This window comes from Salvelinus fontinalis, chromosome 33 (genome assembly GCF_029448725.1).
Source record: "Salvelinus fontinalis isolate EN_2023a chromosome 33, ASM2944872v1, whole genome shotgun sequence".
Classification (NCBI taxonomy): Eukaryota; Metazoa; Chordata; class Actinopteri; order Salmoniformes; family Salmonidae; genus Salvelinus; species Salvelinus fontinalis.
Genome location: NC_074697.1, coordinates 46,282,517 through 46,565,004, shown reverse-complemented (window position 1 = coordinate 46,565,004; position 282,488 = coordinate 46,282,517). Strand labels below are relative to the sequence as shown.

At 43.9% G+C, this 282,488-nt stretch overlaps 7 protein-coding genes, 2 long non-coding RNA genes, 3 other non-coding genes and 1 pseudogene across 17 annotated transcripts; 5 read left to right on the top strand and 8 right to left on the bottom strand.

Moving 5' to 3' along the window:
* Positions 1-1,270: 1,270 nt before the first annotated feature.
* tbcb (tubulin folding cofactor B) lies at positions 1,271-6,598 on the top strand. Its single transcript, XM_055896424.1, has 7 exons — positions 1,271-1,442; positions 1,661-1,827; positions 2,618-2,761; positions 3,111-3,207; positions 3,496-3,687; positions 4,414-4,486; positions 4,662-6,598. The coding sequence occupies exons 2-7, from the start codon at positions 1,708-1,710 to the stop codon at positions 4,774-4,776; spliced, it is 741 nt and encodes a 246-aa protein (XP_055752399.1). The 5' UTR covers positions 1,271-1,442; positions 1,661-1,707; the 3' UTR covers positions 4,777-6,598.
* A 2,113-nt stretch (positions 6,599-8,711) lies between these two features.
* Positions 8,712-33,370, top strand: LOC129832397 (putative lipid scramblase CLPTM1). Its single transcript, XM_055896423.1, has 15 exons — positions 8,712-8,853; positions 18,108-18,235; positions 20,868-20,991; positions 21,315-21,473; positions 21,563-21,680; positions 21,778-21,863; positions 21,982-22,102; positions 22,284-22,528; positions 22,705-22,798; positions 22,900-23,027; positions 23,187-23,249; positions 23,339-23,434; positions 23,535-23,670; positions 24,102-24,269; positions 31,231-33,370. The coding sequence occupies exons 1-15, from the start codon at positions 8,737-8,739 to the stop codon at positions 31,428-31,430; spliced, it is 1,983 nt and encodes a 660-aa protein (XP_055752398.1). The 5' UTR covers positions 8,712-8,736; the 3' UTR covers positions 31,431-33,370.
* A 22,710-nt stretch (positions 33,371-56,080) lies between these two features.
* LOC129832395 (proto-oncogene c-Rel-like) lies at positions 56,081-75,070 on the top strand. 4 transcript variants are annotated; one of them, XM_055896421.1, is made up of 16 exons: positions 56,083-56,171; positions 57,685-57,760; positions 62,830-63,019; positions 63,110-63,191; positions 63,672-63,778; positions 63,861-65,958; positions 66,453-66,464; positions 66,701-66,888; positions 68,660-68,974; positions 69,731-69,897; positions 70,123-70,214; positions 70,326-70,457; positions 70,636-70,740; positions 71,003-71,218; positions 71,372-71,443; positions 73,202-75,070. In XM_055896421.1, the coding sequence occupies exons 6-16, from the start codon at positions 65,925-65,927 to the stop codon at positions 73,693-73,695; spliced, it is 1,827 nt and encodes a 608-aa protein (XP_055752396.1). In that variant the 5' UTR covers positions 56,083-56,171; positions 57,685-57,760; positions 62,830-63,019; positions 63,110-63,191; positions 63,672-63,778; positions 63,861-65,924; the 3' UTR covers positions 73,696-75,070. The 4 variants fall into 4 exon arrangements, with proteins under 4 accessions (XP_055752394.1, XP_055752396.1, XP_055752393.1 ...); XM_055896418.1 differs by having other exon boundaries at positions 63,861-66,888; XM_055896419.1 differs by lacking the exon at positions 57,685-57,760 and having other exon boundaries at positions 56,081-56,171; positions 63,861-66,888.
* Positions 75,071-88,833: 13,763 nt separating this feature from the next.
* Positions 88,834-91,239, bottom strand: LOC129832396 (39S ribosomal protein L28, mitochondrial-like; annotated as a pseudogene).
* Positions 91,166-91,252, bottom strand: trnastop-uca (transfer RNA opal suppressor (anticodon UCA)). Its single transcript has one exon. It is a non-coding gene; the product is annotated as a tRNA-Sec (tRNA).
* A 4,537-nt stretch (positions 91,253-95,789) lies between these two features.
* On the bottom strand, positions 95,790-95,876 carry trnastop-uca (transfer RNA opal suppressor (anticodon UCA)). The gene has a single exon. It is a non-coding gene; the product is annotated as a tRNA-Sec (tRNA).
* Positions 95,877-99,752: 3,876 nt separating this feature from the next.
* Positions 99,753-100,850, top strand: LOC129832394 (uncharacterized). Its single transcript, XR_008755933.1, has 2 exons — positions 99,753-100,458; positions 100,657-100,850. It is a non-coding gene; the product is annotated as an uncharacterized LOC129832394 (long non-coding RNA).
* Positions 100,851-101,032: 182 nt separating this feature from the next.
* trnastop-uca (transfer RNA opal suppressor (anticodon UCA)) lies at positions 101,033-101,119 on the bottom strand. Its single transcript has one exon. It is a non-coding gene; the product is annotated as a tRNA-Sec (tRNA).
* A 2,529-nt stretch (positions 101,120-103,648) lies between these two features.
* On the bottom strand, positions 103,649-110,091 carry LOC129832393 (proton-coupled zinc antiporter SLC30A1-like). The gene is made up of 5 exons (XM_055896417.1): positions 109,620-110,091; positions 108,170-108,778; positions 107,645-108,025; positions 105,734-106,184; positions 103,649-105,628 (listed from the first exon to the last, which is right to left on the bottom strand). The coding sequence occupies exons 2-5, from the start codon at positions 108,771-108,773 to the stop codon at positions 105,316-105,318; spliced, it is 1,749 nt and encodes a 582-aa protein (XP_055752392.1). The 5' UTR covers positions 108,774-108,778; positions 109,620-110,091; the 3' UTR covers positions 103,649-105,315.
* Positions 110,092-118,360: 8,269 nt separating this feature from the next.
* LOC129832392 (protein phosphatase 1 regulatory subunit 37-like) lies at positions 118,361-180,896 on the bottom strand. Of its 3 annotated transcripts, XR_008755932.1 has the most exons (14): positions 178,942-180,895; positions 148,072-148,169; positions 134,568-134,613; positions 134,382-134,482; positions 132,783-132,902; positions 130,807-130,957; positions 130,524-130,679; positions 130,130-130,242; positions 124,241-124,382; positions 123,923-124,089; positions 120,920-123,704; positions 120,648-120,746; positions 119,558-120,522; positions 118,361-119,402 (listed from the first exon to the last, which is right to left on the bottom strand). XR_008755932.1 is itself a non-coding variant. In XM_055896415.1 (13 exons), the coding sequence occupies exons 1-12, from the start codon at positions 179,660-179,662 to the stop codon at positions 120,658-120,660; spliced, it is 4,689 nt and encodes a 1,562-aa protein (XP_055752390.1). In that variant the 5' UTR covers positions 179,663-180,896; the 3' UTR covers positions 118,361-120,522; positions 120,614-120,657. The 3 variants fall into 3 exon arrangements, 2 of the variants coding, with proteins under 2 accessions (XP_055752390.1, XP_055752389.1); XM_055896415.1 differs by having other exon boundaries at positions 118,361-120,522; positions 120,614-120,746; positions 178,942-180,896; XM_055896414.1 differs by having other exon boundaries at positions 118,361-120,522.
* A 33,142-nt stretch (positions 180,897-214,038) lies between these two features.
* On the bottom strand, positions 214,039-225,116 carry LOC129832391 (bone morphogenetic protein 2-like). Its single transcript, XM_055896413.1, has 3 exons — positions 224,496-225,116; positions 217,466-217,818; positions 214,039-216,777 (listed from the first exon to the last, which is right to left on the bottom strand). Exons 2-3 carry the CDS (start codon positions 217,809-217,811, stop codon positions 215,699-215,701), a joined length of 1,425 nt encoding a protein of 474 aa, XP_055752388.1. The 5' UTR covers positions 217,812-217,818; positions 224,496-225,116; the 3' UTR covers positions 214,039-215,698.
* Positions 225,117-249,057: 23,941 nt separating this feature from the next.
* LOC129832390 (gem-associated protein 7-like) lies at positions 249,058-250,415 on the bottom strand. The gene is made up of 2 exons (XM_055896412.1): positions 250,294-250,415; positions 249,058-250,080 (listed from the first exon to the last, which is right to left on the bottom strand). The coding sequence occupies exon 2, from the start codon at positions 250,061-250,063 to the stop codon at positions 249,677-249,679; it is 387 nt and encodes a 128-aa protein (XP_055752387.1). The 5' UTR covers positions 250,064-250,080; positions 250,294-250,415; the 3' UTR covers positions 249,058-249,676.
* Positions 250,416-279,965: 29,550 nt separating this feature from the next.
* LOC129831556 (uncharacterized) lies at positions 279,966-281,557 on the top strand. Its single transcript, XR_008755756.1, has 3 exons — positions 279,966-280,307; positions 281,082-281,139; positions 281,406-281,557. It is a non-coding gene; the product is annotated as an uncharacterized LOC129831556 (long non-coding RNA).
* The last annotated feature ends 931 nt before the right edge of the window (positions 281,558-282,488 follow it).

Here is a 282,488-nt window from a genome sequence, read left to right as displayed (position 1 = left end):
AGACCAACAACGCGAAGGTTATTACGTCTGGAACGGCCCTCCAGGTCGACCACTTTCACAGAAAGCCTCTGCACAGTACCCTGTAGTGACGAGCACAGCTTCTCTAACTCGTCGATCCTACCAGCGCTGAATTCAGAAGCCCTCTCAAGGTCCACAATACTCTGGCCCTGCGAAGCGACCGCTCGAATGGTGCCCTCGATTTTGGTGTCCAGTTCAGCAATAGTAGCCTTAAGATCCTCAGCTAAAGCAACACGTAGTTCTCCCAAAGCCTGGGTAAGTTCTTTAAGTGTCACGTTGTTGCCTGTGCCTTCCGCCATGTCTGTCTCGTTGTTTGGTGTGGAGTAGGCCTCCGATGTGGATTTATTGTCCTTTGGTCGCTTATTACTCGGCATTTTTACACAGAAAGTTACGATGTTGTATTAGAAAGAAACGTTTGTTGTAAAAAGTATCATAAAGTAGGGTAAGTTAGATTATTTCGCAAAAAAGTTGCAGGAGCCTCTCACACGCAGCCGTTCACTCCAACATGCTAGCTCCGCCCCCTGATCTTGTCTTTTCTGACCATACAAGCCCTCAAACTACCACTCTCAGCCCTAAATTCTAATTTGATGCACAGATGTTATTTTATGTTCCTGTCTGATCTGTTTATTTCCCACTCATACATCAATGAGTAGATATTGGAGTAGACAACCATTATATGTCAAAGGCAGGGCCTAGTAATAACTTTTCAAAAGTAAGAATGTGTCTCTTTCTCACTATGATTAATATGTCATAGATCAGTGAGCACCTTAGCAAGGAATAAAATGATTCTGCACTTGACATTAAACATTAAAAATAAATTATATATATATTAATTCAATCAACAGACTAACTTCAAAATTATTCAATGCACAATTTACTTTGCTTTCATCGCAGTTCAACATTGTTTGTAACAATGTAGCTAACATTGCATGACTTTGTTACAAAACTAAACATTTGGGCTTTATATGGCTTATAGCGCTCCTATGTGGATACAATTAATACTTCTATTATTTGGGCGTGGCACTTTCACGCAAAACCCCGCATTGATTCCTACATTGATGATTGGTTACTAATCATGAAAGGCCACTTCTATCAACATGATTGACGTGCCTAAGTAGGCATCCCAAAGCCTTTCTTTCTGTTACCGCATCTTAGAAATGTGCTACCCATTGGTCAACCTAAATACCCACCCGACATTTTAATGACATGACTGGTTCCCTGGGTTGTGGGCGGATAGAAGGTTCCAGAACTGGGCGTAGCAGGATCTGTGGGTGTTGTCGTTTGAGGTGAACAACACATCCGCCAGACACCCTTCTCTGAGATTACAGCACATGGTCCCTGGATTGATTTAGTCTAAAAACACACAGTTATTTGATAGTAGTTACTTATTTATAGAGATCGTCAAGAAAAGCGCAGAAGGACAGGTAAATATTTGTGAGCGACCAAGCTGGAAGGACTCACGTTCGCTAGCTAACTTTGTTTAGTTTGCTGCGTGCATGCTAGCTACTGTAGCTAGCTAGTTCTCTTTTTCTAAACTGTGAACTTTGTATCTGACTAGCCATGTTGAAAGCCATTTGCAACTGTTGTGTACTATTTAGGTGAGAATGTTAACTAGCTGACTAACTGTATATATTTTATGCAGTGGTCGTTGTGCCTGAAGTTAAACACCGGCGAAACGAAAGCTTGAAAATGGACGGTGGCGTGACAGTGATCACCAATCCCACAGTGTCGGTGCGGCTGACCAGTACCATCAGTTCGTTCGAGGTGAATAAACGATATAACAGGGGAATCACCATCGCCGAATTCAAGGTAAGTTGTTGGTAATTTGTCCTTCGGGCCTCTGAATCTTAATAATGTATCAATTGCCCCTCTGCACTGCAGACACTAACATGCTGACCAGACCGGACACGTCGCGTGCGCGAGCGTCGCAAAATAAATTTAGAAATCCATGTTATTAAATTATTGCACCCACACTGCTCACGAGCGACGCCAAGGCCTAAAATAGAACTCATTCATATTTCTGACGCAGATCGCGCTGCAAGTCCTGCCGCTCCCATCTCCTCATTGGTTATACCCACGTGGGTGATTGACAGACGAACTGTTTTGCTGGTAGTCGTGGTAATACAATGAACGTTTAGATGCAATCACCATATAATTTAAACGATGAAAAAGCCTGGAAGGAGGAGAGATGACTAGAAACGATTCGGTTGGCCATTTTATGTGTGGATTAATTGTCGGATTAGAGGTCCTTGTGTATTTCAGGTAAAATAACAACTCAATGTTTATATCCCAGGACAAATTAGCTAGCAACAGTAAGCTAGTTAAATATAACAAATTAAAGTTTGCTAGCAAGTGCAAGCTAACTAGCTAGATTGCCATACATGTTTAATGCTTTTCGACCTGTCTCCAAATTAATGTCATTGGTTCAGAGTTTGTTTTGATATTTTAACCTGCATGTCGTGATTGCGTTTGGTGTGGGGGGGCAAAATAAATTTATGCACCACGCGCGCAGCCGGTTTGGGTTCGGTGTAAGACCACAGGTACAGCACAGCCTGTGGCCATGTGATGCAGTTTCTCGTGGTCTATTTTTTCCCTCTAGGGTAAATTGGAGATGGTTGTGGGTACCCCGGCCTCCAGCATGGAACTGCAGCTTTTCAGTACTACTGACAAGTTCATGCAGAAACTGGATGACAACGAGGCCCTGCTAGGTTCCTACCCTGTGGATGATGACTGCAAAATTCATGTATGTACTTCTCAAACACTGCTCATGTGGTATGTCCCCTGTTTACCCTTATTCACACTGGAGTCATGCGTAAGATGTTAGATCTGTTGATAGGGTCTCTTAATACACAAGTGATTTCAATGCTCACAAGAATGCTGACCACAGCATGACTTTGCTTGCTTGATTACCAGCCTCTTTCTACATTCGACAAGGTTATATTGTTGCCTTGCAATACTTGTCTTATTGGGCTAAACAGCGACCATTTGGTTAAAAGCAGAAACTGACTGGCACCTGTACGATGACTGAGCCATTCTGTTATTTTTTTTAAATTCAATCTGAGTCAGGATGATGGTGAATTCTGTGTACTTAGGTGATTGACCGGAGTGGAGCCCAGAGCGGAGAGTTCAGTGATCTGTCTAAAGTGGAGAAATTTGAGATTCCAGACGAGGTCTATGAGAAGAGGACAGGTACCGTGAGCTTGCACTATCATCCGTCATTCACAGCTAAAGCGTATGCCTACATTTGAAATTGAATCGGAAGCAGTGGAGAAAAGACTTGTTGAAAGCCATTTGCCACTTTCGAGTGCCACAACAGAGAACTAGTGATACTTGCTCTCATCTACATCCTGTGTTACCTTTCAGTTTGAGGTTACATGGCAAAACCTTTCCTCAGTACATTACGTAATGATTGAGTGGCAAACTATTACCATTGTAATACAGGGATTTCAATGTGGATTGTCCATCTTTCCTCCTCAGATTCTGTAAGGTCATTCATGAAGAAGCAACGCGTTGGTCGCTTCAATGAAGAAGAGACGGCTAAAAAGGAGGCCGAGCTTGTAGCTCGTGAGGCCGAGGAGGAGGCTGCTGCTGCTGCCATTGGCGTCGGAAACCGATGCCAAGTGCAGGTTGTTGGGCTACCCACCAAGATTGGCACCGTTATGTATGTTGGTGAGTGAGGTTGAAGCTTATTTTCCGCAACAGGTTTTAGGCTAGTCTAAACAGACTGTTACCATGGTTACTCCATGGATTATCAGTCTGACTGAAGTTGCCCTAAAAAGACGCAATAGTCTCTACAAGCCAGAGTGTTGAATAATGTACACTGCTCAAAAAAATAAAGGGAACACTTAAACAACACAATGTAACTCCAAGTCAATCTGATTGACAATAAATTTCACATGCTGTTGTGCAAATGGAATAGACAAAAGGTGGAAATTCTAGGCAATTAGCAAGACACCCCCCAAAACAAGAGTGATTCTGCAGGTGGTGACCACAGACCACTTCTCAGTTCTTATGCTTCCTGGCTGATGTTTTGGTCACTTTTGAATGCTGGCGGTGCTCTCACTCTAGTGGTAGCATGAGACGGAGTCTACAACCCACACAAGTGGCTCAGGTAGTGCAGTTCATCCAGGATGGCACATCAATGCGAGCTGTGGCAAAAAGGTTTGCCGTGTCTGTCAGCGTAGTGTCCAGAGCATGGAGGCGCTACCAGGAGACAGGCCAGTACATCAGGAGACGTGGAGGAGGCCGTAGGAGGGCAACAACCCAGCAGCAGGACCGCTACCTCCGCCTTTGTGCAAGGAGGAGCACTACCAGCGCCATGCAAAATGACCGCCAGCAGGCCACAAATGTGCACTCCTTTTCCAACAGAAAACACTGTTATTTTTTGTCTTGCAGGTACAGTAGATTTCAAGCCAGGTCATTGGGTGGGAGTGAAGTATGATGAGCCTCTTGGGAAACATGATGGCAGGTGAGGGCAACTGGCATACTTTTTGTGACATCACATGGTGTCTGAGAATGTTCCCTGTTAAGAGCTACCTTGCATCATGACTTGTATTTCTTGTATTAGACCTATGGAGAGGTGCAGACCGCATGAGTTTCTCTGTCAGAAATGTGCTTGATGTCTCTTCTCTCTCTTCCCTTAGTGTGAAGGAGAAGCGATACTTTGAATGTGAGAACAAGTACGGTGCGTTTGTCAGGCCCCTGACAGTGACCGTGGGGGACTTCCCAGAGGAAGACTACGGTCTGGACGAGATGTAGAACTGTAATGCTGTCACCCAGTCAAAGGGTGTGGGCAGATGGGTTCAACATTGACCTCCAGTCCGACTACGAACCCGCGGTGAGGGACAGTGTCATTGCGATTAACTTTATTTTGTTTTGCGCTGGTCAGGGAGGTATGGGTTGGACTACAGAGAGCTGCAACTGGGTAAGGAGGCAGTATCACCTAGGACCAAATCTAGCATAGGTGTTTGATATCAGAATAGAAATTCAGTGCAGAACGTGAGTAAACCGTCATGGGAGGATCTAACCTAGTCAATGTTTCATGTGAACTCTGTCGGAGGGTATGAAGTGGTCCTCTTATGCATCACCTTCCCTTCAGAAGTACCCACTGCCCCCACTCAATTACACTGCTCAGTGATGAGTTGTTCCAAGATGGAAGATGACTACTAATATTCTTCACTAGCATTCTATATCAGAGCAGACTTTTGGGTTCCAAATAAAATGCAAGTTTTTTTTCAATCTCTACATGTACGATTGTACAGTGCATTCAGAAAGTATTCAGACTCCTTGACTTTTTCATCCTTTACAGCCTTATTCTAAAATGGATTTAATAAAAACATTTTCCTCAACAATCTACACACAATACCCCATAATGATGAGGCAAAAACAGGTCTTTAGAAATGTTTGCAAATTTATTGAACAGAAATACCTTGTTTACATAAGTAATTTCACAGTAGTTTTGAAAGTGGCGCTCCTGAGTCAAAACTGGTCCCTGTTTTTTGTTTACTATCATTAATTTTGTGTGATATGATATGAATTTGGCAATTTGTATGTGTATTTTGAAATTCATGTTACAAATCCAATTTGTGCCATATTTTACGAATTTGTTTAAAATCCAGGACTGCATCTTTAAATGTTTTTTTTTGTTGTGGAATTTACTGTATATTGAATGAGGAGAGTTGTGAAACGCTCTCGAATTAAAGTACAGTCTTTGATGCCTTGTTACAACTACATTGTTGGATGTATTTAATGTAAATGATAACCCGGTGGTCCTACTAGTTCATTTGATCCAGTGGCTGTAGAATGCAAGCATTCCTAAATTGATGTCCTCAGAATTTTGAGTTGAACCTGAATTGTCCATCACATCCTAGATTCTATATTAATAATAGGCAGTTATAAAAAGCGTCACAATGTGAATCAGATGTCAATTATCAGGCGATGGTTTTGTTAAACTTCATTAAATGAATCCCATTCTTTGGACTGCAAGAATTCACACTACAACAAAATATCTAGTTGTACTGACTAGTGACAGTTTATTTGAATATCTGTTAGTTCAACGGTTATTGTACCATCAAGCCCTTTGTGTGTCATGTCCCTGTTCTAGATTCTGGAAAATGTTAAACTGCTTCTAACGCTCCAACACTTCAAATGTCTGAACGCCAGTTATGCACATAGAAAGCATCCAGTTCAGACCTAGAGCTCAGCTGACGACAATTCACTTTTCAGATGGATGACACATCTTATCTGTGTTTCTACTGAACTTCATTGTACTGCTCCTCATCGCCACTTCAGAGTTTGACTCATGAAAGCATGTGCTCTGTCATTTGTTTTGACGCGCATGTGATTGAGCCAGTTTTGGAAGAGAAACTATGAATATAAAAGCAAATGATTCATGCATTCCTTTTTTATTTGAATTGTATTTTTTCCCCTGGATTTTGTCAGCAACTGACAGGCCCTGATTGGTCCATGAATTGCAATCTGTTATGAAATCACAAAGGTGCTGGTGTTATTTTTGATGTGCCAAAGTGAAATGGTATCTTATGCACAATAAAATAAACATACCAGCAGATGTGATGCTCAAGGTGTATTTTACCGATTCTTACTCTGATTCACCATTAGTAGGACAGAAACAAAGTACCTCATGCATGGTGAAAAGAGAGGTAGAAGAGATCTCTAGGCAAGGGTTAGAGATGTCATCATGCTTATCCCGAAACTGTCAGGTTGCAGTGGGACACTGAACAGTGAAGCACTGACGGAAGGAATATGGTCAGTGGTCGTAAAAGTACCCAATTGTCATCCTTGATACCTGTTCATTGACTATAGCTCAGCCTTCAACAGCATAGTACTATCCATGCTCATTATGCTCGGGATCCTGGGTCTGAACCTTGCCCTGTGCAACTGGGTCCTGGACTTCCTGATGGGCCGCCCCAGGTGGTGAAGGTAGGAAACAACACCTTCGCTGACTCTCAACAAAGGGGCCCCACAAGGGTGTGTGCTCAGCCTCCTGTTCACCCATGACTGCGTGGCCACACATGCCTCCCAACTAAATGATCAAGTTTGCAGACAACATAACAGTTGTAGGCCTGATTACGGAAAATGACAGCCTACAGGGAGGAGGTGAGGGCCCTGGCAGAGTGGTGCCAGGAAAATAACCTCTCTCTGATCATGGACTTCAGGAAACAGCAGAGAGAGCACGCCCCTATCCACACTGACGGGACCACAGTGGAGATGGTGAAAAGCTTCAAGTTCCTCTGCATACACATCACAGATGATCTGAAATGATCCACCCACACAGACGGTGTGGTGAAGAAGGCGCTTAGGAAATTTGGCTTGGCCCCTAAGACTCACAAACTTTTACAGATGCACAATTGAGAGCATCCTGTTGGGCCTGCTTGGTACTGCACTGCCCGCAACCGCAGGGCTCTCCAGAGGCATCACCGGTGGCACACTGCCTGCCCTCCAGGACACCTACAGCACACGATGTCACAGGAAGGCCAAAAAGATTATCAAGGACATCATCCACCCAAGCCACGGCCTGTTCACCCCGCTACCATCCAGAAGGCGAGGTCAGTACAGGTGCATCAAAGCTGGGACCGAGAGACTGAAAAACAGCTTCTATCTCAAGGCCATTAGACTGTTAAATAGCCATCACTAGCCGGCTACCACCTGGTTACTCAACCCTACACCTTAGAGGCTGCTGCCCTATATACATAGTCATGGAATCACTAGTCACATAAATAATGGAACACTAGTCACTTTAATAATGTTTACATACTGCTTTACTCATTTTATATGTATATATGTTGGTTAAGGGCTTGTAAGTAAGCATTTCACGGTAAAGTCTACACTTGTTGTATTCGGCGCATGTGACAAATAAAGTTAAATTCTATTCTACTGTATTTAAGTCAATGCCACTTCGACATTGCCCATCATAATATTTATATATTTACTCCATTATTTGACTTTAGATGTGTGTGTATTTTTATGAATTGTTAGATATTACTGCACTATTGGAGCTAGGAACACAAGCATTTCGCTACACCCACAATAACATCTGCTAAATATGTGTATGTGACCAATAAAGTTAGATTTGATTTTAATAGAAAATGACTGAAGTAAAATTGAAAGTCACCCAGTAAAATACTATTTGAGTAAAAGTCTAAAAGTATTTGGTTTTAAATATACTTAAGTATCATAAGTCAATTGAATTGCTCAAATATACTTAAGTATCATAAGTAAAAGTATAAATAATTTCAAATTCCTTATATTAAGTAAACCAGACAGCACAATTTTATTGGTTTGTATTTATTTATGGATAGCCAGGGGCACACTCCAACACTCAGACATAATTTACAAAGGAAGCATATGTGTTAAATGAGTCTGCCGGAACAGAGGCAGTATGGATAACCCGGGATGTTCTCTTGATAAGTGGGTGAATTTTAATTTTTCTGTAAAAACGTAACGAGTACTTTTGGGTGTCAGGGAAATGTAATGGTGTAAAAAGTAATTTTCTTCAGGAATGTACTGAGGTAAAAGTAGGAAAACAAAATACATGGTAAGGTGCAGATACAACAAAAAACTAGTACTTCAAAGTATTCTTTTACAAAGGTACTGGGTTACAACAGGCACAAATACTGTAAGCACAATAGAGAGATAAGGCACTGACGTCTTCATGCCAACATGGGACGACTTGCTTCTTTGTAAAAAAACGTCACGTTGATGATGTACCTATCTGAGCTCACGCGAGGACTGCGATTTCATTGCCAGCAGTGTGCGACAGAGACAGCGAAGATGGCGTCGCAGGAGACCGAAGCTTCTCCGCAAGCCAACGGCGAGGTAAAAATGAATTAAATTGTATGACTGTCTTCCATGTGTGAACGTACCAATATCGGCATATGGCTAACTCGAGTAGTGAGTGGCACTGCAGACATTGTTATTGAAGTGTGATCGTTTCACACGCGAGCTTTTGACGTTGTCAATGCCGGTCGGTTTAAAAACGTCCCCCTGCCTTTCACGGTGCGTTTGTTACAGCATCTTGCAAGTTATTTATTTTCTGATAAGCCAACAGAACTGTCGACAACCATATTTCTGACCAAAATAATGAGGTCGGTACTTGGGGTAACAGATCACGTCATGACAGTGGATGATTGGGTTAGCCCGTTTTAACCTAGTTAGTTAGCTACAAGAGTGGCTAGCTAGACTGGCGATGATATTTCGTCAGCCTATGTAGCTAGCCAACGTTCGTTAGCGGAATCATTTGTCAATCATTACCTTTAATCGCACGGCCTTCTTCAATGGACTAAAGTTATTACTTGATACACTAAGCTAGTCTGCTGCCTATCACTATCAACTGAGTGCAAACGAATCACAGCGCGACGCTGAGAATGATCGAACATCTGTGTTTTATAGATTTTAGTTCGTTAGCTAATTGGTTATGGATGTTGCATTTTATTAGCTAGCAAGCAGATCCGACCCGCATGCTTACAGGTGCACTGGGGTCAGACAGGATTCATGTGTAGATTAAGACACGGTGGAGCTGGCGCAAGATATGGCTCGGGAAACATACCTCAATCCAAGGGATGATACATGTGCTGTATTCCGATTTGTCCCATTATCCAAACTGTTACACCGAGAAGTTTGCTGGAAGGGTTAGCTAAAAGAGTTAGGTAACATGCAAAGTAGTTAAAGTTACTAAAAATGCTTTGGTTGTCTGATGAGATTTGAACTTGTAACCCTTGGGTTGCTAGACATTTGCGTTAAATGCCCAACCAACTACCCTACTTTAATTTGTCTGTTTTATGTAACCGTACCAAATGTAAAAATTTGGGTGTCCTGGATTTACAATTATTATGTTACGTCTAGCCTGAGACCAGGCTGTTTTTCTGGTAAACTGCCCCTTTCATCCTCAAGCCATAGCAGCCATTTTGGAATTGCAGTGTCAGCCAATCTGCTTCTTTGTTGTTCAACGCGACATGCCATTCCATAATGGCTGCTGTGGCTACTGATAACTGTCATTCAATCTTCTCCTGTAACAGTTGGGATAATGGGACAATTCGGAGTACAAAGCATTTATCAACCCTGAATTGGGGTATGTTTTCCAAGTGAGATGCCGGATAATCTAAACAATTTACACGGTGAGCCTGTCTGACCCTAGTGCATCTGTAAGCAAGCGGGTTGGATATTCTGGTTAGTTATTAGCTAACTAACTAGCAAGCTAGTCACTACTCATCAGTTAGCAAGCTAATGTTGACTTCAGTCAAACATCAGTGCACATGCATGCCACGGGACTGTCATCCCCTTCTGAGCAGATCGGATCAATTACTCATTTTTGGTTCGTGTGACATTTGCTTTCCACTGCGAGACTACGCATGTAAAAATAAAGAAAGGGGGGGCCTAATGTCTTGCTGTGTCTCAACAAGCCTCCTGATTTGACAGGTGTGTTCGGTTATTAAATCAACTTGAAACGCATCCACTAGAGGCCCTCTTACCACGCTAACCTTCAGAGTGGTGTTCTTTAAGGTCCCCGGGGCTTGTTTGTGCAGATACTCGTGAATGCAGTGGCTAATCAACTAGAAGTATCTCCCACTCATAGGAACCAGTTTGGTCCTCTTATCACAGATACTGTAACTCATCTAACCAATGAGGAATGCTACAGGAGCCAAGGCAGCAGCTGTCTTCCGATTCCCTCCATGAAAGATTGACAGATAAGGGCTGTGATGCCTCTCATAGCAGTAGGCAAAGCCATTGGTTGTTTTCAATGCTTTTACTCTGTGTCCCATTGGCAGAATTTAGTAGTGGGTAAAATGTTAACCCCAGTTGACAATGTGAGTTATAAGGATTACTTCTTACTGGGAAGATAACACAGTTGGATTTTGGATCCTGTGTCATCTTGGGGTGCCCTCCGGAACAAAACGGAGCATCTGCCACAGATAATGGAATCATTCCAGTCAGTTAACATCATAAGGAAACTGCTGCCTTCACGCAAAAACACTCATGCAGCAGCACTGTTTAGCTTCAGCCTCTTAGGCCATGGGGGTCACTGTGTTGACTGAAACCTTTTTGACTGTCAGTGCAGTTTGTTCTTAGAGGCTTGCTGTCCATCCCTTTTGTGTTGGTGACATGGAGGGGAGATGTGATTTTCAGAGCGTGGGGCCTGTCTTGTGACTTGGCATGTGCTTGTCTTTTGTGTCACTGGGCAAAAATGCACCACTGCTTGGGCTTTCTGACTGCCACGTTCTTGGCTTGGAATGCTTCCTTCATGCTGCACTCACTCCGGACCATACAACTTAATTAGACAGGTTTTGCTTACATGTCAAATCCTATCAAAGTAGCTACGTCATCATGGGTCCTACTAGTAGGCTTTCAGGGGAACATTAATGCAGTGTAAACCATTGAGAAACCTCAGGAAATCACTGTCTTTATAAGTGACTCACATAATTCATTGGTGGCTCTTGAAATGAGTCCCAGACTGGATAACCCCGAAGTGCTACTTTCCGTCAGCCCTGTTTGGGTCTTTTTTTTTCTTCTCTTGCTCGCTTTAGGTAAAATGTAGCGGATGCTGGAAAATCAATGATCTTTTCTTATAGTGTTCATGGAAACTGGAATCTTTTGGGCAAAATGTCCTACAGTCGACAAAACAAAATACACCAGACATGGGTGAATTTTGTTGTCTGTAACCACGTTTCCATCCACAGTTTTTATGCAAGCAAAATCACGACAGCTGTGATGGAAACGTGAAGTTTCAGTACAATTTTATAAATGCCGATAGACTAGGGACGTTAACCATTAAACGGTTAGCTGCTGAAAATACATTTGACCTGTCATGATATAGGTGAATTTGCATAATTTAGTGGAATTAAATTGGCGTGTGTATTTCCGTTAGTCGTCATGCATTTTCACACGCGCACAGCATACCGAGGCTAGTTTGAGGAGCGGAATAGCCGATCATCTGTCAAAAAGCCTGTACTGATGAGAAACGTGCTTTTGTCAGCCTAGTCATTGCGCAACAAATAACATGCGATTGCATCTAGAATTGTTAACTTTGAAGGCCACGATTTTAAAAGGAGCTGATTCTTCTTCTTTTTTAACTCGATCTCAACTCGTAATTAAAGTACGCCTCCCATTCGAGTGCGTAGGCTATAACGTTAGTCAATGGTAAGAAGGCAATCAGCGCGTCACTCACCACTTTGCAATTTGAGTTTGCGGCAGTATATTTGTTTGAAACCTGAACATTTTACATCAAATAATGAGTCATGTCTTACCTTGCTTCATAGAAACGTGGAGGCAATTATTTTAAACTTCCTCATGCCATTAATCAGAATTTCTCTCCTGTTCAAATTAAATTCCCGTGAATTGCGTTTTGGCAAATGTTTAAAAATTGCGTTTTATTAGCTGCTTCATTACAGCAGTTGCATGTTAAATAATAGACCATAGAGCCTTTTGCCTGTATGAAGCTCTGTGGCGACAGAGCCCCACCTGTTTTGAGCCCCACATTTTTAGGTTAGAAATAGTGTAGCAAAGGGTCTGAAACTTCCTGGAAACTTTCCACGGGAAGTTAAGCCTGGGAATTCTGCTTAAATTCCTTCAAAAAGTTATCTTATAACAGTGAATGTTTTTTTTATGGGATACACATATGGCAATTCTAGATTTTGTGGCATATTTTAATTAAACTATCCCCAATTTATTGGAATTGCAACCCTCTGCATGCACAGTGCACTCTTCCATCACATGTACAGCTGATTCTCAAGATCTTGCACACTAATGAGATGCTATTGAGCCCACGCTACTACACTGTCTGAGCCAAGGACTACATGCTTTCTGGTAAGTTTTGATTACAATACTGGGTGGGTTGAATATTTTATGACATACATGATTTTTTGTTAACTAGTAAATAGTAGCCTACAGCAATGTCTGTTTAAATCATTTTTAACTTGTTAACAATTTCTGCTTGTTAGTTTTTGCTACCATGTGGGTTTTAGCTTGCTTGAGCCTGCTAACTGAGGAGTGTTAATTCATCTGTTTCCATACATGTTTAATTTTAAAACATTTATCTTTACAAAGGAGTTGTTTAATCTAACTGCCTAACTATTTATCTGTACATGGAATTTTATTTTAAATTTTTTTTACAAATGTTTTTCTAATCTTTACAGGAAAATGCCACGGGCACTATCTGATGTGTGGAGAAATTTCACTGCATCTAATGTAGAAGGAAAATCGGTGTACATTTGCAAATACCGTGCCAAATCATATGTGAAGAATGCAACAAAGATGCAGAATCATCTGGCCAAGTGCATAAAGTTCCCTCCGCGCTCACAACAAGCAACCTCTGACAAAGTCCCTCTACTTATATTCGAGGTGTAAATTATGAATTGGACACATATATAGCAACAGCTCATGGTCCTCCTGGAATAAGAAGTTTTTTTGACTCAATGGAGGAATGTAGTCAGAGAAATGCTAATGAATGTATTGCTCGAGCTGTGTATGCAACTGGTTCACCTCTGATGCTCACAGGCAATGTGTATTGGAAGAGATTTCTGAATGTTCTTCGCCCATCATACACCCCTCCAACCAGACATGCTTTACCTACTCATTTTCTGGATGCAGAGTCCAACAGAGTTCAAGGGAAGGTCAAGCAAATCATAGAGAAAGCAGACTGTATTGCAATCATCTCTGATGGGTGGTCAAATGTTTGTGGGCAAGGAATAATTAACTACATCTCCACCCCTCAACTAGTATTCTACAAGAGCACAGACACAAGGGACAACAGACACACCGGTCTCTACGTTGCAGGTGAGCTGAAGGTAGTCATCAATGACCTTGGTCCACAGAAGGTATTTGCACTGCGTACATGTTGAACCCCAAGTATGCTGGGAAGAGCAACCTGTCTGGGGTGGGGATGAACAAGGTCTATGGTGTCATCACTACTGTATCTCGCCACCTTGGCCTGGATGAGGGCAAGGTTCTTGGCAGTCTGGCGAAGTACACTTCCAAGCAAGGGCTTTGGGATGGAGATGCAATATGGCAGTCGTGGCAACATATCTCATCAGCCACCTGGTGGAAGGGACTTTGTGGATCTGAGGCTCTTTCCCCTGTTGCCTCCATCATCCTCCAAATCCCACCAACATCAACCACCTCGGAGCGCAACTGGTCCTTGTTTGGGAACACACGCCAAAGCATGCAACAGGCTGACCAATACAAGGGTTGAAAAATTGGTGGCCATCCGGGAATATTTGAGGCTTTTTGAGTCTGACATCCTCAACCAGGTTGGAAAGTGACAGTGAAGATAAGACCTCAGTCTGATGTTCAAGAGGTGAACATTGAGAAGACATGGAATCCTGAGAGGAAGACAACCAAAGCTTTAGTTTCGAGACTATCTTTTTACAGATATACAGTTGAAGTCGGAAGTTAACATATACTTAGTTTGGAATCATTAAAACTCGTTTTTCAACCACTCCACAAATGTCTTGTTAACAAACTATAGTTTTGGCATGTCAGTTAGGACATCTACTTTGTGCATAACACAAGTCATTTTTCCAACAATTGTTTACAGACAGTGAATTATAAGTGAAATGATCTATCACAATTTCAGTAGGTCAAACGTTTGATACACTGAATTCCAGAAAATGATTTCATGGCTTTAAAAGCTTCTTATAGGCTAATTGACATCATTTGAGTCAATTGGAAGTGTACCTGTGGATGTATTTCAATGCCTACCTTCAAACTCAGTGCATCTTGCACTTGCTAGCTAATTTTGCCTTTTTACCTAGCTTGCTGCTGCTAGCTAATTTGTCCTGTGATATAAACATTGAGTTGTTTCTTTTTTACCTGAAATGCTAGCAGTCATCATAATTGAATCAAGTCGACACTCTACTGGCAAATCCTTCTCAATCATTGTCACATGAAGATAAATTCAAGATTAAAATGTCTCTGTGCTCATCAGCCATTGGACATAAAAATTACACACATTGAAATCACAAATTCAACAATGAGTGGTTTGGAAGGAAGCCGTGGCTAACTGCAAGCATCTCAATCAAAGCAATCACTATTTAACTTCCCCTACCTGTAATTCAGTGGAGAGGGTGTGTGTGGTCCAAGTCTCTGGGTTTAAGGATTTATAACATCTGTCTGAAAGGGTTTCAAAACATGAGAATTGTGCATCACATATAGACAACGCTGTTAAACTTGGGTTACTGGGGAAATCAAAAGTTGTGACTCAACTACACACCTCATATAGACGAGCCATCGACCTGCACAACCAACGAACGGAGTAGAATAGGTACGTGCTTGCCACAATTATAGCATGCATTAAATTGTGTGGCAATTGTGAGACAGCGCTCGGGCCATTTAAACCGCACATTGATAACTTGACCAGGAAGTTGAAATTGGATTTTTATTTCAGGAACAAATCTTGCTTTTCAATGTTAGTCAGAAAATATCTTGTTCAAAGACCCTTTTTTTTAATCAGTGCTGGATTATGGTGATATTGTCTATATGCAGGCCTCAGCAAGTACCTTAAACTCTGGACACAGTGTATCATGGTGCTTTAAGATTTATTACAAACGCTAGATCACTCACCCATCACTGTAATCTGGATGCTATTGTGCAATGGACCTCTCTCTCCCAGGAGGCTAAAGCACGGGTACACTTGTGTCCCATCAACGCTTTGTACATCTCCCTTTGTATCTGTTCTTTACTGACCAGATCAGTCACTCAATATAGTCTTCGTTCACAGTCGCTGCTGTCCTTGTCTGTTCCTAAAGGCGAGAACTGAGATGGGGGGGTATTTTTTTCCCATAATGCCCCTTCATCTTGGAACATGCTTTAGGAGATTTTAAAGGTAGGGGAGTTAGTGTCCTTGTCTGTTTTTAAGACTCTGATCGACAACACTGTTTGACAACTGCAGTTGTTTCTAATCTTCAATTTTAACTTGTGACACTGTATTTTGTGTGTACAGTATTCTGTATTTTTCTGTAATGTTTTATGCACACGCTGCTATTAACCTGTTTTGCCTTCTTGCCAGGTCGTCCTCGCAAAATAGGTTTTTAACCTCAATGGGTTTTACCTGGTTAAATAAAAATTACGAGTCTGCTGACTCCTTGAAGCCAGGCGGTTTCCGGTGTATTTTTGAGACCATGGGTGAAGGAGATTACAGGCTACAAAGGCATTATGACAACCAACCAAATGTTAAGGGTACATCTCGCACAATCCAAAACAAATTTTGGGGTTGTATGTATGAAGTGTACAGAGAAGCTATAGCAAAGGAGGTGTCTGACTCCTTTTGCGTCTGTACAGGCAGACGAGACCACTGACGTCTCCTGTAAATCAAAGATGGTAATAGTGCTGCGCTACATGTTCCCGAACAACAGTGTGTGTGAGAGGTTTTTGGAGTTTGTGGAGGTGAAGGACAAAACTGGTGTTGGCCTCTCAAGTCCTAGCACCACTGAATGTCAAGAAGCTGGTTGCACAAACCTACGACGGGGCAGCGGTGATGAGTGGTAATGTACGTGGTGTCCAAACGCTACTGAAGGATACTTACCCAAACCAGCAATTTGTGCACTTTCTGTTGGTTACGTAATTTTACTGTTTGGGGAAAAAAATTGTTGACCGGTTAATGAGGGTCAGTTAGTCGGCTGCAAAATGTACCAACGTTTGCATCCTTAAAACAGACATTTTGTTCGTTAGACATGGTGAGATCTTTTTGTCTGTAAAATTGTTTTATGCAAGAAATGGCAGTGGAAACAACTTTTTTTTTTTAATGCTCACATATTGATATAATACCCATCATATCGAAGTAAACTTGAGTCACGCGATATGTGGTCCTGCCACTATGGCAGTTTGGCTAGATAAATAATGAACTTCAGAGGGTGGTGGTGCAAGGTCATGAGCTTGATGCTCCTTTTCAATAAATATCGAGGGTCTTATTCTAGTGACATGATGGCTGCTGTATGACAAATTAAAAATGAACTTGATCCTTTGTCCATAATCATCTCGTGTAGGACATACACGCACTATGTCTGCGAACTGTTGGCTAGAGCGCACGCGCCAATACCAGAGTGGGCACTTTTGCTATATAACGCAACATTTAAACCATCAGTAGAGTTGAAAATGCGATGGAAACCCATTTTAACTTTAATTTTTTTATACGGTACTTAATTAAGAACTTAAGCACGAAAGTTGTGCACTACGTCATCACGTACGACTAGTCAATTTGATGGAAACACGTCTCTGGTGGGAAAAGACACATTTTGTTAATGCAGAGAATATTCGCATAAATCTTTTGCCTAGCTATTGAAATTGCTTTTTTATTTGCACACTACATTCCACTTTATCAGTGTTGTCTTGAGAACATGCACCAAGACAACTAGATTGGGCAAGTTTGCTATTGATATTAACAGTTTTTGTGACAACCGATGGAATCGCATTGAACTTAAGTTTCCATGAACTGAATAAAAAACTGATGTGGAAAAGGTGTTTTATTTATGTCATCACGCACAGCTTTTCATCTGTAACAAGCCAGTTTGATGGAAACACTCCTGTGCATATCTTTTTGACGATATAGCGGTGAACATATCGGAATCGGGCGATATTAGCTAAAAATGGCAACATCGGTATTGGCCGATGTCTAGTTCAACGCCGCCGATGTTAAAAACCGATGTCAAAGCTACCGTGCATACCTATATAACGTAGGTACTTGACGTAATAACTCCACGTAAAATTTTGAAACGACTGAACAATGGAACAGAATAGCAAGTAAGTGAAAGAAATATGTTTGGATTGTTTTACTGGTAATGGGGACATACGTAAATTTACAATGACGGCCCGGACAAAGCTGGGCCAATTGTGTGTCGCCCTATGGGACGCCCAATCACGGCCGGATGTGATACTGCCTGGATTAGAACCAGGGACTTTAGTGAAGCCTCTTTCACTGAGATGCAGTGCCTATTTAACTGTACTAGAATGCTTAAATCGCCGCACAAATTTTAAATATTGGTTATTTGTATTGTTTTATTTTTGGCAAGGACAATATTGGATATAGGTATCGGCCTAAAATGTCATATTGGTGCATCACTACTGATTTGATGTGTGTGTAGGTGAGCAGCAATGGAGCGGCTGCAGTCGTGGATGGCCAGGCCGTACAGACTGCTGCTGGGGACCCTGCACAGCAACCGCCGGCTCCACCAGCCAACGCATGGTCGGTCATAAAGGGAGTCCTCTTCAGGTGGGTCAGAGATGTGCGCACGGAAAGTATTCAGACCCTTTTACTTTTTCCATATTTTGTTACGCTACAGCCTTATTCTAAAATTGATTTAAATCTTTTATTTTTCGCTCATCAATCTACAAACAATACCCCATACTGAGAAATCAAAAACTGAAATATCACATTTACACAAGTATTCAGACCCCTTTACTCAGTAGTTTGAAGCACCTTTGGCAGCAATTACAGCCTGGAGTCTTCTTGGGTATGACGCTACAAGCTTGGCGTAACTGTATTTGGGGAGTTTCTCCCTTCTCTGTAGATCCTATCAAGCTCTGTCGGGTTGGATGGGGAGCGTTGCTGCACAGCTATTTTCAGGTCACTCCAGAGACGTTTGATCGGGTTCAAGTCCGGGCTCTTGCTGGGCCACTCAAGGACATTCAGAGACTTGTCCCCCCCTAGCCACTCCTGCGTAGTCTGTGTGGTTGGAAAGTGAACCTTTGCCCCAGTCTGAGGTCCTGAGCAGGTTTTCATCAAGGAACTCTCTGTACTTTGCTCCGTTCATCTTACCCTCGATCCTGACTGCTCTCCCAGTCCCTGCTGCTGAAAAACATCCTACTGCATGTTGCTGCCACCACCATGCTTCTCCGTAGGGTTATTGCAAGGTTTCCTCCAGATGTCACGATTGGCATTAAGGCCAAAGAGTTCAATCTTGGTTTCATCAGAAACCAAGATTGATGGACGATGGAGCACGAGGAACCCAAACCGGGTGCGCGCATGCGCCATCGTGCATAAATGTATTTTATCCCCCCACAAACGCGATCACGACACGCCGGTTAAAATATCAGAACAAACTCTGAACCAATTACATTTAATTTGGGAACAGGTTTAAAAGCATTAAAAATGTATGGCAATTTAGCCAGCTAGCTTGCACTTGCTAGCTAATTTGTCCTATTTAGCTAGTTTGCTGTTGCTAGCTAATTTGTCCTGGGATATAAACATTGAGTTGTTATTTTACCTGAAATGCACACGGTCCTCTACTCTGACAATTAATCCACACATAAAACGGTCAATGGTTTCTAGTCATCTCCTCCCAGGCCCTTTCTTCTCTTGACTTTATATTGCGATTGGCAACTTTCATAAATTATGTGCATTACCGCCACCGACCATGTTCGTCTTTCAGTCACCCACGTGGGTATAACCAATGAGGAGATGGGAGATGGGAGCGGCAGGAGTTGCAGCGCGATCTGCGTAACAAAAAGAACTGACTTCTATTTTAGCCCTTGGCAACCCAGATGCTCGTTGGCGCGCGCGCGCAATAATTGATTCATTTAGATTTCAAAATGTATTTTGCAACGCTTGCGCACGCAACGCGAGCGGTCTAGTCAGGGTATAAGTCTAAATATTGCTGTTATATTGCACAACCTTCAATGTTATGTCATAATTATGTACAATTCCGGCAAATTTATTATGGTTTTTGTTAGGAAGAAATGGTCTTCGCACAGTTCGCAACGAGCCAGGCGGCCCAAACTGCTGCATATACCCTGACTGCTTGCACAGAACGCAAGAGAAGTGACACAATTTCCTGAGTTAATATTGACTGCTAACATGCATTTCTTAACTAAGTATGCAGGTTTTAAAAAATCTACTTGTGTATTGATTTTAAGACCGGGATGGATGTTTATGGTTTGGTACATTGGTGCAACGACAGTGCTTTTTTCGCGAATGCGCTTGTTAAATCATCACCAGTTTGGCGAAGTAGGCTGTGATTCGATGATAAATTAACAGGCACCGCATTGATTATTTGCAACGCAGGACTAGCTAGTTAAAATAGTAATATCATCAACCATGTGTAGTTAACTAGTGATTATGTTAAGATTAGTTTTTTTATAAGATAAGTTTAATGCTAGCTAGGCACTTACCGTGGCTCCTTGCTGCACTCACGTAACAGGTGGTCAGCCTGCCACGCAGTCGTGGTGTGCAATGTAATCGGCCATAATCAGCGGCCAAAAATGCAGATTATCGATTGTTATGAAAGCTTGAAATCGACCCTAATTAATCGGCCATGTCGACCTCTAGTACGCACTACCCTCTGTAGTGCCTTACGGTTGGATTCCGAGCAGTTCCCATACCAGGCGATGATGCAACCGGTCAGGATGCACTCGATGGTGCAGCTATAGAACTTTTTGAGGATCTGGGGACCCATGCCAAATCTCCTGTCTCTAAGACAGTCATGAAGAGGGCAAGGGGGGGAAACGCATTGTCGTGCCCTATTCATGACTTTCTTAGTGTGTTTGGACCATGATAGTTTGTTGGTGACGTGGACACCAAGGAACTGTAATCAATCCTCCAACATCTGACGCTAAAGATATATATATATAAAAAACACTTGTCTTTATCTCAACCTTTGTTTCAGTCACACATACTTTACGGTGGATGCTAAGTGGGATCGTTTTTAACCGTTTTAAATTTCAACTTTAAGGGGGTGATGTCATTTGGGTGGTCCCAAATCATAGAAATGTAATTCTATTTCTATGGTTTCAAGCATCCCACTTAGAGAAAAAAAAAAAAAAACTTTTACACATTTTACTAAAAGTTTAATTGGTTTCAATTGGGCTAACCTGACTTTCTTCTTCTCTTTCCTCGTCCTCTACAGGATCTTTGTCATCTGGGCCATCAGTAGCTGGTTCCGCAGAGGGTCCTCTACACCAGACCCCAGTACCCCGGCTGGGGCACCGCATTTACCCAGCCGAAACCTTTTCCCCAAGGAAAGCCTCATGGTACGCCGGCCTTTTCACACCGTTCTGCATAAGCGATTAACCCCAGGTCATGTGACTGTATTGACTTCCTGGTTGACCTTTGGTCTGTGCCTGCCGCTCAGTGGTAGTTCTCTGGGTGAGTTGTGTGCACAACTTGTCTCCGTTGATGAGCTTGATCCTGGCTAGCTTGTTGACTTGCACTCAGTAATTAGTTCACACTGCTGGACAAAGAAGCTGTGCCACAGCAAACAACCACCCAAAGTGGTTGAGAGCAAGTCAATAGAAGAATAGGGAAATGGATAACATGAAGAATAAATGATAAACTGTTTTCTTTTTGCCCTCAGGACCTGTATGTGTACATCTCCCAGGACGAGGTGTTCTCTGACTTCAACGACACACAGTCCCTGTTCTGGTTCCATAGAGACCTGGTCTACGGAGACTGGAACACTGGAGAAGATGGGGATGGCTGCTATGAGCACTCAATAGATCTGGACATCCCAGAGGTGAGGGGGGGACTGGGTAGGAGGGAGAAGTGAAGGTAGGATGTCCATTTTCTAATCTCTCTCTCTTTCGCTGATCCTATGTGCTACAGAAAGTGCAAATGAATGGTTCCCTCTACATCCACGTGTATTTCACGAAGACTGGATTCCACCCAGACCCCAAACGCAAGGGCCAGTATCGTCGGCTAGCGACAGTCCATGCCACGCGTAGTAAGTAACTGACCCACCCCCACACTCTGGTGCATGCATGACCTTTTCAAAGTAGTATGTCAGTGGTTTGACTCACGTTTTACTCTGACTCTTTCAGTGCTGAACAAGTTCAAACGCAGGAAGTTCGTGAAGACTAAGAACCTGCTGACGGGGGAGACCGAGACCGACCCGGAGATGATCAAGGTCAGCTGTGTTTACCATGATGCATAGACCCTATTTTCGGTCAGTAAACCCAGTCCGCACAGTATTGATTGACTGCCGTTCCTCTTTTCTCCCCCCCCCCCCCCCCCCCCCCCCCCAGCGAGCGGAGAGCCACGGCCCAGTGGAGATCATCTCCCACTGGCACGCCAACCTCACCATCAACATGGTGGACGACCATACAGCCTGGGTCAAGGGCTCGGTCCCCCCTCCACTGGACCAACGTAAGCTCTACCCACCTATTCTCGTGCGTCTCAGTGGGTCATACCAGAGCATGTACTAGGAGGGTTGAGCTCTACTGCTTCTTTACAAATATCTAACTAAAGTTGAAATACCTTTTACTTACTGCTCTATTCTGTCTCTCATTTTCTCAACCTGTTCTTTTTACCCTCCCCAACCCTACAGATGTGAAGTTTGACGCGGTGAGCGGCGACTACTATCCTATCGTCTACTTCAACGACTACTGGAACCTGCAGAAAGACTACTACCCCATCAATGAGAGCCTGCAGTCGCTGCCTCTGCGCCTGTCCTACTGCCCGCTGTCCCTGTGGCGCTGGCAGCTCTACGCTGCCCAGAATGCCCGCTCACCATGGAACTTCCTGCCAGAGGACACCTATGAGCAGTCTGACGAGGACCAGGACTCTGTCAAGGTCAGGGGTTAGAGGTCATAGGCCAGGGGAGGGTGTAAATAGAGAAGGAGATATAGATTTTTGTTTTGCTTTTGCTCCTCCAATATAGCACATCTTAGAATCAAACTGGTCCCCGAGTCTGGACTCCATGTTGTTTCCCTGGTAACCGTTGTTAAGGAACTGTGTTGTCTCTGTAGGTGGCCCTGCTGGAAACTAACCCCTACCTCCTGGGCGTGACCATTGTGGTCTCAATCGTTCACAGCATCTTCGAGTTCCTGGCATTCAAGAATGGTGAGCTCACTGTGCTTCTTTTTCCCACAGCTTAACTGCCTATTACATGTATTTTGTGTGGTGGAATGTTCTTTCTATTCTGGTGTGTGTGTGTGTGTCAGACATCCAGTTCTGGAACAGCAGGCAGTCCATGGAGGGTCTCTCTGTGCGCTCCATCATCTTTGGGGTGTTCCAGTCCCTGGTGGTGCTGCTCTACATCCTGGACAATGAGACCAACTTTGTGGTGCAGGTCAGTGGGTTTTTCATTTATATAAATAAAGACTTGTCACCAGACCCTTTATAATGTCATTCATCATGGCAGGCTCTGTACGCATGTCATTCATGACCATTGTACTAGAGCAGAGTGGTCCCTTTTCTAATCCCCATCTCGTGTCCCATTAACATCCAGGTCAGCGTGTTCATCGGCCTGCTCATCGACTTCTGGAAGATCACCAAGGTCATGGATGTCAAGGTGAGATGGAGAACAGGTATTTCTCTTGTTTTTGGTTGCACAAATGAATCCCTGTTTGTTAGCTAATCTGGATGTCGGTTTCCCCTTAGTTGGACAGAGAAAACAAATTGTTCGGGATCCTCCCACGCTTATCAATAAAAGACAAGTCAACGTACGTGCAGTCCTCCACCAAAGTCTTCGACGACGTAAGGAAACGCGTCAACACCATACAATAGCTTTTATTGCCCGCTAGAATGGAAAATCTTCTACTGATGTTTTTTGTCCTGTCCTCTTCCCTCTGCGTAGATGGCTTTCAAGTACCTTTCTTGGCTGCTGTACCCTCTGTTCGGGTGCTATGCCGTCTACAGTGTGTTGTACCAAGAGCACAAAGGCTGGTACTCATTCGTACTGGGCATGCTCTATGGCTTCTTGTTAACCTTTGGTGAGTCACTGGTGGTCATTGTTCAGGAATGTGATTATTTAAAAAAATTAAAGCCTGATTTTTAAGGAATTCCTATTTTTCTGGTCTTTGAAAATCATCCTTTCCTCGTTTTTCTATGCTGTAATGATCAAATCGCTAAATCAGTTGCACAGTCCAGGACAAGTGAGAGTCTATGCAGTCTTAATCCTCATTTACATAGTCTGATCCCTATTGACAGTCTGTCCAAGCAGACAGTCTGGCCTTATTGACCCATAAGTGTATAGTTATTGATAGTCTGTCCTTGTTAACACATTATCTCCTAAATGTGTCTCTATTAATTGACATCCTAAGTGATATTCTACCCTAAGTGACACTGTCGGAGGAGGACTAAGTGCGATGCTCATTGTTTCTTTGATCTGATGCGTTGTTGTCTGCTTTGTGATTTGGCTCAGGTTTCATCACGATGACGCCACAGCTGTTCATCAACTATAAGATGAAGTCTGTGGCCCACCTCCCATGGAGGATGCTCACCTACAAGGCACTGAACACCTTCATCGACGACCTGTTCGCCTTTGTCATCAAGATGCCCATGATGTACAGGATAGGATGTCTCAGAGACGGTGCGTTATCACTCACTGCCCTCCAACACACACATTTCATAGACTTAAGTACAGCCCATTCCGGGTCTTAACAATGACTATCCCATTGTTAATAAATAAAAACTAGTTCCCTTAGTGGTTTAACGGTACACGTATTCGTACCGAACCGTTTGTTTCTGGCTACATCGTGGACCCGAATGAATGCATCCCAAAAATATATGAACAAAGTAATAAGACTAGGCCTACATGTGTACGCTGCATTTTATGCCTTTTTGAGTACATCTGAGCTGAAAAATAACATGTTCAGGCTGTTCCGTTAACGACTACAGCGGTTCCTCATTTGAAATCATACTGCAGTATAGTGAACGGTATGTTGTGATATGTCGGTGAGTCGCAGCCCTTGCAGTTAATACTCATTTAAAACACCAGAGGGCATATTTGAGCACATCTACTCTATCTAGTATTTTTACCCTTCTTTTTAGTAACGAAAACAAAAAGATGTTGATGAACAAATACCGTATACTACTTTCTATTGATTATTAAGTATATACTGTACATCATGACCTAAAGGTTGTTTTGATTATGTGAATTATAATTGTCATTTGTAGGGGGTTGAAGCATTTTCGTCAGGGCAAATCACGTCTGTGATATTGAGTTAGACATTTCAAACTTTAGTCTTGTCAGGTGAACTGTTGTATCTTTTGGTTTGATCATTTCGTTTAAGCGTTACAGTTATAAAAATGAGTAACGAAAGGGAGCCTTGAATAATTAAACAATAAATTAACTGCAACAAGTTGGCTAAAGCAATTGGAATCACGAATGAAAGCGACTCTTTTTAATCCTGGCTGTGCTATTATTGTATTTGTTGTGTTCCAAATCGTCCTAAAAAAATAAAAAATGAATTCCCTTCTCCCAGCTGCCAATTGCCAGGTATCTCAATTCTTATTAGCCAATGCCCATCACGTGATCGGGTCCTTATCACAGGCATCGCAGCTTCGAAGTAGGCTGCAATTGGCGACAAACTGATGCAATGGCGCACGTCCTTATCGAATTCCGAGGCGCATATTAAAGATGTCAGAAGAACAGTCCACATTTTACCTTTCGTCGTCCAACAAGATGAAGTAGGCCTAACGAACGGCAAAAGCACTAGCCTACGTCATTCTACAGTAGAAAAGTTGACCTATTCCATTGGTCAGCGTGTCCTTCTGTGCGACAAAGAAATATTTCAAATATAGTCTGGGACAGTTGATAGATCCCAAATGAACACAACCACTACATTAAAAAAACACTTTTTAAAAAGCAATGAGGCTGATGCAACAGATCACAACGTTTAGCTTAAAATGTTGATGGGCTATTAGGCTGTTTCTTTACATTGTAAGCGCAGCAATGCACACACTACAGTAGGCTATAAGCGCTAATGTTCCAAAATGCAATTAGCGGGGAAGACACCCTTCCTGAAAGTGCACCGCAAATGTGAGCGGTTTCATATGACAGAGATGAAAATATCCTAAAGAAATGTTGGAAGTAGGGAAAGACCCAAAGACGCATCCACAAGCATGGGTTGTTAATATGACTAGGATTGGGTCTTTGGCTGCTGGACAACGAAAGACAGTTGAGAGAAATATAGACTGGTTTCAATTGCATATGAGGAAGTGTTTATAGAAGAATCCCATTAATGTTCCTATGGTCGGAACATTGCAAAAAATACTTGTCTGTAGTTCTAGATGTATTTATGGGTTGATCATCTATGGAAAGAAGTTAGAGGGTGCTCAACCAACGTGAGTCGAGGTGCAACCAACAAACACTTTTTTTCTTCTCTTTGCTTATTTGAGCTTTTATTGCCATATGGACTTTGTCTTTAACTAAAAAGGGGTATCTTCTGTATACCACCCCTACGTTGTCTAAGCTGATTGGCTCAAATGCATTAAGAAGGAAAGAAATTCCCCAAATTAACGTTTAACAAGGCACACCTGTTAATTGAAGTGTTTCCCATATGTCATCAAGGCAAATGGTGGCTACTTTGAAGAATCTCAAATATAAAATATATTTGGATTTGTTTAACACTTTTTTTGGTTACTACATGACTCCATGAAGTTGTGGATTTTTTTTTACAAATTATCTTTGAAAGACAGGGTCCTGAAAAAGGGACGTTTCTTTTTGTTGCTGAGTTTATATATCCAACATATTCAACATGCATTATATAGTGATGGTTGTATATCAATTACACCTACTATAGTTGAAAAAAGCTTGCCCGGTTTTCCAATAGTTATTGGTTCCACTTCTGTATTTCATCACAAGGTGGAGACATTGACCATAGTACCTAAAACCCTGAGTACCGACCCCGTATGGTCTACCTCATTAGCAGCACGAGCTGACGATTTCTCCTTAATTATCTTCTCCATGCCCTAACATGAACTTGTCCCTTCACTTTGTGATTATTCTGAAGGAGGCCATTGAAGGCCGAAACGTCAATCTTTTAAACCCGTTAAGTGAAACTAAAGTTTTAGTGGTGAGCGAGCGTTGCGTCTCTTCCATTCCAATGGGTTCATCATATAGAAATGATAAAAAATATTATTTTAACAACTCCAAAGCAATTGCCTGTCTATGGCTCAGGAACCACTTCCTCTTTCTATAATCAAGATACCTGCCGGTAACTCTTGTTGAATTCTGGGTTAAACTTGGAACATTGCTATCCTAGAAACTGTTTTTTTACATCAGAAGTTGATGGTTATCTGTTGGAGCCAGATGGCTTTGGAATGTGCTGGGTGGATGGGATGAAGTCACAGGATTGCTGTCGGGGATACGGATGGACATCTGTGGATTAGGCAAATGAGGGGTTGAGGTCAGGTCAGATCCCCTGAAGGGAGAAATGATGGTTTATTACCCTAATACTTCCTCTTCCTGTCGAACCATAATAGATGTAAGGATTGGAGAGGAGGAGGAGGAGTGCCTAACTTGGAGTATATATACTTGTGGTGGTAGAAACATGTGTCTAATGCAGCTGTATTGATCCTCTGGGAAGAATAAACTTGAGCTTTCAGAGTGTCAGAGTTTTATTACTCTGAGAATTGGAACACTTAACTATTAGGCTTATGGGGTCTCCTGTAGGCCGTCATTGTAAATAAGAATTAGTTCTAAATAAGAATGAGTTAAATAAGGGTTACATTTTTAATTTTTTTAATCTGTCAACGACTAGTTGGAACTCTTAAAGACTGGAGCGGCTTCATGCATAGCAAGTTACAATATTAAGACTAAACAGGACGTGCTCTTAGGCCTACAGCTCAGTGGTGGTTATACAGAGCTACTACTATAAGAAGCCATAGAATGACATATTATAATGAGGATCATAATTGTAATAACAATAAGGAGATGAAGAAAAAGAAGGGTAGAGAAGCGAGAGCTGCTTGCATATTATGTGTGACAAACAGATGGTGTTGGATTATAATACTTTTTCTGCCTGTTTGGAAACGTGTAAACAACACAAGTAATACCAGAGAATCGGTTCTAACAAACATTTGTAAAGCCTTTTATTAAAGCGTAACAAAAAACAGACTGCTTGCTTTACCCAACATTTATCCAACATTTTGCAGTTGTGATACTTGGTACTCACGGAGTCAGTAGACTATTAAATAAACAGGCAACAGAAGCAGGATCTGTCTCATTCCTGTAGACATACTTTTGGTCATGTGTATGTGGAAACATGCTCGTTGAACATCTCATTCCAACATCATGGGTGTTTTAGTATGGACTTGGTCCCCCCTTTGCTTCTATAACAGCCTCTACACTTCTGGGAAGGCTTTACACTAGATGTTGGAACATTGCTGCGGGCACATGCTGGGCGATTTAAGACTAGCTTGCAGTCAGCTTTCCAATTCATCCCAAAGGTGTTCATTGGGGTTGAGGTCAGGGCTCTGTACAGGCCAGTCAAGTTCTTCCACACCTATCTCGACAAACCATTTCTGTATGCACCTCACTTTGTGCACGGGGGGCATTGTCATGCAGAAACAGTAAAGTGCCTTCCCCAAACTGTTGCCACAAAGTTGGAAGCACATAATCGTCTTGAATGTCATTGTATTCTGTAGCATTAAGATTTCCCTTCACTGGAACTAAGGGGCCTAGCCCGAACCATGAAAAACAGCCACATCCTCCACCAAACTTTACAGTTGGCGCTAAGCATTGGTTCAGGCAGCGTTCTCCTAGCATCCGCCAAACCCAGATTCGTCTGTCATCACTCCAGAGAACGCGTTTCCAGAGTCCAATGGCGGCGAGCTTTACACCATTCCAGCCAACACTTGGTATTGCGCATGGTGATCTTAATCTTGTGTGCGGCTGCTCAGCCATGGAACCGCATTTCATGAAGCTCCCAACAAACAGTTCTTGTGCTGACGTTGCTTCCAGAGGCCGTTTGGAACTCGGTAGTGAGTGTTGCAACCCGAGGACATCATTTTTACGCGCTACAGCACTCGGCGGTCCCATTCTGTGAGCTTGTGTGGCCTACCCCTTTGAGGCTGAACCATTGTTGCTCTTAGATGTTTCCATTTCACAATAACAGCACTTACAGTTGACCGGGGCAGCTCTAGCAGGGCAGAAATTTGACAAACTGACTTGTTGGAAAGGTGGCATCCTATGACGGTGCCACGTTGAAAGTCACTGAGCTCTTCAGTAAGGCCATTCTACTGCCAATTTGTCTACGTAAATTGCATGGCTGTGTGCTCAATTTTATACACCTGTCAGCAACAGTTAATCATGCTGTTGATTTTGACCTGTGGAATGTTGTCCCCCCCTCACGATAACTCTGTGCATTGAAATTGCCCTCGATGTAATTGTTCATGGTCCGTAGCTTATGCCTACCCATACCACAACCCTACCGCCACCATGGGGCACTCTCTTCACAACGTTGACATCAGCAAACCGTTCGCCCACACAACGTCTGCAGTTGAGGCCCGTTGGACGTACTGCCAAATTCTCTAAAACGACGTTGGAGGCGTCTTATGGTAGAGAAATGAACATTTAAATTACTTCGCAACAGCTCTGGTGGACATTCCTGCAATCCATGCCAATTGCACGCTCCCTCAACTTGAGACATCTGTGGCATTGTGTTGTGACAAAAGTTAACATTTTAGTGGCCTTTTATTGTCCCCAGCACAAGCTACGCCTGTGTAATGATCATGCTGTTTAATTAGCTTCTTGATATGCCACACCTGTGAGGTGCATGGATTATCTTGGCAAAGGAGAAATGTTCACAAACAGGGATGTAAACAAATTTGAACAATTTGGAGAGAAAAGCTTTTTGTGCGTATGAAACATTTCTGGTATCTTTTATTGCAGCTCATGCAACATGTGAAGTGTTGGTCCCATGTTTCGTTTTATATTTTTGTTCAGTGTAATTAAGTTGATGTTTCCTCAATTCTGCACAAAGCAACATATAGGGAAAGGTGACAATTCAATGGTCACTGAAGATTGTTTCAGAACCATGGACAGCTCTATTTTTCAGCAAAGGGCCGAGTGACTCACTTATTTGTAGCTTTTGTTCAAAACAAGTTATACTATAAAGCAGGGTTAAAGACATTCTTTCTGATTGTCTTTAGCATATTTATTGCCGCAGATATGCGCCCATTATCGGTTGTTGAGAATATGGGGATTCAGCAGCTCATGAAAGTGCTCGAGCCACTACGATACTGGCCCTCTCGCACCCATTTCAGCACACGGGTAGGACCCACTCTATCTAAGCAAGCTGAAGCCGACGTTGTCAATGAATTGGCCAATGCACCATGTGTTGAGCTTACTACATATTAGTGATGGGCAACTCCAGTCCTCGGGGTCTAGAGTGGTGTCACACTTTTCCCCATCCTTATCAAACACAGCTGATTAAACTAATTGCATTCTAAACTGAAGATTATGATTAGTTGATTGTTGGAGTCAGGTGTGTTAACTGGGGCAAAAGTGACACACCAATCAGGCCCCAGAGGACTGGAGTTGCCCATCCCCGCTACAGATGGATCTCCAGGACTACAGAGAAAATTACACCCCAAAACTATCTTTTGTTATTCATTTTATTATTCCTTTTTGGATATAGTCCCAAAATGTTTTGCATGTCAGCAATCAAGTTAAAGATTTAACTTTCAAAATACAGCTGGTATGATGCGTTTACCAAATAGCATTTTAGTAGCCCTCCTTGTGACAGCTAAGAGAAAAAATATATTTTTATGATGTACGTTTCCTGCAATTCTACACATTTTTGGCATAGGGTGGAGGCAAATGTTTGCAGTTTTAAATATGATCATTTGTGATCAATGTGCCCCACCCCGGTCGGTATTTCGAAACATGCTTACTACAAGTTTAGATAGCTGGCTGCAAGACTAACTAAACAATCAAATATTTATTTGCTGACAACAACTAATTGAGTGAGTGACTGATGCACAACCACATGTTTTAATTGCAGCTTGTGTTTTCTATTATTCTAACTCTCAACAGTAAGTTGAGACCCAGGCTGAGTTGGTCAGCTGGCTACAAAATGTTCTGCGGGTTCATCCCTGGTGTAGATGAAAGGGACAGGTTAAGGATTCTTAAGCCGTGAGACAATTGACACATGGGGTGTCAACTGAATATTAGGAAGGTGTCCGTAATGTACAATGTCTGAGCCATGTTTACATATTGATTTCACACGCATATTGCACTCTATTTTAGTGTTGTTGTTGAGTTATTGTTTTCATTTAAGAAAATGCAAAGTGTTGGTACTCCTGATTTGTGCTCTAATCAGCCATTATATGACTCATGATCATACATGGAATCAGGAATACCAACACTTTGTATTTTCTTAAATGGTCAAAAATGTTGCTACAGTAACTTTTGTCATTTTAATTTTCCCGCTGTACCGAAACCGAACTGTGACCCCAAAACCACAATACGTACTGAACCATGGGTTTTAGTGAACATTACACCCCTGGTTCCCTGTAATAACTCTTATGTTTCCCTCCCACAGACGTAGTATTCTTTGTCTACCTGTACCAGCGCTGGATCTACAGGGTGGATCCCAACCGGATGAACGAATTTGGCACCAGCGGAGCGGAGCCCACTGGAGTGGACCCTAACAAGGACAGCACAGCACAGGGGGAGGTCACAGCCACAGGGGAGGTCGCCGCCATAACAGAGAAAGCAGAGGAGGAGAAGAAGAACGATTAACATGACCAACCTATCCGCCTTTCTCGTCCTCGCTCCTGGGGCGAAGCGGACCTGTGGAAACCAGGCAGAGTGAAATGTCACTTGCCAGGGAAAAGGAGTCATTGTATTCTGTCATGGACACCGCTACATATTTCTGTTTAACTCTCTTCTTTGTGTGGGGGTTCTGCAGCAAATCGTAATTAATGTAGACTCACTTTTTTTCTTTTTCTTTTTTGCAGTTCAAGTGAAGTGAAACAAACGTGATGTACTGTAATCTTTATCTTTTTCAATGGGTAACAGTAATGTTTTGGAAGCAAGGTTGTGAATGTGGGAGGCCCAGTTGAGGGTGGAAGGTCGCAGTACATATCTCCGTATTTTCAGATCTGCGACATTTTTGGATTTCTTGTGATTATTTTTTTATTTAAATTTTTCATTCCATGTGTGAACGCAGTGTGTCATGGTGGGGTAACTGGAAATTGGTGAGTAGTGCTGGAGGAAACTGGAAGTGTCCAGAGCCAAGGGCGACGTGAAGGGAACCAAGATGGACGACCTGTCCAACACTACCCTCGAAAGACAGACTACCCTCCATTTTTAAACAAATGGTCGATGTTCCAAACTTGAACAAAAAAAACAGCCTTGTAGGTATTAATATAAATATTAATAATGACTTGATTTCTGTTTTCAGTCATTAGAATTTATTTAGTATGTTCTGAAACTACAGAATCTCAGCTTGTAATGTTAATACTCATGTCAAAATGTCTAGCAATAGCTGATTTACAAGTGTTTTTGCCTGGACTTCTGATTTTTGAATTGTTTTACTACATTCACACGCCAGGCAGGACCACCTTGACATACACAGTCTACAAAACATTAAGAACACCTAAGACATTAACAACCCGTCCTCAGAATAGCCTCATAGCGCCGGGTCATGGACGCTACAAGGTGTGAAAAGCGTACAACAGGGATGCTGGCCAATGCTGACTCCTATGCTTCCCACAGTTGTCTGGATGTCCTTTGGGTGGTGGACTATTCTCGATACACACGGGAAACTGTTGAGTGTGAGATGGTGTAAAGCAGTGTTTCCCAAACTAGGTCCTGGGGACCCCAAGGGCTGTACTTTTTTAGTTTTTCCCCCTAGCACTTCACATTCAACTAATCAAGTTTAGATTATTTTATTCCGCTGTGTAGCGCTAGGGCAAAAACCAAAACATGCACCCTTTTGGGTCCCCAGGACTGAGTTTGGGAAACGCTGGCATAAAGGCATCTCGCAGTAAAGTCACACACCTACACAAATAATTACTTTTTTCCACTATTTATTTTTCCCATAGGGGATTTTTTAGAAACACTTAAAATAAGGTCTGTTTAGGATTAACAGGGCGCGATGAGTTATTAACCGTGTAAATCTCTCTCGGACAAGGTGATTTATCAATATATTCGGCTCGATTTATTCTCAGCTTTTAAAAATGCTAATTAGCATCAAAGTAGACGACATGCGAGACTACAAATCCTTGCAAGCTCCTCATCTTTAGCTGACGCCTTTGCTAACAGGTATTGTGTACATTTCCACCTTACCCAAGACAGTTCTCAGAATTGTGAATTTAAGGACATTTTGTCAATTTATTCCTTACTAAATTTAGTTTACAGGTGGTTAATCCAGAAATTCTTACTTTTTCCTCGTTTTGGCAGTCTCATCCAGAGCATCATGGGCATGGCTATCAAAACATGACGCCAGGGTAAGACTTCACAAAACACATCCCTTATTTTAAGTGTTTCTAGAATCGGTTTTATGGTTATTATTGCTCATACCGTGGTACTCTTAAGAAAATATTTTCATTAAACTAGCACAATTTAAAGGGGCAAATTGTAGTTCAAGCAACTACTGAAGGTACACCCTGCTACTGTCTTTGGTAAACAGCTGAGGGATGGATGTAACCACTGTTGAAATAAACCCATAAAACAAATTATGTTCTCTAAGAATCAACGGGTGTATGTACAGTTGAAGTCAGAAGTTTACATACACCATAGCCAAATAAATGTAATCTCGGTTTTCACAATTCCTAACATTTACTCCAAGTAAAACATTCCCAGTCTTAGGTCAGTTAGGATCACCACTTTATTTTAAGAATGTGAAATGTCAATAACAGTAGAGAATGATTTATTTCAGCTTTTATTTCTTTCATCACATTCCCAGTGGGTCAGAAGTTTACATACACTCAATTAATATTTGGTAGCATTTCCTTTAAATTGTTTAACTTATCCACAGTAAAACGAGTTCTATAATCGACATAACCTGAAAGGCCGCTCAGCAAGGAAGAAGCCACTGCTCCAAAACCGCCATAAAAAAAGCCAGTCTATGGTTTGCAACTGCACATGGGGACAAAGATCGTACTTTTTTGAGAAATGTCCTCTGGTCTGATGAAACAAAAATAGAACTTTTTGCCATAATGACCATCGTTATGTTTGGAGGAAAAAGGGGGACGCTTGCAAGCCGAAGCAACATCTCAAGACATCAGTCAGGAAGTTAAAGCTTGGTCGCAAATGGGTCTTCCAAATGGACAATGACCCCAAGCATAGTTCCAAAGTTGTGGCAAAATGGCTTAATAACAACAAAGTCAAGGTATTGGAGTGGCCATCACAAACCCCTGACCTCAATCCTATAGAAAATGTGTGGGCAGAACTGAAAATGCATGTGCGAGCAAGGAGGCCTACAAACCTGATTCAGTTACACCAGCTCTGTCAGGAGGAATGGGACAAAATTCACCCATCTTATTGTGGGAAGTTTGTGGAAGGCTACCTGAAACGTTTGACCCAAGTTAAACAATTTAAAGGCAATGCTACCAAATACTAATTGAGTGTATGTAACTTCTGACCGAGGTCGGCTTTAGCTTGCTTAGATAGAGCGGGTCCTACCCGTTTGCTGAAATGAATGCGAGAGGGCCATCTTGGCTCAAGCACTTTCATGAGGTTCTTACTTGTCATGCACGAAGATGTCCTAACCGACTTGCCAAAACTATAGTTTGTTAACAAGAAATTAGTGGAGTAGTTGAAACACTTGTCATTGACGTCAAATGTGTGTGTATATATATATATATAGATATAGATATATATATTAGGGCCTTCGGAAAGTATTTAAACCTCGTGACTTTATCCACATTTTCTTAGATTACAACCTTATTCTAAAATGGATTCAACAAATATTTCCCAGCAATCTACACACAATACCCCATAATGACAAAGCGAAAACAGGTTTTTAGAAATTCTTGCAAAAAATAAATATATACTTATTTAAATACGTATTCAGATCCCTCTGCTGTATGACTCGAAATTGAGCTCTGGTGCATCCTGTTTCCATTTATCATCCTTGAGATGATTCTATAACTTGGTTGGAGGTCACCTGTGGTAAATTCAATTGATTTGGAAAGGCACACCTGTCTATATTAGGTTTTATAGTTGACAGTGCATGTCAGAGCAAAAACCAAGCCGTAAGATCAAAAGGAATTGTCCGTAGAGCTCCGAGACATGATTGTGTCTGCACAGATCTGGGGAATGGTACCAAAATGTCTGACAACGCAGGAGTGGCTCTGGGACAAGTATCTTTGTCCTTAAGTGGCCCGGCCAGAGCCCGTACTTGAACCCGATTAAACATCTCTGGAGAGACCTGAAAATAGCGGTGCAGCGACGCTCCCCATCCAACCTGACAGAGCTTGAGCAGATCTACAGAGAAGAATGGGAGAAACTCCCCAAATACAGGTGTGCCAAGCTTGTAAAGTCATACCTAAGGAGACTCGAGGCTGTAATCGCTGCCAAAGGTGATTCAGCAAAGTACTGAGTAAAGTGTCTGAATACCTATGTAAATGTGATATTTCAAATAAATGTTGTTTTCAAACATTTCTAAAAACCTTTTTTATGCTTTGTCATTATGGGGTATTGTCTGTATATTGATGGGGGGAAAATGTCATCCATTTTAGAATAAGGCTGTAACGTAACAAAACGTGGAAAATGTCAAGGGGTCTGCATACTTTCTGAATGCACTAATGTGTAAGTCCAAAAATGGATGCACCAATTGCGTCTTTAAAGCAACAAAACATATAGTCAGTATTTTGTGATATTACAGAACACCACTACCCAGACTGACACAATATGGCTTATCCTGAGATATGGCTCATTAGAGACTATAAAGATGCTAGTTTTAAGCTTATGATCAGTTAACATACCAGATTTCTCAACAATAGGCTATGGAAATACCCAGAATTCACATTATGTTGAGAGGGTTGGGCTTCTTTCTTCTGGGCGAGATAAAGGTTCAGCACCTGGAAAGGACGGAACGGAGAGGGGAGGAATGATCGCTGAGGTCAGAGATTAATGTTATGGTGTCTGAAAAATGTATTGTTTTCACCCAGATGTAAGTGTTGCCCGGCACCAGTTCAGGGGAGCTGCAGTTTTCGGGTAATGTGACTTAGAGGGGAAGGCAGGGTGCTGACATTGCCATGAGAGGCCAGCAAAGACATGACGTTTACCAGCAAGATGGACCTCTCGTTCATCTTCATAGAGTCACTCTCCACTGTCCCTAGCAGAACTGGACACACACGTCAGATCAGCATGGTGAAGCCACTGTATATCATTTTCAAAACAAAAGTATAATTAACAAAAATATAAACGGAACATGAAGCAATTTCAACGATTTAACTGAGATACAATTCATATAAAGAAATCAATCAATTGAAATCAATTCATTAGGCCCTAATCTACGTAGTTCACACACTGAGCAGGGCTGCAGACATGGGTGAACCTGGGAGGGGAGTAACTGGGGAGCTAGGCCCAGCCAATCAGAATTTGTTTTTCCCCACAAAAGGGCTTTATTACTGACAGAAATACTTCTCAGCACCCTCCCTTAGACAAAAAATCCAGGGCTGGCGTGGTTACATGTGGTCTGTGGTTGTGAGGGCGGTTGCATGTTGCCAAATTCGCTAAACCGATGTTCGAGACAGTTTGGGCAAATAAAATGAGTTGGCGGGTGTTCGCGAATTACAGCTCGCAACGAGAATCTGATGATTAATTTTGAAAAGGATTAATTTGATTAATCTCATTTACCACAATATTACAAATAATTTAACACATACACACACATACATACAACATGAGCAGATTAACCTTGTCGAAACGTTTATTTCTTAAAGACTATCAGAAAGATTGTTTCTGGTACTTATTCAAAGAAACGCCGAAACTTATTTATTTTGATCCAAAGCCCCAAATTATGGCGTCACTCAGTTTAATGCTGACAAGTATGGCTTACTGAGATACAGTTCATATAAAGAAATCAATCAATTGAAATCAATTCATTAGGCCCTAATCTACGTAGTTCACACACTGAGCAGGGCTGCAGACATGGGTGAACCTGGGAGGGGAGTAACTGGGGAGCTAGGCCCAGCCAATCAGAATGAGTTTTTCCCCACAAAGGGCTTTATTACTGACAGAAATACTTCTCAGCACCCTCGCAACGCCCCTTCAGATGAAGCCAGGGCTGTCATGGTTAAATGTGGTCTGTGGTTGTGAGGCCGTTTGGACTAACTGCCAAATTCTCTAAAACGATGTTGGAGGCAGTTTGGGCAAAAAAAAAATATGTAGGCGGGTGTTCCCGAATTACAGCTCCCAACACAAATGTGATTATTAATTATGAAGAGGATTTATTTCATTTGCGTTCTTCATTGTATCTACAATGTCACTAATAATTTAACACATACACACACATTCCTGAGCAGATTAACTTGGTCAAAACGTTTATTTCTTAAAGACTATCAGAAAGAATGTTGGTAATTATTTATTTTGATCCAAAGCCCCAAATGATGGCGTCACTCAGCTTAATGCTGACAAGTATGGCTTTATGCTGCAAAATAGCCTACTACATAGGCCAAGCCTAAATGAATACATTCAATTGCCTAAATAAACTCGTACATCCAACGTATGCACCACACAGAACGCACTGCAACGGCCTTAAAATCTCCGGTTTGGGAACATTTTGGCTTCCTAGTAGATTACAACGACAATGGACAGAAGGAGTGTGTCTCCACTACTCAACGAGAATAACCTATGCAGCTGCCAACACCTCAAACATGTTGACATATTTACGCCGGAGCAAGACAGAAACAAAAAACATCAACACAACTTGGTCTCCCCTCTGCATTCATGCAGCTGATTCTGACCGGGCCAAATAAATAACAAGAGAAAGAGGTATGTTTACAGCCGTGGATATGCGCACATTCTTGGTTGTTGAGAAGATGGGGATTCAGCAGCTCATGAAAGTGCTTGAGCCACTACGAAACTGGCCCTCTCGCACCCATTTCAGCACACGGGTAGGACCCACTCTAAGCAAGCGGAAGCCGACGTTGTCAATGAATTGGCCAATGCACCATATGTTGAGCTTACTACAGATCAGTGATGGGCAACTCCAGTCCTTGGGGTCTAGAGTGGTGTCACACTTTTCCCCATCCTTATCAAACACAGCTGATTTAAACTGGGCTCCCATGTGCCGCTCCGGTCTAAGGCTCTGCATCTCAATGCTAGAGGCGTCACAACAGACCCTGGTTCAATTCCAGGCTGTATCATAACTGGCCGTGATTGGGAGTTCCACAGGGTGGCGCACAATTGGCCGGGGTAGGCCGTCATTGTAAATAAAAATGTGTTCTTAACTGACTTACCTAGTTAAATAAATGTAAAATAAAAAAACGAATTGCATTCTAAACTGAAGATCATGATTAGTTGAATGTTGGAGTCCGGTAAAAGTGTGACACCAATCAGGCCCCAGAGGACTGGAGTTCCCCATCCCTGCTGTAATTGCCCATCCCTGCTGTAATTGCCCATCCCTGCTGTAATTGCCCATCCCTGCTGTAATTGCCCATCCCTGCTGTAATTGCCCATCCCTGCTGTAATTCCCCATCCCTGCTGTAATTCCCCATCCCTGCTGTAATTGCCCATCCCTGCTGTATTGCCCATCCCTGCTGTAATTGCTCATCCCTGCTGTAATTGCCCATCCCTGCTGTAATTCCCCATCCCTGCTGTAATTTCCCATCCCTGCTGTAATTCCCCATCCCTGCTGTAATTCCCCATCCCTGCTGTAATTGCCCATCCCTGCTGTAATGCCCATCCCTGCTGTAATTGCCCATCCCTGCTGTAATTGCCCATCCCTGCTGTAATTCCCCATCCCTGCTGTAATTGCCCATCCCTGCTGTAATGCTCATCCCTGCTGTAATTGCTCATCCCTGCTGTAATTGCCCATCCCTGCTGTAATTGCTCATCCCTGCTGTAATTGCCCATCCCTGCTGTAATTGCCCATCCCTGCTGTAATTGCTCATCCCTGCTGTAATTGCCCATCCCTGCTGGCCGCTAGACTAACTTACCAATCCATTTTTTTTGCTGACATGGGCTAATTTAGTGTGTGACTGATGCACAACCACATTTTTAAATTTCACCTTGTGTTTTCTATTATTCTAACTCTTAACAGTAAGTTGGTCCGCGGGCCAATCCCTGGTGTATATGAAAGGGAGAAGGCAGGTTGGAGAAGGGTTCTCAACCCTTGAGACCATTTGAGACATGGATTGTGTTTGTGTGCCATTCAGAGGGTAAATGGACAAGACAAAAGATTTAAGTGCATTTCAACGTGTTATGGTAGCAAGTGCCAGGCAAATCAGTTTGTGTCAAGAACTGCAACACTGCTGGGGTTTTTACGCTCAACAGTTTTCTGTGTGTATCAAGAATGGTCCACCACCCAAAGGACATCCAGCCGACTTGACACAACTGTGGGAAGCATTGGAGTCAACATGTACCAGCATCCCTGTGGAACGATTGACACCTTGTAGAGTCCATGCCCTGACGAATTGAGGCTGTTCTGAGGGCGAAGGTTGGGGGGATGGGTGCAACTCAACATTAGAAAGATGTCCTTAATGTACAATGTCTGAGCCATGTTTACATATTGATTTCACACGAATATTGCACTTTATTTTAGTGTTATTGAGCAATTGTTTTCATTTAAGAAAATGCTAAAGTGTTGGTACTCCTGATTGGAGAGGTCGCCGCCATAACAGAAAAGCAAAGGAGGAGAAGAAGAACGATTAACATGACTAGCCTATCCGCCTTTCACTCCCTTGCACCTGGCGCGAAGCGGACCTGTGGAAACCAGGCAGAGTGAAATGTCACTTGCCAGGGAAAAGGAGTCATTGTATTCTGTCATGGACACCGCTACATTTTGCTGTTTAACTCTCTTCTTTGTGTGGGGGTTCTGCAGCAAATCGTAACTAATGTAGACTTCCTATTTCTTAATTTTTTTTTGCAGTTCAAGTGAAGTGAAACAAATGTGATGTACTGTAATCTTTATCTTTTTCCATGGGTAACATTAATGTTTTGGAAGCAAGGTTGTGAATGTGGGAGGCCCAGTTGAGGGTGGAAGGTCGCAGTACATGTCTCCGTATTTTCAGATCTGCGACATCTCTGGATTTCTTGTGATTTTTAAAAATTTTCATTCCGTGTGTGAACGCAGTGTGTCATGGTGGGGTATCTGGAAATTGGTGAGTAGTGCTAGAGGAAACTGGAAGTGTCCAGAGCCAAGGGCGACGTGAAGGGAACCAAGATGGACGACCTGTCCAACACTACCCCCGAAAGACAGACTACCCTCCATTTTTAAACAAATGGTCGATGTTCCAAACTTGTACAAAAAAAACCAGCCTTGTAGATATTCATATTAATATTATTAATGACTTGATTTCTATTTTTCAGTCACTTGAAGGACCACCTTGACATACACAGTCTACAAAACATTAAGAACACCTAAGACATTAACAACCCCGTCCTCAGAACAGCCTCATAGCGCCGGGTCATGGACGCTACAAGGTGTGAAAAGCGTACAACAGGGATGCTGGCCAATGCTGACTCCTATGCTTCCCACAGTTGTCTGGATGTCCTTTGGGTGGTGGACTATTCTCGATACACACGGGAAACTGTTGAGTGTGAGATGGTGTAAAGCAGTGTTTCCCAAACTCGGTCCTGGGGACCTCAAGGGCTGCACATTTTTGTTCCCTGGATTATTTGATTCAAATAATCAACTAATCATCAAACTTATATTATTTGAATCTGCTGTGTGGTGCTAGGGCAAAAACCAAAACATGCATGCACCCCTTGGGGTGCCCAGGACCGGAGTTTGGGAAACTCTGGCATAAAGGCAACCCGCGGTAAAGTCACACACCTACACAAATACTAGGTTAAAATTAGGCTTTATTTCCTGCCGTTTCAGAACGTGGTGCAATCACTTCATAGGCAGGTTTACGCCGACGACGTTAGTGTCACATTGAACGAAGCGTTAACATTCAGTAAAGAAATTAATTTGGAGGTAATAGCAAGAGCCCCACAGGTTTTATGGGTATTATGACTCCCCCACTAACGGTCAAACAGGGAAATGTTTACGATCGTTTTTCCACCATTTATTTTTCCCATAGGGATTTTTTAGAAACACATAAAATAAAGGCTGTGTTTTGTGTAGGCTTAACTTGGTGACATTTTATTAACCGTGTAAATCTCTCTTGGACAAGCCCTTATTTGACGTGTTTCTAAAATAGGTTTTATGACTCATACTGTGGTACTCTAAGAACATATTTTCATTAGCACCATTAAAGGGGCAAATTGGTTTGAACTACAATCTCCTGCCAACAAATCTGCAGGTACACCCGCCACTGTCTTTGGTAAACAGCTGAGGGATGGGGCTGGATAAATGTAAGCACTGTTGAACTAAACCCATGAGGCAAATGATATTCTCTAAGAATCAATGGGTATACATGTACAGTGCCTTCGGAAAGTTCTGAGCCCTTGATTTTTTTTTCACATTTTTTTTACGTTACTACCTTATTCTAAAATTGTTTAAATAAAACATTTTCCTCAGCAATCTACACACAATACCCCATAATGACAAAGCGAAAAAAGGTTTAGAAATTCTTGCAAATGAATAATTGTTTTACTTATTTACATAAGTATTCAGACCCTTTGCTATACGACTCGAAATTGAGCTGAGGTGCATCCTGTTTCCATAACTTGGTTGGAGTCCACCTGTGGTAAATTCAATTGATTGGACATGATTTGGAAAGGCACACACCTGTCTATATAAGGTCCCACAGGTGACAGTGCATGTCAGAGCAAAAACCAAGCCATGAGGTCAAAAGGAATTGTCCGTAGAGCTCCGAGACATGATTGTGTCGAGGCACAGATCTGTGGAAAGGTACCAAAAAATGTTTGCACCATTGAAGGTCCCCAAGGACACAGTGCCCACCATCATTCTTAAATTTAAGAAGTTTGGAACCACCAAAACTCTTCCTAGAGCCGGCTGCCCAGCCAAACTGAGCAATCGGGGGAGAAGGGCCTTGTCAGGGAGGTGACCAAGAACCCGATGGTCACTCTGACAGAGCTCCTCTGTGGAGATGGGAGAACGTTCTAGAAGGAAAACCATCTCTGCAGCACTCCACCAATCAGGCCTTTATGGTAGAGTGGCGAGACGGAGGCCACTCATCAGTAAAAGGCACATGACAGTCCGCCTGGAGTAAGCCAAAGGCACCTAAAGAGTCTCAGACCATGAGAAACAAGATTCTCTGGTCTAATGAAACCAAGATTGAACTCTTTGGCCTGAATGCCAAACGTCACGTCTGGAGGAAACCGGGCACCGCTCATCACCTGGCCAATACCATCCCTACAGTGAAGCATGGTGGTGGCAGCATCATGCTGTGGGGATGTTTTTCAGCAGCAGGGACTGGGAGACTAGTCAGGATCGAGGGAAAGATGAACGGAGCAAAGTACATCAAAATCCTTGATGAAAACCTGCTCCAGAGCACTCAGGACCTCAAACTGGGGCGAAGGTTCACCTTCCAACGGGACAATGACCCTAAGCACACAGCCAAGACAACGCAGGAGTGGCTTTGGGACAAGTCTCTGAATGTCCTTGAGTGACCCAGCCAGAGCCCGATCAAACATCTCTGGAGAAACCTGAAAATAGCTGTGCAGTGATGCTCCCCATCCAATCTGACAGAGCTTGAAAGGATCTGCAGAGAATGGGAAAAACTCCCCAAATACAGGTGTGCCAAGCTTGTAGCGTCATACCCAAGAAGACTCAAGGCTGTAATCGCTGCCAAAGGAGATTCAACAAAGTACTGCGTAAAGGGTCTGAATACTTATGTAAATGTGTTATTTCATTTTTTTTTTAAAATAAATTTGCCAAAAATGTAAATAAACATGCTTTGTCATTATGGGGTATTGTGTGTAGATTGATGAGGGGGGCATTTTCCCCCCATCCATTTTAGAATAAGGCTGTAATGTAACAAAATGTGGAAAGAAAGTTTCTTACATCTGCAAACGGCTAGTTTGTCTTTCCTTAGCAAGTTGGGCCTAAATCGTGTTAGCTGCTAATGCTAGTTAGCTGGCTAGCTAGTTAATAAATGTACTGAGTCAGAGCAAAAGTAACTAGCTGTACAGCCTGATACTACCAGTGATGATGTAGATCTAAATCAATATCTTGTTTGCGCAACAGTATCTTCTAAAGCAGAGAGGAATACACAAAGCTAAGAAAAAACATTAAATATAGCCAAAGATTATAGGGTCCCCTAGGAAACAGTTACTAACACTTTGGTTCCTACACTGCCACAATAATTATTGCCATTTTCATTCGTTGTCATGTCCAACACTGTTTTCAAAGTGTCCACTATTATATTCTAACTATATAATTAGAATAACAATCATACTTCCATGATTCCAACAGTTCACCCAAGTGTTTTGAGCTAAATTGCTAGTAAAATCTCAATTGCAACATTTGGTCAAAAATAAGGCCTAGATTGTTTGCTCATATCGTGCAGCCCTTACAAGGCAGTGTGGAAATAACCTCAAATGAGTGATGGAAATGCAGAAAGTCATTTTGGGTTGAAGTTGAATTGAACAGTATACTGTAAAACAATCAGCATGGGGAAAGACACACTGAAATCTCGTAGAATGTATGTGTTGTCAGCATAGGGTCACACACTACTCAAAGCAATTTGAGCAATTATTCAAAAACATAAAATACCTTTTCTTCTTATACCGTGACATGATATTTTGGCCATACCACCAAGCCCTAATCAGACATTGTTTTAACGGATCTGTTTGTAAGTGTCAGCAGAGTAGACTACCCTGTCATTTGTCTAATCAATTTTTATTTATTTCAATGTCTCCAGTCATATAAAGTGAAGTAGAATTGCATGAAATGTGTTTATAAAAGGCCAAATTCTTCACGGGCAAAGAAAATATAAGGAACGTATCTGCTATAGCCTAGGCCAACTCTACCCCACTACGTGCTCAGCCAAACATTTAAGGGTCACTTTATGAACAGTGATTGAGTTATATTAGCCTAAATTATGAATATCAAATGCACTGATCACATTAGGAATGGTAGGCTATCTTACATAAGTCTGCAACTCAGCCAAACATTTAAGGGTCATTTTATGAACAGTGATTGAGTTATATTAGCCTAAATTATGAATATCAAATGCACTGATCACATTAGGAATGGTAGGCTATCTTACATAAGTCTGCAAATGTGATGGCACATGTAATGCTTAATTATAAAGGTGCATTTTTATGGTGAACATTAGCTTCCCCAAACTTTAAACTCAAACACCGCCTATGAGTGGACACATCAATTCTGGCCTAATGACAATCGGCAAATATCATTACACTTTTTGGTGTTTATGTAACTGATGTCTCTTTCCATTCACCACTGTTTGGAGGCTTGAAATATGTTGGAAGTGGATGAACGTGCGCTGCTAACCTGGTAAAGGAGCCCTTTGAAGTGACAATCAGATGAAAACATCAAAACTGGTTGTGTTTATGCCACAACAAAAAGGTAATGCATTTAAAAAGTGAAATGACAAATCTTTACAACTATGTCCACAGAGATCCTATTGATTTAATACTAGGGATTATATATGTAATAATATAGCAAGCACATATAGGTCCCGTACCGGGAATAAATGAATTATACTTTTACTCCGAAGTCCAAACCACAGAACAATAAGTAATAATCAATTCCACTGGGGATTATCGTAACTGAAGAGGAGCCCACATTACAATACTGTCTCTGCTGTCTACTGTACACACATCAATACTGTACACACATCAATCTGGCAGAGTAGTAGTCCACATTACAACACTATCTCTGCTGGATACACATACATCTGAGAGGCAGAATAGTAGCCCACACAGCCCTACACCTCTCAACAGCTGGCCCCATTAATTCATACAAACAGATGCAAGAGATGATAGTGCTTTCCACTTACCATGTGCGCTGTAGCAGGGTAGAGTCAGAAGAACTGCACAAATGAAACAAACAAATGTTAAGGAATGGAAGTCCAGAGATTGTACACACAAATTCTAGCAAATGTGCAGAGTTTGATAGTGATGGTCACATACCAAACATCAGTAGTGGAGTTGTCATGGTGTTTCCTTCCATAAAGCATTCGTAGATGAGAAACTAAGATGCACTGAGATAAGTAGTCCAATTCAGCCCCACCTACAAGCACCTAGTGGTGGAGAGTCAACTCCAAAATAATAGATTCCTTGCCCGTCGACTCCCATTTCTGGGTGTCAAGCTTCGATTCTGCAACGAATCGACTCCTTGTTTTTTTGCAACGGCTGAAACTACACTACATCACCAAAAGTATGTGGACACCCCTTCAAATTAGTGGATTCTGCCATTTCAGCCACACTCGTTGCTGTTAGGTGTATAAAATTGAGCACACCGCCATGCAATCTCCATACACAAACATTGGCAGTAGAATGGCAGTACTGAAGAGCTCAGTGACTTTCAAAGTGGCACTGTCATAGGATGCTACCTTTCCTACAAGTCAGTTCGTCAAATTTCTACTCAGCTAGAGCTGCCCCGGTCAACAATTCTCTCAACCAGCTTTACATGGAATGCTTTTCCAACAGTCTTGAATGAGTTCCCAAATATGCTGAGCACTTGTTGGCTGCTTTTCCTTCACTCTGCGGTCCAACTCATCCCAAACCATCTCAATTGGGTTGAGGTCAGGTGATGGTGGATGCCAGGTCATCTGATGCGGCACCCCATCACTCTCCTTCTTGGTCAAATAGCCCTTACACAGCCTGGAGGTGTGTTGGGTCATTGTCATGTTGAAAAACAAATGATAGTCACACTAAGCGCAAACAACCAGATGGGATGGGGTATCGCAGCAGAATGCTGTGGTAGCCATGCTGGTTAAGTGTGCCTTGAATTCTAAATAAATCACTGACAGTGTCACCAGCAAAGCACCCCCACACCATCACACCTCCTCCACCATGCAAGAGCCAGCTCTTGTAGGTGAACGTTCGGAGCCGGCTCGCATATCAGAAGAGCCAAATCTATTTATAAAAAAATTTAAAATAAAGATATGAATAATCAAAATATTTAAATGAATAGAATTAACTCATTCAAAGAACGTTAAAAAAAATATATATAATATAGGCCTAAATGCTCAAGCGCACACACATTCGTTCTGACTGTCTGCTCAGATTAACAGCCTTACCTGTTGTTCCTGTCAATCAGACGCGCAGTTTCAACCAATGAACCAAAGATGCGTGAGTGTCACGTTCCTGACCTATTTATGTTAGTTGTTATGTGTGTTAGTTGGTCAGGACGTGAGGTTGGGTGGGCATTCTATGTTTTCTGTTTCTATGTTGGTTTTGGTTTGCCTGGTATGGCTCTTGATTAGAGGCAGGTGGTTTGCGTTTTCCTCTAATCAAGAGTCATATTTAGGTAGGGCATTCTCACTGTTTGTTTGTGGGTGATTGTCTCCTGTGTCAGTATGTATGTTCGTACCACACTGGACTGTAGCGTTTGTTTGTTTCGTTTCGATGTCGTCTGTTTCCTGTACGTAAGTTTATGTTTAGTTATGTAAGTTTATGTTCAGGTTTCGTCAACGTCGTTTTCTTGTTTTGTAGTTTGAAAGTGTTTTGTTTCGTTTCGTGTGGCCATCGTATTTTTAATAAAGATGGCTTATTTCCCAACTGCTGCGTTTTGGTCTGAAGATCCTTCTCTCCTCACCTCATCCGAGGATGAGGAGAGCACAAGCCGTTACAGAATCACCCACCACGCTAAGACCAAGCGGCTAGGGAAAACTAAATGGAGTAAGGGACAGGAGAAGAAGGAGAGATGGACATGGGACGATGTTTTGGATGGAAAAGGTGTCTACACATGGGAGGAGATCCTAGCTGGTAGAGATCGCCTCCCATGGGAACAGCTGGAGGCACTTAGGAGAGCGGAGGCTACCGGAGAGAGGAACCGGAGCTATGAGGGAACGCGTCTGGCACGGAAGCCAAAAAAGCCCGTAAGTAATTCCCAAAAATTTCTTGGGGGGGGGCTAGGAGGTAGTGGGCCAAGGGCAGGTAGGAGACCTGCGCCCACTTCCCAGGCTTACCGTGGAGAGCGGGAGTACGGGCAGGCGCCGTGTTACGCAGTAGAGCGCACGGTGTCTCCTGTACGAGTGCATAGCCCAGTGCGGGTTATTCCACCTCCCCGCACTGGTAGGGCTAGATTGAGTATTGAGCCAGGTGTCATGAGGCCGGCTCAACGCGTCTGGTCTCCAGTGCGTCTCCTCGGGCCGGCATACATGGCACCTGCCTTACGCATGGTTTCCCCGGTTCGCCTACATAGGCCGGTGCGGGTTATTCCACCTCCCCGCACTGGTCGGGCGACCGGGAGCATTCAACCAGGTAAGGTTGGGTGGGTTCAATGCTCAAGAGTGCCAGTACGCCTCCACGGCGAGGATGAGGAGAGCACAAGCCGTTACAGTGAGGGAGGGCCGAGCCAACTCAATCACAGTCACACACTTAGCAGCCGAGGAGAGAGAGGAAGGACAGCTGAGAAAACAACAGCTGGAAAATGAGTCGGAAGCACAGTAGCATTTGGATGCATTTTAATAATGTAGACAATGTTACAGCACAGTGTAGAATTTGCCAAAACAAAATCTCATATAAAGCCGGTTCTACACACAACCTTAATCCGGCATACGCGAACTGTGCACCCAACTGTGAAGCTAGCTGTAGCGGAGCTTCGAGAAACTAGCGGGCCTGCTAGTGATAGTGGTGGAGCCAAAACCTCCACACATGGAGATGTATCCACTCAGTCAAGTAGGCCTACTCCGCCACCCACAGCAACACAGTCTTCTATGGACCAGTTTATGCCAAAGTCTATGTCTGTAGCAAAACAAGGCCAAATTGATATTGCATTAGCTAATTTATTTATTTAATTTTTATTTCACCTTTATTTAACCAAGTAGGCTAGTTGAGAACAAGTTCTCATTTACAACTGCGACCTGGCCAAGATAAAGCAAAGCGACACAAACAACAACATGGAATAAGCAAACATACAGTCAATAACACAATAGAGAAAAAATCTATATACAGTGTGTGCAAATGAGGTAAGATAAGGGAGATAGGCAATAAATAGGACATAGTGGCGAAATAATTACAATATAGCAATTAAATACTGGAGTGATAAGATGTACAGAAGATGAATGTGCAAGTAGAGATACTGGTGTACAAAGGAGCAAATAAATAAATAACAGTATGGGGATGAGGTAGTTGGATGGGCTATTTACAGATGGGCTATGTACAGGTGCATTGATCTGTGAACTGCTCTGACAGCTGGTGCTTAAAGTTAGTGAGGGAGATATGGGTCTCCGGCTTCAGTGAGTTTTGCAATTCGTTCCAGTCATTGGCAGCAGAGAACTGGAAGGAAAGGCGGCCAAAAGAGGAATTGGCTTAATTGACCAGTGAAATATACCTGCTGGAGCGCGTGCTACGGGTGGGTGCTGCTATGGTGACCAGTGAGCTGAGATAAGTTGGGGCTTTACCTAGCAAAGACTTATAGATGACCTGGAGCCAGTGGGTTTGGCGACGAATATGAAGCGAGGGCCAGCCAACGAGAGCATGGTGGTGGTGGGTAGTATATAGGGCTTTGGTGACAAAATGGATGGCACTGTGATAGACTGCATCCAATTTGCGGAGTAGAGTGTTGGAGGCTATTTTGTAAATTACATCGCCGAAGTCAAGGATCGGCAGGATAGTCAGTTTTACGAGGGTATGTTTGGCAGCATGAGTGAAGGATGCTTTGCTGCGAAATAGGAAGCCGATTCTAGAATTAATTTTGGATTATAGATGCTTAATGTGAGTCTGGAAGGAGAGTTTACAGTCTAACCAGACACCTAGGTATTTGTATTTGTCCATATATTCTAAGTCAGAACCGTCCAGAGTAGTGATGCTGGACGGGCGGGCAGCGATCGGTTGAAGAGCATGCATTTCGTTTTACTTGCATTTAAGAGCAGGCTAAAATGATTGCCACTGATTTCCAGCCATTTTCGATCGTGGAGGACAGAGGTTTAAGAAATTATAGCAATAGTCTAAATCCAATGTACACAATTCCAAGCAGGAAAACCCTTTCAAAATCTATTATTCCACAACTGTACGAGAGCACACATGCTTCAGTGCGGGAAAGAGTCCAAAAAGCTACTGCTGTTTGCCTTACCACTGACTGTTGGACATCAAGGGTAACCACTTCTTACATGTCGGTTACCTGTCACTTCATTGAAGATTTTTCGATGTCTAGCTGTCTTCTGGACTGCTTTGAGTTCAGCAACAGACACACCTCAGAGAACTTGGCAGAGGAACTGTTGAGAGTGGCAAGTAGATGGAAAGTGGTCTGTTGTGTTAGTGACAATGCAGCTAACATAACTAAAGCCATGAACATTTTTAAATGAACCCATCATCCATGTCTTGCCCACACAATCAACCTGATTCTAAGAGATGCTCTGAAGGTGATGAAGCCCACTGTGGACAAAGTGAAAGCAGCTGTGGAATACTTCCACAGGAGCACAGTAGGTGCTGAAAAACTAAAGTCTACACAACGCCAGATGGGGATGCCTGAGCTGAGGCCTAAACAAGACTGCACTACAAGGTGGAATTGAACATTTTATATGGTGAAGCGGTTTCTTGGGTCAAAGGATGCCATCATCTCTACCCCGCCATTGTCAATGCACCTGTTGATGCTCTGACCCAAGAGAAATGGGAGGTGGTGGAGGAGGTGTGCAGAGTCCTGGAACCATTTGAGCAGGTCACTGTGGAGATCAGTGGAGAGAGGTACAGTAAGCAGTTATTACTTCATTATTATTTAATCCAGTATTATATATGTATATGAGCAGTAGATGAGAATGAAGTATCAGTAGACAAAACATGAACCTGAACTAATAAGTTACTGTTCTCTCTTTTCAGCTATGTGACAGCCTCAAAAATGATTCACCTGTGTAAGGGTCTGCAGCGAATCACAGCCAGCCGCCAGAGAGAAGCAAAGGTAACCACAGGACATGTGACAGAGTTGATGGACACCCTATGTTCATCAATGGACAGAAAGTTCCACAGAATGGAATATAATCACGTGCTATCAGAAACCGCTGCACTTGACCCCAGGTTTAAGAAGTTAGCCTTCAGTGATGCCAGAGCGATTGATGAGGCTCTTCAAAGAATAACCTCAGCAGCAGGGAGGGACAGCACCAGCAGTCAGCTGGCTCAGGCACCAGGGCAACAGGAAGAAGAGGGATCAGATGGAGCAGAAGCACCAGCAGTAGTGCCACAAACGTCTGTTGTTTGGATGCTGTTTGACGAGAGAGCAACTGGGGATGCAGCACGAAGGAATCCCAAAGATATGCAGATCCTCTGAGCTGGTGGAAGAACAAGGCCTCTGTCTACCCAGTCATGACAGGGAGACTCTACATAGTAGCCACATCCATTCCCTCTGAGAGGGTCTTCGGGAAAACGGGACAAATAATTACTGAGAGAAGAAACTGCATCAGCCCCTCGAAAGTGAAGCAGCTTGTATATCTGAATGCAAATCTCTCATAAAAGCAAAATATGGTCAGCATTGCTGTGTGCTGCTGGTTATAACATGGCAATAAAGAAGAGAGAGAAAAGAAAAGAGGGACCAGTTTAATGTTTTAAGTGGGATGCTGCATTTTTGCACATTGTTATTTATGTTTCTTTGATATGGTGCAATATTCTATTATGCTGTTCAGATTGTATTCGATTTGAATGGTCAGATTGATATGCACTTTGTTTATATATATTAAAAAGTTATACTTTAATTGCAAATGTTTAATAGCATCCTTTTTCATAACAAACCAATGCATTTTTTTATACATTGTGGTTAAGGTAGAGTATGATTTCATTTTAATATTTTAATTCGAATTGTTTTAACACCAATCATAGTCAAACTATCGCAAACTGTTTGATTTGAAAAAATACAAAATATGTTATTTTTAAAGAGCCGTTTGGGAGCCAAAAGATCCGGCTCTTTTTTGGTGAGCTGGGCCGAACGAGCCGGCTCACTGAAAAGACCCGGAATGCCCATCACTACTCCGGACAGTGCTGGTCGTAAAAAAGCTAGCCAGTTGATGGATGCAAACAATGTTCTCCCTCAAAAACACAGCAAAACGACATAATCTGTTTCAGTAGCTATAGTTCTTTTTTTACGTAGGTATTACACATTGATTATACTCTCACTTGTATTTCATGTCACAACGATTCACCGATACGTATGCTATGAGTCATAGATTTTGTCACTGATGATCCACATTTGCATAAAGGTCGTTTTGACTCCGCCCAATTCTCAGGTACTGATGAAAGACGTTCACTCAGCTTTCTGTTCTTCTGAGGTAAAATTAGCTAGCTAGTTAACAATGGCAGCCCAATTCATCGAAAATTGTAAATCTACCATCTCTGATTGCACCAGGCTGCTGCTCACGGACAGAAGAGATGGACTTCAACCATCAATGCCAGGTAACGTTAACGTTGACTTAATGTTAGCTAGCGTAGGTGTTGAGAAGCAAAAACAAGTAGCTGTTTGTACATCGCGCTGGTCCGTACAATTGACCTTATTTTAGCGCCCCAAAACGTAATACTTCCAGATCAACTGAAATATCAATACCATTGTAAAGCACACTTTCTCCCCTTTCCAACAAAATCAATGACGAGACCGTCACCTCTAAAATGTAAATAAAACACTATAAAGAGTTTATATAATGTGTCATTACCTATTTGAAGGTTTGTGTCGAATTTGAATCGTGTTTTTAGAGCACCGCTAAAGTTATCTTCAGAAGTAAACAGCGGCTTTTGAAAGTCATGATGGCTTGCAGTGATGACGCAAAAAATGACTAGGTATCCCCCTTACCCTGTCCCTTCTTTTTAAACGGTGAGAGAAGCGCTACACCTGGTGGAGAGAGGCTGTAAGACACAATTAGTTGCTTTACACGTGCAGTACGTTACGTCATGAAACGTTACAATTTAACGTACAGCGTTGGAGGGGTCAGTTTTTGCAACTTTTCTCCAATACTATTGAGCTATTACCATGTCAATCAACGCTTGATTAGAAACGTAGTTCACACCCCCGATTTTGATGTCAACACAGACGCTACAGTGCCATTAGTTTTCATTGCAACCTCGTTTGAATGTCGTGGTTACGCAAATTTGTACCGAATGGAGTTAGTCACGGTTAGATAATATAACGCTACTAACGGCGTTAGCTAGCTTGATCTGCCATTGACAGTAAACTGAACTCAAGATAACTAGCTAACGTCAATCGTCCATAATCTAGTTATGGAATCTATAAAACGTTAGCTAGCTAGCGATGTAGTTAAAACTGTATCGCCTGTCAATGCACGGTTGTCATCATATTTCGCAGGCTCTGAGAGTTGGCACAGTTTAGACAAGAGAACAGGTAGGGCTTGTTAGTTACAAAAAAATAAAATGTTACTGGACCAATCGGATCTGCAGTCTATTTTTCAGGCTAGAGCATGTTGCGGAGCCTTCGGTGGGCAGGCGGTCATTTGATTGATGAAGAAGAGTTGACCATATAGTTGCAGAGGAGTTCCTACAAGAGAGAAAGGACATCCAACAACGGGAACTTTACCAAGATGGAAAGTTGTTACATTTGTATAAAAAAAATTGTACAGCATGAGTGACAAAGGCTGAGATTGTATCATTTTACTTGTCCTGTGTTGTCTTCTGTGTCAAGTCTGGGATTGTGTGTGCACCTCTAACGAAGTCAATCAGTAAAAATACAAAAAAGATTTGGTTTGCCTATCTAATGTTCCTAAATTCTATATTGTGCTCTTAGTCTTTTAACCTAAAAAAGGTTTTTAGGAGTGTATGTTGTAATTAATGATCTATTGTATATATTTTTTTAAATTTTAGTAGCCTATCAAGCCCCTTTGGAGGGAAGGCGGTATCACATCACCAAAGAGCATCTTGAGTTCCTCATAGATTTTCATATGACCATCAGACAAATGGCAGATGTTCTCAATGTGTCGCACTCCGTGGTCAAGCGGCGTATGAGCTAAGTTATGGTAATTGAATAAAGCAATCGTAACATGAGAGGGAGCATCTCTACATCCTCTCTAGATTTGATCACGTTCCTGATTAATGTATCTTTTTGTACTTAGTCATTTTCAGGTCCTACTCACTGTTGTCAGACACTCAGCTGGATGAGAGGATCAAAAGAGCTGATAGGGCAGAATGAAGGACTTGGTGCAGAGTCTGAGGGCACGCTTAAGAGGAGAAGGTGTTCGAGTCCAGCGGGAGAGGTTCAGAGTCTGATCCGTGTCAACCCCCAGGGAGCTGCGAGGAGAGCCATGCAGCAGCGGCTACGGACGCACTACAGAGTTGCAGTCCCAAATTCTTTGTGGCACATCGATGACAACCATAAGCCGATTCGGTAAGTGCATTACGAATCTTAATATCGTAAAAAACGAATGATTTCTCTGGTTATATGGTCATGAAAGAATTGTGGTCCTATTCCTCGGTATATAGTCACTAATATTTACACCTTGACTTTTTCCACATTTTGTTTTGGTACAACCTGGATTAAATTGAGACTTTGTCACTGGCACAATACACAATACCCCCATAATGTCAAAGTGGAATAATGTGTTTAGAAATTTTTACGAATTCATTTAAAAAATGAAAAGCTAACATGTCTAGAGTAAACAAGTATTCAACCCCCTTGTTATGGCAAGCCAAAATAAGTTCAGAAGTAAACATTTGTCGCATAAGTGGCATGGACTCACACTGTGTGCAATAAGTGTTTAATAGGATTTTTGAATGACTACCTCATCTCAAGGCACTGTAATAATGTTATCAATAATAAAAACAGAATGGCGTCACTATAAGAGAAAATAAATATATCTTGTTTTTTAGGTGGAGGATTGTTATCCATGGTGCTGTGGATGGTTACAGCAGACTTGTTGTGTTTCTGAAGGCCTCTGACAACAACAGGACCGCCACAGTCATGGAGTCATTCGAAGCAGCTGTCACCAGCTACGGAACACCATCCCAGGTGAGATGTGACCGGGTGGTGAAAACAACCGCATCTGTGCCTTCATGGAGCAGTTCAGGGGTGGTGAGAGGGGAAGTGCCCTCTGAGGAAGGAGCACTCACAACCAGAGGATAGAGCGGCTGTGGGGGGGCATCTGGCATGGAGTCTCCAACGTTTACCATGACCTGTTCACCTTCTTGGAGATGGAGCAGATCATCGACATCAACAATGAGGTGGACCTGTGGGCACTGCACTTTGTGTTCCTGTCACGGGTGAACAGAGATCTTGCTGTGTTTGCCAGTCAGTGGAAGCACCATGGGCTGAGAACTGAACAACGGCAGTCACCTCTGCAGTTGTTCGTATCGGGTTCCCTGGCAATGCAGAAGGCCAATCTGACAGCACCAAGGGATTTGTTCGCCCCAGCTTCAACCACCATCGCCTCTCAAGCCACCACCTCAGTTCCTCCAACCACCACCCACACCAGCACCTCCGCTCCTCTAACCAGCACCACCATCACCTCAGCTCCTATAACCACCACAGCTTCTCCAATCACCACCCACACCAGCACCTCAGCTCCTCTAACCAGCACCTCAGCTCCTCCAATCACCACCCACATCAGCACCTCAGCTCCTCCAACCACCACCACCACCTCAGCTCCTCCAACCACCACCTCAACTCCTCCAACCAGCACCTCAGCTCCTCCAACCACTAGCGCCGCAGTTCTTTATTGGTCAGAATGGGTGATTGTGCCACAAATCCAGTTCACCATCAGCAACACACAGATGTAACTGTTGCGGCCAATAAATCCATTGGAAGGCCCCAGAGGCAGCCTGGGAGTTATATTTTCAGCGCCACTCGTTCCTACTCCAACCTGACTTACTACACCCCTGATACTCCCCTACTGGGACGAGGGATTGGACACTATATCTTCAGCGCCACTCGTTCCTTTGAGTCAGTAAATTTTTATAATACTATTATATATTTTATAATACTAACTAAACTGTTCCAGAGGTAACTTTCCCCCTCTAGGGATTCTGGGTGCCGCAGCGGTCTAAGGCACTGCATCGCAGTGCTAGAGGCGTCACTACAGACCCGGGCTGTATCACAACCGGCCGTGATCGGGAGTCCCATAGGGCGGCGCACAAATTGGCCCAGGGTCGTCCGGGTTAGTGGAGGGTTTGGCTGGGGTAGGCAGTCATTGTAAATAAGAATTTGTTCTGACTCACCTAGATAAATAAAAAAATATACACATTGTATGAGCAGCCCGAGAGAGCAGCCCAAGAGAGTTGAGACCATATTTGAACCTGTTATGGTTTAGAGACAGTATGTATATTTAAAATAAGTGTTAAGGACAATATAGTGATGTGTATTGATTTAGGGGGGTGGACTGATTAAAAATACTTATGTTAGAGGTAATGACAAGTACTTCACAGATTTATGACAGAGTTGACTTACTGCTCTAAGGCCACCTGCATGCTCCCTTGGACAAATTGTTGAGCCACCAATTCAACCACACCATCTCTGTCCTCCATTGTCTTGACAACAAACCTTTTCTTCCCCAGTAGGTTCAGCCAGTCTACCGAATCCTCCAATTTGTTCTTCACTTCTGATAGGTCCTCTGTTTTTTTGATCTTGAATAAAAAATGTATGACAAGCAATCGAGAATTTTAAACACAGCAAAAGAAACCATACATGCCAAAAATTATGATCTATTATTTCCTGTTAGGGAGGACATCAAACTTACCTTTTCCAAATGTGCTCTCAGAGTAGTGTGGCTTACCTCCTCCAGACTGAGTGGAGGAGCAGGCTTCCCACACTGCTGCGAAGAGTCGCTCAGAGAACAAGTGTGGCCCAACCCCTCCATGGACCACACACACACTTTTAATTTGACCAATGGTTCCATACAGGCCCTCATGTGATGCTAAAAAGACCATTTCAAAAGTGTGCCAACTTTATTATCCCTATGATATATCGCCCTGGACAAAGCCTTTTCACTAATTGTTTTGGCTTAAATTCTGTATTTTACATGAATATCACACATTAATACGGGTAAAAAGAAGGTTTACCATGAACATCAATGGACAGCCGTTTCCCTCCTCCCGGACCCTCGAAGATGGCCGAGTCTCTGATGTCCCTCATGAGAAGCCTGTAATACTCCCTGGAGGGACCCCATTGGTCAACTGCGCCCCTCCGCCTTGGACTCAACGTCCACAAAGGCAACGTCCATCTTAGCCCCTGCATTTAAGTTGTTGCGTTGAAACACATACAGGCTACTGTTTAGGACGTTGCCCCTGTGGACATTTATCATGTTGGCGACGGGGCAGTGGTCCTGGTCCACTCGGCTCCAGAGCGTAAGTAAAATGGCACTTATGTCCGTTCTAGAGGTGGAAGGGGGGGAAGCTCATTCAAAATGTATGACAAATCGAATAAGGATTGATCCTAAGGGAAAATACTCTTGACATTAAGGTTTTAAATACTACATTTTGTTTATAAACTGCTCTTTAAAAAACTCACTGGAGCCGATGGGGGAGGTGAAGGCGAGGGAGAAGGAGAAAGTGAGTTAGGAGGTGAGGAGTGAAAAGAAGGAAAGAGTGATGACGTTAAGGGTGAGGGGTGATAAGAAGGAAAGTTTGGTGATGAAGGTGAGAGATGATTTGATAGGATTGCCTGTAAATGGACAGAAAGAACCACACACAAAGGTATCAAGTAGTTCAAATGTAGTTGATTCAAATTTATTATTAAGTATTGTCATGCTAGTCACCTGCACATACTCCACAGACAACCACAACACATACAGTGGTGTGGACTCCCAAATGTCATGGTCCTCCAATGACCCGTTAATCGTGCTCTTCTGGGTTGCGAAGCTTGCTGCTGCCTGGAGGGTAAAAACCTCACTCGAGGCATCATCCTCTCCCACAAAATCAAACAACATCCATATAACAAAAGACCAACATTAACAAATGTAATTCAGCCAGAAATGTAAATTTATAGTACTGAGTTTATCAACAAGTAAATTAATGATTTACCAGAACGGAATCTCCTAATCCGCTCCCTCCCATCAGGGTATTGATTTTAAAGGACACTCCATCAGGCTGCTCTGGATGAGAGACCACCCTCGTGTCTTCTCTCCTCTATTGACTAAAATATGCATTACTGTCAGTGTTAAGTTATAAATATATTTATACCACAGCATTGTTGAATTCTAGAATGGGCATTAAAACCAGTTCAGAAACAAAACAGCATGTAGAAATATGTTTAACCATGTATTAAGCAATGAATAATGTAAGCCTTGGCGATATAGGCTCTGCTCATTCAGGGTAGCTCACTGCCCAAGGAAAGCATCAATATAAAATAGCCTACAGGCAGTGAGTGCGGTAAACTATACCAATGCCCCCGGCAGGAACACAGAACATAACAGGTGGAGGCTGGGGTGGTGGTGGGAGCAGCAGCAGGATTTCTGCTGATAAATGTGTGCTTTCGTATATTTTTGGGGGGTAACTAGAATAAGCAGGATAAACGCCTCCTTTCTGTACATTATCTTGGAAAAATGAACTCCGCAAAGGGACTCGGCTCCGCCTTGCCCGGCTGCGTCATCTATTATTTCCAAGGTAATGTACAGAAAGTCTGCGTTTATCCCTTACATAATATACAGATGATATGAACTTGGTGAAATGCCTTACCTTCCTCCACCTGGTCTCCCACTCCTCAAAACAACGACGTTTCATCTGCTGTGGCAAAAATAAGTATTGAATTAATCCGTTTTGTGTATAAAAAAGTAAGTGTTTCCTGATGGTATGCCGATGATGTGTGATTTTAACAGAGTTACTAAGCTATGTTATATACATACTTTCTCCTGGTCTGCAGCCAGAGAGAGATGGTAGATCTCATCTTGGAGATGCCGTATCTCCCGCATTTCCTCTGGAGACTGAAACCAATACAGGTACAGTAATAAATAAAGCCATTCCGATTGTTAAGTTACAATGAAAGTCTTATAACTAATATTATACTTTATAATTGGTTGCAAAAGTGTAAAAGGTCATTTAACGTTCCAAACCTCTAGTGTCATTGAAGCTTGTGGTGAGGCAACAGGGAGGCCTGTCTCCATATGCGGAGTCTCTGTCTCCGAGGTTCTGTCTTCCCTTACAGTTTCCTTTAACCTGTTTGGGCTGCAGGGGCAGTATTGAGTAGCCAGATAAAAGGTGCCCATTTCAAACGGCCTCGTACTCAATTCTTGCTCGTACAATATGCATATTATTATTACTATTGGATAGAAAACACTCTCTAGTTTCTAAAACCGTTTGAATTATATCTGTGAGTGAAACAGAACTCATTCTGCAGCAAACTTCCTGACAGGAAGTGGAAAGTCTGAAATTGAGGCTGTTCCAGGGGCTGCCTATTAAAGCCCTTGTTATTTATTAGTTTAGATGCACTTCATACGTCTTCCACTAGATGTCGACAAGGAGTGAGAGAAGAAATGGACTGTGTAACTTGATCTGGACTCAAATTACAGCTCATGGAATGACGTGTCCTCCATTTCCTGTTTTCAGGAAGGCACGAAGAGAGACATGGATTTGCCTTCTGTTTAGCTATCGTTATAGGCGACTACTATCTCCGGCTTTGATTTTATTTGATACATGTGACCATATCATCGTAAAGTATGTTTTTTCAATATAGTTTAATCAGATTATTGAAACATTTTTGGGAGTTTTGCCGTGTTCCGTTCTCTGACTTTGTTGACGATGGAGCGATTCGTGCCACTTGGCTAGTGCGCTTGCTAAATCGGGAGGGAAAGTGGCCGTGCTAAATCCAAACAACGACTGTTCTGGACAAAGGACCCCTTGTCCAACATTCTGATGAAAGATCAGCAAAAGTAGGAAACATTTTATGATGCTATTTCATATATCTGTCGTGCATGTGAACTAGTTGTTGGCGCCCAACGTTTGGGTACTCAGCTATACCGAAGCTGGATGTCGTAATTAAGTTATTTTTTAGAATTCTAACACTGCGATTTCATTAAGAACTAATGGATCTATCATTTCCTATACAACATGTATAACCTTTTGCTACTGGGAAATGGCATGTCTTTCTGGCTATTGTGGTAAGCTAATATAACGCTATTTTGTGTTTTCGCTGTAAAACACTTAATAAATCGGAAATATTGTCTGGAATCACAAGATGCCTGTCTTTCATTTGCTGTACACTATGTATCTTTCAGAAATGTTTTATGATGAGCAATTAGGTATTTGACGTTGGTGTCTGTAATTATTATGGCTGCTTTCGGTGCAATTTCTGATTTGTAGCTGCAATGTAAACTATGATTTATACCTTAAATATGCACATTTTTCGAACAAAACATAGATTTATTGAATAACATGTTATAAGACTGTCATCTGATGAAGTTGTTTGTTGGTTGGTTCTTGGTTAGTTAGGTTGGCTTTGTGCATGCTACCTGTGCTGTGAAATGTCTGTGCTTTTTTGTATTTGGTGGTGAGTAAACATATATATACGTGCTGTTTTCGCTGTAAAACATTTTAAAAATCGGACATGTTGGCTGGATTCACAAGATGTGTACCTTTCATTTGCTGTATTGGACTTTAATGTGTGAAAGTTAAATATTTAAAAAAAATATCTTTTGAATTTCGCACCCTGCACTTGAAGTGGCTGTTGTCATAAGTGTACCGGCACCGCCCTGCAGCCATAAAAATACAAGAAATTACTAGTTGCTCAATTACTTTATAACTTTGGGAAATCCAGTTTCTTTTCAAATTAATTCATTACCTCTGGCATTTATTATGTGACATAATAAAGCTTAATCTACCTCGCCCTTCCTAACACATAAACTATCAAATACCTTCAATCTTAAATACAGGGCAGACCTCCCTAACCCAGCTGATTTGATTGCCAGCTGTAGGGGCACGAGCCTACTCCTCCTGTCTGTCTTAAAGGCCTCTACATTTGGATTCATCTGGGGGAATGTTTCCCCCAAACCCTTCAAGAAGCTGCTCTCCTCCTGACCATAGGGCACTTTGATCTACCTAACAGGATACTCTAACGATACTTATTTAAATCTAATAAAAATGATCTTAATATAAAACAGGGAAACGGTCCATGATTTTTAAATCAGTAAAATAACCTTCAATAAGTCTATGTCTAAGTCTATGTCACAAGATAGATTCACACCTAGCCTACTTATAAAGCAAGCACTGTGTGTCCTCATGTACTGCATGGATATAGGGAAAAATGTACCTATCCTGTTCAGCTGCTGGGTGGTAGGCTCAGCGATCAGGCAAACCCTCATAGTTATCAGTCTGCTTCTCCCGGTTTGCCGCTTTTGGACTCCAGCATTATTCAGTCTCCCGAACGATTGAAATCTCACATGTGCAAACGTTATAAAAGTTACAATAATGACACCCAATATAATCGACACCGCCCATACTCGCGCATCCCACGGTAGGTGCTGCTATCGTTAGTTAGCTAGCTAGTCCAGTCCAATGACGCTTCATGTTCAAGCGATATTTGAAGAAAAAGTCAACGAAATTTGTTGGTGATGATGAATGAGATGTTTTTCATATAGCTGCCTTCACATGCTTCTTATTTGTGATTGGCCAGCATTTGCATCTAGTTTACATAGTGTTATTTGACGCATCAAATAATGTTATTTGACGTGTATCTTTTTGACACGCAAAGACCCAAACGGCGATCCATAGTCTTCCTCTCAGGCTTCCATGTCTTCTCCCTGGACCTCCTCAATGTCCACCTCTTAAACATCAGACTCTGAGGCCTCATCTTCATCAGTTTTTCAACCCTTTTATTGGTCAGCCTGTTGCGTGCTTTGGTGTGTGTGTTCCCAAACAAGGACCAGTTGCCATCTGAGGCGGCTGATGTTGGTGGGATTTGGAGGATGATGGAGGCAACAGGGGAAAGAGCCTCAGATCCACAAAGTCCCTTCCACCAGGTGGCTGATGAGATATGTTGCCACGACTGCCATATTGCATCTCCATCCCAAAGCCCTTGCTTGGAAGTGTACTTCACCAGACTGCCAAGAACCTTTCCCTCATCCAGGCCAAGGTGGTGAGACACGGTAGTGATGACATCATAGGCCTTGTTGATCTCTGCACCAGACAGGATGCTCTTGCCAGCATACATGGGGTCCAACATGTACGCTGTGGTGTGTATTTCAGAACTGCAGTTTCCTCTGCTTGGAGCAACAGTGAAGTGGGCAGGGAAGTACGGATTTATTATCTTACATCTGCAAGCAGAGTCTGAACTTCAGACAGGGCAGCATTGTCTCTCTCAATCCGTGCAATGGCTACTGCTATAGGTTTCAGAAGTTTCAGGCAGCTTACCACTCTCTTCCAAAATACATCATCCAGGAGGATCCTCTTGATGGGGCTGTCCATATCGGCAGACTGTGATATGGCCATTTCTTGGAGAGACTCCTTCCCCTCCAGGAGACTGTCAAACATGACAACACCAACCCAACGCGTGTTGCTGGGCAGCTTTAATGTGGTGCTCTTATTCTTCTCACTTTGCTGGTGAGGTAGATTGCTGCTTGAACTTGATGACCCTTCACATACCTAACCATTTCCTTGGCTCTCTTGTAGAGTGTATCCATTGTTTTCAGTGCCATGATGCCCGTGAGGAGCAGATTCAATGCATGAGCAGCACAGCCAATGGGTGTGATGTGAGGGTAGGACTCCTCCACTTTAGACCAAGCAGCCTTCAACTTCGAAGCCATTTCTGTCACCAGTGCAAATACCATCTGTGGTCCAAGGTCCTTGATGACTACCTTCAGCTCATCTGCAATGTAGAGACCAGTGTGTATGTTGTCCCTTGTGTCTGTGTTCTTGTAGAATACTGGTTGAGGGGTGGAGATGATGTAGTTAATTATTCCTTGCCCACGAACATTCGACCACCCATCAGAGATGATTGCAATACAGTCTGCTTTCTCTATGATTTGCTTGACCTTCACTTGAACTCTGTTGGACTCTGCATCCAGCAAATGAGGAGGTAAAGCATGTCTGGTTGGAGGGGTGTATGATGGGCGAAGAATATTCAGAAATCTCTTCCAATACACATTGCCTGTGAGCATCAGAGGTGAACCAGTTGCATACACAGCTCGAGCAAGACATTCATCAGCATTTCTCTGACTACGTTCCTCCATTGAGTCAAAGAAACTTCGGATTCCAGGAGGACCATGAGCTGTTGTTATCGATAAGGTGTCTGATTCATCATTTTTGAAGTAACAGACACATCTCAACATCTACTGCGTGAATCAGGCCTTCATGGTCAAAATGCTGCAAAGAAACCACTACTGAAGGACACCAATAAACACACGATGGACATTAGACCAGTGGAAATCTGTCCTTTGGTCTGATTTTTTTTTTTATTCCAACCGCCGTGTGTTTGTGAGATGCAGAGTAGGTCAACGGATGATCTCCGCATGTGTGGTTCCCACTGTGAAGCATGGAGGAGGAGGTCTGATGGTGTGGGGGTGCTTTGCTGGTGACACTGTCAGTGATTTATATAGAATACAAGGCACACTTAACCAGCATGGCTCCCACAGCATTCTGCAGCGATACGCCATCCCACCTGGTTTGCACTTAATGGGACTATCATTTGATTTTCAACAGGGCAATGACCAAACACACCTCCAGGCTGTGTAAGTGCTATTTGACCCAGAAGGAGAGTGATGGAGTGCTGCATCAGTTGACTTGGCCTCCACAATGACTCGACCTCAACCCAATTGAGATGGTTTGGGATGAGTTGGACCGCAGAGTGAAGGAAAAGCAGCCAACAAGTGCTCAGCATATTTGGGAACTCTTTCAAGACTGTTGGAAAAGCATTTGTTTAACACTTTTTGGTTACTACATGATTCCATATGTGTTATTTCATAGTTTTGAGGTCTTCAATATTATTCTACAATGTAGAAAATAGTACAAATTAAGAGAAAGCCTGGAATGAGGAGTTGGTGTGTCCAAACTTTTGAACGGTATTGTATGTTATCAGTCAAGGTGAGACTGAACATCGACAAGGCGCAGGAGAAACAGAAGGAGAGCTACTAGAGGAGAATCAAGAAGAAAACCAAGTGCTTCGACATCCGGGTGAATGACTTGGTTTGGAAGAAGGACGAAAGGAAGGCGAGACCTGGGTAACCTGGCTGCCCTTTCACTCCTAGCTGGGGTCACCATACATTAAGGTGAATAGAAAAATCTCAGATAATAACTATTTGCATTTGAAGCTAGTTTTAGTTTCCCTAACACTGACATTTTTTTCTTTGTCTTCCTAGGGTTACCTCGTGGAAGCCAACAATCTTCTCCAGTTGAAGAAAGCCCTGACACTCTACATTTTGATGATTCCCATGAGACAAAGTATGTTAAGTGTCACACCCTGATCTGTTTCACCTGTTTTGTGATTGTCTCCACCCCCCTCCAGGTGTCGCCCATCTGCCCCATTATGCCCTGTGTATTTATACCTGTGTTCTCTGTTTGTCTGTTGCCAGTTCGTTTTGTTTGGTCAAGCCTACCAGCGGTTTCCCTCTGTTCCTGTCTCTCGATTGTTCCTGTTTTCTAGTTTTCCCGGTTTTGACCTTTTCTGCCTGCACTGAGCCTGCCTGCCGTCTGTACCTTTGCCCCACCTATCTGAATTACTGACCCCTGCCTGCCCTTGACCTGTCTTTTGCCTGTCCCTGTTGGATAAATAAACTGTTGTTAATTCGACGTTGTCTGCATCTGGGTTTTTACCTGAAACGTGATATTAAACTTTGGGTGACATGAGAAAGCAAGAAATGGTAGTTATGCCGAGCTTCTAAAAAATGTACCTCTTCAATTTACCTCTCCAAATTAATTTAGGACCATCGACTGTCTGAGACACACAGGAGGTATCCCATCCACCAGAGCCAGTGAGTTCTGATCAGTCTGATTATCTGTGCTTTGAGTTGGAGGGGGGACAGCTTGAGGTAGGCTATACATTAAAAAACTGTTGAAAAGTAAATATCTCCCATTTATAACACTGCACTAATCCATCAAATATTCTCACAGGTACCGTGTGTTTGACTACATACACAGATGAACTAAAAACACTAGCACTGCAAACACTCGGAACAAAGAGAGCAGCAGTGCCCGGACTTTGCAGTCTCCCTCTTTGAGTCCCTCTTCAGAGACAGGCAGAACCTCCCACCCACACAGGACCCACCTCCTTTCTATTCCACACACAAGAATTCAGTATTTCAGTCTATGATTGTCATGTGAGTGTACCTGGTTGATTCTGCAACTACGGAACTTCTATGTCCTCAGGGTCAATTTTGGGGATTTTATATATTTTTTAAAATATGTTTTTATTCTTTATATGTTAATGACGTGATGTAAATGACATTTGTCTATGGCTGTCTTAGAACAATGACAACAAATATATAAATTCCTGAATAGTACGATCACTGCCATTATCAGATATTATTTCTAGACAATTATAATACTGGTAAAATGGTGTTTCAATAAAAAAAAGAATTCTGAAAGTGCCCGAAGTTGCAGAATTAACCCCCCAAAAAAATCTAAGGTTGGTTTTCACAGCTGTTGCACAAGGTGTTCATTGTTGTAAATTGTAAGGTGTCCCTTTACGCTATTTGTTAGTTCAACATGATTCATTATTGTATTCTAGGACCTACAATAGATGCATATATCAACCACAAGGGTGTACTAATGAGCTATGCGAGATAGAAAAAAAGTATCATAATAGAGGACTAGAGAGGATAATAGAAAGTAATATTATTTCAGTGTAGATAAGGGAACGACAGGTTCAATTAAAAACATGCCAGCCAGACAAGCCAGTGTATGAATCAAAGGTATTTGCATATGAATGGAGTGGAAATTAGCTGACTTTGTGATCTGTAAGGTAAGTAACATTAATGTGTCAAACAGATCGCACATTTTCTCTGCTATTTCTGCAACGTAGCAACGTTTAAGACATGGATTTCGTGTTCTTGAAATGTTAACAAGGTACCCAAAAGCACTTGGAAGTAATATTTTCATCATATTAGCTAAACAAAACTCGTTTAAAACAGGGATATTGTCGCGGTAATGATGTCCAAAAGTCGATGCATTAGGTTGGTTGATATAGCAACGAACGCTAATAGTTTATCGAATCCCATTGTGATTTTGGCGGGACACTTTTTGTCATGACACCCCCGTTGATTTTGTTAGTCACTCTTACGCAAACATAAATTCACTTATGCCCCCCAAAACGCAGGGCCAGCGCGGTTTGGAGGTGTGGGTATGCAGACCTGCGAGCAACCGCGGTCCCTCATGATGAGTTCGGCTTTTTTTGTGGCCCTCACCACCGTCAGAATTGCTCATCTCTGACATAAAGGATAGATTAACTGGATTAGTTGGCAAATCGCCGGAATCACACCTCGATGCACCACCATGAGAAATTGCATGTTTGTGCACTACCAGTATCCTTCCTTACTCATTCAATTATAAATATCCCACTCTATTTTGCCTTAAACAATGAAATATACTAAACTATTTTCTGAAATATATTTAGTGCAAGTACCTATATTTTAAAGTACAATAATCGACCCCATTGTGCGTAAAAACCGGCCATGAGGAAGGGTCTTTTTTTATATCAGGATATTCACACTCGGGTCATTGCACTTGCGGCTATTGTACTCCAGTAGTTTGCAAAATATAGTTGATGGAATGATCCGTTATCTGAAGTTTCTACAAGGCTACTGCCGGCACAACACTGCCGCTGGGGGTTTCCCAAGCAGTGATGTAAGGGGATTTCCACCCAACCGAACAGCCAGTCAAATCCATCCAACAAGTGCGGAACTAAACGCACACTCGAACAGGGCGCTTGGGAGGCGGATTCATTTTATCCATAACATATGCAAGAGAGGTAGAATGTCTATGCTTTTTTAAAACGAAAGGCCAATTGAACCAAATCGAAGTACGAGAGCGAAGAGAGGACAATATTTGATTGCAGTACCCTATCATGGCTACGAAATGATCGGCCACGGGAAATAGGGCGGATTTGTGTTTGTGTCTGGGTTTAAAAAAAATAGTCGAACAAGGTTTTCAGCTCCAGGACAAACATCGTAACGTGCCATGAGAAACATGAGTGTTCAAAACTGCACTGCAAGTAAGTGTCTTTTATTTTAAATAAACGGAATATGAGTTATGCATCGACGGTGTCTGATGTGTGTTGTCCCACGTCATTCACATTCGCACGAACAGTAGAATAATTGATATAAATAATTTATCTGCTTGTAGTGTTAACGCATTGTCACGGGTCTGTGACAAAAAGTGGACCGACTGCAGGGGCCCAGACAAGAGATCCTATAGTTTAAACGGCACACACTGCCATGTTTTTCAATTGACAGTTTGTGTTGTCATTCTGTCTTCCCCAGCGTGAATGACAGTTGAGTAGAAGGGTCAACACCTACTTCAGAGATGTTAGTCTTAGACACTAGTCTTAGGCTACCTGTTAAACCTATACTATTACATTGTAATACATATACTTACCTGTTATACTTAGACTATTACAATCACTGTCATAAATGTATATAGTCTTGCCTGTCACAAAATAATCATTAATGAGTTAACTCACTTTTTTTCTCCCGCTTTGTACAACAGCAAATGACTTGGGTGAGTAGGCTATTTGTTATTAATGTGTAGTTATTTGTTTTTTTTTAATGGCTAGTAGTCCTATAGTCTACGTACGGGCCTCCTAGGCCCGTGCATCATGCTCAGGGTTTGATGTAGCTGGTACTGTACACATACAGACATGGATCACATTCAGATGGCCAACCCACCAGCTCAATGTTTGCAGCCCCCATCAGCGTGTTTGCAGTCTCCCTCATCCCACTCCGTCTACTTTTTAGACATCATTCAGGAGGTGATCTCTGCAGACCGAGAGTTTCCCTGTCAGGCCCAGTCTCGTTTCTGCCTCCCCAGACCTCCTCATCCCCCTGTAGACCCTGAGATCCAGGCCCAGAACCACAGGGCCATGCCCAGGCATACCCCCTCCTTGACGCCCCCAGTACTGGTGCCAAGGGGCACGACCTCCAGGGTGAGTACCAGGCCTTTCGGGATCTAATCCAAAAATATATTCAGCCACTCTTGGAGGAAAATGAATGTTCAATAAATGATAAATTGCTACAAGGGAGATAGTTTTTGTTAGGCCATTGATTCATAGAGTTCAATAGAAAAATGGAGGGGTTGACTTTTTGGTATTTGACATTTTATTAGGATCCCCATTAGCTGTCGAAAAAGCAGTAGCTACTTTTCCTGGGGTCCACAGATGGCCTACACACCAGCGCAAAACTTGTAGTTGTTGTGTAGTGGTTAGTTAGTGATTTGATTTGTTTCTGCAGCCCACTCAGGTACTCTTTGTGGTCGCATCAGTTCACACTGTCAGGGCTTGGTATCTCAGTTTGTTGTAATAGCTGGGAGATAATGTCAAGAAAACAGCTAAGGTCTAGTCTCATCAGGGACGTGTGCTATCGCTTCCTCATGGGCTAGTGGTGGGAGCCAAGGCAGACAGACACACCTCAGGGATAAGTGAAACTCAACTACTCACAGTTTTCATGGATAAGCGTGGTGACTCAATTCACTGGTGCGTTGACTTCTAAGGCGGCCTTGATTACCTTGTTGTCATGCCTTGGGTTGCTGTTCTCCAATAGTCTGGAACTCACAGTGAGACAATTGTGGTCTGTGTATGTCTGTGAGTCAAAGCGGTGCCTTGAGATAGACTGTGAGCTGAGTTGACACACCCCTGTCTTTATGTTGTGGCCTCTCGTGGGGGTGGTGGCAAAAAAGGAGAGAAAGAGTGTCATCTGATTCCTACTTTCGTTTTGAGTTCCCTTCCTTCCGGGACCCAACCCTTTCAGGGTGGAAGTTCACATTGAGGCTTTTCTGCTTTTCTAATTGGTCGATCTGCTGTAGATTATGTCAACTTCCTGTTTCCTGAACATGCGCCTCCCGGCTCGATTGGCTCGATCCTAGTTGCTTTTGTGTAGAGGCTCTAAGGCATGCCAACACTATTGCTCTTACACACATACACACATATACTCCGCCTGTAGACGCTACTTTGAGGTGGAGCACAATGATCTCACACGCACCTCTTTTTGTTCATACAGCCTTATCAACTTCTGCCGGTGTGTTTAGACAGACTTGAGTTGTAGGGCGGCTTGTAATAACAAAGGGAGAAAGCGATCCCTTAAGTCGGTCAGCTTTTTTTCCTTTGTTCCGGTTTGTTTTTGGTTAATAGTGTTTCCTGTTTGCTGGTCTCTAGGGATTCTTCAAACGGGCTGTTAATTAGAAGGTATGTGGCTGAACTTGGAGAGTGAAGGGCAAAGTGTGTGTGAGAGAGATTGCGTTTGTCTATAATGACCACAGGCCGTTTTTATTTATTTGTATAAGTATACCATTTTGACGTATAAGAGAACCTAGGAGAAATGGGCAGACGGACAGAGCTAGAGAGATGGAGGCATGAAGGATGAAGAACAGTCATGCATCTCAGCAGCCTGAGAGGGTGGAAGGGAGACGGAAGTATAGAGGGGTTAACCAACCAACGGAAGGGGGTGCTCTCTAGTTTAACGGTTGAAAGGGAGGCATGGCAACAGAATGTGTCAAATGAGGACATAGAAAGTGGTGTACTGAGAGAGAATATGTAGATAAACGATAACAATGCAGGTTATCTTTGAAAACGATCTCACCATTTTACTCTTAGTACCATCATGATGATGTTTTGGATGCAAAGATAACTGTTTGTTGTCTGCTGTGTTCTTTACATGGATTTTTAAACATAGCCATTGACTTTAAATGATGTCTCTCTGCAGCCGCCCTGCTTCTTGCCCCAGCACCACTCTAGCACCAGAGATATGGCAGCACCTCACCCCACTCGTGGGGTCTCAAACCGACGAGGACGTGGGTCCTCTAGTTCAGGGACTTCCAGGTGGCCAGATAGTCCTTCTCGACAGGCCCAGACAGACACAGATCTGCTGGAGCAGATCCTGGAGAGGCCCAACCTGGCTGTGGTGGAGCAGCCCAAAGAGAGAGGCATGAGATTCCGTTATGAGTGTGAGGGCCGCTCGGCCGGGAGCATCCTAGGGGCCTCCAGTGGAGACTCCAACAAGACCCTGCCTGCTATAGAGGTACCCAATAGATCCATATTGTATTTTGTCTTTATTTGAAGTTGACTGGAAACACTTTCATTTAAAACAACTTAGCAAAGTCGCAGTTAATGCCCTTACTCTTGTGATAAGGGACATCTTTCATCGTGACCACTCAGTCAGGGCCTTGCTTTAACGTCTCATTAATATACAACCTAGTCCTTACATTGTTTACTGCAAACTGTGCTCCCAATTTCATCCCTAACCTGCACTGGATTTGTATGTTTGTGTGGGAAGTGGAAGGGGGTTAACGGAATGTACCATCTATCCCAGAATAAAGGTGTTTCCCCCTTGTTGGTTTGGCTGCCCTCAACATGTAGAGCCTTGCTAGTGTAAGGAGCAGGGGCAGAGGGGAAGGGGGAGGAATTACATGTGACTGAAATAGAAAGTACCCCACAAATCCACATCTTTGTGTGGTTCAAACTAAGGGGATTACCCCCTCCACCCTTTAAACACTGTTGATTCGCACCCACATTCTACAATTCAGACCGCATCCCTCTAAGATTAACACTACCAGACAAGTGTGAAGTTTGACAGTTGAAAGGGAGATGCACAGTTTTGGTTAATCACTGCACATTTATTCAGTTTTAATCATGCTCTCACTTGCGTTGGAGGAAGAAAGACGGTTTGATTGATGCAAATCTCTCCTCCTTCTCTTTCTTTGTCCCTCTCCCCCGCTTTCTCTCCCCATTTCTTTCTCGTCTTCACACTCTATCCCCTCTCTCCTCCCTCTTTCAGCTCCAGGGTCCCATTCAGAACATAAAAAAAGTGATGGTCACTGTTTCCCTGGTGACCAAAGACTACCCGTACCGCCCACACCCCCACTGCCTAGTGGGTAAAGACTGTGCTGACGGTACCGGAATCTGTGTCATCTGCTTAAACCCTCACAGCAACCGACGTCACAGGTGCCCCTCTCTTTTTCTCCTCTATTCATCGCTCTCTTTTCTTGACAAGTGCATTTTCTCCCTTTGTCCACCAGCGGCCCATATCCCATTTCTTTCTCATTCATTCTTCACCTCTTTGGGAGTGCTTTGCCAGGAAAGTGCACTAGGTTAGTGTAAACTAGGTTAGTGTAAACATGTCTGCTTTTAATGGTTGGTAACCGACCATGTTTTGTGTGCATCTTGCAGTTTCGCTAACCTGGGCATCCAGTGTGTAAGGAGGAAGGAGCTGGATGCCTCACTCGAGAAGAGACGGAATCAGAAGATCGACCCCTTTAAAAGTGAGCAGAGCCCTGACACGCACACAGAACTTACCCAATTACATGAATCCAATATTATTGTACAATAAAGTTGTTAGCAGTAGGGTAATATCCTCTCCTCTGTCCCCCCAGCGGGCCACTCTAAAAGCATCGAGGACATGGACATGAACGTGGTGCGGCTGTGTTTCCAGTGTGAGCTGGAGTGGGAGGATGGAAAGAAGGACTTCCTGAACCCCATAGTGTCCAACCCCGTCTATGACAAGAGTAAGATCACCCCCCTCCCACCCAAACATCCTCCTGACACCTGTGCATGACTGCTTTTACAGTAGTCTTCAAACGTGATACGAACCAGTACCGTAACACCACAGCTATGTAAATGTACTTCCTTCCTGAACCATCCAGCAGGTGCTCAGTGTGTGTGTGTGTGTGTGTGTGTTTACAGAGGCAACCACCACATCTGAGTTGAAGATCAACCGTCTGAACATTATTAAAGGGCCATGCACCGGCAAGACTGAGATCTACATGCTCTGCGACAAAGTCCAGAAAGGTGAGATCGAGCCAGACTCCCAAGTTGTAATGTACAAACACTGTGTTGAGCACGCTGATATCTAGCAAATTAAAGGGTGAAGTCAAAATCCTGTTAAAACAACTAGATGGAAGTGGCACATGATGTGTAATGACACCTCTCTGGAAATACACTGTTGATGTCATACAGCCTGGAGGACTAAACAAGCTGATTGGTGTGTGTGTGTGTGTGTGTGTGTGTGTGTGTGTGTGTGTGTGTGTGTGTGTGTGTGTTTCCCGCTCAGACGACATAGAGATCATCTTCAAGAGGGGGTCTTGGGAGGCCAAGGCGGAGTTTGCCCAGACGGACGTCCACCGGCAGATCGCTATCGTGTTCAAGACCCCGTCCTACCAGGAACAGGACGTGGGGGAGGAAGTGGAAGTAGATGTCCTCCTGCGTCGTCTCTCGGACCACATGGACAGTGACCCCGTCACGTTTACCTACCAGCCCGACAACACAGGTTGATACAACTTATGAATGTTATATATATGATATCATAATGCTGTGTTATAACATGTTATGTATTGTGCAATAATATAACATTATAGAGACAAAAGCTATTCAAAAACAGAGGGATGAAAGCTATTTTTTTCTGTTTTGATGCCGTGTTCAGATCCATATGAAGTGAAGCGGAAGAGGAAGATAAAGTCGGACATCGGCTTCACAGAGAGGTCCTGTGTGGCAGGTGAGGATTGGCCTCGGCTCTTTCTCTTTCCAGCTTACACTTCTGCACCTATTTCAGGACAGAAAGTGAAAAAGAAAATGAAAGAGAACAATAACAGCTGCTTACACCGCACCCTCTCCAAAACAAATGACTGTACATCTGAGTGTCAATAAGGTGTTCTTCTATTCAGTGCGTTCGGAAAGTATTCAGAGCCCTTGACTTTTTCCACATTTTGTTACGTTACAGCCTTCAATTGTTGTTGTTTTTCTCATCAATTTACACACAATACCCCATAATGACAAAGCGAAAACAGGTTTTTAGAAAGTTTAGCAAATGTATTACAAATAAAAAAACAGAAATACCTTATTTACTTACATAAGTATTGAGACCCTTTGCTATGAGACTCGAAATTGAGCCCAGGTGCATCCTGTTTCCATTGATCATCTTTGAGATGTTTCTACAACTTGATTGGAGTTCACCTGTGGTAAATTCAATTGATTGGACATGATTTGGAAAGGCGCACACCTGTCTATATAAGGTCCCACAGTTGACAGTGCATGTCAGAGTAAAAACCAAGCCATGCGGTCGAAGGAATTGTCCGTAGTGTTCCGAGACACGGTCTGGGTGAAGGGTATAAAAATGTCTGCAGCATTGAAAGTCCCCAAGAACAAAGTGGCCTCCATCATTCGTAAATGGAAGAAATATGCAAATATCAAGACTCTTCCTGGAGCTGGCCACACGGCCACTGAGCAATCGGGGGAGAAGGGCCTTGGTCAGGGAGGTGACCAAGAAACCGATGGTCACTCTGACGGAGCTCCAGAGTTCCTCTGTGGAGATGGGAGAACCTTCCAGAAGGACAGCCATCTCTGCAGCACTCCACCAATCAGGCCTGGTAGAGTGGCCAGACGGAAGCCACTCTCAGTAAAAGGCACATGACAGCCCGCTAGGAGTTTGCCAAAAGCCACCTAAAGGACTCTCAGACCATGAGAAACTAAATTCTCTGGTCTGGTGAAACCAAGATCGAACCCTTTGGCCTGAATGCCAAGCGTCACATCTGGAGGAAACCTGGCACCATCCTTGAAGCATGGTGGTGGCAGCATCATGCTATGGGGATGTTTTTCAGCGGAAGGGACTGGGAGACAAGTCAGGCTCGAGGGAAAGATGAGCGGAGCAAAGTATAGAGAGATCCTTGATGAAAACCTGCTCCAGAGCGCTCAGGACCTCAGACTGAGGCGAAGGTTAATCTTCCAAAAGGACAACAACCCTAAGCAAACAGCCAAGACAACACAAGAGTGGCTTCGGGACAATTCTCTGAATGTCCTTGAGTGGACCAGCCAGAGCCTGGACCTGAACCCGATCTAACATCTCTGGAGAGACCTGAAAATAGCTGTGCAGCAACGCTCCCCATTCCACCTGACAGAGCTTGAGAGGATCTGCAGAGAACAATGGGAGAAACTCCCCAAATACAGGTGTGCCAATCTTGTAGCGTCATACCCAAGAAGACTCCAGGCTGTAATCGCTGCCAAAGGTGCTTTAACAAAGTACTGGTTAAAGGGTCTGAATGCTTATGTAAATGTAATATTTCATTATTTTATACATTTGCAAAAATTCCTAAAAACCTTTTTGCTTTGTCATTATGGGGTATTGAATGTAGATTGATGAGAAAAAAATACAATTTCATACATTTTAGAATAGGACTGTAACGTAACAAAATGTGGAAAAAGTCAAGTGGTCGGAATACTTCCCGAATGCACTGAAAGTCCTTTCTATCACCCACAGTTCAAAATATGGCTGCAGCAGAAGCCTCCACCTCTCAGCCATTCGAGCCGTTCACCTTCTCCCCAGCAGAGAGCCAGCTGGTCCCGGAAGAGTTGCACCCTCCTGCCCAGTCTGGGGCCTCCACCATGGGGGAGATCCACTACAATGACCTCCAGGAGGACAACTTCTTCAATGAGGACATGAGCCCAGACGACATCAATATACTGTCTCGGATTCTGTTCAGTGACACTGGCCTCCTTGGCTTTGGCCAGGAGCTCAACTCCAACTTCACCCCAGGCGTCATGGACATGAACTTTAACTTCAACCAGGGTGGGTCTGGGCAGGACTTGGGCTACTATAACGACCTGCAGTTCAACCAGCTGGTCAACGAGAATCAAGCCTCTCCGATGGACCTCCTCCCACTGTTATTCCGCGGCTCCGCCCCTCAGGACCAGGGCCAGTGTGATAACGAGGGGAGTGATTTGGCCCAGGTAAAGACAGAGGGGGACCTATGAGGACAAAACGTAACCCCCTTAAGACTGAATGTGGCACGAATGTAGCCCCTGAACTTTAAGGGTCTTTTGTTGTGTTGCTCCTCAAACCAGAAGTTTAGGGTGTGTAAAGTCCTAACTCTACCCTGTGACAGTCATCTCACCCAAATAAAGTACAGTATGAGAGTTTGAACACACACAGGTAATAACAGTAGCGGAGGCACCTTGTACCCTAACGGTGTGGTTACACCTTGCCCCCAAAGGCCTCGCTGGATGAGGCTATAATCCAGACCCCCCCCCTTCCCACAAGCGACCACTACCAGACCCTAAAAGGATACGTTTCAAAATGTCTGCCCGGACCCAAGTCTCTGAGTGTACTGTGCTGCGTTCACCATGCTGCTAACGTTAGCCTAAGGCTAATAGCCGTGATCAGCACAGCACTCACGGATGACATGTAGCTTTAGCTCCTCCGGGGGACCAGAGTGATGCTGGTGGAGGCGAGTTGCCCTTCCACTAGGCTAACCATGGATGTTAAGAACGATTCCTACCTACCCATTGTCATTACTACCTGTGGTGATTAGGGGACCATGCAGTGCTCTGACCAAATACAAAATGGACACACAAACTCAACCCTTGTCTGCCTTGTCAGTTTTCCTTGTCAGGCTCTGTCCTTCCTGTGTGTATATATTGTGACCGAGGCAGACTTCCACAAGGACCTGCAGGAAATCCCTGATTTGAGGATTCAACTGAAGGAAAGCATAACTAAGGGCTCGATTCAATCCGTATCGCGGATGTTCAGCGCTATAGTGCGATTGAAATTTAAAGGTAATTTCCAATTGAGCCGACACATGCACCATTTACCACGAATGCAGTCTCTGCGAATGCGGCATTATTGCCTTTACTTTTATGGCGCACATCTTCAGCACTACAGATTGAATCGAGCCCTAAGCATTTAATTGTTGGCGCAAGACAACCTGAAAACTAACCCTCTGTGGATAAATTGTTAAATATAAAGGGACCAACTACAAATGCTGTATATTTTTCACTTTCCATATGTGATATATTCTTTGTTGTATAGTCAAAGTTCCTTTCTTTTGACTGGTATCTGTAGTGTTTTGAATGTTGACATTAGTTTTAACCTCTGGCTCGCCTGTTGACTCTGTTTATTGTAATAACCAACCTCCATGTACAGTAGAAACGACCATAGTCTAATGCGCTGTCCATCTGTAGTTCCTAGTGTCAAACACGTTCAGATTACGTTCGGTGTATGTTCAGATTCTTAACAGATTCACAGCTTGTTTGTACACTGTATGTCAGCCTCTACCCTTCACACTGAAGGGTTTTGATTTTTGTCATTAGTGTTTCAAAAATAAAATGATACCAAGTCTGGTCACATCAAGTGGGTTTTGTTGTTGGTCATATAGGTTATTTAATATTAATTACATTATAGCTTTTTTAATTTTTGTAAAAACCTAACTGGCCAATGACAAAGGAGAGAGAAAAAGAGAGCGGGACTGAATGAAAGACAAGAGGGAAAGAGGCAAAGGCTGTGGGAGAACGGGGAGCCAGACGAGTGTCTGTCCTCCTGGGTCCGTCTTTGTGTTCAGGCACTGCTGCTTTTAATGCAATCCTATTTTTAGCTGCCAGCTTTCGTTGCCGGGTCATAGTCCAGCCCACTCACATTCCTAAAGCCTCACTCACATTTACTCCAAAAACCACGTGACTTCCCCTAACCTCACCAACGCAACACAGTCTTGTACATGGGCCATGACTTGACAATAAGTGTAAAAACACAGAAATATATTGTTTGTGTTGTATGTAACTGGTGTTTTATCTAATGTAAAAGCAGAGATGCTCTTATGTTAGCCCATCAGTAACTGGGGAAGAGCTTTGATGAGGCACTTCACTTTGTCCTCCAATGTCATTGGATATGGCTTTTTGCCTGATGAGCTTACACCACCTGTGTCCTTCTATACACCTTGTATGTAGTGCTGTTGAAACTTTATTCGGAAGCATTTCTATTTGGATGTATTTATGAAAACATAATACTTTAATCCCTTGTGTTCAGAGTTTTTGCTGAGTCAGAGGAGCATTATGGGAAGTTATAAGGCCACTGTAAAATCCCACTCAAGGTAGCAGTTGAAGCTTTCACCCAGGATTTGATTATTAGGTACAAACATTAACAATGTTTTCATATGTTCTTACAGGAGAAGTTTAGGTGTTTGCTCCGTTTTTTTGTATGCCTACTGAACGCAACCCAGTGAAAGGCTACTGTGTGGCAGCAAATGTTTCACTAGACAGGCACAAATCACACCACCCTGTTATCTGCTAAACGGCACAAACCTGAATGGATCTCTCGTCGCAGGTCCGTGGCGAACGATACGACGACGTACATTCGTTTAATAAGCTCAATAAGGCCCAGTCGGAGCAGGTGTATCTCACACTGTGCTTTTCACTGTTCACCAACACTGGAAATAGCGTTACATAAAACCACAGGGAAACTCCACGCTGGGCTCGCAACCAAAAGTTGAATTACCGTATGTACACAGTTAGTTACACACTGATGAGTATTACTAGAGGTAGATCTATACACATTTCCTACTTTACTATATAGTGCATTTCATACTTGACTAAAGTATACACACTCATTAATGGTTTTATTTCTATGGGCCTACCTTGTATCCCCACGAGTTTTGGTCTGAATTCACTTTAAAACTAGCTCAGCAGCTTCAGAAGAATTTGCATACTTGCCCAGAAATGAACTTTTGGGATTTTGAAACACGAAAAATTCCCATGAATTCATGCAGAAGAGCTTTTTCCTAATGTACGGATTAGTCATAGGAAAGAAAGCATAGACGTGAGTGTTCCCACAAGTAGGCCGACATACCATTGCACTGAGCTAAGAGTCATACCTCCTCATTCCAGAGATAACCTTTTTATAGTAGAGGTGAGAGCTAAAAGGTTAACATTACACACCCAAACACTTGAGTCTGATTGAGGGAGTTGAAATGTCCTGTGTTGGCCATACAACAATCCTCCATCTCCTCAAACCATCGATAGATCTTACTCACACGTTTGCTGACTTTATGTTCTGCAAATGTGTTTGAACGCAAATGAGAATGTGTGACATAACAAAGTCAACGTCTGACCTCTCCTCGCTCCACCTTCTCTGGTGTTAAAAACAGCCCGTGTGTGTGAGACAAATTTAATCTTTGTGACATATTCGGAACGTATTCAGACCCCTTGACTTTTCCCACATTTTGTTACGTTACAGCCTTATTCTAAAATTGATTAAATTGTCCGTCCCCCCCCCCCTCATCAATCTACACACAATACCCCATAATGACAAAGCAAAAACAGGTTTATTTAAAATGAAGAAAAAAATATCACATTTACACAGCTATTCAGACCCTTCACTCAGTAGCCTACTTTGTTGAAGCACCCTTCGCAGTGTTTACAGCCTCAAGCTTTCCTGGGTATGAGGCTAAAAGCTTGGCACACCTGTATTTGGGGCATTTCTCCCATTCTTCTCTGCAGATCCTCTCAAGCTCTGAGGTTCGATGGGGAGCATCGCTCCACAGCTATTTTTAGGTTTCTCCAGAGATGTTCAATCGGGTTCAAGTCCGGGCTCTGGCTGGGCCACTCAAGGACATTCAGAGACTTGTCCCGAAGCCACTTCTGAGTTGTCTTGGCTGTGTGCTTAAGGTTGTTGTCCTGTTGGAAGGTGAACCTTCGCCCCAGTCTGAGGTGCTGAGGGCTCAGGAGCAGATTTTCATCAAGGATCTCTCTGTACGTTTATCTGTTCATCTGTGCCTTGGTCCTGACTAGTCTCCCAGCCCCTGCCGCTGAAAAACACTGACAAGGCCCTTCTCCTCCAATTGCTCAGTTTAGCCGGGCGGCCAGCTCTAGGTAGAGTCTTGGTGGTTCCAAACTTCTTCCATTTAAGAATGATGGAGGCCACTGTGTTCTTGGGGACCTTCAAGGCTGCAGACATTTTTTGGTACCCTTCCCCAGATCTGTGTCTCGACACAATCCTGTCTCGTAGCTCTACGGACAATTCCTTCGACCTCGTGGCTTGTTTTTTGCTCTTACATGGACTGTCAACTGTGGAACCTTATATAGACAGGTGTGTGCCTTTCCAAATCATGTCCAATCAATTGAATTTACCACAGGTGGACTCCAATCAAGTTGTAGAAACATCTCAAGGATGATCAATGGAAACAGGATGCACCTGAGCTCAATTTCGAGTGTCATAGCAAAGCGTCTGAATACTTATGTAAACAAGTTTATTTTTATTTTTATACATTTGCAAAAAAAAATCTGTTTTCGCTTCGTCATTATGGACTATTGTGTGTAGATTGCTGAGGATTTGTTTTTATTTAATCAATTATAAATCAAGGCTGTAAGGTAAAAAAATTGGGGAAAAGTCAAGGGGCCTGAATACTTTCCGAAAGCACTTTAGAATGAATTAAAACCAGATTGTCCTAAATCAATCAATTTTCAATCAATTTTATATAGCCCTTCGTACATCAGATAATATCTCGAAGTGCTGTACAGAAACCCAGCCTAAAACCCCAAACAGCTAGAATGCAGGTGTAGAAGCACGGTGGCTAGGAAAAACTCCCTAGAAAGGCCAAAACCTAGGAAGAAACCTAGAGAGGAACCAGGCTATGAGGGGTGGCCAGTCCTCTTCTGGCTGTGCCGGGTGGAGATTATAACAGAACTATGCCAAGATGTTCAAAAATGTTCATAAGTGACAAGCATGGTCAAATAATAATCATGAATAATTTTCAGTTGGCTTTTCATAGCTGATCATTAAGAGTTGAAAAACAACAGGTCTGGGACAGGTGGCGGATCCATAACCGCAGGCAGAACAGCTGAAACTGGAATAGCAGCAAGGCCAGGCGGACTGGGGACAGCAAGGAGTCACCACGGGCGGCAGTCCCGACGCATGGTCCTAGGGCCCAGGTCCTCCGAGAGAAAGAAAGAGAGAAGGAGAAAATTAGAGAGAGCCAAGATTTTCAAAATGTTCATAAATGACAAGCATGGTCAAATAATAATCAGGAATAAATCTCAGTTGGCTTTTCATAGCCGATCATTAAGAGTTGAAAACAGCAGGTCTGGGACAGGTAGGGGTTCCATAACCGCAGGCAGAAGAGTTGAAACTGGAATAGCAGCAAGGCCAGGCGGACTGGGGGCAGCAAGGAGTCACCACGGCCGGTAGTCCCGACGTATGGTCCTAGGGCTCAGGTCCTCCGAGAGAAAGAGAGAAGGAGAAAATTAGAGAGAGCCAAGATTTTCAAAATGTTCATAAATGACAAGCATGGTCAAATAATAATCAGGAATAAATCTCAGTTGGCTTTTCATAGCCGATCATTAAGAGTTGAAAACAGCAGGTCTGGGACAGGTAGGGGTTTCGTAACCGCAGGCAGAAACAGTTGAAACTGGAATAGCAGCAAGGCCGGGCGGACTGGGGACAGCAAGGTGTCAGCATGCCCGGTAGTCCTGACGTATGGTCCTAGGGCTCAGGTTCTCAGAGAGAAAGAGAGAACGAGAGAATTAGAGAGAGCATACTTAAATTCACACAGGACACTGGATAAGACAGGAGAAGTATTCCAGGTATAACCAACTGACCCTAGCCCCCCGACACAAACTACTGCAGCATAAATACTGGAGGCTGAGACAGGAGCGGTCAGGAGACACTGTGGCCCCATCCGAAGAAACCCCCGGACAGGGCCAAATGTGGAATGATTAAATCATTTCAATCATGATAAAGGATAGCACTTCATTACCATATAACAGAAATACAGGAGTGAAGTTTGCTATATAAGGATGAGCCAGGATGAGGCCTGGTAATGGTACAGTATGACTAGGCAGTTTTCCTAGCTCTCTATTTAAGCAGACTCGCTACTGCTTCCTAGTGGTTCCCTAAGGATATTTACGGGAAAAATACATTGACACCTTTCTTTTTTCTCAATGACATTCAATTCAGCATTGGGGAAAAAAGCACAAGTTTGTTCCACCTGAGTAAGTCTGACCACAAGTCAGAGACCACTATGATGACACAATAAATGCATTTGATGGATCTTTTTTTGTCTTCTAATGCCTCTTAAGGGGAAAGTAATCTAAAATGAATAAGATTATGTTACTGAGTTCAGGTAATCAAAAAGTAACGGATTACAATTTTGGACATGTAACTGGAACAGATTATATTTACAAAGTAACCTACCCAGCCCTGGTTTGGGAGCATTGAATGTTGATGGCCCTATACACAGTGGGACTCAGCTGTAATTTATCATGTGCGACATTAACACAAGCAGTCACAAAGCCTGCATCTACACAGGCAGCCCAATTCTGATCTTTTGCCCAATTATTTGCAAAATAACTGATCTGATTGATCAAAAGACCAATTAGTGGAAACATATCAGAATTGGGCTGCTTGTCTAAATGCAGCCTAAGGTGAAAATATGTACCAGTGTGATGTGTACTTTGTGTGCAGAGGATGTTGTGGTTTAGAGATGGCCTTCATAGCTGTTTCTCTGGGGGATTGAAGGGAATCCTGGCCTTGTAGGCTGACTGGCTGATCTTAGTGTGGAAACAATTAGCAAACGAGATGCTATCTGAATTTAGCTGATAGTGTTGTCACCTCCTGAACCACAATGGTTACAATAGGGCAGTGGTTCCCCAAACTTTTTATAGTCCCGTACCCCTTCAAACATTCAACCTCCAGCTGCATACCCCCTCTAGCACCAGGGTCAGCGCACTCTCAAATGTTGTTTTTTGCCATCATTGTAAGCCTGCCACACACACTATACGATACATTTATTAAACATAAGAATGAGTGTGAGTTTTTGTCACAACCCGGCTTGTGGGAAGTGACATAGAACTCTTATAGGACCAGGGCACAAATAATAATAATATAATAATCAATAATGTTGCTCTTTATTTAGCCAGCTTACATATAAAACCTTAGTTGTTCATCGAAATTGTGAATAAATCACCGCAGGTTAATGAGAAGGGTGTGCTTGAAAGGATGCACATAACTCTGCAATGTTGGATTGTGTCGGAGAGAGACTCAGTCTTAAATCATTTTCGACACACAGTCTGTGCCTGTATTTAGTTTTCATGCTAGTGAGGGCCGAGAATCCACTCTCACATAGGTATGTGGTTGCAAAGGGCATCAGTGTCTTAACAGTGCGATTTGCCAAGGCAGGATACTCTGAGCGCAGCCCAATCCAGAAATCTGGCAGTGGCTTCTGATTAAATTAAACTTTCACACAACCGCTTGTTGCAATTTCGATGAGGCTCTCTTGTTCAGATATCGTTAAGTGGACTGGAGGCAGGGCATGATAGGGATAACGAATCCAGTTGTTTGTGTCATCCGTTTGAGGAAAGTACCTCCGTAATTGCGCACCCAACTCACTCAGGTGCTTCGCTATATCACATTTGACATTGTCTGTAAGCTTGATTTCATTTGCACACAAAATAATCATACAATGATGGAAAGACCTGTGTGTTGTCCTTGTTAATGCAGACAGAGAGGGGCTCCAACTTCTTAATCATAGCCTCAATTTTGTCCCGCACATTGAGTATAGTTGCAGAGTCCCTGTAATCCTAGATTCAGATCATTCAGGCAAGAAAAAAACATCACCCAGATAGGCCAGTCGTGTGAGAAACTCGTCATCATGCAAGCGGTCAGACAAGTGAAAATTAAAAAGAAACGTGTCAATACTTTGCCCTTTGATAACCAGCGCACTTCTGTATGTTGTAAAAGTGTTACATGGTCGCTGCCCATATCATTGCATAGTGCAGAAAATACACGAGAGTTCAGGGGCCTCGCTTTAAGAAAGTTAACCATTTTCACTGTAATGTCCAAAACGTATTTCAAGCTGTCAGGCATTCCCTTGGCAGCAAGAGCCTCTCGGTGGATGCTGCAGTGTACCCAAGTGGCGTCGGGAGCAACTGCTTGCACGTGCGTTACCACTCCACTATGTCTCCCTGTCATGACTTTTGCGCCATCAGTACAGATACCAACATGAGCAGCAGCTACGTTTGGCTACCATTAGTGGAATTCCCGCGAGAGAGTAATGGTTAATGCGATTGGATGTTAATTATTTGAGGAGACTACCTGTATTTCACCTTGTGTTGTTATTTCGCTGAACCTTTCACTGAAGGTTTCATTTTATTTTTGGCAGTGAAACGAGGCTACTCAGTTGAGAGAAAAAAACTCACCCAAATGTATAGTCCCGTTGGAATATATAAATTGTTTTTTTGAATCTTTTTTTAATGTGAATCACATTATTATTTGGCGTACCCCCGACGGCATTGCGCGTACCCCTGGGGGAATATATATACCCCAGTTTGGGAATACCTGCAAAAGGGGAAAGTGTGAATACAAAACATTAGGAACACCTTCCTAATATTGAGTTGCCCCCTCCCATAGCGATGCTGGCCCGTGTTCACTCCAATGCTTCCCACAGTTGTCTTAAGTTGGCTGGATATCCTTTGGGTGGTGGACCATTCTTGATACACACAGGAAACTGTTGAACGTGAAAAACCCAGCCGTGTTGCAGTTCTTGACTCAAACCGTGGCACCTACTACCAAAGTCACTTAAATCTTTTGTCTTGCTCATTCACCCTCTGAATGGCATACATACACAATCCATGTCTCAATTGTCTCAAGGCTTAAAAATCATTCTTTAACCTGTCTCCTCCCCTTCATCTACACTGACTGAAGTAGATTTAACAAGTAACATCCATAAGGGATCATCGCTTTCACCTGGTCAGTCTATGTCATGGAAAGAGCAGGTGTCCTTAACGTTTTGTATACCCAGTGTATGTCATCTCCTGATGACTGTTTGATTTCAATCCAGAATAGGTTCACCAAGTAAATAAACCTACCCCGCCGACCCACTTGTCAGTCAATGACATAATGTAAATACATATCCATACAATCACGAGGGGATGGAACAAAGCAATTACCACATCTTGTCAAATTCAAAGTCGTTGAGAAGCTAAGTCTCAAGTCACAATGATCAGATCCTGTCACATGTCCATATTCAAATCTATAGTATACTACACTGTCATTCCATTCACTATCTTTACAATGAAATGAAATAATTGAAGGCACTGATCACACAGCAAATGAGGCATCTTCCCTGAACGATGATCCACACATAGTATATTTCACTGTTTAATGCTTAGTTTGTATACTGTGCAATCGTCATCGAAGACTCTGCCTGTGTAATGGCATAAAGACAGGTTTAAAAAAAAGTTATGGGCCTTTTAGATTTAGAGTGAGGGTAATTCCAGTCTTTGGCATACAACATCAACTATCCTTATAAGGTGAGGATGAACCTTTAGACAGGTAATTGTTGAGAAGTCCTACTCTGTTGCTAGGTTACAACACCCACGGGAGTCCCCGCCTAACCACACACTATTTGGTAATGGAAACAGTTACAGAGGATATGTGCAGGCACACTGAAGGAGTCGAAAGCGAAAGCCACACAAAAAAACTGTTTACTGAATAGCCAAGCAACTTCTTTTTCAATAATATAGTTGTGTACCATATAAGGGAATTCATAGACAAGGGTGTCTGTGGTCTTCATTACATTTAAGTGAGTTAAGGGGTGTGTGGATGAACTCCATCTTGCCTTATAGTCCTTGTCATCTTCCAAGAAGCACAAACAGAGAGTGGGACATTACATAGCTGCGTTATATTCAAAATGTAATGAGAAAACTAAGCTTATTTGTTGAATATTCAATTATTGTAGGCTATTGCCTGTTGTGTTGAGACAAATACCATGATGACGACCTGGGGCCTCATTTATCAACGGCCTGGGGCCTCATTTATCAACGGCCTGGGGCCTCATTTATCAACGGCCTGGGGCCTCATTTATCAACGACCTGGGGCCTCATTTATCAACGGCCTGGGGCCTCATTTATCAACGGCCTGGGGCCTCATTTATCAACGGCCTGGGGCCTCATTTATCAACGGCCTGGGGCCTCATTTATCAACGGCCTGGGGCCTCATTTATCAACGGCCTGGGGCCTCATTTATCAACGGCCTGGGGCCTCATTTATCAACGACCTGGGGCCTCATTTATCAACGGCCTGGGGCCTCATTTATCAACGGCCTGGGGCCTCATTTATCAACGACCTGGGGCCTCATTTATCAACGACCTGGGGCCTCATTTATCAACGACCTGGGGCCTCATTTATCAACGACCTGGGGCCTCATTTATCAACGACCTGGGGCCTCATTTATCAACGACCTGGGGCCTCATTTATCAACGACCTGGGGCCTCATTTATCAACGGCCTGGGGCCTCATTTATCAACGGCCTGGGGCCTCATTTATCAACGGCGTGTACATTTCGTCCAACATTCTGGCGTAGGTGGAGATTCTAGGCTTTGCGTGTGCAACAAATTATTATTGGAATTTATCAAACTGTCGCATGCAACATACAGTGCCTTCAGAAAGTATTCATACCCCTTGACTTATTCCACATTTTGTTGTGTTACAGCCAAAATTCAAAATTGATTAAAACATTTTTTTTTTATCACCCATCTGCAAACAATGATGAAGTTACTTTTTCCCCCCCAATTTATTTGAAATGAAATACATAAATATTCACAACCCTCTGCTATGACACTCCAAATTGAGCTCAGGTGCATTCCTATGATCATCCTTGAGATGTCATTACAACTTGGAGTCCACCTGTGGCCAATTCAATATTTTGGACATAATTTAGAAAGAAACACACCTTTCTATATAAGGTCCCACAGTTGATAGTGGTGCATGTCGGAGCAGAAACTACACCATGAAATCCAAGGAACTCTCCATAGATCTCCGACATTTCTTGAGTATTGAAAGTATCCAAAAGCATAGTGGTCTCCGTCATTGGGAAATGGGAAAAATATGCAACTACCCAGACTCTGCCTAGAGCTGGCCGTCCGACCAAAGTGAGCAACCCGGGCAAGAAGGACCTTGATCGGGGAGGTGACAGAACTACATAGTTCCTTGGCTGAGATGGGAAAACCTGCCAGAAGGACAACAGTCTCTACAGTACTTCACTAATCTGGGGTTTATGGGAGTGGCCAGACCGAAACCACATGACAGCATACCTGGAGTTTGCAAAAAGGCACGTGAAAGACAGAACATAAGGCACAAGATTCTATGATTTGATGAGACAAAAATGTTATTATTCGGCCTGAATGCAAAGCGCGATGTCGGGAGAAAACCAGGCTCAGGTAATCACCCATCTAACACCATCCCTACAGTGAAGCATGGTGGTGGTAACATCATGCTATGGGGATGCTTTTCAGCAGCAGGGACTGAGAGACTGGTAAGGATAGAGGGAACAATGAACGGGGCCAAATACAGGCAAATCCTTGATGTGAACCTACTTCAGTGTGAAGATGACCAGACTGGGGCGACGATTTACATTCCAACAGGACAATGACCACAAGCATACAGCCAAAGCAAAGCTGGAATGGCTTCAGAACAAAAAAGTGACAGTCCTTGAGTGGCCCAGCCAAAGCCCAGACTTGAATCCCATTGAAAATCTGGAGAAAGACTTGAAAATTTCGGCTCACCTCTGCTCCCCATCTACTTTAACAGCGCTTGAGAAAATATGGAAGAAAATCCCCAAATCCAGATGTGCAAAGCTGAAACGGACCCAAGACGACTAAAAGGTGCTTCTACAAAGTTTTGACTCCGGTTTGAGTACTTATGAACCTTTCTGGGATCTTTTATTTCAGCTCATGAAAGATTGGACCAACACTTTACATGTTTATATTTTTGTTCAGTATATATTTGTGTGCTCGTGAACCAGCATTACAACACTGTCTGGAAAACGCCATCCATTCACCTTTTATGGTAACAAAAACACCCTCATTTGCTGGAGATTTTGGAACTGGTCCCTGACAGTCTCTAAAAGAAAGCACAAGGGCCACTTTTATCACATTTCTGGAAAGGTGTGGGCAGAATGTTAATGTTCTGAAGTTACTTTTTCAAACCAAATGCATGCCGCCTATAGCGAGTGCCAAACACTGTCCGCATATTCTGCAACATTGATTGTCTATTCAAACAATTTAAAAAGTAAATGCCGCAGCCCACACTTCTATGCAAAATATAATGAACCAAAATATAAATGCAAAATGCAACAATTAACGATTTTACTGAGTTACAGGTCATATAAGAAAATCAGTCAATTTAAATAAATATATTATGCCGTAATCAATGGATTCCACATGACTGGGCAGGGGCACAGCCATGGGTGGGCCTGGTAGGGCATAGGCCCACCCACTTGGGAGCCAGGTCCACCCACTGGGGAGCCCAGCCAATCAGAATGAGTTTTTCCCCACAAAAGGGCTTTATTAGACAGAAATACTTGGTCTTGGTGGCTGGTCTCAGACAATCCCGCAGGTGAAGAAGGCGGATGTGGAGGTCCTGGGCTGGCGTGGTTACTCTTGGTCTGCAGTTGTGAGGACAGTTGGGCGTACTGCCAAATTCTTTAAAATGACGTTGGAGGCGGCTTATGGTAGAGAAATTAACAAAATTATCTGGCAACAGCTCTGGTGGACATTCCTGCAGTCAGAATGCCAATTGAAAGCTCCCTCGATTAGACACATCTGTGGCATTGTGTTGTGTGACAAAACAGCACATTTTTATTGCCCCCAGCACAAGGTGCACCTGTGTAATGATCATACCGTTTAATAATCTTCTTGATATGTCACACCTGTTAGGTGGATGGACTTTCTTGGCAAAGGAGAAATGCTCACTAACAGGGATGGAAATAAATGCGAGTACAAATAAGCTTCTTGGGCGTATGGAACATTTCTGGGATCTTTTATTTGAGCTCATAAAACATGGGACAACACTTTACACGTTGCGTTATATTTTTGTTCATTATATGAATTGTTAGTTTATCAACACATGATTGTGTTTCTATCTCCTGCCTTGGTATAGGCTCTGAGATTATATAGGCTATGATGTTGCGCTCCTATCACACAGCAACACCATCAAATATATTAAATAGGGCTACCGATCTATTTACTTCAGAGCATGCTTGGCTATTGAATGAGCGATGGATAAATGGTAGCCTAATATTTGGGTCGTTCTACCAATTCAGTGCTTTTTGAGAAGTGTGACTTAGTTAAAAACCAACTTGATTTTTTTTGTTGAAAACTCTTTCTTAATTTTTACACACACAAGACAAAGCAATATAAATAATATACTCAACTAGAAAAAAATACAAAAAATACATTTTTAAAAAATTGCTTAAAAAGATACCATACTTTAGACAAGTTAAACACACCAGGCAGAGGGGTACAAAGGTTAAAGGGCAATCTATAGTACAGGGACAGATCAAACACCTCACCATTGTTCCTGTAAACAGTCAAGGGATAGGGGTGGAGAAATGCAACCACTCACAGACAGTCAAGGCCACAGACCGACCATCCACTGGACCAAAAATAAAAAGTTTACAATGCTTTAAAATAAAAAATGAATAATAATCATTTTATGTAGGCGTGAACAAAATTTAAAAATACAAGGGAAAAACAAGCTCACACCTTAGTCTCTGCCCGGGCAAGATGAACAAGGCATCCGCAGGTCACAATCAATAAGGACATCAACCTTAATGCCCCCCCCCCCAGAAAAAACACAAAGAAATGTATTTGAGCTCATTTTAACATTGTCTTAAAGAGAATATGTTCAACTTCAAGTGGTTATATATAAAAATAACGATAGTAAGTGCCAAATAAAGTAACAGGGTTGACGATTTCTTCTTAAATCAGCCATAAATTCCCTTGTGACAGAGGGAATGGAAGCTTGTATGCAACAGGGAGTGGCAATTGAATGCAAGCTTCACAAAAATGTTGGATGCTCACCCCGCTCAGTTTTCCAGCACAAAATGGCCAAAAAGAGTAGAACCAGCTCACCTGCTTTTACACTATGATTTAACTATTAATAAATACTTTAAAAGGAATTGTTTCATCATATTAAAAAAAGTGTTCAGTTAACACTTGACCTTAAAATGAGGGAGAGACGTAAAAGAGTCACTGAATGATAATCTTCAGAAAATAATGTCAAAGAAACAAAATAAGTAACGCTTTTACAATGATGGAGAAACTTGGGAGACTTTTCGGGATTGGCATGTCAAAATGCTGAATTTTGTCACTTTAGCAATTATTTTCATATAAAAATCTGATTTATTGACTTCTCCATGTGGTCTTTACTAAAAGGGCATTACTTTTATAAAATTAAATATTGGTGCACCATTTCCACTTAAAATATCAAAGGGACGCACGCAAAAGGCACTGTTTTCGTGGAACAACCTATTTGTTGTATAGCAGGAATAAACCAGTCATGACAGAAAAGGAGAGACATGTCCTGCAATATGATTTAGGCCTAGGCTATATAATAAAAGCAAAATAAATATTAGGATTCCTGCTGCTATCTGATCTCCTTATTCATCAATTTTATCATTAGGCCTACATTAATGTTTTTATTAGCCTACCATTACTATAATACCCATGCATCAAACACCCTCAAAATAACAATATTTGCTTGCAATACAATTGTTCAACCACTAGATGTTGTGCATACGCATGGGGAAATGGGATACCTAGCCAGTTGCACAACTGAATGCATTCAAACGAAATGAGTCTTTCCGGTCTGAGCTCTATGTGCGATACGCACACTTTCCCATAAACTTCAAAATTGATAAATACCAACCTTTGTGGAAAAACTGGTACACGCAAGGTTTAGAGTATTTTTTGTGTGCACGCACCTTTGATAAATGAGGCCCATGGCTGTCTTCTATCATTCTTAAATGATGATACTGAAAAAGTGGTAACCACTCCCATCTAGAGGATAAACATGAGTATGACAGTCTAGACGAGGCATCAAGAGCCCAGTACTGTACAACTAACCACAACACTAACTTTAAGAATTTGAATGAATATTTTAGTCCTTAGACAAATGATATAGCACTGAATGGGGAATATTTACAAGGTAACAACCCAGATGGATCAGCCCAAATCAGCTGCTGAAAAATAGAACCTGAATAAATAAGTGTCTTTCAATGGGACCAAGTGACCACCAGGTGTCACCATCAACAGGAAGTGACCTCAGTGCTCCTAGAAGAAATGGCCCTTACTTTTTCTCCACCAGCTGTGGTTCAGAGAGTTTCTGGATGGCCAGCTCCTTCACCAGGTTCTCCACACAGCTCTTTAAACAAAGGCTCCGGCTCCTGGGACACAAAACAATAGAGTCCAGTTAGAGAGAGTATGGGACAGAGCAGATACAATCTAAAAATCTGTCAATATCACCCGTGCATTTTTACCCTGGCAGGGTGATTACTGAGGGACACCATATGTTCCATGTGACTGAAACGATGAGGTTACCTTGTGCTCCAGTTGTCTCTGTTCCTCCACGGCCTCATCCACACTCAGCCTCCTCTGCAGGGATCTCAAACGGCTGCTGGGGGCAAGGGAAGAGGGGCGAGGACAGAATGAGAGGGAGAGAGATGAGGGAGACCTCATTACATCATCTATAAACTTTGTGCGGCACTTTCACTGACTTTATGAACGGTTGTTGCATCATCTCCTATAGCAACTTGGTGAAAGCTCAAGACAAAAGTGTGTTGGAATTTCAAACCGTCATGGTCCAAAACATAACGAACCCACCTTGTACTTGGTGTAGATCCTGTCCCTCTTGACAGGGTCCTCTGGGTAGAGCTGGGTGTCTTTAAAGGCCAGCCTCAGGACCATTCAGGTCCTCCTTTGGTGTCTGGAGGAGAATCAATCAAGTCATTGGATGGTGAAACCCACGCTGTGCTATCTTCTCAAAACACGGCACGTTGGACAATTTACATATATCCACACACTACAGCTAAAGATGACAACATGCAGACTCCTCTCTCACCCTTAGGATGTAATAGTCAAAGCCGTAGGCGGCATCAATGAGGTCTAGGGTGCGAGCCGTGACGGTGATGGTGAGCTTGTGATTGAGGATCTCACTGTACAGCTCTCTGGTGAACAGCTGTGGCTTCCAGACTCTTTCCAGACTGGTGGAGAGCTGAGGAGATAGACAATGTTAGGATACATGCTCAGATATAGAATAAAGTGTGTCTGAATATAGGGAACAAAACAAATGCTCATGATATTCATTAATGCCCTTCAAAGTACTCGCTTTGTCATTGTTGGCATATCTGAAACCTGATATCCATCCTTCACCTCCCCATAGGACGTCCTGGGACTCAGGGGGGTAGTAGATGGGGATGGGGACGTCTTGGACCAGCTCCTCGTGTCCTGTTTTGGGGTTGGCCCTGTATTTGACTCCCAGGGCCTTCCAGTGGACCAGGTGGCCTGCGTGGTCTCCTCCAGAGAGCAGAGGTAGTGTTTGGGGAGGTGGGCGTAGATCCCCTGCTTCAGTTTAAGGGCTTCCCAGATATTTGGGGGGTACTTGTGGAGAGGCATGGTCACTGGGTTGGTATTGACACATGCCTAGCTGGGAAAACCAAAATATAATTGGGCCAAGAATAGTCTTATTTACAATTCCTTTACTCCTTTGTTAAATTAAATCTCTTTACATTTAATTGTGCTTTTGTTAAACTCATTGTTAGACAACAGCAAGGTAAGGTGAAATAGCTTTTTAAATATGAATATGGAAGAGTCGGTGTAGCTCACTAACGTGAGCTAGATGTTGCTGCTGAGTTGTCTGGAGGTTGTGTTGTCTGGAAGTCAACAGCGAGCAATGCCGCACGTTCGGTTTCACTAAACTAGCTACAGTAGCTGGATAGGACAGCTATGAAGCTATTTATAATATAATTTCAAAATTGTTGCCAAATACTAGTCTCTACTCAGTTCAAACAGCAACTTACCTTTGAATTGGATAAACGACAAATTACACCCTCAGATGCAGTTTATATCTCTCCACCTTACAAAAAAGAACATAAAACATTTCCGTCAAAGATGGTGCCGCCTACTCCAACAAGGACATTTCTTGGTTAGGAAAAAAGACAGCGCAGCGATGATTGGTTTATCGGATTTGGCAGTCATTATGTGCTTCCGGTCTGGTTCGTTGAAGGATGCATATAAATTGCGCCTCGCTGCACCAAATTTTTTTTACAGTTTTGAGTGACGCTATAATAATTTTAGCAGACGCTGTAATCCAGAGCGATTTACAGAAGCAATTAGCCTTAAATGCCTTGTTCAAGGGCACATTGTCATATTTTTCACCTTGGCGGAGATTCGAACCACCGGGCCTTCGGTAACTGACACAACGCTCTAACCGCTAAACTACTTCTCATCATCAATACCCAAATCTACCAGAAAGCGTGACTCTGTTTAAATAAAACAACATGTTTTTTTTTATCTCCAAGAACACAGACAGATAGTTTTTTTGTTGCGTAGTATATAAATCTGCGAATTTGTCTTAGCATTGTTGGGGATCAAAGTCCATATATTTCGTAATTTACAAACAACGCCCGAAAGGTGGAATTGAACCACTCTGCCGCTAAGCAGCTACAGGTTTGAAGCCTGCACCCCGGACCACCGAGGCTCATCCGGGCGTTAGGATGGGAGTTCGCAGTGCCTATATATACCTGACGGTGTACATAAGTGTTTCAGTGTCGGTGACAAAATGTTGCGGTTAAAGCAACCCATTTATTTAGTATAAGTAATGTACGTTTTCCTACAATGACAATCGCAAGCATTTTAGTGACTGTATAATGAAAGAAACACAGAAGTTAAACGAAGTATTTTGTTAAGGGAGGGCTTTTCGAAATAATGCAAAATAGCTAAGATTTCATTGGCTGGTTGATAACAAAAGGGGTGGAGTTTTTATATTGTGTATCCAGGGGTCACCATCAAATAATGGCTGGTCCCTGGCTTTGACCCCATTCTACGAGTGTGTCTAAGGCACAGGAGGCTGCTGAGGGGAGTACAGCTCATAATAATGCATGGAACGGAGTAAATGGAATGTTATCAAATACATGGAAACCAAATACATGGAAACCACTCCTCCTGTGGTCTCAGGGGGAGTGGGATATGCAAATATGTCATTTCCAATTCACACATGCACTTTTACATGTGTAAAATAGGACAAATGTAAGCACCGACCTAATTATCTTATCTTATTATCTCTGTAGTGAGGTATCTGAGGCAAAAGAGTGTACTTTTAGACCTATTTACTATATATGGTTGGCAGGACATTGAAGGTAGAATTGCCCATTATAAAGAGAAATGATGACAAAATGCATTACAGGCGGCTATGAAATCAGCGTCTCTATGGTAGGAAGAGCAGGACTCTTATTTGTGGGTTCATTCATTTCAATCATGTTTTGCGCACCAAGGAAGCAGAATATCTCTGGTTAAATTATTTTATTCCAGCACTTTTGTTGAAGATAGACACACGACTGTAAAAAAGCAATCCATATGACATTTCAGAATCATGTCTACATATTCATTTATACTAAGGCAGAGGTTCCCAAACTTTTTTGGCCCACGACACCATTCAGATATTTAAAAATGATTGGTCACCCAAGCATGTGAAAGAAAAAGATACAGCCTAATTAACAGCCACTGTTGACTTTTTTATTTGGGGCTATGGCAGTCAATTGAAAAACATTCTAACAGTATTTCTGATTGTCTTCTCAACTCACCATCACATACTTTTAATGTGGGACTATGACAGTCAATTGAAAAACATTCTAACAGTATTTCTGATTGTCTTCTCAACTCACCATCACATACTTTTAATGTGGGACTATGACAGTCAATTGCAATTTAGTCTGACCTAATGTCTCTTATCTCACCAACACTAATGAGATGGGTGTGCTTGATGCATGTAGCGTTGGGGCATCTTATGCCGCGTTCAAAACAACTGGGAACTGGGAAATCTCCAACTTCCGACTTCAGTGTGTTCAAAATAACTGGGAGCTCGGACAAAAATGAGCATTCTGACTGGGAAAAATCGTTTTGAATGTCGTCCAACACGGAATTCCAACTCGGGAAGTCGGGCTTCTTTCTACAGCTCCGACTTTCCGACATGAAGATCACTGACGTCATGATTCCACCTCGTTCCCAGTTGTTTTGAATCCTGCATTAAAGTCAGGGGGCGTGGTCGACATCGCACACCTCATCTCTGCTGTCACATCCAACCTGGATCGATATTTGGTTTTAATGCAGATGAGAGTACTGAATCCAGCTTCACACAGATATGAGCTTGTGAAGAGTACCATGAGTTGTCCTTGTGAATCCTCCGACATGTGTAGCGTGTATCTGCATAGCATGTATGTGCACTTCGGCCCTCAGAGCTAACGTCTATTTGGAGAGCATAAGCCTGGTAGATTGCTAGCAATAGCATACATTCTTTGTTTAACAGTGTTATCTGACAAAGGTATTTATATGACTTTCTCATAGCCATGGGAAGTAGTGTGGGTGTAAAAAAGGCTGTCCTGCTCCTCTCCTCTCTACCTAACTTCCCCTCACAGTCCCTTCAGCTTCCCTTAAGTCCTGCTAGTTTTGCTGCTCAGCCTACCTAAGTTATCCCCCACCCATTATAGCCCTGCCATTACCGACCAATCAGAGCTGTTGGAAATGTGAATCTGGACACTGCACCCGCCCACTCAGTTCAGAGTGTTATTGCCGTCCAAAGGGAGAAGTCACGTGTTTCTGAGGACCTTGAATTGTCGACAGTAACCCGAATGTCTGAATGTGGTGCGTGTATCTAAGTCACCACAACAATAAGATTCCAAGTAATTCGGATGACCAAAATAATATAAACATCTTCAAAGGAAACGGTGTGGTGGTGACTATCAAGAGCACAGTAATGGGCCTCAACATCATGTTCTAACCAGACAGCTCTGTGGAGGACAGAACCAAACCAATCAGTTATAAGTATACAGCGGACGTCAAGTACAGCCCAGACGCTCAGGCCTCTCCAGTCACAGCCTGGTGCGACCTGCCGGTCCCAAGCCTGGAGCCCCACCTGCAAGAACCGGGCTATTTCCGGTCCGAGGGTCCTGCAACCTCCAGACCCTGTCTCAGGGGACCTTCCAGAAGTCACCCCTGATGTGTCCCCTGACCTAGTTGTCCATTTCCCTTCCTTCCTGGTAGGGTCAGAGCTCCCTTCCTTCCTGGTAGGATTTAAAAGCTCTGTTCTTTGTATCTATAGAGACAGTCATTTCCTATAGTCGTTTAGAATGCCTAGTACTATATTCACAAGTATGTGATAACATTTCACAACTCTTAGTACAAAACTCAAAACAGATCATCAGAAAGGCTGTTTTTTCCCAAAAATGTCATCACAATCTCAAGTACAACACACAAAATCACACAGTAACTTTTTCACCAAACCTAATCAGTTTCACCTAGAAATACCTTTCATAGAAAGTAATTGCCTTTCACAGTGCAATGCTCACAATACTTTTCATGTGATTTTCTTCTCATTTGCTTAAAATACATTTGACCATCATTTAATCCAACTGCGCTTAACGGATTTTGAGAACTACTGAAATAAAATGTGTTTCAAATATAAACATCTAAATGACATGTATCATACATGATAACCATGCATAATGACTACTTGTTATTGCTAATTGATTTCAATACGGAGCAGGATAGACAGCAAGGGAGAGGAAGAAATCAAAGAGCTTGTGGACAAGGGGTCCGTCAGAGAGGTCAAAGAGGTGGGCATGGGCCCCGTCAAAGAGGTGGGCATGGGCCCTGTCAAAGAGGTCAAAGAGGTGGGCATAGGCCCCATCAAAGAGGTCAAAGAGGTGGGCGTGGGCCCTGTCAAAGAGGTCAAAGAGGTGGGCATGGGCCCTGTCAAAGATGTGGACATCAGAGAGAGGGAGGCAGACGGCAGGGAACTGTTGTGTCTAATGAAGTCTGGGCCGTTGTTGTTGTTGTTGTTGTTGACCATGTGGTAAACAACGGCCTTACCGTGGCAAAGGCTGCCAGATACATTCACCCCAATCTGAAAAGATCAACTGTCAATTCGATCACAAGAACATTTCGCCAAGAAAACCAGCAAGTCTGCAGGATATGCACTATACTTTTTGTTTCTTGGTATTTTATTAGGATCCCCATTAGCTGTTGCAAAAGCAGCAGCTACTCCTCCTGGGGTCCACACAAAACATGAAACATAATACAGAATGACATAATACAGAACATCAACAGACAAGAAAAAGCTCAAGGACAGAACTATATAAAAATTGTTGAAAGGCACTCGTAGCCTACATATCAATACTTTACTGTTACATTTACAGTAAATGACATTCTAACACATGTAAATTCACAAAACATGTTACAGTATTCTTACACTATGATCTATTGACAGTATACTCTGTTTTACCTGCAGAATTGACAGAAGACCACATGGTGGTGGCCGTGTGCTGACCGACCAGCAGTAGTGGGCAGTGGTGGAAACGGTGAAGCCAGGAATGACATATTGCTGTCGGAAATGACGCTGGCCCATTGAGGAGAACGTTGACACCAACAATCACCCGCCTTTTGAAGAGGCACCAGGTATCTATGAAACACATTTTTCTGGTGCCTTTTGAGAGAAACAACGACCGGGTGGAACAACTGGGGGCCGAGTATGTACAGGTACAGCACTATATAGTGTATCACTGTTACTATTTGATGCACGTGCTATGCTACTTACTTCACAATATCATATTGGAACTGTGCTATAAAAATAACTAACCAAAATATATTTTTAGAGAGTGATGGTGCTTGATGCTGGTTCAACCTGGCCAAAACTCAGCACTGTGGGCAGAAGCTCATCGGCCAACAGGCGACCCTCCAAGTGCCTGGACAACGTGGGGGGATGTGTGCACTTATCTCTTAAAATGTGGTAGAACGTAGGCCATTACTTGGATCCTGCAACAATGCACAATAAAGTTCAGTAGGCCAACTATGTCGGACAATGTTACGTTCCACCATGCAGAGCTGGTTCCGGCCCATCCACAACTTGTGACTCTATATTTGCCTCCAGGAACACAATTTCGTTTATTTTGCTGCGTAGTGTATATACCCGCAAATTCTTAGGAACATTGTTGGGGATCAAAGTCCATATACTAGAACGTTGTTGACTAATTACGCCCGAAAGGTGGAATTGAACCACTCTGCCGCTAAGCAGCTACAGGTTTGAAGCCTGCACCCCGGACCACCGAGGCTCATCCGGGCATTAGAATGTGAGTTCGCAGTGCCTATATATACCTGACGGTGTACATAAGTGTTTCAGTGTCGGTGACAAAATGTTGCGGTTAAAGCAACCCATTTATTTAGTATAAGTAATGTACGTTTTCCTACAATGACAATCGCAAGCATTTTAGTGACTGTATAATGAAAGAAACACAGAAGTTAAACGAAGTATTTTGTTAAGGGAGGGCTTTTCGAAATAATGCAAAATAGCTAAGATTTCATTGGCTGGTTGATAACAAAAGGGGTGGAGTTTTTATATTGTGTATCCAGGGGTCACCATCAAATAATGGCTGGTCCCTGGCTTTGACCCCATTCTACGAGTGTGTCTAAGGCACAGGAGGCTGCTGAGGGGAGTACAGCTCATAATAATGCATGGAACGGAGTAAATGGAATGTTATCAAATACATGGAAACCAAATACATGGAAACCACTCCTCCTGTGGTCTCAGGGGGAGTGGGATATGCAAATATGTCATTTCCAATTCACACATGCACTTTTACATGTGTAAAATAGGACAAATGTAAGCACCGACCTAATTATCTTATCTTATTATCTCTGTAGTGAGGTATCTGAGGCAAAAGAGTGTACTTTTAGACCTATTTACTATATATGGTTGGCAGGACATTGAAGGTAGAATTGCCCATTATAAAGAGAAATGATGACAAAATGCATTACAGGCGGCTATGAAATCAGCGTCTCTATGGTAGGAAGAGCAGGACTCTTATTTGTGGGTTCATTCATTTCAATCATGTTTTGCGCACCAAGGAAGCAGAATATCTCTGGTTAAATTATTTTATTCCAGCACTTTTGTTGAAGATAGACACACGACTGTAAAAAAGCAATCCATATGACATTTCAGAATCATGTCTACATATTCATTTATACTAAGGCAGAGGTTCCCAAACTTTTTTGGCCCACGACACCATTCAGATATTTAAAAATGATTGGTCACCCAAGCATGTGAAAGAAAAAGATACAGCCTAATTAACAGCCACTGTTGACTTTTTTATTTGGGGCTATGGCAGTCAATTGAAAAACATTCTAACAGTATTTCTGATTGTCTTCTCAACTCACCATCACATACTTTTAATGTGGGACTATGACAGTCAATTGAAAAACATTCTAACAGTATTTCTGATTGTCTTCTCAACTCACCATCACATACTTTTAATGTGGGACTATGACAGTCAATTGCAATTTAGTCTGACCTAATGTCTCTTATCTCACCAACACTAATGAGATGGGTGTGCTTGATGCATGTAGCGTTGGGGCATCTTATGCCGCGTTCAAAACAACTGGGAACTGGGAAATCTCCAACTTCTGACTTCAGTGTGTTCAAAATAACTGGGAGCTCGGACAAAAAGGAGCATTCTGACTGGGAAAAATCGTTTTGAATGTCGTCCAACACGGAATTCCAACTCGGGAAGTCGGGCTTCTTTCTACAGCTCCGACTTTCCGACATGAAGATCACTGACGTCATGATTCCACCTCGTTCCCAGTTGTTTTGAATCCTGCATTAAAGTCAGGGGGCGTGGTCGACATCGCACACCTCATCTCTGCTGTCACATCCAACCTGGATCGATATTTGGTTTTAATGCAGATGAGAGTACTGAATCCAGCTTCACACAGATATGAGCTTGTGAAGAGTACCATGAGTTGTCCTTGTGAATCCTCCGACATGTGTAGCGTGTATCTGCATAGCATGTATGTGCACTTCGGCCCTCAGAGCTAACGTCTATTTGGAGAGCATAAGCCTGGTAGATTGCTAGCAATAGCATACATTCTTTGTTTAACAGTGTTATCTGACAAAGGTATTTATATGACTTTCTCATAGCCATGGGAAGTAGTGTGGGTGTAAAAAAGGCTGTCCTGCTCCTCTCCTCTCTACCTAACTTCCCCTCACAGTCCCTTCAGCTTCCCTTAAGTCCTGCTAGTTTTGCTGCTCAGCCTACCTAAGTTATCCCCCACCCATTATAGCCCTGCCATTACCGACCAATCAGAGCTGTTGGAAATGTGCATCTGGACACTGCACCCGCCCACTCAGTTCAGAGTGTTATTGCCGTCCAAAGGGAGAAGTCACGTGTTTCTGAGGACCTTGAATTGTCGACAGTAACCCGAATGTCTGAATGTGGTGCGTGTATCTAAGTCACCACAACAATAAGATTCCAAGTAATTCGGATGACCAAAATAATATAAACATCTTCAAAGGAAACGGTGTGGTGGTGACTATCAAGAGCACAGTAATGGGCCTCAACATCATGTTCTAACCAGACAGCTCTGTGGAGGACAGAACCAAACCAATCAGTTATAAGTATACAGCGGACGTCAAGTACAGCCCAGACGCTCAGGCCTCTCCAGTCACAGCCTGGTGCGACCTGCCGGTCCCAAGCCTGGAGCCCCACCTGCAAGAACCGGGCTATTTCCGGTCCGAGGGTCCTGCAACCTCCAGACCCTGTCTCAGGGGACCTTCCAGAAGTCACCCCTGATGTGTCCCCTGACCTAGTTGTCCATTTCCCTTCCTTCCTGGTAGGGTCAGAGCTCCCTTCCTTCCTGGTAGGATTTAAAAGCTCTGTTCTTTGTATCTATAGAGACAGTCATTTCCTATAGTCGTTTAGAATGCCTAGTACTATATTCACAAGTATGTGATAACATTTCACAACTCTTAGTACAAAACTCAAAACAGATCATCAGAAAGGCTGTTTTTTCCCAAAAATGTCATCACAATCTCAAGTACAACACACAAAATCACACAGTAACTTTTTCACCAAACCTAATCAGTTTCACCTAGAAATACCTTTCATAGAAAGTAATTGCCTTTCACAGTGCAATGCTCACAATACTTTTCATGTGATTTTCTTCTCATTTGCTTAAAATACATTTGACCATCATTTAATCCAACTGCGCTTAACGGATTTTGAGAACTACTGAAATAAAATGTGTTTCAAGTATAAACATCTAAATGACATGTATCATACATGATAACCATGCATAATGACTACTTGTTATTGCTAATTGATTTCAATACGGAGCAGGATAGACAGCAAGGGAGAGGAAGAAATCAAAGAGCTTGTGGACAAGGGGTCCGTCAGAGAGGTCAAAGAGGTGGGCATGGGCCCCGTCAAAGAGGTCAAAGAGGTGGGCATGGGCCCTGTCAAAGAGTCAAAGAGGTGGGCATGGGCCCTGTCAAAGATGTGGACATCAGAGAGAGGGAGGCAGATGGCAGGGAACTGTTGTGTCTAATGAAGTCTGGGCCGTTGTTGTTGTTGTTGTTGTTGACCATGTGGTAAACAACGGCCTTATCGTGGCAGAGGCGGCCAGATACATTCACCCCAATCTGAAAAGATCAACTGTCAATTCGATCACAAGAACATTTCGCCAAGAAAACCAGCAAGTCTGCAGGATATGCACTATACTTTTTGTTTGTTGGTATTTTATTAGGATCCCCATTAGCTGTTGCAAAAGCAGCAGCTACTCCTCCTGGGGTCCACACAAAACATGAAACATAATACAGAATGACATAATACAGAACATCAACAGACAAGAAAAAGCTCAAGGACAGAACTATATAAAAATTGTTGAAAGGCACTCGTAGCCTACATATCAATACTTTACTGTTACATTTACAGTAAATGACATTCTAACACATGTAAATTCACAAAACATGTTACAGTATTCTTACACTATGATCTATTGACAGTATACTCTGTTTTACCTGCAGAATTGACAGAAGACCACATGGTGGTGGCCGTGTGCTGACCGACCAGCAGTAGTGGGCAGTGGTGGAAACGGTGAAGCCAGGAATGACATATTGCTGTCGGAAATGACGCTGGCCCATTGAGGAGAACGTTGATCAAAGAGGTGGGCATGGGCCCTGTCAAAGATGTGGACATCAGAGAGAGGGAGGCAGATGGCAGGGAACTGTTGTGTCTAATGAAGTCTGGGCCGTTGTTGTTGACCATGTGGTAAACAACGGCCTTATCGTGGCAGAGGCGGCCAGATACATTCACCCCAATCTGAAAAGATCAACTGTCAATTCGATCACAAGAACATTTCGCCAAGAAAACCAGCAAGTCTGCAGGATATGCACTATACTTTTTGTTTCTTGGTATTTTATTAGGATCCCCATTAGCTGTTGCAAAAGCAGCAGCTACTCCTCCTGGGGTCCACACAAAACATGAAACATAATACAGAATGACATAATACAGAACATCAACAGACAAGAAAAAGCTCAAGGACAGAACTATATAAAAATTGTTGAAAGGCACTCGTAGCCTACATATCAATACTTTACTGTTACATTTACAGTAAATGACATTCTAACACATGTAAATTCACAAAACATGTTACAGTATTCTTACACTATGATCTATTGACAGTATACTCTGTTTTACCTGCAGAATTGACAGAAGACCACATGGTGGTGGCCGTGTGCTGACCGACCAGCAGTAGTGGGCAGTGGTGGAAACGGTGAAGCCAGGAATGACATATTGCTGTCGGAAATGACGCTGGCCCATTGAGGAGAACGTTGACACCAACAATCACCCGCCTTTTGAAGAGGCACCAGGTATCTATGAAACACATTTTTTCTGGTGCCTTTTGAGAGAAACAACGACCGGGTGGAACAACTGGGGGCCGAGTATGTTCAGGTACAGCACTATATAGTGTATCACTGTTACTGTTTGATGCACGTGCTATGCTACTTACTTCACAGTATCATATTGGAACTGTGCTATAAAAATAACTAACCAAAATATATTTTTAGAGAGTGATGGTGCTTGATGCTGGTTCAACCTGGCCAAAACTCAGCACTGTGGGCAGAAGCTCATCGGCCAACAGGCGACCCTCCAAGTGCCTGGACAACGTGGGGGGATGTGTGCACTTATCTCCTAAAATGTGGCAGAACGTAGGCCATTACTTGGATCCTGCAACAGTGCACAATAAAGTTCAGTAGGCCAACTATGTCGGACAATGTTACGTTCCACCATGCAGAGCTGGTTCCGGCCCATCCACAACTTGTGACTCTAAATTTGCCTCGAGGAACACAATTTCATTTATTTTGCTGCGTAGTATATATACCCGCAAATTCATAGGAACATTGTTGGGGATCAAAGTCCATATATTAGAATGTTGACTAATTACGCCCGAAAGGTGGAATTGAACCACTCTGCCGCTAAGCAGCTACAGGTTTGAAGCCTGCACCCCGGACCACCGAGGCTCATCCGGGCAGTTGAATGAGAGTTGCCAGATCCTATATATACCTGGCGGTGTACATAAGTGTTTCAGCGTCGGTGACAAAATGTTGCGGTTAAAGCAACCCATTTATTTAGTATAAGGAATGTACGTTTTCCTACAATGAAAATCGCAAGCATTTTAGTGACTGTATAATGAGAGTGACACAGAAGTTAAACGAAGTATGTCGTTAAGGGAGGGCTTTTCGAAATAATGCAAAATAGCTAAGATTTCATTGGCTGGTTGACTCCAAAAGGGGTGGAGTTTTTATATTGTGTATCCAGGGGTCACCATCAAATAATGGCTGGTCCCTGGCTCTGACCCCATTCTCCGAGTGTGTCTAAGGCACAGGAGGCTGCTGAGGGGAGTACAGCTCATAATAATGTATGGAACGGAGTAAATGGAATGTTATCAAATAAATGGAAACCATGTGTTTGATTTATTTGATACCATTCCCCTGATTCCGCTTCAGCCGTTACCACGAGCCCGTCCTCCCCAATTAAGGTGCCACCAACCTCCTGTGGTCTCAGGGGGAGTGGGATATGCAAAAATGTAATTTCCAATTCACACATGCACTTTTACATGTGTGAAATGGGACAAATGTAAGCACCGGCCTAATTATCTTATCTTATTATCTCTGTAGTGAGGTATCTGAGGCAAAAGAGTGCACTTTTAGACCTATTTACTGTATATGGTTGGCAGGACACTGAAGGTAGAATTGCCCATTATAAAGAGAAATGATGACAAAATGCATTACAGCAGGCTATGTAATCAGCGTCTCTATGGTAGGAAGAGCAGGACTCTTATTTGTGGGTTCATTCATTTCAATCATGTTTTGCGCACCAAGGAAGCAGAATATCTCTGGTTAAATTATTTTATTCCAGCACTTTTGTTGAAGATAGACACACGACTGTAAAAAAGCAATCCATATGACATTTCAGAATCATGTCTACATATTCATTTATACTAAGGCAGAGGTTCCCAAACTTTTTTGGCCCACGACACCATTCAGATATTTAAAAATGATTGGTCACCCAAGCATGTGAAAGAAAAAGATACAGCCTAATTAACAGCCACTGTTGACTTTTTTATTTGGGGCTATGGCAGTCAATTGAAAAACATTCTAACAGTATTTCTGATTGTCTTCTCAACTCACCATCACATACTTTTAATGTGGGACTATGACAGTCAATTGAAAAACATTCTAACAGTATTTCTGATTGTCTTCTCAACTCAGAATATAATATAATAGATCACCATCTTTGAAATGCAATAGAAAGGTCCCACATCGAGCCATCACTCGGGGTGTAATTTTGATAGTGTCCACAAGATGGTAGCAGTGTATGTGCAAAGTTGAAGTATGCGCCAACAAACATGACATTTAGTGTGAAGTCACCCAGGTACATTTGGGCAAATCGTGAAGCAGACATTCACATTACATTTTTCTGCAAGAATATCGTCAAATCTATATACTTGCACTTTGATGTAGCTTTTCCAGTATTAGTAGCCATATCATAAGTTCAACATTTGCAAAACACCCAGTTTTCATAACTTTATAACTCTCCATATTGTTATGATTTTTGTCCAAAAGGAAAAGGCTTGCTCACACAAGGTTATCAGCTACATTTTGCGACAGATACGGGCGCGTCATCGGCGTGCCATGAAGGCGTCGCTCTCTGACCAAATTTGGTGTCCTATAGGATATATTACACCCCAAATGATATAGTGAAGTCTGGCTACGTTCTATGATCTCTGAGGAATAATTACGAACGTGGTTTGACTGATTGAAACAAGGTTTAGGGTTACATTTTCAGATTCCTTTCTTTGCAAATTGAACGAGTGGAAGTACAAAATCGATCGTGCATGCTATATGAACCTTTTTAGAATATGAAAAAGGATTTTATCTAACAAAACGACACTTTATGTTATCTCTGGGACCCTTTGGATGATTAACCAGAGCAATATTTCAGAATTTAAGTACACATTTCACCTTCAGAGGTGAATTTACCAAACCTATCGCAGTGAAAAAAGTGTTTTGTGCTTCGGAGCTCTCCTCAAACAATAGCATGGCATTATTTCGCAGTGATAGCTACTGTAAATTGGATAGTGCAGTTATATTAACAAGAATTGAAGCTTTCAGCCGAAATCAGACACTTATATGTACCGACATTTGGTGTTTCTAAAATCTGCGATCGTGACGCATGATTTACAACTGTCCCGTTAACAGGACGCCTATCTTAAACAAATGTTCACATCACATTTCCAAAGCGATAAAAAAAAACTGCAACAGTACTTAAAGTTGTGTGTGTGAAAGAGAGAGCGCATGTGTGCTTGTCTGCTGTGCTCAAGTGTTAAACTTCAAGAACATTGATAAGAGGGAGGTGACCGACGTAAACATCGGGAGCATTAATAGCTATGTGTCAGTGACAGTTGTGTTGTTTACGGTGGAAATTATGTTGTAGAACATGTCGTGTTACCGTCCCTTCCAATCAAAGCATAGTATGCCTGTGCCTCAATGCACTGCCTTTTAAATGTAAAAATCTTTATTTTGCAATTAACTCCATTAATTACTGTGATTGTTACATTGAATTTTACACATTCAATGTACACAAAAAAAGTGAATGATTAGACATACAACTTTGTCATTAATGCGCAATAATGGCAGTGAAAATACACTACTGTTCAAAAGTTTGGGGTCACTTAGAAATGTCCTTGTATTTGAAAGAAAATCACATTTTTTGTCCATTAAAATAACATCAAGTTGATCAGAAATACAGTGTAGACATTGTTAATGTTAGTACCCGCAAAACACCTCTCTCAACGTCAACAGTGAAGAGGTGACTCCGGGATGTTGGCCTTCCAGGCAGAGTTCCTCTGTCCACTGTCTGTGTTCTTTTGCACATCTTAATCTTTTCTTTATATTGGCCAGTCTGAGATACGGCTTTTTCTTTGCAACGCTGCCTAGAAGGCCAGCATCCCGAAGTCGCCTCTTCAATGTTGACGTTGTAACTGGTGTTTTGCGGGTACTATTTAATGAAGCTGCCAGTTGAGGGCTTGTGAGGCATCTGTTTCTCAAACTAGACACTCTAATGTACTCGTCCTCTTGCTCAGTTGTGCACCGGGGCCCCCCACTCCTCTTTCTATTCTGGTTAGAGCCAGTTTGTGTTGTTTTGTGAAGGGAGTAATACACAGCATTGTACGAGATCTTTTCTTGGCAATTTCTCGCATGGAATAGCCTTCATTTCTCAGAACAAGAATAGACTGACAAGTTTCAGAAGAAAGTTCTTTGTTTCTGGTCATTTTGAGCCTCTAATTGAGCCCACAAATGCTGATGCTCCAGATACTCAACTAGTCTAAAGGACAGTTTTTAATCAGAACAACAGTTTTCAGCTGTGCTAACATGATTGCAAAAGGATTTTCTAATGATCAATTAGCCTTTTAAAATTATAAACTTGAATTAGCTAACACAACGTGCCATTGGAACACAGGAGTGATGGTTGCTGATAATGGGCATCTGTACGCCTATGTAGAAATTCCATTAAAAATCAGCGGTTCCCAGCTACAATAGTCATTTACAACATTAACAATGTCTACACTGTATTTCTGATCAATTTTATGTTATTTTACTGGACTTTTTTTTGTTGCTTTTCTTTCAATAACAAGGACATTTCTAAGTGACCCCAAACTTTTGAACGGTAGTGTATGTTGAAATAGCATTATTGAACAAACACTTAATTAGGTGAGTGACTTGGCTCACAATCTACTGTATCTTTGGTATGGCACCGTGTTAATACAATTAAATACAATCCCAACATAACGATGTGTACATGCCTACATACATAATACAGTACACATACAGGCCCTTTCTGAGTACCCATAGGAATGCTGTTTATTATCCCACCCCATGCCAAAATACACACACGCATGATGACTACTGGGATTTCTACTCTTCACCTGAGCCTAATTCTTACATTAGACTATCTAGCTCTCTAAAATTACCTCAATGACATGGGGACAGAAGTCTTTAAAAATATTCTGACAATTATAATGTATTCTAGTTAATCCCCAAGCTGCATCTTAATTGCCAAATGTGGTTTTCTCCACTTCAGTCCTCTCACATCAGTTCCATATGAAGGAAAGGATGCAAGGAGCCCACTCTACACTACTGAGATACATCTTAGAGGTCCTTCCCTCAAAGAAAGGTGTTCTCTATGATCAGCATGTGAGGCTCCTCCTCAGTTTCCCCAGCAGGGGGTGCCAGTGGCTCTGTAGACCCTTCCTCCAGAGGAGCACAGCACATCTTCCCAGCACAGCCCTTCCCACAGGCCAGGCTGCAGGCCAGGTGTGAGGGCATCTCCCTATGGATGATGGTGGGGTTGGTGTTGTTGTTATCCAGGTTGCCGTTGGCTGTGGGAGTAGAGAGGAGGAACTCTGGTTGTACGGTGCAGCAGCTCACACCTACACTCTGCAGCACCTTGGTGACCCCCGACAACAGATCACCACACCTGTGGGAATAGATGCACATCGAGTTAACTATATTTACTGTCCATCCCACACCATTTCCCCATCATCAACATGCATTGTATTGTACTATAAAAACAGACACAAACCTGTGTATCTGGAACCCAGCGTGGCAGTGGACATGTACAGACGCCACCAGGCAGCTCTCTGTCAGCTGCCACACGTGGAGGTCGTGCACCGCCTGCACCCCTGGCACACTGGCGATCCGCCGGCCCAGATCAGACACACACACCTGGGGCGGGACGGCCTGGAGCAGCAGCCAACCGTAGCGGCACACCTGGGGCAGAGCGGTGGCCAGCAGCACCACCACAGCCACCATGGAGAAGCCAGGGTCCAGGTAGACGAAGGGACCACAGGCCCCAGAGCCATGCATGCAGTCTGGGCCCAGGAGTAGCAGGGTAAGTCCGTTGGTGAGTGCCAGGATGGAGCCTAGCAGTGCCTGAGTGAGGGCGATGAGGGATGGGAGACAAGTGGGAAGTTGGACCCTGAGGCTTGTAGGGCTTTCTGACTTTAGGGCTGTGGTGGGGTCTGTCTGATTTTCTGAGGAGGAGACAGGACAAAAATAGGGTAAGGCAGGAAGAACTGAACAAAACTGAAATAATGTAATAATTAGTCTGTCTGCCACCCATGAAATGGCTTAACTTGATTAGTATAAACATTGAAAAACACCTCTGGTTCACTTAAAGAGATTCTCCGGTACTTTTGTTTACTTTTTACCCAGTAGTTCTGAAAGTAGTGTTAACGAGCCAAAAGTGGTCCCCGAAAATGTGCAGATAAGTGCACCATGTCATTATTCTCTCTGTCGTGCTAATGTGTGTGTGCATCATGTGCATCTTGCTAGCTGTCACTCATATAGCAAGGGGCTGAAGCTCATTGGTTGAAATCGAATTGCTGGGGGGGCTGGCCCAGATGGGGGGAAATGACGCAGCACAGATTCCAGAAAAACAGTTGCTTCCAAACTAGGGATTTTGTGCCTAATTGAGGTAAGTAAGTAATTTTGATAATAGATTATGGATTTATGAAGTACACATGAACACTTCCAGCCCACTACAAAAAAAAGTAGTTGCCAAAGTTCTGGAGCATGTCTTTAAAGTCAAAAAGTCAGTTCGGAACATGTCTTTGATATCCCAATACCTTGGCATCGGGTCTATGAACTGATATATAAAACAACAATTGACACATCAATCCGCTCATTTCAATTTAAACTATTATGTAAAATACTTGCTATAAAAAGAATGCTCAATATATAGGGCATTGAACAGTCTGACCGGGGCAGCCGTGAGGAAACAGAGTAAATGGGGCATCTTTTCTAGTACTGTCCATCGGTGGCTCACTTCTGTTATGCCATAATATCAGGGTACAGATGGACCTGCAAAATATTGTTGGGGGGATCTGAAAAATCATGATCAGTCAATGGGAAATATCATTATAGTCTTGGGTAAAGTATTTATTTTATAGGGAAATATCGGTAAACATTATTAAAAAAATAGGGAGGTTCAAGACCCTCGTAAGACATCACAGTAAAATGGGGAGATGCTATTTCCTTTTGCAATACAAAATGGTATTATACTGGGGAAGATGGGTTAATCTGTGGACATCGGAGGGTTGGAGTTCAAATCAGAATGAATGGTGGATTGGCTGATGTGAGTGTAAATCCAGCATTTGCAGAAAATGGAAATTAGGGATATACAGGTATGTATAATTATTTAACTACATGTACTGTGCATGAGTGAAACTAGCTGTATGTAGCAGTACAAGTATTGTTGTCTGATAGTTTACTTCAATCAGGGGATGGGGTGTAGCCCCCCCACCCCAAAAAAGAACTGGATAGTCTTTGACCATGTCTCGACTCCCTAGTCCTCCTTTTGATTTGTTGAAATTCCAGACTAGGACAGAAAAAAACACAAAATGCAACACAGTCCACACGCATAGAAATTACTCATCTACCAAATACTAAAATGTACTGCCAAGGCCAAAGACAGGAAGATACCATTTCTCACCTCTGTGTCCCATGCAGGCACTATACTTAGACACTTCAGAATGGGGTTCCTTTGGATGACAGACACTGGCCTCTGGATGTGGGAAGCTGCTCAGTGTCTCTGAAGTTCTGCAGTCTGCAGGGAGTGTGTGCGAGTCTGCAGGGAGTGTGTGTGCTCCATGGCAGTGGTCTGAAAGGGGACCCTGAGGGGCCACGGTATGGAGTGGGGATGTCTGGGTTGGGTGCTGAGAGTCACTGTCAGGGTTCAGGACACTGGAGGTCCCAGGGTTACAGAGGACAAGTGTTCCATCTTGGAAGGCGCCATCTAGAGATGTAGGGAGGTTACTGAGGTCATTCTCTCCCCCCACTGCATTGCTGTCTTTGGTCTGGACCTTGGCCTTGACTGTGGTGTGTTGGAAAGAATGAAAAAACAAACAGACGTCCATTGCTTATATTCTACTGAACCTACTATAATAATGCAGAACTTGTACACAATTCCCTCCCTCCCACACAGACATTAATATTAAAAGAAAAGAATGCACTGCACCTTTTCCATTCACACCAAGGACAGAGCTCTCCTCCCCCTCCCAGGCAGCTCTAGTCTTGGTCTCTGGCCAGCTGCCCCAGCTGAGCCCCAGCACCAGGAGGTTGTAGAGCAGACTGACAGCCCCCATCACCGTGGCCAAAAGAGGGCGCTGTATAGGGTGGGGCTGCAGGGTGTGGCTGAGGATCTCTAGAGAGACAGAGACACACAAGGCAGCCAGCAGAAGAGCGGAGATCAGAGCCCCCAGGGGCTGGACCCTCGCCCCACTGTAGGACAGGCCACAAAGGGAGGCCACAGGGGTGAGGGGTCTGGGGAGCACACAGGAAGTGGCTGGGGAATATGGGGGAGATTTGACAGGTGACTGAGTGGGGGTGGAGGTGTTGGAGAGAGGGGAGGCAGGTGAGGGTTTCGGGGAACCTCTGCCCAGGGTGGGTTGAGGAAGAGCCATGTGCATGAGGATGAAGAGGGTGTGGAAGACATCCACCATGGTGATGAGGGAGTTACAGAGACGGCTGACAACGATCTCACACAGTAGGAGCAGGAAGGTCAGGACCAGCATGCATCTGTGCATATAACTGTCATGGGGGAGCCCCGACGTGCTCGCCATCTCACCTGTCAGAGGATACAGGCACACGAAAAAGTCTAATTTCATGTTCGATATTGATGGAGCAGCCCATGAGATGCAAGTTAATGTAAAAATGACATAAAGGTCTGTAAAAGCCAGGACTTTCTATCAATGACCACTGCTGAAAAGGTTATTTGGTTACCCAAAGTACAATATACACTCTTTAAAAAAGGGTTCCAAAAGGGTTCTTTGGCTGTCCCCATAGGAGATCCCTTTTGTGGTTCCAGGTTGAACCCTTTTGGCCTCCATGTAGAACTCTCTGTGAAAAGGGTTCTACATGGAACCCAAAAGCATTATACCTCGAACCAAACGGGTTCTACCTGGAACCAAAAGGGTTCTCCAATTCTCCTATGGGGACAACCCTTTAAGGTTCTAGATAGCACCTTTTTTTCTAAGAGTGCACTGATAGAAACAAACAAACCAGGCACCTTCTTTAACCTTTAGTATTAGCCTGTCTGCCCAGTGCCATAAATGGACAAATTTGATTTGAAATGTATCAAAGGAGCTTTAGTATGTCTCTTGTTCAGTGGAATGTGTTACCTTGCAATGGTCCCAACCAAACTCACTAACACTCTAGCCTAGCTGATCCTAAAAAGTCACATAGGAATTCATGTTTCACAGCATGAATAACCTGCTTGGCACGCGTGCACACACACTACCATATGAATTTGCCACATGAAATACATGTTTAATCAGTGTCAATATGCTCTAAATTCAGAGCACTTAAATGTAGGCTAGTCTGACGGAAAAATACTCACTGGCAAATGGTTGCCACTATCACTTTTTAATGGTAGGAATTGATATATTATTGTTTTAGAGTTTCTTTACCTTTGATGAACGGTAGATCACACGCGTCAAATAATCACCCGGTAAATGGCGGTGAGATAATACATGCACATTTGCGCGCCGAATTAAACATTTCTTCATATGTTCTGTGCTCCGTTATTCGCTCTCTCGCTCTCTCGCTCTCTCTCTCTCTTTCTCTCTTTCTCTCTTTCTCTCTTTCTCTCTTTCTCTCTTTCTCTCTTTCTCTCTTTCTCTCTTTCTCTCTTTCTCTCTTTCTCTCTTTCTCTCTTTCTCTCTTTCTCTCTTTCTCTCCCACGCCCACCAAACTCCCAGGTTATAATCGCTGTCATGTGAGGTGATTCGCTCTCATCATCCTCCTCATTTATCCGCAGTCCGCTGTCCCATTCCCTTGTGGGGGTCAAGAGGAAAGGCCACCCACCCATTTAATAACCCTTTACTGACCACACCTCAAGAAAAGGTGATGCTGAGTGAAAATAATTTAAACCTGAGCAAAGATTATACTATACTGAACAAAAATATAAACGTAACATGCAAACATTTTAACGATTTTATTCAGTTACAGTTCATATAAGTAAATCAGTAAATTTAAATAAATTGATTAGGGCCTAATCTATGGATTTCCCATGACTGGTCAGGGGCGCAGCCATGTGTGGGCCTGGGAGGACATAGGCACACCCACTTGGGAGCCAGGCCCACAGAAATACTCTTCAGTTTCATCAGCTGTCCAGGTGGCTGGTCTCTGGCTACAGCTCCGGTGGACATTTCTGTAGTCAGCATGCCAATTGCAGCATTTTGTTGTGTGACAAAACTGCACATTTTAGAGTGGCAATTTATTGTTCGCAGCACAAGGTGCTCCTGTGTAATGATCATGATGTTTAATCAGCTTCTTGATATGCCAAACCTGTCAAGTGGATTGATTGTCTTGGCAAAGGAGAAATGCTCACTAACAGGGATGTGAACAATTTGTGCACAAAATTTGAGAGAAATAAGCTTTTTGTGTGCATGGAAAATTTCTGGGCTCTTTTATTTCAGCTCATGAAACATGGGACCAACACTTTACATGTTGCGTTTCATATTTTTGTTCAGTATATACACATAGTATCAATAAGAATAAATAAGGAAAGTAAATTAGGAAAGTTCCTAATAATGTCATATTTATCATGAAAACTCATTGTCATACTTAACCATACTTGAGAGTAATCATGGCACCAATTGCTCAGCGTGTCTTGCTCTTCAAGACATGAGTGGAATTTTGCGGCCACCCAAATGGAATCCCTCCGCTAGGGTTCTAAGTCTTGATGGTTGTGATGACAGAGAACAAACTATAGACACTTGAGTCCATCTCAAGATTTATTGATGACTGGTCAGCAAGAGCAGCGTATGAACAGCATACAACCTTCACAAAACATGTACAGAGCATTCGGAAAGTATTCAGACCCCTTTACTTTTCCCACCTTTTGTTACGTTAAAGCCTTATTCTAAAATGTATTCAATTGTCCTGAAGCCACTCCTGCGTTGTCTTGGCTGTGTGCTTAGAGTCGTTGTCCTGTTGGAAGGTGAACCTTCACCCAAGTCTGAGGTCCGGAGCGCTCTGGAGCATCAAGGATCTCTCTGCACTTTGCTCCGTTCATCTTTCCCTCGATCCTGACTAGTCTCCCTGCCTCTGAAAAACATCCCCACAGCATGATTCTGCTGTTGGGTGGTCCTTTGCATGGGAAGATGTAAGTTTCCTTCAACAATCAGTCTTCCAGATAGTAGAGTGAGTGTCATCTATCTCGGCCTTTATCCTGCGTGACTATCAGCAGGTCCAGACAGTTCTCAGCCTGAGAACTAAAGCAGTACATCTCCATTTACCCAGTACTCTCCCATCATTGCACATTGCAAGCATACAAAGTTTATCACATATATACAGTAATCATGGCACCAATTGCTCAGTTTGGCTGGGCAGACCAACTCTAGGAAGAGTCTTGGTAGTTCCTAACTTCCATTTAAGAATGAGGGAAGCCAGTGTGTTCTTCATTGCGGCAGACATTTTTTTGGTACCCTTCCCTAGATCTGTGCCTCAACACAATCCTGTCTCGGAGCTCTATTGACAATTCCTTCGACCTCATGGCTTGGTTTCTACTCTGACATGCACTGTCAACTGTGGGACCTTATATAGACAGGGGTGTGTGTTTCCAAATCATGTCCAACCAATTGAATTTACCACAGGTGGACTTCAAACAAGTTGTGGAAACATCTCAAGGATGATCAATGGACACAGGATGCGGAGTTCAATTTCAAATCTCATAGCATAGGGTCTGAATATTTATATAAAGCATATGTTTATTATTTGAATAAATTTGCAAAAAATTCTGAACACCCTTTTTCACTTTATCATTAAGGGGTATTGTATGTTCTTATTTAATCCATTTTAGAATAAAACTAACGTTACAAAATGTGGAAAAAGTCAAGGGGTGTGAATACTTTCCAAAGGCACTCTGTTAGCCCCATCTCTGACAGCTCCTCCCTGCCTACGTGTAGCAGCTTGGTGCAGTCCAGTGGACAGTGAGCCAACAGGCTAGATGAGGGTCGACACCACGGAAAAGTCCCTTTCTCTCTTATACCAACACGCCTGCACATTCTTCAGGCTCTGATAAGCCCAGGGAAACATTTGATCACTTACCACTGTCCTTTGAAAAAAATAACACTCCTTTAAAAGGTTAAATAGCTGGTTCCTACAGATTTTGTGATCCTTTGACGAACGAGGATAAAGGTATGAGTGACGTCAGCCAGGGTAGCAGATAATTAGTAAGGTTTTTCCTCATATACATTCTCAGGTTACAGCTGCTCTTTCAGCATCACAGGCACACTCAAACCAATCTTTACAAAATGCACACCGAATCGCTCTCCAGTGGTTGATTGACAACTCGCATAATATTACAAGACATAACATCAACAACAAACGTGGAGTGTGTGTTCATCTATCAGCCTATACAGTATATTACTCTACATAGAATCAACAGTTGCTGGGAAGGCTATGGGACATCTGTGGACGTGCATAATTTCCCTCTATGAGCATAAGATGTTGAAAAGACATCTTGTGCTCACTGGGTATGTCATCACAGTTATGACAGTGATGTTTGGGTATGTTGTCCGGTTGGCAAAGGGAATCACTAGCCAGAACGGACACACAAGACAATGAGTCTGGTCTGTCCACTGACTCCCAAATAGTTTAATAGCAAACACTGCTGACCCGTAACTTTCCAAGACAACCACATTGGTTTATTAATTAGACACCAGATTGTTGACCTGTTAATGTTTATGGCACATTTTCTCTGTCCCACCTCCGGTTTCGCTCAGTCTGCTGGAACAGAAAACTACAGCCGAGTGTCAACCACAACACTAGCGCTAAAAGCAGCTGAGAAACACGGTTGACACTGTGCAGGTTGCCCATTGGGTTTCTGTCTTACAAATGCTACACAATTTTTCACCAAAACAACTGGGGAAAATACAGTAAATAACAAATAAATGTAATTTGTAAAGCACTTTTCATTACAGAAACTCTAACAGGGAAAATAAATGAATATAGATACAATAAACAGTGGGCCAGCAATCTAGGTTTTGAAAAATAGTTTGTAAAAGTGGGTTTTAAAGGCCCCTTTTTTTCTTTTCTTCCGTGGACAGAGCAGCTCTCACATGGTCAGGGAGAGCATTCTATAGGTGAGGGGCAAGGGAGCATGAAGGCTTTGTCACCCATAGTTTGGAGATGTGTATATGAACCTAGCTGTAAAGAAGAGTATATGAACCTAGCTGTAAAGAAGAGTCAGGCAAAGTAACAAACATGAAACCAAGAGACACAGGAAATTAGGAAACCCTTTATTTCAACCAAGATTATACACAAAACCCATAAAAACTTTAACACAAATAAACAAAAACAAGAGACACTTTACCTTCGTAGATAGTTTAGAAGAGTACATTATGAGATGTAGGTGAAGCTACAAAACACCACAGGTCACAATGTTGCACAGCCATTGCTTACATGATTCACCTCAACAGTCTGCCTGTGCGCTAAAGACAACACTAATGTATTTCCAGGTGAGGTGTACTGGGAGCTGAAACCCAATGCATTACTTCTAGGTTTACTGAAATGAAAGGTAAACGGGGAAGCTGAGAAAAGCAGACTTAGAACTGAAGGTCACGTTTTAATTAGTTTTCAGTGTTGCTTTCATTGTGGATTTAAGCCAATTCATGGGTGGCAGTTTGGGCTGGGGAAAAGTAGGACAAAGGAAATACTTGCACAGATACACTAGGAAAAGGAAAAAACATGAAAGAAAATTAGTTCTTAAACGTTAACATGGGTATTGAGTTTTCTATTCCAGGTTCTGCCCTTAGTCTCTCTATCCAATCAAGTCACACGTGTCTACTGTACAGAAAGAGAATGGTCCTTCATCCCATTTTTATCCTCTATAATTCCACTTCTGAAATTAATGTTTAAGGCTTTCTCTAGCCCCCTCTCCTTTCCTCTCTCTAGCTCATGATCATTCTTCATATAAGCGGCTGGGGGTGAGAGGGTGGGGTTGGATTAGTATTGGCTGGAATTCCTTCAGAACAGAATTAGTAATATAAAGAGAACATACCCCCCCACATACACACAATGCCCTCGCCCCATGAGCCTGTCTCAGGGGGGCCGGTGAACCGCCTCACCCCTCAACGTCCCATCTTAACGTTTGGTCACATTTTGGAAAGTTAAGACAGAACCTGCCATCCCCTGAAATCTGATTTAAAGACAAGCCTTTTGAGTCTTGACATAACAGAGAATAAAAACAGCCATACCAGAATAGTTCTGAATGTTTGGCCAAGATGCATCTTCATACTTCATGTATGCCATGATGTTAGAGTACGCAATCGCTGATCCGAGTGGTCTCAATGTTGTTTTTAGAACCATCTCTATCAGTACACATGTCCAATGGACCAAAAAAAAGATAGAAGTTCATAGAATAAACTGAAATTAGATAAAACAAATGGCAAGCAACCAAAACAGCATAGACAGTGACATATCCAGTTCTCTCAATACTTCTCTTGAAAGGTGAAAGGTCACATATTGCACAGAGGGGTCACTAGTCTGACCGAACTATCTCCGTCAGCTCTTGTACTGGGCCTTGGACTGGTATGCGAATCAGATTTCCACTATTGTTATTGTAGTTCCACATTGTGTAATAATGGCCCCGGACGGGATGGCTGCCGTTTTACGGGCTCCTAACCCGTTGTTTGTTTTTTCGCATTGTGTAACTCGTTTTGGTACATATTGTTGCTGCTACCGTCTCTTATGACCGAAAATAGCTTCTGGACATCAGAACAGCGATTACTCACTTTGAACTGGACCAAGAGTTTTTTCTTTAATGAGTCCGACGCAAAGGATATACTGCTTTGTCAAGACAAGGCCCAAATCCCCATCATCAGCGTGAAGAAAAGACGGAGGAAAAGGGGGATGGGGTGCTTTGTAAGAATTCACCAACGAGTAGGTAAACCACCACTACCCTCCGTATTATTGGTCAACGTGCAATCATTGGAAAACAAACTGGACGATCTACGATTAAGACTATCCTAATAACGGGACATTAGTATGAAGTGCTTTGAAAGGCTGGTCATGGCTCAACACTATCATGCCGGAAACTCTAGACCCACTCCAACTCGCATAACGCGCAAACAGCTCCACAGATGACGCAATCTCAATCGCTCTCCACACTGCCATTTACCACCTGGACAAAAGGAACACCTACGTGAGAATGCTGTTCATTGACTACAGCTCAGCGTTCAACACCATAGTGCCACAAAGCTCATCACTAAGCTAAGGACCCTGGGACTAAACACCTCCCTCTGCAACTGGATTAAGGACTTCCCGACGAGCCACCCCCGGTGGTATGGTTAGGCAACAACACATCTGCCACGCTGATCCTCAACACCGGGGCCCCTCAGGGGTCCGTGCTTAGTCCCCTCCTGTACTCCCTGTTCAGTCAAGACTGCGTGGCAAAGCACAACTCCAACACCATCATTAAGTTTGCTGACGACACAAGTGGTAGGCCTGATCACCGACAAGACATCCTATAGGGAGGTGGTCAGAGACAAAAACCTCTCCCTCATAGTGAGCAAGACAAAGGAGCTGATAGTGGACTATAGGAAAAAGGGGGCCGAACAGGCTCCCATTAACATCGACAGAGCTGAAGTGGAGCGGGTCGTTAGTTTCAAGTTCCTTGGTGTCCACATCATGTAAGAACATTCATGGTCCAAACACACCAGAACAGTTGTGAAGAGCATGCCGCATTCAAAAATGTAGAACTAAGAACAGATATAGCCCTTGGCTCTCCAGACCTGACTGTCCTTAACCAGCACAAAAACATCCTGTGGCATTCTGCATTATCATCGAACAGCCCCCGTGATATGCAACTTTTCAGGGAAGTTAGGAACAAATATACACAGGCAGTTAGGAAAGCTAAGGCTAGCTTTTTCAAGCAGAAATTTGAATCCTGTAGCACAAACTCAAAAAAGTTATGGGACACTAAAGTCCATGGAGAATAAGAGCACCTCCTCCCAGCTGCCCACTACACTGAGGCTAGGAAACACTGTCACCACCGATAAATCCACTATAATTGACCATTTCAATAAGCATTTTTCTACGGCTGGCCATGCTTTCCACCTGGCAACCCCTACCTCGATCAACAGCCCTCAACCCCCCCCCCCCCCACACAGCATCTCCCCCAAACCTCCCCCACTACTCCTTCACCCAAATCCAGATAGCTGATATTCTGAAAGAGCTGCAAAATCTGGACCCCTACAAATCAGCCGGGCTAGACAATCTGGAACCTCTCTTTCTAAAATGATCTGCCGAAATTGTTGCAACCCCTATTACTAGCCTGTTCAACCTCTCTTTCGTATCGTCAGATTCACATAGATTGGAAAGCTGGTTATCCCCCGCTTCAAAGGGGGAGACACTCTAGACCCAAACAGCTACAGACCCATATCTATCCTACCCTGCCTTTCTAAGGTCTTCAAAAGCCAAGTTAACAAACAGATTACTGACCATTTCGAATCCCACCATACCTTCGCCGCTATGCAATCTGGTTTCAGAGCTGGTCATGGGTGCACCTCAGCCACGCTTAAGGTCCTAAACGATACCATAACAGCCATCGATAAGAGACATTACTGTGCAGCCGTATTCATAGACCTGGCCAAGGCTTTCGACTCTCTCAACCACAACAGTCTTATTGGCAGACTCAACAGCCTTGGTTTCTCAAACGATTACCTCGCCTGGTTCACCAACTACTTCTCTGATAGAGTTCAGTGTGTCAAATCGGAGGGCCTGTTGTCCGGACCTCTGGCAGTCTCTATGGGGGTGCCATAAGGTTCAATTCTCAGGCCGACTCTCTTCTCTGTATACATCAATGACGTCGCTCTTGCTGCGTACGGCCCAGTACATCCCTGGTGCCAAGCTTCCTGACATCCAGGACCTTTATACTAGGTGTGTCAGAGGAAGGCCCGAAAAATTGTCAGACTCCAGTCACCCAAGTCATAGACTGTTCTCTCTGCTACTGCATGGCAAGCCGTACCGCAGCGCCAAGTCTAGTACCTAAAGGCTCCTTAACAGCTTCTACCCCCAAGCCCTAAGACTGCTGAACAAATGGCCACCTGTACTATTTACATTGAACCCCCCCCCTCTGTTTTTACACTGTTGCTACTCTGTTTATCATCTATGCATAGTCACTTTACAAATGACCTCAACTAACCTGTTCCCCCGCACATTGACTCGATACCGGTACCCCCTGTATACAGCTATGTCATTTTCCTGTGTTACTTTTTGATTAGATTTTTTTTACTATAGTTTTTTTAGTAAATATTTTCTTAACTATTTCTTGAACTGCATTGTTGGTTAAGGGCTTGTAAGTAAGGATTTCACGGTAAGGTCCACACCTGCGACAAATACAATTTGATTTGATTGTGTCCGTGGTTCTTAGTGAAGTGGAATACTACATCAACCGTATTAATTCCTTCCATACAAAGCAGTATCACCTCGCCTCATACAACTCAGACCAGGTCACATCCCCTACCTCAGAACATAAGACAGCACAACACTCATTGAGATACACGGTATTCTAATTCTATATCGTCACCATAGAACATCAGAACAACCTGAAACCAACAAAGGTGATTGTCATTTTGCATAGGCATCTCACGCCCTCCATCCGTCTCTCTCTAGTCTGGTTCTAATGTCTCAAATCTCCAGAATTTGTACAATGTAGGTTAGAAACCTCTTGGAACAGGCCTATGAAACACTACCAAAGGCCTCCTACAAATACCTATTTTATTAACTTGAGTCTCTATAAAACTGCTGTGCTGTGACATTGTCAGTTAACGCCACAGGATTTCCTTCCTCTTATAGAAAGCCTTTTTATGTCTATGCCATGTTGACCATTAAATTCCTATTCTCTACATCGGAATAAATGAAATATGGCCATTGGCTAATTTGCTTAAACAAACATAAAAAGTATTACCGTAGAGCAGCATCATGGAAACACAAGCAGCATTTATTTTGCTTGGTGATTGAATGGTACTTACCAGCGGAATAGCATTGCAGAACAGACTTTCAGACCTACAGTACTTTGTACTAAATATGATGGTCCGTCAAATGAAGTATTTCAGAAAACTCCCAATCACTTCCATGCAGAATATCCAATAAATCAATGTTCCCAAAGAGTATTTGAAGTGAAGCACTCCCAGTCACTTCATTAGTCATTACATGCATTTATTTGAGAGAGAGAGGAACAAAAAGAGTTGCCATACATATCTTTGTGATTACCAGCACATTTCAATTAATTTAACAAATAATTAAAAATGACAACAAAAAAAGTGTAAGCATTACAAATAGTGAGGGCAGCACAGCAATGAAGATTTGGGTTGAAAAACAACCTGGTTGACCAGGGGAAATAGAACAGACGGATTGAAACAAGGGGCTCTACTCAACCAAAACCTATATCCAGAGGATCCCGCGGTTGTGACAAACCTGTATTCTTCTTGCACTGTAAGAAAGCACCTTTTGGATACCAGTTGAATAGGGCCCTTGGTAGCTGGCCCATAGGTTCCCAGCGATGGGCGTTCAGGCTCACATGTCCTCAGTGTTGTTGGGAAGTTCACTCAAACTTTCACCCACATGTTTGTGTTCAAATCAATGTCCTCCTGGCCTACAAGAGTCTTAAGCAGTAGCTGCTGTTGGGTAATACAGTATATCTAGAAAGGAAAACACCAGCAGCCCCAGTGCCCCCAGGTGGCCATAGCTTAACCTAGCACAGTAGTGTTAAAGATGTGAAGTCTCAAAACAGGAATAGTCTCTCAGTCAGTGTGTTATCAGTGATGTCAACCACCATTCACACTGCCCCTCCTTAGGAAAACGTCCGTTTCGTTTATTTTCATAACTGCACTCCCTCCCTATTGCCATAACCGTTGATCCCTCCACCCAGCAGTCTCATTTACATCAGACCCCCCCCCCCCAAAAAAACTACATAATAATAGCTCTAATTTGAAACTGAAATATACACCAAAGGGGGGAAATCTTTAAAAGCAAACCCCATGGAAAATAACTAATAAAGAGGGAGAGAACGGGAGAACAATAAATCACACAAAGTAAAAGGCTCATATAAAATAAATAAACGACTGATTTCTCCAAGCAGCAAAACAAAAGGAGATAAAATTTAAACCTAGTCGAGTCGAAGGCAACATTAATCCTGCGTTGAGCTGGGAAATGAGATGGCACAGTGTTGTACCAGCAGAAGACTGAAAGAAAGAGGGGAGGACACGACAGACAAAGTCAGAACTACTTTTTCTTGTTACTCCTATCGAGTGGCACACTACAATTAATCACTCTGGGCGGACAAACATAAAAGAATGTCTGATGACTGTCCGGTGGAGGAAAAAAAGGGTAGACTTACTCTGTAATGAACGGCATTACTCCATCAAGGCAGACATTTTGTTATCCAACATTTACAGAGGTTTCCAGAAGGCTTTAGATGAAAGTAACTCCGCCATCTCATCCAAAAATACATTTTGGACTGAGACAGTGTGTTTTTGGCAGATGACAGATGGTTTGGGTGTTCCAGAGCGTTGCTGGAGAGAGACTGGCGGGGACGATTCCTGAGGGGGGGCCAAAGCGAACGGAAGGAACACAAAAGAAAGCAGTCACTTTGGCAGAGATCCCCTTACGAGGTGTGGGGGGGGGGGGGGGGGACAAATACGCACAAAACAAATGCCTTCTCCTGTCACGCCTTCCTTGGTTATAAAACCCTCTGTGCCCAACTGTCATTGTCAGAGAATGACACACTAAAAAGCCAGTGGGTCCTCTTGGCTGGGTCCCACACTGTCACATACAGCTGTGCACTTTCTCTTTCCTCCAGCAGAGGGCAATAGTAAGGTTTTGTGTCAGTGTCAAGAACACAGGGTCGGGGTGGAGCAGGGGGTGAGCAGTGTGTCCTGTGTCTTGGGTTAGAGCAGTGATTAAGCCCCTCCTTCCCTATCTACTTCTTTCTCACCTCCCGCTCCCTGCATGAATGTGGTTTCCTGATTGACGGAATGTAGTGATAGGAAGAAAATCACACTAACCTTTTGCCTTCTTTTTTTTTTATTTATTACTTTCTTTAAAATATAACGTGTGTGCGTTTCGGTTGAAAACGTAGTTAATTCCTTACGTGCTGTGATGAAGCTCAATGATTATTGTTTTGTGTCTTATTTTTATTTATTTATTAGGTGTATTACTTAGATGACAACTGGTCCTCTGTTGTCATAGAGGTGGCGGTGGTGAGTTGTGGGATTATGACAACGGGAAAAAATTGTAGGAGCAACAAGAGTCACCGAGACACAGACGATACGAGTTCCTGTGTTCCTCTCTCCAACAAAACCACTGCAGAAGAAACAGAAAGGACCAACATTAGAGAACACATTGGCCGACCTACATTACATCAAATCACGACGTCTCATTTTGTGTGCGTTACCGCAAATGTGGCGTTGTAGTTAGTGTAGGTGTACCATGACACGGCTATGGTGCGTCTCTCCCAGTCTCCAGGCTGGCCTCCAGCAACAACTCCTCCAGGTCCTGACCACAGTTCAGTTCTGCTGTCACACTCACTAGAGAATGCACACATACTTTGTCAGACTTTGTGTGTGTCTGCAGGTGTACTATGTGTGTGTGTGTGTGTGTGTGTGTGTGTGTGTGTGTGTGTGTGTACTGTATGCATGTGTCGGTCACAACCCTGTTGTCACACTACAGACAGGGTGTTCCCTCAGAGCCTGTGACTCACCGTGCTCCATCACACAGCTACCAGGCCCAGGCTTAGGGCCTTCGGGGTCCAGCAGGTGAAGGACGAACTCTGGCTTCAGCCCGTTGGGCAGGGCCGAGCCCACCACCTCCTCCACGCTCTCCCCCTCGTCCGTGGAGCTCTCGTCTGGGGACTCCTCTGCCTTGGGAGGGGAGCTACGGCCCTCCACCTCCAGAGCAGTGTCTGTCTCGGCTGGAACAGGTGAGGGCTCGGCGGGAAGGGTGGTCTGTGATTGCCCCTCTGGTTGGAGAGGCTGCTTCTGTAGTTCCTCTAGAACAGGATGTTGTTGTTGCTGCTGTTCCACCTGCACAGGAAGTGCCTGTTGTGCTAGTTGCTGCTGCTCCTCCTCTGACAGATATAGTTCCTGTTCTGCTTCTGCTACACTCTCCGTGGCTCCCTGCTCAGAGGGACTCTCTGGCACCACCTGTCGGTGTGCCTGTGGAAGTGTCTCTGCCGGTTCCTGTTCTGGGGGCAGAAGCTCAGAGTCTGGCTGCACTGTTTCAGGCTGTGACTGGAGTGGTGCTGTTAGAAGGAGATCCCCCAGGGGCTTAGTGTTAGTCTGCATCGCTTGCTGAGGCGCTAACGGTTGCGGCGCTAACGGTTGCTGAACTGTGTCACTAGCCTGTTCCGGACTCTGTTCCTGCTGTGGAAGCCGTTCTGACTGCATCTCATCTTCCTCTGTGTTGGTTTGAGACTCTGCCTGTTCACGAAATGTCTCTTCTACTAGGTCCTGACTCTCCTCCTTTTCTCCCACCACCACCTCTCCTTCCAGCGCAGCTTCAGTGGACTGCTGTTCAACAGCAGACTGTTCTAGCCGGGGCTCTGTAGCTGTCTCTACCATCTGCTCTGTTTGTTGGGGTGATGCTAGTGATTGAGTGGCTACATCTTCTGTAGGAAGGGACAGTGTGTGTGATGGCTGGGCTGCTGGGCTTCCTGGGCTCTGCTCTGCCAGTACAGGTTGCGAACTGTCTAGAACGCCCTCGACTTCCTCCTCTGTGGGTTGGGTTAGGAGGTTGGATAGTGGTTCTAGCGTCTCAGACGGGTCATTAGGAGTCTCTACTACGGCCTCCTCGGAAGAAGGTTCCTCTGGAGCAACAGGACTCTTCTCCGTCTGTTTAGGATCTATTGTCTGTGGTTCATCTAAACTCTGGACCAGCCCCCGTGTCAGTGGCGTGGTTTGGGGTTGTGTCTGTTCTGTCAGGCTCTGTCTCACTTCCTGTGTCAGTGGCGTGGGCGTGGTCTGGGGTTGTATCTGTTCTCTCAGGCTCTGTGTCACCTCCTGTGTCAGTGGCGTGGGCGTGGTCTGGGGTTGTAGCTGTTCTGTCAGGCTCTGTGTCACCTCCTGTGTCAGTGGCGTGGGCGTGGTCTGGGGTTGTATCTGTTCTGTCAGGCTCGGTCTCACCTCCTGTGTCAGTGGCGTGGGCGTGGTCTGGGGTTGTGTCTGTTCCGTCAGGCTCTGTCTCACTTCCTGTGTCAGTGGCGTGGGCGTGGTCTGGGGTTGTGTCTGTTCTGTCAGGCTCTGTGTCACCTCCTGTGTCAGTGGCGTGGACGTGGTCTGGGGTTGTGTCTGTTCTGTCAGGCTCTGTGTCACCTCCTGTGTCAGTGGCGTGGGCGTGGTCTGGGGTTGTATCTGTTCTGTCAGGCTCTGTGTCACCTCCTGTGTCAGTGGCGTGGGCGTGGTCTGGGGTTGTATCTGTTCTGTCAGGCTCTGTCTCACTTCCTGTGTCAGTGGCGTGGGCGTGGTCTGGGGTTGTATCTGTTCTGTCAGGCTCTGTCTCACTTCCTGTGTCAGTGGCGTGGGCGTGGTCTGGGGTTGTATCTGTTCTGTCAGGCTCTGTCTCATTTCCTGTGTCAGTGGCGTGGGCGTGGTCTGGGGTTGTATCTGTTCTGTCAGGCTCTGTGTCACCTCCTGTGTCAGTGGCGTGGGCGTGGTCTGGGGTTGTATCTGTTCTGTCAGGCTCTGTGTCACCTCCTGTGTCAGTGGCGTGGGCGTGGTCTGGGGTTGTGTCTGTTCTGTTCTCACCTCCTCCTGTGAGGGTTGTGAAGGGGCCTGTGGTCGATGTGTGGTTTGCTTCACTGGTGACACCACTGGCTCCTTTGAGGCCTTGGGGTTGTACATGCCAATCTTCCCCAGAACCTGCTGCTGGTCAGAGGGGCTCTCTACTCTGGTCACCATGAAGATCTTGTGGCCCCTCCCGGGGCTCGACACAGAGATACAGCGGCCCGGCGAAGGGGGGGTACCGGGGGGGCCCGTGGACTCCGTGACGGTGATCCCTGAAATGAAAGCCCCCGTAGCTGGTGGGGTAGAGGGGGCGGTTGGCATCTGTGAAGCACTGAGGGGGTGCTGGGTTGTCGCTGCCCGGAGTGAAGGGCCAGTGTGTTTGGGGACAGGGGAGACGGAGGGAGCTTTAGAGAGAACCACCTCTTCCTCCTCATCGTCGTCTGTGTCCGAGTCGGACTCCAACAGCAAAGGCAACACGATTCCCTCAGAGCGCACTGCCGATTGGCTGTCAGTCAGGCTCTCAGTGTCTTTTACTCCTTCCTCTCCTCCCTCACACTCACTGTCTTTCCCATCTTTTTCAACATGCTCGCCGGAATCAGCTCCATCCTCCTCTTCGGTTCTGTCCTCGGTGGCGATCTCGGCCATGGAGGCCGAATGCATCTGCTGCTCGGTCTCCTCCTTCTCCTTGGCTAGGATGAAGTTCCGCTTGCAGCCGTTCTGGATCTCAGCCAGCAGGGAACGCTGCGTATCGATGAAGCTCTTCACCTGGGAGACGGAAGGAAAAAACAGAGGGATGAGAACAAGGAGAGATCGGGGGTTCATACGTTGATGTTCCCCCATCTACGTCAACCCTACTCCCCCCATTCCTACAAATTCATTTCCCCATTTATTTTCCCTGGACAACACAATTAATCTTGGCAATGTGTTACAAAAGGGCTATTTGCATACAGTTCCCCTCCTCTCTGTACTCCCCCCCCTCTCACAGTCTCTTTCTTGGGCTCTCGGTCCAGGTCGAGGCGTAGGAGGGAGGTGTTGACTTTGAGGGCCAGGGAGAGGGCCATGAGGCCCCCCGTCTTGATCTCGTTCTCCCTCAGGTCCAGACGCAGCAGCCGGGGGCTCTCTGCGATGAACTCTGCCACCGCCACGGCACCTGACATACAGTACAGGGGGGATGAGGTGGTGGTACAGGGCTCAGCTCAATGCCTTTTCACACACTAACAGCTCCGTTTACATGCACAATGAGCTTGGTTTTCAATCAAAATGTTTGTAATAACTGTAAATAGCAAAATAAGGACACACACCCTCGCAGGACAGCTTGGTGGACGCCAGGCCAAGCCTGAGCACCGAGCGGTTGGAGATCAGCCCGTCCTTCAGCTTGTGGACCCCCTCGTTCCCCACAGAGTTATGGCCCAGATTTAGGGTCTCCAAACTCTGGGTACAGGGCTAGAGCGAGAGGAACAGGGTTTACACATAGCATAGGACAGTGGGCAGAAAATATACTGTGACGTACGAAGGAAAGTACAACACTGTACCACGAGATAGCTGTATCGATCGCTTTGAAAATGTATATACAGTTGAAGTCAGAAGTTTACATAAACTTAGGTAGTAGTCATTAAAACTCGTTTTTCAAACACTCCACAAATTTCTTGCTAACAAACTATAGTTTTGACAAGTCGGTTAGGACATCTACTTTGTGCACGACAAGTCATTTTCCAAACAATTGTTTACAGACAGATTATTTCACTGTATCACAATTCCAGTGGGTCAGAAGTTCACATACACAAAGTTGACTGTGCCTTTAAACAGCTTGGAATATTCCAGAAAATGATGTCATGGCTTTAGAAGCTTCTGATAAGCTAATTGACATAATTTGAGTCAATAGGAGGTGTACCTGTGGATGTATTTCAAGGCCTACCTTCAAACTCAGTGCCTCTTTGCTTGACATCATGGGAAAATCAAAACAAATCAGCCAAGACCTCAGAAAAAAAACTGTAGACCTCCATAAATCTGGTTCATCCTTGGGAGCAATTTCCAAACGCCTGAAGGTACCACGTTCATCTGTACAAACAATAGTACGCAAGTATGAACACCATGGGACCACGCAGCAGTCATAGCGCTCAGTAAGGACACGCGTTCTGTCTCCTAGAGATGAACGTACTTTGGTGCAAAAAGTGCAAATCAATCCCAGAACAACAGCAAAGGACCTTGTGAAGATGCTGGAGGAAACAGGTACAAAAGTCTCTATATCCACAGTAAAACGAGTCCTATATCCACATAACCTGAAAGGTCGCTCAGCAAGGAAGAAGCCACTGCTCCAAAACCACCATAAAAAAGCCAGACTACGGTTTTCAACTGCACATGGGGACAAAGATCAGACTTTTTGGAGAAATGTCCTCTGGTCCGATGAAACAAAAATAGAACTGTTTGGCCATAATGACCATCGTTATGTTTGGAGGAAAAAGGGGGAGACTTGCAAGCCGAAGAACACCATCCCAACCGTGAAGCACGGGGGTGGCAGCATTATGTTGTGGGGGTGCTTTGCCGCAGGGTGGACTGGTGCACTTCACAAAGTAAATGGCATCATGAGGAAGGAAAATTATGTGGATATATTGAAGCAACATCAGTCAGGAAGTTGAAGCTTGGTCGCGAATCACAAAGCCCTGACCTCAATCCTTTAGAAAATGTGTGGGCAGAACTGAAAAAGCATGTACGAGCAAGGAGGCCTACAAACCTGACGCAGTTACACCAGCTCTGTCAGAATTGAATGGGCCAAAATTCACACAACTTATTGTGGGAAGCTTGTGGAAGTCTACACAACACGTTCGACCCAAGTTAAACAATTTAAAGGCAATGCTACCAAATACTAATTGAGTGTATGTAAACTTCTGACCCACTGGGAATGTGATGAAAGAAATAACTAATTCTCTCTACTATTATTCTGACATTTCACATTCTTAAAATACAGCGGTGATCCTAACTGACCTAAGACAGGGAATACTAGGATTAAATGTCAGGAATTGTGAAAAACGTAATTTAAATGTATTTGGCTAAGGTGTATGTGTATGTAAACTAGAGTCACAAAGTTCAAGTAACAGACACATCTCAACATCAACTGTTCAGAAGAGACTGCGTGAATCAGGCCTTCATGGCCGTATTGCTGCAAAGAAACCACTACTAAAGGACAACAACAAGAAGAGACTTGCTTGGGCCTAGAAACACGAGCAATGGACATTAGACCGGTGGAAATCTGTTCTTTGGTCTGATGAGTCCAAATTAGAGATTTTTCGTTCCAACCGCCGTGTCTTTGTGAGAAGAAGAGTAGATGAACGGATGATCTCCACATGTGTGGTTCCCACCGTGAAGCATGGAGGAGGAGGTCTGATGGTGTGGGGGTGCTTTGCTGGTGACACTGTCAGTGATTTATTTAGAATTCAAGGCACCCTTAACCAGCATGGCTACCACAGCATTCTGCAGCGATACGCCATCCCATCTGGTTTGTGCTCAGTGGGACTATAATTTGTTTTTCAACAGGACAATGACCCAACACACCTCAAGAATGTGTAAGGGCTATTTGACCAAGAAGGAGAGTGATGAGTGCTGCATCAGATGACCTGGCCTGCACAAATCACCCGACCTCAACCTAATTGAGATGGTTTGGGATGAGTTGGACTGCAGGGGGAAAGAAAAGCAGCCAACAAGTGCTCAGCATATGTGGGAAATCATCCAAGACTGTTGGAAAAGCATTCCAGGTGAAGCTGGTTGAGAGAATGCCAAGTGTGCAAAGCTGTCATCACGGGTGGCTACTTTGAAGAAGCTAAAATATCAAATATTTTGATTTGTTTAACACTTTTTTGGTTACTACATGATTCCATGTGTTATTTCATAAATTTGATGTCTTCACTATTATTCTACAATGTAGTAAATAGTCAAATAAAATAAAAACCCTTGAATGAGGTGTTCTAAACCTACATGTACATGTGTCTCTCCCATTATGAGAGTGCAGTGGAGGAAGTCACAGATCTGCCAACACTGTCCAACCTTTTAAAGAGTACCACACGCGCGAGCCAAATTGGAGATTCAACTCGCAAATCTAGTGCAAAGGTATCTTAGAAGCATTGCCTCTACAGCTAATACCAGACACTCATTCTTCATCAGGCAGTCTTCTAAACTCCCGACTCCATTTAATGCCAAGATGTTTAGATTTATTTTTGATTATACTTTTGTAATGCTTTTTGTGACGCGGATCATAATTACAGTACCAGTCTATCAGGTTGCGTGATCCTCGTAACGTTACGTGGAAAATACAACTAATGAGACGCAGAATTATATGTACAGTGGGGAGAACAAGTATTTGACACACTGCCGATTTTGCAGGTTTTCCTACTTACAAAGCTAGAGGTCTGTAATTTTTTATCATAGGTACACTTCAACTGCGAGAGACGGAATCTAAAACAAAATTCCAGAAAATCACATTGTATGATTTTAAAGTAATTAATTTGCATTTTATTGCATGACATAAGTATTTGATACATCAGAAAAGCAGAACTTAATATTTGGTACGGAAACCTTTGTTTGCAATTACAGAGATCATACGTTTCCTGTAGTTCTTGACCAGGTTTGCACACACTGCAGCAGGGATTTTGGCCCACTCCTCCATTACAGACCTTCTCCAGATCCTTCAGGTTTCGGGGCTGTCGCTGGGCAATACGGACTTTCAGCTCCCTCCAAAGATTTTCTATTGGGTTCAGGTCTGGAGACTGGCTAGGCCACTCCAGGACCTCTACATGCTTTGTAAGTAGGAAAACTTGGAAAATCGGCAGTGTATCAAATACTACTTCTCCCCACTATATATCATACTCGCACAAATGCGTCAAGTTATTTTTCATATTTGCATTTAATTTCTTTCACTAGCAAATGTGAGTGAACTGCTGGCACTTTAGAGCCCACTGAATGTCCATCTTATGTTCGAAAAGGGATTTGTCCATGTGTTTACGTACAGCTGACAGTCGGCAAACACAGCATCACAACAAACAGGAGGGGCAGACACGAGGTAGCTACGTCAAATAGTGATGTATTAATCTCCATGTCCATTGACACAAACTCCGTACATGTCTGTGTGTTGCAGCTCGAGAAATCGGGATGTTAGATTTACTCAGTGGATTTATTATGGCCTCCCGGGTGGCGCAGTGGTCTAGGGCACTGCATCGCAGTGCTAGCTGCGCCACCAGAGTCTCTGGGTTCGCGCCCAGGCTGGGCTGGGTTCGCGCCTAGGCTCTGTCGCAGCCGGCCGCAACCGGGAGGTCCGTGGGGCGACGCACAATTGGCATAGCGTCGTCCAGGTTAGGGAGGGTTTGGCCGGTAGGGATATCCTTGTCTCAGTATGTAAAATGTAATAAAAAGTATGCACTCTACTGTAAGTCGCTCTGGATAAGAGCGTCTGCTAAATGACTAAAATGTAAAAAAATAAATATATTAATTATTTAAAAAAAATAGAAAACTACACATCAATCAAGCCCTATTAATTTCTGCGTTTTTTTAAACTTGGATCTCGTACCTGCGTACATGGACAGAGAATTACGTAGTTGGTACGCAAAATGCGTACATGCTGGCAGGTCTGCAGTCATGGGATCTCTTGCATGAGTGTTAGAGGAATGTCCAGAGCGTGTCTTCTGCACCACTGGACCCAGTCCCTGATGGAAATGCTAGCTGACAGGCCTCTCCAAAGACCCGGAATCTCGTGTCTACGTGCCAACATTCCCAGAAGGCCTCAGTATACCCAACACCCCCCCACACTCCTCAATCTAAAGGGACATCATTCTAGTAGCTGCTGCCTTTCATTTCTATATTTGATATGAGGTAGGAAGTATCAGTCGTACCAAACCTGTCCATCTGGGGGTCCGACTAAGCTTCATGCCAACTGGATAATATACAGTATAATCACAATTAGTGATGCACTGATATGACATTTTTGGCCGATACCGATTTCCAATATTTTCCTTGCAAAAAAAACAGATGATAACCGATATTTAAAATACTAGCGTCTTTTTAAGCATTCTAGTACAGTTAAATAGTTAACACACACGCCACTACAATCCCTGGTTCGAATCCAGGCTGTATCACATCCGGCCGTGATTGGGAGTCCCATAGGGCGGCGCACAGTTGGCCCAGCGTCATCTGTAAATGTTAAATAATTTGTTCTTAACGGACTTGCCTAGTTAAATAAATGTTACACACACACTGACCAAAAAAGTTATTGTTGCCATTTACGTATGTTCCCATTACCAGTAAAACATAATCAAAACCTATTTCTTTCACTCACTTGCTGTTTCGTTGTTCATTTGATCAGTCGTTTCATTCTTAACCAGGATTTCTATGGAACGCCATTTGGGTCTTTGCGTGTCAAATAACACAACATAATCTGTTTCAGTAGCTATAGTTAGTTAGGTTAGGAATGCTGTTTTGCGCAAAATTTTACGTGGCGTTATTACGCCATGCACCTACGTTATATAGGTATGCACCGTAGCTTTGACATCGGTTTTTAACGTCGGCGTTAAACTCGACATCGGGCAGATACCGATGTTGGCATTTTTAGCTAATGTCGGCCGATATATCGTACATCCCTAATCACAATATCATCCACTCTGTCTGAAAAACACGCTCCCTCAGGCCTGCTAGTCCTCCACACGGTCAAAACATGATCTTTCTCTATGATAAACGACTGTTGGGAGCAGCACTAGTATGAGCCACCATCCCACTGACTGACAGGCCTAGATATAGACATCACTACCATGCCTAATTCAAGGCCCAGCCTTTAAAGCTGAGCCCAGTTCTCCTGGCAACCGGATCTGTGATAATGGCCTGTACCCAGCTTCTCTGTCCTGACAGGACAAGCCTGAGACATGTCTATGGTTCTGCAGGGAACCCATAGGGATTCATAGTTTGTTTTATATGGGGGACATGTGAGGCAGGCTCCAGACACACACACACACAGAACTGTTTAAATCAGCAGAGTACAGGGAGCACATGCAAACCACAGTTTCATCAACCCTAATGACTGTATTACATTTGTATGTGTGTGTGCGCGCACATGAGTGTTGATGCAAAGCATCAGTGGAAGATGCTTGGCATTACACTATACTTGTGCATGTGACATTAAAACACCTAATTTCTTGTTGTGTGTGTGTGTTTACCAGTGCAGCTGCGAGGTAGCCCATGCCGTTGTGCGTTAGCTGGTTGTTCCAGAGCACCAGAGTGACCAGGCCTTTCCTCTGTTCCTTCAGGCCTTCACAGACATAGGCCAGACCTGCACATCACACAGAGGGAGAGGTAGAGGGAGAGAGAGAGAGGTTAGGGCTAGACCTGTAGACCTGACCTTTTGGACTACGAGACGGAAAATTCAACACTGGCTTACGAGGTTGTCATGATGTGATAGAAAAGGTGTGTGAGAGAGAGAGACAACAGAGAGAGAATGAGAGCGAGAGAGAAAGAAAGGTTCAGACAGGGTGAGAAAGGGAGCGAGAGAGGACTGGACGAAAAACAGAGTGAAGAGGTTGGTGAGATGATAGCAGCGAGCTGTATCCCTACCAGAGTCCAGTATGTGGTTGTTGCGGAGGTCCAGTATCTGGATGTTGCAGTTGAACTTGAGCAGGTTGCCCAGCTGTGCCGAGTCCTGCAGACCGTTCAGCTTGTTATCAGCCAAGTACAGCTCCCGTAGGTTCATGTTCATCTTCAGAGCCGTGGCTGGAGAGAGGGAGAGATGAGAGAGGGAGGGAGACACAAATGAGTAAAGGATGAGGAAATGGAGGCAAAAAAACTTCTCAGTTAACACGGTGATGATTTCCTGTCTCCCCTCTTCCCGTCCTGTTACCCAGCAGCATGAGTGGTCGTCCAGAGAGCCCAGCGTTCTCCAGGTGCAGCACAGCAAGACTGCCGCTGATGCGGAGAGCCCGTGCCACAAACGGGGCAGAGTGGTCCAGCAGGGGCGTGTTGCGGGCGTCAAGGTACTGCAGAGAGCTCGTCTGGGGACAGACAAAAACACAAACCAACATTTCAAAATCACATTTATTTTATTTAGCCCTTTTTACATACGCAGTTGTACAAAGAAAGGAGACCCATTTTCTAGATCTCATACAGACATCCTCATGAGTCACTGACACAAGAGGTAGAAACATTTTCTCCTCCGTGTAGACATGCTAACCCATGACAGCAGACCGTTTTGCGTCTGTCTTCGGTTAGCCGGCGATCTACAGCCCACGTACTGTACGCTGGGGCTAATATGGGCGGCCGGTAGCCTAGCGGTTAGAGCATTGTGCCAGTAACCGAAAGGTCGCTAGGGGAAAATTGTCGATGTGCCCTTAACCATGTGTGCACAAACACGCTCGTATAGAGGACGTCCTTGAAATATATATTGGATAATCCTCCCAGCATCCCTGGGTGTGGGAACAACGTGCGCAGGCAGGCAGGCGCGCGCACACACACACTCCTTCGGGTTTAACTGTGACCTGACCTCTCTTCCATAATCCAGCAACCTCCCGTAATCTGTAATCAGAGCTCTGATAGTGATGACACACGTCACAGCGCCAGTTAAGAGCATTATCCCCTGGCTGGTACTGGAAGCCAATACCATTATTCTCTAACAAATACATATGACTCCCATGCAGCGATGATGACATATTCATAGCCATGTCCAGACACGCACGGAACCTCTGCAAATGTAAAGGACGTCACGCTGCGTGCCCAGAGTACTGCTTCGCCTGCGATTCGGCTCAGAGGCTCAATCCCAAGACCTCTACCTTGCAAACACGTGACCTCCCTCCTGAAGCGTCTCTATACATCACGCTATTGAAAACGGCCTTCAAATTGCGCATGGGGCGGCGCTTCACGCCGAGTAGTGAGTTTCACAGGTCCCCGTCTGCTACATTTACATTACATTTACATTACATTTAAGTCATTTCGCAGACGCTCTTATCCAGAGCGACTTACAAATTGGTGCATTCACCTTATGACATCCAGTGGAACAACCACTTTACAGTAGTGCATCTAACTCTTTTAGGGGGGGGGGGGGGGGGGGGGGGTCAGAAGGATTACTTTATCCTATCCTAGGTATTCCTTAAAGAGGTGGGGTTTCAGGTGTCAGAGGTGGGGTTTCAGGTGTCAGGTGCTACCCTAACACGTAAGCCAAAAAAGCGCACGCGTGTATGTGCATGGAGCATGTGATTACAAAAAACCTTCGGCATGCCCGAGCATCCGGTAGCTGGCCCAGGGGGTGCTTAAGGTGGAGACCGCAGGCAAGTCTCATCATCATACATGCCCAGGGGAGATGTCTTTCTAAAACCAACGTGGACTAAGTGTTAATGACTCACTGTGTTTCATCAACTCAGGGGATAGGATACATTGCAAACCCCGTTGATTTAAATGCATTCAACACATGCTGCTGGAGTCTACCCATTGTGTCATTTAAGAGCCCATCACTTGCTTATTATGATTGCTAAATACTGCAAAATTTAAAAACACTTGACCCCAATCCATAAAAGTCAAAATACTGGACTATAAATTGCACCTTCCTGTATTATACTTATGCTACAATGTTTATTCTATTCTACTGAGCCATTTACTTTATGCTTGTATTCTTAACTTTCTTATTGGTTGTTGCCTTGTCGAGGAGGAACCGGCAAGTAAACATTTCGTTGGACGGTGTATACCATTTGTATCCCGTACATACGACTAATAAAACATTCAGAAAATAATTTAGAAAATACAGAAAAGATAGTTGGTGATAACATCATGCATCACATCCTCTGTTCTACCATTCATTTCACTCCCCCAGAGGTCAAGACCTCTCACCTTCCTCATCATGTGGGCTGCGGCCTGCCAGCCGCGGGTGCCGATGTGCTTGTTGAAGGAAATGTTGAGGTGTGTGGCCGATTCATAGTACTCAATCATGTCAAAGAGAGCGGACGCACCCTGGGAGGAAGAGAGGAGAGACATGATTAGAGAGGGTCAAATGTTAGGCCACACTCACACTGGCCTTATGTCCTAACTACTAAGATAAGATCATAAAAGAGAAATATTCCATAAACATATTACCTACAAGTGTTGCCGTATGTTATTAAAAAAAAGGTAGAGAAGGGTGTTATGGGAGGAAGGGCTGACAGAGTTGTGCACAACCTCTTACTATGGAAATGGCTAGCCGGCTCAAGGGTGGTGGTGGGTGGGGGGGGGGACCTGCTGGAACATACCACTGGTTGGTGAGTGTGCGTGTGAGCAAGTGTGTGGGCGAGATGACTGCGGCTAGGGCAGCAATAATACTGTGCCTGTGGAATTATTCATGCAAATCAAATCAAAGAGAACATTGTCTTTAATTAAATAAGCTAAGACAATGTTCCACCAGATTCTATCTGACCAGAACCATGACCGAGGACCGTCCAAAAGTAAAGAAACTAAACAAATAAGTCCTGATGGATGACCCTGACTGGCTGGTGTAGCTACAACACTACCTGAACAAGAATGGAGGACAGCCCAGTACGTCTCATTAACAGTGAGCCTGATGAAGTGAGGCAGCTGGAAAAGGATAACACACTACAGAGCGACTGGGCTGGCCCATGGCTCTGCCGCAACCACTGCCTCTCTCATTCACCCACTCTTTCGCTGCCTTTCCCTCTGTCGCCCAGGTAGGCCTCCCTACAACCCCGTACCCTACCACGACCCTCTGCCTCGGGAGAAGACTCCGTGGTAGTGCCACTGAAACAAAGGTAAATATAGCTCACCGAGCCAGTTCGGTAACATTTTCAGGGGAGTAAGTGAGTGTGGTACTCAAGTGTGGGGGTGCGCCTGCATTTATACCGTGACGTATTTCTTCAGTACTGTCGGTGCATCTATGCATGCACACATGAATGTATAAAAGTGTAGGTCTACAGTATAGTCTGTGCAAGCATGGACAACACGTGTGTGCATTTACTGTACATGAGTGAGTAGCTCATGGAGCCAAGCCTACGAAAGGAAATAACTGGTCAGACTCAGCAGCGTCGGTTTGTGTCCCTCTGCTCTACAGTAGAGCTGTCTGTCTGTGTCTGACCGTCTGTGTGTGTGTGTCTCATCCGCTCATCGAGCCAAGCCTACAAATATCTGTTTGAGGAAATAAGAAGTGGTCAGACTCAAGAGCTCTGTCTGACCGTCTGTCCATCTGTGTCTCTCAACCCAACCCCTCTCGAATGGTGTTTACACTCAGAGCTCTAGAGTAATCACACGACCCTGGGAAACACTAGACATCCTGTCAGAGGGAGGGAGGGAGAGGAAAACAGAGAGGGGGAATGACAGGACAGGGACATAGGAGGGGAAAAATAATGAGAAAGAGTTGAAGAGACGTGGTAAATGGAAGATAGGAGGGGGAAACCGGGAAGGGAGAAGAGGGGGAAAGAGAGTAAAGAGTGTGGACAAACATACATCTTCATCCAGGCTGGTCTGCTCCAGGTCCACCACTTTAAACTGGACCCTCTTGAACACCTCCTCCAGGGACTCACACGCCTTATAGTCCAGCTTCTCACCTGGAGGGACACACAGTTCCACCTAAAGTAAGACCGGTAGTGTGCGTGCGCGTCTTTGTATGCGTGTGTCTTAGTATAGGCTTACCTTTAAGGTCCAGGCATTCGTTTCGATGAGTTAGGTCTTTCAGCTCCTAAGAAACACAGTGGAACAGAACAACCCTCAGTCAGATACACAAACCCAATCATTCAGACAGACGACACAGCAGGAAAATGTCACCACACAGACAGACTTGACTTTGATCACACAAAAAGGTGACCAATTTGAACCCATGTAAATGAAAAACTGCTCCTGTGTACATAGACTTAAACCGCTGACACGAAGAACAGATCGGTAAAATACGATTGCTCAATGGGATTAAAGTGTGTGTGTGTGTGTGCACTCTTACATCAGCAGAATACAACATCAAGCCAAGACCTGCTTGAACAGACAGGAAAACAGCAGACAAAGCATTTCTTCTGTTATCTAGACTAGTGTCATAGTATGATAGTGTGCCAATAATAATATCCAGTGTCTTTTATCTGTTAAATGTCTCAGATATCCACATAGGTACAGGGTGATTCTTCCCGTTCACACACAGTGTGTGTGTGTGTGTTGTAACCAATGTTCCCTCATTTTTTCCGGCACTGAGCAAATTTTGTCTGCTGAGCGCAAACTTGAAAGTTACTTGAATGTTGTGAAAATTCTGTGCAACTTCCAGCGAGAGTTTACTGTGAACACTGAGGCTGTACTTGCCTTAAGTTACAGTTTAAACAGTGGCAATGTAGGCTACTGTGGCTATTTGATCATAATGTAGGCCTACCAGAGTGGCCTACCATCAAAAACAATGGAAATATTATTCAGCCTACAGTAGAAGCCAATGTTTGGTCTTCAATGTAGGCCTACATTCCATGAGACAAAAAAAACTCGCTTTTTAAAGATGTCTAGAAATGTATACGGTTTGTGCTCTTGTAGGAAGCAATCCCTCCCCTGTTGCTAATTACAAATGATCTATAACTGGGCTAATAACTCAGTAACTAGCAAAGGATGTGAACAACATGTGCACACGTGGCTACATGCGCTTGTTTTTGAGATCAAAGCGAGAGCTGTATCTACTCACGACCGTGCTGTAAACATGATCATGCTGTAAACACAGTCCAGTTCAAAGTAAATGGTACAGACCCATATGTGATCGCGGGTCACTTCACAGGAGTGCCGTCAATGTAAACTTAATTTTTTTAAATCAAAATGCCTTCTCGAACATGTGAACTTTCATGTGCCTTAATAAACTTGTATGCCATCTGTAAATATTAATACAATTGTTAAATTACGAGCATAGTTGGTTTAGCCACAGAAAAACTTGTGGCCTGCTGGAGGTCATTTTGCAGGGCTCTGGCAGTGCACCTCCTTGCACAAAGGCGGAGGTAGCGGTCCTGCTGCTGGGTTGTTGCCCTCCTACGGCCTCCTCCACGTCTCCTGATGTACTGGCCTGTCTCCTGGTAGCGCCTTCATGCTCTGGACACTACGCTGACAGACACAGCAAACCTTCTTGCCACAGCTCGCATTGATGTGCCATCCTGGATGAGCTGCACTACCTGAGCCACTTGTGTGGGTTGTAGACTCCGTCTCATGCTACCACTAGAGTGAAAGCACCGCCAGCATTCAAAAGTGACCAAAACATCAGCCAGGAAGCATAGGAACTGAGAAGTGGTGTGTGGTCACCACCTGCAGAACCATTCCTTTTTTGGGGGTGTCTTACTAATTGCCTATCATTTCCACCTTTTGTCTATTCCATTTGCACAACAGCATGTGAAATTTATTGTCAATCAGTGTTGCTTCCTAAGTGGACAGTTTGATTTCACAGAAGTGTGATTGACTTGGAGTTACATTGTGTTGTTTAAGTGTTCCCTTTATTTTTTTGAGCAGTGTATGTATTTCAAAATTTGAGGTAGGCTACATGATCCGTTGTTGTATTACTTGTGAAGCACAGCGGAGTGAGCATACATTTAAATAATTTGCTTCTTATTTTTCTGGGCTCATGGTGCCTGCCTCTGCTGGTCAGTCTCAGCGGAGGGAGAGAGCAGCAGACTGAGGGTCCGCCACTCAACAGCCCTCCGCTCTCCCTATCCTCCACTGACACTAACCAAAAAGGAACACCGTCTTCCAGCTGGCAAATTATTTCTGCCTCATGCACAAACTCATGTTGTTACACCTATGATCAGAAAAAGACCCAAGCCCCTAACAACAACAATGCAAGCCTATAGCTACACTTTCCTACTCAGTCTTTACTGCTGCAGTGCTTGTTGTAGCGCTGAGTAGAAATAGGAAGAACGCACACTTTTATGGCTTATAATTGTTGAATACAAAGTATTGACAGTGCAGGGTAAGAAGTAAGTAAAGTATCAACTTTTGCTGTAGCTTTTTTTTTGCGCCTGCTACGTTACTGCAGACAGTCACCTGAGCCATCTGATTGGCCAGCGGTAGGTGTGGGAAGGCAGAGTTTATACCTTCAGACACATGCAATGGTTCAAAATGGCAATAGTTCCCCTCCCGGGCACAGGGCAGCTGCATCGGGTGCTTCTACCGCCAACAGCCCAATAAATAGGAACAATGAACAGGAACAAGGCTTTATCGTTGAGGTTGTTTTCACAGAAACGTTTGGCAATCGACAATGAATGCGATCAACCAGTTGGTGACCACTGCTCTAGAAAGTTGAGTGAAGTTCAGTCTCGTGCTTCTCTCTGTGGGCTGATATTTCTGTGCGGCAGTCTCGGAGCTACTGCCCAAACACTCAGTTTAGAGGGAACATTGGTTGGAACACTCACCTGGCTGACGCACGGCAGCCATTTCGTGCCAATAAAATGCACGCGTTCAAAGGACAAGGGAACTAGTACCATCTGAAATGTAGCAGGTTCATGAAACCGGAGCTGGACACATTGTGATTACAGTGTGTTATTGAGGCCTTTGGCAGATATTGCCTCAGCCACCTCTCTATACACCCCACAAGACTGTTTACGTGACGCGTGTGTGTGTCCTCACTCCACAGCAACCAGTTCTATTATGCACAGTTAGTGTCATAATGCTGCTGCATTCAAAGAATTGTATTCCCACTCTAGGGATGAAAACGACACCACTAGAGGGGGGGTGGGGTGGGGCTATTCCAATCCCCCCTTCCCCAGCCCACCGACAAGACCCGTCGCCTTTCTTACTAACCCCCCCCCCAGCGCTGCACTACACGGCACAGTGAACATGCACTCAATAACCTCGCCTCCCCTGCCACCGTTCGCTGGCTGCTCATCAGATAGCCAACGCTGAGTACATTAGCTAAAACAGACCTGTGTCCTCGTATCAAAAGCAAAGTTCACCGGATTGTATTTTCAGGGATGTGACCTACACAACCAAGAACCAAGATTAGAGCCATCCGCTTGTATGTTAATGTCAATACTTAAAAATGCAGATGATAAAATAAAGCCAAGTCTGTTCAAGTTCAGCAGTGATAGATAGCTGAGAATGGATCATGGCTCTGAAGCTCTGCTAGGATCTGACTTTGAGTTGAACATAGCCCAGCCAGACAGCCATTAGTGTGAGAAACCACAGACGACAGCAGAAAAACAATGACCTTTCTATTTGCTCCCTGTTTGTTTTGGAAAACAGTCCAAGGCAAACTGTCCTTCTCTCAGCACAAAAGAATGCCCCTCTCCCCACAGGTGTGATTACTACCTCTGAGGGTTTAGAGTTTAAGGTAGTCACCTCATACAGGTACTTGGGAGTATGGCTAGATAGTACACTGTCCTTCTCTCAGCACATATCAAAGCTGCAGGCTAAAGTTCAATCTAGACTTGGTTTCCTCTATCGTAAATCGCTCCTCTTTCACCCCAGCTGCCAAACTAACCTTGATTCAGATGACCATCCTACCAATGCTAGATTACGGAGACATAATTTATAGATCAGCAGGCAAGGGTGCTCTCGAGCGGCTAGATGTTCTTTACTATTCGGCCATCAGATTTGCCACCAATGCTCCTTATAGGACACATCACTGTACTCTATACTCCTCTGTAAACTGGTCTATAAACTGGTCATCTCTGTATACCCGTCGCAAGACCCACTAGTTGAGGCTTGTTTACAAAACCCTCTTAGGCCTCACACACCCCTATCGGAGATATCTACTGCAGCCTTCATCCTCCACATACAACACCCGTTCTGCCAGTCACGTTCTGTTAAAGGTCCCCAAAGCACAGACATCGCTGGGCCGCTCGTCTTTTCAGTTCACTGCAGCTAGCGACAGGACGAGCTGCAACAAACACTCAAACTGGACAGTTTTATCTCAATCTCTTCATTCAAAGACTCAATCATGGACACTCTTACTGACAGTTGTGGCTGCTATATGTGATGTGTTGTTGTCTCTACCTTCTTGCCCTTTGTGCTGTTGTCTGTGCCCAATAATGTTTGGACCATGTTTTGTCCTGCAACTATGTTGTGTTGCTACCATGTTGTTATGTTGTGTTGCTGCCTTGCTATGTTGTCGTCTTAGGTCTCTCTTTATGTAGTGTTGTCTCTCTTGTCGTGATGTGTGTTTTGTCCTATATTTATCGATCATAGTCTTCTGATGGAAAATGATTGCTTTATACCCTCTGCTATATTGTGGATAAAGAGTAACCCGTCTAACAGAACACAGAGGGTGTTCTTTAATGGAAGCCTCTCCAAAATAATCCAGATGAGGTAGAATAGAAGAATCAGGAATTGTCTAGGCCCCTTACTTTTTTTCAATCTTGACTAATGACATGCCACTGACCTTGAGAAAGCCAGTGTGTCTATGTATGTGGATGACTCAACACATTTTTTTATTTATTTTTATTTCACCTTTATTTAACCAGGTAGGCTAGTTGAGAACAAGTTCTCATTTGCAACTGCGACCTGGCCAAGATCAAGCATAGCAGTGTGAACAGACAACACAGAGTTACACATGGAGTAAACAATAAACAAGTCAATAACATAGTAGGAAAAAAAAAAAAAAAAAGAGAATCTATATACAATGTGTGCAAAAGGCATGAGGAGGTAGGCAATAAATAGGCCATAGGAGCGAATAATTACAATTTAGCAGATTAACACTGGGGTGATAAATCATCAGATGATCATGTGCAAATAGAAATACTGGTGTGCAAAAGAGCAGAAAAGTAAATAAATGAAAACAGCATGGGGAAGAGGTAAGTAAATTGGGTGGCCTATACACCGATGGACTATGTACAGCTGCAGCGATCGGTTAGCTGCTCAGATAGCAGATGTTTAAAGTTGTTGAGGGAGATAAAAGTCTCCAACTTCAGAGATTTTTGCAATTCGTTCCAGTCACAGGCAGCAGAGAACTGGAAGGAAAGGCGGCCAAATGAGGCTTTGGCTTTAGGGATGATCAGTGAGATACACCTGCTGGAGCGCGTACTACGGGTGGGTGTTGCCATCGTGACCAGTGAACTGAGATAAGGCGGCGCTTTACCTAGCCTAGCCTTGTAGATGACCTGGAGCCAGTGGGTCTGACGACGAACATGCAGTGAGGGCCAGCCGACTAGAAGAAAAAAGATCGCAGTGGTGGGTGGTATAAGGTGCTTTAGTAACAAAACGGATGGCACTGTGATAAACTGCATCCAGTTTGCTGAGTAGAGTATTGGAAGCTATTTTGTAGATGCCATCGCCGAAGTCGAGGATCGGTAGGATAGTCAGTTTTACTAGGGTAAGTTTGGCGGCGTGAGTGGAGGATTTGTTGCGAAATAGAAAGCCGACTCTAGATTTGATTTTGGATTGGAGATGTTTGATATGAGTCTGGAAGGAGAGTTTACAGTCTAGCCAGACACCTACATTTACATTTTAGTCATTTAGCAGACGCTCTTATCCAGAGCGACTTACAAGTACATACGTTCATACTTTTTTGTACTGGCCCCCCCGTGGGAATCGAACCCACAACCCTGGCGTTGCAAGCGCCATGCTCTACCAGCTGAGCTACACGGGACCCTAGGTACTTATAGATGTCCACATATTCTAGGTCGGAACCATCCAGGGTGGTGATGCTAGTCGGGCGTGCGGGTGCAGGCAGCGAACGGTTGAAAAGCATGCATTTGGTTTTACTAGCGTTTAAGAGCAGTTGGAGGGCACGGAAGGAGTGTTGTATGGCATTGAAGCTCGTTTGGAGGTTAGATAGCACAGTGTCCAAGGAAGGGCCAGAAGTATACAGAATGGTGTCGTCTGCGTAGAGGTGGATCAGGGAATCGCCCGCAGCAAGAGCAACATCATTGATATATACAGAGAAAAGAGTCGGCCCGAGAATTGAACCCTGTGGTACCCCCATAGAGACTGCCAGAGGACCGGAAAACATGCCCTCCGATTTTACACACTGAACTCTGTCTGCGAAGTAGTTGGTGAACCAGGCAAGGCAGTCATTAGAAAAACCGAGGCTACTGAGTCTGCCGATAAGAATATGGTGATTGACAGAGTCGAAAGCCTTGGCCAGGTCGATGAAGACGGCTGCACAGTACTGTCTTTTATCGATGGCGGTTATGATATCGTTTAGTACCTTGAGCGTGGCTGAGGTGCACCCGTGACCGGCTCGGAAACCGGATTGCACAGCGGAGAAGGTACGGTGGGATTCGAGATGGTCAGTGATCTGTTTGTTGACTTGGCTTTCGAAGACCTTATATAGGCAGGGCAGGATGGATATAGGTCTGTAACAGTTTGGGTCCAGGGTGTCTCCCCCTTTGAAGAGGGGGATGACTGCGGCAGCTTTCTAATCCCTGGGGATCTCAGATGATACGAAGGAGAGGTTGAACAGGCTGGAGATAGGGGGTGCGACAATGGCGGCGGACAGTTGCACAAATAGAGGGTCCCGATTGTCAAGCCCAGCTGATTTGTATGGGTCCAGGTTTTGCAGCTCTTTCAGAACATCTGCTATCTAGATTTGGGTAAAGGAGAAGCTGGGGAGGCTTGGGCGAGTAGCAGCGGCGGGGGGGGGGGGGGGGGGGGGGGGGGGGCTGGCTGTTGGCCAGGGTTCGAGTAGCCAGGAGGAAGGCATGGCCAGCCGTTGAGAAATGCTTGTTGAAGTCTTCGATTATCACGGATTTATCGGTGGTGACCGTGTTACCTAGCCTCAGTGCAGTGCTTTTTGTGCTGGTCGAGGGCAGTCAGGTCTGGAGTGAACCAAGGGCTATATCTGTTCTTAGTTCTGCATTTTTTGAACGGAGCATGCTTGTCTAAGATGGTGAGGAAGTTACTTTTAAAGAATGACCAGGCATCCTCAACTGACGGGATGAGGTCAATATCCTTCCAGGATACCCGGGCCAGGTCGATTAGAAAGGCCTGCTCGCAGAAGTGAGCTAGTCCCGTGTAGCTCAAGTGGTAGAGCATGGCACTTGCAGCGCCACGGTTGTGGGTTCGTTTCCCACGGGGGACTAGTATAAAACATTTTTTTTTTTAAATGTATGCACTCACTACTACTGTAAGTCACTCTGGATAAGAGTGTCTGCTAAATGACGTAAATGTAAGTGTTTTAGGGAGCGTTTGACAGTGATGAGGGGTGGTCGTTTGACCGCGGACCCGTAGCGGATACAGGCAATGAGGCTGAGATCCTGATTGAAGACAGCGGAGGGCAAGTTGGTCAGGATAATGTCTATTAGGGTGCCCATGTTTACGGATTTAGGGTTGTACCTGGTGGGTTCCTTGATGATTTGTGTGAGATTGAGGGCATCTAGCTTAGATTGTAGGACTGCCGGGGTGTTAAGCATATCCCAGTTTAGGTCACCTAACAGAACAAACTCTGAAGCTAGATGGGGGGCGATCAATTCACAGATGGTGTCCAGGGCACAGCTGGGAGCTGAGGGGGGTCGGTAGCAGGCGGCAACAGTGAGAGACTTATTTCTGGAGAAATTCATTTTTAAAATTAGAAGTTCAAACTGTTTGGGCATAGACCTGGAAAGTATGACAGAACTTTGCAGGCTATCTCTGTAGTAGATTGCAACTCCTCCCCCTTTGGCAGTTCTATCTTGACGGAAAGTGTTATAGTTGGGTATGGAAATCTCAGAATTTTTGGTGGCCTTCCTAAGCCAGGATTCAGACACGGCAAGGACATCAGGGTTGGCAGAGTGTGCTAAAGCAGTGAGTAAAACAATCTTAGGGAGGAGGCTTCTGATGTTGACATGCATGAAACCAAGGCTTTTTCGATCACAGAAGTCAACAAATGAGGCAGGTCCACATCAGCTACTACATCAAGTTGAATCACTGCAACACTTAGAGCTGCAGTTAGTTTCAGAATGGGAGGCAAGGAATAAGTCCTAAATTATAAGTCCTAAGTCCTAAATATTTTGGGAAAAAATCATCCACTAAACCTCAACTAAATCTTGTGTTAAATAATGTGGAAATTGAGGTGAGGTGACTACACTGCTTGCAGTAACCCTGGATTGTAAACTGTCATGGTCAAAACATGTTGATACAATAGTAGCTAAGATGGGGAGAAGTCTGTCCATAATAAAGCGCTGCTCTGCTTTTTTAACAACACTATCAACAAGGCAGGTCCTACAGACTCGATTTGTCGCACCTGGACTAATGTTCAGTCGTGTGGTCAGGTGCCACAAAGAGGGTCCTCAGAAAATTACAATTGGCCCAGAACAGGGCAGCATAGCTGGCCCTTAAATGTACACGGGAGCTAACAAAAATGAGCATGTAAATCTCATGGCGCAAAGTGGCGGAGAGATTGACTACATCACTACTTGTTTTTGTAAGAAGTGTGGTTCAAAACAACTAGCACACAGCTCGGACACCCATGCATACCCCACAAGACATGCCACCAAAGGTTTCTTCACAATCCCCAAAACAAGAACAGATTATGGGAGGCGCACAGTACTACATAGAATGGCTACATGGAACTCTATTCCACATCAGGTAAGTGATGCAAGCAGTAGAATCAGATTTAAAAAACAGAAAAATACACCTTATGGAACAGCGGGGCCTATGAAGAGACAAAGGCACAGACACATGATAAGACACACACATATGTACACATGGATGTTGTATTGTACATATGTGATAGTGGAGTAGTTGCCTGAGGGAACACACTAAACCTATTGGGTAAAGTGTTAGGAAGAGTAATGTCACGTAATATTTTAAATTGTATACAACTCCCTTAATGTTGATGGACCCCAGGAAGAGTAATGGGGATCATTCATGAATACAAACACACCCCTCTGGAGCAAATTAAATAGTAATTGTACCATTACTACAGTTGGTTTAGTCACCTGTCATGAATAATACATAGCCATTAGTGCAATATACTATGTTGCCAGAAGCCTACAGCAGATGCATGTGAATGTGGCTTAGTGTGAGAGGAAAGACGGACCTATTCTGGTCAGTGAGTGTGTGAGCAGCAGACAGTCAAGACACGTGAGACATACAGGGTCTACTCCGGTACAGATACGTTAATCTGACTGAACACTTTTCTGGAGCTATGGTGTGTGTCCTTCATTCTGTGTGACCCTCCGTGGCGTTCGGGATTGGCAGGTCCTCCACTCCTACCTGGGGTGATTATATATATGTGTGTGTGTGTGTGTGTGTGTGTGTGTGTGTCTGAGTGGTGAGGGAGGAACTATGGAAAGGGAACCCGATACGGCAGTGCACAGGGAATCGACAACAGGAAACAATAGGACTGTGTGGCTGTAGGTATGTCTGTACCTGAATAATGAGTGTGTGTGTAGGCCTACACACTTTAATGAGTCATGAGTATGCCAAAGTGCATATCTGTGTCCTTATGAGTGAGTGTACATGCGAGTATAGATCTATAGTTGTGTGTGTACAGTATGGGTGTGTGTGACAGAGAGGGAGATTCAATGTCCTTGTGCAGAGGGGGAGCAGTAGAGGCAGAAATGTGACACAGGGCTGCCAAGCGTCCAGGCCCTGAGGGCTTTGGTTGGGGCTACTGGGGCTCAGGCATTCCACACACAGCCACCGAATAGGCTAGTCCCTTAAACACACAAAATTAATGTAGGTAACGTGTAGGCCCCTGGCCGGACACCACGTGCACAGTACACACTAAGAGTGCATTTACAGGGAAGGTGGGGGGTCCCACTAAAAACTCCTCTTTCTGGGAAGCCATTTTGTTTGACGGGTCTGTTTATATAGCCGTTTTTTCCCCTCCAAGGATGACTAAGCAGAAAAACTGTGCCATAGTGGACCAGAGCAGACCAGTAGCCAACACACTGACGACAGTGTATTCACTAGCTGTTAACCCCACAGTGGAAAGTTACACAGGCTTTATTTTTCGGCCCGATCAGAAGGCCAGCTAAGCAGTGATGAGTCTTTCCACAAGTGTGCGTGATGTCTCCCCCTCTCTCGCCAATGACTAAACACCGCCTGAGTGGGGTGATGGGAGATTCCCTGAACCTCCGTCACACACACACAAACAAGCAAGATAGAGCGAGAAGGCAGATTAAGTTTTTTTGCGAGGAATGAGGGCTGCAGAAGGGAAAGACCGGCGACAGTACAAGTTTTAAGAGAGGGAAGTAAGGGGGAGGCAATTCTTCTACCAGGAACATTCGTGTTTGTACAGTGTGTGTCCCGTGTAGGGCTGGGTAATATAGCAAATGAATTCAATTCATTTGAATGTATGTTTTGGCACGATATTCCAAATGCCTGTATTGCAAGTTTTTTGGGGTATTTTTATGTTTTTATGAGCGTTTATGTCCGTGTGTTCTCATGTTGTCTTTTTGGTCTTGTCTAGTTCGCTCCTTTCTGTCCTGTGCACATTCCCATTTACACCAGAGATCTGTATATAATGAAGAGATGCTCATGTCTCCACCAAAACAACAGGAGTCGTTGTCCCAAAGGCGGGAAAGCAGGCGACAAGCTTAGGTTAAAAATAAGCGCATAGGGATTATTTTGGACACATTTTGGCGAGTGTGAAACCTCTCGCTTCGCCTCTTTCTCCCACGCCCCTCCCCCTACCACCCACAACAACAAAGATGAGAGCTCACGCCTTCCTCTCTGACAAACGGTTTCAACTCGCTATATGCATTTGAGGTTTGTTCCAACAGAATGGGTCATACGGACACCGAAACAGATGGAGACATTATTTTACTGTAATAGAGGAGAAGTTAAACAGGGTTAGAAAGGTTGTTTTTCAACATTTCAAGCAGAGCAGATACTACTAAAACAGATGTACCAATGAACATTGACTCTGGAAAATGAATGCTCAGTTTGTAGCGCGCGCATTACAGTACCACGTATCGCTAGCAGCATTTTGGTCAAATAAAGATTGTTATACTAGCTGTTTAGTGTTTGTGCAATAAGCACAAAACTATTATATAAAGGAATTGGCAACTCGTTCTCATTCTGAGAAATAAGTTAGGCCACTTGATTTCAACATGTGAACAAAGTGGACAGGCTAGCATGCTGTTCAAACAGTTGGAGACGGACAGAAGGGTGTGTTCATTACTTGTCAACGGTTTTGCCTTGTTAGTTGAATTCAGAGAATGTGAAATATTTTTTTAAATTTAACCTTTATTTAACTTGATCAAGTCAGTTAAGAACAAATTCTTATTTACAATGACGGCTTACCCTGGCCAAACCCGGATGCCGCTGGGCAAATTGTGTGCCGCACTATGGTACTCCCAATCATGGCCGGTTGTGATACAGCCTGGAATCGAACCAGGGTCTGTAGTGTAGCCTCTAGCACGGAGATGCAGTGCCTTAGGGGATCCCGACGGGCGCAGCGGTCTAACAAAAAGGTCATTTTTAAAGACATACCTGAAAGCCAGATCAGTGATTATTGCAAAAAAGCAGGAATAAATATTTTGATAAAATAATTAAATTATTACTGGGTCTTAAGGTTGTAGAAGGCATATATTCAGCCTAGGTATAATTACACGAGCTCTGAATTCAATAGGGTATTGTTGACTTTTTTAAATGCAGGGGATTTGACCTTTTAATTATACAACAAAGCTTATTTAGAGAAAACTTCACAAAAATCGAGATATGGGCGACTCGCCCATAAGCTTGAAAAAAGCTTTAAGCCCTATCGCCCAGCCCTAGTGTCCTGTGTGTGGGCAGTGGCAGAGCAAACATCTGCCAGTTATAACATGTCCCTGCACTCCACATCCTGCTACCAGCCTGCCTGTCACTCACCCTTAGTGACTCGTCCATATGAGCTCATCCTCACCCACTGCAGATTCCTACTGTCATCCCACGTGCACACACCCTGAAGCCCATTGTCTTGCTAAGACAAAACACACCACAAGGAAAAAAACAAACCTGCTCAGGAGGCTTTAGGAAGATACTGTGGGTATTAAAACCCGCCTATACTTCTGCATGCAAGCAAGGGGGGTGTGTACGGACCATCAACAGAAGGCTATTGACCATCAACAGAATGTTGACAGTAGGCTGCTTTAGCATGTGTATGTTTGTACTGTTCAAGGGTGTGTGTTTGAGAATGTGTTTGAATGTCTGTGCGCATGTGTGGGCGTATGCGTGAGTGTGTTAAGGGTGGACGGATGAGTGGCCAGAGTTCTGGGGTGGGTCTTGAGGAGTAAGCACTTACGTAAATACTCACTCAAACTTTCCAATGACATGGCACAGCAAACAGAGACATGCTGGAGTGCGCGGGTCGCTGGGCAGGTAACCGTGGCAACTTACAGTAGGAGGGTCACACACCCTCTTACGCTACTTATGGCTGTGCCTCGGTCTTGCTCTTCATTTCCATCCATCGATACATTACTAATTCCATCTGTGATTGCTCTCTTTACAAGCAAATATCATGGTATCAATACTGCATTGGTTGACCTCTCACATGAACGGAAAGGAAAAAGACTACTGGACAATAAGAATCACAGCGATAAGCCAAGTACAAGCAGGCATGGTCCGTGTCATAATCGGTTAACCAATCATGAGCCCTCCCCCTGCTCTGCCCAGTCACTTAAAGGTGAAATAGGCCTTTCACAGGTTTCCCCATTCATTCCTGTTCTGTCGCCAAGACAAAGGAAAGTCTCTGCATAACAGGCTTTCAACTGAACGAACCCAAACAATGCCCACTCATGCATTAACATGTTCATGTAGGCACATTCACAGGCACAAACACGCACACGAGCGAGGCACCGGTATAAATATATATATTTAAAAAATGTTTTAACAGTAGAGGCATTCCCTATCAGATCTCAGGAACTGCTTATTCTTAGGGATTAGAGCACACATGACTTTGCAAACAGAAAAACAAACATCAACAAACAAGAAAGACACAGCACATTAATCCCCCTGCTGCTGTCAGCAAAGCCCAGCTAGCAACATGACAATCCCCATGGTGGGTATGAGTGAGCTGCCCCAGCAGGGTGGTTTGAGGTCAGGTGATGTTTGATTGGGTGCCAGGAGTGATGAGGGGTGAGAGGGTTCCACTGGTACCAGATTTCAATGAGGTGGTGATGGTGTTGGGGACTTAAAGTCCAGATGTAGGCCTAATCCAGCTCCACGACAAGACTCTAAAGCCAATAAAGCCTGAATGATGCCTCGTGTTTCAGTGCTGTTATTAGGCTACTGAAGTAGTGGCATGGATACTTATTTTTCTATCTATATCAGTGTGCGTTTCATTCAGGTTTACCTGCATCTGTTTGAGCACTTTGGGGATGAGTTTACAGTTGAGTTTCACGCAGGCCTGTCTGTAGGCAGAGAGAATCTCATCCACCGTCACATTCTGGGCTGAAAAACAAGAGTCAGAGCAACAAGGTGAGACACAGGATTACACACACACACTACAAAAACACACACACAAGTGGCCTGTTGATGACATCAGTTGGCATCACAGACATTATAGCACAGTACGATTGACAACACAATGACATAACACTCCCATTTTCTAGCTATGTTCTCACCTCTTTATAAAACACTTGCAGCTAGTGAGTTAAAACAATCCAAAAAATGCAGTGATTTCACACATTGGCTAAGTAAGTCATAAACAAGTGGTATTTTGAAACACAGTAAGTATATGGGATTTGCAATCTCCTTAACAAGTGGACAAGGAACAAAGCCAATCGGATCCACTCTCTATAAAATGGCTGGTGTCAGTGTTCAGACTGCATCTGACTCATCAGTAGAGAAAGGGGCACAACATGGAGACCCCCGCAGAACGAGGGAGAGCGCGGTTTGTTGTTTTGGAAAGTCTATTGAAACATTTCTTAATAACGAGCTACCTTTTGTGTTTGGATCCCGCGATGTGGTTAGCATCAGTAGGTGGGACTGCTACTATCTGTCCAGAGATCCTGCCGACCAAGGCTGGGTCTGAGGAGCTGTTTGGCGTAGCAACTAGCCTAGCTGCTAACTAGCTAGCAGGGTTTTCTTGAGGGCTTGAACGCAGCCCACAATGTGGTTCGCTATTGTGGCTGGGACCGCGGAATTTCCTGAGCTTGTGGCTGCTGTTTGTTGTTTTTAATCTTCCCTGCGACATGCCCTGTCTGGAACTGCGTAGAGTAACAGCATAACAAAGTTTGCTACAACGACAAAAACTAAAGCCGGCGGGAGAACCGTTAAGGATAGTGGTATCGCTCTGTCACAAAAACAAAAACTGTTCTACAAGCAGTTGTTACAACAAGAAAATAACTTCAGGAGTTGTGTCCAAATACTGGTGTAGTCAACTCTGTCTCCTGACCCCTCCTGTCTCAGCCTCAGCCTTGCAGTATTTATGCTGCAATAGTTTGTGTGTCGGGGGGCTAGGGTCAGTCTGTTGTCTGTTATATCTGGAGTACTTCTCCTGTCTTATCCGGTGTCCTGTGTGAATTTTAAGTATGCTCTCTCTAATTCTCTCTTTCTTTCTCTCTCTCTCGGACGACCTGAGCCCTAGGACCATGCCTCAGGACTACCTGGCATGATGACTCCTTGCTGTCCCCAGTCCACCTGGCTGTGTTGCTGCTCCAGTTTCAACTGTTCTGCCTGTGGCTATGGAACCCTGACCTGTTCACCGGACGTGCTACCTGTCCCAGACCTGCTGTTTTCAACTCTCTAGAGACAGCAGGAGCGGTAGAGATATTCTTAATGATCGGCTATGAGAAGCCAACTGACATTTACTCCTGAGGTGCTGACTTGCTGCACCCTCGACAACTACTGTGATTATTATTATTTGACCATGCTGGTCATCTATGAACATTTGAACATCTTGGCCATGTTCTGTTATAATCTCCACCCGGCACAGCCAGAAGAGGACTGGCCATCCCTCACAGCCTGGTTCCTCTCTAGGTTTCCTAGCCACCGTGCTTCTACACCTGCATTGCTTGCTGTTTGGGGTTTTAGGCTGGGTTTCTGTACAGCACTTTGAGATATCAGCTGATGTATGAAGGGCTATATAAATACATTTGATTGATTTAGAAATGGCAGAAAGACAAATTCAAATCCATCTTTCATCAAATCAGATGGCTTATTCATCACAAAACCATTTGATGTTGCCTATTATTTAAATTGATTCCTTCATTGGCAACTTAGGCAGGAAGTGCAAACAATGAACAGTGAGCCATCATACTCAAGCATTAAAAAAACTACTAATGAAAGAAAAGTATTGCAAGTTTAAATTTTGTAAAGTTAGTGTGGGAGAGGTAGCGAAATAGTTATCGCTCAATAATGGACAAACATCCTGGCATTGAAAACTTAGATGGCAAGCTACTGAGGATGGTAGCTGACTCTATAGCCACTGCTATCTGTCATATCTTTAATCTTAGCCTAGAGGAAAGTCTTTGTCCTCAGGCCAGAGGGTACCCAGTCATTCCACTACCCAAGAGTGTTAGAACCAGCAAAGGCTGCTTTAACAGCAGACCAATCAGCTCTTAGCAAAACAATGTTATTTCTCTGTAAACAAATGAACAGACTTCCAGCATGCTTATAGACAAGTCCTCAACATGTACTGCACTGACACAAACTACTGATGATTGGTTGAAATCAATTGATAATAAAAGCCTTTGACATTATTGACGATAACCTGCTGTTGTGAAAATGTATGTGTTATTGCTTTTCAACATCTGCCATATCAGAGCTATTTATCCAATAGAACTCAAAGGGTTTTCCTAAATGGAAGCTTCTTTAATGTCAAACATGCAAAGTGTGGTGTACCTCAGGGCAGCTCTCTAGGTCCTCTACTCTTTTCTATTTTTTACCATTGACCTGCCACTGGCATTAAACTAAGCATGTGTTTCCATGTAACTGATGATTCAACCATATATGCATCAGCAACCACAGCTAGTGAAGTCACTGAAACCCTTAAAAGAGTTGCAGTCTGTTTTGGAATGGGTGGCCAGTAATAAACTGGTCCTGAACATCTCTAAAACTAAGAGCATTGTATTTGGTACAAATCATACAAATAGATTCAATGGTTGTAAAGATGGGGAGAGGTCTGTACGTATAGAGATGCTCTGCTTTTATGACACTGCACTTAAAAATGCATGTCATGCAGGCTCTAGTTTGGTCTTATCTTGATTATTGTCACTCGTGTGGTCGAGTGCTGCAAGGAAAGACCTAGCCCAGAACAGAGCGCCACGTCTTGCTCTTCATTGTAATCAGAGGTCTAATATAAATACTACGCATACCAGTCTCTCTTGACTAAGAGTTGAGGAGAGACTGACTGCAACAATTATTTTTATAAGAAACAATGTGAAATTCTAAATTGCATAGTCAATTTACACACAGCTCTGACTGACACACACTTACCCCCCAGATAAGCCACCAGAGGCCTTTTCAGTCAGCAAATCCAAAACAAATTCAACAAAGCGTACAGTATTATATAGAACCATTATTGCATGGAATTTCCATCTCATATTTCTCAAATTAACAAAACTGGTTAAAAAAAACCTAGATAAAGCAACACCCCACTAGGCTACCTGGGGCGGCAGGTAGCCTAGTGGTTGGAGCGTTGGACTAGTAACCGAAAGGTTGCAAGATTGAATCCGAGCTGACAAGGTAAAAATCTGTTGTTCTATCCCTGAACAAGGCAGTTAACCCACAGTTCCTAGGCCGTCATTGAAAATAAGAATGTTCTTAACTGACTTGCATAGTTAAATAAAAAAAATAAAAAAATAAAAAAGGCCACTCCAACATTTTAAATAGACAGCCTACATATTTAATACATACACACAAACTAAGTTTAATTTTTAAATGATTGTAGTTCTGTCCTTCATCAATTAATGTTCTGTATTATGTCACGTTTCATGTTTTGTGTGGAACCCAGAAAGAGTAGCTGCTGCTTTTGCAACTGCTAATGGGGATCCTAATAAAATACCAAATACCCCCCAAGGTGCCTCTGTACTGCCGTATTCTGAAGAGTCCACCGTGTGTGTGTGAGACCGACTGCCAGCCAATACCATCTCACTCAGAGCTAACTCGTCAGATGACTGGGGTGCAGGTTTAGCCCCATTGTTTCAGCTCAGAGAGACTAATGAGAGAGATGCAGACAACGGGACAGGGGTAGGGGTGCCCGCGCCCGCACCCACACACTGCATAAAAGGTCTGATATTTTGTGCTGCCATCAGCAGTTTGGCTACTTATGCTAAAGTGAGACAAATTGCCTCCTCTCTTCCCTTCTCCTTTCTTCCCTTCCCTCCCCCTCCCCCTCTCCTTTCCCCCCCACCCTTCATTTGACTCCCGCCTTTTCCTTCTAACCCAGCCGCACTCCTGAGTGACAGGCCAGTCATCCCTAGCCCGGGTGCCAGTCAGTCTCCTGCCAAATCCTAATGGAATTTATGTTTAGCTTGCCAATGAATCACGCAAAAGCACAAACAGACATGGGACCAGGCTAAGGACCGTGTAAGACTGTGAACGTTGAAGATACAAATGCAATGCACACAGACTCCGCGCGGTTTGACTCCATACAGTATGGTTCAACCACAGACATTCAGGCGCTGCAGTGGCATTTTCATAGTGTGGGATCTTAACACATCAATTTTTTTTATATGAATCCACAACAAAGATAACACTGTGTCCTAGTGGCTTCTAGGAAACCTGAGGCTTTGGTCACTTGACCATGAATGTGTTAGAATGACTATGTAATAATAGCAATGAGTCGCCAGGGAATATCCCACAATTAGGCTTACTGTGTTTACATGTGTGTGCTTAAGAGAGAGAGAGATCATGTGTGCGAACATGTTAGTGTGTGTGTCCATGTGCATTTGCACAGGGTGTAGGCCTGTGTGTGTGTAGGTGTGCCTAACAGATGTTAGTCTGTACAGTGCACAGCGCGAGAATGAGAGGGTGTGTGTGTGTGTAAGTGATCTGCTAGAGTTGAGTTAAGATTGAGTTTATTTATTTTTTACAGGGACAGTGCACATTAATCAACGTTTCAGTAAAAGTGCCGGTTTTAGCCAGCCGGCTAATTTTCAACCGCAGTCCCTGGGCAGGTTATTAAAAACAATTACAATATAGACAATCATTGAGCAGTGAGCACACGCAGAGCAACATAGGACAAGCAAGACGTAGCATACAGACAGAGCAACATAGAGCAAAAAGCAGCAAGACAAAATTCATAAAAGCAACAAAGTGTTTCCACACCTCACAAGCTACAGACAACAGACAGTGGGAGTCACATACTGTGGCTTTGTCTGTCTGCAGTAGAGACAACTATTCAGTGTTCACAGACACACACACACGGCTGTCTGATCTGCTCCAATCACAGCCCAAATAACTCATGACCAGAGAGCACCACCGGACAACAACACTGTGTGTGTGACAGAGATAGAAACCCACCTTATAGTTCAGGTGTTAGCTTCCCTCTAAAGCATGTAATCAAAACAGATAAAGTCCATTTCCAAACACCTATAAGCCACAGTCGTCCTCTTCCCGTGCCAATTCTAATGACCTGCAACTGCAGGCAGATACTTCTGCTGCCATGGCCTGCTTCTAAAGCTCTCCTGCAGCCCAGACAGGCCCAGCCAGGGATCAGTATCATGAGGCTCTGCCTGCCTTCAGACCCAGAATGAAAGAACAGCCTGGCAGGCTACTCTAAAGAGCCCCGGAAAACACATAACCAGAGCTGCGCTGCGTATGCAACACACCTGCCGCTCAATCACACACACGGGGCAAAAGGTTCAGGGCATCAGCTGTTAGGCCTAGGCTGGGCTACATCAGGACTGATGAGGATACGGCAGAGCGGACAACAGAGGGACAAGGCTTTAAAAAGCGGTCAAAACAAAATGTGTCCGAAGAGAGGGCGAGTGAGTGCGTGTGTGACAGAGTGAGAAAGACGCTAGGCGACATGCGTGTGCACCCAGAGAGGAGAGGCTGGATTGTAATTAGAACCACCTGGCTGGACATCCAGGGCAGGCAGCAACTCAATAAAGCAGTCTCAATAATCACCCGTCTCTGAATACAATACAAAAGTCTCTTGTGAGGTCTCCTCAAACTAACAGAGATCGAGCATCGTCCCTTCCAACCAAATCTCTAGAAGCAGATTGTGAAATGATCCCTCCCCCTCACATTAAGACCATTCCTTCGCCACCAACGTCACACCCAAAAACATTCGACCTCAACATAGAACATATCGCTTGCATTCTACCAAGTGTAGCCAAGTGAGACTCGAACTGAGGTATATGTCAGCTCGTGTCAACACTGTGTGTGTGTGTGTGTGTGTGTGTGTGTGTGTGTGTGTGTGTGTGTGTATGCTTATGTGTAAACGTGTCCTTGGAAAAGAATTGGGTTGAGCTTGCAGTGTTGTTGTAGAGCAAGAGTGAGCGTAAACACTTTCCAGAGGGGGGGATAGAGAGACGTGAGGTGCAGGAAGGGAGCATCATTCCCACAGCCCAGAGGTGGAGAAACTCCCCTGGTTCTCACAGCATGCACACACATACAACATTCGTGAATATTCATGATCACTTTGTTACCTACTCTCAGTACAGTAGAGCGCTAGGCCTCAGCAAGTAAGGAACTAGAGTTGGAGTGGGAGAGTGTTCTGTTGAGAAGCCAGGTGCACACTGTGTACCATATAGCTGCCTGGCCGGGTACAGCTCAAGGTAAACAGAAGCAGGGAAAGACTTGCAATACAAGCTACAGGGCCATAAAGTCTGGGCTGCTCCCCTCCCCCAGTAATCTGTGGGTTTTACTGCAACAGCACTGAGCACTAATTCACCTTTAAGCACCACAAACCCTACTGTATGGAGAGGGGGGGGGGGGGGGGCTGTATCACACAATCCCTGGGTCTAAACTAGACTTCTAAAACCAACATACAGTTTGAAAGGGAGATGCTGTCTGTCTGAGCTCTGAGGACAAGCCAAACTGTGCCAAACACACCATTTTATCCCTCCTTAAATGACAAAAATGTGCAGGCAGCAGGCACAAACCAACACGTACTGTCACTAGGATTATCTATAGCCGACATCAATAACCTGTTTGTACGGCACCTGGCTGCACAAAGGGCAGGGGAAAAAACGAACCTGTGGGGTTCATTGGCACCGACAATCGATTTTCTTTCGCATTCCTTTTCTTTGTTCGGCAGATTTGTTTATTTAAATGTATCCCATCAGGAACAATGTAGCCTAAAACCTTCACCACAAATGCAGGTATTTCAGCCATTGAACCATATTTGATGAGCTCAAGCAAATGTTCAACAGACATGTTATAAACAATGACAGTATTCACCTCAGTGGTGAGCTGGTGGCCAGGCGAGGCATGGACAAAACCTGTACAGTCAGTCTCTGGGGCTGCTATGCGATTGCAACACTACTGTAGGTATTGGCCAGCCTTCATTAAGCCGCCATGGAATGCACAAGTTCTCAAGTGCTGCTGCAGAGCCTCCGCTCCCAGCTCCTGAGCTTAGCTTGCTGATTCCTAATCAATAGGCTGACAACACGTAAAAATGAACACTAGAAAAGCCTGGCCTTGAGGGACCCCGCGAGCAATTGACAAATATTTTGGACGTCAACACTAACAGTCTTAAAAAGAAATACATTTCATATATGCCATTGTAAAAATAATCATTTGGTTGTGTTTACTAATGTATTTCAAAGAACATAATAGCATTTATTAGTTTATGTACAGTAGGATCTGAAAGTATTCACACCCCTTGACTTTGTCCACATTTCATTGTTATGAATGGGATAAAAATTGATTGTTTTTGTAGAATTTTTAAAAAGATTCATGAAAAATAAAACACTAATATATCTTAATTAGGTAAGTAATCAACCCCCTGAGTCAATACATCTGAATCACATTTGGCAGCAATTACAGCTGTGAGTCTTTCTGGGTAAGTCTAAGAGCTTTGCACATCTGGGGCCTCATTTATCAATCACGCGTAGGCACGAATCTGTGCGTAAACCATGCTTGGAATCATTTCCACTCAAGGTGTGAGATGTATCAATATGATGTATCAATATGAACACGTTTGCTTGAGAGTGAGCGTAAAGGTATGCACAGCCATGACCATGAGTACGCAGTGCCAAGTGGTGGAATAAGAGAACTGCTTGTCAAGACTTGGAATGGGGAAAATATGTTGAACATTTGTGAAATTGTGAGAGTAATAAAACATTTTTTAATTTCATTGTGAATTCATGGAACATATAGTGATATCGTATAATTTGTCCACATCAGTGCATATAAAGTACAGTCATTTGTTGAATTAGAGTCACGAGTGAAAGTGAAACCATTCTTGTTGGATGATTTGGCACATTGTGCATATAGCAGAGAGCGTGTTTCTAGAGACAGGTGGAACTTTTTTTGTGCAGAAAGTACAGATTGGTTTTGGGAAACGATATCTGATGAGCCAACCTTAAGATTTTTGCGAGGATGAAAAACCTACTTCAGAAAGGCAAACATGCCATTCCGGTGCTATCCACCCTTGGGTGTTTGGCAACATGCACTTTTCAGCTGGAACTTGCCGATCAGAATCTCTCAGCCCCCAATGAGCCAATGTTTTGGAGGCAATCAGGAGGAAATCAATATCATAACATTTTTATACACCATCGCAAGAGGGGTTTCTTTGCCATCAATGGGTTCACAAATACAAACGGACCAATAGACTGTACCCACATCGCCATAAAAGCACCAACCCAAAACGAGTTCAACCATGTGAACAGAACAGTGTGGAAGTGACAGGTTATGTGACGCGCAAAAGATGCTGCTGAATGTGCTGGCAAGGTGGCCCGGTGGAACGCACGACTCGTTCATTCTGCAGAACAGCAATGTTGGCCTATACGCCTCCAGTAGGGAGCTGTTGAGGATGGATGGTCCTCAATAAAATAAACTAAATGTTTTACTGGTCAAGCCACAACTGAGCGAGAAAACATTTTGGCTGTACTCGTCTCATCCTCTGACAATAGCACCTCTATTTCAGTCGCTGAAAAGTTTTTTTTTTTCTCTACGCTTTTTTGTTTGCACCGATGTATCTCACCGTATGGCGTTTTATATTCCCCACGGGTTTTAAAAGGGATCATTTTGAAATGCAAATAACCAAGGTCATGCACGAGCACCGACGCTGAGAACCATTGGTATTTATCAATAGGCATCTCCTACCGGTGTGCGTATGACTCGTGGGATTGTTTGATAAATCACACTTTTTCTGTGCGTACGAACATACTAAGTCGCAATCGCACGTAGTATTTTACAATATTGATAAACGCCCATTCATTTTTAAAAACTGTCAAGTTGTTTTTGAATCTGCCAGATTCCAGCCTTGCTGAAGCACCCCCAGATCATCTCCGATCCTCCGCCAAATTTCACAGTGGGTGCGAGACACTATAGCTTGGAGGCCTCTCCAGGTCTCGCACCCACTGTGAAATTTGGTGGACGATTGGTGATGATCTGGGGCTGCTTCAGCAAGGCTGGAATCGGGCAGATTTGTCTATGTGAAGGACGCATGAATCAAGCCACGTACAAGGTTGTCCTGGAAGATAACCTGCTTCCTTCTGCTCTGACAATGTTCTCCAACTCCGAGGAGTGGTTTTTCCAGCAGGACAAAGCTCCATGCCACACAGCCAGGTCAATCAAGGTGTGGATGGAGGACCACCAGATCAAGACCCTGTCATGGCCAGCCCAATCTCCAGACCTGAACCCCATTGAAAACCTCTGGAATGTGATCAAGAAGAAGCTGGATGGTCACAAGCCATCAAACAAAGCCGAGCTGCTTGAATTTGTGCACCAGGAGCGGCATAAAGTCACCCGACATCAACATGAAAGACTGATGGAGAGCATGCCAAGACACATGAAAGCTGTGATTGAAAATCAGGGTTATTCCACCAGATATTGATTTCTGAACTGTTAAGTTAAACCATTAGTACTGTGTTATTTAAAAATGAATATGAACTCATTTTCTTTGCATTATTCGAGGTCTGACAACACTGGATCTTTTTTGTTATTTTGACCAGTTGTCATTTTCTGCAAATAAATGCTCTAAATTACAATATTTTTATTTGGAATTTAGGAGAAATGTTGTCAGTAATTTATAGAATAAAACAAAAATGTTCATTTTACCCAAACACATACCTATAAATAGCAAAACCAGAGAAACGGATAATTTTGCAGGGGTCTCTTAATTTTTCCAGAGCTGTATGTTTGAAATCTATTTATTCTGAACAGTCTTTTCACTCTGTCAGTTAGGTTAGTATCGTGGAGTAACTATAATGTTGTTGATCCATCCTCAGTTCTCATATCACAGCCATAAAACTCTGTAACTGTTTTAAAGTCACCATTGGCCTCATGGTAAAATCCATCAGTGGTTTACTTCCTCTCCGGCAACTGAGTTTGTTGATATAACATCCAAAGTGTAATTAATAACTTCACCATGCTCAAAGGGATATTCAATATTGGCTTTTTTATTTTTTACCCATCTACCAATAGGTTCCCATCTTTGGTAGGCATTGTAAAATCTCCCTGGTCTTTGTGGTAGAATCTGTGTTTGAAATGCAATGCTCAACTGAGGCACCTCACAGATAATTGTATGTGTTGGGTACAGAGATGAGGTAGTCATTCAAAAATCATGTTAAAACACTTATTGCACACAGTGAGTCCATGCAACTTAAGTGACTAGTTAAGCACAGTTTTACTCCCGAACATATTTAGGCTTGCCATAACAAAGGGGTTGAATACTTGACTCAAGACATTTGAATTGTCATTTATATTTAATTTGTAACATTTTCTAAAAACATATTTCCACTTTGACATTATGGGGTATTGTGTAGGCCAGTGACAAAACCAAATCACAACTTAATCCATTTAAAATTCAGGCTATAACACAACAAAAATGTGGAAAAAGTCAAGGGGTGTGAATACTTTCTGAAGGCACTGTACACCATCAGAGACATTGCACCATCACTACACTGTCTATCCTGCAACACACTGTAGGCCTATATGGCAGTGTACAGAGGTGAATGAGAGAAACCGGATAGGGGAACGAGGCAGGGTGGGAGTAATGAAAAACGGTATTGGCCACTGCATCACGGAGAGGACAGGACTGAACGAGAGTCAGTGAGGCAGGTAAGGTAGAAAGAGATGATTGGGAAGGAAGGAACAAAGGACGGGAGTAAAGAAAAGACATGGATGGAGATCGAAAACTCTGACAGCACTGCTGACAGCACAGAACTCAGCGGGAGAAAAACAGGGGGGAGGAGCGAGCCAAAAGGTGGAAGGAGAACAAAGAGGGTAAGCAGATATGTAGCAGATATGTGGCAGTGAGACAGGGGTGAAGAATGGAGGGAACAGGCAGGCCACTGAGAAAGAGGAGCGTAGAAGAAAAAGGCAATGCACTGAGGGTGCGGCATAGAATTAGCCTAGTAAGTGTTAGACACTTGGCCCTGCTCCCTTTGCACTAGCTAGCCAGGTTGGTAGCACTAGAACGAAAGCACAGGCCAAAAGGGAGTACAGTCTCCTAAGATTTTTTTGTAAAAAAGATGAGTCTTCAACAAGTGCGGGAAAATTTGGCTTGACATTTGAAGAAGCCATTGACAAACAATTAGAAGCCATTAAAGTGAGCCCTGGTGAAAGAGGCAGAACCTGCTCGCTTCTCCTGGGGCCTGAACGGAGAGGAGCAATCCCTATTGAGTTACTGGTCTGGGTAGGGCAGCAGGGAAGGGGCCAGTCTAAATACAATGCTCTGGGCCAGTCTATGTGGGCATTTTATATTGTGCAGTAGTTGTTATCTACTCAGAAACCTACACCGCCTTCGTAAAGAATTCATACCCCTTGACTTATTCCACATTCATTCTGTTACAGCCTGAATTTAAAATGGAATAAACTGATTATCTTACTCACCCATCTACACACAATGCCTCATAATGACAAAGTGAAATCATGTATATATATATTTTTTTTAAGTATTCACAACCCTGAGTCAATGCGTTAAAAACACCTTTGGCAGCGACTACAGCTGTGAGTCTTTCTGGGCAAGTCTAAGAGCTTTGCACACCTGAATTGTACAATATTTGTACATTATTCTTTTAAATATTCTTCAAGCTCTGTTAATCTGGTTGTAGATCATTGCCAGACAGCCATTAAGTCTTGCCATAGATGTAGGTCAAAACTAACTTGGTCACTCAGGAACATTCACTGTCTTCTTGGTAAGCAACTCCAGTGTAGATTTGGCTTTGTGTTTTAGGTTACTGTCCTACTGAAAGGTTCATTTGTCCCCCAGTGTCTGTTGGAAATCAGACAAAGAGGTTTTCCTCTAGGATTTTGCCTACGCTTAGCTCCATAAAATGTTTTATGGTCCATGCCAATGATAAGCATACCCATAACATGATGCAGCCACCACCATGTTTGACAATATGAAGAGTGGTACTCAGTGTTGTGTTTGCACCAAACCCAACACGTCGTATTCAGGACAAAAAAATAATTGCTTTGCCACATTTTTAGCAGTTTTACTTTAGTTCCTTCTTCCAAACAGGGATGCATGTTTTGGAATATTTGTATTCTGTACAGGCATCCTTCACACTCTGTCATTTAGGTTAGTGTAGTGGAGTAACTACTATGTTGTTGATCCATACTCAGTTTTCTCCAATCACAGCCTGGGGCGGCAGGTAATCTAGTGGTTAGAGCGTTGGACTATTAACCGAAAGGTTGCAAGATCAAATCCCTGAGCTGACAAGGTAAACATCTGTCGTTCTGCCCCTGAACAAGGCGGTTAACCCACTGTTCCTAGGCCGTCATTGAAAATAAGAATTTGTTGTTAACTGACTAGTTAAATAAAGGGGGGGGGGGGGGGGGGGGGGGGTTTACCATTGGCCTCATTGGTGAAATCCCTCAGTGGTTTCCTTTCTCTCTGGCAACGGAGTTAGGAAGGACACCTGTATCTTTGGATGGTGTATCAATACACCCATTCACTACAAAGTGTAATTAATAACTTCACCATTCTCAAAGGGATATTCAATGTCTGCTTTGTTTTATTTTTACCCAGCTATCAAAAGGTGCCCATCTTTGCGAGGCATCGGAAAACCTCCCTGGTCTTTGTGGTTGAATCTGTGCTTGAAATCCACTGCTCAGCTGAGGGACCTTACAGATAATTGTTTGTGTGGGGTACAGAGATGAGGTAGTCAATCAAAAATCTTGAGTGAAACCATGCAACTTTTTATGTGACTTGTTATACTACTTTTTGCTGAACATATTTAGGCTTGCCATAAGGGGATGAATACTTATCAACTCAAGACATTTCAGCTTTTCATTTTTTATTAAAATTAAAAAAAAAAAAAAAAAAACATAATTCCACTTTGACATTATGGGGTATTGTGTGTAGACCAGTGACAAAATCTCAATTTAATCCATTTTAAATTCAGGCTGTAACAAAATGTGGAAAAAGTCAAGGAGTGTGTATACTTTTTGAAGGCACTGTAACGGTCATTTAAATCAGTCTAAACAAATCTGACCTTTAAGCTGACAGGAATGCCTCCTTTTTACCTCTAGATACAGTCTACATTGTGCCACGAGAGATTCTGGTTCGAGTCAAGGCTCTGTCACAGCCGGCCGCGACTGGGAGACCCATGGGGTTAAGGGAGGGTTCGGCCGGCAAGGATGTCCTTGTCCCATCGTGCACAAAAACAAACAAAAATCCATGGCGGACGGGGCGCAGTGCACGCTGACACAGTCGTCAGGTGCACGGTGTTTCCTCCGACACATTGGTGCGGCTGGCTTCCGAGTTAAGTGGGCACTGTGTCAAGAAGCAGTGCGGCTTGGTTGGGTTGTGTTTCGGAGGACGCACAGCTCTCGACCTTCGCCTCTCCCGACTCCGTACGTGAGTTGCAGCGATTTATTTTTAATTTTTAAACAGCCTACAGTTCCCGATTGAATATTATACGTAGTATTAGGTGTACGTTTACGCTACTACCGCTTTGGAGGGGTTTACTATGCACAGCCAATGCAAAACAAGCTAGATGCAACCTTCTAAATGAATCCAGGTGCAGTCTGACACGCATGGAGAAGTTGTCAATCTCCCTCCGTTCCTCCTCTCTTGTTGACACGGAACAAAGTGCAAACACACACTCACCAACGGTGCCGTGCATTTTCCCTTCGCCACATTGACTGGGAGGAGCAGAGAGCAGAGTGTGGAGACACTTATCAGTGCTGATGGGGGACTGTCTGGGTTAGAGAGGGAAAGCAGTCGGTGCCATAGAATTTGATTGAGTAGATTAAAAGCAAACGTTCTGTGGTAGGGTGGACCGGCTGTGTCCATGTTTAAACGTTTGTTCATCAACACCTGTTAGAATTCTGTGCCGAGTCTCAGTTTTTGACATGTGGAGCAATGCTTTTCTATTGCGTGGACAGTGACATCTCCTGTAGATTTTAGAGCCATGTCCATTGTACTCATTCCAACTCTATGCTGGGCACAGTGTATGTGAAGGGACTGGGACCAGGTGTCCCACCCTGTCTGCACTAGCTAGAGCATCCAAGTCATCTGCGGACCGCATGTAGGACTGGGACTTCAGAGGATAGGGTTGTCTTCACTTCAAAACGGGAGGGAGAAGAAAGGAGGAGAGAGAGTGGAGGCACGACTGAATGCTGCTTTGAAGATAACAGCATATTACTTCTGACGTGCTATGGTAAATAATCTCTTCTGAAAGATAACTATGATCTCGGTTGTCAATTAAAATTACCGTTCTGCAATGACCGACAAATTAGCATGGAAGAGAAAGCATGAATGTTTGACTGACTTATAGTCAGGGCACAATGGAAAGTGAAAGTCACCTGAGCTAATCATTTGTGGCTGAAGGGTGAACACTGATGGTGACTCAGGGTGTTGATGACATGGTGAGATTGAGACATGCTGGGCCATGCCAATAGACATGGTGGTCTAACGATCAGGGTTGACAAAGGATGAAAAGGAGACGAGGAGAGAGAGTAGAGCTAGGCACACCTGATGAGGAACTGCACTTGTCACTGAGAAAATCCATGCAACACTGCTGCATGCAACATCACAGGTTCTTTAAAAGACACTCCATTTCATTCTGTGACCTGTATCGATCAGCCCCCACATTGAGGGGACAAGGAGGAATAGAAATGGCAAAGCAGCCATTTTGTAAAGTTGAGAGGTCACCAGGACTGGGCGTAGGGTTCAGATGGAATAGACAGGAGCACTGGGCCTGGTGAAACAGTCAGTCAGCCAGCCAGCAGTCACAGGCCACTGACTGTGTGGAATGAGGGGAGCCCTTTGGACGAGCCTCCAGGAGGGACGAGGCCGGGACTGGAACTGACGCCTACTTAACTAAGTGTTAAGACAGTTGTAAATAGCGCCCTGCTCCCCGGTCCTCATCCCTGCCATTTCACACCACCATGCTGCACAGGGTGGCAGCAGCATCATTCACACATGACAGCTGACGCTGGTCACAGGGGGAGAGGAACGCATGGTCCATGCCAGAGAACAACCTATGCTACAGGTCAGAGCCATACTGATAGTGCCCTGGATGGATGCCTGCTAGGTAGGACTGTCCACGTCAAAATCTTGGTTGACCTAGTTGTCTGTTCTTTCACCCCCCCCCCCCCCCCCCCCCCCCCCCCCCCCCCCCTATTTAGACACACCCTGTTTTTTTAATAAAAACAACTATATGTAGGCTACTGAGCTTGTTTGATGCATTAACTTCTTATGTCTGCAGGGGCAGTATTAAGTAGCACAGAGTTGCCCAGAGTAAACGGTCTGCTCCTCAGTCATAGTTGCTAATATATGCATATTATTATTAGTATTGGATAGAAAACACTCTGAAGTTTCTAAAACTGTTTGAATTATGTCTGCAAGTATAACAGAACTCATATGGCAGGCAAAAACCTGAGAAAAAATCCAAACAGGAAGTAGAAATTCTGCGTCTGGTCGATTCTCAACCAAGATCCCATTGAAATCACAGCGAGATATGGATGAGTATGCACTTCCTACGGCGTCCACTAGATGTCAACAGTCTGTAGAACCTTGTCTGATGCCTCTACTGTGAAGGGGGGCCGAATGAGAGGGGAATTAGTCAGGTCTGCCATGACCTGACCATGCTTTGACCATGCGCGTTCACATGAGAGGGAGCTCTGTTCCATCGTTCATCTGAAGTCAATGTAATTCTCCGGTTGGAACGTTATTCAAGATTTATGTTAAAAACATTATAAAGATTGATTCAATACATCGTTTGACATGTTTCTACGGACTGTTACGGAACCTTTGGACATTTCGTCAGGTTTTAGTGAACACGCTTCCCTGACGTTGGATTTGTTTACCAAACACGCTACAAAAATAGCTATTTGGACATAAATGGACATTACCGAAAAAAAAGAATTTCTTGTGGAAGTGAGAGTCCTGGGAGTGCATTCCAACGAAGATCAGCAAAGGTCAGTGAAGATTTATAATGCTTTTTATGAGTTTTGCACAATTTGGCGGGTAACTGTATGGCTTGCTTTTGTGGCTGAACACTGTCTTCAGATTATTGAATATTGTGTTTTGCCGTAAAGCTTTTTGAAATCTGACACAGCAGTTCCATTAAGAACAAGTTTATCTTTAATTCTACGTAAAACATGTAGCTTTCAAAGTTTATGATGCCCTCAATCTCACACAAATTATCAATGAACCTACCAGGTACCACCCCAATTCTGTAAACACGGGTACCCTCATAGATATCATCCTAACAAACTTGCCCTCCAAATACACCTCTGCTGTTTTCAACCAAGATCTCAGCGATCACTGCCTCATTGCCTGCATCCGTAATGGGTCAGCGGTCAAACAACCTCCACTCATCACTGTCAAACGCTCCCTGAAACACTTCAGCGAGCAGGCCTTCCTAATCGACCTGGCCGGGATATCCTGGAAGGATATTGATCTCATCCCGTCAGTAGAGGATGCCTGGTCATTTTTTAAAAATGCCTTCCTCACCATCTTGAATAAGCATGCCCCATTCAAGAAATATAGAACCAGGAACAGATATAGCCCTTGGTTCTCTCCTGACCTGACTGCCCTTAACCATCAGAAAAACATCCTATGGCGTTCTGCATTAGCATCGAACAGCCCCCGTGATATGCAACTTTTCAGGGAAGCCAGAAACCAATATACACAGGCAGTTAGAACAGCCAAGGCTAGCTTTTTCAAGCAGAAATTTGCTTCCTGCAACACAAATTCAAAAAAGTTCTGGGACACCGTAAAGTCCATGGAGAATAAGAACACCTCCTCCCAGCTTCCAACCGCTCTGAAGATAGGAAACACTGTCACCACCGACAAATCCACTATAATTGAGAATTTCAATAAGCATTTTTCTACGGCTGGCCATGCTTTCCACCTGGCTACCCCTACCCCGGACAACAGCACTGCCCTCCCCTCTGCTACTCGCCCAAGCCTTCCCCATTTCTCTTTCTCCCAAATACAGTCAGCTGATGTTCTTAATGAGCTGCAAAATCTGGACCCTTACAAATCAGCCGGGCTAGATAATCTGGACCCTTTCTTTCTAAAACTATCTGCTGAAATTGTGTCCACCCCTATTACTAGCCTCTTCAACCTCTCTTTCGTGTCGTCTGAGATCCCCAAAGATTGGAAAGCAGCTGCGGTTATCCCCCTCTTCAAAGGGGGGGACACCCTTGACCCTAACTGCTACAGACCTATATCTATCCTACCCTGCCTTTCTAAGGTCTTCGAAAGCCAAGTCAACAAACAGATTACCGACCATTTCGAATCACACCACACCTTCTCCGCTATGCAATCTGGTTTCAGAGCTGGTCATGGGTGCACCTCAGCCACGCTCAAGGTCATAAACGATATCGTAACCGCCATCGATAGGAAACAATACTGTGCAGCCGTATTCATTGACCTGGCCAAGGCTTTTGACTCTGTCAATCACCACATCCTCATTGGCAGACTCGACAGCCTTGGTTTCTCTAATGATTGCCTCGCCTGGTTCACCAACTACTTCTCTGATAGAGTTCAGTGTGTCAAATCGGAGGGTCTGTTGTCCGGGCCTCTGGCAGTCTCTATGGGGGTGCCACAGGGTTCAATTCTTGGACCGACTCTCTTCTCTGTTTACATCAATGATGTCGCTCTTGCTGCTGGTGATTCTCTGATCCACCTCTACGCAGACGACACTATTCTGTATACTTCTGGCCCTTCTTTTGACACTGTGTTAACAACCCTCCAGGCGAGCTTCAATGCCATACAACTCTCCTTCCGTGGCCTCCAACTGCTCTTAAATACAAGTAAAACCAAATGCATGCTCTTCAACCGATCGCTGCCTGCTCCTGCCCGCCTGTCCAACATCACTACTTTGGACGGCTCTGACTTAGAATATGTGGACAACTACAAATACCTAGGTGTCTGGTTAGACTGTAAACTCTCCTTCCAGACCCACATCAAACATCTCCAATCCAAAGTCAAATCTAGAATTGGCTTCCTATTCCGCAACAAAGCATCCTTTACTCATGCTGCCAAACATACCCTTGTAAAACTGACCATCCTACCAATCCTCGACTTCGGTGATGTCATTTACAAAATAGCCTCCAAAACCCTACTCAATAAATTGGATGCAGTCTATCACAGTGCCATCCGTTTTGTCACCAAAGCCCCATATACTACCCACCACTGCGACCTGTACACTCTCGTTGGCTGGCCCTCGCTTCATACTCGTCGCCAAACCCACTGGTTCCAGGTCATCTACAAGACCCTGCTAGGTAAAGTCCCCCCTTATCTCAGCTCGCTGGTCACCATAGCAGCACCTACCTGTAGCACGCGCTCCAGCAGGTATATCTCTCTAGTCACCCCCAAAACCAATTCTTCCTTTGGACGCCTCTCCTTCCAGTTCTCTGCTGCCAATGACTGGAACGAACTACAAAAATCTCTGAAACTGGAAACACCTATCTCCCTCACTAGCTTTAAGCACCAGCTGTCAGAGCAGCTCATAGATTACTGCACCTGTACATAACCCATCTACAATTTAGCCCAAACAACTACCTCTTTACCTACTGTATTCATTTATTTATTTTTGCTCCTTTGCACCCCATTATTTCTGTCTCTACTTTTCACTTTCTTCCAATGCAAACCAACCATTCCAGTGTTTTTTAGTTTTTATTTTACTTGCTGTGTTGTACTCACTTCGCCTCCATGGCCTTTTTATATTTTATTTATTTATACATATATTTGTTTGCCTTCACCTCCCTTATCTCACCTCACTTGCTCACATTGTATATAGACTTATTTTTTTTTCACTGTATTATTGACTATATGTTTGTTTTTACTCCATGTGTAACTATGTGTTGTTGTATGTGACGAACTGCTTTGCTTTATCTTGGCCAGGTCGCAATTGTAAATGAGAACGTGTTCTCAATTTGCCTACCTGGTTAAATAAAGGTTAAATAAAAATAAATAAAATAAATATTTCTGTTATTTGATGTGGCTCTCTGCAATTTCTCTGGATATTTTGGAGGCATTTCTGAACATGGCGCCAATGTAAACTGAGGTTTTTGGATATAAATATGAACTTAATCGAACAAGACATATATGTATTGTGTAACATGAAGTCCTATGAGTGTCATCTGATGAAGATCAAAGGTTAGTGATTAATTTTATCTCTATTTCTGCTTTTTGTGACTCCTCTCTTTGGCTGGAAAAATGGCAGAACTTTTCTGTGAGTTGGTGGTGACCTAACATAATCGTTTGTGGTGCTTTCGCTGAAAAGCCTATTTGAAATCGGAGACTTTGGTGCGATTAACAACAAGATTACCTTTAAAATGGTATAAGATACATGTATGTTTGAGGAATTTTAATTATGAGATTTCTGTTGTTTGAATTTGGCGCCCTGCACTTTCACTGGCTGTTGTCATATCATCCCGTTAACGGGATTGCAGCCATAAAAAGTTAAGCACACTGTGATTAATGAATGAAAACAAATGATTCAAGAGGGAGCCAGAGATCAATTAAAAAAACATGTTCATGAGCCTCTGCCGCTGCTGGCCTTCGCAGATTCTGCCGTTAAGCTCCTGAAGTTGCCGGTAATAGCCTAAACCAAGGTTCGGCAACCTTTTCCATTTGGAATAACAAGTTATTTGACCATTTTTACCGACCTGCATGCCAGTTAGGATTTTCATATGCACATTTTCATGGAAGAGTTCAATTTAATCAAAACATAGTCATACCTCAAAATCATCATGTGATTAATCACAATTATTTTATTGCCAACTATGTAAAAATGGCGTACATAATGCCAACAAAAACATTGTAGCCTGGAGGTACACAATATCCAGATAAAATAAATATCCTCTAAATCACATGGCTACACACTTGGCCTGTCTGCAAGGAACTATGCAACATTGTATCAATTATTAACTTGGGTCTGGGCTGACCCTTATTATATCTCAAACTCTAACTGCTCTTCTCCACTTGTTCTTTTGAACCATTATTGTAGTCAGACCCAAGAGTGGTTATTGAAAGAGAGCCTATTTGAAAAATGTTTCCAGCTATGTTGAGGAACTATTGTCATTCTCAATGGATGTAAAAACAAACTGTTTACTTGCTGTTAGAAGCTCCACAGTGGTGGTGAGTTAAGACAAATCAGAAATACTAATCAGATTCCCAAATGGGCACATTTGTAGGCCTACGTTTGCGGAGGGCAAGTAGCCTAGGCCTACTTTAAGCATAATCAGGTGCGCGTCCTCACTCAAGATTGACAGGAGCGCTACAAACAAAATACAATTAATCATTCGTAAATGACATTTAAAAAGCAAAACTTGTTCCTCACAAGTGTAACCTAGGTTGTGCGGTCCTCAAAAAACATGTCCACTCCAACAATGAGAACAGTAAAATAATAATAACAACATTGCAGTTTGGAAATTATGGGAATTAACGGTAAATGTACTACTGATACTGGTGAGCCATCGCAATTGATTAGTCCACTGAGACATGCGTGAGTCAGGTGTCAATCAGACAGGTATCTCGTGTGCCATAAAATAATGAAATATATATATATTTGCGACTGCTTGACTAAAAAAGACCAACAGCCTAGATGGGAGGAAATACAGGTGGATGGATAACTGAATCCATCTGAAACACATGCGCAAGTAGTTAAGCTATTTCACATAGTAGGAACTAGTGTTGGGTTTATACAGATGTTCATATCTCCATAGCATCCTCTCATTACGGGATTTACGGTATTACCGGCTTAGTACACAGCAGGGCACCAAAAAAACGGGCATCTATAACCAGAATGCTAACAAAATGAGCACAAGTAAGAGCGAAAATCCACAGAGGCTGCTAAATATTCTAACGGGTGCAAACGAAGAAAAAAATATATAATTTTCAAAGACAGGCAATCAAGCTCATAAAGTTACACATATATTAGGTAGGAGCTACCAAATACCATTTTAAGTGAGTATGGACATTTACAAGCGAATGTGAACAACAGCTATTGTGCTCATGAACAAAGTTGACGCATGCTTGTATGACGGAAGAACAGCACTGGCTCTGAAGCAGCATGTGTACACACTGGGTCTGTGTGCAGTCTGGAATCACTAGGACAACAGGCCTGCCTTCTCGAAGAATATGGGGGAGGAGCAGAAGGGCCGAGAACAAAGAGAGGGAAAAAAAACAAGCAAGGAAATCAATATACAGAATACTCATCCAAAGGGCTTTGACTTCTCAAACACAGCAAGGGCTAACACAATATGATGCCCCGTCACCTTATTCATTCAGCCACCGTGCTTCTACACCTGCATTGCTTGTTGTTTGGGGTTTCAGGCTGGGTTTCTGTACAGCACTTTGAGATATCAGCTGATGTAAGAAGGGCTATATAAATACATTTGATTTGACTTAGCTAGCAATTTAAACTTATGGGTTGCGTTAACGCAGAATTCTGTGTTCTTCTGCGCTTCAGTTGCACTTCTCCATTCGGATGAGAATTCAAACAGCATTCCATCAGCAGACAACATCTTCGGTACTTTTCTCGGTGTAGCTAGCATACATTTCTCCAGAAAAATGCAATATTAACTTTTAGCCAAACAACAGGAAATGTACACTAAACAAAAATATAAAATGCCACCAGTTCATAAATAAATCTGTAAATTGAAATACATTTATTACGCTCTAATCTATGGATTTCACACGACTGGGAATAGAGATATGCATCTGTTGGTCACAAATCTTCTTTTTTTTTTTTTTAAAGGCAAGGATCAGAAAACCAGTCAGTATCACCATTTTCTTCATGGAGTGCGACATCACTCCTCATAGAGTTGATCAGGCTGTTGATTGTGGCCTGTGGAACGTTGTCCCACTCCTATTCAATGGCTGTGCCAAGTTCCTGGATAGTGGCGGGACCGGGAACACCCAGAGCATCCATAACATGCTCAATGGGTGACATGGCTGGTGAGTAAGCAGGCCATAGACGAACTGGGACATTTTCATCTTCCAGGAATTGTGCACACATGGGGCCGTGCATTATTATGCTGAAACATGAGGTGATGGCGTCGGATGAATGGTACGACAATGGGCCTCAGGATCTTGTCACGGTATCTCGGTGCATTCAAATTGCCATTGATAAAATGCAATTGTGTTCGTTGTCCGTAGCTTATGCCTGTCCATACCATAACCCCACCCCCACGTGGCACTTTGTGCCGACATCAACAAACCGCTTGCCTACATGACGTCATACACGCTGTCTGCCATCTGCCCGGTACAGTTGAAACCAAGATGAATCCACGAAGAGCATACTTCTACAGCGTGCCAGTGACCATCGAAGGTAAGCATTTGCCCACTGAAGCCAGTTACAACACCGAACTTCAGTCATGTCAAGATCCTGGTGAGGATGACGAGCACGCAGATGAGCTTTCCTGAGACGGTTTCTGACAGTGTGGTCAGAAATTCTTCGGTTGTGCAAACCAACAGTTTCAACAGCTGTCTGGGTGGCTGGTCTCAGACGATCCCGCAGGTGAAGAAGCCAGAGATGGAGGTCCTGGGCTGGTGTGGTTAGATGCAGTCTGAGGTTGTGAGGCCGGTTGGACATACTGCCAAATTCCCTAAAACAATGTTGGAGGTGGCTTATGGTAGAGAAATTAATAGGGATGCACAATATATCAGTAAGCATATTGGAATCGGACGATATTAGCTAAAAGTGGCAACATTGGCATGTTTAGTTTAACGCAAAACCAATGTAAAAGCTGATGTGCATACCTATATAACATAGATAGATGACGTAATGACGGCACACAAAAAAACAGCATTACACGTGCAACACAGCATTCCTAACCTAGCGCACAATGTCTGCTGTGTGGATATATTTGTACATTTCAAAGGAAGATAACAAAAAGGCCATACGCAATGTTTGTGCTGCTATGATTTCCAGAAGGGAGAAAGTGAAATCTTTCAATACCACAAACCTAATTACTCATTTGAAAGTGCATCACCCCCAGACGTTGAGCGACTACTTAGAACAAAAGGGGAACTAAGTGCACCCTTCCAACAACTAAACAAGTTAACTTCTTATGGCTTGGGGGCAGTATTTCGACATCTGGATGAGAAGCGTGCCCAAAGTAAACTGCCTGTTACTCAGGCCCAGAAGCTAGGATATGCATATAATTGGTAGATTTGGATACAAAACTCAAAAGTTTCCAAAACTGTTAAAATAATGTCTGAGTATAACATAACTGATATGGCAGGCGAAAACCTGAGGAAAATCCATCCAGGAAGTGGGATTCTTTTGATGTGGGTATTTTCAATTGAATGCCTATAGAGTATCTAATGGGTTAGGACCCAGATTGCAGTTACTATGGCTTCCACTAGATGTCAACAGTCTTTAGACTGTGTTTCAGGCTTGTTTTCTGAAAAATGAAGAAGAATGAGACCTTTCTCTCAGTGGACTGTAGAATCATGCAGTGCTGGTTTCGTTGTTTTTCCTTTCTATTGAATACGCTATTGTCCGGTTGAAATATTAGCGATTATTTAGACAATTGACAACCTGAGGATTAATTATGAATATCGTTTGACATGTTTCGACGAACTTTACCGGTACTATTAGGATTAGAGGTCGACCGATTAATCGGAACGGCCGATTAATTAGGGCCGATTTCACGTTTTCATAAGAATCAGAAATCGTTAATTTTGGATGCCGATTTTGCCGCATTTCTTTTTGTTTTACACCTTTATTTAACTAGCCAAGTCAGTTAAGAACACATTCTTATTTTCAATGACGGCCTAGGAACGGTGGGTTAACTGCCTTGTTCAGGGGCAGAACGACAGATTTTTACCTTGTCAGCTCAGGGATTCAATCTTGCAACCTTACGGTTAACTAGTCCAACGCTCTAACCACCTGCCTCACGAGGTGCCTGCCTGTTACGAGAATGCAGTAAGAAGCCAAGGTAAGTTGCTAGCTAGCATTAAACTTATCTTAAAAAAAACAATCAATCAATCATAATCACTAGTTAACTACACATGGTTGATAATATTACTAGTTTATCTAGCGTGTCCTGCGTTGCATATAATCGATGCTGTGCGCATTCGCGAAAAAGGACTGTCGTTGCTCCAACGTATACCTAACCATAAACATCAACGCCTTTCTAATAATCAATACACAGAAGTATATATTTTTAAACCTGCATATTTAGCTAAAATAAATCCAGGTTAGCAGGCAATATTAACCAGGTGAAATTGTGTCACTTCTCTTGCGTTCATTGCACGCAGAGTCAGGGTATATGCAACAGTTTGGGCCGCCTGGCTCATTGCGAACTAATTTGCCAGAATTTCACGTAATTATGACATAACATTGAAGGTTGTGCAATGTAACAGGAATATTTAGACTTAAGGATGCCACCCGTTAGATAAAATACGGACCGGTTCCGTATTTCACTGAAAGAATAAACGTTTTGATTGAAGCAACAAAACCAAAAAAGTTGGCTTTCAATATAAAAATGTCACCCGTCAATAAACAGCTGGACTCACATGCTCCCGCTTTCTCCCGTTGTGCTATTTTACAAACAATAGCGTGACTGGGCTCAACTGTTCTGGAGAACTACAGTAAGCTTCATAATGCAAAGATGTGACAGATGAAATTAACGTGATCTGCTTTATCTTCTAACGTATTGCACCCCCCCCCCTTGTCCCCCTGGACCACGTCTGGCCCCACTCACTCAGGGACACACATGACTGTGAGAAAGAAACAAGCACACAATGTCCAGGCCTGGCTGTCTAGAAGAAACCAGCACAACCACAATGGCACCTCAGGCCCCCCTCCAACTTTCTACCTCCTGAAAAGTCAGCAGGCCTGGATTTGGTAACGATGTCGATCCAGCAACAGCGGGGCATCAAGTGCTCTAGAACCACATTGAACGTCATTATGAAACAATGCTAATTTAGAGCTAGCCTGCTTGTCAATAAAAAATTTTTTATTTTTTTTATTTATTTATTTAACCTTTATTTAACCAGGTAGGCAAATTGAGAACACGTTCTCATTTACAATTGCGACCTGGCCAAGATAAAGCAAAGCAGTTCGACACATACAACAACACATAGTTACACATGGAGTAAAACAAACATATAGTCAATAATACAGTGAAAAAAAAAAAACGTTTATATACAATGTGAGCAAGTGAGGTGAGATAAGGGAGGTGAAGGCAAACAAATATATGTATAAATAAATAAAAATATAAAAGGCCATGGAGGCGAAGTGAGTACAACACAGCAAGTCAAATAGAAACTAAAAAAACACTGGAATGGTTGGTTTGCAGTGGAAGAAAGTGCAATAATTAACAGAGGTCACTTAGCAGAGAGGCTAACACAGGGGAAATGGACACATTTCTGTTTCTCACTGCCCAAATGGAACAATTTCACCTTTAGATGCAGGCACTGTTGCATTTTACACCAATGTAATATTGTAATATGTTAACATCTGTGTATAAGTGAATTAACCTGTCAATTAACCTGTCATCATAACAGGTCATAAGGACCATCTACTCCTGAGGAAGCAAGATAAATATTTTCTTCCATCTTAGTGACGTGTTAATCTGTAATTAATTGTGGCGGCAGGTAGTAACCTCAAGGTTGCTAGATCGAATCCCCGAGCTGTCAAGGTAAAAATCTGTCGTTCCGCCCCTGAATGCAGTTCACCCACTGTTCCTAGGCCGTCATTGTAAATAAGAATATGTTCTTATCATCTGCCTTGCCTAGTTAAATAAAAGGTTAATTTAAAAAAACATTTCAATTTCAAGACAGCTTCACTGTAACTGTGATGCCACTGAACAGCAACACAGTAGCTGAGGCATTGTCAGGCAAAGAAGGATTGTAATATCATGGGCTAAAAACAGCATGACTGAACTGGCTCTCCACAGGGCCGTCTATTTATAAGTGAGCAGGCATTTTGTGATGAGCGTCGGTCAGCCCTGTTTAAAACAGATAAGAGGGGTGGTAGGTGTTTTATGTGGGAAGCTAGCCATCCCTCAGGCAAAAATTGTGCTTCAATAGCCTACAGTTTCCAAAAGAGAAAAATGATTTAAGACGGATGTGGCTGAAGAACAGTTTTTAGTACAAAAACAAGGTTGTCATCCTAAACGCCGCAAACTCCTAGAGGCATGTTGTTTTCATAAGTGGAGCAGAGCAGCTCCCCCCTGTAAACACACGGGTCAAAATGGTGGCCTCTGACTGCACTGGCTGCAGTCCCATGGTCCGTGACTAAAGTTCAGACAGACACACAGTTAAGGGGCAGGGTTCATGTCATGACCCCAAACTACAGGGGCAGAGCAGGACAGACACAGCACAAACAGTACACAAACGCACTACAAACTGCAGCCAAGAAAAAGTGTTGGCCTAGGCTAAACAACCAAGAGTTAAGCCTCTCAGGTCCAACTTTGGTCCAAAGGTACATCATTACTGGTGCCAATTTCCAAGTAGGCCTTTGTGTTGACATGAGATCACATGTAGGCTATGCAGCTTTCTACATTTTATTAATGGTTTCACTTATATTCATAACAAAATGCAGTGTAGCTTAGATAAGAAATTCACAATTATTTTTTTTGAGATGTAGCTTATTTGTTTACAAAAGCCGAAAATTTACAATTGTCAACTAATCTAATTTGTTTATGTCTATAGAAGAACCAACAACAGCCCACATGCTTCTTGCATAATGTAAGGCAGTGGTCCCCAACCAGAGTTACTAGGACCCCTGGGGGTACTTGGCCTATCCACAGGGGGTAGTTTAGAATATTAATGAGACTGTAGGCTTACTGATAAAATGCACATGAGGGGGTACTTCCGGGGGACTCCAGGCAGAGCAAAATTCCGTTGATGGTACAGTAACCGAAAAAAGGTTGGGAACCACTGACGTAAGGAGTCGGCACATGAGTTTCCCATGTAAGCCCGAGAGAAGGAGAAAGGAGGGATGAGAGAGGGAAAGGGGAAGAATGAAAGAGGGAAGGAGAGGGAAAGGGAGGGGGGGAATAAGGAGGGAGGAGAGGAAGCAAAGCTGCTAAGAGTCACACTGGGAAGTTCAGGAATCTGAGGAAATGATGCAACATGTGCCCCGCCAGAACTGAAGGGAAGGGACAAGCTCTACAAAACAAAGAGGCTAGGACTCCTTGTACAATCTCACTGCAGGGTGACAAACAAACACTATGTAGGGAGTAGAGTCATCTATCAATTTGTTCAGACTAAAATTCACCTTTAATGTTAACAAGGCTCTACAAAACTGAGTGGATCTGTACTTCAGTGGCAAACCGCATAGTGATCCATCCACATCTGCAATGCTTTGAACTAGCGAAGCATCGCAGAAACTAAACAGACACAACCATGAGACTGTTACCCTAGTGGCCACGTAAACTGTGACCATTCTGAACATGTCAGCGTGTAAGACAACAAGGAAAGGCTATATAACTGCATGACTTGTAGCTACGTTTACAACTAGGCCTAAACCATTATGGAAATAACAGCCTAGGGTTTAGTCTAACACTGAGTAGCATCCCATCGCTGGGTCTGGTGGAGAGAGCAGCACCAAGCACCTGTTTGAGGCCAGTTTTGTTCCTCTTGATGGCTAAGATGAGGTTTGGGCTGTGAAGAGCTGATCCTAGACCAGCGAGTCAAGGAAGTATCCAGGCCGGATCCATTGTGGCGATGATGAGTTCAAGTGAACCATGAAGAGGCTTGGGGGCGGGGATGGAGATACATTTCATTTCCTGGGCCTCAGCTCAGTCACTGCCTATCACACCCGCTTAGACACACTTCTCCATGAGTGAACATCACCCAGAGAAAAACTGCTAAATAGGACACAGAGAGAGAGAGAGAGATCTGGGCTAGGCCTACTCCTTCATGAAATAGCAATGAAGAGGATGGAAAGACAAAGACAGACAAGGATACTGGATGGGGATTGAGCCCAATGCAGGCTTGTTACGAATACTAGGCCTATGCCTCAAACTTCCTGGGATGTCTAGATCTGGATGTTTCAGATGGTGGAAATTGAAATAATGAACGTGTTGAGGGAGTAAAACATCAGTATATAACATCACTCAATCTTCTGCAGAACCCTTCAACAGCATGACTGATTCACTTACAATAGATGGGTTATCATCATGATTAAAGCCATTTAACATTGGCCTGAGTTTTATCTACCATTTAGGGCTGGGCGGTATACCGTATTTGACTATATACTGGCATTGATGCACGAACCGGTTTGAGATTTTACTTGATCTATAACTGCATTTCAAAGTTTGGTCTGTTAAATGTGATATGAAACTCTGGTGTATACAATGTCAGTTTTTATAGTTTACTCTATTTCCTACTTAAGTCATCTCTCCTCCTTTCCTGCATGCCGCTAACCACACCAAGCCCTGCCCCGTCACTCAAGGAGAGAGCAGTTGCTCGACCACAGTGTCACGAGCACGTTCTTGTCGTTCACTTTGCATGGTCAGATGGATGCAGCAATGTTGGTGACATTCTGCTTTCCACAAGCGTTCTATACACAAACTAATAGTGTATCTTATTCTCTGTAAACTATCTGCTAGTTTGTCTTTTCTTAGCAAAGTGTTGCTAAAATAATTTGTGTTAGCCGCTAATGCTAATCACTAGTTAGTTGGCTAGCTAGCTTGCTAAAGGTACCAAGGGTCAGAGCAAACACAGCTAACTAACACTGCCTGGTACCAGTGCTGGTGTCGGCCTAGATAAGCATGTTTGTGCAAGGCTATCTTATCTTAGAGAGTAATAGGCGAAACATTCATATGTTGGCTAGCTAGCTACATGAAGAAAGAAAACACGTAATGTAACATATAATTAGGTTCACCTGGAAACACTGACCAACACTTTGGTTCCTGTCAATAATTCCTCCCTGGTTTATTAATTCGTTGTCATGTCAAACAACAATGAATTCAAGGTGCTGACCACTACTCCAACTATAGAATTAGAATAATCATTATATTTCCATGATTCCAACAGTTCAATTAACTGGGCCTATATTTCATGATGTGTGGCAGTGTGGAAATGATAATAAAACTGCAGGAAACACAGAAATGGATGAAAATGCTGACAATTTTTTGTTTCGTTTTGAACAGTATAAAAATGGAGAAAGACCCATTGAAATCACTTAGAATGCATGTGCTGCCACCCTGGAGTCATGAATGACTCAAAGTATATTTAGAACTTCTATTATTAAAAAACGTCAAATACCATCATAAATATCATATCACAATATCGTTGACCTTTTGTCCTTATCCCCCAGCCCTACTACCATTTAGTCCTTCTTACAGTTGGCAGAGTAACTGACATGACTGATAGTATTAAATTGATAGAAATATAGGAATGTACTCACTGATCAAGATAACGGTCATATCGCTACCCTAGATGGCAGAACGTTATCTTGAATCATGTGATATCCCTGGCACCCTCCCTCTCCGGCCACTGGACCTTTGAAACTTAAACTGATAACTTCTTGAAATCTCCCCACCTGACCCTCCTACGTTAAATAAACCTAGTCTGCAAGTGCTTGGGGTGCCTACAGGGAATGTTCAATAAAGAGAAACTGCAGAATCCTTAAAAGAATAAACACACAGGCATACAAATACTTGTGACAGAGTCCTACATGATTTGTTCTGTATGCAAAGCGGAAAAACAAAACTGAAAAACAAATTGTCCATTCAGAATTAGTACACCTCTACCCCCATAGCAGATGTAAGGAATATCACTATAAGCCACATACAACAACATAGGCTAATACTGAGATGTTTTCACTAAATAAACACTGCCCACTACTAAAACGTCATACCTTTAAGGAGTGCCTGGTCTGGATGACGACTAAGACATCTAAGGGAACTGACTTCATTTTGAGCTGGTGGAGAAACTCATGTGGAACCATTATCAAATGAATAAGAAAGAAAACAGGGATGACGCCAACTAGTGGGCCTTTTAGTCCTGAAGACATCAGTGACAAAAAAAAATGACCTGGGTGTTGAACTAGCTTTGGTCCCCACCTTGTATTCTGATGTGTCAAGACATTTGTGTAAGATGATTCAACTCTTCATTTTTACAAGGGGGTCTGACAAATTTATATAGGCCCTAGGTATTGCCTGGGGATGACATCGATATGAAATGTATAATGGTGTGATCGCATGTTGGGGTCCAATGGTCGCCATGGAAGGCAGAGAAGCAAGACCGAATGAAACAATCCAATAGGATTCACTATAGCGATACTACCATACCAGATATTTCATGGCAAAAAAGATTAGACTAAACTCTATGGCCCTATAAAAACCTACGTTGTCAAATTGTGGGTGCTATAGCTTGCAAAATAAACAAACGTGACTCTAGGTGACAACATAATGCTGTTTGTTTCTAACATTATGAGTGTTTTCATCAAGAAATTAAATTTGCGACAACCCTACAATCCAACACTAAAAGTGCAAAGTCTGGTGAGTGCAAAAAACCCTCTATTAGGGCAGGGACAACAGAAAGGTACTATGTGACAGAGTCCCTCTGCCAGTCAGGGAGTGCAAGAGCGCCAGTCTACACTGTGTAGCATCCCCAGCTTGATGTCTCAGCAAGGCTAAGGACACCATATAAACAAGGCCTAAAAATATATGAAAGGGTCACATCAGCAGATATTGCTTAGAAAATTTAGTGAGAAATTACCATGTCTCCAAGGGTCCTTGGGCTCCACTGCTCCAGAGACAATATCCTCATCTGAAGGAAAAGTCACCCTCTTGCCATTTTTGGGTTTATCATCCCCCTCATCCAGGGCTGGAGAGAGGGCCTCTCCTGTGGCAATGACAGGTGGCGAGTCCTCCTGTTCTGAGGGTTTATCAGGTTCCTTGTCCGTGACAACATCTGGGGTAGATGAATCTGGATTGGTACCGCTTGAGAATGTCTCCTCTGCAAGGGATGGTCCTTGGTCTGTAGGTTCTGACTCCAACATGCCACTTTCATCCAGGCTCAAATCCACACTAATGTCCATATCCCCACCATCATCCCCTTCCTCAATAGCAAACATGAGGGCCGATGGTGTTGTATCCTTGATACTCTCCTCTTGGTCTTGGTCGTCATTAGAAACGGCAAAGTCAGAACTGACTATTGCAGGGGTATCTGGGACGCTGTTGTTCTTATTCCCGTTCACTTCGTCGATTTCTAGTGTCTCTTTTGACCGGTGGTTGTCCTCCCCCCGCGGGTTGTCTGTGAGCCTGGCTAGAGAGGATGTGTCGGCGACCTCGGTGCCAATGCCTTGTTTGCACAAGTCTCCATCCATCAGTTCCGAAATCCGGGGTATGATCTCTTCCGAGTTATTGGTAGTATTGTCATCGACATTATTCTTCATTTTGACATTGCACAAATCTAGAGCTTGCTCCTCGATATTCATATTTTCATTTCCAGGAAGATAGTGTTGGCAATTGATCTAGCAATTTGACGGGATTCGAGAACTCTGCACTTGACACAAGGTTGATTTCAGTCTAGCCTTTGAATGTTGGTCTTTGATCCTAAAATAGCTAACAATTTGTAATAAGTACTTTCATCAAGAATGTTTACAACTTTGTTTTGACATGTCAACAACGACAATATAAAGTGCATTCTGAGTGATAAAAGTAATTGATTGACAAAACAGCTATTTGTGCTCACATGCACAACTGTTTCAAGATATCATTTCTTGACTGGTTTGATACGTGATGCGTGCCTGCAATTCAGAATATTTATAGCCTGAAATTGTAATTCAGAAAACCTTTGATAAATTGACCATATCACATGTCCAGCAACTGTAAATAGTTGTCAAATTATCAAGATCTAAAGGCAACACATGTCAAACGACTGTGACAGACAAATCCTAACCGAGAAATAACGTATTATCCTGGGACAGTAGCTAGTCTCAATCTAGTTTATACTTCTTTGGCTAGCTAATTTAATGCTAGGTAACCACGATAGATATCAATGAAGTGCATAGATAGCCGTTTTTAGTTACAGTATTCTCTATTTTGTTTGTCAGCACACTCTAAAAGTGGATGTGGAAGCTAGCTAACGTTATAACTATATTTTGGGTGACCATTTAACGTTACCTGGCTAACTAGCTAAAACTGTACAATCGCTCACGGTGCCTCCATTACGTTAGCAAAATACTATGTATTGTGCATTAAGCAAACTAGCTACCTAGCTAAAGTAGTTACCCAACAATGACACCTAGACCAGTTTAGTTTCATGCACCTTTCGGTAAACCCAAATACTTCGTTTTCGAGTTTATCATTCTATTTCTATTCTATTTTTTAAATAATTTCCTAATGTCGCTCGCGGTCTCACCGGAGCACCTCGCATCACAATCCCCGAATAGGCAAGGAAAAAACAAGCGTCATAGTCCGGAGCATGTTTCGATCGTGCCCCAAATTATTTAACTCTAGAGCAATACTCTCCTTTTTGATTGTTATTGTAAAACAAAGCCTTGCCGCTTATTGACGTTCCCCGAGAAGCGCTTGAATGTAAATATGCTGTTTTATCTCCTCGTCCTTGTGCTAGCTAACGTTAGCTTACTCAAGTCCAACAACTGTTTGTTGTCCCTACGTCATCGCAAATCCGTGGGCATGGGGGTGTTTCACTAGTTACCACAGCCACAAAGTCAAAATTGGTCTTAATTTAATATGGTTAGGTATAAAGCATGCAATCAGACTTGAAGAAGAGAAATTGTAGAAATGGGCGTGGTTTATTGCTTTGTGGCTGTGGTAACTAGTGACGCCCAGGGGCATGTTCAGTAGACGCAACGTAGCAGAACACTGCAAATAGAAATGTAATACATAGAACGGTCGTAGGTATGCTAATATGTTCGACACAGAACACTTCTAATTCATATCTTCTATTTCTATTTGCAGCGTTTTAAAATGTTGCTGAGAATGATTACGATGCTACGTGATCATTTGGTGTAAGTACTTTCGCCTAAAACATACAGTCAGTTGAAACATAGATAATTACTGTCGCAATAGATGTTACAAATATGTGTGTGTTGATGCTAGGTCTGACAAGAAAGTGTGATACACATTCGCAAATCATCGCCCTTTGGCCCTTGTAATCAACCTTGTCAAATTGTGACATGTGGACACAACTGGGTATCCACTAGATAACACAGCCACAAAGTCAAAATTGTCTATATCGTAGAAAAATTAGAGAAATTGTAGAAATAGACAGGGTTTATGACTTTGTGGCAATAGTGACCACCACACAACTGTACAGAATGATGACGACAATGCTGTAATTAGGATAACTCATTTTGAAAATATCCTAATCTTTGCATCATGTACCACCAAGGGTGACAACACAGTGATACTTGAAATGATTTGATTTGAGATAGCAAACAATTTTGTTTACTGTTCCATCGCCTACAAATCCCAATTCATCTCGTTGCATACAGACTCAGATGGCAGTGTTGGTGGACTCTGAATAGACCTACCAGTGACTGAATCAATATAACACTGGGATGTGCAGAACAATGGGTCAATTGTTTATCTCCCCCCAAGGAGGGACAGCCCATAGATATCCTATTAAATTACTAGTGTAATTCCTAATTCTCTAGGACAATAATTCATTGACTAGATTGTTATGTCACACTTACAGTGTCCTTATGACAGTGTTATGTGAACAGAATGAAATGACAGACTTGAAAAAAATTACAACTAATGCCAAACCGCCTTCCAGGTGTTCTTTGTGTGAACAGTTCTTTATGCACTTAATCAGAATACTGAACCAAACATTATTTTTCATGTCTGTAGTGTCTGTGTTTTCTAAAAATATACACTGAGTGTACAAATCATTAAGGACACCTGCAAGGGAAGGGGAGGAGACGGGTTAAAGAAGGATTTTAAGCCTTGAGACAATTGAGACATGGATTGTGTATGTGTGCCATTCAGACGGTGAATGGGCAAGACAAAAAATGTAAGTGCCTTTGAAGGGGGTATGGTAGTAGGTGCCAGGCACACCGGTTTGTGTCAAGAATTGCAACACTGCTGGGTTTTTCACGCTCAACAGTTTCTGTAGTGTATCAAGAATGGTCCACGCCCCGAAGGACATCCAGTCAACTTGACACAACCGTGGGAAGCATTGGGCCAGTATCCTGTGGAACACTTTTGACACCTTGTAGGTGGTCCTCATGTTTGGTATTCTCCATTTATATGATGGTGAGTTTATATAATGGTGAGACAAACATGTCTCCTCCTACTGGAACTGAATAGTTTCAGTGGCACCTAAATTAATTATTTTCAGGAAAATTATATCGTATGATCAGTAGAGCTGAATAATACATTATCAATAAGTTGTTCTTCATGGATATTCATTAGCATTTGAAACCGATTCCAACACATCTTAAGTCGAGGAAAAAAATAAGTAGCTTAAATATCTGCATTTTGATATTTGTAGCCACTGTAAACCCAGCTAACAATTCTATGGAGAGAGAACGTTTTTGTAATGAGACCTGTAATGTTCCCCGTATGTTTGAGTGTCCAGTTTTCTGTTAGTTATAGGAACATTCTATGTATGTTAGCAAAAACCTCATGAGAACCTATTAAGCATGTTTTGGCATTAGAGTTAGGAGGACATTCCCTAAATATCAACAGAATTTACCCAGAACGTGGTTATCATGTTCTCAGAATAGCCAATATCAATGTTCTAGGCACGTTTCACTGGAAAGTTGCAAGAACATTCCTGTGTTCAGTTTTCTGAGGGTCCGGACAATATTCTATCAACTTCCCACCAAACATATACAGAACATGGATGCCATGATATTAATGTTCTAGACAAGTTTCTTGGGAGCGTTGCAACATTCATATGACCATTTTTCTAAAGATTAGGAGAATATTCCATCAACGTCCCACCAAACATACACAGAACATGGTTGCCATGTTCTCAGAACACATCACCTGATGGTCCCAAAGAAACATTCTCCCCCCCCAAAATTGTTTTCATGACACATCACACCTTGTTACTGTTGCAGAGCCCATCAATGCCCTGATTAGTGAACCACTGACCCATTCACATCGCTTAGTCTGTTGCCAAGGTTAGGGACACACACAGTGCTTTTAACATAGTGTTTTCAATGTATGTATGTGACATACATGATTACATTGTGGGTGGCAGGTAAGCCCAGTGCTTAAGTGTTGGGCAGTGACCGAAAAGTTGTTAGTTCAAATCCCCAAGTTGACTAGGTGAAAAATCTGTCAATGTGGCCTTGAGCAAGGCCTTTTACCCCAGTCGCTCTTGATAAGAGTGTCTGCTGAAAATGTTAATTTATACAGTAATTATTATTCAGTATGTCGTCACCTGGCATTTGAACTCACAATCTCATAGGTTCCCGACACTCCAATCTTTCTGCTACGCCACCATGTATGTGTCAGTTAGCAGTTCATCTGACAATTTTCCCATCATTGATTTGATGGACTTATTTCAGCAATTTTAGAGCTTTCTGTATAGCGGTCTAATGTTGCTGGGGCATTTTACCTTGTACTAATGTTACTCCTGAGTACTTGAGTACTTTTAACAGAGATGAAATTTACTTGAAAGTGCATTCATACTATTGCTTACACCTATCCAGTTGTTTCAAATCGACACAAGTGTCTAAAGAGAAGGGGTTAGGGTTTGCTTCTGGACAGGCCCTTACTATACTGGCCTGATAAGCAAATGCCCTAGGGATATACCTTATTTTGACAAATGGTTGGGGTATTCATCATCGGTGCTGGTGGCCTGGGTTTGAGACCCGCTAGGGGTCTCACATTCTTAGCAATATATGTTAATGTCATTAATGTCACCCCTAATTGATCAAATTACAATCAGTTTGTCATTGAAAGATGGGACTCTGTAGGATTACTCCATGAGCATGAATTATGACCACATTTCCACTACCTCTCATAAATGATCAGTACTTATTCATTCTACAAAGCTGAACATCTCTACACTCTCTTCCTGAAATCCACACCACATATACCATGTAGAACAAACATGTCTGCGTTTACAAAGGCAGCCCAAATCTGATTTTGTTTTTACAAAAGTATGTGGACAGCCCTTCAAATTGGTGGATTCTGCTATTTCAGCCACACCCGTTGCTGACAGTTGTCTAAAATCGAGCATACAGCCATGCAATTCATAGACAATCATTGGCAGTAGACAGGCCTTGCTGAAGACCTCAGTGACTTTCAACTTGGCATCGTCAAAGGATGCCACCTTTCCAACATGTCAGTTCGTAAAATGTCTGCAATGCTAGATCTGCCCCGGTCAACTATAAGTGCTGTTATTGTGAAGTGGAAACGTCAAGGAGCAACAACGGCTCAGCCGCGAAGTGGTAGGCCACACAAGCTCACAGAACAGAACAGCAGAGTGCTGAAGCGGGTAGCACGTAAAAATCAGCTGTCAGTTGCAACATTCACTACCGAGTTCCAAACTGTCTCTGGAAGCAACGTCAGCACAATACCTGTTTGTTGGGAGCTTCATGAAATAGGTTTCCATGGCCGAGCAGTCGCACACAAACCTAAGATCATCATGCACAATGCCAAGCGCCGGCTGGAGTGGTGTAAAGCTCGCTGCCATTGAACTCTGTAGCAGTAGAAACACGTTCTCTGGAGTGATGAATCCCGCTTCACCATCTGTCAGTCTGACGGACGAGTCTTGTTTTGGTGGATGCCAAGAGAACGCTACCTGCCCCCAATGCATAGTGCCAAATGTAAAGTTTGGTGGAAGAAGAATAATGGTCCGGGCTGTTTTTCATGGTTCGGGCTAGGCCCCTTAATTCCAGTGAAGGGAAATCTTAACGCTACAGTGTACAATTACATTCTAGACGATTCTGTGCTTCCAACATTGTGGCAACAGTTTGGGGAAGGCCCTTTCCTTTTTCAGCATGACAATGCCCCCGTGCACAAAGCTAGGTCCATGCAGAAATGGTTGTCAAGATCGGTGTGGAAGAACTTGACTGGCATGCACAGAGCCCTGGCCTCAACCCCATCGAACACCTTTGGGATGAATTGGAACGCCAACTGCGAGCCAGGCCTAATTGCCGAACAGTGCCCAACATCACTAATGCTCTTGTGGCTGAAGGGAAGCAAGTTCCTGCAGCAATGTTCCAACATCTAGTGGAAGGCCTTCCCGGAAGAGTGGAGGCTGTTACAGCAGCAAAGGGGTAGAAACTCCATAATCAATCAATCAATCAATCAATTTTATTTTATATAGCCCTTCGTACATCAGATAATATCTCGAAGTGCTGTACAGAAACCCAGCCTAAAACCCCAAACAGCTAGAATGCAGGTGTAGAAGCACGGTGGCTAGGAAAAACTCCCTAGAAAGGCCAAAACCTAGGAAGAAACCTAGAGAGGAACCAGGCTATGAGGGGTGGCCAGTCCTCTTCTGGCTGTGCCGGGTGGAGATTATAACAGAACTATGCCAAGATGTTCAAAAATTTTCATAAGTGACAAGCATGGTCAAATAATAATCATGAATAATTTTCAGTTGGCTTTTCATAGCTGATCATTAAGAGTTGAAAAACAACAGGTCTGGGACAGGTGGCGGTTCCATAACCGCAGGCAGAACAGCTGAAACTGGAATAGCAGCAAGGCCAGGCGGACTGGGGACAGCAAGGAGTCACCACGGGCGGCAGTCCCGACGCATGGTCCTAGGGCCCAGGTCCTCCGAGAGAAAGAAAGAGAGAAGGAGAAAATTAGAGAGAGCCAAGATTTTCAAAATGTTCATAAATGACAAGCATGGTCAAATAATAATCAGGAATAAATCTCAGTTGGCTTTTCATAGCCGATCATTAAGAGTTGAAAACAGCAGGTCTGGGACAGGTAGGGGTTCCATAACCGCAGGCAGAAGAGTTGAAACTGGAATAGCAGCAAGGCCAGGCGGACTGGGGGCAGCAAGGAGTCACCACGGCCGGTAGTCCCGACGTATGGTCCTAGGGCTCAGGTCCTCCGAGAGAAAGAGAGAAGGAGAAAATTAGAGAGAGCCAAGATTTTCAAAATGTTCATAAATGACAAGCATGGTCAAATAATAATCAGGAATAAATCTCAGTTGGCTTTTCATAGCCGATCATTAAGAGTTGAAAACAGCAGGTCTGGGACAGGTAGGGGTTTCGTAACCGCAGGCAGAAACAGTTGAAACTGGAATAGCAGCAAGGCCGGGCGGACTGGGGACAGCAAGGTGTCAGCATGCCCGGTAGTCCTGACGTATGGTCCTAGGGCTCAGGTTCTCAGAGAGAAAGAGAGAACGAGAGAATTAGAGAGAGCATACTTAAATTCACACAGGACACTGGATAAGACAGGAGAAGTACTCCAGGTATAACCAACTGACCCTAGCCCCCCGACACATAAACTACTGCAGCATAAATACTGGAGGCTGAGACAGGAGCGGTCAGGAGACACTGTGGCCCCATCCGAAGAAACCCCCGGACAGGGCCAAACAGGAAGGATATAACCCCACCCACTCTGCCAAAGCACAGCCCCCACACCACTAGAGGGATATCCTCAACCACCAACTTACAATCCTGAGACAAGGCCGAGTATAGCCCACAAAGGTCTCCACCACAGCACAACCAAGGGGGGGCGCCAACCCAGACAGGAAGTTCACGTCAGTAACTCAACCCACTCAAGTGACGCCCATAATGATGCCCATGATTTTGCAATGTGATGTTCGAAAGAGCATGTGTTCACAAACTTTTGGTCACAAGGTGTCACAATGTTTATGTTTCTAGCTCCAACAGTGCAGTAATAGCTCCAACAGTGCAGTAATACATAATAATAGAAAACAATACACACAAATCCCAAAAGCAAAAATTAAGAAATTAAGAAATATCAGAACGAGCAATGTCAGAGTCTGGGAATATAAATATACACTGAACAAAAATATAAACACAACTTGTAAAGTGTTGAACCAATGTTTCAAGAGCTGAAATAAAATAACCCAGAAATGTGTAATATGCACAAAAAGCTTATTCCTCTCAAATTCTGTGCACAAATTTGATTACGTCGCTGTTAGTGAGCATTTCTCATTTGATAAAATAATCCATCCACCTGACAGGTGTGGCATATCAAGAAGTTGATTAAACAGCATGCTCATTACACAGGTGCACCTTGTGCTGGGGGCAATAAAAGGCCACTCTTAAATGTTCAGTTTTGTCACAACACAATGCCACAGATGTCTCAAGTTTTGAGGGAATGTGCAATTAGCATGCTGACTGCAGGAATGTCCACCAGAGCTGTTGCCAGATAATGTAATGTTAATTTCTCTACCATAAGCCTCCTACAATGTCGTTTTGGAGAAGTTGCCAGTAAGTCTAACCGGCCTCACAACAGCATGGCGTCCTGTGGGCAAGCGGTTTGCTAATGTCAGCGTTGTGAATAGAGTGCCCCATGGTGGTGGTGGGGTTATGGTATGGGCAGGCATAAGCTACGGACAATGAACACAACTGCATTTTATTGATGGCAATTTGAATGCACAGAGATACCGTGATGAGATCCTGAGGCCCATTTCTGTGCCATTCATCCGCCTCCACCTCATCTTTCAGCATGATAATGCACAGCCCCATGTCGCAAGGATCTGTAGACAATTCCTGGAAGCTGAAAATGTCCCAGTTCTTCCATGGTCTGCATACTCACCAGACAGGTCACCTATTGTGCATGTTTGGGATGTTCTGGATCGATGTATATGACAGTGTGTTTCATTTTCTCCAATATCCAGCAACTTCGCACAGCCATTGAAAAGGAGTGGGACACGTTATCAACAGCCTGAGCAACTCTTTGCGAAGGAAATGTGTCGCACTGCATGAGGCAAATGGTGGTCACACCAGATACTGATTGGTTTTCTGATCCACGCCCCTACTTAAAAAAAAAAAGATATCTGTATTCCCAGTCGTGAAATCCATAGATTAGGGAATTTATTTCAATTGACTGACTTCATTATATCAGCTGTAACTCAGTAACTTTCAAATTGTTGCATGTTGAATTTATATATTTTTGCAGTATATACTGTATTGCCTTCCGAATGTTTTCTTACCCCTTGACTTATTTCACATTTTGTTGTGTTACAGCCTGAATTTCTCACCCATCTACAAACAATACCCCACAATGACTAAGTGAAAACATGTTTGTAGAAATTGTAGCTAATTTATTGGAAATTAAATACAGAAATATCTAATTTACATAAGTTTTCACATCCCTTTGCTATGACACTCCAAATAGAACTCAGGTGTATCCAATTTATTTTGATCATCCTAAGATGTCGCTACAACTTGACTGGAGTCCCCCTGTGGCCAATTCAATTGTTTGTTTATGATTTAGAAAGAAACACACCTGTCTATATAAGGTCTCACAGTTGACAGTGCATGTTAGAGCAGAAGGAACTGCATGTAGAGATAAGGAACTGTCTGTAGAGCGCCGAGATAGAATTGTGATGAGCCATATATCTGGGGAAGGTTATAAAACAATTTCTAGAGTGTTGAAAGTTTCCAAGAGCACAATGGTCTCTATTGTTTGGAAATCGACAAAATATGGAACTACCCAGACTCTGCCTAGAGCTGCCTGTCTGTGTCACGCTCATCATAATGAGTGGACCAAGGTGCAGCGTGGTAGGCATACATTTTCCTTTATTAAATGAACACCGAACAAAAATACCAAACGAAACGTGAAGCTAAATAATAGTGCCAACAGGCAACAATCCATAGTCAAGATCCCACAAAGAACAATGGGGAAATGGCTGCCTAAATATGATCCCCAGTCAGAGACAACGATAAACAGCTGTCTCTGATTGGGAACCATAACAGGCCAACATAAATCTCTAATCACCTAGATGACCCACCCTAGTCACTATCACGCCCGAACCAACATAGAGAATAAACAGCTCTCTATGCGGACTCCAACCGCAAAACGTGACTCAATAGGAGAGGGTCCGGGTGGGCATCTACCGTCGGGGGAGGCTCCGGTGCGGGGCGAAGTACCCACTCCGCTCGCAGATACATCATCCTCCATGGCGGCTCTGGTACGGGGATCGTCGCCGGAAGCTCCGGACTGGGAAACCTCGCAGGAAGCTCCGGACTGGGAAACCTCGCAGGAGGCTCCGGACTGGGAACCCCTGCTAAAGGCTCTGGACTGCAGAATTTCGCTGGAGACTCTGGACCGCAGGCCGTCACTGGAGACTCCGGACCGCAGACCGTCACTGGAGACTCCGGACCGCAGACCGTCACTGGAGACTCCGGACCGCAGACCGTCACTGGAGACTCCGGACCGCAGACCGTCTCAGGAGGTTCCGAACCGCTGACCGTCTCAGGAGGTTCCGAACCGCTGACCGTCTCAGGAGGTTCCGGACCGCTGACCGTCGCAGGAGGTTCCGGACCGTCGCAGGAGGTTCCGGACCGCGGACCGTCGCAGGAGGTTCCGGACCGCGGACCGTTTCAGGAGGTTCCGGACCGCGGACCATCGTAGGAGGTTCCAGACTGTGAAACGTCGCCAGAATCTCTGGACTGGGACCTGTCGCCGGAAGCTCTGGACTGGGAACTGTCGCCGGAAGCTCTGGACTGGGAACTGTCGCCGGAAGCTCTGGACTGGGAACTGTCGCCGGAAGCTCTGGACTGGGAACTGTCGCCGGAAGCTCTGGACTGGGAACTGTCGCCGGAAGCTCTGAACTGTGGAGGCGCACTGGAGGCCTGATGCGTGGGACCGGTACAGGTGGCACCGGGCTGATGACACGCACCTCAGGGCGAGTGCGGGGAGGAGGCACAGGACGTACTGGACTGTGGAGGCGCACTGGAGGCCTGATGCGTGGGACCGGTACAGGTGGCACCGGGCTGATGACACACACCTCAGGACAAGTGCAGGGAGGAGGCACAGAACGTACTGGACTGTGGAGGCCCACTGGAGGCCTGATGCGTGGGACCGGTACAGGTGGCACCGGGCTGATGACACGCACCTCAGGGCGAGTGCGGGGAGGAAGCACAGGACGTACTGGACTGTGGAGGCGCACTGGAGACACAGTACGTATGGCCGGCACAGGATATACTGGGCCGTGGAGGCGCACTGGAGGTCTGGAGCATTTAGCTGGCACAATGGATGGATTACATTTGTAGTAGAAAGTAGCTTACCCAACCCCGATTGGCAGGTGTGCATATTCTTCATCTTGAGATATTTACGCAGTATCAAGGTACACAAACAACTGTATGTGAAACATTTCCGGCATTTCGTGAGAACTTTTCTCATTAATCCTGAAATACAATACATTATACCAGTAGCGTGATTTCGACCAACCGGACAGCAGAATGATTGTCTGATTACCAATCATAACACTAGAGGGCAGTAAGACCCAGGGTGGTTTTATATAAAGAAAATAAAGAAACATTTATTGATGGTGAAAGTGGATTTATGTAGCCTAATTCAATATGTTAGGACACTATAAACACATACTCTACTCATGGCTTTATTTACCCTTCTCATGTTGTGTGTAATCACAAATTAGATGCTGCTTTCTTTGTTTGATTAAAACCAGTTCAATGTAATTGAAAATGTAATCTATGTGATCCCCAAAAGTAATTATTTACCATGAGGGCCATAAACAATAACCACTAATGCTGAATACTCATTAAGGTTAAAATCTCATCTTTCTGGTCAAAATATATATAAATGGCTGAGGTCTACTCACTTTTGAGGACACAAGCACAAGTAAACAGTACAAATATGATACAAATATGAAATTGTATATTTCCTATTCAACAAAACTATTTGAATAGTGTTTGAAATGACTTTATAAATATAGTATAATAAAATTATAAAATGACTAACTATAAGATTTCACCTTTCTTATAACTGTAAAGTACACACAGTATTTGTATATTTAGTGTTAGAGAAAATGTGCATATTTTGTAAAGGTCTATCTTGATCAAAGCGTCTGCCCCCATCGTTGTGAACGTCTCACAGAGCTCTAGCTTGGCTTCCTGAACTCGCTAAGAACTCACCTTTCATCTCATATTAGTCCATCTATGACAAACAGAAAGTGTTTTTTTTGGTTTCAAATCAATGAATTATTTTTGATTAATGGCTGTAAATCGATCTCTGACTGTGCTACAGTGATGAAACCATTCTCATCTCCTGTGTGACGCCGTAAGGGTTGCAGACATGTGCTTTGTTAGTGGCTTTGAGGTAGGGTTCAGCCAGGAGTTGATGGACAGTCGGAAGAGTGAATGAAACGGTAGGAGGAACATCCCAGCTTCAAGTGGTTTCAGATTGCACATTTTATGTCACACAGGCTCAAAAAATATACTACTGTGTCCGTGGGAACCAGGGCTATCGCTCAATGCAAGCCATTCCGATCGATTTATAAGTGAAAAACGGGACTACATCTACGAGTTATTAATAATGGAATGCATTTTCCCAAGCGCCCCCCTTTACCTATTGATTAACATAATCTGGGCCATTACCATTGTGAAGCGCTAAACACAACATAGGCAACTGTAATGGAGAGGTGCAGAGAAATATTGCCTGTCTGTCTGTTACTACGCAGGATAAAGAGTACTTAACATCCCCCTATCTTTTTGATGGATGTATGCCTCATTATGAAGGAATAGGCCTATTTACATGAATGAGTCTAACACAGAGTTCCAGAGCGATGTTAATATCATCATGCCTCCCCACATGGTCAGGCTGGTGTATTACCCTACAGTTCACTGGATTTGTCTCCCGATACATAAACACCATCTGACATGTCGTGCGTGACCCCCTGCAAAAGAATGAGGACTGAAAACAGTTACCAGGCCGCTCTAATGTGTCTGGGATTCCAGATTAATGCAACGAACAAGGATTTAGTTGAAAGCTGGCGCGCAGAGACAGAACAGGACGGGAAACGGAGACCTCCCACGGGTGGACAAAAGTAAATATTTTAACATCAAATTGGAAGCACTCTATTTCCTCAGCAATCATTAATGGCTTGCTTTGTCACTGCCAATCTCCTGGTTGCCCAGTTTGAGGAAAACCAACTGTGTCCGCTGTGCGTTTCCCCTTCCCTAAATACTAAAATAAAAAAGGTGGAGGGGAGAGAGAGAGAGAGGGGGGGGGGGGTTGAGTAAAAGTTCAGATTCACTTTAAACATGGCATTGGGCCAATGGCTGCACCACGGGAAGACAAATTAAGCTGGGACCTTCCCAGAGGTTGTCCTTGGACAGATTTGATCTGATTCTAAAGTGGGAGATAGGGGAGGACTCACTAGCTGTCATAGACAGGCTGCTAGCTACAGATCCGCCTGGTCTTCCTGTTAGGTGAGTGAGTGTGTGTAAGGTGAAGCCAGCCATCACACTGTGCGGAGATCCCAACACAATTTATTTTCATTCTGCGGAAAATGGATCAACGTATGTGACCGTCTAGGTTTTCATCATGTGGGATGTCATCGTTGGGACCAGCTATTTGTTTTGTCTGTATCTTGTGAGAGTCATGCTCAGGACAAGGGCGGAAGGCTCTCTGTATTTATTAGTGACAGTAGCTGGCCTATTTATTAGTGACAGTAGCTGGTCACAGTGGCCTGTGTGATGATGAGTGAGGAGAGAAGATGGAAGAGAGACTAGGGAAAGCAGTGAAAGAGTCGGAACTCACATTTGGAAAGTTCAGAAGGTCAGGGGTAACAAGATTGCTCATGCAAACCATATTGGAGTAGTCGTGAATTTTCCTCCAGGCAGGCCAAATCAGTACTCTCTGGATGACTCAGCCATGACTGAGTTGGTCATGGCAGAAATCAAACCCTCTCCAACACCTAATCCTCCTGCTGCCACCCTATTCCACCCTACTCCATCACCCTATAGGATTATTGGTTTATTCGGATCCCCGTTAGCTTCTGCCAAAGCAGCAGCTATTCTTCCGGAGGTCCACACAAAAAACACAAAACAAGACAAGTAACAAACCTGTAACGGTGGTCCTCCTCCTCTTCATCCGAAGAGGAGGAGCAGGGATTGAACCAAAATGCAGCGGATTGTGAAGACATGATTTATTAAAGAAAACACGAACTTACAATAAAACTAACAAAACAACAAACGGTGTAGACAGACCTGGACGACGAACTCAAATTAACACGAAGAACGCACAAACAGGGAAAATAGCCTACACATAAAATAACGATGAACAAACAAACCGAACAGTCCCGTATGGTGCGACAAACACTGACACAGGAGACAACCACCCACAACGAACACTGTGAAACAACCTACCTAAATATGACTCTTAATTAGAGGAACGCCAAACACCTGCCTCTAATTAAGAGCCATACCAGGCAACCCATAAACCAACATAGAAACAGACAACATAGAATGCCCACCTAAACTCACGTCCTGACCAACTAACACATACAACAAACTAACAGAAATAGGTCAGGAACGTGACAAAACCACTGATAGACAAGAACGGTCTCACAACTTTAAAATACAATGATATACAAATAATACAACTAATGAATAATGTGTCTGTAGATTGTGTGATAGTGTGTCTGTGTGTGTGTCATTTCACAGTCCCTATTGTGCCATGAGATGTTGTTTTATCCATTTAGATTATTTTGCTGTTTGCTTGAGTAATTAGAGATGGAAGGGAGTTCCATGTGATCATGGCGCTGTATAATACTGTGTGTTGCCGTGAATTCATTTTGGACTTTGGGACTGTGAAGAGACCCTTGGTGGCATGTCTTGTGGGGTATGTATGGGTGTCTGAGCTGAATGTTATTTGATCATGCAGACAATTTGGAATTTATCACAATAATATTTACCATAAAAACTAGAAGAGAAGCAGTTGATCTCTCGTCAACCCTCAACCAGGAAAGACAGGCATGAGTGTTGTTGATTTTAGTTCTGCGTGTGCAGTTCAGGGCGAGGCGCGCTGCTCTGTTTTGAGCCAGCTGCAGATTTGCTAAGTCTTTCTTTGCTGCACTTGACCATATTGCCGGACAGTAATTAAGATGACCAGAGCCTGAACAACTAGTACAGTTCATTTTTGTGAAAAAAAAACAACAACATGACCATCCATTGTTATACATAGGAGTTTAGCTAGGAGTTTAGCTAGGAGTTTAGATAAGAGTTTATCTAGGAGTCAACTTGCAACTTCCTCAACTTGCTCAATGGTCACACCCTTCAGGTACAACTCCAGTTGCGGTCTTACAGATTGTTTAAAACAAAATACAATGTTTTGTTTTAGATGTATTCAAGACCAGTTTATTATTATTATTCACCCTTTCTGATACTGACTAACTCCTTATTTACAATTTCAGTCAACTAACTGGATTTGGGAGATGACATGAAGACTGTGGAAACTTCCGCATACATAGTCATTCTAGTTTTGTGTAAGTGCAGTTGTAAGTCATTTGGAAAAATAGAGAAGAGTAACGGCCCAAGGCAACTGCCCTGAGGGACACAGCACTGTACATACACTATATATACAAAAGTATGTGGACACCCCTTCAAATTAGTGGGTTTGGCTATTTCAAGTCAGTCTGTAAAATGTCTGCCCTGCTAGAGCTGCCCCGGTCAACTGTAAGTTCGGTTATTGTGAAGACGAAATGTCTAGGAGCAACAACGGCTCAGCCGCAAAGTGGTAGACCACACAAGCTCACAGAACGGGACCGCCGAGTGCTGAAGCTTGTAGTGCTTTAAAATTGTCCGTCCTCGGTTGCAACACTCCCTACCGAGTTCTAAACTGCCTCTGGAAGCAACGTCAGAACAAGAACTGTTCATCGGGAGCTTCATGAAATGGGTTTCCATGGCCGAGCAGCAGCACACAAGCCTAAGATCACCATGACCAATGCCAAGTGTCTGCTGGAGTGGTGTAAAGCTCGTCGCCATTGGACTCTGGAGCAGTGGAAACACATTCTCTGGAGTGATGAATCACGCTTCACCATCTGGCCGTCCAACAGACAAATCTTGGTTTGGCGGATGCCAGCAGAACGCTACCTGCCCCAATGCATAGTGCCAGCTATAATGTTTTGGTGGAGGAGGAATAATCTACCGGGGCTGTTTTTCATGGTTCGGCTCGGCCCCTTAGTTCCAGTGAAGGGAAATCTTAACGCAATTACATTTTCTAGATAATTCTGTGCTTCCAACTTTGTGGCAACAGTTTGGGGAAGGCCCTTTCCTGTTTCAGCATGACAATGCCCCCGTGCACAAAGCGAGGTCCATACAGAAATGGTTTGTTGAGATCGGTCTGGAAGAACTTGATTGGCGTGTACAGAGCCCTGACCTAAACCCCATTGAACACCTTTGGGATGAATTGGAACGCTGACTGCGAGCCAGGCCTAATCACACAACATCTGTACCCGACCTCAGTAATGCTCTTGTGGCTGAATGGAAGCAAGTTCCTGCAGCAATGTTCCAACATCTAGTGGAAAGCCTTCCCAGAAGAGTGGAGGCTGTTATTACAGCCAAGGAGGGATCAACTTCATATTAATGCCCATGATTTTGGAATGAGATGTTCGACGAGCAGGTGTCTACATACTTTTGGTCATGTAGTGTATCCTATGCTAGAGAAGCTTCCATTGAAGAACACTCTGGGTTCTATTGGATAAATAACCTCTCCTACCATATGATGAGATAAAATGTCAATCAAATCCCATTTTATTGGTCGCGTACACATATTTTGTAGATGTAATTGCAGGTGCAGGTATATGCTTATGTTTCTAGCTCCAACAGTGCAGTAATATATAACAATACAAAACAGTACACACAAATCCCCCAAATAAAAAGAAAGAAAATAAGAAATATCAGAACAAGCATTCCCTGATACACACAGGAAACGGTTGAGCATGAAAAACCCAGCAGCGTTGCAGTTCTTGACACAAACTGGTGCACCCGGCATCTACTACTATAACCCGTTCAAAGGCACTTAAATATTTTGTCTTAACCATTCACCTTCTGAATGGCACACATCCCTTTCATCTACACTGATTGAAGTGGATTGTACAAGTGACATCAATAAGGGATCATAGTTTTCACCTGGTCAGTCTATGTCATGGAAAGAGCAGGTGTTGCTAATGTTTTGTGCACTCAGTGTACATACAGTGCCTTTGAGAAGTATTCAGACCCCTTGATTTTTACACATTTTGTTACATTACAGCTTTATTCTAAAATTGATTAACAAAAAAAAATCATCAATATACACACACAATACCCCATAATAACAAAGCAAAACGGGTTTAGAAATTTAATTTGTAATTTGTACAAAATGTAAAAACTGAAATCACATTTACATAAGTATTCAGGCCCTTTACTCGATCCTCGACTTCGGTGATGTCATCTATAAAATAGCCTCCAACACTCTACTCAACAAACTGGATACAGTCTATCACAGTGCCATCCGTTTTGTCACCAAAGCCCCATACACTATCCACCATTGCGACCTGTACGCTCTCGTTGGTTGGCCCTCGCTTCATACACGTCGCCAAACCCACTGGCTACAGGTTATCTACAAGTCTCTGCTAGGTAAAGCCTCGCCTTATCTCAGCTCGCTGGTCACCATAGCAGCACCCACTCTGAGCACGCGCTCCAGCAGGTATATATCACTGGTCACCCCCAATGCCAATTCCTCCTTTGGTCGTCTTTCCTTCGAGTTCTCTGCTGCCAATGACTGGAACGAACTGCAAAAATCTCTGAAGCTGGAAACACTCACTAGCTTTAAGCACCAGCTGTCAGAGCAGCTCACAGATTACTGCACCTGTACATAGCCTATCTATAATTTAGCCCAAACAACTACCTCTTCGCCTACAGTATTTATTTATTTTGCTCCTTTGCACTCCATTATTTCTATTTCTACTTTGCACATTCTTCTACTGCAAATCTACCATTCCAGTGTTTTACTTGCTATATCGTATTTACTTCGCCACCATGGCCTTTTTTTGCCTTTACCTCCCTTATCTCACCTCATTTTCTCACATTGTATATAGTCTTATGTTTCTACTGTATTATTGACTGTATGTTTTGTTTATTCCATGTGTAACTCTGTGTTGTTGTATGTGTCGAATTGCTATGCTTTATCTTGGCCAGGTCGCAGTTGCAAATGAGAACTTGTTCTCAACTAGCCTACCTGGTTAAATAAAGGTGAAATAAAAAAACTTTTAAAAACTCAGTACTTTGTTGGAGCACATTTGGCAGTGATTACAGCGTCGAGTCTTCTTGGGTATGTATTTGGGGAGTTTCTCCCATTGTTCTCTGCAGATCCTTTTAAGCTTTGTCAGGTTGGATTGTAGATTTGCTGCACAGCTTTTAGATTGAGCATTTATTGGGTGATTATGTCAGTATATTATGTATGTTTGTAATAGTGTGTTATATGTGAAAATGTGTTTGTATTATAAATTGTATTTTAATGTTTAAGGACTCTTGGAAGATTAGTCCAAATGGGAACTAAAAGAGATCCGAATCAAAATCAAATCAAATCAAATCAGAGTGACCATCGGGTTGTTGGTCACCTCCTTGACCAAGGCCATTTTCCCCAGATTGATCAGTTTGGCCGAGCAGGCCAGCTCTAGGAAGAGTCTTGGTGGTTCCAAACTTCTTTCATTTAAGAATGATGGTGGTCACTGTGTTCTTGGGGACCTTCAATGCTCCAGAAAAGCTGTGGTACCCTTCCCCAGATCTGTGCCTCGACACAATCCTGTCGCAGTCCTTGATTTTTGGTCTGACATGCACTGTCAATTGTGTGCCTTTCCAAATCATGTCCAATCAATTGAATTTACCACAGGTGGACTCCAATCAAGTTGTAGAAACATCTCAAGGATGATCAATGGAAGCAGGATGCACCTGAGCTCAATTTTGAGTCTCATAGCAAAGGGTCTGAATACTTATGTAAATAAGCTATTTTAATTTTTTATCTTTTATACATTTGCAAAAATTTCTAAAAAGCAGTTTTGGTTTGCCATTATGCGGCATGGTGTGTAGATTGCTGAGGATTTTTATTTTATTTAATCTAATTTAGAATAAGGCTGTAACGTAACAAAATGTGGAAAAAGTCAAGGGGTCTGAATACTTTCCGAAGGCAGGTGCTGTTTATTTACACTGGGTGTGCAAAACAATATGCTCTTTCCCTTTCCATGACATAGATTGACCAGGTGAATCAATGCAAAAGCTATGATCCCTTATTGATGTCACTTGATAAATCCACTTCAATTGGGGGGGCATTTCTCAACGTATTTTGCTCGGCTCCGCTCATACAGAAGCATTAAATTAACAAAACATTTTCCCCCATACGTTCTCTTTTTTAAATATTTTATATATTAATTATTTTTACATTCGTGTTTATCAGGGTATGCTGCAGCACTATGGAGCAGTGTGCAGTGCAAAGGCGATTTCAGCATCCATGGATCTGTTGGTGTGTAAATAATTGTATGTTAATTGTAGTGGGTGTCGGGTAAGGTGGAAGTGATATGACCCTTGACTAGCCTCTGAAAGAACTTCATGATGACAGAAGTGAGTGCAACTGGGCGATATAGTTCATTTAGTTCAGTTACCTTGGCTTTTTTGGGTACAGAAAGAATAGTGGACATCTTGACGCAAGTGGGGACAACAGACTGAGATAGGCAGAGATTGAATATGTCTATAAACACTCCAGCCAAGTAGTCTGCACAAGCTCTGAGGATGAGGCTTGGGATGCCGTCTGGGTTGGCAGCCTTGCGAGGGTTAACAAACACACTTAAATGTCTTACTCACATCGGCCACAGCAGGCGATGTAAAGCCATAGCTAGTGAGATTCTTCAATAACATAAAAGGCTGCACTGAAATCTAACAATACAGCTCCAATCTTGTTATCCATTTATTTGAACCAATCATCATTCATCGGAGTCAGTGCAGTACAAGTTGAGTGCCCTTCTCTATATGCATGCTGAAAGTCAGTAGTTCTCTCTGAAAAATTGGTCTCTCCATCAGTTTATTAAAAACAGGCAGAAAACTGATTGGCGGCTGTTAGAGCCAGCAAAGGGTGCTTTACTATTTTTAGGCAGTGGAATTCCTTTAGCTTCCTTCCACGCCTGTGGACACACACTTATCTAGGCTTTGGTTAAAGATATAGCAAATAGGGGTGGCAATACAGTCCCTAACATTCTCAATAGTTTCCCATCAAGGTTGTCTATATCTGGTGCTTTATCATTATCAATGGATAACAATCATTTTCCAACTCTCCCTCACTAACATGATCAAATTCAAAACAGCAATCCTTCCCTTTCCTTATTAGATCTTTCATACAAAAATACAATAGTTCACTGTTCAATGTTGTCGTGTAGCGTCCACATTTTCCGACTTATTATTGGCAATATCGAAAGGATGGTTTGCCACCTCATTTGCATCATTTCTTTGAGCCAGTCAATTTCCCAATTCATCATCAATTCATTCGTCATCAATAGGAGAGAGTGACATTAGCACGTCTGGGTACAACGCCTGTCATCACAAACAGCCACCTGCCGGTTTTAAGTGTGTAGCTGTGGCTTCGACAGGTGCTGTGCAGGGAACGGGAGCGTGTTTTGCTTGAGTGCAGATCTTCCACGGATGGGAGTCAGTCAGGGGGCCTCCCCCACTAGTCGCTCATAAATTCTGGAACGTGGCGACTAGGAGGTTTGCACTGTTACTTTGACTCATGCCTTTTTCCTCTCCACTGCTTTATGGAGATGTCAGGCGAGGACTGGGGGAGGTCGGCCTGGGTCCCGAGGAAGGAATCAATCTTCTAAATAAACCAAATCCAAGAGTCAATCTCTGATCTGTTTCACACACGCAAGGAAGTGCTGCTGGTGGAATCAAGGGCCTCCACGTTATAGCTAAAACGGAATAATCCTCCCCGAAAATGACCAAGCCTCTACAAATTTTTTAGTATCGTTGGCAATGTCTTTCTTCATGGACAATATTCAACAACCTATTTCATAGATTCACAGATAATGGAGACAATAATGCAGTAACCACAACAACAAAACAGATGGAGTCTTACTTGCCTGTAATTGGTGGTAATGACCCAATTACAACTTCCACAGTTTGGCTGATGTGTCACTAACAACAATACCCATGGATAGTCTTTATGGCCATCCACTGTGGAGCCTGTGTCTCTTAAGGTCACTTGGTTCTGCGGACCCTTCTACTTGACCCGTTCTCCCACATCCCCTAAGGGATAATGGAGCTCGGCTGTTAATGATTGGTTTACCATGGCTTCTGTCACTGGGTGGAGCTGTCCTCCCTCCCATTGAACATGATAAACAACTAATGTCTAACTAATGTCCCTCATGTTTTACCATGTATTGCCCTGTACTGTTTTGTTTTTGGTGTCAATGTACTGTCTCTATGTCCGTTTCTCTGTTGTTTTTGACTTTTTTTTTATTGTAAAGTGTGTGGAGACTTTGTAAAAATGCACTTTAAATAAATAGTGATTTGATTTGAACTAGGGCCTAACATTCATACCTGATGGCCAGTACTTTCCTGATGGAAATTGTACGTGGGTACACCAGATATGAAAAATGAATTGTATCGCTTTGTACCAAGACACCCAAAAAAGAGAGAATTAAGGGCAGGCAGAGACGGAGAGAGTTACAGAAATTGTACTTAAAAACTAGCTGACCGGGGGATGCAACTTGATCTATGACCTCTATGTACACAAATACACACAGTAAACTGTCTACTGTAAACTGTCAATAATAAACTCAGACCATGCATGTACGCACACTACAGACTAAAATACACACTTGTTTGCACACACACACACGTACGTTGCACATAAACACACAAATCTTCACACACATGAACGCAAATTCATAAACACACAAATACATGAATATGCACATTACACACACACAGTTCCAGGCCGTATGATGGGGAGCGACCCTGTTCCCAGGCCTTGATGTAGAGACCAACTCTGGCCCTTTCAGAGGGCTCTACCCACTGGGCACAGACGTCTGTTCAGCATCTATTCCACAATGTTGATTCAACCAGTGTGTGACCAGTGGGCAGTCCCTCCAATGCACCACATGGACACTCAAAGAGCATGAATGAAAATTAACTATAGTGGTGGAATGTGAAACGCAAAGCTTTCCCTGCTGAAAAAAAACAGCATATTACCAGCATATGCTGTTGATTAGCCTTTGCTGTGTTTTGGACACTGGGGACAAGCCTTCACAGTGTTTTGCTGGTGACCGGCCTTCGCTGTGTTTTGGACACTGGTGACCAGCGTACCAACTATAAATGGTCGCCGGCAAAACCAGCGTCATGTCAAATTATGCTGGCTTGCAAAGTGATGTTTATTTCTATTGGAATCCAGCCAGAATGAGGATATAAAAAGTAAAAAGAGACTACTGCAGCCATCTAAACCGGAACATCCATTTCAGTGACGGGTGCAAGTCCAACCAACAGATTGGATTAGTTTAGAAAAATGTATATTATTTATCTATGTGTTGCATAAAAGTAAATAATCAATCAATGGACATGCAAAAACACAACAAATAAAAAAACACATTGAAACAAACAGTTCCTAAAATCTAACCGCAATAGAGCATGCTGGGAAATATGATGGGTGTGGTTTTGCAGACCAGCTTGACCAGATAGACCACGCTGGACCAGCATTGACCAGCTTGGTCACCAGCATAAGTTGGTCACCAGCATGCTAGTATAAACTGCTCACCAGCATAAGCTGGTCACCAGCATACCAGCTAGACCATGCTGGTCAGACCATGCTGTTGAGACCATGCTCTATGCTGTTTTTTTCCCAGCAGGGTTTACATTATTTAAAGGTGTTTCACTACTCTTGTGTCTTGTGTCACTTTGCTTTGATGAAGATTGCTGTCTCTGGCAGAGGTTTACTATTGCTGGGGATGCTCTGCTGCTTCCCAAAACTCTGTCTGTCTGTGGTAGTACAGTAGTTCTGTTAACTACTGGAACTACTTTTATTGGAGGACTTCTGTGTGTTCGTTTAGTATTCCTCCATCCTGAAAATAGGACCAGTCTCGTTCTGGGAATGTAATATGTATATGTGTACTCTGTCTCCAGAGTTGGTCTTTCCTGTGCAATGTATTTCTGGATCTCCTCTGTTTTAGGGGAGTCTGGAGAGAGGAAGCCCTAGTCGGGGAGGTTAGCGTAGGGGTAGGTACAGGGGCGTTATTGATGGTAGCCCTCTCCTCTCCTCAGGTCTTACAGATGCACAATGCAGAAATCGCTCTGACATTTCCCAGTTGCTAAAATTCTAAAAGTTTGCCTAATTTCAGTTTGTGACAAAACAAGCAGAGAATCCATGTACAATGGATTCTCGAGAATCCATGTACAATCTAAACGCCTGTCAAATATATTTTCCAGCTGTTTGAAGCTGGTGTACAAAAGCAAAAGTAAAAGACGCAAAAAAAAACGAAACGTAAGAATGGGAAGCATAGAAAAATGCAGATAGAACAGATCTACTGCTTCTTAGACTTGGTTTCAATGAGAATGACAGGTCTATAACTCATATTTCTATGTGAATTTGGTAGGGTCGCCTAAAAAGTTATATATTGCAGCTTTAAGCCAGCTCTAATGGCTACCATATGTCCACCCGGTTTCCCAATCAAAACGCTTTTCTCTTTAAACATTATGAAAATACAAGGCGGGCCCTGAGAGATATAAAATCAAATGAGGATTTGATCTGTCACTGAGCACCTGTGTGTGGGGACTGACGAGGAACAGAGAGGGGCTTCGGCTCCACTGCCACGTCATTAGAAGAAAAAGAGAGGGAAGAAAGAGTGGGAGGCTTTCCAACACTGCAATCCATCCATCCATCCATCCAGCCACCCGTCCATCCCACCTGTGCTAAGCCTCCGTCCGTTCCTGTCTTTTATTCCACCATCTGTTTATTCTCTCTATCCCTTCTTCCTCTCTCTATCCATAACTCGCTGGGTCTCTCTTTCACACCCCATGTCTATATCCCTCAATCATTCTTCTTGAGTAGAGATTTCGCTCTTGTCTCCTGCTTCTCCTGTCCCTCCAACACACACACACACACACACACACACACACACACACACACACACACACACACACACACACACACACACACACACACACACACACACAATTTCAAATATTCATTTCCGTCTGACTAGAATATGCTCTGAAGGGTTTCCTGTTCCCAGTGTTCTCGCTTCCCTGAAAACCATGGCATTGTGTCCCTTCCCATCCGATTCCAGTCCCAATCCCATTTTTTCCCGATCCTATTCCCAGCTAGAGAATAGGGTCAGGGAAGTGAGAAAGTGAGAGTCCCCATCCATACAGGTCACTGTTAATTTGGTATTAGTGGCCTTGGGATTCTGTTATGGAATAGTTGTTGTGCTAACCTCTTCCTTCTTACCAACACTATCCCCTCGTCCCCAGGACATCTTCTATGGCTCACCTCTAATATACTAAACATATTAGTCTATTTCACAGCTGGATATTTCCGAGAATTTGTAAGGTATGATTCCTAGGATAGAAATCCAATAAAAGGGTCTAACACGATTTGAACCAACCACAAACCACCCTTGTGCTGCCAATCATGATCGTTCCAGATGTTTTTCTCCATCAAAACTATTTCTGCATGGCTACAAAAACAATGCCTAAACAATATAAAAACAACGTGTATTTGATTCATAATAACTTAGGTACATTTTCTATGGTCTCAGATTTGAAATAGATTTACACATTGACACCACAAAGCCCCAAACAGACAAGAAAACCGGACATTATGGCGACCACAAATCTCAGTCAAGGAAGAGCCCAGACTCTCAGAGGTGGTCCAGAACAGACGATGCGCAGACGAAAGGAGAGAGGAGGGAAATGGGGGACATGGACGTCTGTGGAACTGATTTGGTTCTGTGGTCGATCGTTTCCACTGAACCTCCCTGTCTGCAGTTGCATAGGGAAAAGAGAGGTAACGGTACTTCTCATATCGTCTCCCATTTACTTGTCCTCTTCCTCCTCTTGCGCTCTCCCTTTACATCCTTTCCTCTCCCCTTCCACACTCTCCTCTCCTCTGCCCTCCCTCCCTCCCTCCCTCCCTCCCTCCCTCCCTCCCTCCCTCCCTCACTCACTCACTCACTCACTCACTCACTCACTCACTCACTCACTCACTCACTCCCTCCCTCCCTCCCTCACGGGGCTCAGGTCGGTCCCTCCGTGCCTGTCAATGATTATAAAAATAACCTGCAGGAGTATGGAGGTTCCTCTGATGACCGCCCAAGGCCCTTCTCATGCCTGTGTTTTGTTTGTGTGTGTGTGTGTGTGTGGAGAAAGCTTGGAGGTCTGGGAAGGCAGATGCATAGTCTAGAACATTCTCCCAGGCTTGTTTTTCTCATTCTGTGATTGATTTATCTTATTGTGCTATTGCTCAGGCCAAAACAGGAAGGAGGGACAGAGCGATGGAGGAAAACAGGTGTTGATTGCTCAATCGCAGTTTTGCAGGACCTTACGTTTTTGACTGTTGGTCTGGTGTTGGTCCAGAGTAAGGCTGACCTTTTGGATTGTGTCTGGCCCTAGTAGCAGCCAGGAAATTCGTAGTAAATGGACCAGTCATCGCCATGTTGACATTGTCACTTCCTCCTTGGGGGTGGATGTTTTTGTGTTCTCTTGCCATAAGCAACCACAATCTGGCCCAGTTTCCCTATGCAACACAATACAGTCACATGGTAAAAAGAAACCGTGTAATAATGTTTTCATCGAGCTCTGTGCCAGGTGACTGTGAAATAAGGACAATCTGGTCATGGTGCGCTGTTATAGCTCTCATTGTTATCGGAGGCTTTGCCCGTAGCCAATAAGCGTATTGGATGAAGCGCAAGCTGAGGTCGTGGGGCTTCCTCTCTTTCTCTTCCTTCCCAGTTGAGCTCGGAGTCTGAATCACCCACATGTGAGAACATGCGGGCCAGTCGGCTATACACCTGAACGTGACTTACAGTAAGTTACGGAAAGCAGAGACCATGTGGTTTATGTGTTGACAGAGGATATCGCCCATCTATGTCTCCTATAGTAAAATGTGGTTGAAACAAGATGGAAACAGAGAGAGATTTGTATTTGACGTGATTGACATTTGAGTTCGGCTGAGTGACATTTGAGTTTCTGTCACTAGAGAACTTTCCATAGGCATCACCAGATCTTGGGGTGAAACCAGTGGAGGCTGCTGAGGGGAGGACGGCTCATCATAATAGCTGGAACGGAGTGAATGGAACGGCATCAAACACATGGACACCATATGTTTGATGTATTTGATACCATTCCACTTATTCCGCTCTAGCCAATACCACGAGCCCGTCCTCCCCAATTAAGGTGTCAGCAACCTCCTGTGGGTGAAACAATGTTTGACATGTTAGTCTTCCCTCTCCTTGTTGTTGAGTCTTCAGTCTGTGGAGGAAGGAGAGAGGAAGAGAGAGAGTGCTACATTTCCAAGTACAGCAGTAGACAGCAGACTGAGTTTACTGGCCAGTGAGGATACGGTAAGCTATATTTCCAAGAACTAGTTTGGCGTGGAGATTGGGCCTGGGCTTCCAGGGAGGGGTTTTGGTAGCATGCTTCAGTTAGCTTGCAGCTCCGTTAACAGTGTATTACGTTAGCTGTTAGCACCTGTTACCTACTCTCCTCCCAGCAAAGTCTCCGCACGGCGACTCGGCCAGAGCAATTAAGCCCTGGTCGGCCCACCACAGGAGATGAGAGGGTATATAATGTATCAGCCTCCCCATAGCTTTGTCTTCACGCTCTACCAACCCATCCTCCCTTTGGAGTCTCAGCTCAGTGGTGCTGGGAGAGAGGTCGTAATTAAAGGGAAGGGAATGGCCAAACCAGGCCCACGCCTTCCCTGGGTTGAGGGGGGGGGGGGGGTGTTATCCTTTCACACCCTCTCTCACTAGGATGGATTGTCCGGGCGAGGGTGTTTAGCATATCAAGCATTATCATGTCTTAGAAACAGGTCACTGGACCTTCATCACTGCCCCTGAGGCAGGTGGGAGTGTTTATGGTGTAACACCGCGTGGGGGGTGAGCCCTGTGAGCTGTATGATAGAATGAGGCACTCAACAAGTCCGGTCCCCTTGACGGGGTGGTGTTTAGTGATGGGTGTGGTATTGAGGAAGAATAATTGATTAAACGGATTATTAGTACTATGCTTGAAGTAGTTAGTTGTACATTATTGGGCTATGCCATGGGAATGGTCTGTATAGTGTCACACAAAGGCTTATATCAGGGGTTCCCAAACGTTTCTGTTCTGTGACCCTATTAGGATATAAAAAGAAAAGATTATCTCAACCCCATCATGTCAACAACAAAAAAGTTATGTAGTCAACGACCAATGTTTACTTCTTTAATTGGAGCTGTGACAGTCTGTCAAACTGCTTTAGAATGATTTGTAGGAATATTTTAACCTGAAGGAAGCATGGTTTGAAGTGCATCAGAAAGGTATTGGGAAGTTCAGGAAAACATCAAGGAAGATCATCGGGCAGTAATTGTGTATGCTGTTCTGTGTAGAAAAGACACTTTTTTCACCGGTCTTCACCAGTCTGATTTTTTGGCTGGTCCTGTACACTCTGTTCTAGGGTTTCTGAGGGAAACAAACCACACATATATGTTTGTGAGAGTTATCTTTCAGGAATGGGGTCATAATAATTTGTAACGTTTCTAGGAAGAAAACAGAAACAACCGTATTACAAAAGTACTTAGTGGCTACGGGAGGTTACTCACGTAACCCCGGTTCTATGAACCAAGCACCCTTTTCTTTTCCCAATTTTTTTCCATGACCCCTAGTTTGGGAAACGCTGACTTATATGGAGGCACAAGAGGCACCAAAGCATCCATTGGGTTGTAGGATCTATGCTCTCTAGACATTTGTTTTATATAAGTTGTACCAATTTAACATTTGCAGCTTGGAGATGAATGGGTGAAGGATGTGAAGAGTCGCAAAAAGAAACAAACGCACTCACACAGAGAAAAAACAGAACAGACAAACCAGAGGGGATGAGGGCGGTGGAGGATGGCGGGAGGGGGAAGAGAATGTGAGATCGGGCCCAGATCTGTCGGGAAGCGGTAGCTTGGGCCGGACAAATTCACAGATGTTTTAAAGTGCTAATCTAATCTCTATGCCAGGCCTTTCCCCCCTCCTCTCTTCCTTCCCTCCTTTTTTCTTGATTCTCTTCCTTGTTTCTTAACTATGGATAGGCTAAAGTCCATGTTAATGTTCCTCAGGAGCACCGTGTACCGCTCAGAGATCGCCCGCAGTTATTCATGCGCCTGTTATCGGCCCTGTTCTCAGGCTTAGACACATGTGCTAATGCAATGAGGGAGATTTGCCTGAAAAAAAGGAGATAAAAATATCCCTACTCACTCAGGCAAAACACAAAGCCACCTTAAAAAACGTGAAGAAAGGAGGGAGGGGCTTGTTTCTTGTTTAGTTATGTCACCCCTGGAGACCATTCATCACATTCGATGAACTCACATTTTTTACTCAAGCAGTTATTCAGCTTATCCATGTCTCCTTTACCCATATTCTGACTATCAAAATGTTACAGTTTTGCTCCCGGTAAAGAACCAAGGGGATCGTATTGCCATCGCATAGTAAAATATTGGATATGTTTAAGGGCATTCTTTGAATTTTGACTACCGAATCCCTCTCTCCTCCCGTCTCTGCCTTCCTCCCCCTTTTGTCCTTTCCTCGCCACAATTCTCCCTTTCCTCCTTCCTTCAATCTCTTGCCAGGGAGGAAGAGGAGTCTGTCTAATACAGTAACCACATTGAAATATAGTGGCAGCTCCCCCCGACTTAAAGGATGTACATGTTCAGCAACTGTACTCTCCTAATGTGACTGCAAACCTCAACCCTGTAGTTGAACCTGTATCACCCCAGACACGCTAGACAAGAAGCAGAAGCACTATCAGAAACGTCCACAAATAATATCAATGACGTGAGAGTCTAATGAAGTGTAAGTGGCAATGGAGTCTGCTATGACCCATCATTTGTACAGTACTGGAGACCGATTCAACATACAACACAATGATATCTATCATATGTAGGCATTTAAAAACAAACACATCAGGGAATTAATCAAGGAGAGCAGCTGGACAGGGAAGCTCTGTTTGTTGTGTTGCTGGGCTCTGACTGTTTGGAATGTGTTTGCCACAGACCGGGGCCCCGGGGCCGGGTTCTCCTACTGTTGACCCTCAGTACCTGACCACGTAGCACATTGAATGTGAAAGTCATAAAATGCGTTCAATGATGATTCTATCCTGGCAACGACCCACAAACACCCCTCTGCCCCTCCACCCCTCTACCCCCCCCCCCCATCTCTCGCTTCTGTCCCCCCACTCCCTTTCCTCTGTGGGATTCAGAACATCTGGAGAAGAGTGACAGCCAAGTAAACAGACCAATAGCTGTCCTCCACCGGCTCCTTTCTCTTTCTCGCTCCCCCTTTCCCTTTCTCTGCCTTGCTATGTCTGTCTGTCTGTCTGTCTGTCTGTCTGTCTGTCTGTCTGTCTCTGTCTGTCTCTGTCTCTCTGTCTGTGTTTGTGTGTCTCCTTTCTCTCCCTCTCCATTACCACCCTCGCTCCCAGGAAGCTTATTGATGGATGTTTTTATGCCATTTTTTGTCTTGTTTGTAGGGACAGATCAAGTTGAAAACTGAATAGGGCATATAATTGAATCAGTCAGTTAGGAAAGATGAGGAGGGTGTATCTGGGGCTCTCTGAGAGTTAGGGTTAGTAGAGCAGCAGGTCATTAAGGGGGCTGTCCCATAGAGAAACGAGGGTCTGGTCTACACGGTGGGGGGTTGAAGGGATGAGGGAGTGAGGAGTTTAGGGGTTGAGGTGATGACAGGATTCAAAACACTGCCTTTATTGTCAACAAGTTGCTCATTAAAGCAACACTTAAGGAAGATCACCTCCCTCCTCTCAACTTTGATGATATATTTCCCCTTAACTCCCGCTTCCAGTGTTGACAGCAAAGCAAAAGCCGGCAGAAAGGAAAATATGGCAGGAGAGACGGCGGGAAGGGAGGGGCGAATGCGATTTCCATTCGAGTGCAGACAGCATCCGCATCGTGAGACACCTGTAAAAACATAATTTTTCATCCCGGGACTGAGGGGAGGAGGGAAGGGGAGAAACGGAGGGGGAACGGGAGCATGGCTGGCCGGAGGGCGGGGACTGGGGGCGGGGGGTTCATGCTTCTCTCACACCTAAGTCATTATCCAGCCTTGCATTTCCATGGCGAGGACTCTAGTACAAGACTTCAACAGGGATTCCAGGAAGAAACGGGATACAGAGATGCAACAAGCACAAACAGAGACCACCAGCTGGTCCTAACTCAACCCCAAAACAAACCTCCATAACCCCCATTTACCCACACCATCATCCCCCAATTCCACAAACCACCCCCAGCCCACCATACCAATCCCAGACCCTGTGACCTCCACCCCAGCTCTCCCGGAGCTCTGGTCTGCTTCCAGGATGGGGATTGGGGCCAGCCTTCCCAGCTTCATGACAGGCTGGCTTCCGCAGCACCTGCCTCGTTCTGTGACCCAATCACCCAGAGGTCCATGTTTTGTCAATCATTCCAGAATGGGTCCATCTTTGAAGCCCATAGGTGAAACCCAAAACCTTGGCTATCTATTTTCTGTGTTCCAGACCAACCACCAACACCGCAAACTGGATCCAGCTAGCACATAACGTTCTGAGAAACATGCGTTTCTTCGAGTTTGGTGAGAGCGTGGTTATGTTTATCATGCACACAATCTTTCTACAACTTTCTGGGAATGGAGCAGGATATTTGCTTGGCTTTGCAACATTCTCAGCACATTTAAAGGAACTTAACAAAAAAATATTAAGGTAATAAAAAAAATGCTCTTCTCCTCTGCTCCTCTCCGCTCTCACAACAACGAGTTCTGTGTAGCAGGTAGAACATCACATTGACACGAGGCTGATGGCAAAGCGACGTTGTGTAAAGAGAGAAGTGAGGGGGGAGTGTGAGCAGCAGGTATGTTAGAAAAACGAATGTGTGCGTAAAATAACACATGCGCAGGACATGATTCGGATCCTTAGCTTTAAGAAATAGGTTTCCGGAGGGGCGGGGCGTGGTTGAAAAATCTATATCAATAGCCACAGCCTAATTCAAAACGTATACATTCTGTTCTCAGCGTCAACAAAACTCTCTCTATCTTTTTTCTTGTTTAATGTGTTCAGGTGTGTTGGCCACACCCACTAATTGGCCACACCTGATCTCAATGAGTGCTAGTTTCCTTTGAAATGGGGTCTGTTTGAATAAACTAAAATTAACATCTTTGTAAGTGTAAAAGAACCTGGCATGCTAGCTCCATCCTGGTGGCGCTGTGGACTAATTCCATTAGCAAAAAACAGAAGATCATAGATTTGAATCTCATTGACGCTGTGCCACAATAAAAAAGAAATGTGTTTGCGTGATTAATGCCTAAGCAAATTCATTTCCATGTGTCCTATCTCTGCTTGGAGCTCCAAACAGTTAACCTAAGCTATGAGTGTTATTAACATTCTGTTCTCAGAATGGTATTTAACTACCTTTAAATCCACTATCATTTCCATTCTCAGAACGATAATAAAACCTCTCAGGAAAACTTTATAGGAACCGGGATAAAACGCTCTCAGAACCTCTCTGCGACCTAAAAATTCACATTCCCAGAACAGGACAAATGTTCACTTCCATTCTCAGAATATAAAAAAAAAACATTCAGTTTTACCGGTCAGGAAACTTATGGCTTCGTTTCCACAACTTCCAAGGAACCAAATATGCTAGCTGGGGAGGCTTTGACCACAGCTGCTATGGAGGGTTTTATCTTATGAAACAGAATATCTACCATATATTTTACATGTGGGGTGATCCGTGACTGAAAACCAGGTTTGATATAGTACATGGAAACCTTTGTGACCCCACTGAACTGCTGTTGGGAGTTTTATTGAAATCCGACCTGGAACAAATACATCACTTTGGAGCATGTACTGCTCTTACCTACATCACTGATCTTATCCTACGACAGAGCTTTAAACTAGTCTGAAGCATATTTTGGACTATTCGAAAGCGAAGTCAAGCCAGGAGCTTTTACCTGATAACGTCAACCTATCATGTAGCCAGACTAGTCAGTCCACTGGTTCTGTCAAATACACTGATTGTATTTGCATATATGTGCCCTTTGTTCACCATAGTGCTGTTGATTATTGTTACTATGTCCGTTGGTGCGTGTGAGTACCTGTGCTGTGTGTTTTGGGCTTTCGTGTCCTTGTGGATTGCGCAGATGATTACGGATCTCGTCCCATGTGTTAATCATTGTGCACGTGTGTTATTTATTCGAGGTACTCCTCGCTCTTTTGTTTGGGGTTTCTACCCTGTATTTTGTTACGTGTCTGTTTGGTCTTCGTCCCCGTGCCTTTACACGGCACTCCGTAATTTGGGCTTAATAAAAAACACTATTACGCAATCCTGCGCCTGTCTCCCGAATTATTTATACCAGCGTGACAGGTTCTGATGCTAAACCATGCTTTGGGCCTTGTGGTCCTAAATGTGGAAAGTCTGGGGCCGGGATTTAATCCAATCGTGGATTTTTACAATGCGGTATTTTAAAGGTCATTTCAGATTGAGCCCGTACATGTGGTTTCGACAAACGTGGGAGCGTCGCCTTTAAAACGTGCGTTGCCGACAAAGTGCGCTCGGATTGAATCCCGCCGTAGGTTGGCACAGAGCGATTTCCAACATGGTAAAATGTGTGTGCTTTTGCGAGTCTGTGTGGGTGTATGAGCACGTGTGTGTGTTGGCAGATGTGGACAGTGGGTGGGCTGTGCAGTTGACACACAGTAAGTTGACAGACAGGAGTATAGAGGAGCTGATGGCAGTGGGGGTTATTTCCCTGTGCCAGGGTGAATGGGGAAAAGCCTGTCACTTAGTAGGGTCCACCAGGGATGGGGCCTGCTCTGGGCTTACTTTGGCCCTGCCTGTGTGGCTGGTTGGATTGGCAGGTTGACGGAGAGCGTGTCAAACCTGGGTTTAACTTAATTTCCGTGAACTGCACACTCCAACATGGAGACACCTCTGGGCCTATCCCTAGGCCCTGTTCACATGACCGTTCTACTAATGCTGTAACGCAGTACTGACTGGTTCCAATCTCACTTCCATCTGCATGTAACACAGACTTTGAGTTCCATAGTAAAATTCTGTTATAATCACAACTGTATTATCTGAACATTCCATACATTTGTGGCTGGAACTGCACTGGGCCTGTTGAACACGGCTCGGCTCCTGTAAAGCGGTTATCATAAACTTTTCCCTGAATACAGCTAAAATCTGTACGTCAGAAAGAGGGCTATGTAATGTGAGAAATGTGTAATCCCCTGCCTGTCTGGGGTCCATCACAGGCACCTGGTTGTAGGTGCCGCCCCGCAGCCCTGGGTCCCTGTCTCTGTGGGTCGGGTGGGTTTGGAAGCCCCCAGGGCTGAGGGAAGGTGTTCCACAGGGTTGACTGGGTCAAGGCCACTGCTATCCAGGCTCATAGAGCCTACACACCTGACAAGATAAGCTGGCCATATCCTGTCTCCACTCCCCAGTCCTGCTCCAAACCCTGAACACAGTCATAATCCTGCATCTGGGAGAGGAGTGTGAGGGAGGGGTTACGGGGGGGGATGCGAGAAAATGGAAGGGGTGAGCTGGGTGATAAGCGAATGAGCTGGGATGGGGAGAGAGGCGAGGGTGGGACGAGGAATGGGTCAGTGGGTGAGGGATGGCCTGGGTGGTGAGGGAAGATGTGTGAGGGAGGGATGAGTTGGGGGAAGGATAGGTTAAAGGGGAGTTAGGGAAGTTAGGGAGGATACAGACCCTCTATGGGGCAAAGGTTATCCTCCTGCCCATGCATGGGTGACTCATGCTGTGTGTTTTTCATGAGATGGTTTTCGCTTCTTATCTAAACACATCTACATGCAAACACATAAATGCTCTCTCGCACGCACGCAGGCAGACAGATACACGCACTTACACGCACGCACGCACGCACACACACACAGAAGCCCCAGTGGCAGTGTGCTGCTGTCGACAGCTGTTGAGAGGCGATATGTAAGAAGAATCTGGACAGCTTCAGCTGTAGCCGACGAGCTCTGGACCACGTCCAGCATGCGACAGGAGGGGAGGAGGGTCGCCCCTCCCTAGGATAGAGCAACTGTGGGTTTCACAGTGTTCACCTCCCGATCCTTCACAAGAAGTGAGCCGATCCATCTGGAGGAGAGATGGGGGGGGGGGGGGGGTAGTTCCTTTCAACACACAGGAATGCGGGTTCAAGAAAGCTGTTGAGTTGGTTTGACCCCCACATTCACAATGTGAGGAATGACCCGTGGCCGAGCACACTGACTGCTGTAAGCTCAGAGGCTCAGTAGCTCTCTGGGTAACATCTGGGGATCAGAAACATATGTGGGCTGCATCACAGGCCGGGTGTGAATTGATAAGATGGTGCAGTGGTTTTCCCAGTAAGAGATCTGCCCCACGTATAGCATTCTCCCCATGCCCGTCTATCCCAGGCCTGTGTGTGTTAGTGGGACTATATAGGTACTCGAGGCCTATAGCCAAATCTGGTTTGTTCTGGGTTCCCCAAGGGAGCATTGGCTTCCTTCCTCCTTTCTAATCATGGATAATGTTAGCTCCATTGTCAATCTATGAGGCAATTTGTGATTGAAAGAGTACGACCAACGGGAGGATTTGACAGTCCCACTCTGCTCTCCCCTTGTCCTTGTGCATAGGCTCAGAGCAATATGTCCTCAGAACACTGGCAGAGGGAACAGAAACAAGGAAACGTGGTCATGTGACAGAGGTGCTGCTTTGTCTCTGTTTATTACAGGTCTCGTGTCTTCAGACAATGTCAAACATTTTACAGACTGTTGTTTAAATGCTTCCATTTAAATAGAGAGAAAAGCAAACGAATGGAAAGATACTTAAAATACTCAAAAACACCTGCAAAGCCCCCGAAAGGCACTGGAAATCAACTGCTTTAACATTAGCCGTTCTTTTTTCTAAAAACATGCACTCTGCTAGAAAAGACACCTGTGGTGATGATGACATTGTGTTGTTGCTACACGATTCAGTGGATTGCAATACACAGAGCCTTGATATGTGGTATTTCTCAAGCTTATGACTGCTCCATTATGTCTAGTACACCAAAAGCCACCATAACTTGCTGTACGAAAGCTACTAGAAGGACTGCAGGCTCCAGCTTTAGATGTATTACGGTACTGTAGATGTGGCTTTGTAGAGAGCAGATATCTTAAATATTTTCAAGGTTAAATACACAATATGTGGTTGCTATTTAAATACCTAATGTGACTTTTAAGTTAGATGTAATGGAATTACTTTGATGACAACAGTTTTCATAATTTTTCTTAATCTCTGCAAAGGAAATGTACAAAAAAAATGATCTTTTAAATAATAATGATGGTAGTACATTCAAACAATAGCATAATAATTCCTCCGTATTATTGTTGCGGTTTTAAATATCTCATGACGGGATGCTTGGCGCGGACAATTTGCCTGTCTGTGTGTCTGTCTGAGAAGTCCACATCTATTCAGTCTATGAGGAGTGTCCGTCAATGTCTCTCTCTCGATGAGAGATCAGTAGCTGTCCATTGGCCCAGATATGTTAGATGAGTTAGTTTAAGGATGGTGTCACTGATGCAAAGGTTATACGTTTCCATCCTCCTCATATGGGCCACATGACAGCTTTCTCTGTACTATACGTCACTCTTGATAATATGTCCATCGTATAGATAGTATAATCTGGCACTGATATCTTCATCTCTTGCCAGTCCCCTTGGTCTTCCACTCCACTGGTCGAGTGCATCTCCTTTACAGATTGACGTTGCAATGAGGATGTGAGCGACACACTGAGCACGGAGAGACACAGACACATTACAGACACGTAGAGGGCTGGCGAGTGAGCATTGAACAAGCCCAGGGGTTCTATAGACGGAGAAGAGGTGGGGCTAATGGGAGGATTCTCTCCTTTACTCCTGGCTGTCGTTCCTCTCTTCTTCTGTCAGCAGCATCCTCTACCCCCTACTGGGATGTGGAAGACTGCTTCGTGTTCCTCTTCCTCTCTTTTCTCTCTCACTACGTGGTAGTTCTGAAGCGCTGCGCTGTGTTGTAAGGGGGCTCCTCTGTCTCTGGTTTTCCTCTCTCCCTCTCCCTATCCTCTCTTTATTTCCACTACTGACAGCTGTGGCCCTCCAACACCTATACTTCTTAGAAACCACTTGGTCCTGCTGGATTGGGTTCTACATTCCTGTCTCTTCCCTTCCCCCCTCATCTATCTCTCCTACTAGAATTTTCATCCCTCCACCAGAAGGTCCAGGTACTCTTGTCTCACATGGTCCTGCTGGGCTGGGTTCTGTCCTTGCCCTCTTTCCCTACCTCATCAGTCTCTCCTTCCCTCGCTCTCCTCCCTCCCTCTCTTTTGTGTTTCCCGTTACCGGCATCCACAGCCCTCCACCACCATGTCCTGGTAGTTTTTGAGCACCACACGGTCCTGCGGATCCAGGTAGAGCATAGCGATGGGGCTGAGGGCGGTGGGTACGCAGCAGGCCCGCGGTACGGCTCCGTTCACCGAGTTCACCAGCGTCTGCACCATGGCGTGGCTGGATGAGTTCATGTGGTGGGTGAGCGGGAAGCGGCACTCCCCCAGGCAGAAGAAGGCGTCGTAGCCACTAGGCGCCACGATCCACTTGTTCCAGCCCACGTCTTTGAAGTCCACGTAGAGCGGGTGGCGGCGGCAGCGGGCGCGGGACAGACGCTTCAGTTTCGCCACGCGGCCACCATTGCGCTTCACCCTTCCACCCTCGTTCCAGCTGCCGCCCCAGCCAGGGCTGGCGCTCCAGTCCCTGTCCCTGTCCTTGTCTCTGTCCCTTTCCCGGTCCCTGCTGTTGCTCCTGCTCCTTTCTCTGGCCCGCTTCCTCTCCCTCATCCTCTGGGCAGTGTCGGAGGTTCTCCGGCCATGGGCGGCTAGTGGCTCCCCGTGCCCGTCATGGCTGTAAGTAACCAGCAGGGGTCTCTCCCGTGCCCAACTGTGCTCGTCCTGTCCCAGAGACCTGTGCACCCTCAGGTGTCCCTCTCTGCGCCCTTCCTCCCCAGTGGAGAGTGGTAGAGCATCATGGTCAGGGGGGGTGAGGAGGGTGGTGTTACCCAGAGGGGTCACCTCCAGGAGGAAGGCCAGGCTGCCGGTCCAAGCGTGGGCTCCTACGAAGAGTTCAGTGCTGAGGCTGAAGGCCTCCCAGGAGTCAGCTGGCTTGGTGCTGGGGGCCCCTGTGAGGAGCCGTGACTCCAGCAGAGTGGGCTCAGACTCAGAGTCCCCAGTGCCTCCATCGAGGAACAGGCTGACCTTGTGGGCCCCGGGGCCTAGGCTAGCCCCACCACCCCGGAAGAAACGCAGCTCGGCAGAAACCACACGTTCATCCTGGGGGATGGAGGACACGTTGAAGGAGATGGGGACCTTGTTGTTGCTCGCGGTGGTCAGCCTCTTTTCAAGGGGGAGTGAGGAGCTGGTAGACACTGAGGAGGGAGGGAAGGAGAGAGCAAGAGAGCGAGAAAGAGAGAGAGGTTAAGATAGGTCAAAGAAGAAGGTTCAATTTGTAAAACCAAATTGATGTCCTCCACAGTTCCTTGGAGGTCTCTCTTGTAGGATTCTCTAAATCAAACATTGTAATCTCACAATGTCAAATACAATGTAAATTGACCTGTCAACCCTTAACTTTAAAGGTCAGACACATTCAGTGCCATAAACAGTTAGATAAGCTTTTCTTTGCACACACTAGCATCAGAATAGGACCTCCACTTGTTGCTGGTTAGCTTGTGAGTGTTATGGAAACATCCATGTTATCAAATGGAAAATAGATGGTCTGGATTTGGAGCCTACTAACTGCTAAGGTGGAGTCATAACAGAAAGAGACTGGGAATCACAGCCATGCCGTCATCAATGCCATCCAACCCGGACTGAAACTACAAATGGAATGTGTAGAACAGTGTCCATTAAAAACCTATTGTGGAACTGATACCAAATGGTGGCAGGACAAGGTAGAACAGCTTTGCAAACTATCTACAAACTGGCTCAGATTAGGAGTGCTAATCTAGGATCTGTCCATATGATCTTATTCGTTATAATCTAAAAGGCAAAACTAATCCTAGATCAGCACTCTTACTCGGAGGTGCTTTGGGGATATGGGCCTGTGTGTATTGTTACCTGTGTGGTGGAAGCTGCGTATGGTGTTGGCCTCCCGGACATGCTGGCTGGGGAAGCTGAAGTGTGGATCCTGGACTAGGTGGTACTGCTGGGCGTGGAAGCGATAGAGGTCCAGTATGTACTGGGGGATGGGCGCACCTGGCCGGGGGTTGGGGTGGGACTGCAGGCCCAGGCGGCTCAGCAATAGGTTCTGGATGGTCTGGGCCATGCTGGGCTCCAGGGTGGTGGGCGATGACGGTGACAACGACGGCACACTGCCATCGGGCTCGGTGGCAAAGCCCTGGCGACCAGACGAGGCTTGAGGTAGCAGCAGGACCATCAGGACCAAGAGTTTAGCAGGGAACATGGTGGATCTAGATGAGGGGGAGGAGAAGGTGAGGAGAGGAGTTAAGTTAGGGTTTATTTCGGGGAGAAGAGGAAACGGAACGCTTAAGTCTGTCACTTTTTGACGCTTCCAGTGGTGCCCTTTAAAGTCACAAGTGTTCATTGAGATTCATGTACCATATGTTTAATGTCTTTCACTAAATTGGAGTGAACTTAAATCTTATGAGAGAAACTACTACCACTATTTCATCAGCTTGTTTTCTCCTCTCCCAGTCCCCACCATACTAATTCCTCGCCAGCAGAGTATGAATCATACCGTGACATTCAGACAATACACATGTATTACCTTTTAATGTGGCTTGAACACAACCAGTCATGATGTTTTCATCTGATTGTCAAACAGATCACTTCAAAATGTAGGCTACCTGCACATGTTCATCCACTGACAAAATAATTCTAGCATCCAGACAGTGCACTTTGCATCTCCCATTTGACGAATGGATAGAGACATCTGTTACAAAAGATCAAACCGTTTTATGACATTGGGCGATTGTCATTGGTACTAAACTCTTGTAGCCTGAATGAATAGATGCTGTCACACCCTGATCTGGTTCACCTGTCTTTGTGCTTGTCTCCACCCCCCTCCAGGTGTCGCCCATTAGCCACTGTGCATTCATACCTGTGTTTTCTGTTTGTCTGTTGCCAGTTCGTCTTGTCTCATCAAGCCTACCAGCGTTTTTCACGTACTCCTGTTTTTCTCTCTAGTTCCTGTTTTCTAGTTTTCCCAGTTTTGACCATTCTGCAAGCCCTGAGCCTTCCATTCTGTACCTGGTGACACTGCCCTGGATTACTGACCTCTGCCTGCCCTGACCCCGAGACTGCCTGCCATTCTGTACCTTTCCGACTCTGCTCTGGATTACTGACCTCTCCCTGACCCTGCCTGCTATTCTGTACCTTGTGACTCTGCTCTGGATTACTGACCTCTGCCTGCCCTGACCCCGAGACTGCCTGCTATTCTGTACCTTGTGACTCTGCTCTGGATTACTGACCTCTCCCTGCCCCTTGACCTGTCGTTTGCCTGCCCCCTGTTTTTGTAAAAAACTTTTGTTACTTTGAACTGTCTGCATCTGGGTCTTAACACGAGGTCAACTGTCACTGGCCTTAAACCATGAGAGAGATCTGGGGGTGTTTGTTTAATTTGGAACAAGCTTTTGATATTTTCCTATTTACCACTGTAGCAGTACAAACTTGCATTTTAAACCATTAGGAGAATGGCTCAATTAGAAGCCCCCCCCCCCCCCCCCCCTGTAATTCACACACTGCTCGTCAGGCTATTAGGACATAATGCTGGTGCGACATCAAGAAATGTACTGCTGGAGTCCATGTGAAGTTGTTTGCCGGATACACATGGCTGTAAAAACAGCACCACTTTGTTTTCCTTCATGTTAATTTATTGCTACGTGTTGCCAAGGCCCCGTCTCCTAGGAAACTCAAGCACAAGGGGATACGAGTGATTAAGCAGAGACTATATTCAGTGTGTGTGTGTGTGTGTGTGTGTGTGTGTGTGTGTGTGTGTGTGTGTGTGATTTAGGAGACCTTTAATAGTAGTACTGCTAAGACCATAAATTAGCAAAAGTTAGTTGACTTTAATGGAGAATAATAACTAGTGTGGCTACTGTACTTTATATCTCTATTGCTCTGATTTACTCTCCAGAGCGTATTTGCTGAATGGACCTATACAGTAGCTTCAACCAAATACTTGAGACCATAGTTGCTAACTGGCCTGTCTACTGCGCGGGAAAAGGCCCAGTGCTGGAGGTCATAGCATTAATTCCCCAGCCAGCCGGGTTACCACCCCATGTCTCTGTAGTACAGGTGTTAATGATTGAGCGACTAATTAGAAACTATAGGCCTTAATGGCCTTGTGCCCTCTGGAGTCAGGAGGTCAGGGGTCAGGGTAGGGTTGTCTGACCTGTCTATTGTTCAAAGTAGGATGAAGTTGGTCCTGGACACTTAACTAGAAGGTCAGTTTGCCCTGAGCAAGAGGGTGAGCTGACCCTAGATTTGGTTCAAAGCATTCAAAGCTAGTAGGCTCGTGTAGAGACTGAGACCTGGGCTGGGCCATGACTTCTCTTCTCCCAACCTGTCTGCTCTACCATCATCCTACTTCCTACAACTAAAGAAATGAGAGATGTCATCATTATTCTAAGGAGAAAAGATACGTCTCAATGAATGTAAACGAAATAGAACTCAACGTCCTGCTTTCCCTACGGACTAGAGCGAAGCTCTCAATCTTATCTTATCTCTCCCTGCCTATCGCATCACTGTACTGAGCGGAGAATTGATTAAGTCCAACATAGCAGGATAACTGAGGCGTTTATGGCACAACGAACACATAACTACGCCATAATCACAGATAATCATGCCATAGTGTCAGAGTAAGGTTTACAAGGAGGTCACAGGGTGTGTTTGTGTGTGTGCGTGTGTGTGTGTGTGTGTGTGTGTGAGAGAGAGAACAGACACAGCAATACCCTGGGAAAATAAGCTGTGAGCGTGGGACTCTGTTCACTACCCATTAACTCAGTCGGGCCCCACCCCAAGTAATGTCTCTCCACCCCATGCTTCTCCACCTGAGGCAACACTACGGGAGAATTAGAGGATGATTAGTGAGCCACAACTGTACACCCTTTCCCATGGCGTCCTATGGCTCGTCAACTAGATGAAGGATACCCCCTCCCTCCCCCCCACCCCCTTAATGAAGGTTCAAAGGTTAGTTTCAGAAGTGGGAGGGGGGGAGTCAGAGGACACCCTGCCGTACATCCATCGAGAGTACGTCCACCCATCTCCCTGTGTATCTCCGGCTAATCTAAACTGGGAGAAAAGCTCCTAAACTTAATTTGGCCTCTTTATCTGCCATCCTCTCCGTCGACCCGCCCCCCTCTCCATTCACCCTGGACGGTAACATCCATGCGATTGCTTTCCCTTCATCCCCTGCTCTCTCCCTCCGCTGAAATGGGACTAATCAAGTCTTCCGGGGGAGGTGGTGCTCTCAGACATATTAGATGGTGTCTGACCCAGAGCAGACGGTAGCGTGACCCCAGGCACACGCAGACGAGAGATGGGCGGTAATCAGGCAGGGCGGTCTGCCCGCTGTTCCTCTGAACTCACAGACCAAAACAGACCAACATAAGTATATCTATTTCCCTCCCTCTCTCTCTTTTAGTCTCTCCTTTTCTTAGTCCCTCTTTATCTCCTTAATTTGTCTCTGCGTCAATCCCTTCCTTTCTGTTTCTGTCCCCCTCATTCTCTCTTAGTTCCTCTCCATTTCTTTCAAATCTATCCTCTGTATTTCTTCTACGGGGGCCAGAGGAAAGAGAGATTTAGAAAATAGAGAGAGAGTCAAAGATAAAGAAGATACACAGAGTTAAAGAGAGAGAAGGGAAGATATACAGAGATATATCCCTCTTCTCTCTCTTTGACTCTCTATCACCACTTGTCCTTGTCCATATCTCTTCCCCTGCCCCCCCCCCCCTGTGTTCCCTGCCCCCCTCCCCTGTCTCCCCATTCTTCTTTATCTGCATGTTTCTCTCTTTCCCAATCTCTATTTTTCTTTCTCTCCCTATCTTTATTTATCTACCCCTCTCCCTCTTGTGTTGGTCTTTTTCCTAAGCCCTCGAAATGAATGGTGTTTGTGCGGACGAGTGCTGCTGAGTGTTGCCGGGCGAGAGGGCCCAGTGTCACCGCAGCCGTCTGATTTATCCGCGGCCGCTGTCTTCGTGTTACGCCTGGTCCCTCCACTTTCCCTTCCTGTTGTTCCTCCCGTTTTTCTTTTCCCCAGATTCCTTCTCTCCCTCGCTCTCTAACACACACGTACACACATAGACTCTCTGCCCAGGTCATAATTACTGTACGTCTTGGAAATCTTATACTCACAAACACACTGCTGCTCATGGCCTGGATCCACAGGCTCGACACACTGTCTCCTCTTGGACTTGACCAAGATTTTGAATTGAAACCGTTTTTATAGTTTCAAAATGTCCAAATGATTGTGTTTGTTTCCCCCCCTAATTGAATATTGAAGTGATGTCACTAAGTACTGCCACTATATATATGACCTTCCACCCCCACCTGGGATATGGATGCCTGATCAAGACCTAAGGGTGGAAACGTTGTAAATAAATATCACCTGGGAGCATGAGCAGCAGTGCACGGCATTTCCCTCTCTGTTCTCCATGAGTTGGCCTACAACTCCAGCACCTGAGGAAAGTACCTGGATGTGCTTATGTTCTTCAGCTTTTGTACAGGCTCACAAACACACATCCCAAGAATGTTGTTTTTTCAAACTTGCTCAACCCGCATCTCTGTGGACCATTCTCAAAATCACCTGAAACCTACACCTAATGCATCCGGAATGATCCTCACTCTTCTCTATCCACCGGATCTCTCTACCGCACACACCGCTTTATGATTTCACGTATCAGGCTGAAACTAGGGGGTAAGAGTGACATCTTTCGAAGCATGACAGTTGAAATCATTAGAATAACATTCCTGGTTGCCTGCTGTGCGGTTTTATTAGTGTGTATTATAATTTATCCCAGCTGGGGCGATTAAGAGGTTAACGGCACGAGCAGCCCAGACTTCAGCCCGCCGCTCGCCTTCCTCAACAAACCTTTATGGTAATTACTGCCCACGATGCACGGCTCCACTCGTGCACTCCACTGCACCACGCAGGCAGAGTGCAAACACGTACAGGGAAAAACAAGCCAAGAGGTACAAATATGTGTGTGTATATGAATGCATATGATGGACAGAAGCCAATCGATTAGAATGTTTTCATGCATAGCGCTGCACATGCATCACACACACACACACACACACACACACACACACACACACACACACACACACACACACACACACACACACACACACACACACACACACACACACACACACACACACACACACACACACACACACACACGAGAATACAGTGTCTGCTGCCAGGGTTGAGATGACACTTTCCAGCTACTGGGGAATCAACCAACACTCTCACAACATCGCTAGAAACTGCAAGGTACCTGACCGCAAGACCCTACAGAGGGTGGTATATACGGCCCAGTACATCACTTGGGCCGAGCTCCCTGCCATCCAGCACCTCTTTACCAGGCAGTGTCAGAGGAAGGCCCAAAAAATTGTCAAAGACTCCAGCCACCCCAGCCATAGACTGTTCTCTCTGCTACCTCATGGCAAGCAGTACCAGTCTGGAACCAACAGAACCCTGAACAGCTTCTACCCCCAAGCCATAAGACCTGCTAAAGAAATGGTTACCCGGACTACCTGCACTGACCCTTTTTTGCACTAACTCTTGTGCACTGATTATGTTCCAACACTAGACTCTACCCACACACATACATACACCCCAACACACATAGAAGCATTTTGCTACTCCAGCAGTAACATTTGCTAAATTATGTGTATGTGACCAATAAAATTTGATTTGACATACACGCTACAGACGCCCACACACATATAAGACGCGCACACCTGCATACTGACGCCACACACACACACACTTTCACACTCACCATATATGCTGCTACTACTGTCTATCTATCCTGTTGCCTAGTCACTTTACCCCTACCTATATGTACATATCTACCTCAATTGCCTCGTACCCCTACACATAGAATCAGCACTGGCAGCCCACTGCATATACCCATGTTATTTTTATTCGTTATTCAGTGTGTTTCATTCCTCATCTCACTATTTCGATTCTTTTTTCTTTTTTCTTATATGTTAATCTTTAACTCTGCATTGTTAAAAAAAGGGCCCGTAAGTAAGCATTTCACTGTTAGTCTACACCTGTTGTCTACAAAGCGTGTGACAAATGACATTTGATTTGATTTGGAACGTTAGCTACCTGTACCCTAGGAAAGACATTTAGCCAGATTTAGACACAATTTACAGTATAGTAGACTTTCGTTCCCCGGTACATTCTATGAAAGAGTCTAACTAGCACATACAGTGCAGTACATCAGCAGGTCACCTTTCACCTCCATCTATTTCAACCTGAACTGTAAGTCACAGGAAGCTTTCCAGCCCTTGTACATATCTTCATCTATTTCAACTAGGACATTCACAACTGTACGCCTCGGTGTTCACGCCGTTTCTCGCCGTGGTCCGCACGTTTCACTCAGAGCTATGTTCGGATGATCGGAGAGTTAAGCGACAGACACCGGGAGGCTGGGTTTTAGTTAACAGGAGGCGTGCGGAGGCAGAAGCTTTGGTGGAAACAGTGACATGCATGACACGTGACATCAGACACATCAAATACTTTGCACGTCCTGTCGACACAGAGGTGGAAAAGACAAAAACAACACTGGTTCACATGAAAGCTGTTTTTACCATCAACACTGAGGAATAGTGCAATGCCTTTACACTCCTACAGAGCAGTAAGTTACATTAGGTCTCCTGAAAACATAATGGTCACATTATTCTTGGACCCTCGCTTATAAGCGTTGGATTGCGAGCAACACAGTATGCCAGCATCTGCGTGTATGTGAGCATGTGTTTGTTCTCCCTAGAGTGGCTAATGGTTTGAGCAGTGAAGTTCCCGTGGCCAGGCAGAGTTGGCTTGGCATACATGTATATGTGTGTGTTTGTGTGTGTTGTGAGAGAGAGTGTGTGTGTGCGCAATACTCACGTCCAGGCGTGGTAGGAGGTGTGCAGAGTCCATGGTTTATCCTTGAGCTCCAGTGTTACAAACCGTTGTCTCTCGCTCCCTCTCCGTTGGACAGAATGGACAAACTCTTTTTACCTCTCTTCCTCTCTCTTTCTTTCCCCCCTATCTCTGTTTGTCTCTCTTAGGTTAGCCTGTGTCTGTGTCTCCTCTGTGAGTGGGCTGTGGATGAGGATGCTGTACTCTCCATGGTTCTCCCCCTGTACTGCTGGGCTTTCCCCTCTCACTCACCCTCTCATCCTGTTGTCAGTTTCAGATAAGCGGCCTCTTAAAAAATATCCACCGGCTTTCCCCTGCCTGCCTGACCTCTTCAAACAGGCAACTCCCTCTCTCTGTCGCCGACACTTCCACCTCTGCTCAGACACAGAGAGATAGATAGACATGCAATATATCTACTGTATGGACCTGCACAAGAAAAATTTAGTTTTCTGTAACCGGCCCCAAAAAAATGCCCTCTTGTCCTCAGTTTCCTAAATGTGTCTCCCTTTCTCTCTTTCTCTGTCTCTCATTCTCTATTTGTCTCTCCTCCCCTTTTTCCTCTCTCTCCCTCTCCCTCTCCCTCTCTCTTATGCTATACCGAGAGTCCAGCTGGTAAACTCAGTTTAACTCTAATTGACTTTCCTGGACATTTGGATCCTCCCTGATCGTGATGTCACTAAGTCAGACCACCCCCACTACCATCACACACACACACACACACACACACACACACACACACACATACACACATACACACATACACACATACACACACACACACACACACACACACACACACACACACAGTTAGAGATAAGGTCAGGGTGGACTGGCTAATTATTTTCCATTATTACTTTCACAAACTCACCCACTGATTTTCATTGACACCATTTTCATTATCAGCTAACATGCTGACATGTTCACAGACAATACAATCTCCATGATCAGTTCATGACTATGTTACTGAATAAGACCAAACATATTCTCTTAACAGACCAAGGCATGAATGGATGACTCATAGGGGAGGATAAAGTCACTACAATTTGGGGGATGTGATTGGATGGAACGAGCCAAAAAAAGGCACATTGTAATTCTCCACTGCATTGTTCAAGCAAGGTGCAATCGTCCTTCCAGCGGCGGCCACCGAATTGGTATTCATCGGGCAGGGCTATGAGGAAACGTCTCTTTAGGATGTATCGTCTCACATATTAGATTTCATCTGGAGAATCACTTTATTACCCGTCCCTCTGCCCCTCCCCCTCCCAAACACACACAACCCCAACTCCCATCAATTCACCCAGTCTGATGAATTACCCTGGGCCAGAGGGACAACACACACACCTTCCCATCTGTGGGCTCAGACAATTTACAGGACAGTTATCTAATGGTATCTGTGTCATCTGAACAATTACACTGCAATTATTTACAGTGTATTTCACAGCAGTATTTGCTTTGATCATGATGTACAGTATTTTTCATTGTACCTATGGATTTGTGAGGACATTCTAACCAAATAAGAGGCCACTGGTGTGACCATAACATTATCCTGTCCAGTCTGTCAGTGAGTAGGCTACAGTATGGACCCTTCAGTGAGTAGGCTATAGTATGGACCCTTCAGTGAGTAGGCTATAGTATGGACCCTTCAGTGAGTAGGCTATAGTATGGACCCTTCAGTGAGTAGGCTACAGTATGGTCCCTTCAGTGAGTAGGCTATAGTATGGACCCTTCAGTGAGTAGGCTATAGTATGGACCCTTCAGTGAGTAGGCTACAGTATGGACCCTTCAGTGAGTAGGCTATAGTATGGACCCTTCAGTGAGTAGGCTATAGTATGGACCCTTCAGTGAGTAGGCCACAGTATGGACCCTTCAGTGAGTAGGCCACAGTATGGACCCTTCAGTGAGTAGGCCACAGTATGGACCCTTCAGTGAGTAGGCTACAGTATGGACCCTTCAGTGAGTAGGCTATAGTATGGACCCTTCAGTGAGTAGGCTACAGTATGGACCCTTCAGTGAGTAGGCTACAGTATGGACCCTTCAGTGAGTAGGCTACAGTATGGACCCTTCAGTGAGTAGGCTATAGTATGGACCCTTCAGTGAGTAGGCTATAGTATGGACCCTTCAGTGAGTAGGCTACAGTATGGACCCTTCAGTGAGTAGGCTATAGTATGGACCCTTCAGTGAGTAGGCTATAGTATGGACCCTTCAGTGAGTAGGCTACAGTATGGACCCTTTAGTGAGTAGGCTATAGTATGGACCCTTCAGTGAGTAGGCTGTAATATGGACCCTTCAGTGAGTAGGCTACAGTATGGACCCTTCAGTGAGTAGGCTACAGTATGGACCCTTCAGTGAGTAGGCTACAGTATGGACCCTTCAGTGAGTAGGCTACAGTATGGACCCTTCAGTGAGTAGGCTACAGTATGGACCCTTCAGTGAGTAGGCTACAGTATGGACCCTTCAGTGAGTAGGCCACAGTATGGACCCTTCAGTGAGTAGGCTACAGTATGGACCCTTCAGTGAGTAGGCTATAGTATGGACCCTTCAGTGAGTAGGCTATAGTATGGACCCTTCAGTGAGTAGGCTACAGTATGGACCCTTCAGTGAGTAGGCTATAGTATGGACCCTTCAGTGAGTAGGCCACAGTATGGACCCTTCAGTGAGTAGGCTATAGTATGGACCCTTCAGTGAGTAGGCTACAATATGGACCCTTCAGTGAGTAGGCTATAGTATGGACCCTTCAGTGAGTAGGCTATAGTATGGACCCTTCAGTGAGTAGGCTAATGTATGGACCCTTCAGTGAGTAGGCTATAGTATGGACCCTTCAGTGAGTAGGCTATAGTATGGACCCTTCAGTGAGTAGGCTATAGTATGGACCCTTCAGTGAGTAGGCTATAGTATGGACCCTTCAGTGAGTAGGCTATAGTATGGACCCTTCAGTGAGTAGGCTACAGTATGGACCCTTCAGTGAGTAGGCCATAGTATGGACCCTTCAGTGAGTAGGCCACAGTATGGACCCTTCAGTGAGTAGGCTACAGTATGGACCCTTCAGTGAGTAGGCTACAGTATGGACCCTTCAGTGAGTAGGCTACAGTATGGACCCTTCAGTGAGTAGGCTACAGTATGGACCCTTCAGTGAGTAGGCTATAGTATGGACCCTTCAGTGAGTAGGCTATAGTATGGACCCTTCAGTGAGTAGGCTATAGTATGGACCCTTCAGTGAGTAGGCTATAGTATGGACCCTTCAGTGAGTAGGCTATAGTATGGACCCTTCAGTGAGTAGGCTATAGTATGGACCCTTCAGTGAGTAGGCTATAGTATGGACCCTTCAGTGAGTAGGCTATAGTATGGACCCTTCAGTGAGTAGGCTAATGTATGTGTAAAGGACGTCACCTTGCTTGCTTAGCGAGTACCATTTCCTCCTGATTCAGCTCTTACCGAGGCTCAAACCCAGTACCTCTGCCTTGCAAACACGGGACCACCGCCCGTAAGCGTCTTACCCAATTACGCCACCGAAAAGCTAGCTATTCGGCAGCGCAAGTGGGGATGGTTTAGGCTGAGGAGTGAGTTTCACAGACTCCCATCTGCTACATATGGACCCTTCAGTCAGAGTAGACTACTGCAAGGACCCTTCTTCACAAGAGCAGCGGTAACTCCACTTCTTCCTCCAGGTTTCCCAACCTCTGGAAAAGACGTCCGCTGTCCCACGTCGCCCTCCACATTCCGACGGGGGTGGAGGAGCTTTTAAAGTAATACCTCGCCGCTCTCTTAACAAGCCGACCGGAGTCCCCCCCCCCCCCCCCCCCCCCAACCCTTTTCCTGTCCACTACCCTGACTGGAGTCACATCTGGAGGAGAGGGGACAGAGACGAGGGGACAGAGACGAGGGGACAGAGACGAGGGCCCTTAATCCCTCTGCACTCTTCACTTGAAGTTGTTATCTATATCATCATCATGGCGTATTTTAGCGTTCAGCACACACACTTAATGTACAAATACTGTTGTCCCTTGGTGTGTCTGAAATGGGAAAAGTCAACTAAGAAATAGACCTTACACACAAGGGCCTAATTTTGTTGTGGTTTGATTCATTGAACTTCAACACGGCTGACAACCATCCAGAGACATCGCGTCCATGTTGCTGCTCAACGAATCGCTGAATTAAAGATGATGGATTGTAGAGTCAGGTGGGACTGAAAAGAGCCATAGCCTGGGCGTAAAATCAGGAAGTGAGGTGGGGAGAAGAGCAGTACAGCTCTATAGACGATGGCGTGATCCTTGGCCTCAGCAATAACACAGACAGCTGAACTGGTGTTCAGCTGGAGCGTAACTGCTTCTCTGGCGATAACGGGAGAATTTACGAGCCACTTTATAGCTGCGATAAAGTTCCAAATGAGTGGTCCAAACCGCACTCCTTATCTGTGCCCAACTAAACATCTGTTTGCTCAGGTAACCTCCTCATTCAACTCAGAACTGCACACACATGGTGCATGACACACGTTCTTTGACGTCACTATGTAAGTATATAAGGTAGCCAATGGTGTGCTATAAAGCCTATTATAAACTGGGTGGTTCGAGCCCTGAATGCTGATTGGCTGAAAGCCGTGGTATATCAGACCGTATACCACAAGTATGACAAAACATGTATTTTTACATGCAATAAGGCACCTAGGGGGTTTGTGGTATATGGCCAATATACCACGGATAACGGCTGTATCCATCATGCGTCATGCATAAGAACAGCCCATAGCCTTGGTATATTGCCCATATACCACACCTCCTTGGGCCTTATTGCTTAACTGTGCACTGGTCGTTTTGTAGCAATATTGTATGAAAACATTCCATTGAAAACAGAAATTTTTTACTTACAGATGTGGATCTTAATTTGATCACTCTTTTGTTGCTGAGAATTTTCCAAAACAGCAGGAAATGCAAACTTGTAGTGTATTCAAGGTTTAAAAAGGCTTCTAAAGTTTGTAATTTCCACTTTAAAATGTCAGACTTGATTTTCCCGAACAAAAAATGTCAACTCCAACAAAAAAAATGTCCATTAATTATATTCCACATAATAATTCAAATTTCCTGTTGCTGCAGGATTATTTTCCTGCTGTAGCAAACTGTCTCAAATTAAGATGCTACATCTGTATATGGGGAAATTTGATTGGCAGCACCACCACCTTAATACGGTATTCAAAATATATTGAAGATCAAATGAAAATATTGACCTTTAAACATTTGAAGGAAAGATAATTCGAAGTGCATGCAGTTGCCATTAGAAGGTTAAGAACAAATTATACTGGTTTGGCCTCTGAAGGAATGACACTGCGAAAAAAAAAGTGGAATGGATGATTTGTGAGTGTAGCGTGCTGGGTAATACAATTTGAACTTGTCAGAGAGTGGACTGCAGTGTGAGGGACGAGGAGGAACACAGAGGAAGACTTTCATTTACAGTTCACATTAAACAATTGGGTTAAGTCATGGACCACAAAACAAACACACACGCACAGACTCTCGTGCACACAAACCACACAACATATGTGTGTACACACACACACACACACACACACACACACACACACACACACACACACACACACACACACACACACACACACACACACACACACACACACACACACACACACACACACACACACACACACACACACACACGGAGCTGACGTTTTGCATTCACTGGCAAGGAATTCCAAAGTGCATTTTTGCAGAGATAAGATTCCATTCTCCTGAGCTCACTGTTTCCGAGGCAGGAGGGGGTCAGTCATGCCAACAACCCTCTGGCCTCCCTCCCCCTTGTTCATTCAGACTCCCCCTCCACCACCACCTCATCGGGGGACTATGAGAGCCAACAGGTTTCCTCTCTGTGTCTTATTGACTGAAACCATTCCTGGAAATGCATGACAATACCTGCAGTAACAACACTTTCCTTTCAGGTTACATGATGAAACTTTTACTTCCTCCATAGCACACACAAACACACTGACTGTCCGACATCCCGCCCCTCCTTCCCCCAGAAACACATTCAATGATATCATCAGAGCAAATACTGAAGACAAGGTTGGTGAGCGGGCAAACGTGGACCAGGGTGTGTGTTGAAGATTGTGTGTGTATGCGTGTGGGGGAGTGTTCGTCCTTGTTATCAAGACAATGGTTTTATAAATGAGCATGTGTGTGGAGGTTAGCGTCCCATTCAAGCTGTCTAGAGCAGCACAGAGGACTTCCCCACCAGCCCCATTCAAGCTGTCTAGAGCAGCACAGAGGACTTCCTCACTAGCCTCATTCAAGCTGTCTAGAACAGCACAGAGTGCTTCCCCACTAGCCCCATTCAAGCTGTCTAGAGCAGCACAGAGGACTTCCCCACTAGCCTCATTCAAGCTGTCTAGAGCAGCACAGAGGACTTCCCCACTAGCCTCATTCAAGCTGTCTAGAGCAGCACAGAGGACTTCCCAACTAGCCTCATTCAAGCTGTCTAGAGCAGCACAGAGGACTTCCCAACTAGCCTCATTCAAGCTGTCTAGAGCAGCACAGAGGACTTCCCCACTAGCCCTATTCAAGCTGTCTAGAGCAGCACAGAGGACTTCCTCACTAGCCTCATTCAAGCTGTCTAGCACAGGCCAAGCCTTTCATCATTCATCTGCTCAAACGGTCTATGCAACACACACACACACACACACACACACACACACACACACACACACACACACACACACACACACACACACACACACACACACCCAAATGTGTGACTGCAAATGACGGTGACCTCAGAGGAGTAAAGCTTTGTCTTTATCGACCTCTCCAGAACCTGTCCACTCTCGTCCGTAATCGTCAGCAAAATACCTGTTTTTATTTGGTGATCTCACGGAACATTGAAATAACAGACAGCTGCTTCATTCAAGGTTTTCTACGCGGTTCCGTGTTGCCTTAACGACGACCCCGAATCATGACGGTGTCTGGGGTGACAGAGGTGTGGTACTTCACCTTCCTGTGTCTACTGTATATACATACAGCTCTAAACTAAGGTCAACTATTTATGTTTGAGGTATTTTCAGACTCCAAGTTGAACAAACTGGATGTGTGAAGCAGTGCCAGCGAGTGGGTGATGAACCATTGATATTGGCTGTATATTTTTTGAACGCAGGTGCCAATACCACCATTGAGGCCAGACTGAGTCTGTCTTGGCAAGCTGAGCACACAGTGAGTAGCATTATGAGCAGTTGTGTGTCCAGGAGTATTTTCAGAGTCAGTCTGACTCACCTCATCCGTAGACCTGTCCATCTGTTTACCCTTGGTACCTCTGTTCCATTCTCATCTTTAGGGGTAATTGTTTCATTATCCTCCACATGACCTACAAAACCAACCACACAGTCAACAATATAGGAAGCACTGGCTAAATCAGTGGCAATGATAATAATGTATTATTGTAATAGTGGTGATGTCTCAATTCTTAATGCCAATTACAGAATTCAAACACATACAGATCCTCTGTAGTTCAGTTGGTAGAGCGTGCGCTTCCTACGCCAGGATTATGAGTTTGATTCCCGGGACCACCCATAAGTATGGCTATAAGTCGCTTTGGATAAAAGCATCTGCTTAATGGCATATACAGTGGGGAGAAGAAGTATTTGATACACTGCCGATTTTGCAGGTTTTCCTACTTACAAAGCATGTAGAGGTCTGTAATTTTTTATCATAGGTACACTTCAACCGTGAGAGACGGAATCTAAAACAAAATTCCAGAAAATCACATTGTATGATTTTTAAGTAATTCATTTGCATTTTATTGCATGACACAAGTATTTGATACATCAGAAAAGCAGAACTTAATATTTGGTACAGAAACCTTTGTTTGCAATTACAGAGATCATACATTTCCTGTAGTTCTTGACCAGGTTTACACACACTGCAGCAGGGATTTTGGCCCACTCCTCCATACAGACCTTCTCCAGATCCTTCAGGTTTCGGGGGCTGTCGCTGGGCAATACAGATTTTCAGCTCCCTCCAAAGATTTTCTATTGGGTTCAGGTCTGGAGACTGGCTAGGCCACTCCAGGACCTTGAGATGCTTCTTACGGAGCCACTCCTTAGTTGCCCTGGCTGTGTGTTTCGGGTCGTTGTCATGCTGGAAGACCCAGCCACGACCCATCTTCAATGCTCTTACTGAGGGAAGGAGGTTGTTGGCCAAGATCTCACGATACATGGCCCCATCCATCCTCCCCTCAATACGGTGCAGTCGTTCTGTCCCCTTTGCAGAAAAGCATCCCCAAAGAATGATGTTTCCACCTCCATACTTCACGGTTGGGATGGTGTTCTTGGGGTTGTACTCATCCTTCTTCTTCCTCCAAACACGGAGAGTGGAGTTTAGACCAAAAAGCTCTATTTTTGTCTTAATAGACCACATGACCTTCTCCCATTCCTCCTCTGGATCATCCAGATGGTCATTGGCAAACTTCAGACGGGCCTGGACATGCGCTGGCTTGAGCAGGGGGACCTTGCGTGCGCTGCAGGATTTTAATCCATGACGGCGTAGTGTGTTACTAATGGTTTTCTTTGAGACTGTGGTCCCAGCTCTCTTCAGGTCATTGACCAGGTCCTGCCGTGTAGTTCTGGGCTGATCCCTCACCTTCCTCATGATCATTGATGCCCCACGAGGTGAGGTCTTGCATGGAGCCCCAGACCGAGGCTGATTGACCATCATCTTGAACTTCTTCCATTTTCTAATAATTGCGCCAACAGTTGTTGCCTTCTCACCAAGCCGCTTGCCTATTGTCCTGTAGCCCATCCCAGCCTTGTGCAGGTCTACAATTTTATCCCTGATGTCCTTACACAGCTCTCTGGTCTTGGCCATTGTGGAGAGGTTGGAGTCTGTTTGATTGAGTGTGTGGACAGGTGTCTTTTATACAGGTAACGAGTTCAAACAGGTGCAGTTAATACAGGTAATGAGTGGAGAACAGGAGGGCTTCTTAAAGAAAAACTAACAGGTCTGTGAAAGCCGGAATTCTTACTGGTTGGTAGGTGATCAAATACTTGTGTCATGCAATAAAATGCAAATTAATTACTTAAAAATCATACAATGTGATTTTCTGGATTTTTGTTTTAGATTCCGTCTCTCACAGTTAAAGGATACCTATGACAAAAAAATTACAGACCTCTACATGCTTTGTAAGTAGGAAAACCTGCAAAATCTGCAGTGTATCAAATACTTGTTCTCCCCACTGTATTTCAGATTTGTATTTATTTTTATAATTAAAATTTTTATTTCACCTTTATTTAACCAGGTAAGCTAGTTGAGAACAAGTTCTCATTTACAACTGCGACCTGGCCAAGATAAAGCCAAAGCAGTGCGACACAAACAACAACACAGAGTTACACATGGAATAAACAACCGTACAGTCAATAACACAATAGAAAAAAAGAAAGTCTATATACAGTGTGTGCAAATGGCATGAGGCAATAAATAGGCCATAGTAGCGAAGTAATTACAGTTTAGCAAATTAACACTGGAGTGATAGATGAGCAGATGATGATGTGCAAGTAGAAATACTGGTGTGCAAAAGAGCAGAAAAGTAAATAAAAACAATATGGGGATTAGGTAGGTAGATTGGGTGATAATAATAACGGCCCAACAATTGTGAGACGAAAAGGTAAAATACATGTCAATTACACAAAATTAGAATATGCTACTTTTATATTTTGTACATTTGGGTGTGTTCTTTTCTTTTTCTCACTCATCTCCAGATACACAGCAGACCAGGGCCCCGTATTCACAAAGCGTCTTAGAGTAGGAGTGCTGATCTAGGATCTGTCCATATAATTCATTATCAATCTTATTCATGTGGATCTAAAAGTCAAAACTGATGCTAGATCAGCACTCCTACTCTGAGACTATGTAAGCTTCGTCACCCTCCATTTCCACGGTGTCCATGATGTTCGTTCCCACAGACAACATTCAGCAGTCAGTCAGTCAGTCCAGCCATCAAGGCAATCTCCCCATCTGTTTATCTGTAGTGGGAACGACAAGGACATAAATCGTAAACATAACTGTCCTTAACAGACAACCAGGGATGAGAAGAGGGATGTTTGCATCTCTGTGTGTTTGTGTTAACGGGTATGTGTGTGTAACGTAACGCGTATGTGTATCTCTGTATGTGTGTGTAAGCACATGTAGAATGCGTGTGTGTATGTGTGTGTTTGTGAGTGTGTGTCCGAGTACTTGAAGACGTCAAAACTATGAAATAACACATATGGAATCATGTAGTAACCAAAAAAGTGTTAAACAAATCAAAATATAGTTTATATTTGAGATTCTTCAAATAGCCACTCTTTGCCTTGATGACAGCTTTGCACACTCTTGGCATTCTCTCAAACAGCTTCACGAGTTATTCACCTGGAATGCATTTCAATTAACAGGTGTCCCTTCTTAAAAGTTAATTTGTGGAATTTCTTTCCTTCTTAATACGTTTGAGCCAATCAGTTGTGGTGTGACAAGGTAGGGTGGTATACAGAAGATAGCCCTATTTGGTAAAAGACCAAGTCCATATTATGGCAAGAATAGCTCAAATAAGCAAAGAGAAACAACAGTCCATCATTACTTTTAGACATGAAGGTCAGTCAATACGGAACATTTCAAGTTTCTTCAAGTGCAATCGCAAATACCCTCAAGCCCCATGATGAAACTGGCTCTCATGAGGACCGCCACAGGAATGGAAGACCCAGAGTTACCTCTGCTGCAGAGGATAAGTTCATTAGTGTTACCAACCTCAGAAATTGCAGCCCAAACAAATGCTTCACAGAGTTCAACAGACACGTCTCAACATCAACTGTTCAGAGGAGACTGTGTGAATCAGGCCTTCATGGTCTAATTACTTCAAATAAACCACTACTAAAGGACACCAATAAGAGGAAGAGACTTGCTTTGGCCAAGAAACACAGGCAATGGACATTAGACCGGTGGAAATTTGTCATTTGGTCTGGAGTCCAAATTGTAGATTTTTGTTTCCAACCGCTGTGTCTTTGTGAGATGCAGTGTGGGTGAACGGATGATCCCCGCATGTGTGTTTCCCACCGTAAAGCATGGAGGAGGATGTGTTATGGTGTGGGGGTGCTTTGCTGGTAACACTGTCTGTGATTTATTTAGAATTCAAGGGACACTTAACCAGCATGGCTACCATAGCATTCTGCAGCGATAAGCCATCCAATCTGGCTTGGGCTTATTGGGAGTATCATTTGATTTTCAACAGGACAATGACCCAACACACCTCCAGGCTGTGTAAGGGCTATTTTACCAAGAAAGGGAGTGATAGAGTGCTGCATCAGATGACCTGGCCTCCACAAGTCCCTAACCTCAACCAAATTGAGATGGTTTGTGATGAGTCGGACCGCAGAGTGAAGGAAAAGCAGCCAACAAGTGCTCAGCATATGTGGGAACTCCTTCAAGACCGTTGGAAAAGCATTCCAGGTGAAGCTGGTTGAGAGAATGCCAAGAGTGTGTAAAGCTGTCATCAAGGCAAATGGTGGCTATTTGAAGAATCTCAAATATAACATATATTTTGATTTGTTTGACACTTTTTGTTACTACATGATTCCATGTGTTATTTGATAGTTTTGATGTCTTCACTATTATTCTACAATTTAGAAAATAGTAAAAATATAGAAAAATCCTTCAATGAGTAGGTGTTCTAAAACCTTTGACCGGTAGTGTATATGTTTGAGTAGTGTGTGGAGAGGCTGGAGGAAGGGAGGGGGGGGGGGGGGGGGGGGGCTGTAATAACAGGAAGCTGGTCCTCTGTGTTGATATAAACCTGTATGGGTGATGGGCCATCTGAAATAAATAAATAAGAACCCAGAACCCAAACTAGCGGAATGTTCTTTAAAAAAAGAACTTTGAGGTCTCCCTCAAACCCAAACAAGAACACCTGCAACACACCCCCGAGCCTGGCCCGTTGTCACGACAACCTCTTGCATTGTGTGTAAACAGTTTACAGTAGAACAGGGTTGGGAGGGGGGAGAAGAATGTAGCACAGAGGTGGGGGGGATTGGGATGAGAGAAAACAGTGAGTGAGTGAGAGAGAGAGAGAGAGACAGAGAGAAAGAGAGAGAGGCACAGGTCGAACAGTTCTTTGAGTAGGAGTGGTGGTTGGGACTGAATCAGGTGGCCTTGTAGCGGGATATGGGAAACACTAGAGGAATGCACAAATAAAAGCAACAAGGTTCCCGAAAAAGGCCAAATTAGCATTTGACCTTTAAATGGTACAGAGGGGGAGAGAGGGGAAGAGCTTGCCTGAGTAACATCATCCCTCCCACTCAGGGTTAGATGAGAATTCAGCAGTGTCATAAAGTATGACCTTCCTCCCATGGAGCCTGTATAGTTAGTAACAGAACCATAGTTGTACAGTACAGCCAGGGATATATATTTTGATTTGGGTGAACTATCCCTTTAACTCTATGGTTAGTTCTATGGTTGTGTAGTAGCCTGGTTGCCAATCTGTTCTTTCTTTGGTTGGAGCAAGACATGTTATTCCTCAGAAATTCTGGTCCCTGGTCACATATGGGCTCCCTACACCAGAGGCCCTTATTCACAAAGGATTGTTCCATTGGATTTCAATCACTTTTTGACCCCTTTTCATTTGAACAAAACATACATATTTGCCCATGGTAGAAGTGGTCAGAAAGTGACCAAAACATTCAGGAGATAGAGGTGCTCAAAGTTGACCCATTTTGCATACCCCACAATACCAAGAGACATTCATGTCTTCATCGCTGGAAAAGACTAACCGTTGAGTTTGATATCTTTTAATAGGTTACAGGGTTGTCAAACAATGTAATATTTTCTTGCAATTTTTTTTTCTTCATAAAAAGTATGCTTTTTAAAAAACCTTTAGCATCAATTATTATGTTGTAGTTTAAACCCTAATTTTCATAATCTGAGATGTATGTGTTGTGCCTGCCATCAGTTGAGACACAGCATGCTCTTGAATACAGGGTGGGTGTCATTTCAATCATAGAAACATAATTCATAGAATGGACCTATCCCTTGAAATATAATTGAAATGTTCCAATTACTACCACAAAGATGGCCGTCGGTCCACCCACCACTGAATGTCAATTTAAAGGCGAATATCTATTCTATTATCCATATTTCTATGATTTCAATAGGTTTCCTATGGAAGATTGACAGTGTAATATAAAACAACTGATACTCCCATTCAAGTCAACATTCTCTGATGGGTGGACCTCCAAGTTGCAATTTCAATTTGATTCAACTGATGGTGGGCACAACACAAACACCTCAGATGATGTAAAACAGGGTCTAAGATACAACATATGCAGAAATTATGTTTTTAAATGTTTTTAGATAATTGCAGTTAAAGTTTGAAAAATGACAATAGTTTTGCAACCCTTTTTCTAAGCTTTTAAATGATTTCACTATTTTCCAGTGATGAAGACATGGATGTGTCATGGTGTGGCGGGGTAGGCAAAATGGGTCAACTTTGGGCACTTCTATCTCCTGAATGTTTTGTCATTCAGGTTAAAAAAAGGCACTTTCTGACCATTTCTACCAATGGGCAAACGTATACGGGAAGCTTCGTTCAAATCAAAAGGGATGCGGTCAAAAGTGATTGAAATCAAATGGAACGACCCCAAAGCTTCTCAGAGTAGGAGTGCTGATCTGGGATCAGGGCTCCACCTGTTCATATAATGGTATTATTTTATACTGAAAAAATATATAATTGCAACATGTAAAGTGTTGGTCCCATGTTTCAGGAGCTGAAATTAAATATATCTGACATTTTCCATATGCACAAAAAGGTTATTTCTCTCAAAATTTGTGCACATATTTGTTATTGAGCATTTCTCCTTCGCCAAAATAATCCATCCATCTGACAGGCGTGGCATATCAAGAAGCTTATTAAACAGCATTATCATTACTTCGGTGCACCTTGTGCAGGGGACAATAACAGGCTACTTTAAAATGTGTCACACAACACAATGCCACAAATGTCTCAAGTTGAGGGAACATGCAATTGGCATGCTGACTGCAGGGATGCTCTGTATTGACGTGTACGACAGTGTGTTCCAGCTCCCGCCAATATCCAGCATCTTCGCACAGGCATCGAAGAGGAGTGGGACAACATTCCACAGGCCACAATCAACAGGCTGATCAACTCTATGCGGAGGGGATGTGTCGCGCTGCATGAGGCAAATGGTGGTCACACCAGATACTGACTGGTTTCCTGAACCACGACCCCTAACCTTTTGTGACCAACAGATGCATATTTGTATTTCCAGTCGTGAAATCCATAGATTAGGACCTAATGCATTTATTTCAATTGATTGATTTCCTTATATGAACTGAGTAAAATCTTGGAAATTGAATTTATATTTTTGTTAAGTGTAGATCTAAAATGCTAAACTGATTCTAATTCAGCACTTCTACTCTGAGGCTTCGTGGATATGGGCCCTGGTCTCAGACTCCTCTACTACTAATAACTTATATAGCGCTTTTCATTACAGAAAATAATCTCAAAGCGCCTGAAAAGCATACAAACAACACATTTAAATTGAGAAAATGAAGATGGAGATTGAACGCCTCTAGAAAGGCCGGGAGTTGAGGTAGTTTGGATTGGAAATGCAGTGTAGCCTCAGCGGAGGAGGCATCAATGGTACAACCAGGAAGAAACAATGACAGTCTGACAAACATTCCTGGAGCTCTTCGTCAGTGCACCGCACCTGATTTTCAGACGGTCAGTTCCAACCGTCGCTCCTCCATAAGTACTGGTCTTCCGTTGCCGAACACGTAGCACCCACCTGGGTGATGCCACTGCTGCTGAAAAGCGTACAAAAAGCCACCACATTTTGGCAGTGGTTAAGAACAGTCCCTGAACCTCCTCTGCCATCGCTGGACACAGCATGCAGTCAAAGTTGTAGTTATTCCCGACAGTTGAATAACAAAAAAATCCGTGGCTGCATTATTTAAATCCAAACTGCCATCTAGCTACCTATAAGCTAAACATAGACTTTATCTCAATTCTGTACATTTTAGAGTCAAGAATGTCAGGTTGACTCTACTGACAGTGACATGCCTCTGCTGCCTGTAGAGACGCTGCTGGGTCAGAGAGGACCACTATCTGTGGGCCCCAGAGAAAGCAGGGGATGTATGCTCCTGCAGTATCAGTGGGGCCCAGTGGGTAGTAAAAGTACCCCTCAGAAAGACAGAGCAGGTGATCGTATTTCTCCCCCAGACTGCAGGATAAAACACAAGCCTCCTCTGATCCATAAAATACAACAGCCAAGCTCACAACTCATGAGGCAGAAGGAGACACTGGATACAGAGTGTCAGTGCGTGTGAGTGTACATGCCTGTCTCTGTGTGTGTGTGTCTATATACAGTAAGTGTGTGCGTCTCAGAATGTGTGTGTGTGTGTTTCAGAATGTGTGTGTTATTTATGTGTTATTTCACTCCGTCAGAGCCCTAGCTCCAGATGTGTGGGGGTCACATGAGGAGTTTAGCTCTCCCAGATGTGGCCAGGTGTGGCCTGTGGCGTCACACCACCAGACCCATGGCCTCCCTCCACACAGGGCTTCATCTACAGGTTACAGGGTCATGTCTGTCCAATCAGCACTCCAGAATGGGAGGAGAGGAGCACCAGGCTAGGACAGGGCGAGGCTGAGGTCCAGCTTCGCTGTGGCAGGGAGTGTTACAGCACATACAAGGGCTGAGGAAGGAGCTGGGCAGGTTACGAGGAAGGGGGGGCTACAGAGGAGGTTGGGTGGAAGGCAGTGGGGGCTAGGGTGAAGGAAGATGTCCTCTCCTCGTTATCTACAGTAGGTTCAGTGTTTACCCAGATTCCAGCTCGAAGATACCATCAGTAAATAAGCGGCCAGGGAGACGTGCTCTGGGACCCAGCCAAAAATGACCTGCACCCTGCCACACACACACTGACCCCACCCCTGCCATCCGATGCCAAACTATGAGCTCTGAGGGACAGGGGTGGAAGGCCAATGTGGTGGGGGGGTCTCATTTAGACCTATAGGTCTCATTTAGACTGATAAATGCATATCACATTAATACAGTACTCAATTATAAAGTGTCTTCCTCCTCCTCCTCCCCACTTTTCCCTATCTCTCTCCATGCTCTAGTGACGGACCACATTATCAACATCATAATGACTCTTTCAAAATGACAGTGTAACGTCGTTTTATTCACTTCAAAATCCCCAAGTGGTTTTGCATTCTGCCCTTCACATCTCAGCCTCCCTTTCTCCATCTCCGTCTCTCCCTGCGACAGAGTGATGAGACAGTAGAGAGCAGACAATGTCGGATTCCCCTGGTAATTTCGGAGGGGACGGAAGTAACCACGGCGTCCCACCCTTAGCTCACTGATGATTCACCGGCCTGCGTGATGAAGGTTGGCGACCCCAATTTGAGAGAGGGAGGAGGAGGAGGAGGATGATGATAAGAACAGTGGAAAGAGGGAAAGGAGGGGATGGCAATACCTAAATCAGTCTCTCGCTAATGGGCAGATGTCCTTGTCCCTGACACAAGTAAATCAAGCTTTATGAGAAGAGGAAGGGAGGGAGGGAGTAGGCCAGAGGAAGTGTACAAGAAAGACATACACTACATGATCAAAGATATGTGGACACCTGCTCATCATTCCAAAATCATGGGCATTAATATGGAGTCAGGACCCCCTTTGCTGCTATAACAGCCTCCAATATTCTGGGTAGGTTTTTCACTTGATGTTGGAACATTGCTGCGGGGACTTGCTTCCATTCAGCCACAAGAGCATTAGTGATGTTGGGCACTGATGTTGGGCAATTAGGCCTGGCTTGCAGTCGTATTTCAATGGGGTTCTGTCCAGGCCAGTTAAATTCTTTCACACTGATCTCGACAAACCATTTCTGTATGGATCTCGCTTTGTGCACGGGGGCATTGTCGGGTTGAAACAGGAAAGGGCCTTCCCCAAACTGTTGCCACAAATTTGGAAGCACAGAATCATCTAGAATGTCATTGTATGCTGTAGTGTTAAGATTTCCCTTCACTAGAACCAAGGGGCCAGAAAAATGAAAAACATCCCCAGACTATTATTCCTCCACCAAACTTTACAGTGGGCACTATGCATTGGGGCGGGTAGCGTTCTTCTGGCATCCTCCAAACCCAGACTCATCCGTCGGACAGCCAGATGGTGAAGTATGACTCATCATTCCAGAGAACGCGTTTCCTTTGCTCCAGAGTCCAATGGTGGTGAGCTTTACACCGACGCTTGATCTTAGGTTTGTGTGCGGCTGCTCGGCCATGGAAACCCATTTCATGAAGCTCCTGACGAACAGTTCTTGTGCTGACTTTGCTTCCAGAGGCAGTTCGGAACTCAGTAGTGAGTGTTGCAACCGAGGACAGATGATTTTTACGTGCTACACGCTTCAGCACTCAGCAGCCCCATTCTGTGAGCTTGTGTGGCCTACCACTTCGCGGCTGAGCAGTTGTTGCTCCTAGACATTTCTTCTTCACAATAACAGCACTTACAGTTGACTGAGGCAGCTCTTGCAGGGCAGAAATTTGACGAACTGACTTGTTGGAAAGTTGGCATCATATGACAGTGCAGATTCAAAGTCACTGAGCTCTTAAATAAGGGAATTTATTGCCAATGTTTGTCTATGGAGATTGCATGGCGGTGTGCTTGATTTTATAATCCTGGTCAGCAACGGATGTGGCTGAAATATCTGAATCCACTAATTTGAAGGGGTGTCCCCATACTTTTGTATATACAGTACCAGTCAAAACGTTTGGACATGCCTACTCATTCAAGAGTTCTTTCTTTTTACTATTTTCTACATTGTAGAATAATAGTGGAGACATCAAAACTATGAAATAACACATATGGAATCATGTAGTAACCAAAAAAGTGTTAAATATATAAATATACAAATATATAATATATTTTATATTTGAGATTCTTCAAAGCAGCCATCCTTTGCCTTGATGACAGCTTTGCACACTCTTGGCATTCTCTCAACCAGCTTCAAGAGGTAGTCACCTGGAATGCATTTCAATTAACAGGTGTGCCTTGTTAAAAGTTCATTTGTGGAATTTCGTTCCTTCTTAATATGTTTGAGCAAATCAGTTGGGTTGTGACAAGTTAGGGATGATGTACAGACCAAGTCCATATTATGGGAAGAACAGCTCAAATAAGCAAAGAGAAACGACAGTCCATCATTACTTTAAGACATGAAGGTCAGTCAATCTGGAAAATTTCAAGAACCTTGAAAGTTTCTTCAAATGCAGTCGCAAAACCCATCAAGCCATATGATGAAACTGGCTCTCGCCACAAGAAAGGAATACCCAGAGTTCATTAGAGTGACCAGCCTCAGAAATTGCAGCCCAAATAAATGCTTCACAGAGTTCAAGTAACAAAATCAACAGTTTAGAGGACACTGTGTGAATCAGGCCTTTATGGTCGAACTGCAGCAAAGAAACCACTACTAAAGGACACCAATAAGAAGAAGAGACTTGCTTGGGCCAAGAAACACGAGCAATGGAATTAGACCAGTGGAAATCTGTCCTTCGGTCTGATGAGTGAGATTGTGAGATTTTTGGTTCCAACCGCAGTGTCTTTGTGAGACGCAAAGTAGGTGAACGGATGATCTCCGGATGTGTGGTTCCCACCGTGAAGCATGAAGGGGGAGGTGTGATGGTACTTTGCTGGTGACACTGTTAGTGATTTATTTAGAATTCAAGGCAGACTTAACCAGCATGGATACCAGAGCATTCTGCAGCTTTACGCCATCCCATCTGGTTTGCGTTTAGTGGGACTATCATTTATTTTTCAACAGGAAAATTAACCAACACACCTTCAGGCTGTGTAGGGGCTATTTGACCAAGAAGGGGAGTGATAGTGCTGCATCAGATCACCGGACCTCAACCCAGTTGAGATGGTTTGGGATGAGTTGGGCTGCAGAGTGAAGGAAAAGCAGCCAACAAGTGCTCAGCATATGTGGGAACTCCTTCAAGGCTGTTGGAAAATCATTCCAGGTAAAGCTGGTTGAGAGAATGCCAAGAGTGTGCAAAGCTGTCATCAAGGCAAAAGGTGGCTACTTCGAAGAATCTAAAATATGTTTTGATTTGTTTAACACTTTTTTGGTTACTACATGATTCCATATGTGTTATTTCATAGTTCTGATGTCTTCACTATTATTCTATTATGTAGAAAATAGTAAAATGAAGAAAAACCCTTGAATGAGTAGGTGTGTCCAAACTTTTCACTGGTACTGTGTAGTGTAGATTGAGACTGCAGTCTGTCTGGGAGGGGGCTGGTGGGCATGAGTGCGTGTGTGAGTTAAATTATAAGCAATTAGGTCTGCCTTTTGAAAATGCGCTTTTGATGATGTGAAGAGAAAAAAAGATGAGTACAGGAAGGAGAGTAGAGGGGAGAATAACTGTACTGTAGTGTAGCAAGGACTGGAGGATAAGGGGCTTTGGAGTGAGGAGGTGGGACTGAGTGTCGGGAACCAACCTCCCTTCCGTTCTTGTGGGAAGCTTAATATCAGTGGAGCACTCCAGTCACAGACACAGCGTTAATGACCACAGGAAGAAAAACCTTTAAATGTATGCGATTCTGCCCCTGATTAAATAGCTTTTACGAGACTGCCACTTCTCAGTGCCAGGGCACTTTCCCTTGTAGATAAATTACCAGACATCTGCTTCGCAACTCTGTTAAAATAACCTGATTTAGTCATTTAAGGGCATGCAAGAATGTCTAGGGCATTCTTGCTCATCGAACAGGAATGTTATTCAACATAACATGTTGAAAAAAAGAACCTTTGGCATAGCATGGTCAGTCCTGGGCCATCGCCCACCCCGCGCTCCAACAGGAAACCATTTCTCAGATATTGCCTGTCTACTTCCTGTTTTTGTCTAATTAAAGGATTATTGCAGCGAGATCCTGACAGCCTGGAATGGTCCGTTAATACTGTTGGACCTGTTGTTTTCTGGCCTGGACATCTGCAATGAGGTTCAGGAGTGGTTGAGACCAAGGAAGGTCCCAACTTGACTGGAAATATGAAACGTATTTACCTTCCCCTGGCCTTTGAACATCCTAAATGTGTAGAGGACAGAAATATGGAGGACTGCGTTTAACCCTTTTGGAGGGTTGGATGAACCCATTGTCATCATGCTTATCCACAAACTTAATAAAATGCCAGCTTTGCTTTCCTGCCCTCCTCTGATTGGCTGGGGAGTGAACTTCATTGCTTGTGAAGCGATTCAATCATCAGTTGGGAGCTCTGTTGGTGGGTCATCAGCATCATAGACAGTCATTAGCAGCATCTTCCTGTGTTTAGCCCTGTGGGAATGGGAGTGGGCCAGTTAGGGCTCTCTAGGCTTTGATGTAGATAATTTAAGATAACTTTAATCTCTTACTAATTAGTAAACCCCCTTCTTCATGTTTTCCTGTCTAGACTGAGTACATGTGACCCCCCCCCATCCTTCCCTATAAGGTCACTCAGGAAGCAAAACTACGTTCCCCTACTTTACTATGATGTGTTGGAAAGCAGTTAGTGAGCTGCTGATATGCTCAAACCATAGACCGTATATAAACACACTCAAACCTAGGGAAGAAAGAGAAGTTGGAATTTCAAGTCATTTATGATTCAGTCTAAATAGTTGAACATGTTTCATATACACAGCCAACCTACTCAGACACTACTGATCGATGCAATATTTCCTGGGAGATGTTGGGTTCAGGAACACATACTCTGTACAGATATAGTATTATATGGTATATTATAAATGAGCAGGCTTGAGACCTCCTGGTATGAGTGGTATTGTTTGGGTTTGGGGCCCAGACGTCTACTTGCCTGGGTCTATCTGCTGGCATGGTCCCCTGCCTGGGTCTTTATCTCCCTGGCCACTTGAGGCAGGGAAGTGAGCCTGTCCCTCACAATCACTGGAGCTCCTCCAACATACCCTCACAGGCTAGTCAAACAAACCTGGGGAATGCCGCCTAACCGTGACTGAGTCAGTCCCCCCTCTGTCTGCCGCACAGCGACACAATGTGCACATTCCAGTCAACATCCCCGGCGGCCTAAGGAGCCACCTTCTCAATCTCCTGTATGGAGAAACCAAACAGCATGTATGATAGAGGGCGCTACGACCCAATCACCACAGTGTTTTTCATATTATTCTAATCATGTCCAGTTTTTTGTTGTTGTTGGGACTTTTACCCCTTTCTCTCCCCAATTTGTGCCATCTCATGTACACCGAACGACATTCAGATGTGAGCTCAACACTCAACACAACCCTACGGTGGATTCAGAGTGTAAGACAAAAATGAGACACATTCAAGAGCTGACAATGCCCTGGGTGTTACAGTAAAAAGCATACATGCTTTGCTATCTTATTTAACATGTATTTATCCAGATTAGCCTCAATGAGATCTAATATTGTTTTTCACCTCGTCCACGACAGCAGCAGGGTGTAGTCTGAAAAATGTATCTCTATATGCTGAGTCCTCGACCTCATGTCTTATGTCAGCCAGTACTGATGAGTAATAATCGGAATAATTTCTCAACCCCAGCGCTCCTGAACCAAAAACAAAAGACTGAATCGGTGAACCCCTTATGAGGCAGTCATAGAAGGAAAACACATACATTCCTTAGAAGTAACTGCCCAACAGTTTTAATGGAGGAAAATTTGGGCAGGGTATGATTAAGTGGATGTGGCCATGTATTTTTGTAAGTTATCACAGACACTTGACAGGAAGTGAGAGGGCCACAAACAGGAAGGAGCGTAATGTGCTTCCTGTTGGCTGATGGTGTGACAGGGCAGATTCCTTGTACCATCGTGACAGCCCCTCTCCACTTGTAACACCTGCGCACAGGGATGTTTTTCCACTTGAATCAGAGAGAAGCAGACTGCCAACAAAGAGAAACTCAAGAGTAGATAACATTGAGAAACATTGTGCCCACTATGCAACAAATGAGACAGACCACCAGATTCAGTCCAACGCACAAAAAGAGTATTTTCATAGTGACTATTCAACCTCTTCTCACTCATAGACAGTAAACACACAGCAACTAGATGTAACGTCTAGCTCTATTGTCGATAGACTACTGCAACAAGATTAACACTCAGACCACGTGTTTCACTGAGCTTGAATGGGACGCACATCAAGGAGAGAGTGCGGGCTGGGAGGGAGTTGAGCGCTGCTGTCGCTGCCTGGGAATATGAAATTAACATTGGTCGTCCTTGACGGCTTCCTGATTTAATCACAAGGGCCCAATAACGTCACAGGATTTCACTCATACTTTAGAGGGGGGGGCTGGACGGTTATGACTCACCCTCTCATTGTTGACTGTCTCCACAAAGCGGTGGGTATCATTCAGGCACAACAACAGAGGGAGACTGTGCACTGCACACCGATTACCTAATGCATTCCAATAAAATGATTTATTTGAGACCCACACAAAATGCACCTTTTAGGAAGATTAAATATTACTGATGCCTCGTCATAAGGGCGTTTCGTGAGGATGATGAATCCTGACCACTACTGATAACTCATCAGGTCTGTTTCAACTGACAAACATGTAAACTAAGATATTATATTAATCCATACACAAAGTATGTAGAGATTTGACCTTAAACACAGTCACTTATACTTGTTTAGCTCACTGTAGGCATTCTTATTCATTTGTGAATATTCTATTTGCAGTCTTAAAGATTGGGCAGTCGAGATCATTTAAGGCTAGGTCTACCTTCTCATCCATATTAAATTTAGAAAACCAGAGGTTGCAAAATAATCTGTGCTGACTGGCACAATACTGAAAGGTAGGCCTACATGTCAGGGTCTAATCAAAATATATATAGTGTGGAGAACAAGTATTTGATACACTGCCGATTTTGCAGGTTTTCCTACTTACAAAGCATGTAGAGGTCTGTAATTTTTATCATAGGTACACTTCAACTGTGAGAGACGGAATCTAAAACGAAAATCTAAAACAAAAATCAAGAAAATGACATTGTATGATTTTTAAGTAATTCATTTGCATTTTATTGCATGACATAAGTAATTGATCACCTACCAACCAGTAATAATTCCGGCTCTCACAGACCTGTTAGTTTTTCTTTAAGAAGCCCTCCTGTTCTCCACTCATTACCTGTATTAACTGCACCCGTTTGAACTCGTTACCTGTATAAAAGACACATGTCCACACACAATCAAACAGACTCCAACCTCTCCACAATGGCCAAGACCAGAGAGCTGTGTAAGGACATCAGGGCTAAAATTGTAGACCTGCACAAGGCTGGGATGGGCTACAGGACAATAGGCAAGCAGCTTGTTGAGAAGGCAACAACTGTTGGCGCAATTATTAGAAAATGGAAGAAGTTCAAGATGACGGTCAATCACCCTTGGTCTGGGGCTCCATGCAAGATCTCACCTCGTGGGGCATCAATGATCATGAGGAAGGTGAGGGATCAGCCTAGAACTACACAGCAGGACCTGGTCAATGACCTGAAGAGAGCTGGGACCACAGTCTCAAAGAAAACCATTAGTCACACATTACGCCGCCATGGATTAAAATCCTGCAGTGCACCCAAGGTTCCCCTGCTCAAGCCAGCGCATGTCCAGGCCCGTCTGAAGTTTGCCAATGACCATCTGGTCTAAACTCCACTCGCCGTGTTTGGAGGAAGAAGGAGGAGTACAACCCCAAGAACCCCATCCCAACCGTGAAGCAGGGAGGTGGAAACATCATTCTTTGGGGATGCTTTTCTGCAAAGGGGACAGGACGACTGCACCGTATTGAGGGGAGGATGGATGGGGTCATGTATCGCGAGATCTTGGCCAACAACCTCCTTCCCTCAGTAAGAGCATTGAAGATGGGTCGTGGCTGGGTCTTCCAACATGACAACGACCCAAAACACACAGCCAGGGCAACTAAGGAGTGGCTCCGTAAGAAGCATCTCAAGGTCCTGGAGTGGCCTAGCCAGTCTCCAGACCTGAACCCAATAGAAAATCTTGAGGGAGCTGAAAGTCCGTATTGCCCAACGACAGCCCCGAAACCTGAAGGATCTGGAGAAGGTCTGTATGGAGGAGTGGGCCAAAATCCCTGCTGCAGTGTGTGCAAACCTGGTCAAGAACTACAGGAAACATATGATCTCTGTAATTGCAAACAAAGGTTCCTGTAACAAATATTAAGTTATGCTTCTCTGATGTATCAAATACTTATGTCATGCAATAAAATGCTAATTACTTAAAAATCATACAATGGGATTTTCGTTTTAGATTCCGTCTCTCACAGGTGAAGTGTACCTATGATAAAAATTACAGACCTCTACATGCTTTGTAAGTAGGAAAACCTGCAAAATCGGCAGTGTATTGTTCAATGTACTTGTTCTCCCCACTGTATATAAAAAAAAAATGACACTGAAAGACAACGTGACAACTGAACGTGAATATTTCATTCGGTGTGGAATACGACAAGCTCGATACTACCACCCCTTTATCTACAACATATAGCCTACTTAATGAACACATTTTCAAATTCAATGCAAGTGACAGAATGTTTATTCAAAGTAAAAAATTAAAGTAAAAAAAAGTGCATATGCCCATTGGTAAACATATCTCAGCAACAGATCTTATGAAAAGGAAGACAAGAACCACATTGTCCTGTAATCACAAAATAAATGGCAAGATTCAAGTTTCCAGACAATTATATCAAATTTCCACCTGAAGACATGTTTGTTTCCATCTCTTCCTAATGAAATGGACTGGACAGCTGAGTCAGAGAACCTGGTGGTATGGGTTCCCCCCTGACATACCGGTTGTAAAGACAGTGCTGACATCTCCCTCCAGTGGAGGTACATTGAATTGGAAACTACAAAACAAAAATCATAGACATATGGTATACCAGTGTTCTCAATACCTGGCTGGCCACATAAACATATGGCAGTGACAAGTCTACCTCTTACTCAAAGTAACAGAATAATAAATGGTACCATCTTGATACATATTCAGCCAGACAGAACACTGTGTAGCAATGGAACTGTTATCATTGACTCCCCAAAACCAAATTAGAAATAACAGTTCAAATCCGATTCAGTTTGTTGGATATCTACTCAAAACCAGCACAAATAAGTGAACAGCACAAATTGATGAAAAGCACTGTTCAGAGATCAAACGAGTATGAAATGACATCCTGGCACCTGAGCAGAGCTTCTTTCTGCACCCCAATGGGAGTCTGTAGTTCGGAAACTTGGAAGTTGAGCACGTCAATGTCCGACGCTCCAAACTTCGCCTCAACCTTGACTCTCTCGTACATGTGGAACTGCACCTGCTTATTGGTCATGGCTATGAGCGTTCTCAGGAAGCTTTCTCTCAAAGCCGACCGTGCACGCTGCTCTTCTCCAATTTCGACAGAGTCAGTCCCTGTTTCAGTCGAAGCTGAAATAGTAGTTGGACACAGCGCGACAAAACGGGGTGAGTTCGGGTCGAATCCGCGGCCATTCGGATCAGGTCCTCTCGGGAGGCGAAGCACTGTCACGAGCGTATTCATTTCGAGTTTTTGTCGCTCTGCAATCACAAATTACGACAGATGTTGGCATGTGCAAACAAAGTTAGTAGATTAAATTGAAGCTAAAATATAACGACACTAGTTAGCCGTGTTTACTCTGTCTTAGTTGACTGTGTTGACATTCACTAGTTAGCCAGCATGCTATGTAGAGCAAAGCTAGCTAGTTTATGTTCATAGCTAGCAAAGCGAAGTCACTCGTATTTAATACTTACCGACTCAGAGTAAGCAGATTATCTTTGAAGTTGGCCAAAGAGAACGTTTTATGAGGTTCGTGTGAGTATGCACGCCGTACATTTTGTTGTCCCTCTGTTAAATGTGACCGGAAAATGTCATGTATTTTATCTTTGGTTCCGCAGTAGGCAACTCGACACAATCTTTGACACTGATGCCGCCTAGCGAATAAATGAGGGAGCACTCTAAAGTCGATGTGCACTGTACACCAAGGTAGTAGGCAGGCTGTGACTGTAGTTAGGCTGCTGGGGCAATGTGATGCATTTAGCTAGCCTGTTTACTGTAGTGTTTGTATAAAAAAGAAATCACTCCTACTTGATTGATCATACTACTGGATCAATGAGCTTGCTCCACTGAGAAATGATGAATCAAATTGAATTAGACATTGTTGAATGTTAAATAATGTGGGCTATGTTTAGATTCAGGTGACTATAAAAACGATGAAACATTTCAATGTAAATAATTGCAGCTTATAACGAGGGGGGCTTCAAATTACTTTTCAAAGTGTGTGTGTGTGTGTGTGTTTTTTGGCCTCACCCGTCTGAGTGGTCGCCTGTGAATGCCCTCACCCGCGAGTACGCTGAAGCTGATTCTTAGGTCTTGATCGTCTACTACAGGACGTCTGGTAAGAATAGGCGGATGCACTTTCTGTCTCCGTTCAAGGCTTTTATTCTTCTATCTTCAACACCAAACACACACACACACACACACACACACACACACACACACACACACACACACACACACACACACACACACACACACACACACACACACACACATACACACACACACACACACACACACACATTACACAGTACCAAACAAACCAAATATTCCTACATTCCTATGTCAAACCATAGGGTCAGATATACTGTATTGGATAGTTAACTGCTCTTATTTTAACACTTGTTTTCCCAATAAAAAAATAAAAAAATCTGTGGTACTGGATTGTTCATAGGCTACATTTGGTCAACTGTAGTGGCCTAAACGCAACATTAGGCTGTTCAAAGAAATGTACTGTTTATGTCTCAAATTACCACAATCCAGATGGCCTGACCATCTCTGTTTGATTTGAGTAGGCATAGGGTAACCCAGTGGTGCATTAGATTGGAATGGAGGCTGTGCCATCATTTCCAGACTCATTCCCCCAATGGTGTAAATGAAGAGGCACTATGGTGTCATGTTGTAATTTTATAAAGGTATTTGACTTCAACCCAAAGGACCAGAGTTCAATAAACCACCATCCTATCCTGACAACTTACACTGAACAAAAAATATAAACGCAATATGTAAAGTGTTGGTCCCATGTTTCATGAGGTGAAATAAAAGATCCCAGAAATGTTCCTTATGCACAAAAAGCTTATTTCTCTCAAATTCTGTGCACAAATTTGTTTAACATCCCTGTTAGTGAGTATTTCTCCTTTACCAAGATAATCCATCCAGCTGGCAGGTGTGGCATATCAAGAAGCTGATTAAACAGTGTGATCATTACACAGGTGCACCTTGTGCTGGGGACAATAAAAGGGCTCTCTAATATGTGCAGTTTTGTCACACAACACAATGGCACAGATGACTCAAGTTTTGAGGTAGCATGCTATTGGCATGCTGACTGCAGGATTGTCCACCAGAGCAGTTGCCAGAGAATTTAATGTTAATTTCTCTGCTATAAGCCACCTCCAATATCGTTTTAGAGAATTTGCTAGTACGTCCAACCAGCCTCACAACAGCAGACCATGTGTATGGTGTCGTGTGGGCAAGCGGTTTGCTGATGTCAACGTTGTGAACAGAGTGCCCCATGGTGGTGGTGGTGGGGTTATGGTATGGGCAGGCATAAGCTAACGACAACAAACACAATTTGAATGCACAGAGATACTGTGACGAGATCCTGACGTCCACTGTCGTGCCATTCATTCGCCGCCATCACCTTGTTTATGAAACATTCATGAAACATTTTTATGTTTCATGATAATGCACAGCCCTATGTCTCAAGGATCTGTACACACCTCCTGGAAGCTGAAAATGTCCCAGTTCTTCCATGGCCAGCATACTCACCAGACATGTCACCCATTGAGCATGTTTGGGATGCTCTGGTGTCGACGTGGATGACAGCGTGTTCCAGTTCCAATATCCAGCAACTTGGCAGAATAATTGAAGAAGGGTGAACAACATTCCACAGGCCACAATCAACATCCTGATTAACTGTATGCAAAGGAGATGTGTCACGCTGCATGAGCCAAATGGTGGTCACACCAGATACTGACTGGTTTTCTGATCCACGCCCCTACTGGCATGTGTATATTTTGTAAATAACCTCTTGAACCAGTCTTCATCCTCACCTGCACTGTTAAGTAAATACTAAATACAGTATTTTTGCAGCTGATCCGTTGCTCTACTCCTCACGGTCACCACTATCTGGCCAAGTCCAGGGCCCCGCCTATCTTCTTAAAGTCTGACTTTAAACTTAGCCCTTACCTTAACCACACTGCTACCCTTATGCCTAACCCTAACCTTAAATTGAAGAACTACGAGCACATTTTTGTTGTCATCATTTCTTACAATACAACCAATTTTGACTATAACGCTTGGCCATGTAGTGGATTTTTTTCTTCTCACCACTCAAGAAGTTAGATACAGTAGTTCAAATATATTCACTATGTAAGCAAATTTAACTTTTATTGCATTATCCAGTAACCACATCCACTTTTAATACACATCTGAATTTTTTTATATATATTTTTTCTTTCTCGCATATGGCGAAGAAAACTAACAAATAACTAAAATGCTCATATTTGTATTTATTTATTAAGTATTCCACCAAGAAGATAGAAATGTACCTTTCACCAATGACATCTTCAGTATGAGGCCTGGGATGGACACCATGGGATTTTCTTTGCCATATGACTTTTTCAGCAGCTTTTCTCTTTCTTTCTCTCTCTGTTTCTTTTCGTTATAGATCCTTGCCACCTTGTCCAGGTGGGCTTTCACCCTCTCCTTGTTCTTCCTGACTTCTTCCTCACTAGCTGCTTTTCTAGCTCTGAGCAGCTCTTTCACTTTGTTCTTCTCCAACATCTCTCTTTCTTTCCTCTCCTTTCCCCCCTGCTTTGCCCTGACTCTGGGAAATGTTAGTTTCGATCTGAAAGATTATGTCCATATACAGTGCCTTTGAAAAGTATTCAGACCCCTTGACTTTTTCCACATTTTGTTACGTTACAGCCTTATTCTAAAATTGATTAAATTGTTTTTATCCTTCATCAATCTACACACAATACCCCATAATGACAAAGCAAAAATAGGTTTTTAGAAATTTTTAGAAAAGTATTAGAAATAAAAACTGAAATGTAATATTTACTTAAGTATTCAGACCCTTTACTCAGTACTTTATTGAAGCACTTTTGGCAGCGATTACAGCATTGAGTCTTCTTGGGTATGACGCTACAGGCTTGGCACACCTGTATTTGGGGAGTTTCTCCCATTCTTCTCTGCAGATCCTCTCAAGCTCTGTCAGGTGGAATGGGGAGCGTTGCTGCACAGCTACTTTCAGGTCTCTCCAGAGATGTTCGATCGTGTTCAAGTCCGAGCTCTGGCTGGGCCATTCAAGGACATTCAGAGACTTGTCCCGAAGCCACTCCTGCGCTGTCTTGGCTGTGTGCTGAGGGTCGTTGTTCTGTTGGAAGGTGAACCTTCACCCCTGTCTGAAGTCCTGAGTGCCCTGGAGCAGGTTTTCATCAAGGATCTCTGTACTTTGCTCCGTTCATCTTTCCCTTGATTCTGACTTGTGTCCAAGTCACAACTTGATTGGAGTCCACACTGTCAACTGTGGGACCTTATATAGACGGGTGTGTGTGCCTTTCCAAACGGTGTCCAATCAATTGAATTTACCATAGTTGGACTCCAATCAAGTTGTAGAAACATCTCAATGAAGATCAATGGGAATAGGATGCACCTGAGATCAATTTCTAGTTTCATAGCAAAGGGTCTGAATACTTATGTAAATAAGGTATTTCGATTTGTATTTTTTAATACATTGGCAAAAATATTTTGTTTTTGCTTTGTCATCCTTTTTACAACCCAGGGGCATAGGCAGGGGTGGGCCAGGGTGGGCACAGGCCCACCCACTGGGGAGCAAAGCCCAAGTATGGCCCTGTTGTGTTTTAACAGGGTATCACACACACATAGAGATGTTTTTCCACTAGAGAAACTCAGAGTAGATAACATTGAGAAACAGTGTGCCTCCTTTGCAACAAATGAGGCAGACCACCAGATACAATCAGGTCCGGATTAATGCAGTGGCTTACAAGTGCTAACGTGTTCTAATCTCCCAATCCTGATGACTGGACATCGTTATTTCTGCTTCATATATCCAACGCAGAAGGTGCCCGTAATGCTTTAAACAAAACAGTAAGGGCACCAAACAGAGACGTGGGAACACGTTTTCGCACGTATGCACATCCGGATTTGGTGTCCACAAAAATTTGGGCTGTTCTGAAGACATCTACAGTTGAAGTCAGAAGTTTACATGCACCTTAGCCAAATACATTTAAACTCAGTTTTTCACAATTCCTGACATTTAATCAGAGTAAAGATTCCCTGTCTTAGGTCAGTTAGGATCACCACTTTATTTTAAGAATGTGAAATGTTAGAATAATAGTAGAGAGAATGATTTATTTCAGCTTTTATTTATTTCATCACATTCCCTGTGTCTCAGAAGTTTACATACACTCAATTAGTATTTGGCAGCATTGCCTTTAAATGGTTTAACTTGGGTCAAACGTTTCAGGTAGCCTTCCACAAGCTTCCCACAATAAGTTGGGTCAATTTTGACCCATTCCTCCTGACAAAGCTGGTGTAACTGAGTCAGGTTTGTAGGCCTCCTTGCTCACACACGCTTTTTCAGTTCTGCCCACCAATTTTCTATAGGATTGAGGTCAGGGCTTTGTGATGGCCACTCCAATACCTTGACTCTGTTGTCCTTAAGCCATTTTGTCACAACTTCGGAAGCATGCTTGGGGTCATTGTCCATTTGGAAGACCCATTTGCGACCAAGCTTTAACTTCCTGACTGATGTCTTGAGATGTTGCTTCAATATATCCACATAATTTTCCTCCCTCATGATGCCATCTATTTTGTGAAGTGCACCAGTCCCTCCTGCAGCACAGCACCCCCACAACATGATGCTGCCACCCCCGTGCTTCACAGTTGGGATGGTGTTCTTCGGCTTGCAAGCCTCCCCCTTTTTCCTCCAAACATAACGATGGTCATTATGGCCAAACAGTTATATTTTTGTATCATCAGACCAGAGGACATTTTTCCAAAAAGTACAATCTTTGTCCCCATGTGCAGTTGCAAACTGTAGTCTGGGGTTTTGAAGCAGTGGCTTCTTCCTTGCTGAGTGGTGTCGTGGCAATTTCCTGTATTACCAAATGATGAGAGAGCAAACCACACACCAGTCAGAGTTATACTTAAACTTCACCTTTAATAATAATTAAGCTTTTGCAATAGCATTTGACTTTCAACATTTCAGTATCTCTAATGAAATGTTGAGAGTGCCCAACATAATGGCAACTGAGATCTTTTATAGCAAAGATCCACCCCCTAGTCGACATGGAAGACATGACAACCCACAGATAATAGGAACTGCTTCACAAAGAAAGACTTTTACTTGAGAGAGGAGTATCCCATAGCTAGACAGCATTCGCTATAAATTATCGTTCAGTTTGGTCTCCTAAACAAGGTTCTAATCTCATCCTTGGTACTTGACAGAGTACCAAAACATTACCTCAACTAATGGCATATATCAATTGTCAATTCTAGATACCCCCATCTCAAATACACCCAAACCTGGACAAACTCACTGAAGACAGTGAGCCTCTTAGGTCATATACTAGGTCAAGGTAAGGGCAACCTCAGATGGGACATACAATGGTTCCAGACACTGCCATACTCCTTCCCCCAATGAGAAAAGGAGGGAGTGACTGGCGTACAGACATCGTATGAGATAACTGGTTCCCCATTAATCACGCCATCCCTTCACATGGTTTAGGAATAGTTAGACACATTCCCATAAGGAGACAATGTTCCATTCTGTCCTCCTCCCCTTCTGATATTCTTCATAGCATCACATGGTTTAACAGATACATTGACATATGAAGACAAGCCTGACCTCTCCCCTCTCTGGGCCCCAAGTGACTAAGCCCTAGCTGAGAAGTGACAACTGCCAACCCTATAGTCCAAAGGGAACCATTCTAATGACAAGTATCTCACAAGCATATGATGAAAATAAAACATCTTATCTATGTTACCCAACTAATTCTGATTCATCCCCAACAGCAGCCTTTCAGGTTATGTCGATATAGGACTCGTTTTACTGTGGATATAGATACTTTTGTACTTGTTTCCTCCAACATCTTCACAAGGTCCTTTGCTGTTGTTCTGGGATTGATTTGCACTTTTCGCACAGAAGTACGTTCATCTCTAGGAGACAGAACGTGTCTGCTTCCTGAGCGGTATGGCGGCTGCGTGGTCCCATGGTGTTTATACTTGCGTACTATTGTTTGTACAGATGAACGTGGTACCTTCAGGTGTTTAGAAATTGCTCCCAAGGATGAACCAGACTTGTGGATGTCTATACATTTTTTTCTGAGGTCTTGGCTGATTTCTTTTGATTTTCCCATGATGTCAAGCAAAGAGGCACTAAGTTTGAAGGTAGGCCTTGAAATACATCCACAGGTACACCTCCAATGGACTCAAATGATGTCAATTAGCCTATCAGAAGCTTCTAAAGCCATGACATCATTTTCTGGATTTTTCCAAGCTGTTTAAAGGCACAGTCAACTTAGTGTATTAGTGTAACTTCTGACCCACTGGAATTGTGATACAGTGAATTATAAGTGAAATAATCTGTCTGTCAACAGTTGTTGGAAAAATTACTTGTGTCATTGTCACGATCGTCGTAGTAATCATTGGACCAAGGTGCAGCGCGATATGGTTTCCACATATTTAATTAGTGAAACACACAAAAACAAAAAAGAATAAACGAAACGTGACGACAATGGAGTGCTAACATGCAACTACACAAACATTATCCCACAAATCACAGGTGGGAAAATGCTACCTAAATATGATCCCCAATTAGAGACAACGATAGCCAGCTGCCTCTAATTGGGAATCATACCAAACACTAACATAGAAAACAAAACTAGAACCCCACATAGAAAATATAAACTAGACTAACCCCCCAGTCACGCCCTGACCTACTCCACCATAGAAAATAAGGACTCTCTATGGTCAGGACGTGACAGTACCCCCCCCCCCCCCCCCCCCCCCCCCAAAAAAGGTGCTGACTCCGGCCGCAAAACCTGAAACCAAAAGGGAGGGTTAGGGGGGGGTGTCAAGTGTCGGTGGCGGCTCTGGTGCAGGCCGAAGAACCCGCTCATCCTGCTGATCCAGCCATGGACCCAGGCTGAACACTGTGCCTGGACTGGACCTAGATGCTGAGGAAGGCTCCTGCCATGGAGCGGGACTGGACGCCGTGTCTGGACTGGACATCGGCGCAGAGGAAGGCTCCTGCCTTGGAGCTGGACTGGACGCCGTGCTCGGACTGGGCATCGGCGCAGAGGAAGGCTCCTGCCCTGGACGTTCTGGACCGTGGACTGTCGCAGAAGGTTCCGGACCGTGGACCGTCTCAGGAGGTTCCGGACCGGGTACCGTCGCCGGAAGCTCCGGACCGGGAACCGTCGCCGGAAGCTCCGGACTGGGGAGACGCACTGGAGGCCTGATGCGTGGGGCCGGCACCGGTAGCACCGGACTGGTGACACGCACTTCAGGGCGAGTGCGGGGAGCAGGCACAGGATGCACCTGACTGGGAAGATGCACTGGAGGCCTAGTGCGTGGAGCCGGCACAGGTGGCGCCAGACTGGTGACACGCACTTCAGGGCGAGTGCGGGGAGCAGGCACAGGACGTACCGGACTGGGGAGGCTCACTGGAGGCCTGGTGCGAAGAGCTGGCACAGGACGTACTGGGCTGTGAAGGCGCACTGGAGACCTGGTGCGTATAGCCAGCATCAATTGTACCGGAACTTTAACACACTTTGCACAGTGAGTACGAGGAGTTGGCACAGGACGTACTGGGCTGTGAAGGCGTACTGGAGACTCGGTACGTAGAGTTGGCACAGATGGTGTCGGGCTGAGAAGGAGCTTTTCAACGTGCCTGCGCTGCAGCATACTCCTTTCCACAACCTCTTTCCGGTATCTCTCATTACCTTCTTCTATCGACTCCCACACAGGCTCTGGCTCACTCCCGGTTCCGGCGACCACCACATGTCCCCCCCCCCCCCCCCAAAAAAAACATTTGGGCTGTCTTTTCGGCTTTCTCTGTGGCCGCGAACCCCGGCGTCGTCGCTGTCTTCCCTTCTCTCCTTGCGTGTCCCGCCAAGGAAGGCGATCCTGTCCTTCCAGGATTTCTTCCCAAGTCCAGGATCCCTTCCCGTCCAGAATCTCTTCCCAAGTCCATGTTACCCTCTCCTCCTGGGCACGCTGCATGGTCCTGTTGTGGTGGGACATTCTGTCACAATCGTCGTAGTAATCATTGGACCAAGGTGCAGCGCGATATGGTTTCCACATATTTAATTAGTGAAACACACAAAAACAATAAAGAATAAACAAACCGTGACGACAATGGAGTGCTAACATGCAACTACACATAAACAATATCCCACAAAACACAGGTGGGAAAATGCTACCTAAATATGATCCCCAATTAGAGACAACGATAGCCAGCTGCCTCTAATTGGGAATCATACCAAACACCAACATAGAATACAAAACTAGAACCCCACATAGAAAATATAAACTAGACTAACCCCCCAGTCACGCCCTGACCTACTCCACCATAGAAAATAAGGACTCTCTATGGTCAGGACTTGACAGTCAAGCACAAAGTAGATATACTAACCGACTTGCCAAAACTATAGTTTGTTAAGAAATGTGTGGAGTCGTTGAAAAACGAGTTTTAGTGACTCCAACCTAAGTGTACGTTAACTTACGACGTCGACTGTATATTGGTCCGCTAATACAGGACTAGCAAAGGCCCAGTGCATTACTTTTGTGAAAACATTTTTAACTAAATGCATTTGAGAGTTTACCAGCATTTGTAACTGGAGTTGTCACGTTCCTGACCTATTTCTGTTAATTTGTTATATGTGTTAGTTGGTCAGGACGTGAGTTTGGGTGGGCATTCTATGTTTTCTGTTTCTGTGTTGGTTTTGGGTTGCCTGGTATGGCTCTTAATTAGAGGCAGGTGTTTGGCGTTCCTCTAATTAAGAGTCATATTTAGGTAGGCGTTGTCACAGTGTTCGTTGTGGGTGATTGTCTTCCGTGTCTGTGTAATTGTTTGCACCATAACGGGACTGTTTACGGTTTGTTCGATTTGTGTAGTCTAATTGTCCTATTCGTGCGTTCTTCTTGTTTTATGTAAGTTCGTGGTATAGGTCTGTCTACACCGTTTGTTGTTTTTGTTAGTTTAGTCAAGTTCGTGTTTTCTTTATTAAATTATGTGTTCAAACTTCGCTGCGCCTTGGTTCCCTCAATACTCCTCCTTTTCGGTCGAAGAGGAGGAGGACCGCCGTTACAGAATCACCCACCAAATCTCCAGAACCAAGCAGTGGAGTAAACGGAGTAAGGGACAGGAAAAGAAGGAGGAATGGACTTGGGACGATATATTGGACGGGAAAGGTTGCTACACATGGGAGGAGATCCTGGCTGGTAGGGATCGCCTCCCATGGGAACAGCTGGAGGCACTGAGGAGAGCAGAGGCTACCGGAGAGAGGAACCGGAGTTATGAGGGAACACATCTTGCACGGAAGCCCAAAAAGCCCGTGAGTAACACCCAAAAATTTATTGGGGGGGGAGGGCTAAGAGGTTGTGGGCCAAGGGCAGGTAGGAGACCTGCGCCCACTTCCCAGGCTTACCGTGGAGAGCGGGAGTACGGGCAGGCGCCGTGTTACGCAGTAGAGCGCACGGTGTCTCCTGTACGAGTGCATAGCCCAGTGCGGGTTATTCCACCTCCCCGCACTGGTAGGGCTAGATTGGGTATTGAGCCAGGTGTCATGAGGCCGGCTCAACGCGTCTGGTCTCCAGTGCGTCTCCTCGGGCCGGCATACATGGCACCTGCCTTACGCATGGTTTCCCCGGTTCGCCTACATAGGCTGGTGCGGGTTATTCCACCTCCCCGCACTGGTCGGGCGACCGGGAGCATTCAACCAGGTAAGGTTGGGCAGGCTCAATGCTCAAGAGTGCCAGTACGCCTCCACGGTCCGGTATTTCCGGCGCCACCTCCCCGCCCCAGCCTAGTACCTACAGTGCCTACACTACGCACTAGGCTACCAGTGCGTCTCCTGAGCCCTGTTCCTCCTCCACGCACTCTCCCTGTATTGCGTGTATCCAGTTCGGTGCCTCCAGTTCCGGCACCACGCACTAAGCCTCCTGTGCGTCTCCAGAGCCCTGTACACACTGTTTCTTCTCCCCCTACTAATCCTGATGTGCTTGTCCTCAGCCCGGTGTCACCAGTGCCGGTACCACGCACCAGGTATAGAGTGGGCTTTGAGAGTACAGTGTGCCCTGTCCCTGCTCCCCGCACTAGTATGAAGGTGCGTGTCCTTAGCCCGGTGCCTCCAGTTCCGGCACCACGCACCAGGTCTACAGTGCGCCTTATCCGGCCAGAGCCATCCGTCTCCCCAGCGCCATCTGAGCCATCCGTCTCACCAGCTCCATCTGAGCCATCCGTCTCCCCAGCGCCATCTGAGCCATCCGTCTCCCCAGCGCCGTCTGAGCCATCCGTCTGCAATGAGCCTGCAAAGCCGCCCGTCTGCCATGAGCCTGCAAAGCCGCCCGTCTGCCATGAGCCTACAGAGCCGTCCGCCAGACAGGAGCCGCTAGAGCCGCCCGCCAGACAGGAGCCGCTAGAGCCGTCCGTCAGACAGGATCTGCCAGAGCCGCCAACCAGACAGGATCTGCCAGAGCCGCCAACCAGACAGGATCTGCCAGAGCCGCCAACCAGACAGGATCTGCCAGAGCCGCCAACCAGACAGGATCTGCCAGAGCCGCCAGCGATCCATGAGCGTCGAGAGCCGTCAGCCAGCCATGAGCGTCGAGAGCCGTCAGCCAGCCATGAGCGTCGAGAGCCGTCAGCCAGCCATGAGCGTTGAGAGCCGTCAGCCAGCCATGAGCGTCGAGAGCCGTCAGCCAGCCATGAGCGTCGAGAGCCGTCAGCCAGCCATGAGCGTCGAGAGCCGTCAGCCAGCCATGAGTGTCGAGAGCCGTCAGCCAGCCATGAGCGTCGAGAGCCGTCAGCCTGCCATGAGCGTCCAGATTCGTCAGTCAGCCATGAGCTGCCCTTCAGCCTGAAACGGCTATATACCCAGAACTGCCCCTCAGTCCAGAGCTGTCTCTCTGTCCGGAGCTGCCTTTCAGTCCGGAGTTGCCCCTCTATCGTGATCTCCCTCTCCCTCTCTATCTTGATCTACCTCTATTTTCTGATCTATCCCTCTGTCTGGTGCTATCCCTCTGTGTTGATTTATCTCTCTGTCCCGGTGTTGTCCATGTCATTGATGTTACTAAAGGGATTTTGTGGGGGTAAATTGAGGGTGGACATTTTTAGGGGGAGAGGGAGGTTAGGATTGATTATGGTGGGGTGGAGACCTCGCCCGGAGCCTGAGCCACCACCGTGGTCAGATGCCCACCCAGACCCTCCCCTAGACTTTGTGCTGGTGCGCCCAGAGTTCGCACCTTATGGGGGGGGTTATGTCACGTTCCTGACCTATTTCTGTTAATTTGTTATATGTGTTAGTTGGTCAGGACGTGAGTTTGGGTGGGCATTCTATGTTTTCTGTTTCTGTGTTGGTTTTGGGTTGCCTGGTATGGCTCTTAATTAGAGGCAGGTGTTTGGCGTTCCTCTAATTAAGAGTCATATTTAGGTAGGCGTTGTCACAGTGTTCGTTGTGGGTGATTGTCTTCCGTGTCTGTGTAATTGTTTGCACCATACGGGACTGTTTACGGTTTGTTCGGTTTGTGTAGTCTAATTGTCCTATTCGTGCGTTCTTCTTGTTTTATGTAAGTTCGTCGTATAGGTCTGTCTACACCGTTTGTTGTTTTTGTTAGTTTAGTCAAGTTCGTGTTTTCTTTATTAAATTATGTGTTCAAACTTCGCTGCGCCTTGGTTCCCTCAATACTCCTCCTTTTCGGTCGAAGAGGAGGAGGACCGCCGTTACAGGAGTCTGATAATTATCTGTACAAAACAGAACATCTGGTAGTGCTGGTTGAATATAAATATACTTGCTTGATGTATGTTTTACAGTTTCTTGAAATACTTTGCAAATGCAACTTATTTCTATGTGAAGACAACATTCCTTTTCCATTTTAGTAGACACTCTTATCCAGAGCAACTTACAGTAGTGACTGCACACATTTTCATACTGGTCCCATGTGGGAATCAAACTCACAACCCTAGCATTGTAAGCACAATGGGTTACCAACTGAGCCACATCACATCATCGTGAACCACTTGATGTCTCAATGTGCTCAATTACTGTAGTGTGCATTGTTCTTCTTCATGATGATTGTCACGTCCTGACCTTAGTTCCTTTTTTATGTCTCTATTTTAGTTTGGTCAGGGTGTGAGTTGGGGTGGGCAGTCTATGTTCTTTTTCTATGTTGTTGCATTTCTGTGTTTGGCCTGGTATGGTTGTCAATCAGAGGCAGCTGTCGATCGTTGTCTCTGATTGAGAATCATACTTAGGTAGCCTGTTTTCCCCATTTTGGTTGTGGGTGATTGTTTTCTGTTTTGTGCGTATTCCTTACAGAACTGTTTCGTTTTCGTTTCTCGCTATTTATTATTTTTGTCATTTCAGTGTTCAGTTTTTGTTTTGTATTTTGTATTTTGTTTATTAAAATGAACACTTACCACGCTGCCCCTTGGTCCTCCTCTTATTCACCAGACGAAAGCCGTTACAGTGATGAAGTCTACAGGTACAAACCTAGATGACCAGCCTATGTACAATCCGGTAATGTACAGTACATTAACATTAAGTGGTTTGTAAGGATGGTAAATTAATACTGCACAAAATGTGGTCATTTTCCATGTTATTTGATCAATAAAAATATTTTATTTCATGTGGTTGTTTTGTGTCTTTGCCCGTAACTGTTTGAGGACAGGGTTTTGTTCTTTCTGGATTCTATTAGAGTGACAATCACAGAGAAAGGGACAGGGCAACTCTTACAATTCCAACTATTGAATCTTGCAAGATACTGTTCTAAATGATACAACTACTTTTTTGCCAAAGTGGAGATGCTGAATAATTTTTTGGGGCCTGCGCTACAGAGGTCTATAATCTTCTGCAACTACTAGTAAAGGCTCAGATTTTTCAGGTGGGGCTGCAGCACCCTCAGCACCCCTACTTCCAGCAGCTATGTCCACATCTTAAATATCATTATAAATTTATTATAAAGGGTTTTTTCTTCAACAGTAAATGTACCAAATATTGAATTGCATCTTGGTGCACAGATTTGTTTATGGGGGGGGATCTATGATTTCTTAATCCGGCCCTGTGTCACGCCCTGACCTTAGAGATCCTTTTTATGTCTCTATTTTGGTCTCTATTTTGGAGTTGGGGAGGGCATTCTATGTTTTGTGTTCTATGTTTTCTATTTCTGTGTGTTTGGCTGGGTGTGGTTCTCAATCAGAGGCAGCTGTCTATCGTTGTCTCTGATTTGAGAACCATACTTAGGTATCCTTTTCCCACCTGTGTTTTGTGGGTAGTTGTTTTTGTGTCTGCACCAGACAGGACTGTTTCGTTTTGTTACTAAGTGTTCAGTTTTATTAATAAATCATGAACACTTACCACGCTGCGCTTTGGTCCACTTCTTCATGCAACGATGACCGTTACAGAACTACCCACCACCAAAGGACCAAGCAGTGTGGTGAAAGGGACTCCTGGACAGGTGAGCAGTGCTATCTGGAGTATGAGACAACCTGGGAGGAGATAGAGAGGTGGTCGGTCGACCCAGGGAGTGTGCCGGAGCCCGCCTGGGATTCTCTAGAACAGTGCGAGGAGGGATACCGGAGAATGGAGTTGGTGACACAAACGGCTGGCAAGGAAGCCCGAGAGGCAGCCCCAAAAAATATTTTGGGGGGGCACACGGGGACTGTGGCAGAGTCAGGTAGTAGACCTGAGCCAACTCCCCGTGCTTACCGTGGCGAGCATGGGACTGGTCAGGCCCCGTGCTATGGGGTGATGCTCACGGTGTCGAGGCGGAGCATTCACAGGCCGGTGTGCTCGGTGCCAGCTTCCCGCATTTGCCGGGTGGAAGCTGGCATCGAGCCAGAACGGGTGGTGCCAGCCCTGCTCTCCAGACCTCCAGTGCGCCTCCACGGCCCAGTGTATCCGGTGCCTCGGCCAAGGACAAGGCCTCATGCATGTCTCCCCAGCCTGGTGAGTCCTGTGCCTGCACCTAGAACTAACCCTCCTATATATCTCCCCAACCTGGTGAGTCCTGTGCCTGCTCCCAGAGCCAGGCCTCCTGTGTGTCTCTCCACTCCAGTGGTGATCCATGGCACGAAGCCTCCAGTGGTGATCCATGGCACGAAGCCTCCAGTGATGATCCATGGCACGAAGCCTCCAGTGATGATCCATGGCACGAAGCCTCCAGTGATGATCCATGGCACGACGCCTCCAGTGATGATCCATGGCACGAAGCCTCCAGTGGTGATCCATGGCACGAAGCCTCCAGTGGTGATCCATGGCGCGAAGCCTCCAGTGGTGATCCATGGCGCCAAGCCTCCAGTGGTGATCCATGGCGCGAAGCCTCCAGTGGTGATCCATGGCACGAAGCCTCCAGTGGTGATCCATGGCACGAAGCCTCCAGTGGTGATCCATGGCGCGAAGCCTCCAGTGGTGATCCATGGCGCCAAGCCTCCAGTGGTGATCCATGGCGCGAAGCCTCCAGTGGTGATCCATGGCACGAAGCCTCCAGTGGTGATCCATGGCGCGAAGCCTCCAGGGGTGAGACATGGCGTGAAGCCGCCAGAGTCTCCCTCCTGTCCGCAGCCGCCAGAGTCTCCCTCCTGTCCGCAGCCGCCAGAGTCTCCCTCCTGTCCGCAGCCGCCAGAGTCTCCCTCCTGTCCGCAGCCGCCAGAGTCTCCCTCCTGTCCGCAGCCGCCAGAGTCTCCCTCCTGTCCGCAGCCGCCAGAGTCTCCCTCCTGTCCGCAGCCGCCAGAGTCTCCCTCCTGTCCGCAGCCGCCAGAGTCTCCCTCCTGTCCGCAGCCGCCAGAGTCTCCCTCCTGTCCGCAGCCGCCAGAGTCTCCCTCTTGTCCGGGGCCCGCGGCGAGGGTCCCCGCTCCAGAGGCGCCGCCAAAGTGGGCCAAGCCTAAGGTGGAGCGGGGTCCACGTCCCGCACCAGAGCCGCTGCCGCGGATAGATGCCCACCCAGACCCTCCCCTATAGGTTTAGGTTTTGCGGCCGGAGTCCGCACCTATGGGAGGGGGTTACTGTCACGCCCTGACCTTAGAGATCCTTTTTATGTCTCTATTTTGGTTTGGTCAGGGCGTGAGTTGGGGTGGGCATTCTATGTTTTGTGTTCTATGTTTTCTCTTTCTGTGTGTTTGGCCGGGTGTGGTTCTCAATCAGAGGCAGCTGTCTATCGTTGTCTCTGATTGAGAACCATACTTAGGTATCCTTTTCCCACCTGTGTTTTGTGGGTAGTTGTTTTTGTGTCTGCACCAGACAGAACTGTTTTGGCTTTGTTCGTTCTCTTTGTTTTGTTACTTAGTGTTCAGTTTTATTAATAAATCATGAACACTTACCACGCTGAACTTTGGTCCACTTCTTCATGCAACGATGACCGTTACACCCTGCATACAATCCACATCACACAAAGCACTTCAATAACATTCATAATGGGATTTATGTCTTGTGACTTGGAATCTTACTTGTGATACTCAGAATTACTTGTGGTTCGAAAGGGTAAAGATATGGAAACATAAATAGTATTAATTGAATAGTATTGTTAAATGTCACATCCTTATATAAATTACATTAATAAATCACATTTGTGTGCAGCCTATAATGAGAGGGCCTTCAAAATACTTTTCAAAGTGTGAGTATGTGTTTATTTCTAACAGTATCACTCACTACTTTGTGAGTTACATTGTTTGGGACAAAAAATAGGGGTTTACATGCAACATGTGGTGATAGATTTATAGATAAATATATGTATTTGACAATTTAAAACACCTTACAACCAGATATGGGGATTAAGCATTTAAACTCATAGAGGATGTCACAAAAAAAAGTTTGGAAAAGTATTTTCATGGTCGTCCTCTTAAATAAATGGTTTAAAAAGGCACGAACATCCACATATTCGGCCTAAGCTACACAGTAGAGCTAGCCATACTTGGGTTACACATATAACACAACAAAATCCCTAGGAATCTGCGCAACTGGCGTCGAGTCGTGGGAGCAGGAAAAGCAACAATTGCCTCCACCTTGCCAGTTACTGGGCGCACTTGACCTCGTCCCACTTGTTTCCCTAAGTAAGTCACCGTAGCCTTTCCAAACTCACACTTGGCCAAATTGAGGGTTAAAGAAGCATTCTCCAACCGCTGAAACACACTTTTCAAGTGTGATCTGCCTCACGCAGGAAGCGGCGCAGGTCCTAATCCAGGCACTTGTCATCTCCCGTCTGGATTACTGCAACTCGCTGTTGGCTGGGCTCCCTGCCTGTGCCATTAAACCCCTACAACTCATCCAGAACGCCGCAGCCCGTCTGGTGTTCAACTTTCCCAAGTTCTCTCACGTCACCCCGCTCCTCCGCTCTCTCCACTGGCTTCCAGTTGAAGCTCGCATCCGCTACAAGACCATGGTGCTTGCCTACGGAGCTGTGAGGGGAACGGCACCTCCGTACCTTCAGGCTCTGATCAGGCCCTACACCCAAACAAGGGCACTGCGTTCATCCACCTCTGGCCTGCTCGCCTCCCTACCTCTGAGGAAGTACAGTTCCCGCTCAGCCCAGTCAAAACTGTTCGCTGCTCTGGCACCCCAATGGTGGAACAAACTCCCTCACGACGCCAGGTCAGCGGAGTCAATCACCACCTTCCGGAGACACCTGAAACCCCACCTCTTTAAGGAATACCTAGGATAGGATAAAGTAATCCTTCTAACCCCCCCCCCCCCCAAAAGATTTAGATGCACTATTGTAAAGTGGTTGTTCCACTGGATATCATAAGGTGAATGCACCAATTTGTAAGTCGCTCTGGATAAGAGCGTCTGCTAAATGACTTAAATGTAATGTAATGTAAATGTAAAAGAAAGGACAGGACCACATTGTCCTAGCCATAGAGCAAGACTACCTCAGTAGATATGCGATCTCAGGCTCCTAAAGTGAGTTAGATGATGGTTTAATGATGATGATGATGCCAGGTGACGCCAGATGCTGGTGACGCAGTTGGCTTAACGACTTTGACGCATCCTCAGCTCAGCATCTCTGTAGCCTGTACTTCGTGCTCCTCCACATGTAGCGCCCACTTGGGTAATGCCTCTGCTGCTGCTCCAGTGCAACAACAAAAAAGCCCATACCACACACACTCAGTCCAGAGCAGTAGTCATCCTCACTTTGAACTCTATGCCATTTACATAATGCAGTCAGGTCTCATTGATCAAGAAGCAGCTGGTGCTGAGATGCATCTTTTAAATTCAAACATTAGCCCGGGGCTAGCTACAATGGTTCCACAAGCAACGGTTTTGAGCTTATGCCGCGACCGTTTGTGGTAGATTGTGGTAAATTGCATCATTCTATCATTGCACCACTATCACAGGGGGAGATACTGATCTATCAGTAAGTAGCCTTAACTGTTGCACAAATTGGCTATCTTTTTGTAAATGAATGGATGTGTGAATGTTTCAGTCGAGAGTCTTACTCTCTGGCACTAGAGTCCTGCATCAGGCAAAAAATAATAATTACTATTGAGCAACTACATGTTGACTAACAATTTTCAAAAAATAGGCACAGTGTGCTTTTGGTTTCTTTCCCTCTTAAAACAGAAAGAACTCTAAATTACCAACTGGCTTTATTTACCACAGTGTGAAAGAGTGATAGACCATCTATATAAAGTGAGTTTCTGAAACAAGGAGTCCTCCTTTGCTGATGTGAAGAAGAAACTGAATGAAAGAGAGTCCAGCGAGGATGAGGGGAAAAAGGTTGCTCATATTTTCAAGTCCTGAGCTACTTCATAAATGTACTAGTTTCTTTTGGCATTTGAATATATTTGTTTAGGCTTGGCCTATTTAGGAGGCTATTACGAAACATAAAGCTACATTTGTCAGCATAAAGCCATACTCAGAGCAAAGCCTAAGTATGGCTCTGTTGTGTTTTATACTTTGCAACAAATGAGTCAGACCGCCAGATACAATCAGGCCCGGATTAATGCAGTGGCTTACAAGTGCCAACGTGTTCTTATCTCCCAATCCTGATGACTGGACATTGTTTTTTCTGCTTCATATATCCAACGCAGATGGTTCCCGTAATGCTTTAAACAAAACAGTAAGGGCACCAAACGAAGACGTCGGGACACGTTTTCGCACGTATGCACATACGGATTTGGTGTCCACAAACATTTGGGCTGTGCTGAAGAGATCTACAGTTGAAGTCGGACGTTTACATGCACCTTCGCCAAATACATTTAAACTCAGTTTTTCACAATTCCTGACATTTAATCAGAGTAAAAATTCCCTGTCTTAGGTCAGTTAGGATCACCACTTTATTTAAAAAATGTGAAATGTTAGAATAATTGTAGAGAGAATGATTTATTTCAGCTTTTATTTCTTTCATCACATTCACAGTGTGTCAGAAGTTTACATACACTCAATTAGTATTTGACAGCATTGCCTTTAAATTGTTTAACTTGTGTCAAACGTTTCAGGTAGCCTTCCACAAGCTTCCCACAATAAGTTGGGTAAATTTTTAACCCATTCTTTCTGACAAAGCTGGTGTAACTGAGTCAGGTTTGAAGGCCTCCTTGCTCACACACGCTTTTTCAGTTCTGCCCACAAATTTTCTATAGGATTGAGGTCAGGGCTTTGTATTGGCCACTCCAATACCTTGACTTTGTTGTCCTTATGCCATTTTGTCACAACTTCGGAAGTATGCTTGGGGTCATTGTCCATTTGGAAGACCCATTTGTGACCAAGCTTTAACTTCCTGACTGATGTCTTGAGATGTTGCTTCAATATATCCACATAATTTTCCTCCCTCATGATGCCATCTATTTTGTGAAGTGCACCAGTCCCTCCTGCAGCACAGCACCCCCACAGCATGATGCTGCCACCCCCGTGCTTCACGGTTGGGATGGTGTTCTTCGGCTTGCAAGCCTCCCTCTTTTTCCTCCAAATGATGGTCATTATGGCCAAACAGTTATATTTTTGTATCATCAGACCAGAGGACATTTTTCCAAAAAGTACAATCTTTGTCCCCATGTACAGTTGCAAACTGTAGTCTGGCGTTTTTATGGCGGTTTTGGAGCAGTGGCTTCTTCCTTGCTGAGCGGTGTCGTGGCAATTTCCTGTATTACCAAATGATGAGAGAGCAAACCACACACCAGTCAGAGTTATACTTAAACTTCACCTTTAATAATAATTAAGCTTTTGCAATAGCATTTGACTTTCAACATTTCAGTATCTCTAAAGAAAAGTTGAGAGTGTCCAACATAATGGGAACTGAGATCTTTTATAGCAAAGATCCACCCCCTAGTCACATGACAAACCACAGATAATAGGAAATGCTTCACAAAGAAAGACTTTTACTTGAGAGAGGAGTATCCCATAGCTAGACAGCATTCGCTATAAACTATCGTTCAGTTTGGTCTCCTAAACAAGGTTCTAATCTCATCCTTGGTACTTCACATGGTTTAGGAATAGTTACAGACACATTCCCATAAGAAGACAATGTTCCATTCTGTCCTCCTCCCCTTCTGATATTCTACATAGCACCACATGGTTTAACAATGAAGAATGTAAATGAAAATGTAGGATGTAAATAATTTATATTGTAATACTTCTTAGAGCCGATCCATTACCCAACAAATGAATATCAGTTTATTTAGTCTAATTGTTTTTCTGACTAAAGACAGTAGGTTATTTTCCTCTTTTCCTGCATTAATTAATTTGTCTGCATGTCTATTCAACATTTGGCTAAAAAGAAACCACGCCATGAATTAAGAACAGATATATTTTTTTTTGTTCACAATGCAATGCGGCACATTGACATAAATATACTAAAATAATAACTGAATTTCTTAAAATTGCTGTGCAGGAAAAGGATATCATCCACCGTGCCTGGTCACAGGCTCGCAGCTGGCTTCTCTCTAAAACCAGGTAGACAGTAGGCCTTTTGAAGCGATAGAGGAAATCAACAAGATCCACAAGTATTCCTTCACAATAGCTGGCCTTATGTAATCTGTAAGGCACAAGTATCCTATTTTTAGAAAATTGCCAGTCCACATGTCAAATGTAATTGCGCCATTGTATTTACCCAAGTTCTCTCTCAACTCCGGGACCACCCGCCAGCTGATTTGTTTATGCCTGATGCAGGACTCTAGTGCGATAGGAGAGCGACTGTCCTATTGTAAAGTGTAGTGTCATGGCCAAAAAGGGCAAACTTGCAATGTATTCAATGCTTAAGTACTCGGAAGTTTTACATTTCTAACTCAATATCACAGACCAGATTTTCCCTAATGAAAAACGCATCAACCCCTACAAATATGTGAATTTATCGACATAATAATTCAAATGAAATTAGCTGTAGCGAGAGGAGAGACTGCATGCTAAAGACAATCAGAAAGAATGTGTCTTTAACGCTGCCTTATAACTTATTTTGAACGAGGAATGAGGGGTTCAGCCCTATGTTGTTCTTGCTTCTGTTGCCTATTTGAGTGTTTGTTTAATATCCTACTGATTCTGTGATCACCAAGCCTCATGCAATCGCAAAATGTTGGATAAAGCAATTTCAAGTTTTTAAACTTTGCTATGCTGTATTAAAGGCTTTACTTTTTAAAAATTAGAACAGACTCCCTGGTTTTACTTCTACTTTATTTAGCATTGTTTACACCTGTTAGTTTACACCTGCACCTGTTTACACCTGCACCTGTTAGTCATGCAACAGTATCTCTTGCGCTTTTGACAACGATTTCACACAAGGCCTAATTCACATGATATGCCTAAAATAAATGTATTACAATTCAGTTTATGAGTTTTTTATTCTAAGAGAAAGGTTATATTCCATTATATTCTTAAAATATGTGTAGACTGAATATACACAAGTGATGTCTGCTAAATTAACAAGCTGATGGTGAAGCCATGAAGCCTCCTCTACTAAGCACAGATAAGAAAATCAAGACCTGATATATAATGTAGGTGTTTAATCTATTACATTTACTTGTGGAATGTTACCGAATAGATAACAATAGAAATCATAATCTGGTGACATTGTTAGAGAGTCAGGCGGAGAATGGATTGAAAGTGCACACACAATAATGCTGTGGGCCAGGTGTAAATGGTTTAGTAGCCTTTCCAATAAATTGGAATGCAAAAGAAGCCATCCACCCGTGATGGGCACTCAGCAGGACAATAGACTCTTGCCGAGTTAAGGGACTTTAAATGCATGTCACTTCCGCCATCTCTTTGCAAAGTCCACCACATGCACTGTTTTGTAACCACATCTGGATAGATCCATAACGAATTACCATAGGAATAAATATCACTGAATAACAGAAATATTGGAATAAAGTAGTCTAATGCAATTGAAGGCAACAAATTGTTGCTTACTGGAACACCCAAAGTCATCCAATTGTTATAATAGGATTTGGAGCAATAGCCTACCCGCGTGTGGTCAACTATTTCAGTACCGTTTCACGCTGCTTTGAGACAAGCATGGGGGCTGGTCTTGATAAATCAATCAGATTTTTATTTTCATTTGGGTATTGGTTAGACTACAATTAGGGTGTGGAAATGTTAGGATTATTTGACTCTTCACTTGCAGTCTCTTCGTAACCTAGGCCTACTCCCAACCGGTCACGCTGTACAGCGCCATATAATCCTAATGGAAAGCCTGAGGCCTACATAGGCTACTGTAAAATGCATTTTTGTTTTTCTTGGAATAGGAATAGAAAAACCATAATATTAATCAATTTAATGAAGCTACATTTATAACAGTATAAACAGCACAACAAATACAATAATAATTTCTAAACAAATTATAATCAATCCCATACAGTCTGTTTTAGGTTTTAACCTTTCAAGGACACACGTTCCGCTAGCGGCACTTCCCCCCCACCCCCACTGAAAAGGCAGAGCCGCGAAATTCAAAAAAAATAATTTTTTAAAATATTTAACTTTCACACATTAAAGTCCAATACAGCTAATGAAAGACACAGATCTTGTGAATCCAGCCAACATGTCCGATTTTTAAAATGTTTTACAGGGAAGACACAATATGTAAAGATGTAAATCTATTAGCTAAAAAGACATTAGCATAATCCACCATCTTTACTTTGTCCACCAACAACAGTAGCTATCACCAATTCGGCTAAACTAAGATATTGATAGCCCCTAACCAAGAAAAAAACTAATCAGATGACAGTCTGATAACATATTTATGGTATAGGATAGGTTTTGTTAGAAAAATGTGCATATTTCAGGTAGATGGCATAGGTTACAATTGCACCCACCGTCACAAATGGACTAGAATAATTACAATGAGCAACGTGTTTACCTAACTACTAATCATCAAACATTTCGTAAAAATACACAGCATACACTAATCGAAAGACACAGATCCTGTGAATACAGACAATATTTCAGATATTCTAAGTGTCTTACAGCGAAAACACAATAAATCGTTATATTAGCATAGCACATGTGCAAACATTACCCCAGCATTGATTCTAGCCAAAGAGAGCGATAACGTAAACATCGCCAAAATATATTAATTTTTTCACTAACCTTCTCAGAATTCTTCAGATGACACCCCTGTAACATCACATTACAACATATATATACAGTTTGTTCGAAAATGTGCATATTTAGCCACCAAAATCATGGTTAGACAATGAGAAAAGTAGCCCAGCTGGTGAGAAAATGTTTGTGCGCCATATTAGACAGTGATCTAGTCGTATACATAAATACTCATAAACGTGACTAAAAAATATAGGGTGGACAGCGATTGATAGACAATTTAATTCTTAATACAATCGCGGAATTACATTTTTTAAATTATCCTTACTTTTCAATACAGTTTGCGCCAAGCGAAGCTAAGTCAAAAAAAATGGCGTCCTAAGCCACTAACATTTTTCGACAGAAACACGATTTATCATAATAAATTGTTCCTACTTTGAGCTGTTCTTCCATCAGAATCTTGGGCGAAGCATCCTTTCTTGGGTATAATCGTCTTTTGGTGGAAAGCTGTCCTCTTGCCATGTGGAAATGCCAACTGCGTTCGGCATGAACTGGAAGCGTGCCCAGAGATTCACAGCGTCTCAGAAATAAATGTCCCAAAATCGCACTAAACGGATATAAATTGCTATAAAACGCTTTAAATTAACTACCTTATGATGTTTTTAACTCCTATAACGAGTAGAAATATGACCGGAGAAATATAACTGGCTTCACTAGTGCTTGGAAAAACAGTGGGTCGGTATCCTCCGCGCGCATGACGCACCAAGAAAAGAGCTCCTACATACAGGGTTTTTTCATTTATAGTGCCTGTGATTGTGCAATCGACACCATTCAAATCGTCATCACGTAAAGGCATCCAGGGGAAGACGTAAGCAGTGTCCATATACTCATAGGAATAACAGTGGCCTTAAAACTGACTCCAGAACAGAGGCCAAAATTTCTGAAATCTGACTCCATGTCAGGGAAATTGCTGTAGAATGAGTTCTGTTCCACTTAGAGACAAAATTTCAACTCCTATAGAAACTATAGACTGTTTTCTATCCAATAATAATAATAATATGCATATTGTACGATCAAGAATTTTGTAGGAAGCCGTTTCAAAAATTACACGATTACCATAAATAGTGACAACAGCACCCCCTAGCCTCAACAGGTTTAAAGTCTAGTACAGCCAATATAAAAAAAAATGCATTTGTGAATTCAATCGCTTTAGCCGACATGTTGCGGTTTATTCATTGTTAAATTATTCAAGGCTGCCTTTGTTATTTAGTTTCATAACTAAAATGCTTGACTGTATTTCAAGACATGGATGACTTGTATGCTGTGTGATGACATGCACAAATGAATGAATGATTTATTGATATACTGTGTATTGAAGTACAGTAGGCCGTTATGCCAATAAGTAAGTTAGGCTAAAACAGCTACAGTAAACAGGACTCGTTGGCCCATAGTTCCATCTCATTTCAATAACTTAGCTTCTCAAAAGATACCCTCTGGTGGTCCAACTAGCATTAATGGCAACAATGGCTGACGGTAAAATACTATGATGGCATGCACTCCAACATGCCATACCATTACCACAAGCTGTCCTGCTGTATGACACAACTTTTAAAAGGAAGAAACACTTAATGTGCAACCTGTGGTGGTTGCTGAGTAACCCCACAGTTGAGTAAGGCTGACTAGGTCAGTAATAGGGCAATTCCACGAAAAAGTCAACCTGAGTACATACAAATAAAGTTAGTAATTTCTTAATGGAACCACTTTCATAAATATTCCACACTGCTGTTTGTCCCAAGCAACGCGACTCAGCAAGTAGGAATGTGCCCACAGTTATTATTTTAGGCGAATTCCTACAGAGCCAACCCAGACTCTCGGATCTCTGACTCTCTGATGCAATGATCATGTGATCATTGCATCAGCTTAACCCATTACAATCCAGGGTTACTCCAGGCAGTTTAGTCACCTCAACGGGCTCCATTTCCACATAATTTATTACAAGCTTTAGTTTAGGTTTAGGGTTTAGTGAATGATTTATCCCAAATGTAATGCTTTTTAAAAACGTATTCCTTGCCACCCATTCTGAAACCAACTGCAGTGTTGCAGTGATCCTTGACTTCGGTCATTTACAAAATAGCCTCCAACACTCAGCAAACTGGATGCGGTCTATCACAGTGCCATCCGTTTTGTCACCAAAGCCCCATATACCACCCACCACTGCGACCTGTATGCTCTAGTCGGCTGGCCCTCGCTACGTATTCGTCGCCAGACCCACTGGCTCAAGGTCATCTATAAATCTTTGCTAAGTAAAGCTCCGCCTTATAGCACACGCTTCAGCAGGTATATCTCACTGGTCACCCATAAGCCAACACCTCCTTTGGCCGCATTTCCTTATAGTTCTCTGCGGCCAATGACTGGAATAAATTGCAAAAATCGCTGAAGCTGGAGACTTATATTTCGCTCACTAACTTTAAACATCAGCTATCTTAGCAGCTAACCGATCGCTGCAGCTGTACATAGCCCATCTGTAAATAGCCCATCCAATCTACCTACCCCATCTCCATATTGTTTTTATTTACTTTTCTGCTCTTTTGCACACCAGTATTTCTACTTGCACATCATCATCTGCACATCTATCACTCCCAGTGTTAATTTGCTAAATTGTAATTACTTCGCTACTATGGCCTATTTATTGCCTACCGCCTCATGCCACACTGTATATAGACTTTCTTTTTTTCTATTGTGTTATTGACTGTACGCTTGTTTATTCCATGTGTAACTCTGTGTTGTTGTTTGTGTCGGACTGCTTTGGCTTTATTCTGGCCAGGTCGCAGTTGTAAATGAGAACTTGTTCTCAACTAGCTTACCTGGTTAAATAAAGGTGAAATTTAAAAAAGCTGTAGTAGCTGTTATCCTTTCTAAGAAACATGATCAAATAAAAAACACACACACATGTTGAGAAGTCTTTTGACGACCCCTTGTTATGAGCTGCAATTCTTTACATTAAAATAGGTCAACTCTATTAATGTACTTTTCAGTCAGCCTTCCCTGACTCACCTGTGGTTAGACTCAGCCTTAAGAGAGAGCTTTGTAAATGTTGTACACATTTTAGGTGTTTAATTTTCCAAGTGTTTTTAATAAATAAATGCAAATTTAATCAGCTTTTTTGTTTTTGATAAGTCATTGAGTTGTTCATTGAATATATCTGATTGTTTTTACCCAAAGAGTTGCAGGACTGATTGCAGGTTGACTTGTCTGGTTTGACTAGCTACACCCCCATTCCACGCTACTGTTTGTCTCAATCAACGCAACTCACAAGGTAGGAATGTGTCCAAAGTTGATGAGAAGATTATTTTAGGTTAATTCCTACAGTACTAACCCTGACCGTTTTGACAAAAACAGATTCAGATAACATCACAGTTTTAAAACAAATTTTATGAAATTCTAAACATTTTGCCATGGGGCAGAGAGAATATTTAGTAATTGTATAACTAATTTCATGCAATTCTATATATTTTGCCATAGGGTGGAGAGAAACGTTTGCAGTTTTTATTATGATATCTGAGTGAGACTGACTAACAAAATCAATGGGGGCCCCCGGGTCGGTAATTCGACCGTGCTGCTCTGTAATTGCTAATCCACATGTTTATATGTACCTTTTCTTATTCCATTCCTTTACTTAGATTTGTGTGTATTAGGTAGTTGTTGCGGAATTGTTAGATTACATGTTAGATATTGCTGCACTGTCGGAACTAGAAGCACAAGCATTTCGCTACACTCGCAATAACATCTGCTAACCGTGTGAATGTGACTTACAACAATTGATTTGATTACTACGTTAAGATAAGCTACCAATCGAAAAAATGTTAGTTGACGTGGGCTAATTGAGTGACTGTCATTGACTGATATAACAAGAGACAATTTAGAAATTGCACCTTGTGTATTTTACTATTCTGACTTAAGTTGAGTAAGTTGAAACTCCGAGTGAGTTGCGAAAAAATGTTTTGTTGATCTGAGGGCCTTCAGAAAGGGGGGCCGCGGGCCTCATGCCAAGACAACTGTAACTAAAACAACCGGTGCCGGTTAGGAGTAACATCTCATTAATCTAATTAAATAAAGGTAAAAAATTAAAATAAAAAAACATTTTCCTGTCATACTTCTGATTTTCTTTTAAAATGGATACTATACAATCACACTGTGATATCCTGTTACACAACACAAAACACATAGAGCAACAAATTCATTTATTCTCTTATTACATTCTTGCTTATCAGCTTGGCAACAAGAGATCCAGCAGGAAAGTCCCATCCAGAACAACCAATGACATTGCATCCATACCGTCATTTCTACTCCCTTCAATGGATGTCCCATGAACTGTCAATGACATGTTGAACAATAACTTTCCCCTTGTGTGTGTGTGTTTGTGTCTGTGTGTGTGTATGTGGGTGTGCTTATGAATCCATTGAAGTTGATGGTTTTCCCCCTGGTAAATTGTGGATCCGGTTCTACGGACAAACAAATAGCTTCCTGTGCATTACCTCACTCTGATTTGCACTTCCTGCAGAGGTGGCTCTGAGCCACCCACTCTGTTTCCACACCTTCAGTTTTGTCTGTTTCTCACATTCTTGTGATCAGTATCTGTAGCAGCTGTGTGTTGACCTTAGTCATCCAAATATATCTTCTGCTTGCCAGTGGTTAGTGTAATGGTGTAATGGACTACTTATCTCAGTGCATCTTTAATCCATCTTTATGGAAAGAGTCACCATGACCACTACACTACTAATGTTTGGTATGATAAGATAGAATAGAAACTAAAACATGATTTATTGTCTATTAAGTTTGGATTCGGTAGCCTACCTCTCGTGGCATGAAAAACAATTGTCACTGTTTGCAGTGTAACAATTCTAATTAAAAGCAATGAAATAATTTGAGTTGCCTCCTCGCTAATTCTCCCCAAGAAAACGTATTGTGAAAACCTCAATTTTTAGCCCACACCTGATATTCTAATTAGGTTTGGGCCCGCCCGTGTTTAGGTGTGCTCAACGTTGTAGCCTGTTTGAGACCAACGCTTGGCTGTTGTGGTAAGAGAGAGAGAAGTGTGCCTCTCATAGAACTAGAATGAGATATGATCTCTCTCTCTTTCACTGCTCTGACAGACATGAATGAGCCTGCAACTTTAATGTCTCCAACGTTGCAAGTCATAATTTTGTGGTATTTGTTTTACAATGATTTAATATGCAGTTAGTTAGATTTTTTCCCTGATGGCCTATAGAATAATAGCCACGGGAAGGTCGCTGAAGGTGCTGCATCACCCCCTGATAAATTGAAATACATTTGCCAAAATTATACAATTAGCCTACTGCTGTCTGTACAGAAATAAATGAAATAATTCAGAATAACCTACTACACTAAAGAGTGTAATTTAGCCACAGAGGATCAATAGCTTTTAAAAATGTATCTAGCTGTGGATTGTGTGTAGCCCAATCACAAGGCATTTATAGCCTACAGTCAGGAGCCACCTAACATCAATCAGCTGATTTTTGCGTTACGACTGTCCATGAACAGCATGCAGCCAGATAATTTCACAGTAATGATTTCAAATACAGTCACGGGAAAACACTAAACACAGGTTGGACAGCAAATGGCTGCGGCTTAAAAGAGAAGACTCTAATCTGTCTGTCGGTCAAAATATTTGATCAACTTCCAAATGGGTCTTTGGAGCGAAAAGCACTGTGTTACAAAGAACTCATCATTGGGTGAGTCAATGGAACTAGAACGTTTTTTTTAGGACAATAGTTTCCCCCTCATATTGCTCTATTCGTGGGTCTCCACTCGTCGGCCTAGGATATTCATCGTCTGAGGTCGTTTTTATCTATGTCAATTTGTCAGTGTCAAAGTAGCCTGTCATTTTTGATGCATTAAAGAAAGATTCCGCTTAAGTCTCTAGTCATGTTAAATCACGTATACTTGCATGAAATGCGTTCATAAAGGCAAACATTTTCGCAGACCCTAGGCTACTAAAAATGTTCCCCATGTGTACAACTTCTGTAAGCTCCTCTGCTCTAGGCCTACTCTGTGCCACTACGCAAATGCGATGGTATGCGCACAATCCTCTTTTATAAAGGTGCGTTTTCCCACCCCCCTCTTCCATTTTGTTACGGCACCTGCAGATTTACAAATGAAGCACTGCCCGACCGGATAGGTGCAGTGGGTGGGTGTTGTCCTTGAAGACCTGGAGTGCTTTCCTTGTGTGTGTACATTTCTTGGAGTTGTGGCTGTTCACTGCAGATTGTTTTGCTGGCCTGACAGACATCTTGTGCCAGTTTACTCATGTTCCTGACTGAGAGCTTCCCATACCAGGAGAAGATGTTTAATGTGAGAACAATCTCAATCAGTGGTCTGTACACTGTTGTCAGTGTTAGCCCAAAGACCGGCAGATGGCAACATCTTACCATCTAAAGGGAATGTATGCACTTGTATCCACAGCCGCGGGAAGTAGAGGTGCTAAAATATAATATAACAGCGGTCTGATATAGCCATCTGCAGCGCCATTAAATCGAGTTAAGGAAGAAAATGGGTGGCTCTTAGAAAAGTCTGTTGATGTTTTCAAATATGGAGCAATAATCCCTTTTTCCACTGCCACTGGAAAAGCAGGTCCCAGCCAAACAATGACTCATACAACATATAAATGATTGAGATGGGGTCATAGTATGGATATTTTGGGATCACAAGGTAATTGGATATTGTTGTCAGGGGTGGTGCTTGTAGGTGGGGCTGAATTGGACTACTTATCTCAGTGCATCTTAGTTTCTCATCTATGAATGCTTTATGGAAGGAAACACCATGACAACTCCACTACTGATGTTTGGTACGTGACCATCACTATCAAACTCTGCACATTTGCTAGAATTTGTGTGTACAATCTCTGGACTTCCATTCCTTAACATTTGTTTGTTTCATTTGTGCAGTTCTTCTGACTCTACCCTGCTACAGCGCACATGGTAAGTGGAAAGCACTATCATCTCTTGCATCTGTTTGTATGAATTAATGGGGCCAGCTGTTGAGAGGTGTAGGGCTGTGTGGGCTACTATTCTGCCTCTCAGATTTATGTGTATACAGTAGACAGCAGAGATGTTATTGTAATGTGGGCTACAACTCTCACTCTCAGATGTATGTGTGTACAGTAGACAACAGAGATGGTATTGTAATGTGGGCTACTATTCTGCCTCTCAGATTGATGCGTGTACAGTAGACAGCAGAGATGGTATTGTAATCTGGGCTACTACTCTGCCTCTCAGATTGATGCGTGTACAGTAGACAGCAGAAATGTTATTGTAATGTGGGCTACTACTCTCACTCTCAGATGTATGTGTGTACAGTAGACAGCAGAGATGGTATTGTAATCTGGGCTACTACTCTGCCTCTCAGATTGATGCGTGTACAGTAGACAGCAGAGATGGTGTTGTAATGTGGGCTCCTCTTCGTTGTTTCCTGATAGTACTTAGTTTTTCAGGCGTTTTATCATAGAATTATCTCCACGTGTTTTATCCTATCAACTTCAGTCACTGAGACAGGCAGTTGTAAAATGCAAAAATGCTATTTTAAAACATTATATATATTTTTTTTACCGTAAAGCGATTTACAGTTACAATATTGTCTTAGTGAGTGTTTTGCAAATATCACACTTAGAATAATAGCATGAGCTGAGATAGCGCTTTTCACAGAATACGTAGCCAGGACATTGTCTTGATGTGGTGATGTTACTTGTCTCACAGGGCAGGTCAATCCTTTTGGAATTCCAGTCTCCGTCCATGCTGAGAAGTTCTACGGCATGTGAGTATAGCAAGTGCCCTTATTATCTCTGCTCTGGTTAGAAGCTGCCCTTGGGCCCAGATCTTTAGTGGGGATATGTAAAACTGACCTTAGAAAAGTGTTTAGGGGCAACTTCATCCTACTACCTTTCTTTAATTAAGATGTGTCATCATGATGTAAGTGTAAGTGTGAGCATTGTGACTCCACTGTGTCTATGTCTAGTTGATGTGCTGCATATAGATGAAGATAATGCCCTCTAGACATGAAGATGAGCCTCTGCCTTTCAGGTCTCCCAGAGATCACGTCTGCGGCGGGGTTAATTATGACGTTCTAGATTACACCTGCTGTGAAGGAGTACGGCATAAAGGGGCGGGGCTGTCCTGCTGTGGAAAAAGGGCCTTCGGCCTCACCCAGGCTTCCTGTTGTACCTATTCACTCAAACCTGGTAACTGGGTTAAAATCATAATTTTTTCAGCACCTCCTGAATTTGCTGTGTGGGTGTTTATCTGTGATTCAACCGTTGCAGGTCAGTTAACTCTGAATGTGAGCCAGCTGGTGTCAGATTGCTGTGGGTTGAGGGCCTACGACCCACTCAACCAACTGTGTTGTGACTCACGGATCCTAACCAGGACCCAGCCCCATGCCAAGTGTTGTGGAAAAGGTCAGTGAGGTCCGGTCTATTGACGTGTTTGCTGTCATCATTGATGATGTAGTTGTGTTTGTTTTATTCTCCCCAAAGGCATAAACAGAGGTGGTGTTGTAGTGTTTATTTTAGACTTGGCTCTCAAACTGTCCTGTAGAGGTTTGTCTACTTCGAAAGCTGTTTGGGAGATGTTTCCCAATTCTTTCATGCTGACTCCCTGTGACAACATCATTTCCCACCTGCACTTCACGGCTTCTGTGTTCACTCACTCCCCTTCACAATGTCAAGCTTGTAACACTTGAGCACCTGAAAGCACTTCTGTGCTTTAAACAGTACATCTGATCAATTGTTATTACCTGTCCCACAGACCTCTACGATGAAGACCACCAGCTTTGCTGTGGAAATGAAGGAAGGAAGGTCCTGACTAAAATGTCCAGCCACCACCGATGCTGTGGAGACCACCAGTTTGACCAGCGAAGCCACTGCTGCTGCTTTGAACCACTATCCCCAGAGCCTCTCAATGCAAGCTGCTGTGCATCATCAAGTTCTAATGTTAGTAAAACGCCAACCTGCTAGTTTTGTATGGCTGTAATGAAACTTCACATTATGATAGTTTGTCATCTTTGTGTGTATTTTGTTCTCTCTTTTTTTCAGTACAGGGGAATTGATGGGAGTTCTCCAAACTAGTAAGGTTGCCTTTGGACTTGAACCATATAATTAACAGTCA

Bases quoted from the DNA above. Each gene is read 5' to 3' on its own strand.
- tbcb (XM_055896424.1), top strand. From the start codon at position 1,708: ATGGACGGTGGCGTGACAGTGATCACCAATCCCACAGTGTCGGTGCGG. The intron at 3,208-3,495 runs GTACCGTGAGCT...TTTCCTCCTCAG, and splicing joins GGTCTATGAGAAGAGGACAG to ATTCTGTAAGGTCATTCATG. The intron at 3,688-4,413 runs GTGAGTGAGGTT...TTTGTCTTGCAG, and splicing joins TGGCACCGTTATGTATGTTG to GTACAGTAGATTTCAAGCCA.
- LOC129832397 (XM_055896423.1), top strand. From the start codon at position 8,737: ATGATGTACCTATCTGAGCTCACGCGAGGACTGCGATTTCATTGCCAG. The intron at 20,992-21,314 runs GTACGCCGGCCT...TTTTGCCCTCAG, and splicing joins TCCCCAAGGAAAGCCTCATG to GACCTGTATGTGTACATCTC. The intron at 23,435-23,534 runs GTAAGGAAACGC...CCCTCTGCGTAG, and splicing joins CCACCAAAGTCTTCGACGAC to ATGGCTTTCAAGTACCTTTC.
- LOC129832395 (XM_055896419.1), top strand. From the start codon at position 66,604: ATGGATCACATTCAGATGGCCAACCCACCAGCTCAATGTTTGCAGCCC. The intron at 69,898-70,122 runs GTGCCCCTCTCT...TGCATCTTGCAG, and splicing joins CACAGCAACCGACGTCACAG to TTTCGCTAACCTGGGCATCC. The intron at 70,215-70,325 runs GTGAGCAGAGCC...CTGTCCCCCCAG, and splicing joins GAAGATCGACCCCTTTAAAA to CGGGCCACTCTAAAAGCATC.
- LOC129832393 (XM_055896417.1), bottom strand. From the start codon at position 108,773: ATGGCGAGCACGTCGGGGCTCCCCCATGACAGTTATATGCACAGATGC. The intron at 106,185-107,644 runs GTGAGAAATGGT...TCTCCTCCTCAG, and splicing joins TGCCTGCATGGGACACAGAG to AAAATCAGACAGACCCCACC. The intron at 105,629-105,733 runs GTTTGTGTCTGT...CTATTCCCACAG, and splicing joins GCTGGGTTCCAGATACACAG to GTGTGGTGATCTGTTGTCGG.
- LOC129832392 (XM_055896415.1), bottom strand. From the start codon at position 179,662: ATGAATATCGAGGAGCAAGCTCTAGATTTGTGCAATGTCAAAATGAAG. The intron at 134,483-134,567 runs GTAAGCCTATAC...GTGTCCCTCCAG, and splicing joins CGAATGCCTGGACCTTAAAG to GTGAGAAGCTGGACTATAAG. The intron at 130,958-132,782 runs GTGAGAGGTCTT...GTCTGTCCCCAG, and splicing joins CAGCCCACATGATGAGGAAG to ACGAGCTCTCTGCAGTACCT.
- LOC129832391 (XM_055896413.1), bottom strand. From the start codon at position 217,811: ATGTTCCCTGCTAAACTCTTGGTCCTGATGGTCCTGCTGCTACCTCAA. The intron at 216,778-217,465 runs GTAACAATACAC...CTCCCTCCTCAG, and splicing joins ACGCAGCTTCCACCACACAG to TGTCTACCAGCTCCTCACTC.
- LOC129832390 (XM_055896412.1), bottom strand. From the start codon at position 250,063: ATGAATACGCTCGTGACAGTGCTTCGCCTCCCGAGAGGACCTGATCCG.